The 288,358-nt window shown below is 48.1% G+C and overlaps 3 protein-coding genes across 4 annotated transcripts in view; all 3 read right to left on the bottom strand.

Moving 5' to 3' along the window:
- Window positions 1-23,854: 23,854 nt before the first annotated feature.
- Window positions 23,855-197,158, bottom strand: ZBTB16 (zinc finger and BTB domain containing 16). Of its 2 annotated transcripts, XM_049778676.1 has the most exons (6): window positions 195,753-197,158; window positions 105,221-105,318; window positions 79,270-79,356; window positions 31,862-32,032; window positions 27,164-27,331; window positions 23,855-24,834 (listed from the first exon to the last, which is right to left on the bottom strand). In XM_049778676.1, exons 1-6 carry the CDS (start codon window positions 197,015-197,017, stop codon window positions 24,605-24,607), a joined length of 2,019 nt encoding a protein of 672 aa, XP_049634633.1. In that variant the 5' UTR covers window positions 197,018-197,158; the 3' UTR covers window positions 23,855-24,604. The 2 variants fall into 2 exon arrangements, with proteins under 2 accessions (XP_049634633.1, XP_049634634.1); XM_049778677.1 differs by lacking the exon at window positions 79,270-79,356.
- A 54,549-nt stretch (window positions 197,159-251,707) lies between these two features.
- HTR3A (5-hydroxytryptamine receptor 3A) lies at window positions 251,708-263,765 on the bottom strand. The gene is made up of 9 exons (XM_049778409.1): window positions 263,708-263,765; window positions 261,116-261,282; window positions 259,709-259,753; window positions 257,533-257,642; window positions 254,954-255,123; window positions 254,037-254,197; window positions 253,396-253,606; window positions 253,094-253,297; window positions 251,708-252,003 (listed from the first exon to the last, which is right to left on the bottom strand). The coding sequence occupies exons 1-9, from the start codon at window positions 263,763-263,765 to the stop codon at window positions 251,708-251,710; spliced, it is 1,422 nt and encodes a 473-aa protein (XP_049634366.1).
- Window positions 263,766-282,427: 18,662 nt separating this feature from the next.
- HTR3B (5-hydroxytryptamine receptor 3B) overlaps window positions 282,428-288,358 on the bottom strand; it is a 73,269-nt gene continuing 67,338 nt past the window's right edge. Inside the window, exons 8-10 of the mRNA XM_049778411.1 lie at window positions 284,280-284,490; window positions 283,973-284,155; window positions 282,428-282,981 (exon numbers count right to left, since the gene is read on the bottom strand). Of these exons, the coding sequence (XP_049634368.1) occupies window positions 282,752-282,981; window positions 283,973-284,155; window positions 284,280-284,490 (624 nt within the window). The 3' untranslated portion in view covers window positions 282,428-282,751. The remainder of the gene's footprint in view (window positions 282,982-283,972; window positions 284,156-284,279; window positions 284,491-288,358) is intronic.

A 288,358-nucleotide genomic window follows, 5' to 3' on the forward strand; every position in this document is an offset into this window, starting at 1 on the left:
ACCAAAAAGCTTCTAGAAACAATAGACTCATATAGCAAGGTGGCAGGCTACAAAATTAACACACAAAGCTCAATGGCCTTTCTATACACCAATAGTAATAAGGAAGAAATGGACATTAAGAAAACAACCCCATTCACAATAGTGCCACACAAATATCACACTCAAATATCTTGGAATCAACTTGACTAAAAATGTGAAGGACCTATACAAAGAAAACTATAAAACTCTGCTCCAAGAAATAAGAGAAAGCACGTGGAAATGGAAGCACATACCCTGCTCATGGATTGGCAGGATTAACATCATTAAAATGGCAATACTCCCCCAAAGCATTGTACAGATTTAAGGTGATCCCTCTAAAGACACCCATTACATTCTTCAAAGAAGTGGATCAGGCACTTTTGAAATTCATTTGGAACAATAAACACCCTAGAATAGCTAAAGCAATCATTGAGAAAAAAAAAATATGGGAGGAATTACTTTCCCCAACTTTAAACTTTACTACAAAGCAATAATTATCAAAACAGTATGGTATTGGAATAAAGACAGATCCTCAGATCAGTGGAATAGGCCTGAATACTCAGAGAATGTTCCCCAGACATACAATCACCTAATTTTTGATAAAGGAGCAAGAAATTCTAAATGGAGCAAAGAAAGCCTCTTCAACAAGTGGTGTTGGCAGAACTGGCTAGCCACTTGCAAAAAAATGTACGAAGGTAAAATCCAAATGGATTAAAGACCTCGATATCAGACCCGAAACCATAATATATAAAACAACACATAGGCAAAACACTCCAGGACATTGAGACTACAGGCTTCTTCAAGGAGGAAACTGCACTCTCCAAGCAAGTGAAAGCAGAGATTAACAGATGGGAATATATAAAGCTGAGAAACTTCTGCACCTCAAAGGAAATAGCGCCCATGATACAAGAGCCACCCACTGAGTGGGAGAAACTATTCACTGAATACTCATCAGATAAGGGGCTAATCTCCAAAATATACAAGGCACTGACAGAACTTTACAAGAAAAAAACATCTAATCCCATCAAAAAATGGGGAGAAGAAATGGACAGACACTTTGACAAAGAAGAAATACAAATGGCCAAAAGACACATGAAAAAGTGCTCCACATCATTAATCATCAGGGAGATGCAAATCAAAACAACTATGAAGTACCACCTCACACCACAGAGATTGGCACACATCACAAAGAATGAGAACAAGCAGTGTTGGTGGGTATGTGGAGAGAAAGGAACTCTTATCTACTGCTGGTGGGAATGCCATCTAGTTCAACCTTTATGGAAAGTGATATGGAGATTCCTCCAAAAACTGGAAATCGAGTTCCCTTACGATCCAGCTAAACCACTCCTAGGAATATACCCGAGGAACACAAAAATACAAAACAAAAATCCCTTCCTAACACCTATATTCATTGCAGCACTATTTACCATAGCAAGACTCTGGAAACAACCAAGATACCCTTCAACAGATGAATGGCTAAAGAAACTGTGGTACATATACACAATGGAATATTATGCAGCTGTCAGGAGAGATGAAGTCATAAAATTTACCTACACATGGATGTACATGGAATCTATTATGCTGAGTTAAATAAGTCAGAGAGAGAGAAAGACGCAGAATGGTCTCACTCATCTATGGGTTTTAAAAAAATGAAAGACATTCTTGCAATAATAATTTTCAGACACAAAAGAGAGAAGTGCTGGAAGTTACAGCTCACCTCATGAAGCTCACCACAAAGAGCGATGAGTTTAGTTAGAGAAATAACTACATTTTGAACTATCCTAATAATGAGAAAATATGAGGGAAATAGAAAGCCTGTCTAGAGTACAGGTGGGTGTTGGATGGGGAGGAGGGAGATTTGGGACATTGGTGATGGGAATGTTGCACTGGTGATGGTGGTGTTCTTTACACGACTGAAACCCAAACACAATATGTATGTAATCAAGGTTTTTAAATAAAATATATAAAAAATCATGGATTAATTGCCTATATAAGGCAATCATTCAACTCAACTTAGAAAAAAAGTTGTCTTATACGCTGGAAAATACGGTAATAAATATTAATATTTATTATTATTATCCACTCTTCCCCTATACCTGACACCCTCATGTTTTTTGTTTGTTTGTTTGTTTGTTTGACTGGTTGGTTTTTGGGTCACACCTAGCAGCGCTCAGGGGTTACTCCTGACTCTATGCTCAGAAATCGCTCCTGGCATGCTCAGGGGACCATATGGGATGCCAGGATTCGAACCACCATCCTTTTGCATGCAAGCCAAATGCTTTACCTCCATGCCAGCTCTCCAGTCCCCACACCCTCATGTTTTACATTGACTAGTTGTCATCAGGAAAAGGTGGTATCACTGACCTTTCTCTGACCACAACAGTTCATACTAGTCACAAGTCTGCTCAACAAGTGGAACTTACTACTTTAAATTACTTATTATCACATGTTTCAGAGCCATGAAATGTAGTAAATGATTCAGCTTACATAGTAAGATTTTCCCCAGCCATCATAAGTGTCTCTTTAAATGCTCATAACCAGGTTGTTCAAGATTTGCTGCAGTAGGTACAAAACGTGCTTAGCCAATATTTATCACTCACTTAAGAGCCCACTCTGACTTCCCAGAGTCAATGGATCTAGGGAATAGAACTGATAATTGTCTGGTCATGCTAATATTTAAGCATCTGCAGAACAGCATGTAATGCTACATACAAATGCCTGTCATTTACATGTCAAATATCATATTTCATGGAGGCAAGCCAAACAAATAATCAATTAATGTGCCATTTGTCTACCCTTGAATAAAAGAACACATGTATCTGAGGCCAACCCCTGAGTGTTACAGATTAATGAATTGTACCAAATAGATATTACACATGTTGACTTTTCCAAAAATAAAAACCTCTACCTTCATGTGGTGGTGGATACATATTCTCATTTTATAGGGGGGTTTCCAATGACTTCTGAATGAGCTAAAGCAGTTTGCACCGTCATGTACAGTGTTTTTCTGTTATGGACATCCCTAATCCATAAAAACAGACAATGGTTTGGCCTACATCAGTAAAACTTTTCAATCATTTTGTAAGTAATCAAACATTTCACCGGCATCCCCTATGATCTGCAGGGACAAGCTATAGTTGAAAGAACACATAGGACTCTCAAAACTCAACTATTAAAATATAGAAAAAGAGGCATGCCACCCACGGACATTTTATCCTTAACATTATTTTTTACTAAACTTCTTAAATTTACCCCAAGTAGAGCCCTATACTGCTGCAGAAAAACATTTTTACGAAGATGTTCAGGTACAAAAAGCAATTAATTCACCTATATGGATAAAAATGGATAAGGAATGGATTGTTGGTAATTTCCTTATTCAAGGAAAAGGGTATGTATCATGCCCTGCTTGGTCAGAAATCTAAGAAAAGTGGGTGCACAGATTCAGTAAAGAGATAAGAGACTCAGAAGTTGGGCTCAAGTTCTGTTCCATTTATTGAATGCTACAGTTGGAAAACATATACTCAAGGTCTTGGCAAGGTATAATTGCAGACATAACTATTAGTTCCCAAGTTAAAAGCACAGAGCAAATTGTTCAAGGCAAAATGTATGTTTATATTTTCAAACTCATGGCAGTTTCAAGCTTTCTGTGCTGCTATTGCTATCTGAAGTTTCTGTTAGCAAGGTAAGTTTTTCAAAGACTGATATTTTTCATTGTTTTGGCCTTCTTCTAGTTCATGCATTCTGAGTTGGTGCCTGAAATGTCAGCCCTTAATATGACTGCTCTTAGGCTAATAGCAAAGTTAGTTTTTAAAAATAGTTAATACTTTTGTAATACTAATAAGGAAATACTTGAGCATACACAACTGCTTATGACAGGGTGGGTTTACAGAAAGCTGAGTGGTCTTTAAGAGAGGCTCAAAGAAGGTCCTTAGGATATTAGTAAATTTATTTCTCAAATAATATTTATGCCATGTACCCTTTTCCCTGAGTGCCTTATGGATAGGTGACCAAAATCTCTTGTGCATTAAAGCCCTCATTTTATGGGTACAAGTAGCTTCTCCAGCCCAATGCCCTCTCTTGCAGGTACATGCAGCTAAGTACTTTCAATCTGATGCCCTCCCTTAGGGGAACAGGCAGTTAAGGCCTCTTGTACTTGGAGCCCACCTTTGGTATCAGAGTCAGAGTCCTTATACAGGGTGGATGTGGCAGATATGCTTATGTTTCTACAAAAGGCAACTATGCCAAGAAACTTTAGGTCCCACTATGTCTTGTCAGAAGCAGGATTATCACAAATGAAGAAACTCAGACACAGATGTGTGATAAGACTGCAAACCCCCCCTCAGAACCATCACAGATTACTCAAAAGGATGAGAACAGGAAACAAACTGTGACCTCAACAGGTAACTGAGACAATATCCTGACACCACACAATGATGTAGAGACTAAGAGAAGTGGAAATGACCAGTTCCGGAATCTCAATTCTGTAAATGAAGGAATTGGTCCTGTTCTCACCAATTTCATAATTTAGGGAACATTTGTTACAGGAACTCAGTGCTATAATGCCTGTATAATATTCTCAGTTTGAATGATTACTTTTACGACAGCCATTATAAGGAGGACATTAACAAGTCAAATCCATTAGGACATAAATGCAATGTGGTGGAACAGCTTAGTAAGATTATAAAAGCCTTTGGGGCAGGATGGCACAGTTATATCAACCCAAAAGACCTTAAGATGACTATTGGAAAAATAATCAGTTTACAGGGGCCTACATAATCCACATGAACCACTTCTATTCTTGATAGAAGGTCTTCACCAGGATTTGAACAAAGTTTATATGCAGAATAGACATAGAGAGGAAAATATTGATCATCTTGTTGACTCAAAAGCCATAAAACAAGCTTGCAGGGACACAAGCAGTTTAATGAATCTAGTAGTGCTATATTTTTCCAAGACCAGCTAAAATCCACAACTTAATGCCTCATCTGCCACCAAGAATCTCACACATCTGTGATCTTTACTTATTTATCCTTGCCTTTGACATTTATAGATAAATGTATGTTGTAAGGTTGCCTTAAAGTGTTTTTTCAAAGAACTAAAAGAAAATAAAAGGGGCCCGGAGAGATAGCGTTTGCCTTGCAAGCAGCCGATCCAGGACCAAAAGTGGTTGGTTCGAATCCCGGTGTCCCATATGGTCCCCCGTGCCTGCCAGGAGCTATTTCTGAGCAGACAGCCAGGAGTAACCCTTAAGCATCGCCGGATGTGGCCCAAAAACCAAAAAAAAAAAAAAAAAAAGAGAGAGAGAAAAGAAAAGAAAAGGGTTCATGCAGCCACTGTGACACACAGCAGAATTCCTTTAAAAGGAAAGAAATTTGGAAACTGCTACCTATGCTCATAATACATTTGAAACACTTCTCCTACAATGGCAAGAAGATGAAAAAACTACAGACCTATGTGGACTTTCCTTTAGAAAACCTTGACTTATCACAGTGCATTGTGGACTTTAAGAACAACCATGAAAAATACAATTTATTCTGTTTTGAACCATTATGGTGAACTATAAAAGGAACATTGCACAGCCTATTGTATAAATACAGCAAGAAGGGCCCGGAGAGATAGCACAGCGGCGTTTGCCTTGCAAGCAGCCGATCCAGGACGAAAGGTGGTTGGTTCGAATCCTGGTGTCCCATATGGTCCCCCGTGCCTGCCAGGAGCTATTTCTGAGCAGACAGCCAGGAGTAACCCCTGAGCAACGCCGGGTGTGGCCCAAAAACCAAAATAATAATAATAATAATAAATACAGCAAGAAAAAGTTGGTTTAAATTTGGTAATCAAGAATTTTCAGAAACAGCTAACTCATCTGTAAAATCTTCAGCAGCTTATATTCTTTTCTATACTTCAAAGAGACCGGCAGCAACAAATACAGCTCTTTAAATTAGCTATGTCACACAGTATAACCTTTGAACCTTTGCTTGTTGTAATTGGCTCACTGTGGAAGATACAGTTGCAGCACAGGAACATTCTGTCTTATACAGCAAATATAGGCCTAAACCTATGTTTTAACTGTAAAATTAGGGGGTCGTCTTATACGCCCGGTCATCTTATACGCCGAAAAATATGGTACCCTAGGAACACAAGAATACAATACAAAAACCCCTTCCTCACACCTATATTTACTGCAGCACTATTCCCAATAGCCAGGCTCTGGAAACAACCAAGATGCCCTTCAACAGACAAATGGCTAAAGAAACTGTGGTACATATACACAATGGAATATTATGCAGCTGTCAGGAGAGATAAAGTCATAAAATTTTCCTATACATGGATGTACATGGAATCTATTATGCTGAGTGAAATAAGTCAAAGGGAGAGAGAGATATGCAGAATAGGCTTACTCATCTATGGGTTTTAAGAAAAATAAAAGTCATTTTTGCAGCAATCCTCAGTTATAGAAATAACTACACTGAGAACTACCACAATCATGTGAATGAATGAGGGAACTGGAAAGCCTGTTTAGAGTACAGGTGGAGGTGGGGTGGGATGGAGGTAGATTTGGGATATTGGTGGTGGGAATGTTGCACTGGTGAAGGGGGGTGTCCTTTACATGACTGAAACCTAATCACTGCCATATTTGTAATCAAGATGTTTAAATAAAGAAAAAAAGAAAAAGGAAAAAGAAAAAAAAAAGAAAAGTTCTAGAGATCAGAGTCTCTTTCAATCCTGAAGATGGATGGGACAGACCCCCTCCTACAGGCCACTCCTACAGAGGATGAGAGGTCCAAGGCCACCTTCCAGCTCAACATGTTGATTTGACCTTCACATCTTTACAATGGCCAATATCTCCCTGATATGACAGGGAGATCAGAAAGGCAAATTGGCCTAGGAAAATTGGAGATTGGAGGAATGAATGGAATTGCCTTGGTACATGCTTGCTCTAGGGTAGGATAACATGCTAGCCTGACTGTGGCTTGGAAATCATCAATGACTTACTTTGAAGAGAGATTTGCCTGCCTTGCCACATAATAGTGAGATGAAACCAGGAGGTGCATCAGGACATCCTTTCTTTGACATATGATATGAGCTAACACCAATATCTCCAATTATTGAAACCTGACAGTGAAAACAGTGATTGAGGAGAACCTTCTTGGGACCTTGAAGCAAGGCATTGGGGGTTAGACAAATTAGAGAGCCGGGAGCCTGCAGTTGGTCTTAGGGTAAGTTGCTTCAGGGATACCCTGTTTTTAAGCCAAACATTTTTTTCTTTCTATTTTCCCAAGTTTTGCTGCACCTATGCAAAATATCGTAACCTTTATCTTTATATTTTAGTTAGAGATACCCACTCTTTTCTTTGAATATGAATTTACATCTTAGGATGTAAATTACATTGTTTTTCTATAAAGTCAATTAGAGAATTGGGGCCGGAGAGATAGCATGGAGGTAAAGGCGTTTGCCTTGCATGCAGAAGGAAGGCGGTTCGAATCCTGGCATCCCATATGGTCCCGAGTCTGCCAGGATTGATTTCTGAGCATAGAGCCAGGAGTAGCCCCTGAGCTGCTGGGTATGACCCAAAAACCAAAAAAAAAAAAAAATTAGGGGAGATATGGGTCCTACCCTATTCAGTATTCATTTTCCACCCTAGGGTGTGATCTAGCGATTGGATTACTAAATACTTCCCTACTTAGTATTCCCTCTCCATCCTAGGGTGTGGTCTGGTTTGGGGCCAGAGCGCTAGTACACAAGTAGAGCGCTTGCCTTGCACCTGACCCAGGACAGACCTGGGTTCAATCCCCAGTGTCCCTTATGGTCCCCCAAGCCAAGAGGGATTTCTGAACGCATAGCCAGGAGTGACCCCTGAGCATCACCTGGTGTGGCCCTAAAACCAAAAAAAAAAAAAAAAAGCCTGGGTTTCAGAAAGGCAGGTCTCTCATTCTTTGGTCTTCCTCCACTAAGCTGCTTTCCTTCATTGGAGTGGTAGGCTTTTGTGGTGGGATTCCTAGCTTGAGTGTTGGAATTCCTGAATTTGCTCTTACTCCTTTTCACTATGTGGATTTCCTGCATCAATGTTTGCTTCCAAACCCATTTCTCTCCAGGTCCTAGTTTTGGAGCCTGAGGCTTCCTTCACACCTGAGCCCAGCTGAGTGTGGCCCCAAATGATACCCAAACAAAACTAAAGCAAAAAATTAAATGCAGGATCAAGAGAGATAGTGCAGGGGTAAGATTCTGGCCTTGTGTGTGGTTGTTCAATCCCTACGCTGCCTTGGTCCCTGCATGGACGGATCCAGAGCAAAAGTCAAGAATAGCTTCCTCCTACTTTCTATACCCTGCTCCAAACAGCAAATGCAGGTTAACCAGGGGATGAAGAGGAACCATATGGGGACTGGCATAGACTGGGACAGATCTACGTGGGCCTACCAGCAGCACTTCTCAGGCTGGGCCATAGAGGCAGGAGTTCACAGTGGAGGCAGCTTTGAGCAAGAAATGCTCAATATTTTGACAGCACAGGAAACAGCAAGCTGGATGCCAATCTGAGGCAGACGTGCAAGAAGAAGCTGGAATCAGAGTTAACAGCTGGAAACTATTTCTCCTGAGAAATAAAGCAGACACACCAGAGACACAGGTCTGCAGAGCTGAACCTGGCAGAAAACAGGGAAAGCTGGACTCAATGGGAGGCAGGCAGAGTCCCCTACCCCCATCTACCCAGCACACTCTGTGCTTCAAGAATTGGAAGGAGTGATGTTAAAAATTTCCTGAGCTGGTGGAAAATTTTATTCTGAAAGCATCTGCTGAGCAGCGATTATGTCAGTTAACAGGTTGATATTTAGGAGCCTACAGCTTAAACATACAGTTAAAACACAGTTTAACCAATTCTATGATGTTGGTCAAGTTCTTTAATGGCTTTTGCTTTGTCGTATTGGTTTTATTGGGGGGGGGGTGGACACATCAAGCTGTGCTTGGGGCTATTCCTGCTACAGTGCTCGTAGGTTACTCTTGGCAGTGCTCATGGGATCATGGGGTGCTGGGGAATCAAACTTGGGTCTGCAGTGAGCAAAGCTTGTGCTTCTACACACCAACCCATCTCCCAGGTTTGGCTTCAATTTTTCCTACCCAGGTCTCGCAAAGATGACTTACCTCACAGATGGAAGGACAGAGAGCCCTGAGGGAAATCGGTGCATTAGAACCCAGAGCATGAACAGACCCGTCACAACCAAATTGCAGCTCTGAGTCAGGAAGGTAAACAGAACACTTGGGGCTTGAAGTTGGGAGTCCCACCGAGGGGCCCCAAAGTCAATGAAGGGTTCAGATGCCAAGAATGTCCTGACAAAGAATGCAGTAGGGTGACTTAAGGGCAAAAGAGAGCACAGTGTGTAGGAGTGCTTGCCTTGCACACCTGGGGCCTCATGCTCCCAGCAACAGAGGTCATGCCTCTTTGTCCAATGCTTTCATCCAAAAAGCTGCAGAGCTTTGGGGGAGGGGGACAATCACACCGGAAATCACAGACTATGTAGCCATGCTTGGGATCCCAGGTCTGTCCCAGATACACTCAGTGTACATGGGTGTCTCAGGGAGCAAATTTATGGCCTAAGGCTTCTGGCCAGTCATTCTCACTATTCCCCAAGTAGGAGGCCTATAGCTATGCTGTTAGTGGCAGCAAGGGCCACATCCAGTCATGTTGGGTGCCCTGAAAGAGTGGGGGCACACAATGCTGGGGCTGGGGCTGAACCCAGAATCTCACATCATCTCACATTCCTGGCCCAGACCTTTATTTTTTTCTTTCCTTCTTTTTTCCTTCCTGTGGAGCTGGGGATAAAGTCAAGATATATGTCCTACCAGAAAGCAACCTTCCCAGACCCCCACATCTCTTCTCTTTGTTTCCATAGAAGAGCTTTAAAGAAAATTCCGAGAGGTGTCATCTTCCCTACCACATGCTACAGTGTATGCATTTTAATCATTGTTTCACCCTCATATATCTTCAATGCCGTTAAGATGCCTTCAAGAAATTGAAAATTATTCCTTGATTTTTATTTTTTTCTTTTGGGGGCCACTCAGCAGTGCACAGGGGTGACTCCTGACTCTGTGCTCAGGAATTACTTCTGGCAATGCATAGGGAACATAAGGTATGCTGGGGATCAAATGCGGAGCAACCATGTGCAAACATCCTACCTGCTGTACTATCCTGTAGCTCCATGACTCCTTATTTTCTGTCAGTTCATTCCAGTGTTCCAGATTGCATCATATTTGACTCATTTTTGTGGTGCCTACGAATTAAACCTAGGTCTCAGAGGTGTAAAACATACCTTACCTCTGGGCCATCATAAGCCCAGCTCAAAATGTACTTTAGAGAAGGCCCCAGGGAAGGTACAAAGTGGTGGGGCACATGATTTGCACATGCCATGCCCCACCCCCATTCAATGGCCAGCATTTCAGGATCACTGAGTATTGCCATGAAGGCCCTGGCAGTCCCAAGCACTGCTAGGGCCCTGCACCTGGCAGGCCCAGCATCATCACACCAGGTATTTCTGGGAATGGTGACTGAGCTCCCAAGCATAGCCAGGGCCACCTTCATTCTCCTCGGACAGACTGAACCAGCTCTAATTGAGGTTTATGTACTGCATCTCTTTGCTACTTCTCTTGAGAGTCCATCCCCTGCCCTCTCCTCCAGCTGCTGACTTGTTGAAGAAAGGGTAGATCATCAGCTACAAGTTGACAGGGAGTTGTGAAGGGCCTGAAACAGGGCTGAGTGGCCAGTCAGAGAAGGCAAAATGGTCTGGAGCGACCAGCAAAGTCACCTAGTCAATCCAGTTTTAAGGCTGTGCAGTGGAGGCCTTGCTCCCTCTCATAAAGTTCAGGGTGAGACACAAAGAACCCTAGACGAGTTCAGTGCACATCTTATGTCAGTCCTCCACCAGCCTCTCTCAGAGGTGCAGAACAACCCTGTCGTTTCACAGACCCCCTTGATGCTGACATCCACTCAAGCCTAGGTACAGGGAGTTGATTCCTAGCACTACACCTGGGTCTGGGACCAGTGTGCCCATATGCAAGCTCCCACTTCTTTGAAAATACACCCCAACGTCTGGGTCTTGAGCCTTGAACTGAGTTGGAACTTGGGAGCAAGTATTCTAATAGAGAGGGGGAGGCCCCCAACATGAAGTTGAGGAGACAATGCAACAGGGAGGGCACTTGCCTTGCATATGGTCCAGCTTTGGTTCTATTCCCAGCACCACAGAGTTTGCCAAGCCCTGCCAGGAGTGATCCCTGAGTGCAGAGTTAGGAGTAACCTCTGAGTATCAATGTATGTGGCACCAACTAAATATTATATGCATGAGGCTCTGGTCTGACTGTTTCTCCCCAGCGCGCGCACACGCGCGCACACACATACACACACACACACTCCCATTGTTGTTGGAAGCAGGAGCTGCATGTGACAGCATTCTCGTGGCTGAAAAGTTTCTACTGGAAAAGGGGGGCTGGTGGATTGAATGGCACCCCTCCCCATTTGTGTGCAATCTGAGCTCCTTTAGAAAAAGGACATTGGTAAATCTAGTTTAGATTAGGATGGAGATGAGAACAGAGTGGACTGGGGTGACACCTAAGCACAGCTGGATGGGCAGATCACACTCAGACATCCCAGGAACACTTGAGGGACAGAGGCAGATCTCGATGAGGCTGTTAGAAACCAGGGGTCACTCACCTCCAGAAACTCAAGGAAAAGTGCTTACCAAGTTGGGGACCTGGGGAAAGGAGGCAGGTACACTGGTGATGTGGTATCAGGGTTATGGATATAGAAGGTTCTGATACTGTAAATCACAGAACCCCATTTTTTGGGGGGAACTAACCAGCAATGCTTAGGAGTTACTCCTTGCTCTGTAGTCAGAAATCACTCCCGGCAGGCTCGAGGGATATGGGATGCTGGGGATCGAATCCAGTTTGACTGCATGCAAGGCAAAAAATGCCCTCCCCGCTGTGCTATAGCTTCAGCCCGCTCAATCAATTGTTCAAAAGTTTGTAAAGAGAATAGTCCCCTAGAAACTTTGGGGGAGGTTTCACATGGCCCCCCAACAGCTGCGTTTCAGGTTTTTCATTCAGATGATGGAAGTGTGGGGCCTCACTCAGGAACCCCACTCACAAGCACCTGGTGGGGCTCTGGAACTATATTTGGTGCTGGGAGTCATAGCAGAGTCAGCAGCATGCACAGAAAGCACCTTATCCCTTGTCCTAATTCGAACCAATTCTTTCTGTCCCTTTTTCTGGAGCATTCTCAGGGGCTACTCCCAGCCCTATGCTCTTGGATTACTCAGGCCACCAGGAAGTGCTGGAGACCAAAACCTGGGTCTCCTGCTGTCAAAGCATGTGTTCGGACTCTCAAACACTCCCTACCCTCAACTTCTGATTTCTGGGCTCCTCAAGCATGAGAAAGGCTCAACTGCTTTTAGAGCACTTGGGTGATGTGGTTGTGTATCATATCATGGTCGTGTGTCATGTGGTCGTGTGCTAGGTGTCATAGAAAGCCACAGGAAGCAAAGGCCGGGGTTTCCTGGCCTCTGGCAAGCCTCTACCTAGCAGTGAATCACTCGCATTTACAGCCCAAGACTTAGATCAGAGCCAGGCATAGCCCATGGCAAATAAAATGGGCTCATAGGGAATAGATGAACGAGTCTCTGCAGAAGGCAGTTCTGCTTGGTTTGCTTTGCAGAACAGGAACTGTCACCGTCTCTTAGTCCAATGCCCAAGGCAGGCATAACTTCTCTGGCCCTTCCAGGTGGATGTCATTTGTTTCACAAATACCCAGAGCTGGTGTTGCGGCAGGCCAAAGGCTGTGCGCTCAGACCTCTTGAGGAAAGCAAAAACTGGGCAGAGTTCAGATTTACTCATCCCTGGGGTGAATATGCAGGAAGAAAGGGGAGCAGGTGGGTAGAAACCTCCGGTATCAACCGCTCCTCTCAGGGAAAGTAGCAGAACTTTGTATGTTTCGGATAGCTGGAAGGAGAGAAGGAATCTGCATTATCCGGTGGTGGTTTTACCTGTCCACCTTCTGCTCTTTCTTCTGACATGATGGTGTCAAACAAGGCCACCAGAGATGGCAGGATATCAGACGCTGAGAAAGTCTGAGGCACCTGTGCATCATGAAAGAGGAAGGAAGGAACGAACGAAGGAAGGAAGGAAGGAAGGAAGGAAGGAAGGAAGGAAGGAAGGAAGGAAGGTAGTTTACAGCAGAATGACATACACCAAAAATATTGTAAATGATCTGTGTTGGCAGTGTTGTAGTGTAAAAAGAAGTAACATCCACTTCTGGTGGAAATATTGCTTGGTTCATTCCTGTGGAAAAGAATATGGAGAGTTCTTAATTAAGTTTAGAATTTAGTAAGTTTAGAATTTAGAAGAAAGGAAGGGAGGAGGGAGGGAGAGAGAGAAGAGGGAGGGAGGGAGAGGAGGGAGGGAGGGAGAGAGGTGAAGGGAAGGAAAAACAAAAAAGAGAGGGCAGAAGGAAAGTATATATGGAGGAGGAAAAGAAGGAAGGGAAGGGGAAAAGAAGGGAGAGTGGGAAGGGAAGGACAGAAGGGAAGGGAGGGAGAAAAGAAGGAAAAGGGGGAAAGAAGAGATGAAAGTGAAGGAGGAAGAAAGGAAAGACAGGAGGAAGGAAAGGGGGAAGGAAAGAAAATAGGGAGGGAGGCGGGAGGGAGGGAAGTAGTAAAGTTTAAAAGGAAAGAAGGAAGTAAAGGAGGAAGGGAGGGAGGTGAAGGTAAAGGCTGAAATGGAGGAAAGGAGGGGAATATGGAGGAGAAAGGAAGAAGGGATGGAGGGAGGGAGAGGGAGGGAAGGATCAAAGAGAAGGAATAAGGGAGGGAGGAGAAAGGAATGAAGGAAGTGAGGGAGGGAGAAAGGAACTGAGGAAAAAAAGAGGGGAAGCAAAAAAGGAGGAAAGGAAGCAAGGAAAAGGGAGAGAAGAAAGGAAGAAAAGAAGGGAGGGAGGGAGGTGAAGGGAAGGAAAAGCTGGATAGGAGAGAGCAAAGATTATGGAGGAAAAAGGAAGAAGGGAGGAAAGACAAAGGAAGGGAGGGAGGAAAGGGAGAAAGGATGGAAGGGGACAGAAGGAAGGAGTAAGAAACGAAGAAATGAAGAAAGTGAGGAAGGTGGAAAGGAAGGACAGAATGAAGGAAATAAGCAGGAAGGAAGGAAGGAAGGAAGGAAGGAAGGAAGGAAGGAAGGAAGGAAGGAAGGAAGGAAGGAAGGAAGGAAGGAAGGAGGGAAGGAGGGAAGGAAGGAAAGGTCTATCCAGCCAGGCTTCATGTGCACCCCACAAATTAGGGAAAGGCCCAGTGCCATCCTTGGGCTTCGCCAGTCACACTAATGGGGAAGAAGCTAGGGGCTGAGAGCTTTGCCCAACTGCGAGGCCAATTCCCCCAGCAGAGCCAGGCTTCCAATCCCTCACTCGCACCCACACGCCTTTGACCTATCTTTCCTCTGGGTGGCAGCAGAGGCTCACACTAAGCAGAGCCAGCCAGGGAGGAGGGCATCGGACTGAGCAGAGCCAACAGGTGCCTAGCCAAGTCAGAGGCTCCCCCTAGCTCCTGGGTCTTCACAGTGGCAAGAATTACGGAAGCCTAGAAGTTCAACCTTGGGAGGGCTCCCCCAGACCATCCCACTGCTTGCCAGGGTGACTGGGGGAAGCTTTTGAAGAGTGGAGACTGCTGCTTCCAAGCCAGCCAGCCTCTGGTGTGCTTTGATGTTGGGGACCAAGCCCAGAACATCAACCAGGCATCACCCCAACCCTTCCCCACTGCACCCACCAACACACTCCAATCCAGACTTTACAGGGTGGGCGGAATTGGATTTGATACAGCCAGTGGGTGGAGACTGGGATGGAGGGAATAAAAAAGGTCATGATATCGGGGGAGGGACTTCTGGAAACTCCAGCTGAATGTTCTCCCAAGAGACCCTTACCAGGTGCTTCCTGGGCCCCTTCTCCCAAAAGATGACTTGCCAGATGCTTCCTGGCAAGCACCTCTCCCCAGAAGGTGGCGACAGAGTCCCAGCATTCAAGCCCCTGAGCAGCCCTGATGAATCCTGTTCCTAAATCCTGCTTAGAGGCTCCTGCCCTGGAAATGGATGTGTAGACGCCCCCAGCTCCCCGGTTCCCCATGTAGAGTTTGCATCTTTAGAAAGCCAACTCATGGGTCTGGCTGTCCTGAAGATACAAGGGACAGACAATGTACACACACACACACACACACACACACACACACACGTGCGCACAAGAAACTGGTCTTTGGAGAGACTTTGTGCAGCAAAGAGGTGTCAAAAGCATGCAGTGATGTTCATAGCAGTCCTCAAGTCCAGGGATCTAACTCTGAAATTGGGTTTTCCTGCCAGACGCCAGCTGCTCCATTTCCTAGAGGAGGCAGCCGCCAAGCTACTTTGAATCTACGTCGAGCTTGGTGCTCCATGCCAGGGGTCCATTCGCTGCACCATGATGGTGTGCCATCTGGCCTGAAGACCACTGCCATACTCCAGGCAGCTGCTCCAGCCACACGTATGGGCATGTGCCCACTGCTACACCCTCACACCGGGATCTCCAACCTGCAAGAGTGCCACTGAACAGCGTCACCAGGTGTGAGCAGCGTCTGGAGTGCGTTGGGCATGTGACTAAGGCTTGTGCTCGTTTCCTCTGGCTGGGAAAGGCTGACAACGAAGGTGTGGCTCCAGCCAGTTTCTGGCGACACAGAGAATGTGGCAGGAGCAATCTGGATAGGGAAGCCCTAAGCACTGTTCATGGAGCAGCAGGGGATGGAAAGAGAACTGAGTGTCAGGAAGGAAGCACTTAGGGCTCAGTCACTCACCTGTGAAATAGCTGAGCCAGGCACCTCACAGAAGGGTGGATGGCTCTGTGGAAACTCATAGATGTCTTTGAATTGAATGGCGTTAAGTGAGGCGCCATCATTACACCCCAGGATCAGAACCAAGAAAGCCCGCCTTGCGTTGCAAGAGTGTGCTGAAGATGAAATGGTTTCCCGAGGTTGTGTTAAGGTGGTGGTTTTGGGGACTCTGTCAGGCAACGTGTCTGTGGCCCTTCGGGGAGAGGCCGGGCAGGGATGGAAGGAACTATCCAGCCGCTGTACAGTAGGAGCAGCGGTGAGCCGCATGGCTTCGCCATTAATGTAGTCAGTAAATAAATAAAGGAGAGCTTAAGCTTAGCGTACAGCAATCAGTTTAGAACTCCGGGGTAATTAGCTCCACGGGGGGCTGCGGGCCTGGAGTCAGGTTTAAATGAGAGTTCACTTTCACTCCAGCCCCCCTGGAGAGCGGAAAGCACAGCCCTGGGCAGAGGCTATCCATTGTGGGGCTGTGCCCAGAGAGAGCTGGGGACTTGGGGACTTGCTCCCATCCCTGCTGAGGGACAGGTACCTGCCTACAGGCAGCGGTGCCTACGCTTAATCATGCAGACACATTGCATACACAAGACCCTCCCCAGCCCGCCCGCTGTGCCTCTGAAACGTCCTTGGCACTGAGCACAGGCATCCCCAGGAAGAGTCTAGTGTGTGACTCCCACATGTGAGCAGTGGCCGGAACATCCTGTTGTAGCATCTCTACAGCTGGGGACATCCTAGGCCTCACCTCTAACCCCCAGCATTTGCTGGGGTGGCCAATACATGGAGAAGTGGATGGCTTCATAGGGAGCAGGGGTTTGCTTCATTCACCATGGGGCAAAGAATGTGCCTTACAGGCATGAGACCTGAATTAGATTCTGAGGACTACCCCCCCACCAAAATCATTTAAAGTCCAGAAAGCAAGGGTTACAGTGCCAGCTCAGGACAACCATGGCCGTGTCAGTAGCCACTAGAAGAATTAGGCAGGTGGGTGTGATGGAGCCCAGAGGATTACGCAAGTGTGGAATCAGCAGCTGTGGTCCAGGTATGTGCGGTAGAGATGGGGCCCTGAGCGTGACCCCCACAAGGCTGAGGGGTGAATAGGGCAGGCACTGAGGGTTCCATCAGCCTTGTTGAGAAGTTTGCGTTCTACTGCGGAGCAAGTGCAGAGGTTTGATAGCGACTGGTATGTTTGGAGAATCCTCAGGGCCCCCAATCTGGACACAATCTGGACTCTGAGCTCCCAGCACCCCCGAAGGCTGGTGACCAGTGAAGGGCTGGTTCGAGCAGCTGGGCTGAGGCAGGCGATACTGAGCAGGACCCAACAGGGCAGTCCCAGGCTCAGCCCCACACCTCTCTACTGGGTTCTTATTGCAAGATTTATTCCCAGCTGTGTTGCCACCTTTGGGCATGCTGAGGGTGGCGGGGGTGGGTAGGGGTGGAAGCGGCCCAGAAGCTGCAGTGATGAGCTCGCTGGATCTAAGCAGCTTTGTGGGAATGGACCTGTGAGCAAATGTCTGTGTGCAAGTCTGCACAGGTGACATACATTTGTCTGTGCATGCAAGACACAATCCACATGTGTGCTGGTTTGTGCATGTATACACACATCACACGCATATACACACCACCCGGATGGACTCTGAGCCCCACCAGGAGGAACGTTCCGGAACCTCTTTGAGCTGCCATCCTGCTTCCGCTCCGGGGGTCCCTGTGGCAGGAGCAGGCCTGGCAGAGGCAGCTCGGGTCAGCAGGCAGGGGCAGGGGGCAGCTGGGCCGGCTGGCAGGGGCTGCTGGGTGGAGCTGCGGATCCTGCCCCAGGAGGGCTGGGACAGGCCGCCCCTCATTCTCAGGCCACCGGGCCAGGGCCCCTTTCTCTCCATGAGATCATATCTGGGTCAAAGAGCATGGAAAGCCCGGCCACACAAAGCCCATTCAGCCCGGCCCCTATTCACTCACCTCCTTTCCAGGCCCCAAGCAGCCGCGACCCCAGCACCGCGCCTAAGCCCAGCTTTGATGTTGGAGAACAGAGAACAGCGATTAAATGTTGTTTTAAAGAGGGAGCTTGCACGGCCCTCCCATCTGTCAGAGAAAGCTGAGGCGAGGGGGGAGGGGCTGGAGGCCTGGAAATGGGGGGCCAGGGGGAGGGGCTGGAGGGATTGTGGGCAGCTCCAAGTCCAACCACACAGATTGCTGGTGCAAAACTGTTCCAGGATGAGAAAATTGGATTGGGACAGAGACTGGGGCAAAAGGAGGGGGGACAAGAGAGAAGGGGAAGGGAAGGAAAAGAGGGGGAGGAAGGAGAGGGGAAGAGGAGAGGGAGAGTAAGAGGTGAGGAGGAAGGGGGGAAGGAAAGTAAAGGAGAGGAGATGGGGAGAAGAGGGGAGGGGAGGGGAAAATAAAGAGGGGAAGGTGAGGGAGAGGACAGGGAGAAAAGTGAGGGGAGGAAGGAGAGGATGTTGGAGGGGAGAGGTGAGGGAGGAGAGGGCAGGAAAGGAGGCTGCCCAGTGGAAGGTGCTTCCAGGAGAGAAAGAGAAAGCAAGTAGATGTGGTCTCTACAGCTTAGGGCCCTCAGGCTCACACAGAACCCAGGAGCAGGGGACTAAGACCCTCTTCCCAGTATCCCCAAAACTGCTGTCCTGGAACCCTGGATCCTCCCTCCACAGCTCCCCACCCCCAAAACAATCACTTCGGTGAGGGCTGGTTTTAAGGTGCAGTGGAAGCAGAGGGCTTGGTCTAGAGCAGGGTCTTCAAACTTTTTAAAGTGGGGGCCAGATTACGGTCCCTTAGAGAGCTGGAAGGCCGGACTATATGAGCTACTAATTCCTACTCACACTGCATATCTTATATAAATAAAATGAAAACCATTTATAAATAAACAGATCACGCACCAGTATTTCAATGGGAACTGTGGGCCTGCTTTTGGCTAAAGACATGGTCAATGTCCGGTTCCATATTTGTCACTGCCAGCCATAACAAGTGATGCAAGTGGGCATTAGTTAATCTTGATCTGGTTGGAGATTTCAGATGTTTCATTCTTGAAAAAGTCTGTTCACAGGCATAAGTGCTACCAAAGATGGTGACCATTTTGAGTGCCTGGTTCCTGATATTTGGATATACACTGAGTGTATATGCTGGCAGGTATCTTGGCAACCAAACAGTGCTCACTGCTGGCGGGCCAGATCAGACTCCTCTGCGGGCCGCATGTGGCCCTCAGGCCGTAGTTTGAAGACCCCTGGTCTAGAGCTTGGAAGAGGCGGTGGGAAGGGGAGCCAGAGGAGCCCCCCTCCCACCATCCTGCAGGCTGGTGGTAACAGTTCTAAGTGGGTCTGCAGTAGCCAGACACCCCCAGTTTCCTCTCCATTCCCCTGGGGCAAGGCTGCTACAAACAGAGGAACCCTGAAGCTAGGTAGCAGCTTCTTGTTGAGCTACAGGAAGACACTGGAAGTGGGAAATTTCAAAGGAGAGCAGTCCAGTCCAGTCAAGTTTGAGGAAGGACTCTGAGGAGGCACAAGAGTTGAAGCCAGTTCTCCAATCAGTGCCTGCCTGGCAAATGCCAACAGAAGCAAAGGGATTCCACCTGTGGGCTGGCTGGAAGGGCAGAAGCTTAGGGCTGCCCACCCTCCTCCCAGCACCCCACTGTACCGTCCCACCTGCTCAACACACTCAAGGTCTGGACTTGCACCTCAGGATCCACTGAAGGAACAGGCAGATAGATGGCTGCCAACTTCTTCAACTGCTCCAAGGACCCAGGGACAGAGGCCGAATGGTGATCTTTGTTGTCTCTGGGGGTGGGAGTCAGGTCAGACCTGCTATACTTAGGGATCACTCCTGGCTGGGTTCAGGGGAGCATATAGGATGCAGAGAACTGAAATCGTTCCAGCTGTGTGCAAGGCAAGTGCCTTCTTACCCACTGTTCTCTCTGGCCCCAGAATTTTAATCTTTTAACCAAAATGTATCTAAACAATGTTTCCAGAGAGCTTTGCAAAGAGCCATCTAGACTATTGCGGAGATGTGTGTTCAAGACCTTTCTTGGCCCTCATCCCCAATAGACACTACCCAACCTAAATCACTTTTTTCTTTATTTTAAGAAATAAAGGTGAAGAAATACATCAATCCAGAGACAACTGAATTAACTTTATTCTCTTCTAACTGCAGATTCAAGGTATACAACTGAACATTGCTATTTTTCTTATGAGACTTATAAATAAAAATACAAAAAATGTTCACTACAAAAAAATCTACTGTTAGTAGGATGTAAAAAATATTCTCTTTGCTATAGAAGGCACAAACTTCACTTAGTGACACATGGAGAGAGAAAAAAACCTGCAGCAGTAAATTCTTTTTTTTTCTTTTTTTTTCTTTTTTCAATCTTGTCAGAAACACTGAAATTACAAAGAAACGCATCAATCTACACGAAACGAAGGCAGATGCGGGGAGCTGCAACCAGGGCCTGACAGACAAGCTCAGGGGAACCAATTCCAGAGAGAACAGGGCTGGCAAGAAGAATCGAGGGAGGTACTGGGCTGGGTCAGCTGGACTAAGAGAGAGAAGAGATCCACAGGAGAGGAGAGAAAGGGGGAAAAGAGAGAGACAGACAGAGAGACAACAGGAAGAGAGACAGGGGAGATGGAATAGAGTCACAAGGAGAGTCAGGGAGAGAAAGATGAGGAAGAGAGATTGGTACAAAAAAAAAAAAGTAGCCGTTAAATTGAAGAAACAAAAATTGGGCAGCCTCCTAAAGTTAGGCTAAGAGGAGGTGCTGAGGTAGACATCAACTAGAACATCAATTAATTCAAAACACTATTCTGTGATACAGAGCAATCCAACTGGCACTTGCCGCTGTCACGACAAAAGACAAGCCACAGAAACAAACATACAACAAAACAAAACGTTAATACCTAAACCAAAAAAGGCTTAGTTTTGCTTGGTCCAGCAGGGCCACAAGGGCCCTCAGTGCTATAATTTACATACATATATATAATTTTATCTTTATATAGGAGTCGTTGTCATGGTGTACCACCACGGCTTCTTAACCTTACGAAGATCATGCATAACATTATGGGAACGGTTTCTAGGACACACGGGCAGGCCAGGACCCTGTCTGCAGGGGGTGGGGGGTACCCAGGGGACTCAGACTGGCCAGGGGTGTGACTTGTACTGACCCTGCCCTTCCCACTGGCCCCACCCACACAGGCCACGCCCCCTCACCCACCCACCCACCTGGTCAGTTTGACGGGCCCAGGAGCAGGGAACAAGGTGGCCCTCTGCCTGATGGACAGAGCCCCCCAAGCCTTGTCCACTGCTGCCCCCTCGCTTGGTGGAAGATGGGCCATTCAGCCGGTTCCCGCTGTCCCCACAGCCCACCGGACACGCAGCCTCCGCAAGGGGACCGCACATATGTGAAACATTGCAATTTTGTGGCTTGCTTTTTTTTTTTTTTTTTTTACTTCTTTTTTTTTTTTGAAACATGGAAAAAACTGTTCAGGCACAAAGATTCAACAAGCCCACATTGCATCCCTGGATTGTATTGAATTACTGGGTCCCCCAGCCTCCCTCCCCACCACCCACCCCTGCACCTGCACCCCAAATCTACCTTCCCCATCTTTGCAGCCTCCTCCTCGAAGCAGCCCACAGCAGCAATGATATTTACTATTTTATATCTCTCTTGCTATGTATAATCTCTCTATATATTTGTCTATCCTATATACACATAGGATTTGAACACTTGGAAGGAGTGCGGGGTAGGTCCAGGGAGGGGGGGCATGGAAGGGGACACATGGCCGCAAGCATGGAGGGACAGACACTACAGCAGGAGCAGAGCACAGGAAAGGGACTGTCCCCCACTTGGACCTAGCGGGCTGGGTTGCTGCACTAATTCGGATAAGAAAGGAAGGAGCAAGGGAAGCCAGCAGCAGCTCTGCACTAAGGCAGGGGGGCAAGTAAGTGCAAAGACTCAGCGTTCATTTGGGGACAGGGCCCCCTCTACCCTCCTGGTCCCGCAGCCCTATCCCTATCAGACACCCAGGAAGTGCCCAGGTCACTTGAACTCCTCACCTGGGCCCGAAGGTGGGCCAACCATGACCACAGCTGAGTTCTTTTGTCTTGGTGAGAAGGAAGCCAGGGAAGAGGGCTAGGATCTGCCCTGGGGTTTTCCGGAAGGAGGGCCACGTCTCCCCCTTCCATAGAGCCCCCAGCTTCCCTACAGGACCCTTCCGAGACCTGGTAGCCTCCAATGCTGCCACACCTCTGATGTCCACACTGCGTGATTGAACACAGGACCACACATGGACAGCACACGCACAGCACACGCATGAATGGAGTCTACTTAGCAGTGGTAATGCGGGTCTCTTTTTTTTTTTTTTTTTTGACTTTTTTTTTCTCCTATTCACATCATAGAAGGAAAGACCACAATCCTGTAGAACTGATAAAGGGACCAACATGTTATTACAATTTGTCCATCTTAACCCTCTCAACTTCTGTGAACAGGGAGCAGCAGGTGGCGTGTCTACTCGGATCTATGGAATAGTGGAATTGGTGTTTTCATCTCCACCAAAGTCAAACGGCAGCTAACTCTGCAGATTGTGGCTTCTGAGGTTAAGAGATTTCCCCAAAGGCTAGATAAGAGCTCCCCCTTCTTCCAGGATTAGGGAGGAAGCAATAGTGCATAATGATCTCCTATGGGTGTGTTCCCCAATTTCACTTCACATTATCAACCCAATAACTGCTCTAGCCACACAGTTCAAGTTTAACTGGTTTCTCTTTTCTGAAGTACTAAGTCATTACTACAACTGCAAAAACAGTGTCCTCCCAACTCCCCCCAATTGTCTAACCAACTCAAGTCTCCCCATCACATAATTTTTAAGGCCTTCAGATGTGGGTGTAGATAGGCTGGGAGAGGGAAGGCTGGGACGGGGATGTTTAAGCAGCACCCAATCCTCCAATACTTTTCATTCCTGCACCCCCTTCTCCCCACAACTGCTTCCCTACACCGCATTTTGACACACACACAGTCTGATTTAGACGCTGTCCCAAACACACACACACACACACACACACACACACACACAGTCTGATGAAGACGCTGTCCCAAAGCCAACAAACACTGCAGCCAGGCTTTCTGAACTTGGGGGGCGCTGGGGACAGGGGAGAGGGGCACAGAGCATGGGACATGAGGCCAGAGGGAACCAAAGAACAAGCGGACAAACATAAGAGGTAGCTTTTAGAAAAACAATGCCCACCCCCCCAAACATAACATAACCCAACCCAGACTGGTTCACCCACACACCAGCCAGGAAGAGAGACCCATTTGGCAACATTAATACACGCAGAGGAGGGGTGACATGTTGCAAGGATCTGAGGCCTCCAGGCCTCAGTGACCCCCACCCCAAATTGTGGGTGAGTGCACTGGGCACAGACAGCAGGCTGTGGCAGAACCAATGGGGCCCGGATCAGCTATTGCCCCCAACTCTCCCCTTGTGCCCACCAGCCCTCACCCCCACATCCTGAGTTCTTCACTTCGCACATCTCCTTCCAGGGGGAGGGAGGCCGGCCGCCAGGGCATGGACACTGCGCACCAGCTGAAGTGGGCTCAACCAATTCTTCACTTACACCCCAAAACAGAAAAACACCACACCCCGCCCCGCATCCCTCCAACCCCAACCAAAAAAAGGAGATACAGGGATTAAGAAAGCTCATGAGGTCACAAAAAACTGAGGTAATTCAAGTACAATGTGCTAACAGGGGGACGGGACACAGAAAAAGAAGAAAACATAATACAAGGCCAAAACGCTTCCTCCTCCTCCTGGGCTGATGGGGCCTGCAGCCAGCAGGGCCACACTCACTCCTGCTCCTGGAACTCCTCTGTACAGAACCACTACAACACCCCAACTCAGGGGTCCACTCCTCAGGCCACATCTGGAGGAGGCTGGGCTCCCTTTCCCTAGTCCCTTGTTCCCCCCCTCCCATGACTGCAGGGACCCAGCTGGCCGTGGGGGACAGTCACTACCCCTTCTCCTGCCTCTCCTTTTCAGAAGCCAAAGCAGCTCAGTAGCAATGCGCTTGTGAAGGGCGATGGGGCTCAGCCAGGAAGGGAGGGAAACCCCCCAATCTGAGGTGTGTTCTCAGAAAGGGGGGCTGGAGGACCCCAGCAAGCAGCTGAAGGAGAGGGCAGGAGGCCCAGAGATGCACCAGCGGGCAGGAAGCAGCGGGCGGACTAAGACAGAAAGGAGAAGCTCCTCTCGCTCCGACCTGCACCCAGAAATCCATAGCCACATTCTGAGTGAGTCCATGTCTCCCAGACCAGCCTGGCCCTCCCGCTGCCTGTCAGCCCCGTCTCTAGGGTGGGGAAGGTCGGTGAGCAGGGGGACAGCAGATTGTCTGGGTCTAAACAGGACACCTCTTCTTCCTGGCATGTTTCTGGACACCTCAGGATGGGGAGGTAAGAAGATTCCCCTCAGAACTAAACCCTCATCCTCAGCCCCAGGAAAGTTGGGCCAGCCTCCTGCCAGGAAAGCGGGGTGCAGGGGATGAAGGTACCCCAGGGAGGGGAGCAATGGCATCGGGGTCACCTGGAGCCCCGGAGAGAAGTTGAGGCCCAACAGCTCTCTGGATGCTTTTCTTTTTCCTTTTTTTTTTTCCTTCTCTTTCTATATATTTTTTTTCTTTTTCCTTTGTTTTGCACAGTCAACCTTTGATGACGTCTCCTACTCAACTCCCAGCCGACCTCACACGTAGCACAGGTAGAGGTACGTCTTCTCGATCCTCCAGTCGGGCGGGATCTCCTCGGGTTTGTGCGCCTTCATGTGCTTCTGCATGGAGGACAGGCTGGGGCAGTACTCAGTGCAGATGGTGCACTGGTATGGCGATGCGCCGTTGTGTGTGCGAAGGTGCTTGATCATGGCCGAGTAGTCCCGGGATCGCTGGTGACAGAGCTTACACTCGAAGGGCTTCTCTCCTGCGGAGGCAAATGGGGACAGTCCCTGAAGCTAAAAATTTGCCAACAGAGCCTTCCACAATGACTGCCGGGGGCCCCCTTCCCAAGAGACCATGTGCAAAAGCATAACCTGGGTTCAATCCCATGTGCTACAAAGGAACCCCCAGCCCTTGCCAAGATCCTCCAAGCTCTGTGATCCCTGATCACAGATCAGGAGTCAGCCCTGAGCACTGATGGGTACAGCCTCCCCTCCAAAAAAAAATAAATAAATAAAAAACCAAACCAAGACCAATCTGATAACTGGTATTTGATTTGTTTATTTTTATTTATTTATATTTTTGGTTTTGGGGTCATACCCAGCAGCGCTCAGGGGTTACTCCTGGCTCTATGCTCAGAAATCACTCCTGGCAAGGTCGGGGAACCATATAGGATGCTGGGATTTGAATCACCATCCTTCTGCATGCAAGGCAAATGCTCTACCTCCCTGCTATCTCTCTGGCTGCATGGTATTTGATTTCTAAGTACCTGGGTGGAAGCTGTACTGTGCCGTGACTACTTAAAATCACCCCCACATGGCTGGTAAACATAGCTATTCCTGGCTGGACCCCAGACACCTCCAGAGGCACATACCCTTCCCTCCCTGGGGAGGGAACCAAGATGTAAAAGAAGCACAGGGGTTACCCCAAATCAAGAAACTGGGGCTCCTCAGGACAACAACTGGTGGGGTGTGGGTAAAAGTAAAGGGATATCATCCTTCAAATGCACTGCACTGGGACTGTCTAGTCCCCTAGACTCCGAGTGCCTTCTTTGTGGGAAGGACAGAGAAGGACCATGTACAGGCAGCCCCACTGCCCCCTCTCCTGTCAGTCCACCACGTCCCTTGGAGCTGAGCAGGGGGTGTGAGCAAACCTTGTTTCAATACAGTAATTAACTGGCCACCATCTCACTATCGATACTTCCCCGTGCAGAGGCCCCAGCAAATAATGAAGTAATGAACAGCCAAAGTGATCTACCCATCGACCGGCTATTTACAATCGTCACTGCCAATGCATTTAATGATCCGCCAGCCAGGTCACAGCCCTGACAAGGGGCTGAGGAAGCCCCAGGGCTCCAGGATATCCTCCAGGTCACTTGCACTGTCAGCCAGGAGCACCCCAGTCTCTTCCCAGGTGCACAAGATGGAGGCAAAAAGAGCTATTGGTCCCCTGGGTGCCCTTCCCCCAATTCCATGAAAACACCCATCTCCCCTTTCCTCCAGTCATCTGTGTTCCCTCTCAGAAGAAAGTCTCAAAATGGCCCCTTGTTCCCACAGGAAGCATGAGTATCTCTCCCCATGCTCTCCTCCTACCCAGTGCATGTGGGTCCTTCTACAGTTTCTGAATCCACTGACTTTCCAGAACCTACTCTGTGGCACCTGCCTATGGCTACTCATGTCCACACCAATCTTAGCTGCTTTTAAGCATCTGAAACAACCCTGGGGCCTTTGGTGTTGCAGAGAGGCCATGCAAAGCTGTTTCACAAATTGGAAACCACAAGTTGTGGTTGTCCACAGCCCCCCAACCCTTAGAACTGGTCTAAGTTCGGGATTTGGACCATGTCTGCCTGTCCTGTCCTTGGACCCCAGGGCAAACAGTGGCTCACATTTCCTTTATGTTTATAAGCTTGTGGAGCCTCTAAGAAATAAGAAGATACTCTACCTAGGGGGGTCACTGTCGTGGCACCTATGCTTTTGGTTTCAAGGCCAAAGTCCATCTAACTTGACATTTCTCCAACACTCATCACAACCTAACAAACCCAACGTTCCTTCCCTCCTTTTTACTCCTTCCCTCCAAGTAATAGGAAATCATTCTCATCTTTACTTCCAGTAGAACAGGGATAATGAATTTAACCCTATTTCATGATTCTCAATGCACCATGGTGCACCCCATCTGGAAGGGATTAGGATGGTCTGGACTCAGAGCAAGGAAGCCATGAGTGATTAGCAATGTCTGCCTTGGCCTTGCAAGAAGGAAGTGATTCTTGGGGCTCTGGTATTTAATCCCTTTATAGTTTTACTGGTGGGGTAGAGGGAGGTTCAACCACACTCAACATATTACTGGCTTTATGTTCAGGACCACTCCCAATAGTGCTTGAGGAACCCAATGAGGTGGCAGGGATCCAACTGGGTTGGTTTGATCATTGCTACATGCAAGGCAAGCACGGAAGCCCTGTACTCTCTCTCCAACCTCAATCCTTAGCAGAAATCTGTTCTACTCTAGGACACTCGCCCTTGAGCTCCTCTGAGGAACTACTGGCCCCTCATTGCACCCCTCGCCTAGGTTCTAACTTGCTGCCCTCATGCCCGCAGTACCTGTATGCACCCGATAGTGTGTCTCCAGCTGGTGCTTGAGGCTGAACTTCTTGCCACAGCCATTGCACTCGTAGGGCTTCTCCCCTGTGTGAATGCGCTTGTGACTCTTGAGCGTGCTCTCATCCCGGAAACAACTGCCACAAAACTCACACTCGTATGGATGGTCGCCTGTGGGCACAGGAGCAGGGTCAGGGGCATTCAGGACAGAAGGGCTTGGAATATGACCACATTTACCTCCCCCAAATTACAGAGATGGAAACCACACAAGTATATATCTGTGTCAGCCTGCTTTATGAGCTGGGGGTCACCACTATCCAAGAGACAGTCTCAAGCAGAGAAGCTCATCTGGTACATAAATACCCAACAGCACCCCCCCAACATAAATAAGACCCCACAAAGGGAGAACATAGCATGAAGGGGTCACTGAGACCTTTACCCTCACTCAAGTTGTCAAGTGACCTTCTTTTCTAGTACAAAAAACCCTTCAGATAGATTTCCTGCCCTCAAATGATTATTCCAATTTGGGTGACAATAAGAACAATTTGTGGACAATGAGAAGAGTTTGGGGTCGGTAACCCCCCCCCAGGCCCCCTAGAATCCCTTATGCTCCTTCTCCCCTACCACAAATTCTTCATGGTTACTCTCTCTGCCCTGTTTCCTCTTCGCTCCCTGACGCACTCCAAGTTGTCAGTTGAGACACGGTCCATAGGCCACCCTCCAGTGGGATGCTTCTCTCCAGTCCCCCAGAAAAAAATGAGTGACATGCTTCTTTGTCCCCCCAAAATGTGCACACCAAACATTTACTGCTATGGTAGAGGCAGCAGTAGTTCATTTGTCGGTGCACCCTTGAATGGAATTGGACTCTGTGGAGGAGGCCAACAAGACACTGTTGCACTATCCTCCAGAAAAAAATGATGGCGCTCAATTTATAGACAACGAAAGGGGCTGGAGAGGCTTAAAACACAGCTTCCACCAAGAGAGGAAGCAGCTGGGCTTTTGACTTTAGTTTCAGAGTCTGGACACTCAGCAGTTTGCTAAGCGACAAGCTGTGCAGTCCATGCTGTGGTGCCCACTGGGGTCACTCGAGTGGAAGCTTGTTCTAGGGGAAGAAACTTTCCACGGGGGTCAGCGACAGATGTGCTGAGCTTTGGAAGTGCTTGGAGCAGGTGAAAACGTGAAGATGAAGGCCTGGCCCAGAGCTTGCAGCCCGCCTTTTCTGTACATAACGCTAAGACCCCTAAAAAAGGAGTGTCAGAGGATGGGTGCGTATGTCTCACCTTCCATGACGTACCCAAGGTGGACATTTGGGGAATGTAAGGTGAGGCCTTCAGCTCCTTATTTATTATGGGAGTGAAGGCACAGACAATAAAGATAGATTGATCACCCCAGACTTTGTTCATGAATATTTAAATATCACTGATTCGTCTTGTCACTGTAATTACAATTTCTCTGGGCTGCGTCTCCAACAGCCACAGTTTATGGTAAAGAATGGCCCACTGTATTTCACCCGTCCCTCTGCAGATGTGCGAGGCTGCCAACCGTGTAATGTCCCCTGCATTTCATACATTTTCTTCAGCTGCTGAAGGTTTAAGTCATCCACAATGACCTACGTTTTTTCATTATCCCCATGTCAAACCGCACTCGTGCCTGGGCATAAATTGTCCCTCTCGTTATAGACTCGCATGCCTGTGCCTTCACTTCCTCTTTAAAATGATATTTTACTCTCTCTCCCCCCTCTCTCTCTATCTCTTTCCTCTTTGGGCTGCCAAAGCTTCCCCCAATTCTGGAAAAGCAAAGCCAGCCCCTGGGCCCACATAAATTTCTCAGAGTCTCTGAGGCCTCTGAGAGTTATTTTTAAGGCTCTGCGGGAGTCGATGGTGGGGTCTGCTCTCTGGCTGGCTTTCTCTGAGGTGGATATTTGTGCAAGGAGCCCTGTGGGCACTGAGGGCTGGGCACGTGAGTAGGTGAGAAGTCGCCAAAGGGGAGGAGAGTGGATAAGAGAAGGTTCAAAGCCAAGTCCTCCATCTCATCTGACGGATGGATGGATGGATCTATCAGGTGACTCAGTCCAACAAGTGCAAATCTGGGGGTGAGGAGAGTGATGGGGCTCCCACCATAGCTGGCTCTATGTAAGCTGACTGGCTGCCAGACCCCTGGCACCTAGTAGGTGGCATACTTAAGAGTCTGGTTCCAAGTTAGTGAGCAGCTAACGGGTGCCTGGGCTTGCCTCTCTCTGCACACGGTGTCTGCTTTGCATAGCCCCAGCTGACACCCACCCCCGCCCACCCAAATCAGCAACGATTACGACTTTAATCAAGGACTCCGTATCCTCATTAAGATATAAATAAATAAATAAATAAGCAAGAGCCACGTGAGACTTCAGCCAGAGCCGGTAATTAAAACGTACATCGGCAGCCACAGGCCGGGGGGCAGGGGGGCCACCGTCTGCACCTTCCCTCTCCCAATGGGGCCTGGAGAGCTTTTTTTTTTTAAAGGAGGGTTCAGGCTGAGAGGTTTTTTTTGATCCAATTTTTATGAATTTAATTATGAAGTGGATCTCATGTTAAATGGGGGATCCTCTAGAGTCAGCCCTGGGAAAGGAATTAAAAAGGGGGGGGCAAAAAATCAACTGCAGGCCCAGTCAAGAAAGGAAAGGCATTAACATGCATGTATGTAGGTATATACAAGTGTGATATGCATGTATTTGCGCACGCATCTCCCACGCACAGCTTTGAGGGCCTGGAGAGCACCTGGCCCCCTTGTCTGTACCCCGAAAGTTAATTGTGTCCGTGTGGCCATGAGGTACACAAAACTGGCTGCAGAATGCAAAATCCAATTTGTGGTATGTTGATTAACTCCGAAGCCTCTTTAATGAGCCTGACATTAAGCGCAGGACAAATGAGACTAATTAGAGCCCCCTCCGGCCTGCCCAGTGCACCTGTGACCCCCTGGACTGTCCTTACCTGGGGGGGGGGGCAGCTCTGGCACAGGCAGAGCTCAGCCTGGTCCTCCTTATCCCAGCCCTATTGTATGGGGGTTGTGCAGACCCCTCCTTCTTGCACAGCTGAGAGTTTATTCTATGAGGAACCACGTGAATCGGGAATCCGTCAATGCCAAGAGCACGGCTGGACTAACCTACCAAACACAGCTGCTGACACTAAACTTCCAGGCGCGGCAGCAAATGGGCCAAGAACAACGGCATATTCATGAGGCATTGTACAGGGTGGGCCCGCATGTATATGGCTTGTGTGCACGAGGCCACATGGGGGGGAGCAGGGATCGATGGACGTCTGCAAGTGTGTACAAAGGGGGCGCCACACTGCGCTTCCAAGAGAGATGAAGTAGGAGCATGTCTCCTCAATGAGGTCTGTCCCTCCTACAGATCCCACTCATGACAGACATGGGGATTCTGGGGGTCTGATCTTCTAGAAGGGGGGCAGAGCTGTATGGAGCGGGAGAACTTGGTGCTATTGTGGTCATACTAATTACAGGGGAGTCTAGTGGCTGGGCCCAGTTCCTAAAAAGTGGTAAGACCTGGTGGGATAGGGAGGGATCTGAGATAAGCCAGTCAGTCAGGGAGACCCCTAAGAACCGCCCCAGCAGCCTTCATTCCTTAGCCCTTCTGCAGGCGCAGTCAACCCATGTAAGTAGCCCAATGGGTAGTGAGTGCCCTGAAGAGGGGCATTCCATGGTGGAGGTTTGCTTGAGCTGAGACACTTCATGTCCCTCCTACTCCAAGGCCTGCCACTCAGTAGGTCTGTGCGCTATTCCAAAGTGGAGACTGTAGGGCACTGGCCAGGTCATTCATCCCAGGGGCTCACACTTTTTTGGGAGGGACTCTCCACTGAGACATGAGCAGATAACCTACTGTATACATAGAGAGGCTATGTCCTGACTTCCCCAAAATCCTAACACACAGAGAGATAAACTGTCTCAGAGCAGGGACCCCCTCTATTACAAACAGTCCATGACCAGGTGGGGCCAAGAACAACACCTGGTCTCAGATGCAAGAAAAAATGCAAACCATCTGTCCCCTTCTAGGAATTCTCCAAGGTCCTGTTCTTCCTTCCCAACACCCAGAGGACTGGGCAGGAACTGGTCAGTATCTGGGGACCTGGCTCAGTCCTTTTGGTTCACCTGGAACTACATAGGGCCTTTGTGCCCCACTGGTTCCCTTATTTAAAGGCCCTTGCTAGCTTCCCTCCATCAATGCCAAGGAGAGGAATTTGCTTCCATTACTGGGTAACAAACGGTCATTTCTTCCACGTTCCCTGAAGTGCTTGGGGCTGAGTTCAGGATGAATGGACAGTGGATACCTGTCCTGAGAAGAGCAGTGGGTATGGCACTGTGATGTACCAAGTAGCTGAGTCCCCAAAGGCTTTTGAATCCAACTGCTACGGAAGCCCATGGGAGAAGTTAGTGTTGTTATCTAGGACCTTGATCCAGATCCACGAGTCTATGGCTCTAGCAGAGCCATATGTATTTCTCATGTGCACACTCCTGCTCCAAGGGGTTCAGAGATGCTGTGAACCCAGGGTCCAGGATCCAGAGATCCCACAACAATTAACCTAAACATGCTCAGTTCTCTGGCGATGAAAGGTGGAGGGCAGACCCAGGTGGGAACCACTGTCATTCTCCTAAGATCAGACCCAGATTCTAAAAGACGCTGACAGTGCTGCATCTCCCAGGTCTTCCTACCTGTGTGTGAACGCAGGTGGCGTTTGAGGGCCGTGTGGCTGGGGAACGTCCGGTTGCACTCGCTGCAGATGTAGCTGCGCACGCCCGCATGGACCTCCATGTGTTGCTGGAGCGCACTCTGGGCCTGGAAGCGCTTCCCACACAGCAGGCAGAAGACGGCCATGTCAGTGCCTGTGGGCGACAGAGGGTGAAGAGTTTCAGGAACGGCCCAGGTCCAGCTCAAGACCAAGTCCAGAGGCAGCTCCAAGGGCTGGCCCAGTGGAGCAGAGACCACCTGGCCTCCTGTCCATCATCCCTCAGAACTTGAAGCAGGGAGAGATTTGGGGTACCACGTTGCTGCAGTGCACACAGGCCTGTAGTAATAGGTAGTGTCCCAGAGAGAAGGCAGGGCATGGTCTGGAATTTTTCAGGCTTGTGTGATGGGCAGGAGGTGAAAAATCAGGGTGGTCCCTGAGAGAAGCCCCAGTGTCGGGGCTCAAATGTGCTTTTGGGGGGGGTCACACCCAGCAGCACTTAGAGATTACTCCTGGCTCTACACTCAGAAATCGCTCCTGGCAGGCTCGGGGACCAGATGGGATGCCAGGATTCAACCGCCGTCCTTCTGCATGAAAGGCAAAAGCCTTACCTTCACGCTATCTCTCCAGCCCCTCAAATGTACTTTTGACTCAACTCCCAAAGGCAGCAGGGCTTCTTGCCTCTGCCTCACTATGGGAAACATGACAGAGAGGCAGAAACTCAACCCTTAGAACAGCCTCACTATGGGAAACATGACAGAGAGGCAGAAACTTAACCCTTAGAACAGTGAGTGGTTTTCAATCTTTTTTATGCATCTGGAAACTAATAGAGAAGCTTTGAAGAAACTTTCATGAATGCAAAGTGTTTATATACCAAACCAGAGAGAGAAAGAAAGTGCAGGGTAGTTCCGGCAATCCAGGTTAAGACCCTGACACTATTTGGTTCCATAAGTATTTCCAGGTGCATCCCCTGAGACTCAATTCCACATCCTTGATCCAACTCCAGCCTTCAGGAAGACGCCCTCTGACCTTCTGATCACTGACTGGAAGGACCCCAGTGAAGAATATTTACTAATCCATGTAAAATGACCACAAGAAGCCCAGCAGTAGAAAACTCACTCTGGGGTGAGGTCTCAACTCAAACCCAGACAGTCTCAATGAGAAGTCCTTTCTGATGACATTCTATCCAGACACTCTTGTTTTATTTTTGTAGATTTTGATTTCCAAAGTTATTAATAGTTGGGTTTTAGGTATAGACTTAAACAATCCCACCATTAGGGTCAACTTCCCTCCTCCAGTGCTCCCAGACTCCATCCCCACACCTACTTTACCCTATCCCAATCCCACCTTGAGAGGCACATTTCAAAATTTGGTGGTTGCAGTTTAGAGTTCATGTTCTCTGTGCTTTGGATGTATCACTATACCACTCTCCCATGTCACTATAAGGCTTACTGGGGAAAATCAGGCAGTCCCATGCCCTTTGGGAGTAGGGCCAGTTAGACCTGAAGACATCTGATGTTGGCTCATACCGTAAATCACAAGGACTGACTGCAGGGGAATAACAGGAAGTCGGACCTTATCATGGGTGATAAGGACCATCGTGAAAACCCATCCAATTTGTTTGGAGGAAAGATGGGAACTTTAAAGCTCACTAAGAACGCATTAGCATATACCTCTTCTCATGTCTTTTCCTGCCAGATATAGAATCCTACTGTAGGGTGCAGGCAGGTGTGACTCTGGCAGTCTTTATGGAGACTTACATGGCCTGGAAATGCACCCTACCACCAATAAAGATCCCAATTGGTCAAATCTATCTCTGTTTCTGCCTTTTCTCTTCTGTCACCTCTCAGCTACCATTCAATCAGCAGTATAACTAAAGCTCCATCCTGTTTGCCCATTCCTTCCCTTTCTCATCTTTCTTCCTGCCTTGATTTCTTTCCTTCTGTCTTTCTCCTTTTTAAACCCTGGGGTGGAGGATAATCCAGGTATCTCCTCTCCTCTTTGCTACATTATGTTTCTTCATCCAGTTGTCCTATATACTTCAAATAAGTGAAATAATGCTGTTTGTCTTTCTTCTACTGATTTACTTCACTCAACACATCTTCCAGCTCCAATCAGGCGGCAGCAAATTGCATGATTTCATCACTCCTTGCAGTTGCATAGTATTACATTGTACATATGCACCATATCTTCATGTCTACTCATCTGTATCTTTCGACATTTTTGACTGACTCCGTATCTTAGGTATTTAAATGCAGCAATGAATATGGTGCATATGTCCTTTTGAATGAGTATGTCCTGGGGTTAGATGCCCAGAAGTGAAATTGCTGGTCCAGACTCTCTTCTTTTAACTATTTCTCTACTCACTAAAACACACTAACAAAGAAGCTTTAAAGGGGCCAAAGAGAAGATAGTACAGTGAGGGGAAATGTTGGTTGCCTTGCATGTGGCTGATCCTGGTTCAGTCTCTGGCACTTGATAGGGTCCCCTGAGCCCTACAGGAATGACAACCTTGAGCACAGAGTAAGAAGTTATCCATGAGCACTGCTGGATTTGGTCTATAAACAACATATAAGAAAACACATTTGGAGTGATAGTATAGGGGTTAAGGCAATTGCCTTGCATGTGGATGACCTCAGTTCAATCCTTGGCACCACATATAGTCCCTTGAGCCCAAAGCCAGACCTTGGGTGGTGTCCCCTCCCCAAAAAATCCCATTAATTATAATGGGCTCTGAAGATAGTGGTCAGGTCACATATTTTGCACACACTTGATCTGGGTTCTAGCTCACACCCAGGCATCACCAGAGTGATGCCTTTACTGGGTTCTCACAGGCCTTTATGCTGTCCTGTGAGCAAGACTAGTTGAGACTCACAGGTGAGTGCTCTAGAGGCCCCAAACTAACCAAACAGAACCCCATATAACACTTGCCAGATGCAAATTTCACCCTTCTAAGGGGCTGTTTTAAACAGTGGGCTCACTAGAGCCTAGTGTGGCTTCATTTCCTCTGACATGATGTCTAGGCATGGGGAAGCTGCTACAGACTAAATATCAGGGGACTGGCCTATAGTACCAGGGGTGTTGAAGCCCAATGTGAGAAGCCGGGCCCCACTCAAGACAGGGGACACACATGTCAATGACTAGTCAGAAACTAAGATGTGACATTTGGTGGTGGGAATGTTGCACTGGTAAAGGGGGTGCTCTTTACATGACTGAAATCATACAACTACAATCATATTTGTAATCACAGTGTTTAAATAAAGATAATTTAAAAATGTAAAAAAGTAAAATAAAATAAAATCATGGAAAAATAAAGAAACTAAGATGGGCAAGATGGCTCCAGGATGTGTTAGAGTCTGGAGTTTCTGTCTGGGGACAATGCCCCCAAAGCATGGGGCTTCCAGGCCATCCCAGCAATATAGACCCAATTTTTCATTGCTTGGGCCCAGCCTACAGGACTCAGTAGGACTATAGGATCACCAGGGCCATCCCAGAGGTTGGGGGTGCTGGGGTTCAACTCATGATCTCACACAAGCAGAGTAGGCCAAGAGCAGAATAGGAATAAGCATCTGAATAGAGAAGGCCAGCATAGAAGACCCACAGATGGGAGAAACAGGAAGCAGTTCCAGGTCAGAGGTCATTCCCTCAGCAACAGGCTGCCATGAAAAGATGGGGTCCAGTAGGATCCACTTATGGGAGTCCAAGGAACCAAAAGCAGAGCTGCCACTGTTGTGGGGCTGTCACTGTTGGAGGCTGAGAGCTAGGTAGTAAGGACAGAAGGCAGACAAAAAAAAGTAGTTGGAAGGGTCAGGGCTGGGGATGAAAATCAGGGTACGTGAGGTCCTGGTGCCACCCCTGAACTTCAGTGATGCGTTCACAGTTCAGACTGTTGCCACCTGGAAAAGCATCAACATCCCTTTAGTGGTCCTTCCTCAAAGGCAGCACTGACAGAAAGCTCAGAGAAGGGGCTCAGATTTGACTCCTCCACCTCCCACCCAATCATTTTGTCTAGAGATTATAGCAGAGGATGGAAAATATTTTTTTTTTAAAGGGAAGGATGGGGTGGGAGAAGTGGGGAGACCCGAGAGAAGCTACTGGCGCATGCATGTGAGAAACCCAGAGAGGAGATGTGAGTTATTAAATAATTTGCTGTCGTTTCTGCCTAGCTGATCGTCCGCATGTATGATGAGTCAGGGCAGATTCTATTACACTGGGAGATTAAGCAAATAAACGCTAGCTTTTGGAAACACATTAAGATGTGGGACTATGGAAATAAAATTATCTAGAAAATTGTATTAGCAATTCATTAGCTGCAGCTCAATGTGGAGTGCGCCCCCCCACCCGCCTCGTTAAAATATGCTGCCTTCAGTAGAAGCCCCCAGAGAAACCCTCATGGCTCCTTCCACTGCTGCAGGGAAACTCACGGGGATGTCAGTGAGAAGGGAACAAATCCACTAGTGGTTGCCTCAGACCTACCCAAAATCATAAGGACACCCTGGCATCAAAGCAGACAATAAGGGTCCAGCACAGTCACTTGCCTTGTGACTTGGAGTACAAAAAGTGACCTGGAGCACATGTCTTGGCACCCGTCTGGACCAGGATGCTCCTCCCCAATCTTCTGCTAATGATGCTGAAAGCATCTGGATAGACTCATCCCAAGGCCCAGATGCAGCTTTTGTCTGAGTGATGTTCTTGCCTCTTCCTCTGGGCACACATGTGTCCTCTCCAAGTGTCCAGTTCTGGGAGCCAGAAGCTCTGCCACCACCTCCCTCCAGTGCCAGGCACCCTTCTGCAGTGACATCCTGAGTGTTGATCAGGGCAGACAGAAGTGGAGACTGTTTCATCAACTCCAATTGCTACTTTTTAGGCAGCGTCTTGAAGGCTTTCTACTACCAGGACTCAATGTCAAGAACACCTCTGCCTCTCACAGCCTGGAAAACCTTTACCACCACCAGTCTGGATCATTAGCACTGAATTCTTGAAGCCAATGTCCTCAGAAGTGGGCTTTTTTTTCTCATCATCCTTGCAATCCCAAATACAGAAAGCACAAAGGCCCACATGGAGTAGAGTCAAAATACTACAGGGTGCAAAAATAATAACACACCGAGCTGAGTCCCAGACACGGTAATGTGGAACACTGAGAAACTTAGAAAAGGCTCAGACCAACAAAGCCATCACTGCCAGTTCCTAGCAAGACTACCCTTGGAGTTGAGGAACATCAAGAAAGTCCCTTCCTGTCTATGCAATGAACCAGATGGAGCCCAGAAGTTAATGGTTCCCTATGTGACATTCTTCTCTCAGAAGCAAAACTCCCAAGTGGACTTGTTTGGCCACATGGGGCTGTGAAACAGCTGGAAGACCCTCATTTTTGGCCCAGTGATAGACTCCTCCCCAACTTGGTGACCCCAGGCCAAATGACTGTCACACTAGATCTCACTTTCACATCCCACAAAGAACATTCACAGCTCATATCCCTCCCAACACAACCTCACAGTGCTGTTCAAAGCAGCTGACATCAGCTTCGGAGCCCACCCATTCTACAACTATATTGCTCTCTATCAATATGTACTTCTCAATATGCACATCTCAAATCAGATCCAAGGAATAAATGTTCAGGCCCAAAAACAGTATGTTAGGGCTGAGGAGATAGATCAAAGGGCTAGAACACATGTCTCTCCAAAATGGCTTATCCTCTGTTTTTCAGAAGACTCAATGAGAACCAGGGAGGGTCCTTGACGGAAAAGAAACTTGAACTAAAAGAGGAATGTGTGGACAAAGTTGGGCTGATGAATTGGCTTTAACACAGTGCTGGCAGGGGTGTGGGGAAAAAGGAACCCTCATCCGTGCTTGGGAATGTCTTTCGGTTCAGCCTCTATGGAACATAGTAAGCAGAGTTCTCAAAAAGTGATGAATGGTGACTCCATAGAACTTGTAAGTTCTACTTGGCATCTACTCAAGAGCCCCTGAGTGGTATTTTCAAAGATATTTTCACCCCTATGTTCATTCAGTGGTGCCAAGACCTGGAAACAATCCATGTCCAAGAACAGATCAAGGGGTCATAGTAATAGTACAGCAGAAAAACATTTACCTTGCATACAGCAAACCAGTTTAGATCCCTGGTATCCCATATTGTCTCCCAAGAACCATCAGGAGTAATTTGAGCACAGAGCCAGGAGTAGCCAGGAGTAGCCCCTGAACACCTCTCCAGGTGTGGCTCAAAAACAAACAAAACAACAAACAAAAGAACCTGTGTTCTGTAAATTCAATACTCAGCTGTAGGAAAAAAGCCAGCAATTTGGCACTACATGGATGGAATTGGAGAGAAGTTCTGAGTGAAGTCTAAGGGAGAACAAAAATCAGAATGCTCTCTCCTCTATATGGAATGTTAAGGAAGCCATACAGGAATCAACACGCCAATGGTAAGAGCTTCTGAGACTTGGTCTATAGAACTAAGTGTCCAAGGCAATGGGAGGTAACCCTGGGACACTGGTGGAGGGAATTAAACAGCCTGGGGGGTAGGTGAGGTGTTAGAACATTATATGCCTGAAGCTCTTATTACTAACAGTGTTATAAATCATAGTGCTCAAATAAACATTCAAAGAAAAGCATAAAAAGTTGGCCATTGGCAATGTAGGCAGGGTTCACACACAGATTTGGGGTCCCATTTGCATCAGCTCTATTTCTAGAGAAGGTGACCCCCACCTTTTTCCAAGATACACCCCCTCCTCCAAGGTCGACACAGCCAGTGCTGGCTGCAGGGCGGGTACCATTTAGATTCCCAATGGAAAACAAGTTTAATTTTAGCCCCGCAAACAGGAGTGAGCTCAGGCCAGGCTGGCACAGGAGACAGGTGGGGGGTGACAGAGGTCCAGGGTATTCATTTCACCCAGGTGATGACTGGGCCGGAAATTATGAGATACAAACCCCCCTGTTTACACCTGTGTCATTTCCATACCAATTAGCTCTTTAATAGAAAGGCAAGGACAGGGCCGGAGGGGTAAGGCAGCTGGAGAAGATGCTCAGGTGTGACACTTCTCGGAGCAAGGCTCTCATTATCTCCAGCTATAAGCAGTCTCTTAATCAAAAGAGCAGAGGGAGCTAAATATAATCTAGCTCTTTGGGGGGGGGGCCTAAACTGGTGGTGACGGCTACATGTGTTTGTGTGTGCATGCCTGCCTATGTGTACACAGCTATAGATCACAGCTCCTCCCAACCTCATTCAACCTTATCTAGAGAGGGAGATCTTTCTCCAGCAGATCTAGCTTTCTCAGAAGCTCCTTCTCCTAGCTGGAAGAAATGACCCAATTTTAAGAGGGATATGACAAAATCTCACTGGACACTAGAAGTGCTCCCAAATCCTTTAGATGGTTTTCTACTATAGCTAAGCCCCAGATTTACTCAATGCTTACCCCTCAGGACTACCTACACTGAGGAATAATTCCTACTTTTGCTCAGGAGACCACATGGGACCATATGGGACGCCTGATATTGATCCTGGGTTGGCCATGTGCAAGGCAAGCATCTTTACCCATTGTACTATCGCTCCAGACCCCCTCTTCTTTCCTAATTCACCTTCTCTCACCATGGCTTGATGCCATCTCTAAGGCAGGACTTTCTGACCACACACCAAGAGCTTTGTTGAGATGCCACAGGCAGCTTCCTTGCCCCCTCATTGTTCCAGGGCTAGAGGGGCTGTGTCGGTCGCTGAGCAAGAGAAACAGGCAAAAAATCTCAGCAGAGAGGTTCAACTCTTCCGTACTAAAGCTGGAGTTATGTCTGCACAAACAGAGGCTGAAGAAGCTTCTAGAGGTGTTGGGGTTGGGTGCAGGGACAGGAGCAGATGCCCAAGAAAGAAATGGCCAGTTTGTGCCACAGGGCCCCTCCCTTTGGGCCTCACCTAGGCTATTGTTTAGGGGTCTGGCTCCTTTTCAAGGTCTATTCCTTGAACTGGGTCTGCAGTTCTCTTGGCCCTAAGCCACAAGATCACTTGGAAACTCCTCAGACTGCTCATTCTAGGGGGATGTACCCCACTGACTATAAGTGGGAAGTCCCCTGTCCCTTTACTATCCATGACTCCTGTGCTGCAAGCCTGTACATGGGATGCTTGCCTGCTGCATCCAGTACAACCTACTGTGGGGTCCTCTTTAGTCAATAGCTCAGTTTCATCTTCCAAGAGCCTCAAACCACAGAGCCTTGTCAGTTCCGGTCTAATCAGGTTCACATCCCTTGCACTTCCTTCCCCATTTTCTTGGACCTTCAAGGTGGCACCAACACATCTAGGGAGACTTTCTTTTCCATAAAGGAAGATAGTGTCATTCATTAATGATCACAAATGATCTGGTGCCATTCGTCCAGGGAGCAGAGATTTCTCAATAAACAACCAAAACGGAAAGGAGCCAGAACAGCTGACTCAAATTTGTTGTAAAAATTCGTAACTGATGACCCGGCTCAAAGCACAGACAGGTGTGAGTGTGATTACCTACCTCAAAGCAGAGGCAGGTGCGAGTGCATTACACCCCCCCCCACACACACACCCTCAGTATCTGGGAGTGAGGCGACATGGCTCATGGTACCCTCAGGTGGCAGCAGCCCAGTGCCCAGCAAATGGTGTATTTGTTTAGCAGTGAGCTGCAGACACAAGGGCATTTCATTTCGAGGCACCTCCAGCTACAGTAAACAAATTTGTCAGCTCACTAGCTCATTAAGGTGCACCCTGGACAAGGGGGGATTTATTGAGACCTGCACAATAAAAGTAACATGAATGGATTTACTAATTTTGTCAATCACGCCAGCCAATGAGCCAAAGAGAAGAAAGGAGGACGGGGAGGGAGACAGGAATGGAGTTGGCAAAACAAGAAAGGAGGCGCCCACAAGGGTGGGGGAGAGTGGAGGATGGTTTGAGGAGAGTCAATGAGGACTCTAGGACATAGGCCCCAGAGATAGGGCCTGGTGGATTGACACACAGCAACCAGCAGCCCTGTGTTCTGTGTTCCTTATATACCACTGGGACTTTGGAGCACTGGCCCAGGTGCACACCCCCCTCCTGGCTGTGTCTCTAAACCACCTTTCCCAGATTCTCACCTGCACTCTGGGCCACATTACTTAGGGCACAGGGCTCCCTGGTACTGCCCACTCACAGGAATGTGCCCCCATCACTGCCTGCACTGATCTCCAAAGTCCCCCCAGGAGAGAGACTCACCAGAGAAGAAGCCACTGTGTTAGGGGCCTATGATGTCACTGGCACCTTGACTCAGCTGCCTCCTGCCCGTAAGCCCAGAGACTGGGCCCCAGCATCAGTCAGTTGGGACCCAAACTACTGTCACAATGGGGAGAAGGGAACATACATGTGTGTGTGTGTGTGTGTGCGTGTGTGTGTGTGTGTGTGTGTGTGTGTGTTGTTGGGTTTGGGGGATAGAAAGTAAATCCGGAGTGGTATGCAGCCCTCTGCTCTGTGACTTTCAAAATGACAGCAGGACTGGGGCAAAGGTCACAGGGTCCAAGGCCTTAAGCACCCCGGCCAGCTGTGGTGGTGCAGCCCCAAGTCTGCGGGATGCCTGCCCTGTAAATCATCGGTAAGCGGCCCCCGCTGGGGGCGAGGACAATGGGGCCGCACGGGGGTGGGAGGCAGGACAAAGGGGCCCGGCCAGTGCGCAGGCCCGGAACAAATGTGCCCTGGCACCGCGGGGCCCCCATTTGTGAAACTAATTGGCCCACGATTGAAAAATTGGACCAACTTCAACAGCCTTGCACGGAGTGGGCGGCCCACTGCAGCCTGACCACATGAAGTCTGGCCAGAGGGCCAGTGCCCAGTCAGGATGGGGCATGGAAGCTGCCACAGCAGGGAGTGACTAAGGAGAAAAGGGGAGAGCGATCAGGAAGAGGAGGGACCCTGTTCCTCTATTGCCACTCCAAGGAGCTCTGCCTTGCCAGTTTCTCTCCATGACTCAAGGTATCAAGTTCAGAGGTGAACGCCACACACACGCATGTCCTCAAGGGCCAGCTTTCTCCCATACACACTGTAGGTCATCCTTGCTGCTCAAAAATCTGCACCCAGCTGGTGGTTCCTGTGGTGTGGGATGTGACAAGGTCCCCCCAAGTCTAACTGACCTGTCCTGGGGCTTCTGAAACAACCCCCTTAAATATGTGGTGCAGCGCCAAAGGCACACCACCCAACCATCGATCCCCAGTCCCACCCTCTCCTGGGCGTCCCCCTCCTATTTGATCAGAGACTGGCAGAGTGGAAAGGGCGTTCCTGGTATCTTTGAGCACCAGGCCCGGCCATAAGTCCTGGCTCAGTGACTAACTGTACTTGTGGGTCATTAGTTTTCCTGAAAACTCAAGAAGTCAGGGCTGGAGCAATAGTGCAGCAGGCAGAGCACTGAAAGTCACTTGCCAAGTTCTGCTTCTGTCCTTAACACCCCTAAGCCCCATCGGGAGCAAGGTCTGAGCACTGTTAGGTGTGGGCCCCAAACCCAAAAGAAATAAAGCAAAAGTACTTGACCCTGAAACCATCCTACCAGCACACGATGACTGCCTGCTGAGGGGTGCAGAAGTCTTTTATCATAGGCTCTTACCTTCTCATTCACTGAAACACATCTTAGTTTCTTGGTTGGGGGGCTCGGGTGAGGGGGCAGAGTTCTGTCCCACCAGGGCACCATCATAACAAGTCTGAGGCTAGGCTGAATGGTGGCTAAACATCTGCTAGGAAAAAGCCTGGTTCCACTGCTCTGTGTCCTTTCATGAGACCAGGAGAGAAACTACTGGATTAGTATCTTGGGGACCACCCAGATGACTGTAAGCATCCATGGGCTACTGTGCTGGAGGCTTGCATGACAGTGGAGCTTAGGCTTCAGGGAGAAAGGGAAAAGACAAGTGTGTATGCCCACAAAGAGGGAGTGGCTGAGGGGCTTTCAGGAACATAGGGTCCCATGTGAAGAAGTTTGAAGCAGACTCCCTGGAGGCTCAGGAAGGGCATGAAGTTTCACCCAAAAGAGACTCAATTTCCTTCTTTGTGTGCTTATTTTTCTCAACAACTCTGTCAAGTGGACAAGATATTACTACTGAGTCCATCCAGGCTTTCCCCAAATCAGGCAAGGTCCCCAATGAGAGTGAGAGACTCAGCACTGGGGTCTTTTAGAGAGAAAAAATAGCCCATCACTTGGGGCCAGAGATAGTACAAGGAAGTGCAGGTGCTTTCCTTGTATGTAGTCAATTCCAGTTCAACCTCCATAACCCTATATTGTCTTCCTGAGCCCAGAACACTGGCAGGTATGGCATCACCCCCAAAAACTAAAACACCCACCCTCCAATCTGAGCCTGTATCTCTGGCACAAAGGGGCAGACAGGATGAGGTGACTTAGAGGATGAAGCCGAGAGAAAACAAAACCTGGAGAGAGAACAGGTTGAGAGGAGAGCAGAATTGAAGCAGGGGCAGAAATTCAAAATAAAACTCAAAGCTGATTGTTACCCGCTGGGCAGTGAAAAGAAAATCCACCCCATATAAATCAACAAAACCAAACTCCGAAAGCGAGGACTGGCTCCTTTTACTGACACTTTAATGGATCCTCTTAAACTCCACCCCCCAGATGATTACAAATTAAGCAGCATTTAAATGCTTTTTACTGTCAACAATTAGAAGGGGGTCAGGCGCCCCGAGTGTGGGGGCCATTCATTCCCACGGTAACGGACTATCGGGAGGCACGTCTGGACCTTCCATACTGTACGCACACAATGGGCAGCCAGGGAAAAGTGTGGATGTGGTGACTTTGTGGGACCATTCAGAAGCAAATGAGGCACAGAGACAGTGATCTAGAGTGAGGGTAGGAAGGCAGGTGGCTTGAGTGCAGATCTTGGGGGCCAGCTAATACAAGCATAGCCTGGCTGCACCTCATTCTGGGCTGCCCTGCATTCATTCATTTTATAAGAGAGAGACATACTAACACAGTCTAACGACACCTCATTCTGGCTGCCTTGTATTCAATTCAGTATGTGTTTATATACAGTCTGATTATACCTCACATCTGTATACCTTACATTCTGTGTGAGTATGGAGCAGGAAAGACAAAGGACAGAGTGCTTTTGTTTGGTTTTGTTTTGGGGCCACACCTGGCAGCACTCAGTAGTTACTCCTGGTTCTGCACTCAGAAATTACTCCTGGCAGGCTTGGGGGACCTTACAGATTGGCGGGGATCGAACCTGGGTTGGCGACATGCAAAGCCAATGCTCTACCCATTGTGCTACTGTTATGGCGTCTTTTTTATTAGGACAGAGGAATAAATGATTCAGGTAATTCCAGGATTCCAAGAGCTCCAGGCCAGATCTCTCCCAATCTTGCCTCACAATTTTGTGGGGAATAGACCCTCCTCCCTCCCACCACCACTCATCCAAGCAAGGATTTCATTCCAGGCAGAAGGAACACAGTTCATGTTTCAGAAACAAACTCTCTTCCTTTTCTTCTTTTCTGTGAAACATATTGTCCATACCATCCGTCAAATTCACACGCCAGCCCCACCTGCCTGACAGTCTGACAGGGCAAGACCCTGGCTTTCTGGAAGACTAAAATCCAGCCCAAGTGGAGTCCCAGTTAGTGGGAGAGCTAAAGTCACCCTCACCCAATTCAATATGGAGCCTAAGATGCCAGATCATCCCAAGGATCTTTTGAATTGAGGGATCCTGAAAATCTACCACACACCCTCCCCCCAGGGACAGTATGAAAGGACAAAAAGGGACTTGGTGGGTCTATGGAAGGGCAATCCATTTCCTTCCCAGTTGAGTACAGAGGAACATGGAAAAGAGAGTGGAGGGCCAGGGCCTGGACTTGGAAGCAGCCAGTCCATTCTGGTACCGTCAAGTTTAATATGCAGGAGAGGAAACAGAGAAATAAAAGAGACACGTCCCCTTTAAAAGGAAATATAATTTACAGTGTGCAGCCAGGCGGCCCATAGTTTCAATCTCGTTTACTATAGAGAAAACTCTGCTAGCTGTTCTCTATCCCACAAATCCGATTTAATCAGACAAGCCAGCCAGCGTGGCTTGGAGTAAAAACGGATAATTAGTAAACAGAGAGCTACTCCAGTGCTTCATTGGCATTCGAGTTGGGCTACTGTGTCGCATTTAAAATGCAGTCTGATGAAGTTTACAAAATCAAACCATTTGTTACTCCTATTGAAGAGGCTTCAGGCCACTTGCAATTAAATTGGAATTAGTGCTCAGAATGAGACACAGCAAATTCATACTAAAAAGGGATCTGACTTTGAGACATTTGACTTCACTTCACCAGTTTTCTGTGTGAGAGTGTGTGTGGGTGTTGTTGAAAGACTTATCAATCCCCCGGACTCTGCATGGCTTCCCCCCAATACCACGAGCTTGACCCCCCATAACCTGCCACTCTTGGGGGGCTGGCTGGCTGCAGGGCATGGCGCAGCTGGGGAGGGGAGGGACAGCTGACATGGGTTGGGGGAAGCTGGGCCCTGTATTCACACCGGGAAGATACTGTACTAGAGAAATGTGTCCACAAAGGACCATATGGCTCCCTTCTGCATGGAGCCTCTGGACAAGGAGGTGGCTGGGGGGGCGTGGGGAGGTTGCCAGGGGCACACTTCCAGGGGGCACCGGCCCCGCCCACCTCAGACAGCAGGCTGGCAGCTGTGGTAGAAAGGGTGCTGCCTCCCCTGTTGGCTAGGCTCCTGGGATGCCCCCCACCTTACAGGGCCCTGCATAGGGAGAGCTCTGATGCCAATTCAATGCCTTAGTATGATCCTGGTTGTAGTGCCACACTGCCAGGGAGAAGGGTGGGTGCAACCTATTCAAGCAGAGTTCTTTTACCCTAGACTTTAAGCATCCCCACACTTCACTCGCTCACTCGCTTGCACGCAGGCACCCACCCACCCACTCACTCACTCTCTCACTCCAGGACTTAAATTCAGGAGAATTCGGAGGGGAAGGGGAAATTTCAAACCCTTTGATTTTCATCAATCTTGACCTGAAATGCAGTAATTCCTTCAGAGAAGGAATGAAAACAGCCTTGTCGCTGCCTGTGACTTGGCTAACTATTTCCATGCCACTTCAAAAGCACAGCATTGATTTGGAAGCATCATTCGTACAAACCACTCCTGCAAATGCTTTGCTGGCTCTCTTTTCCACTGTGCCCGAGCTTGCTAATAGGATAACAAGGTATCACCTGTGGATAAGAAGATACTTTATTTTTTAATTAAAATTTTCTAATTTTCCTAAAGTTTGCATTTTTAAGTCATGCCCATTTGTTTCTATACTGAGGGGAAAAGGATTAGTAGGGTCTACCAGATTTCCCAACAGGACAAAATGCTTGGAATTCTGGACCTAGGGGGCTGGACTGGGGAAATGGTGGTGAGGGAGTCATTGTTTAGTGGAAATGAGACTGGGAAGATGACAAGTTAGTGGAGTGCATGCTTTGCATGTAGGAGGCCTGCATTTGATCCTCAACACCGTATGATCCCTGGTGCACAGCCAGGAGTGTTCCCCATCCCTGTACCCAGCCAGGAGCATCCGTTTGAATACTACCAGCTGTGACCCCCAAATCAAACCCTAAAAATAAGTCATGTGGATGGATAATGATGGCTGGTCAACGATGGAATTGTACTTGGTATTATTGACTCACACTCTTAAAATGGTTGAAAAGATATATTTTTATATTACGTAGTTTTACCAAAACATAGAAAATGTTTAAGTTTGGTCTGGCAAAAAGACACTTGTCCTACTTATGTCCATGAAAAACTGCTGACTCAGGGATAGCGGGAGTTTTAGAATGTTCTTGGACATTTTGGACACAGTAATAGTACTTAGATAGATGATGAGGAGCCACATCATGCACCAGGTCAGAGCCTTTGATCTCCTGAGCTGCATATGGCCCCATGGTCCACACCTTCTCCAGCCAACCATGCTAGAGACCAACTTCCAGCTTCCTCCTTCAAAGGTCTGTCCCTGCAGTGGAATGCACAGAAGATAGCAAGCAGAAAGACCAGGCACCAGTTCTGGAAGGGGCAGATCCCTCAGGGGTCTTTGAGGTCAAGAAATTTTTGTTTGTTTTTGTTTTACTTTTTAGTGAAGCAAGGTAGTTTTTGTTGAACAAAACTTGCTTTGAAAGATGTGAGAGGTGAGTAAGAGGAAAACTTTGTTCCAGAGAAAACACAGGCTTTTCCAGAGTGGTAATAAGCAAAGAAATAGGCAAGCAAGAAGTACATGTTCAAGAGAGAACATGGGCTTGACGAGCAAGCTTTCTTTTTCTTTTTTTTTTGGGGGGGGCTGGGGGCACACCCAGTAGTGCTTATGGGTTACTCCTGGCTCTACACTCAGAAATTATTCCTGGAAGTGCTCAGGGACGATAAGGGATGCTGGAAATAGAACTTAGGTCCATCATATGCAGACAAATGATATGCTCCTGCCTCCTTGAGTGAAAGGGGTACCCTCTTCCTTTTCTCTCAGGATTAAAGAACCCTGCTGGAAGAGATACCTCCCCTTTTTTTCTTTCACTCAGCTGTGGAAATGTGAAAGGATTCAGCATTCAGGGGATGGAGGGAAGGAAGGAAGGAGAGGTAGGCATATGAAGGATTCAACAGACCATCTCATTCATCTGGGAAGCTAAGCAGACAGGCTGGGAACCCTTTAAAGCATCTTTTGCCCACCCTCTCCCTCCTACCACCACACCTTCTTCCCAGATAGAGGTTCAGAAAGTCACAAAGGTGAGTACAGCTGAGACAAGAGGGGTCTGATACAGAACACAGGGGTGGGGTGCTTCCTATGGGGTCTCAGGAGGTCCTTCTAGGCCTCATGTCCAGAAGGTCTAATGCTGGGCAGTGAGGGACAGACAATGCACGGAAATGCTGAGCAAGCAGATGACAAAATAGGCCCTGCAACGGGGACCGAGGTCTCAATACAGAGTTAGGTATGTGACTTTATTTATTTTGGGTTTTGAGCCACACCCAGCAGTGCTCAGGGGTTACTCCTGACAGGCTTGGGGCCATAAGAGATACCAGGGATGAAACCTGGGTTGGCCCTGTGCAAGGCAAATGCTCTTCCTGCAATGCTATTGCTCCAGCTCTAAATTTTGTAACGGTGAGTCCTTTTCACTCTTCAGGGACCCACGTGGAGTAATGGGATCAAGATCAAGAATATTGCCATTGCCCCTGGCCTTTCCCACCTCCCCAAACCTGGAACCATCCATCTCCCAAGCAAGCCATGGGCCAATTCGTGAGAAGTATCCCTGGGGGAGCAAGCAGCAGACAGGGGGGCTCAGATGGCTTCTATGGGCAGCCTGGGTACTATCCCTCCTGTCTGAGTGAGGTCTGAACAGAGACCCCAGCCTGCCATACTGAATGTATTTGCACTGCTTCTTCCATGCCCAGTAGATTTTGTTCCCTCACTGCCACCTCCCTACTGCTTCCCTGTGGAGTTGGGGCCACTTCCTGAGGAGGCTGAGGCTGTCAGAGCACTGGTAACCAGCTCCTCTTCCTCCTCCACTCACACATCCACCTACCTGAGGTACAGGCCAGGGGTGGGTCTTAGGTTTCTGAACAATGCACGTATATCCCCACACTCAGTTTCCCATCCCACCTGGGAAAAAGTCACTCACCTGGCAAGAACCAAGTGGATCTCTTCTTGGTGATGAGACTTGTACATCCATGCCAGAAGCAGGTGCCTGAGAGGTTGGGCTGCAGAACCACATGACAAAAGCCACCGTTGTGCTGCCCACAGCACCCACCACTGCCTATTGGCAGAACTAATCAGGCTTCTGGCATGTCCCTCCTATCTCTCCTGGTTGAAGACCTGAGTTCTCCCTGAGGTTGATTTCAGGCTGGCTAGTTTGGTATCCACCTGGGGATAGGGGTTCCACCAAATCACATACTGGGGGATTCTCTTTTTGGGGGGGGGGGTTGGGCCACACCTGGTGACACTCAGGGGTTACTCCTGGCTATGAGCTCAGAAATTGCGCCTGGCTTGGGGGACCATATGGGATGCCAGGAGAATGAACCTAGGTCCATCCTAGGCTAGCGCAGGCAAGGCATGCACCTTACCTCTAGCGCCACCATGCTGGCCCCGGGATTCTCTTTTTTATTCAGATAATAATGGTGTCTAATATACTATTCTGACCTTTGATTTGCAGCCCCCTGAAGGCCTTCTAAGATGCATCACTGGCACAGCCATACACACTGAGCTCTGACACTACACTACTGGGGGAAGGCTCTGGAAGAATTCAGGACCAGCACTGTTCTTGGTCCTCGCCAAACACACCAGTTTCAGTAACTCCAGAGATTGCTCATGTGAGGGCAGCCCCAAGTGTTCTTGTAAGCAAATTAAACAGGCCCCTAGATTTATCAGCTTTGGGGCAAAGGTGTCTCAACCCTATACAGGCAATTAGGTTTCAGGTCCCTTCCTTCATTAACTTTTCAGCCCCGACCCCAGCATTGCCAGTTAAAGAGGAAAAACTACATTCCCTTCACACAGTCCTCCACTGGCTTCTTGTCTAGCTTTGGGAATTATATTTTTTTTTTTGCTTCTTTTTTGCTTCTCTACCCCATGATGCTTGTACAATGGTGCTGTGGACCACAGGTGCATTACTGAGAAATAAATCCCCATCCTCATGCAGTCTATAACTGCTAGAGGATTTGAACATTAGATGGTTCTTTCTGCTCATTCAGGCCAGGGCAAAAGTAGAATTGGGATTTGGAGGATTTGGTAATAATGATCACAGAAAGGAGCGAGAAATCTTGGTGCTGCTAGTAGAGCCTGGATGGAAGCACCATGATGTGTTTAAAGTTCCTAGATTCAACTGCAAAGACTAGAAAGGTCACATCCAACTAACAAGGCCCACCAGGAAGGGTGCCATGTGGCCCGGAACCATATTGTTTCACTCTAATCCTTTGGCTTCTTGTCTAATTCCAGGAGTGAGGTGAAGCTGGGTTTTCTAGATGATTCTGTACTGTGTGCCACACACATTTCAGCCAACAGTAGGCTGCTTGTCATAGTGGCTCTGAATAAGATGATGGCTAGAGTGTCATTTTATTGTAACTCTATTTCTTGTTTGTGGAGGGACACCTTTCTATGAGGATGATGACATGACCCCCAAGTCTCCTTTCCCATTTCCTAACCACTTAATCCCTTGTGGTACCTCCATTTTTCAAGCTCCCTTTCACTTGCCCTCCTTCTCTTTCCTTTCCCTTCCCACCTCCTGTTTCTCAGAAGCAATACGAGTCTCTAAAACATACCTGCTTAGTAAGAAAATGCTACAGAGACTCCTGCATGCAAGGGCCCTGGAGAGAAGCAGGAAGTGCTTCCAGAGCCCCCACATGCCTCAAAGTTGAATTCAAGGGAAACTAACCCCACATCTTCCAACTAGGATACCTTGGCAGTTTGGGAGATGGAGCCTCCAAGAAACAAGTCTCGTGAGCATTAGGGCACCTGTAAGGAGGGTAGTATGGCTCTTACCTCCTCATTCCTGTGTCTAGATTGCAGATAGAGCTTCGACTTTTGCTCCACTCACTTGTCAAACATTTGCTTTCTTGCTAACAAAGTGACTTATTGTTCTGTTGTTCCCCCAAAAAGCGCCTTCTCCACAGGATGAAGGCACCCGCTATGTTGTTTCTGTGGGGCTACTGCACAGCACGGGGAACACGTGCTTGAATGTGAAGACAATCTGTTTCTATTTATGAACATTTTCATAGAGAAGAAGATCTCTCTAGGGAGAATCTGTCCAACTGTTATTTACTCAGTGGTTTACTGTGTGGCTCTCCCCTGCTCTCATGGGTCCATGAGGGACTGGAAGTGACGCCATGTTAGCCAGGGATTTAGCTCCTCTGTGATTGCCTATGCGCCTCTGCTAGGCAAGAGCCATGGTGCTATGCCACACATATCTATTTGGTGTCCTATGTGGGCCTGCCCAGCTCCAACCCAGAACTTGACCCGGAGTCTCCAAGTGATGAGATGGGGTGACTCATCCAGCTCTACCCATCTCCCAGCTGCCCCTCCACAGAGCCGAGTGACGGAGAACTGTAGTATTGATGGATTGATCATACACTGGCAATACATTAGTGAATAGGCTATAGCCACCAGCCATTGGAGAAAAACTAAGAATGCTTCTAGATCTTTTGTATTTATTAGCTCCCTGAGATGAGCCAGTTCTCTCTGGTGCAGACTTTAATCACCCCCCACACACACACACATACACAATTTCCAAAGAAAAGAGACAAACCCAAAAGGTAAAATAATCTAAAACTCTCCAGGCTAAAAGATAAAGTAAAAAAGGATTCACTATCTAAGTGGAAAGTGCCAAACTCAATATTCACAATATAGACACTTTTAACAATTTTCTTTCTCTCTATCTCTCTCTCTCTCTCTCTCTCTCACACACTCACACTCTCACACACACACACACACACACACACACACACACACACACACACACACACACACACACACAGCTTGGGCCATGGTTATATCCTAAAATAGCAAGCAAGCGGTTGTTCCAGCTTCCTCGTCCTAGGAGCCTGCTTCTGCCTGAGCTGATTTATTCCAAGGGCCATCTGGGCACAGGGAACAATGTCCTCTCCCAACTGAATGAGTGGCCCTATTAGTCATACCCTCTTAGCGCGACCCCGTGTCCCCTAATCTTCACACTTCCCTTCATGCTCTTTGACGCAGGCCGAGGACGCGCTGTCTTTTCTCACCTCTCCTCAGACTCCAGGAGTTCCTCAGAACAAAGAGCTCTGTCCACAAGCCTGTGGGTCCAGCCCTCAAGTTCGGACAAGCTGTGTGAAAGGGGCACTGAGGACCCACCTCCTAGCTCCACAGGAGTCATATCCCCGCTGATGCTTCCCAAGATGTGCCAGAACAAGTGAAATCTCACCTAGATCTACCATCACCTACCAGTAATCCCGGCACTTGAGGCACTGGAGTTGCCATGAGGATGGATGACCCCATCAGAAAAATACTGAATTATCATGTCCTACCAGAAGTCTACATAGTTTTCCTCCCCAGCTCCCCAACACTGGACCCAACAGCCAACCTGACTTTCCTGCCGGTGAGAAGGACCAGCTTTCCTCATACTTCCCACTTCCTTCATCGGATATCCACTCTGGAAATTCCTTACTAAAAATAATTTTGGAAAGTAGAGAGATAGTATAGCAGGGAGGGTGGTGCTTTGCATACGGCTGACCCAGGTTGGATCTTCAGCATCCCATGAGTTCACCAAGAGAGATCCCGAAGTGTAGAACCAAGAGTAATTCCTTCCTTAGGACAGCTGGATCTGGCCCCAAACAATAACCAAAACCACTCCCCCAGTTTCATTCATTGATTGCAAGATGCTATGTATATTTGTAGTCGACTTTTGGGGCTGTATTCTACTGGGTGGAGTTTTAGTTATTTAGCTATTCATATATTTATGGAGGGTATATTTGTGGGCTGGACTTTAACAAGAAAAGGCACAGAGAAAGGAACTGTGGAATATTCACCGTTTCCTTCCTTACTCTGTCTCCCAACCAGTGTTCCCCTTCCGGTTCCCTCCATTCTAAGGAAGCAGGTCTCCAGCATATGCCTCCCCCCAACCAATATGTAGCACTCCAGTTTTATGTCTCACTTTGTGGCAACACAGGATTGATGAGGATGAGTGAAGGAGACAGGGAGAAAGGAAAAAAATAAACACTCCGACGGACGATTAGCTGGGCTTGGTTTATGACAACAGGCAGCAAACTCGTTCATTTCATGTTTTGCGGAATATAAAAGCGCTGCACCATTTTAATTTTAAATTCTTATCATTGAATTTACTGCTTTTCTCTCGCAATGATTTGTGTTGCTTTTTAATTTTTACAGTCTCTACAGAAGCCAGATGCTACTGCCTAAGGACAAAATAATAAAACCCTACTGCAGTCATGAGTTACAGAACAAAAAAGAAACTAGCGCTTGACAGAAGTTAATATCTCAATTTAACAGTGCTGCTTTGCTAATGATCCTTTGATATGTGTTTATTTAGAAAGGTCTGATCTTGACCTTGAAGGCAAACTCAACCACAAAGTCTTTATGAGAAAAGAAAAAGACTTTATTTATAGATTGGCTTTATGTCAATCACTCCAGCAGCTTGTCCCAGGATACCCAACCACGAAGGAGGGTGGCGAGGACAGGACTCAGTCCCACCTGACTGTGCACTGACAGATGGAGAAGGAAAGAGGCAGGAAAGGGGGTGAGTGTGGGCAAGGATAAAGAGACCTGAAAGCCTGTTGTGTGCTTCTCTGGGACAGAATATAATCATTCTAATCCCTTAGGACAAATGAGAAAGAATCAACAGAAAAGAACCCCAGAAAGGGGAGAGCCCATGGATTCCCTGGGCTAGACTTCTAGATACTTCTCTGGAAATATTCCAGAAATAGTCATGGCTATCCTATATACAGGCCAGAAGTGGGAGGGATCTATCTGGGACATCCCACAGAGCCCCAATTCTGAGGGGACATCTCTGGTCACTCTTTTCTCTCAGCTGTGCTAGGACTCAGTCAGCATCCACACCAGGGGGTCTTGTCCTCTGCCAGCACATACATGTCAGAGCTGCAGCCTTCAGAGAGGCATGCAGGGTTCTGGGGTGAGGAATCACTGAAGAGACAGGGTCCCTAATTCTGCTCCTCACAGCAGTGTAGGCCCAGGATAATTCTTCCATTGAATTACCCAGGTCCCACTATCCCATTCTATTCTAGGGTTACTTCTGTTAAAGTCCTTCCTGGGGGACTCTGGCCATGACATCCATGTGGGATCAGGAAGCCAATCTATCTCCAATGTGGAGGCCACATACAGAGAGTGATGTCTGCAGTGTTATGGCTAACATCTACTATTACTTTAGCATCAACTGTCAAAACATAATTTGACTTACAAAACAACAGAAACAAGACTGAGTTCCATCATGGTGGCAGTTCAGTGTTTGTGGTAGCACCTGAATGGGTTGTTTCCACTCAGGAAGTGTTCATGAGTGTTGGCCTAATTGTTTCTTCAATTTGAAACTTGTTGAAAGTTCACTGGCTCTTGCTGGAAGAGTAGGCAAAGAAATTTTGCCCACAGACCTAACCTAGCTTTCCTGAAACTTCCAGTTTCTTCCTGAGCACCATCAACAACCTCATGAGAGAGTGATCATAACCAGGCTTGATTCTTCTTCCATCCTTTCTGGAAGAGACCCCATCCTATGAGCCCTGGCTGGAGACCTTTCACCACTGATCCCTGGCCCCAGGAATCTGAGCCTTGCCTGAAGTCAAAAAGGTACAGCCAAGAAGGAAATAGTAAGTGGTGCCATTTAGGAGAAGTAAGGGCTAGTGATGTTCAAACAAGTTATTTTAACACAGGCTATTGGCTCTGGCCAAGACTGAGTGATGAGTCCTTTGTGGTGAATAAGGACTGGGTATCAGGTAAGTCATAAAGGATCATTTGTAAAATCAGGTCCACCACTTGCTTTTACAGCACTCATTAAGGGACATAAAAGGGCATTCTTTTCAGCATTTTGGGACTGAATTATCAATTCAATTAGCTGGAAAGTCAACTTTATAGATCCGAAATCTTTCTATCAAAGAGCTAGCAACACATAGAACAAAATAGTAAGTACAGTGGTAGGGTCTTTGCCTTGCAGGTGGCCAGACTGAGTTTACTCCTTGGTACCTGTACAGTACCCAGAGCCTAGCCTGGAGTGATCTCTTAGCAAAGAACCAGGAGTAAGTCCTGAGTATATCTAGGTGTGGCCCCCAATTAAAATAAATAAATAAATGCAACCTTCAAGCATAAGAGGGTAAGCGTAAGAGGGTCCTTATCCCACTTTTCCTCTGGTGAAATATTTTGGAAGCTTTGTGGCAATCCCTCTGTGTTTTTCATATTCCCCATTTATTTGTTTTGTTTTGTTGTAAGAGTCCACTCCCAAAACAGAGCTTGAGATGACTCCTATATTTGATCAGGGGTCACTCTTGAGAAGGCCTGGGGGGATCATATGTGGTGCCAGTGATGAAACTGAGGTAGGCTATAAGCAAAGTACATGCTTTACCCAACCATCCACTCTCTCCAGCCCTCTCCCTGCCTCACTTGTGTAAAGACAAGTGAGTTGTACTCTGGGACAGGCACCGGATGTTGAAGTCAGTGATTAAAAAAAAAAAAAAAGGCAAGACAGGGGCCGGAGAGAGAGCATGAAGGTAGGGTGTTTGCCTTGAATGCAGAAGGATGGTGGTTCAAATCCCAGCATCCCATATGGTCCCCCCCCCCTTCAGCCTGCCAGGAGCAATTTCTGAGTGTAGAGAGCCAGGAAGAAACCCTGAGTGCTGCTGGGTGTGACCCAAAAACCAAATAAATAAATAAATAAATACATTTAAAAAAAAAAAGGCAAGACAGACACAGGCTGTCTCCCTGTACTCCAGGCAGAAGAAGAGCCAGCAGACTGAAGGATGGGTTAAATCTCATCACTACAGAATAAAAATGTACCCCACATGTGCCTGGAACCCAGCAAGCACACAACAAAGAGAAAATATAGTGACATCACTGTCTTAGAACTCAGAACAGGCACATCTCAGTGTATCGTGCCCTGGTCTGAGTCCTGGGGATAAAGAGATAGAAAAGATTTGAGCATCTGAATCTGAGTTCAGGGCTGAGGATCTGAGTCTGGGCTCAATGCTGAGAGAGTGATTCTGGGGGTTCAGGGCTGAGGGTCTGAGTTTGGGCTCAGGGCTGGGTTGGCTGTCTTCTCGAGCTCATTCCTCCTCTACATTCCTCTCCATGCACCATCCCAGCTGGCATCTGATTACACGCTGACCTTTCGCTAGTCTCAGGTTGATTTATATATGTCTATAGATAGTGTCTCTCAGCGAATTTATGTTAGAACAATGGAAAGAGATGGCAGCATGCATTAGAAAGTTCTGGGTTCTGGCACAGCCCTGAAATCTAAAGAGGTGGCGGCCATAAAGGGGTTGACATGAGAAATGAACCAAGTTCCAGGAGGCTCGGATCTGGCGTGGTCACTATTGCGATGTGACTACAGGCAAGTAACTGAACTCCTCCATCAGTTACCGTCACTGCAAAACTGAAAACGTAATGACACAGACCTCACAGGGATTTTGTGGGTTCAAGATTCTGTATTAAACACTTTTTTTTTTGGTTTTTGGGCCACACCTGGTGCTGCTCAGGGGTTACTCCTGGCTGTCTGCTCAGAAATAGCTCCTGGCAGGCACGGGGGACCATATGGGATTCGAACCAACCAACTTAGGTCCTGGATCGGCTGTTTGCAACCTAACTGGGCAGAAGCAAGTGTCGGCTGGAATGGTTATGAACGAGAGACCCCTATGATGTCTATGCATGCTTTTCTTCTCTGCTCCTAAGAACATGCCCCTTAGATATGAGTTGACCTGGGGCTCAACATGATGGAACCAGATAGCATGAGCACAGAACCTGGAAGGTAGAATTCAGCCCACACTGGCCGGCTTCTCCTCTGGTGCCATGACCTGGATCTCACACTATTCCAGCATCTTCCTCACGGGCCCATCAGTCTGCATTAGAATTCACTAATTTAACTAAAATGGGAATGGAGGCAATAGAAAGGAAGAAGAATTTCTAAAGCCATTCTTTAGAAGACGACTGATTCTTGGTATTGCTTTTAAAAGGAAGGGGTTAGAGCAGACAAAGCTAGGGAGATGAACACAGTGCATTTCCTGTGACCCCCCCCCACCCCGATCTAACTGGAAAAAATATTTCTTTGCCTGGGTACCCGCCCTTGTGGGCTGAGCTGAGAATTGTGGGCAGAGATGCCCTCCATCTTCATTCTCCTGGGTTACAGTCCAGCCAGGCTTTCTAGCAGCTGGATTCAGAGAAGCTGCGACACTGAGGTGTGTATAGGGAGGGTGGTTTCCCAGACAGATCTGCTAGCCAGTCCCCAAGTCGGGGCGGGGGACAGAGATAGTGTCCATCTGGACCTGAGTGTCATCCAGAGACAGGAAACTGACCATCCAGGCCACCAGAGTGGAGGAGAGGACTGAGTCCAAGGCCTCAGTTGTCTACCTGGGCAGAACCCAGAGTTCTCTGTAGATGTGACCAAATAAGTACAGAGCAAGGCCAAGGAATAGTAGACAAAATTTAAGAAGCAACCAGTTCAGCACACAATTCTGTCTAAGGGTCCCGAAAACAAAGTATCTGCCTATGGCAACGATGGTGAACCTATGGCACGCGTGCCAGCGGTGGCACACGAAGGCCTTGCAGCCGGTATGTGGGAAGGTCCGCAATTAATATATTTATAAAATTTATAAAGAGTTTTTAGATACTAAAATCTTGTTATTAAGGTTTAATTGATGTGCTGGCACTTTGAGGTATTTCTTTTGATTTTGTGTGGCAGTTTGGGCACTTAGGCTCAAAAAGGTTAGCCATCACTGGCCTCTGGCTTCAGGGGCTGTCTCACATGGGTAGAAGAGCACCCCAGGATCTGTGTCCCCACAGCCGAGACACGCACACACGAGGCAATCACGCATCCCCTTCCTGTCTGCAAAGTTAGGAATCCCAGATCCTTAGGACACAAAAGTATCTGTTAAGGTAAGTTAAACCTCCTCCAGATGAAATTTTTTTCTTCCTGCAACTTTTAATTAAAAGTTCTCAAGAATTAAAAGGACACTATTCAGCCAAGGTTGAAAAAAAATTTTTTTTCATTGACACTCATCCCCCCACTCCTTATCCCACCCCCTTCCCCCTTTTCCCAAGGCAAAGAAAAAGCTGTTTTGTGCACGGCTCACCCGGGCTGCACTGTACAAAAGGAGGTGAATTGGCAGCAAGACACATGAGATGACCCTCTGACCCCGTACCGCTGACAAGTCTTCAATGGCATAAATACCAGATAATCAATCACATGCCAGGAGGGCGAGTCCCCCTGCCCTCAGCCCGGCGCTGGGGTTTATGAGAGATACACTGTAAATAGACACTGCCTTCTTGAAAGAGGCCCCTCGGCATTCCAGGGGCCGCCATAATCCCGCACCAGCCGATCCTTGACCAGTTCGCTTTACAGCTTTCATCACCAGCTTATAAAAGCCTCGCCCTGGCCAGTCCCCCACCGCTCCAGGGACTTCTGGTATGAAACCAAGTCAAACCCTCCTCCTCCTCCTCCTCACTCCCCCATCCAAGAGGGGACCCTGGAAAATGTCCAAAAGGGATGCTGGGAACGAGAAAGAACAGGACATGGGGTCACCCATGAAAATGCCCCCCAGATAGGGACGCACAGGGATGAGCTTCCATAGCAGAAACCTGCCAGAATGTGGATGAGGAGGAAGCAGCAGTAGCATCGTTAATGGACAGAAGGATCATGGCGGCCACACCTGCAGAAATACTTGATCGGCACCTTACAACCTTACACTGCTCTAAGTACTATCCATCACTCTAACCTCACTCTCAAGGCATGCACTGAGCTGGAGGGCCATTTCCCTGCTAAGTGCAGGCTGCGTCTCGAAATACCTGGGGTACCTGGCAGGCAGAATGAGCCCTGTTCTCCTAGGTGCCACCCCCACAGCTCTGGGTTCCTGCCTGGAAGGGAAGATGTTGGAAATCAATCCCTCAGCTTAACTAGCACTTTTAAACCTGGTGGAAGAAGGCTTTAAAGGAAATTCTAACGAACAAAGGCATAAATATCAATATTTCATCTGAATAAAGTCAAATTTCCCTGACAGCTAAGAGGCGGGCTGGCAGCAGAGGAGGGAGGGTTTTAATCCCATTCACAAAGGCTGACCCCCACCCCTCCAGCCACCCCTTGCAGGGCAATCTTCGATTCTCCTTTCTGCCCTTCCTACTCTGGCCCCAAGAGCTTAGCAACAGGCTCCCACCCAGAAGTCTTCTCTCGGCCAGTTTCTTCTGAACCTTTGCTCCTGGCGCCCAACAAGTTTACCAAGATCTTAAACCCGTCCTGGCCATGAAGGGTGCAGGGGGAGGGGAGATGAAGTGGAGTCTCTAGGTAACTCATTTCGATAATGCCTTTGTGCGAGGGGTCAAAGGTTAAATATGGCCACACTAATCCGCTGCTTCCAGAATTACAACATCGGGGAAGATTTTTCTGTCGCTTAGCATGAGAGCTTTTTCTCTTCTCTGGAGAAATGGTACTGAACAAGTCTCCCCTCCCCGAATGGGGATGTCTGGCTGTTGGGGACACAGTCCGACGTTCATTTGGCCAGAATGTCCCCTTCCTGGCTGTGTGCTTGAAGTTATTTATTATTAAGCCCAAGGTGAAAGGAATGCAAAGTGGCACTTGAAAACTAAGGGTTCCCTCTGCCTCACCCCCAATCCCTTCTAAAGAATGCTTCCTGAAATGCCAGAGAGAGAAGATGAAGGAGGAGGAAGAGTTGAAAGTGCTTAGGAATCCTTCTTCACTCTCCCAGGCTCACATCAATGCACGCACACGCACACACACGCACACACACACATGCATGCACGCACAAAAGTGCAAGACTGCTCTTGCAGAAACGAAATTATGCTCTCGCTTTAGTGCCAAGGTTCAGAGCCTCACAACAGGCTTCTGGGATGAGATCTTAAAGCCTGGAGGAAATGAACTTTTTCTCTTTTGGTCTTAGAGCCATATTCAGCAGTGTTCAGGGTTTAACTCCTGGCTCTGCACTCACGAGATCATTCCTAGTGTGCTTGGCAGACCATATGGGATGCTGGGGATCGAACCTGGGTCTGCCTTGTACAAAGTGTATGTCCTACCCACTGTACTACTGCTCTGGCCCTGGAAATAAGACATCAAAAGGATCAAGGGACTGCTCCAGTCTTGGGGTAAATAACTAACAGTACTGGGATTTGAATTTTCTTTATATCGTGACTGTAATAAATACGCTTTTCCTAAGGACATGCGGCCCCTGACTGTGGAGAACTCACACAGGATACCCGGGGGACTTTTAGGACAGAATCAGGGCTTCCCAAAGCCTAATCCCCATGGGGTGGGGGTGCTTCTTCTATAGGTGCAGGTGAGGGAAAAGAGTCATGGAGACAGCTGAAGCTTGCAGGGCAGAGGCAAGCTGACATGGAGACTTCCCGCTTGAACCTCCCCTTCCTCCGGCACCACCCCCTTCCTGCTTGGGGGCAGAGTCACCACCCCAAAGCAGAGAAGGGTGCTCCTGAGGGAGGCAGTGGCCTTGCAAGAAATGATTGTTCCAGTGTCAACAACCTGCTGCTTCCCAGAGCCTGGGGGTCAGAGGCCAGGACACAGCACAAAGGCCTTCCGAGGCGAATGGTCCGGATCGGGCCTCCAGTGGGGTGGGGTGGGAGTGTCTGGATCCAGCACTGGGGTCTTCTCTCCTTCCGCCTTCCACAAAACCCTGACACCACCTGCCTACCAAGCAGGAGCCCCAGAAAGACAGGGGATTAGGGAGAGGCCCCACGCAGGGCACAGTGGGAGAGGTCACTCTGCCAGGTTGGATAACCCAGTCCCCAGGGCCACCCCCTCCCAAATGAAGGGACCAGGATGGGAAGTAAATGCAGTCTGTGCCTTCCTCTCAGCCTTCCTGGTCATGGGCCCCAGCAGGGTGGTACCTTAGATTCTGTTCCTTAGTGGGCTGTCAGTCTAAGGCAATACCAATTTCATAACCTGAGCTGTCAATGGATCTTGAAACCCCCCAGGCTGGGGTTAATGCTCCAATCACATTTGAGAAATGAGGAAAAGAATGGCAGACTGGAACTATCTCTCCTGTCTTAATTTTTCTCCATGCCAGAGGTGAGGGCACCAGGATGGTCCTGCCTATCTACCACTTCTTCCCAGTCAAATCCTACTCACTACTGCAAGATCAGTTTCAGGATCTCCAATCTCTGCCCACCATGTGCCAACCTCTCTGTCAGTACCAAATAGAAAGGACCAGCCTCACTTCTCATTGCTTCCCTACCAACCAATAGACGACTGGTTCATGGATCATTGTGGCTGGATGGGCAAGAGGAATGTTCTCCAGGGTGTCTAACAGTGGAAATTAGGTTAGGACTGGGTGGGAGGCAGTGCTGAGGGCATGGTCTGAGGTGCCTTGGAATCAAGGGTGCCCTGTAATCAAACCTCAGGTCTCAAGGTCACCATGACAGGCTCCAACTCCGAGCTTTCCATCTAATAAAGATGTTCCTTTTTCCCTCCTAGATCATTCTGGTCCCATCTCCCCCATCGGAATAAACTGAAACAGTCCAGCAGTCTGAGAATCCCAGGATAGAGTGCCTTATCCAAGATTCACAGCCTTCAGGCAAAGAGCCAAAAATATAAATTCAAGGACCTGAGCAATAGTACAATAGGCAGGGTGCTTACCTTGCACACAGTTAAGGTGCTTGCCTTGCTACCGTACCCCTACCCTCAGTATCTCATCTGTTCCCGTGGCCATCAGGATTGATCCTTAAATACATAGCCAGGAGTTAGCCCTGACCCCCACCTGGGTTTGGCCCAAAACAAAACAAAATATTAATTTCTCCAAGAATTTTATTTTCATTTGAGGGGTTAGGAGGAAGGGTTGGGCCACACCTGGTAGTGCTTTGGGACTTGGGGCTCCTCCTGGTTTTATGCTCAGCAGTTGTTCCTAGAAGTGCTTGAGGGAACCTGTGGTGCCAGGATCAAACCAGAGTTGGCTTCTTCAAGGGCATAAATTCCACTTTCAACCAAGAAGCTCCCTTTACTGTGGTAAAATACACAGGAAGTATTTATGGAGTGACTATAAATTCTAACATAGGACAAGGGTCCAGAGACCCAACATCTACTTACTTCAAATATCTAACTCATTATCTCAAATGGTAATTAAAATACCAAACTCCATTTCTAACTCACTTAACTCTATTATCTAACTCAGTACTTTACTTCCAGAGTAGCAAGATGGCCAACCACTTTGGGCAGGAGATATCCATGAAGAAAAAGCCCTTCCCACTGGTCATGTGGGGAGGAAACGAGAGGACAGACTAGAGCTGCTTGAGCTGCTACATTAAGACAAGCAGCTTAAACCACTTCTACTCTGCAGACCAGAGTCATCGAGAAGAGTGGCCAGAGAGCTGAGCTGGGCAAGGGTTCGCCTCTTGGTCTGCAGAAGGGCCCATTCCTACCTTCATGTCCTTACCTGGAACAATCCCACTGTGGAGCTCCACCCTTAGGACCTCACAACACCTGCCCCCCCCCATTCCCTACCACACCTGTAAGACAGTCAAGCCTAAACAAACAACACAGCTTGTGGTGAGTGGGACATGAGGAGGCAGAAAGGGGGGAGAAAGAGAAAGAGAGAGAGCACTTTAGGCAGTGGCCAGGGCGCGGGTCTGGCCTTGCATGCATGAGGCTCAGGGTTTAATCCTCAGGGCTGCATAACTAGGCCTAAGCTGCAAACAACCCACCAGACCCACTAACCTTCCCGAAGAGTGTTCTTTAGGTCCAAGGAGCACTCTTGTTCCTCACCCAAGACACACTGGAATATAGGAGCTGGAGGAGAGTTTAGAAGAAAGCCACAGGGATGCACAGGAAGTCAGAAGCTTGGCAGACACCCACTGGAAGAGTTAGCAAGAGGAAAGGCTGAGACTGGCTGTAAAGCACTTTCTGGGCCATGTTGTAAGTCTGTTCTCCTTTATCCTACCTAGAATTTCTCTCAGTCCTGGTGATTTGTGCATATTTCCTGGGTAACTTTAAAAAAGTATTGATATGAGTCCCCCCACTGAAGAGTCTAAATCAACTGACTGTTGGTGTAGGAGCCCATATGTGTGTGTGTGTGTGTGTGTGTGTGTGTGTGTCTGTGTGTAAATGCTCCCCCAAATGGTTTTAATGTGTAGCTGGGGTAAGACAATGAGATTTCTGGAAAGATACATGTGGGAGCAGCAACATCTGGTGCATGTTTTCAATGCCAGAGCCGTACTTATGTAGGACACAGTGCAGGAGGCCAAGTACCAAAACCCAAAACCTGGGCTGGATTCTCCCGCCTGGCAGTCGCCCCTCTTGGCACCTCTGTTGGAAAGGAGGGAGGGATATCCAGGTATAGGGCCCTGCATGGCGACCTCCTCAAGTTAAAATGGTAACCTGCCACACAGAGCTGGACCCTGAAAAGGGAATTCCATGGGCAGGATGCATGGGGTTCCGGCCACCAAGGAAAGGACTTCCCGCAGATGAACTGGAGACAGCATGGAGACCACCCTGCACGTGTATTTCTTGACATAGCATCATTCTTTCTTTCAGAAATGTATGCACTCTCCTCCCACACAATGGTTAGCTTTCTGAAGGCAAGATGGCATCCAATATGTCCATTCTATAACATTGTACAAAGATGGGTGGGCAAAGCACAGAGGGTTGTTCAGGGTAGTCTGAGGCAGACAGGCATCTGCCCTGACCTTGCTCAGCACCCCCTTGTGCAGCTCGTGTTTGGATCCCATGGACAGAATGCCAAGGAGGCAGCATGCATCAGAAGGTTGCCAAGCCAGGAAACAGTTACTTTCCGAGGATGGCAGAACACTGGGGGTTCTAGGGAATGGGAAAAATGATAGCACTTCCCTGGTCCTCACCCACGTGTGTCCTGAATCTGCTAAGTGACCTAGCATCTTTGGAACTATAGACCCTCTCCAAAGCTTAGGGTCACTCACTAACAGAGCCCGGTGCAATTTCTAGTTGCTTTGTTCTAGTGTTTACATATGTCCAAATCGGAAATCTGAGTCAGTCTCTCCATATGGACCACAATACAATCAAAGGTGGGGGTACGTCCCCATGAGACAGACCCTCACCTGACCTATAGGAGCACAGATGGGATGCGGAAATCAGGAAGCATTCCAGAACAGATTCAAGCCTGACAGGTCAATCAATGATCATGATAGCGCCCTCTAACCAGCTCCCTGCAGACGGGGGGTGTGGGGGTGTGGCTCTCCCAACCTTTGGTAACTAGAAAAACACTGATGCACCTTCATTTGTCAAAGTCCTCAACTTGTATTTCCCAGAGGAGTGAAGTCAGAGAGACTCCTGGGGCCCAAGGGGCAGCTTTCGGATGCAGTGTCTCCCCTTTCCAATTCCTGTAACTAAAATGAATATGGAAAAGATAATTACCTCTAAAACATACTTAATACTTGAACACATTATCTCTACCTGCAGAAAAAGAATGTTATCTGATGGGATCTTCCCCATAAGCTTAATCAAATTGCTATCTTAAAACTCTCTGGAGTCCTGTGAAACAGTAATAGAAAATCCGAGGCAGAGGCTGGAAGCATTTTATATTTGTTTGGTGCAGGGGAATGTGTAGCCCATCTGACAATGGGCACTTAGCGGCTAAGTCATTTCCAATCTGAAATGGATCTTCTCCGAATAGGGGCTGCAAACATTTCCTCGGACCCGAACCTATAATCCCTCCCTTTTGGGAACTTCTAATCTAATACCCAGAGAGGAAAATTCTACCAAGAAAAGCCTTTTTCCTCCAGTTCCTCCCATCTCTACCCCAAACACCTGTTTGGGGCCTAGTTCCTGTAGAAAAATCTCCCCTCCTTATGCCTGGAATTCTTAACATATGGACATGATTAACTTACTACTTAGCTCTGGGTTTTAACTTGGCAAATAAATCGATGCCTGTATTTCCCTTGGTCAGTCCAATACTCCTCCCCCCCGGGTACTTTGTTAAGTTGGATGCGAAGGTATATCACCTGCTGAAATCCTGCCTAGGGCCAGCGGGTGTTTGTACAGTCAGTCTCCACTAAAGAAAAGAGCCTTTGAGGAAGATCAAATGGGGGACTGAAAATTCCCTCAGCATCTCAAGCTTCTTGCCTGAGATGGCCAAAAACAGAAATACTGCTCAGTAGCCTCCCAGACAAGTGGATCCTTGTGGCAAAATTGGGCAGGTACAAGGGGATATTATGCAGATATAATGTGGTATTATGCAGCCTATCTATTAGCCATCTGGGCTGCAATCTACCAAAGATTCTTGGGGCTTGGTATGTCAAGATACACCCACCTGGACACAAGGGGCAAAGAGGGTGCTCCAATGCACCAGTCCCACAGGAATAGATGAATACAGTTGGGAAGACTCCTTGGAAACAGCTATATGCGTCACCAAGATGCACTTGATTTGAGGATGAGTTCTGGGATTTTTATTAAGTCCCCCTATGCAGGACATGTGCCCTGTGTGAGCCTTCTTGTTAAAAAGCACCTGTTTATGTCCCCATCCCTCCATGTGGCATGAGGGACACCTCCCAGGCAAGGCCAGGGCAGGCCTCTTTCCTGTAGACCCACACAGAAGGCCACTCCCCAACATCTCCCAACTTGGCTGATGTCAGAATCACTCCTTATGCTGAGGGACCAGATCTCATTCCTTCCTCCAGGCTACCCATTCGGAAATGAAAGAAGTGGAAAGGAAAGGAGATATCTCTGAGTATTCCTATTCCTTGCTGCCTTCAATAGCTGCAACGATTCAGAAGGGACCACTGGCCTGCATCACTCATTAGAATACAAACTGAACATCTCAATCACTCCATAATGCAGTCAAGGGAGCAGGGGAGGCTGGGTGGAGTCTAACAGAAGTATGGATATACCTAGAAGTTGTTTACTGAGTGATAAAAATTCACAAACCATAAAATAAAGCCACTGGAAATACACAGCTCCGAGTTTTTTAATGTGCTCGCAAAGCTGTACTCCCCTTGACCACCATGATCTAATCCAGAACATTTTCACTGCCTCTAAAAGCATCTTCATTCCCATTAGAAATCACTCCCCTCAGCCTCCTGCAACCCCACTTGCCTGCTGTTTCTGTGGTTTGCAGCTCTTGAGCATCTTGCAGAGGGAACAGTACAGACAACAACAATCTCTGACTGGCCTCTTTCACCCTGGTTTGGCTTCAACACACTGCAGCCTTTTGACAGCTGAATCATATTCCATTGTTTCCCCCACATCAGCTTTTACGTTTACTAACCCATCAGCTGGTGGGCATTTGGGAGTTCCTAATTTTTTTTTACTAAGTGGATAATGCTGCAATAAACATTCCCATACATGTTTCCACATGGATGTACATATGTTTTTTCGTTCTCTTGGGTTGGAGATTGGCTTTTAAAAATCAATCTTTCTTAGAAGTCATCACTCTCCCTCAAAACAAAAGAATACAAGGTTTTAAAAGAAGGGCTAGAAGAGCTGAGGCTATTGAATACTTAGGTTCGAGATAACTGACAGTTGTCTGTCCCGATAGATTTGTAATAGCTGAAAATTCACCTCACTCCTCTACTTTATTTATCTTAGAGCCACACCCAGCACTGCTCAGAGGCCATGTGGAGCTGAGGATCAAACTCAGGGTCTCACACACAGTAGGCAAAAACTCTACCACTTGAACTCTATCCCTGGCCCATGAACATGTATTCTTTTTCAGTAGGTCCTTCCTTGGCTTCTCTACTCTGAGGTTCCACAGCGCCCCATTATTACCTGTCCCCAAATCTCACCAGCCCCATTTCCTCTCAAAGCAGAAATCTATGCTGCAGAATCTAAAATATTTACGTTGCCTTTCTAAATATTTGCATTATTTAGCCTCCAGTCCATGAAATATTTACCTGGTTTCTCTCACTCATGCAACCCCCCCCATATCTGCATTATTTACAATACAGAGTTTCACGTCGATGTGCTTATTATTTCCCCAATTCCCCTATGTTGTCAGGTATAAGCAGAGGTGAGAGTCGTCTTATCCTTATCCAGGCTCTGGGATATAGCAGAACAGGCTACAAGTGAAGTCTCCGGGGGTCCAAGGGAGAATTTTAAGGGGGATCAGTTTTCATGCCAAACTCAGAGCCCAGTTACTGTTGACCCAAGTTTTTTCATGAAAAGCAGCTTCCTCTTTATCTTGGGCCTTCCACCTTGGCTGTGATGTCAGCCATCACTCCTGCTCCCCACATCCTATGTCCTTGGTGTCCAGGGGTGAGCAAATGAAGACTGAGCCATCACGGGCCCAGTACCAGATGCTGGTCATGGAAACTGGTGTTCTGCCAGTGTCACTGGGAAATAGTCTTTGGCTCTCACTGGACTCACAAAGTCACACCTGTCCCCTTGGCTTTTTCTTTCTTTCTCCAGGGGAAGTCTGAGGCACAGAAAGAATTTTCTATTACATATGAGGCCACCCTCATTCTAAAACATATAAGAGCAACTACCACAACTGGGGAGATGGGGAAAAAGAGCTGCAGTGAATCCTGTGCAGGCAGAGGAAACCCCCAAGTTTGCACCCCAGCTCTGCCTCACCAGGCCTGGGGACCAAATCTTCAGCTCTGCGCTGCAGGTACAGCATTGCCAGAAATTCTCTCTTGGGAGCCCCCAAAAACAAAGAATACATGTCCATCAGTAGCAATTGTTGTTATTGTTTTTTTGGGTCACATCTGGTGATGCTCAGGAAATACTCCTGACTCTATACTCAGGAATCATTCCTGATAATGTTCAGGGACCCTATGGGCTGATGGGGCTCAAACCAAAATCAGCAGTGTGCAAGGGAGTGCTCCACCTGCTGTATTCGTGCTCTGGTCCTCAGTAGCAATTACTACATAACAAAAATTTGAAGCCATCTTCCTCATTATTATTCAGAGAGAGCAGGAAGTCAATGCGTCTTTGCCCTGTAGTCTCATTTCCTAATAACAATCCCTATTTAGAGCTGAGGCCTAGTAGGGTCTAGGGGGACCTGGCTTCTGTGTCTTATAGTAAAAGGTCTCTGCACTTGGGCCTGCTTTCTCTAGCCAGCTTCAAGTACTGAGTACAAAGACATTAGGGCCTGCTCCCTGTCAGCTCTGTAATTAACAGATTCCTTACCTTTGGGCATTGAGCTTGTTCTCAATGTGCGGTAATTACATATAAGGTTGCCATTAGCATCCCTGGGAGAAGTGAAAAGATTGATCTTAGAGACTCAAGGGTTTCAGGGTGTCTTTGTTGTCCCAGGAAGGCCAGCCCTGACAGACACACTCTGACAGGGCAGACAGCCCCATTCAAGACTTTTCTACAGTTAACTCAGTTGGCTCACAGCAAATGCCAACAGTAGGAACTCTGCTTTCTCACTTCCTGTGGTCTGAGTCAGTCACGGTTTTCTTGTCCTCTTCCTCCTCCTCCTTCACCTCTTCCTCCCTCCACCCCCCTCTGGTACCTCTACTTACCCTGCTTCTGTTTTGAATCTCTAAAATGATGTGACAAGTTAATGATGGTACAATTATCTAAATGTTTAACAGACATGTTATCTAAGTGAGTCGGATTGAGATTCTATCCCGCTGACAATAAACATCAATGGTGGAGCAGAAAGCGATAGGCAAATTATAGCAAACCCTGCAATTTCAATGCTATTAAATTTGGAGGAATAACAGCCTTGAGGCCTGTAAACTCTGAATAAAATGGGCCCTTGTGTTTGTCCAACTATTAAATCAAAATGCTACCAACATCCTAGAAAAAAAAGAGCGATTTATGACTTTTTAAGTTTCAGTTACACATGGGCTTTTATTAAGTCCTTTCCTCTATGGGCAGTCGTAGTGCTACCCGGGCAAAGGGAGAGCAGTGGGAGCTGGAAAGTGGAGCTGGAAGGAGAAGAGCAGAAGACGAAAGCCACAGATAGGGGCCCCACACTGAGAAGAAGTGTTCAAAGAAGTACAGAAAGGACCAAGGTTACCTTTAAAACATCATCATTCACCCAAGTACTAAATAAATCCCCAATCATTCCAATTGAATGTCTCTGAGAAGCAAGTGCTAAGGTTCCACCTGGAAGACGAACTTATCCTCCATGAGAAATGGTACCTAGGCCTCTCCCAACACTGGGAAAGCAGCTCTCCATGACGGTATATGATAAGAGAGTATATGACTCCATCTGCTGGTTTCATCCAGTGTCCAATCACCACAGATGATGGTGAGAGAGATACTTGAGAGAGGTAGAGAAGCAAAGCCAATTGGTCTGTATCATAGAATAAACCCATGACAGAGTTGGTCCCTCTTACTTCCACCCCCTACCACTGTAACACTATCTCTTAGTGGGGAGCATAGGTCACTATTACTGTCAGGAGGATCTATAGGTTGGATCAGGTCCTAATGTGCAGACCTAAGTCCATCACCTATGTTTAGCACCAAGTGGTTGACCAGATGTCTCCTGAATGAATAAGCTTCAGCCTCTTATGTGAACCTTCTGCTGGTCTCATTTCCTTCCCTACACTCTCCCCCAGCCAGCCAAATACTACAATACCTTTAAAGAGATATCCCAAGCAGCCATGTATCCAAAGATGGAGGTGGTTAGACTACGTGTAACTCCACAATGAGGATTTGTCCTAGTCCCACATCTAGAACTCTGGACTTTGTGGATTGATGATAACATGTATATTGGTTCCTGCACAGCCATGGCTGCTGCTGGAGGAAGAGGCAGTAAATGGAAGGTACAAGGTATAAGGAGAAACCCTTCAACTTTCAAGTTTTTCTGCAGGTCAGAAACTGCTTTGGGACTGAAGAAACAGGACATGATTGAAGAAGGCACTCGCCTTGCAGCCAACCAGGTTTAATCTCTAGCACCAATGATGCTAAACCAATGATCAAAATGATCCCATGATCCAAGCATGGTCAGCTACAGTCCTGGAGGCCCCCAGCACTGCCAGGGTGGCCCAACACCAGCCAAGAACCACAAGGAGGGGTGTCCTGGGTCTTCTAAACAACAGTTGGGAGTTTCCCCCAATAAAATCCATTGCTATTAAAAGGCCAGAGATATAGTGCATTGGCTAGGGCTTCTTGCTTTATACATAACCAACCTAAATTTGGTCCCCAGCATAGCATAAGCCAGCCCAGCCTCAACACCAGCAGCAAAACAATCCATGAGCAGAGTCAGAACTAAGTCCTGGGCACTGCTGAGTGTAGTCCTCAAACCAAAATGTGGTATGGGGAACACCTTTAAAAAGTTTATTTTTGTCTATTCCTGTTTTTGTTTCATTTTTGAAAAACAACAGGTAGCCTCAAGAAGGTGGCAAAGGAGCCTTAGTAATGGCTAGAGAAGGTTGGCTTATCTGGGCCAGCAGTGCCAAGCAGCATGAGCTTGGAAAATAACACTGTATTAGACATCAAACATGCCTGTATAGCAGCAGCATAAAACAAGGCTGAGTGAATTTGTGCTGGATCTGACTGTACAAACAGCAGCTGACTGGCCCCCGCCAGGACCCCATAATGCTCTACGGCCACTCCTGACTCGAGTGTTCTCAGGTTCAATTCCTTGGCACATCACATGAAACGCTATACAGGTCACCCCTGATATTTATAAAAGTCAAAGGCTGTTCTGTTTTCCACAGCCAGGCGGGGGTTCACATCAGCCTGCAAGGAATCCACGTGTAGACCCACTGGCTCCTGCCTAGGTCCCCTTGGATCCTCTACCCAAGCCTAATCTGTTCTTTTGCTCCCCGTGTCTGATTTAGGTCAGTGAAGTTGTTTCAGTCAGTACCTTCTCTGCAGGCACGAAGCTATCCAGGGGAGGAAGGACCCAGCGCCATCACTGGTTGGCAGGAGAGTGGCTGGAGGCTCATGCCCAGAATTTCCCTGAAGCCTGCCAGAGGCAGAATAGGGTGCAGAGAGGCAGTGATCCCAAAGAAATTCAGGTTCCTCTTACCACCATCTCCCTCTGCCCAGTCTGAGCCATTCACTTCAGCAGGTTCCCCCAAAGAACTGGCTAACTCCCTGAGACACAATGACCATCCCTTTTCTGAAATCTTGTTAAGGGCTCGAGCATGAGAAAAGGTCCCGTGTAGGCAGAGTCCTCACTATGCTCAGTGTGTCTGTCTGATTCCTAAGAATGAGTTGAGGGATACACACTCAACCTATGTATGCATGCATTTTTGAGTTTGCAGTCATGGGCGTGCATGTATGTATGTATGTATATAAGGAGCATATGTGTGTACAAGCTTGTGTCTGTAGACACATGAGTGTGAGCACATGCGTGTCTATGTTTCCATGTGCTTGAGAATGTGCATCTATGGACAAGTATATGAGCATGCATTGAGTGCATGTTTAGTATACTTGTATGAGTACTTGTATGTGTATCTGAATTTGTGTATGAACACATGTGTTTTGAGTTTTGCTTATGTTTATGAGCACATGTCTGCGTGTATGTCTGCATGTCTCCTTATGTGTCCTCTTACCGTTCCAACAGGGTAAACCCCAGCACACTCATACTGCAAATCAGAGCACCTCAAAGCTAAGCTCGCTCCCAGAAGAACCTATTACAACCCTGCCCTTAACCACTCCCTCTGGAATGTGGGACCCCCTGGCCCTCTCAGGCCCCTGACTTGAGAACCAGCATCACAACACCTGCCTTGGTTGAGTCACTTCCTCTGTGATGCAGAAACGTGGAAACGAATGTAGCAGTCTGTATCCAGGCCAGAAAAAGCAAGTCCTTATTTTGTCAGCAGACAGCACTGGGTTGAAAGTAAGAACTCGTGGGTTCTAATTTTTGTCTGGCTTGTTTGTTCCTAACTGAACTGACCCCTTTTCGCTCATACAGGCTTCAAATTCTGCTTCCCCTGGGGCTCTCTAGGCAGGGTCACCCCCTGGTTCTGGGTCTACACAGGCATTTCCATGCCCAGAAACCCTTCTCAGGGGGGAGTAGAGACCATACTTAAATCTAGCACTGTGTTGTTACCTTTTGAATCCTGCTGGATCTCAGTTTTCTGAGCAAAGATAGGAAGCGAAATTTCCTTCCCTCAGCAAGGCAGGGACCCAGCATTATGTATGAGGGTCACAACACATCCCACATACAGTGGGCACTGAGAAGCTTGAAGAGCATGGGAAGGACAAATGAAGCCAAATACTAAAGAAGAAGAAAAAAAAGATAATTTACCTGGTAGAGTTGGGAGGCTCTTAGGCGCCAGAGGAGAACACATGATGGCTCAGTGGCACGTCTATTCATCCAGGTCCACCTTGGGGGACAGGAGACTGGGATATCCAGTCCCTGAGAAGAGCATACACAGCCTCCCATAGTGCTCCACGCTTCCAGAGCCTTCCACTGAAAAAGCCCTAAGGCCTTTTCAAAGAGGCATCTTAGTACAATCTCAGCACTGTGGCTAGTCCAGCCCAGGCTGATGGGGTACCTGCTTTCTTACTAGGGGACACTGGTCACTCAGTCTACTCTGTGAGCAGAGAATTATAGAGAAGCCAAGAAAGAGAACATCCCTCCGAGTTCTCTGACAACACTCAGTGGGCCCAGTGACACTGCACTTCCACTTAAGCCAGGAAGCTGTCACTGGTCTAGCATCACTTCTCCCCTGAAATATGAGGGAGGCAAGGCCAGTGCCCTGATCCTCCCCATAGGCCCATGCAGTCAGCTGTGTGGGGGACCACAGATAAAGGCCCCTGGGAGAACCGTCTCCACTGACCTTCTTACTTCCAAAGACAGAGACCAAGATGTGACGATGGTAAGCACCAGCCTGAGATATAAAGGGACTGGCATCTGGATTCTGATGCCAGACCCCAAGGTCTGGGTCCTGTATGTACCAACACCTTGAATTTGATGCTTGACATCAAGATCCTGGAGGCAGTAAAAAGGATGTGAGGCCCAGATGAGGACCCAACATCCTAGTGAGTTAAGTCCTCAGATATCATCCTCTTCCCTCTCAGCACTGCCTTCCGCCAGGTTCACCACTCTCCTCCATATTTCTCCAGTAGTTCCTAGTAGACCTAGTAGTTCCAGTAGACTTGCGCCATTCCCAGTTGCCCTGGACCCCCCCCCTCAAGTGGGTGCATGACCCTGTACTGAATAAATTACTAGAGTAGATACATGAATTAGAAGACTCGATGGTTCCTACAGGCGATCTCTAGGCCACCTCTAGGATGAGATCCCTTCTTCTCTCCAGGGCACTCTAAAGATGTTCCGAACCCCCTCAGCCTCAGTCTGCTGCCTAGGTAGCCCTCTTGCCCTCTAATTAACACCACCCAACTCCCATCTGTTGCCCTAGGCCGGTTCAAATCCCAAATGGGACCATACAGTGGCCTGAACAACATTATGATTTGTAAAACCCACTCCTAATTAGTTTGACTTTGAATAAAGAGGGTAATTATTTTTAAATTTATTAACTGCTGCCTGGCCGGAGAAGTTTCCAGATCAAATGACATGGAGAAGCTATTTCTGTGCAGTGATGCAGCAATTTATATTACTGATCGGTCATTAAAACCTCTGGCACAAAACCACTTGTGTTTCCTGAGCCAAGATAGTGTCCGTGTGTCAAATTTCAAACCCAGAGTATAAATTAAGCTATTAATGGTATTTATCAGTTTATCTGGACTCAAAGAATGACTTCCTATTCTAAGACATTCCCAATATAGAACCCAAGCAGTATGCTGGGCATACATGTGAGTGTATCCGTGCGTATGTGTGTACTTGTGCTTTCTCACTTTTTATTTCACTCCAGAGGGGGGAAGTGGTAATGTGTAAATGAAGTACAAGCAACTCAGGGAGATGTATAGCTGTTAATTTCGCTGCCTGCAACCCAAACATTTGGAAGCAGCCGTGTTTTGCAATATGTATTTGTCATAATATAAAAGGTGTAAAGTGATCTCTGTTTATCTCCTCAAAGTCTTCGCTGTACCCAAACAGAAAATTTAAGTGTGACAACAGCGTGGAGATGAGCCCAGCCCAGTCACCACAGCCTAGTGACAGAATGACAGCCTGGACCCATCTACTTCTGAGTGTGTGAACACGGACAAGAGAAGGAGATGTCACATGGGCCAGGACAGATGTTGAAAGGGGGAGGCATGAAGACACCATTTATCTGAGCTGAAATGAAACAGGAATTACTTTATACAAAATTCCCTCTTTAAGGGGCTGGAGCAACAGCACAGCTTTAAGGTGTTTGCCTTGTAGCTGGCGGATCTAGGAACGATCTTGGTTCAATCCCCCGGCGTCCCATATAGTCCTCTGAGCCAGAAGCGATTTCTGAGTGCATAGGCAGGAGTAATCCCTGAGCATCACAGGGTATGGACCAAAAAAAAAAATCTCTCTTTAAAATGGCACACCTCTACTGCTATGCTCACGTGGGCTCTGTTAATGCCCAAAAGGCAACCTTGAGCATGGACTTCCCAGCTTCATCAGTTTCTTTCTGGCAGTGTATCCTAGCCCAGGAAGAAGTGAGTGTTTGGTTGAGGATAATTCCTAATTATCATAATTCCTAGGGTCACAGGGATCCTCAAAAGCTTTTGCCAAAACCAAGGCCAGGAGCTAAAGTATTCCTGAACAAGTTCTCCCTAAAACCATCCATCCATATGCCCACAGATAACCAAGCTAGCAGGTAGGTATCTGGTAAGAAGCAGAGTAAATAAACACCAAAGGTGGAGTTGGTCAATTCCAGCAGAAGGATTCTGTTCCTCTATTATACTATCTATTAAATGGATATAATAGACAAACGCATTTTCCAACTGAAGTTTGGGAAATACAAGTAGCATTTACATCACTGCAACTATGCCCAAAAATCTCTAGATCTTTCTACTAGGGCTTCCTTTCTGGCCTTCAAGGTCCCTGTCTCCAGCCTCAGCATGGCTTCTCCTGTTCAAAGAGTTAAGCATAACTTTCAGGAATCCTTCTGCTAAAACACAACAGCATCCTTCTCTCCATTTAAGGCTAGAGGTTCTGGAGGGGCTATCAGAGTCCCAGGTGCGAAGCAACCCAGCAGACTCTGTCATGTGTGATGAGAGTGAGCTCAATGCCAGCCCCCTACTCCATCCCCTGGGAAAAGAATTCTGTGGCATCTTCCCTTGCCTGAGCCGAGGCTTTGGGGGCAGCACATGATAGTAGCATATGGTTATGAGGCATGGAGGATGGTGCAAAGCACTGACCAGATGGAGAGTGGGTCTTGCCAGAGCATCTAATACTGTCATTCCTAATCTATATTCATTTCCTTCCTTTCACTCCCCTTCTCAAGCTTTCAATATTCAATCCAGAGATGAAGGGGTCAGGAGGCAAGCTCAATGGGCTGGGCCACCAGCTCTAAGAAGTATCTGCTCTGGAACCTTTCAAGGGGGAAAGACAACCAATAAGCCAAGATTAGTGGCTTACGAGATAGTCAGGTCAGAACCTCATTCTAGATGGTGAATTCAGACCCAGGACTTTCCAATTATGGATGCAATAACGTTCCCTCTTCTGTGTTTTTTATAATATTTGATTTGTTGGGGGACACACATCTGGCAGTGCTTAGGAACTACTCCTACCTTAGTGGCTCAGAGTCGCTCACAGTGGTGCTGAAGATTGAACCTGCATAGTAAAGCCCCATAGTAAAGCACTATGTCCCTGGTCCTGAAGTTCCCTTTTCTGAACAGTTGTCAATGACTCAAACTCTATGATACTTGTTCTAAAATATCTGTCTCTTGACTTTAAGACCCTAGAGTCTGGGGCTAGCGTGACAGCACAGCAGGAAGGATGTTTATATGCATTGCAAGCAGCAAACCCAGTTTCAATCCCGGGCATTTCATATGGTCGTCTGTGCCTGCCAAAAGCAATTTCTGAGCACAAAGCCAGGAGTTAATCCCTAAACCAAATGTGTCCGAAAACAAAAAATAAACAACAACTAAAGACCCAGAGTCTGATTGAAATGCAATTAAGGCCTCTGACTTGAACTTATGAAAATGGCTAAAATGGCAACTTTGACGGTACATATATTTCACCACAATTTAAAAAAATGTGATACATCCAAAGCCAGCAAACTGTACCAGGGGAGTTGGATGGCATCCCTGAATGGAGATGGCTGAAGAAAGAGATGGTATCTGTGGAGCAATGTCCCATCCCACAGGCTCAAGCACACAGAACATGCTGGATTTCCTGGTGAACAGCCCCTGCTCTGCTCTCCCTGTAGCACTCCTCACTTCGCCAGGCCTGGCTGAGAAAGGCTCTTGGTCTGTGCTGTGCCCACTGATGTAGATGGAGCCTTAGCTGCTCTGCAGGTTGGCTCACCACTGACTCCTCAGCCCACCCTTAGCCCTCCCTTTTCAAGGTAACCACTCTGGCATCCTATGCAAGTTCCCGACCCAAACACTTCTCTATAGCCAGAGGAAGCCAATTGGAATAAGATCTCATCTAGAAAGTTCTTTCCACTGTCACAGGCCAATGCATCAATGAAGCAAAGACTATGATAGCAGCACTGGGAGGTATGTTTTCCATGCGGAAGAGGCAGATTACGTTAACGGAAAGAAAGAACAGTGATAAAAAAAAAAAAAACACTGAGAGAGCAAAAGTAACTGAGCTCTCTTAAGGCTTCAGCACTGTGTGTGAAGCCCTGCTGGCTTGTCCACAAAGACGCTGCCATCAAGTCCTCCTTCCTTACCTATATTTGTCAAGCCTGCTTGAGAAGGGGAAGCCCAGGAACCTGGGACAGCTCCAACCAACCATATACAGCAGATGTGACCCCCGTCTCTTTCCAGCCTTTTCTTCTAAGAGGGGTAGCTATTCTAGATGTACTCCACTGTCAGGTAAGGGGGCCAAGGCCACAGTGGTGGAGACTCACAGAGTCACAGAGGAGCCAAGTCAACCAGTAGAACCAGCTGAGATAACGTGACTTTGTTCTCACCTCTTGCCACAGTGGTTCATTATACAATGACTACTAGCTGCAACACTCCCACATCCAATGACAACACAGCAGTGATCTTTTATACACATGAATCAAACTACACCATTCTCCTATTCAAAACCCCTAATTAATGGTTTTACCCCTAGCATACAAATGTGTGTGTACTCAGATTTTGTCTTTTCTGTTTTGGGGGTGAGTGGGTACACCTGGAGATACTCAGGGCCTACTCCTGGTTCTGTACTTGGGGACCACTCCCGGTGGGGCTCAAGGAGCCCTATGTGGTGTCATGAATATAAAGCCTTACCTGCAGTTATCTCTCCAGCCTGGGAGACTGGGTTTTCTGAGGCATAAGCCACATACCATAGAGAACACAACCTGTGATTTTTTTTTTAATAATTTTTAGGAGCTGGAGAGAAAGCAGAGTGGTGGGAAGTTAGCCTTGCATGAGGTTGAACCGGAAGGGACCTGGTTCAATTCCTGGCTTCCCATATAATCCCCCAGCCTGTCAGGGGTGATTTCTGAGTGCAGAGCCAGGAGTGACTCCTGAGTGCCACTGGGTATGGCCCAAGAACCAATCAATCAATAAAATAAAATAAAAGTTAAAAAATAATTTTTAGGGGCCAGAGAGATAGCATGAAGGTAGGGCATATGCCTTGCATGTGGAAGAATGGTGGTTCAAATCCCGGCATCCCATATGGTCCCCCGAGCCTGCCAGGAGCGATTTCTGAGCATAGAGCCAGAAGTAACCCCTGAGTGCTGCCAGGTGTGACCCTCCAAAAACCAATTTTTATAGTTAGAGTGGTGAAAATGTCCCAATTTTAGCACCTTTGAGCACTGACTCCATCCAACTCTCCCAGCCACTAGCACCTAGTAATTTGCCTTCTGTAGGCTGTTCCCTACAGGTGCCACGTACATATGAAAACATGTGGAAGATGCCACCTGGGTTTTATCACTGAAAATTTTTAAAGATTCATCTGTGTTGGGACTTCTGAACATCATTCCTTTTTATAGCTGAAATAGTCCATTGGAATAGAGGAAACTAAGTTATGTTTCTCCACTCATCAAAGGTGAATACTGAGTTAACCCTAACCATTGGGCACATCAGCTACCGCTATGAACACTCATGCCTGTGTTCTGTGGAGATGTTTTCTTTTCTCCTGATATGTAAATATGTGTCATCTGGTAACTCCATGCTTAACCTATTGAAGTTCTTCCACATTGTTTCCAAAGTGGCTGTACCATTTTACATTCTGTAAGGCATGTAGGAGAGTTCCACATCCTCAAAAACACATCTTATGCCCACTTTTATTTTAACTTTTATTTTGATCATATTGGCTTACATACCTTTCACAGAATTTTTTGGTCCAGCTTGAATTTGAGCTACTGGTGTTTTATGTAATTGAAAGTCTTTTGAAAATATGATATAGCTACATGCCTCAGATGTACGATTTGCAGATATTGTGCACTTGCCCCTGCCCCCTTCAATGGTCTATTAGAACCTGATGAATAAAAAGCAAAGATCCTCTGGGGCTGGAGTTGTAGTACAGTGAATACATCTGCCTTGCACATGGCTGATCGCTATGAGTGATCCCTAAGTGCAGAGTGAGAAGTAGGCCCAGGGCACCACCAGCTATAATCCCCACTTCTTCCCCCCCATAAAAAGCAAATCTCCTCCTTGCTAGGGTTTGAAAAACATACCTGACTTCTCTCCCTTTTCTAGAAGCATGCTGACTTGCAGAAATCTAGGACCACAACTCCACTGCTGCTTCTCAACCTATCCAATTCAACCCAATCTGGATATACTTCTAAGTGCTCTGAGCCTCTCAGCCAGAATGTCCTCCCCCAAAACCTACTCCCCTCATGTCAGGGCTCTTCTCAGACATCCCATTTCTAAGAAAGTCACCCCTGACTGCTCTATCTAAAAATACCACCTTTGACTCTCCTTGTATTGCACCACTCCAGCACTAAAGTGTTTCACACTTGTTTGCCTGTATGTCTACCTTTCATGGGGTAGGGACACCATCTATTTCACATGTCACTGCTTCTTGAGTGCCTGATGTTGAACACCTCGTAAGAATTCCAAATATATGTTTTAAGTATAATCTCCTCCTAAGGAAGAAGGGCCATGAGAGCCAAAATGTGCCCTCAGGTACTTGACACCAAGTATCTTCTTCAATCCCCACAATCCCATGTTGAGGTAGTGCTACCACCCCAAGCCCTTTCTCACAGGCAGAAGCCTTGATGGAGAATTTACCATGTCTGTGGCTTCACCAACAGAAGAGGCAAATCAAAAAGACACCCAGGTAGAGAAGGCAAGAGACCTTCATTCTTACTTCCCCTTCAGAATTCCTGTCCTTCCCCTTCTCTGGGCCTCATTATCTTTCATCTGTGACACTGAGTAGTTTCTTCCTCCCAAAGCAGCAGGACTCAGGAGCTTGGGATGCTGCTGAGAGTGTCCAAGCCACAGGAGGCACTGTCATGAGGATGAAGATGAGGATGACCTTGCCTCCAAAGAGAGGGAACACTGATGCTTTGAAATTGAAAAAGGACATGGGTGTAGGCTACACCATTTGAGTCTTTTAAGACACAGGCTCAGCTAGCCCTGAAGCAGGCCTGGCCACTGAGGTCACAGAGTTAGCCAGATGTGTGCTGGAATTCCCGACCTTCTGTCCTGACATCTGGGACTCTCTAAAGCCCCCAAAGAAGAGTGTTCCAGAGTTTCTGGGAACTCAGAGGCCTCATGGCCTATTACAGTCCTGTTCTTGGCCCCGTTCTTAGGGGCAAAGTCACCCATAAACTCTTACCCGCTCATGGGAGTGGGGTACCTGTGTTCCCACCAGAGTATCTACCGATCCATGCAGCTGAAATCAGGGAGCAACCACCCATAAGCCATCACAGTGACTATATCACCTGCCAACTCACCTGTGTGGGCGTGTCTGTGTGTCTCCAGCGCATCCTCCTTGGAAAACTGGGCACCACACTGATCGCAGACAAAGGCTTTGGCCCCCGCTGAAAGAAAGGGGTGCAGTTACCACCACAGTTATGGTCCCAGTCAGTGGGGGGTGGGGTCTCTGAGCTAAATTTAAGCAGGTGGACACTGGGGCAGGGTTACACACTCGACGATCAGGGTCCTGCACTAAGCCCACTCTCTCTCTTTCTCTCACTCTCTCACTTTCTCTCTCTCTCTTGTTTGGTTTTTGGGCCACACTCAGTGACACTCACTTGGGGGACCATATTGGATGCCGGGAATCAAACCCAGGTCTGTCCTGGGTCAGCTGTGTGCAAGGCAATCACCTACCACTGAGCAATTGCTCTAGCTCCATAGGCCCAACTTCTCTACAGTGGCCTCAGATCTGCTCCACAGGTCCACCCAAGTCTGTCCAAGGGAGAAGAGGAAGCCAGGTCAAATGTAGATGGGGTTAGAGGAAACACCCCCAAGAATAGGGGTCCTGAGGGCCAGGAAGAGCAATGGGAAGGACAAAATATGACTCAGAGGGGACTGAGCCCTGTGTCAGACAGAACTTAAAACAGCAAGACTAAGCTGACAGCACTGAAGAGACAGGAGAACTCAATGGTGTTCTCCTCAAGTGTCCATGGCCATTGTGTGTTCAACACCAACCCTCTGTTCCCCAGTCCAACCTCCTTCTCACTCAACCCATGACAATCTCCAGTGATTCCTGCACTTTCAGGACAGAGTCCTAGTCCTCACAATGACTCAGGAAGAATTTCTGGGGTCTTATCACCCCCCTGTAATATAATCCTCCCCCATACCACGGAATCTTGGTCCATTTGGAGGAGCCATGTCCTTCCTCACTGCCATGCTTGGGGAATCCTGTGCTCTCCTGTCTGGGATGATCACATTCTCTGCAAGAGAAACCCTCCTGGTGCACCTCCTCTCTACATGTCCCTCCTCTCTTGACGGGGTCTGGGGCTCCCTCCCACCACACAGAATTTCCTCAAGGACAAACTGCCTGCATAAGTAGCAACCACCCCTATTCTTCCTGCATAGCTGACTCAGTCCAAGAGAGACCCATGATTCTTTCCTGCAGAGATTGTGTAGCACCCAAAATCCACTCTGAGCTAATCAGACCAACTTCTGCAGAGGTCTCAACTGCTTTAAAGAGGGCTTTTTCCTCCTGTCCAGAGGGCTAAAGTTTCTCTTTATGCAGGGAGACAGCAGGGGACACTGAGGTGCATCCTTGTGTGTGCTTGACCCTGGCTCCATCCCTGGAACCCTAAGGAAAGCTGACACCCTCTGCTCAACAGCATCAAGTGTAGGCCGAGGCTCCAAGCACCACCAACTAAAAAAGCTTCTTCCATCAGTCACAGGATGCGTGAGTTTTCCTCCCAAAGATCTTTCAGATGTTTCTCTTCATCATTACTCCCACCTCACCCAAGCCTTTGTGGGGTATGTCCAGAACACTGGGAGAATTATGATGGTGCTGTCACAGCTACAGCCTAACCCTGACCCACCCAAGAGGCAGGAGCCTCAAAGCTTCTCACACCTTCTTGCTTAAGCAGCTACCATAATTTGCTATGCATAGACTCAGAAATTCTTCCACTCAGCTCCAAGCACATCTTCTCATCCCAGTCCTGAGCCAGGTGGCCATCCTCGCCAAGAACTGTGGGCTCCACTAGGCCCCCTGAGGCTCTATGACTGAGATATGCAGGCACTCTTCCTGTCAAATTCCAGGCCCTCTTGTTGTCATGGTTTGAGTATGGCTGCCCCCATCTGCCTCTACACTTCTGGTGTGTCAGTGCTACAGCTTAACACTTCTGTGTTTTCATTTGGTCTCAAAGTCTTACAACATTGGGAAGAACTGCTTCTTTCACTTACTTATAGCCCTTGCTGCTGTTTCCAAACTGAGATCTCCGCTGCCAGGACTATACCATATTCAGGTATGAGGCTATGAGGCTAAGTTTCTCAAGAGAGAACTACATGGGCCAGAGTTCTGGTGGGTTTCATGTGAGAACAGAGACCTGTTCATAGTCTCTCTGCCTGCAGCCTCCTGAGGGCTCCATATTCAAAGATGCCTCATAGACATGAAGATTAGTGTCTGGATTTCCTTCCCCAACTCAAAAAAATAAAAGGAGACAGAAACTTCTGATTTTCTAGTTTCATACATAATATATTTTGGGGGGATACATCTGGTGGTATGAAGGGGTGTATTTTCAGCAATGCTGAGTTATCAAGTGGTCTTGGGGATCAAATAGTACTCCTGCATGTCAAGCAAAACCTCATCCCCTTGAGCTATCCCCAATCCCACAATATTTATTTTGTGTAAAATTTATTTAGAAAAATGCTCCACTGCTCTTTTACCATATATATAGCATTAGGGATCGAAGAATCACACATAAAAGGCAAGTGTCTACCAATGAGCTACATTCCACTCCCTGGTTCCACTATTTATTTTTTTGGTAAAGATTTAAGATGCTGAGCCTTAGAATGTTAACATAAAGCTCAGGAGCAAAATTTAGAGAACAAGGTGTACCAGGTATGACTTAAAAAAACACCAAAGAACAGTCCTGTCTAGGGAAGAGCTGAAAGCTCAAGAACATTAGTCTTCTAAAAAAAAAAAGTAATTTGACTGAAGTTACCAGGTCAAGCAGGGTCTACCATCTAGTAGATATTAATCAAATAATTAACCCAAAAAGGTCCTCAATTACTTTACTGAAGATTTTAAAGTTAAACACTGATATGGGGCTAGAGAGTTAGTACAGTGGGTAGGCGCTTGCCTCTCATGTGGCCAATCCAGGTTCAATCCCCGACACCATATATGGTTCCACCAAGCTCACCAGGAGTGATCCTTGAGCATAGAGTCTAGAGAAGTCTGGAACCAGCCAATGTGGTCCCAAACTCCCCAAAAGTACACACACACACACACATACACACACACACACACACACACACAGTCAGTCAGTCAGTCAGTCAGTCAGTCAGTCAGTCAGTCAGTCAGTCGGAAGTGAATCCTGGCTGGAGGCATGGAGAAAGCTGTTATGTCCCTTTAGGCACAAGTGGCAAGGGTGAAGTTTCCTCAAGGCGACTCTGCATTGGTTTCTTTCTAAAGCTTTGAAGAAAGAGCAGAGAAACTTGGTCACAGTGTGGTGACAAAGTGTGCTCCAACTTGAGGCCACATTCCCTCCACTTGAAAATGCAGCACAGACTTCACAAAGAGCAGAGCAGGCAGGAGGAAAAAGATGGGGGTGGATGAAGCGGGATTCCCACACTGCCTGCTGCTCCCCCCAGTTCCCTAATCATTAGCCAGCAATGATCTGCTGCAGATCTGTAAGGGATCTGATTGTAATTGTATTTCTTTCTGCTTTCAGAGCTCCTGAGCAGAAAGAAGAAGGGGGGTCCTAGGGAGGGAGCAGGGAAGGCCTGCACGGAGGGAAAGCCTCCCCCCTTCAGTTGAAACTCAGCAGCAGCTTCAAAAGGATATAGCAGAAACATTCTGGGCCATCAATGCAGTGGAGGGTCCTGGAATCTTCATGACTGAGAAGCCCAGTGAGAGAGAAAAGAGACAGGTGGAAAGAAAGAATTCTGCTGTTGGGCAAGTACAGAGGAAGACAAACAGATGAACACACATGAACTCCGCAAAGCATCCTGGTTCCCCAAAACCCACCTGTCTGAAGTTCCCAAACTGAGCTGAATACATAAACCATAAACTGTTATCATTCCTACACAAGCACAAGATACCACGAATGGGGCTTACCTCTCCATCCCTCCCTCTCTAGTTCCCCTTTGCTCCCCAGACTCACCCCAATACCCAACAGAGATGGGGGAGCCTGACAGCAGAACCAGAGAGCTGCAGGGCAAAGGAACAGGAATAGAGGCAAGATATCCCACACATACCTCCCCCTGCCCCACGGAGCCAAGTGCCTTTAAATTGTCTCTGTAATGGCTGGCTCAGAGGCAGAAATATTTGGCAGGCCCGAAATTAAAAGTGATAAATTTCCTCTCCAAGCTCTGATCGATAATAGAGGCCTCATCTGTTAATCAATAAGACAGTCTCTGCCTGTTTACTGTGCATATGCTGTCCGCTGCTGCCTTCGCTATGATGTCAGGCTTGCATTCAAAGTAACTCAAGTGTGCAAGAACCACATGGCCGCTCCCAGAATGCTCTGTGATGACATCATGTGGGCCCAAATCTATTTCTAAAGCATCGAGTGAGGGGGTCAGTGGGTGGGTGGGAGGGAGGGAGGCTATTGCAGGGCACAGCTCAGGGATGCTCCTGCCTAGCTACGGCCTTCTTGCCCATAGGGCATGTTTTTCTAGATGTCCCTTAAGTACATGCCAAGAGGTAGATTATAGCAAATAAAGCAAAAGAGACAAATCCCTGCCCTCAGGGAACTTAACACTGTCCAGTTGATGACCCAGGATCTATCACAGACATGAGGTGAACAATAAAGACAATGTAAGCAGCAATGGACCATGCGGCAGGTGCTGCTCTTCTATGCAGTACAGCTGGGAAAGCCTCCCCGATGTTAACACCCTGTGAATGGGCCATGGAGACCAGGAAGATGGCCAAAGGGTAGAGCCAATGCCGGCATGTGTGAGGCCAAGCATGATCCTTAGCACCACACAGCCCCCTGAATACCACTAGGTGTGGCCCCTATTAAAAATAAAAATAAAGGGGGCCGGGCGGTGGCACTAGAGGTAAGGTGCCAGCCTTGCCTGCACTAGCTTTGGACGGACTGTAGTTCAATCCCCCGGTGTCCCATATGGTCCCCCAAGCCAGGAGCAACTTCTGAGCGCATAGCCAGGAGTAACCCCTGAGCGTTACCGGGTGTGGCCCAAAAACCTAAATAAATAAATAAATAAATAAATAAATAAATAAATAAATAAATAAATAAATAAATAAATAAAAATAAAGAATGTAAAAAAGAGGACTGTTGAGGGCTGGAGCACCTACTTGGCATACAAAAGACCCAGGTCGGATCCCCAATACCACATGGGTCTCTATGCATCACCTGGGGGGACCCCCCCAAGCAGGAAGTAATTCTGAGCACCATCCAGGTATGACCCCAAAACGTAGAAAAAGACATAGGAAAGCCCATTGCAAGTGAAGGAGGCAGGTTGGATGAGTCAAGAAAGGAGCAACGGGGAATTTCAGAAGAATGATGGCAGAGAAAAGCAGATTAATGGGGCTCTGCCCTGGCTCTTTTCCCTGCCTTATGGATGCCTGGGGACCACAAGATGCAAATGGGGGGGGTGCAGAGAATGGGAAAGTCCCAGGCTGCGTTCAGCCATGCACACCTAAATGAGCCTGCACCCCACTGAAGAAGGAAACTCTTATCTGCATGCTCACCTCAACCATGAGGAGGGCGTTTGGTGCTGATGAGAAGCTAATAGCAGAGGATTCAGAGTAGGAAGAGTCAGTCAGAGCTGCAACCCTAACTGGGGCTAGGGAGAGGATCGGAGAATGAAGCCTGATTCTTTTTATGCTGGAGCCCCAAATTCCCCATGCATCACAGGAATGACTCCTGAACACCAAACAGAGAGCAGCAGCCTACAGGCACGACGGCCCCGACCCATACATAAATGCAGATAGGCAGTCACTGGAGATGATTCTCAGAAGCCTTCGCTTCTCTGCACACTGGGATGGAGAGGCAAGTGCTCCAGAAGGGGCCAGGAAACAGTCATGTCAGCCCCTGCACCTGAGCTCCTGTAGAAATCTACTGAAATGACACAGAGCACACAGTGGGTGACATGGTGGAAAGCATTTGTTGTGTACACACACACTGTTCATGCTAAAAGGTGTATGTATGTAGGGGTGGAGGGACACTTGTAGAAAGGCTACAGGTCAGGACTGGTGGATCTTCAAATCTGCAGTCATCCATTTCACCTGCCTAACTCTCCCCATCCCTAACACATACCCCCCACTCTCTCTGTCCATGTTACCTGCCCAACTCATTCCATCCCTGTCACCTGCCCAACTCACTTTTTCCCTGTCACCTACCAAAATCTCTCCATCCCTGTCACCTACCCAACTTCTCTATGCATGTCACCTGGCCAAGTCTCTCCATCCCTATCACCTGCCCTGTTTTCCCCTGACAGCCCCATCTGGGAGTTGATCCCGTGATATCAGGCATCTGGTTTGTTCTCAGTCCTCTGCTCCTTGTGTAGCTCTGGCCTGGGAAGGGTTAGCAACCAGCCTGGGCAGTGCCAGGCTGACCCCTAGGGGGTGGCAGAGTCCTGAGCATCCACACTCAGACTCTTACAGCCCCTTCTTCCAAATTCTAAGCCCTGCTTCCTTCCTGGAGCTTGGGCATGTGCCAGGAGGACAGGAAGGACACTCACCCGTGGCCACTTTCTATGCCATCCCCACCATTTACCTCTCCATGCCCCCTCCCCAGTATACAAGTACTCCACCCAGTAGCCTGGCTGAGAAACCAATCATTCTGGGAAACCAGAATGATTAGACTGGGGGGTGGGAGGTGGGGGTGGCAGAAGTCAGACAGTCCTGAGGTCAGCTGCAATTTAGCAATTTTCCTGCAGGGGATGCTCCCAGATGCCTGATGTACTGCATGGGAGGGACCCCAGCAAGGGGCTTCTAGCTATTTTGAACTTTCAGACCCCCAACATCTATCTCCCCTTTCCCCCTGTGGAGCTGTTGGGTGAAAGAACTAGCCAGAGGCTCCAACTGAGGGAAATGAAGCTGGGCTGAGCTCCCTGCCCCCAAGTACGCAGTAGCAGGAAGGATCACCCCAGCTTGCAAGAATCAGACCAAAAAGAAAGTACCAATTTTAAAGCACCGGCGCTTTCTTTACACACACAACATCCACCATGGAGCTCAAATCAAGGGGGTGTGGGGGCTCTCTCCCCCAGGGGCAAAGAACCTTCCCCTCTGCCTGCTTCTTGCTCAGAATCCCAGATCGAGGTGCCAAGCCTCCCGGAAAGGGGAAAGAGATGCTGGCTGTAATCATGAGTGGGCTGGTATCTCTCTGAAACAAATAAGGCAGTCAGCACTGAGAGAGGAAGACAGGGTCAAAATCCCCACCCCAGTTCACCCTCAAGTCCCCCCCAGCCCAGAGACAGTAAAAAACAGAAGGGAGGGGATCCACTGGGAAAAATCCCTAAGACTTGGCAGCTTCCACTGTTGAGTGGTGTGTCCTTTTTCTTTTAATTCCTTGAGATTTTAAAATAAACATCTTGAATGTTCTGATGAGATACGCATGCCTGCTTACATAAGGAAGTACAGTCTGTACCAAAACAGCAGACCCAAAAAAAGCCAAGCTGTCAGAACAATGAGTACAGACGCGCGGCATTTACCATGGGCCGCGGTGTACAGTTTTATTTACAGTACCTCTTATCAGACAGAACAGGACGCCGCGGCCAATTCCAAAGGCCAGCACTGCCTGTTCTTTCACCAGGGAGATGTGTGCCTGGGGAGGAGCCTGCACGGCTCCCTCCTACCCACTCCATGCTCCCACTCGAGCTTTCTCCACCCCCTTACCTCCTGCCCAGAGCCCAGACTTGAGTGAAGCCAGACTTAGTAAAGCACCCAGGACAGAGAGGGGCAGGGAGATAGGGCACAGGTGGGCAGAGCAGGTCAAGTTGAAAACATTTTCCCCCACTGCCTCAATGGATTGATTTGCTCAAGTTATGTTTCAAGGGGAGCCCTTGAACAACTAGGCAGGAAAAAGACTGAAGGGCTCAGAGGACTGATCCCTGCAGGATGGGATGGGATTTAAATCCATGATACAGGAACTGTCAAAAGTAGCCATGAGAAAGACACCAGGAGTGGTGGTACTTGGTACACCATAGTACACAGCGATTTGCCACATGCAACCTGCCAGTGGATGGGCAACCTTCCAGAAGGTTCCATGTCTCCTCTGAGTAGGATGAGGCCCTACTCCAACCTGAAGGAACATTCTTTCCCTGCCTGAAACACGTCAGATGCTAGGAGACTCCAGCGCATCCCAGTGTCCTTGGCTTTTCAGTGGGAGGTAGCTAGCAGCCCTGGTCACAGCTCATCAATAAAGCAGAGGTTCACCTCAGTCCTCATCCCTATGACTCAGTGCTCAGCCTGGGAGCTGAGGAAGCTTCTCTATTGTTATCACTGCAGGCTTAGCAACAGTCCAAGGCCAGGACAGAATCATGCTCAAGACAGCTATGCTACAGGAGGGCAGCCCAACCCTGAACTGGTTCGGTTCTACCGCTATCCTTTCCAGCTGCTGCCCAGATGCACTCGATCTCTATTTGGGCCTGTTACTTCATCTGCCCCTGGAGGGCCCAGAATACCTATTTCCCGAGGCTGGGGTGGGGGGATGCATTTAAATAGGATCTCCAACCCCTATTTAAATAGGCTTGCATTCTGTTCAGCCAAGCTGCCATGATCAACCTTACTATTGCCGTAATTCACTTCCCAGGTGAATGTCTGAGCCCACACAGAAATAGAATGCATGCAATAAACAGAACCACCAAGCCACGACCGCCAAACACCCAATGCTGGAAAGAAAGGACAAGGTCATCTGTGACCCCACAAATCTTCAGTGGACTTTCACTGGGGAGTGGGACATTTAAAAACCACAGAACTTGATTCTATGAGTGACCATGTCTCTCCAAGAAAACCCCAACCAACCAAGCAACCACATAGCAGTAAAGACAGGGCCCACCCCCTTCCCAGGAAGCCAGATCAATCACGTTTTTCTAACCCAGTCCCACTTCTGTGGCCAAGGTATAGCTGCACGAAGAGCATAACTGGCACTCCTAGGGTCTCAGGGTGTCAACCCAGGCCTCCAAGCATTGCCAGGCCTGTTCTCCTGTCTACTGGACAGATCCTGAACACTGAGCCAGGCTTTGCTCAAATATCTCTAGATATGGCCAACCCACCCACCCCCCATTGATTACAAGTGCTAAAGAAAGAAACAGACTGGTGGGAGTATCTCCCCCTTGGAATCTCACACACACAGTGGTAGGGCCTAGGCTAGCATGAGACCTCTCGTTCAAGAGCAAGAAGATGGGACTGTGGTGGGGAGGATAAGGCCATGTCCAGAGTTCTCTGTGGTTCACCCTGGGAGTTAGGGCATGTTCCCTATTCTCTGTGTACCCCCCCTACTCAAGCAGACTCAAGCTCCTGGTCCAGGAATATCAGACTACCATGCTTGGAGCTGGGCCCTTGACACAGACCTCTTTCTGCCACCCACACAGCTCTAGCCTCCACTCCTGCCCAGCTGTCTTCTCCTTCACCATCTTTACAATGGACATCACATTTCCAACCTATTCATCCCCAGAAGCTGTGACAGAAGGGAAGAGCTCAATAACAGGAACACGTGTGGGGTTTTCCAGAAGAAAATATCCTATCCATCTTCCAGACTGCTGGACAATAAAGTCCCAATTAGGAATGATGCTCAGTAATGACTCCCTCCCTGGGCATTCTGCTTTGAGCTTCTAAGCTAGTGAGATATACTACCATTAACCCAAAAAGCCATTGTATTCGCAGAAAGAAAAATGGGCTCTGGCATGGCTGAGTGACAACGAATGGCAGAGGTGGACCAAAACAGACAAGCTTTCCCAGATGGGCCTTCAACTAACCAAAACTTCCCTTTACCAAACCACCATTTATCTCCCAAGCTTTTGGTTAACTGGAGCTTGATCAAGTATACTCAGGAAGGGGGTTCCCCCGCTTCCAATTTTCATTGTACATACCCCTCAGAATCTATTCCATACTCACTGCCTCCTGACTTACAGAACAGAGGTAGACTCAATTAGTTTGGATTTGAATATGGGATATAGGACGGGGGGAACCCAATGTTGCTTAGGGGTTACTCTAGGCTCATCACTCCTGGCAGGTTCAATGTGGTGATGGGGAGGGGCCCAATGGGATGCCAGGATCGAGTTTGGATCAGCAGGAGCAAGCGTATGCCCTATCTGCTGGGCTATCTCTCTGGCCCCTAAATAGATATATTTGAAGTTATAATGCCCATTCTATATAATTCTATAATGCCCATAGTTCTTGGTAACTTTAAATGAATAAATACATACACAGACAGAGATATAAGACACAGAGAAACATAGAGACACAGACAGAAAAATACACACATAAGTCATAAGACACATAAAATACATGGAAAAATAGAAAAACACATATAGACACAGATATTCACAGATATACAAACATCCCTAAAAGACATACAAATAAAAAACCACAGGGACACATAGATGCAGAAAAATACACATATAGATAGATAGATACAAATACAACACACACACACACACACACACACACACACACTCACACACACTCACACACGGGTAAAAATGATCCAGCACTACCTGCACTGGTGACTCTCTTCTTGCTGACACTGAAAAAGTGCCCCCCTCACCTGCCTCCCCAATAACCACCCCCATCTCAGACAGGCCCAGGAGGGCTGCCACCCCCCTTTCTGTGAAGGCCCTCGGTGCCACCTCCAGGCTACCAGTCTCCCCAGCCTGCTGTGGCTTTCAGAAAACAGCGCATTTCTATTTTTAGCCCTTCTCAGCCTAATAATACTCGCCAACACCCATTCAGCTTAATCACTTTATTGAGGCCAAGAAGCAGGCGCTCCTGCCCGGGTGCTTCTGATGTGAGGAAGTAGTAAAATGTTCAAACTGGTTAAAAATGACACTCATTGGCTTTGCCTTTGGTGTTTCTGAAACCTTAATTGTGGCTCAGGCTGTGGATCTAAAGAAACCGTGCAGGTTTCTGGGTCTTTCCTCGGTGCCCCCTGCACCATAATTGAGGTGTTACATTACAAACACGGTGCTGACATTTTTCAGGCTCGAAATTTCAGAAGCCCCGAAGGCTCCGCATTTCTCCAAACAGAAATATTGCCTATCACATTCAGTGCCCTGCGCAGGACGGACCACCTCAGTCCACCCTCAAGAAAAAAACATCTTGGGCCCTCTAGCCAACTGCACATGCAATTCCAGGAGCCCGTCGCATGAATTAAATGCATCTGACAACTAAAATGACATCGGATTGCTGCTCCCAAACAGGAAGGTTTGTTTAGTGTAATTAGAGGACCTGAGAATTTGGTGTGTGCACAAAATAAGACTGCTGGCAACTCTTGCGCACACGCCTTGGAGACCGTGACTTCCAGAGCCTGGGGGGTGAACATTTGCAAGCCTGACATCTGCGCCCGAAAGCTGGGCCCCAGTGGGCAGTCTGGACAAGGAACTGGAATCACAGTGCCCAGTGCTAGAGATGGTGCGAGAGTGCTCCAAAGTGGGGCAGAGCTGGGCTCTACCTCTTATCACAGGTCCATCTTGGGTCAAGTGGCCAGAGTTTCCTTATCGGGGAAATGGCCACAGTAGCTAGCCAGACACCAGATAGTCTATGAAGGGATCCAGTAAGACAATGGCAGGAAATGTGCTCCCCTCACCACCAGCGAACAACCATGGAAGCTGCCATGACACTCAATGTCAGCTCCTCTGATCCAACTTTATGTCTTAAGCCCCGTGTAAGATGGAAAAACGAAGCTAGGATGGCCAATACCAGCCAGCCATGGCCAGTCCTGGTACTTCTCAGATAAGAAACAGGGGTTCCTGTGGACTCTAAATGGCAAATGGTGCCTGTTGCATGGATGCAACTGAACAGAGATGACCTCCCAGATTGTTCTATCACAGGCAGTGACTTCTTCAGCCCCTGCTAGTGTGCTTCCCTCTCTTCTTTTCCTTTCCTTGCTTGCTGGGCAAAGGGCCATCCTAAGCTTCCCTGCTCAGTGGAAGGCCAGGCCTCCTCAGTCCCTTTCTTCACTCATCTCACGGTGGAACTAGATGATAGATCCTACCTAGCTCTGCCATGACAGACTCTTCTCTGATGAAGAGAGAGCATCGGGTCTTGAGAAGGCTGAGTACCAGAACCAAAGCAGGAACTCGAGAGCTCATGGGAAGAAAAGGTCTCCCACTTCTCCCTGCTCCTGAGCCTGTTTCTCTGTCAGGAGAGGGTGCTCCCTCACAAGGTGCCTTTGAGGGCCTCCTCTCAGGGGCCAGCGGCTATATCTGAAAGCTCAATCACATGCTGATGGGTGGTAGGTCAGATGGGTGGTAGGTGGTAGGCAGAGCCACAAAGAGAACACAGTGGCTTGGCAAGGCCAAGGGCCTTGACATCTGAAGGTCCTGTACAGACCTGCTGTTGCCTCATCCTAGCCCTACCCTCCTCACTACTGCCCTGGTTGGGAGTGGGGGTGTGGATCCATGGGGCAGCCAAAAAAATTCCCCAGGTTATCTCAGTGCTCCTGCCAATGCCAGTGCCCACCTTGTCCACCCAAGAAAGACTTCAGCAGATACAAGTTAGGCTTCAGTCCTGGTCCTTGTGTTCAGGCCCTGTTCTTGGCATACCTGTGAGGATGGGACTAGAGGCCCTGTCCCCTGTTCTACCATTCCTGGGATTCTAATGCCCGTATATGTCCCTTTTCCTCCTCCCCCAGAAGACCCAATAGTGAGCCCCAAAGCACCATCACTGAGAAATGGTCCCTACAGGGTTCTCCCAAAGGTGCTGGGTGATCCAGTTAGGTACCACCCATAGGGCCAGGAGGCCCCACTGGGGTAGAAAGCAGATAGGAAGCAGAATTCCAAAAGTGGGGACTCTGGGCCTTGCCTGTCCTGGCTCCCCATAATGAGGAAGACTTCAGCAATCTGCTTTCTCCACGGCACACCTTACCTGGAGTTACCTTGTTACTGAAAATGACTATGGTCTTGCATAATTACTCCAACAAAATGCTCATTGCTGCCGCCAAAGAGCTCCCGACGCTCAATTAGCTTGTAATAGCCGGGGAGAGACTGTGGAGGTTTAATCCAACTACCCCAGAAGACTTCTTATCCCAACAACCTAATGAAAAGTTTAGAGCGGATTCTTTTTTTTTTCCTTCTTTTCCTGGCAAGTGAAAGAATTCCAATCAAAACAGGATGGCTAGGGAGGGCGGAGGGGGCATGGGAACTAATGAGGAAGAAGCTAGAAGTCTTTGTCAAGCTAAAGCCTGTCTAGGGTTCAATTTCCAGAGGCTCTCAGTAGCGAGGTCCCCCACACCGACAGTAGCCTCACCTGCTCCAAAGCTCACCTTCTTAGTGGGGTGGAGAAGGGGGGAGCATTCTGCAGTCCAGTGTCACCCAGCCCACCCCCCAATCCAAGGATTCATCTTGGCACTGCAGACATATACACTATGCTCAGGCTCATGCTCGCTATCATTTGTGTCATGGATGCACGACAAGGAGAAAGGGAAGACCCCTAGGACCCCCCCTCCAAATGCCTCCACAGTGGCTTAAGAGGACTCACAGGGAGGTCTTGAGGAGTCTTGCGAGGGGAGACTGGGTGGATAGAAAGGAGAAAGAAGAGGAGGAAGAGGGAGATGGGGAAGTAAGAAAGGGAGAAGACAAGGAGGAAGAAAAAAGAAAAGAGGAGGAGGTAAGAACGGGAGGAAGAAAACAGGAGAGGGAGGAAGGAAAGAGGGGAGAAGGAGGAAGGAGATGGGGAGAGGGAGGAGGAGAAGAAGAGAAGAGGAGAGGGACAAAAGAGAAGGAGAAAGGGAGGGAAAGGGGATGAGGAACACAAGACGAACAGTAGAGGGTGAAGGAAAAGAGGAGAGGGAGGGGGAAAGAAGGGGTAGAGAAGGAGGAGGGAGAGAGGGTGAGAAAAAGGAAGAGAGAAAAGAAGGAAAGGGAGCAGGGGAGAGGGAGAAGGGCAGAGAGAGGGAGCAGGAGGAGGAAGGGGCAGCTGTTGCTTCTTGCACAGCAGAGCCCACTGCCCAATGGACAGCCAGGCATGCGGGACCCTATACTTGAGTCTCCACAGAGCCTCAGCCCAATCCCACACAAGGTCAGATGTGCAGCGGCAGGAGCCACTAGACAGTTTGACACATACCAAGTCCTAGGAGCCCAGTGGCCATGCCCCAGCCACACCCAGAGGTCCCGGGGAAGGGTCAGACTTTCCCCTCTGTCTCTGCTGGCCAGTCTCCAGACTTTCTTGCTCCCAGCAGAGCTGTCAGCACAGGTGGGCTAAAGTCCGAGATGCTAGATGGTTGAACCCGTTGAATCCAGGTGAACTCTGGTGCTCTGGCCTTGAGCATGCAACTAAACTGTTAGCCCTACGATGGAAAAAGTCCAGCTCCCAGCCAAGGTCAAGGCAAGATCAGGCAACTTCAGACATTAGGGGCTCACTATGCAGCAAGCATCCTGGCCATGGGCCCACCATGCTTTACTCCTTCCCTTTCCAAGCAGACTAACAGCCTGCCATGTGGGAGACCAGCGGCCACCCCTCTAGCCCCTACTGGCCCTCCCTTCTATCCTGGCGGCTTCGGCCTGGCTGGAAGCAGGGATGGCTGCGTCCGAGTCCCACCAGGGATTCACTCACGAATCTGCTAGTGTTTTAAGGCAATGACCGAGTCATTGCCACGGGGAACAGCGAAGTCAGTCAAGTGTTGTAGCTTCCAGTCTAGTACTCAGCAAAATGACAAGTTAAAAAAATGCAATGGATGGGGGAAAGAGAGAGCGAGAGAGAGAGCGAGAGAGAGCGAGAGAGAGCTAGAGAGAGAGAGAGGGAGAGAGAGAGAGAGAGGGAGAGAGAAGGAGAGGGGGAGAGAGAGGAGAGAGAGCTGGAGAGAGAGTGCTAGAGAGAGAGAGAGAGAAGTCATATTCCGGTCTGGCATGGTTCCTGGCTTGGGGAAACAGACAGGAGCTATTTAAAACGCCAGACACAGGTTAGGTTCAAGCCTTTCAAGGCAATAATTCCCAAAACTCTCACTTCCTGCAGCTGACAGTCAAAAGGGACCAAACCAGTCCTGTCAAAAATCCCACTGACATTTCAAAGGGCCACTGTGATGTGGCCCCAATGATGAGATTTTTGACACTGGTCATTCAAAGGGAAGGTCCTTGTGGGAAGGCGGGGCAGCTCTGGGAAAGGAGGGTGGACCAAAGGAGCACCCCCAAATAGGAATCAGGGGCAATCAGCAAAGAAAATGTCTGCATTATAGTTGCTTTACTACCTAATTAATTCAGTCGTTTCAAAAACAATTTTATTTATGTTCCATTTACCACATCAAAAGTTAAAAAAAAATCTACTGATGCTAAAATAATACCTCAAGGCGGCTATTTTTAATCAGTGGGAATAAAAAGTAGGGGGTGAAAAATAAAGCAGGCAAGCGGCCCTGATTTCTATACAATCTCTCCTGGGCAGACCACCAACCACCAACCCTGAGATGGGGAGGAGGGTATGGGGAGGGGAGGGGGGGAGAGAGAGGGTGGGGGGAGAGTGAGTGCAAGGAGAGGGAGAGAGGAGAGCACAGCCCGAGAGCCTTCCTGGCTGCTGAAAACTGAGCTTGTCAAAAAAAAAAAAAAAAAAAAAAAAAAAAAACCCAAATCCATAATGGCCCGAGGCTCCTCTCCAATCTATTTTCTGCTCAGCTGGTTTTAAATGAAGTTATTATGAGTCATTAAAACACCCGCAAGCCAGTGGAAGTCAGCCAATTACAATTTTAAATTTAGCCTGTTCTCTGCCCCATTCTCTTGTTTTCTTCCTTTGCCCACAGAATGCTGCTGCTGTTATTTCTTCCCTCCCTTCCTTTTGCCCAAAGTGGAAGAGACAGTTATGAAAATGTAGAGTATTTCATGAAACGCAGAATCATTCATAGGAAACTCAAATTAGGATTTTTTTTTTCTTTCCCTCATGCCCAATTTCAGCCCCTTCGGTGTCCCTCCAGCCATCACAACCCACTGGGTGTTTTTGCACACACATCGGCCCCACCCACCCTGGAGGTCACGTCATGTTTCTCATACGAAGTAAGGGACTTTTGATGGGTCCTGTCAAGAGTTACCAAACTGACTCGTTCATGGTGGAATCCATGGAATGGCCGTGAGGACAGCTCGATACACAGCACCAAGACTCAAGAATTCACCACAAAGAAGCGTAAAGGAGGCTCAGGGCTTGCAACGGAGCATGAATGTCAGGGGAAGTCACCAGGTATGATGGCTTCATTTCATTTTTAAATCTGTGAGGTAATGGTGTGTGGGGGCCATTATAGCGAAGGTACAGTCCTGAGAGCTTCGCAGAAGCAACTGCTCTCTGTTGCCCAGTATATCCGCAGAAACACTAACACACACACCCACACATGAACATTCATACCTGTCCAAACACACTAACACACCCACATACCCACATCCACATACTAAAACACACCCATAAAAAACACAGTAACACATACCAGCACAAACACACTAACACACACCCACACAAGCACTCGCACACGCTAAACTACAGCTACATAAGCACTCACACTAGAACCAATATGAGCACACGCCCGTAACTGCACAAACACATTAATGCATGCACACGCCTGCATGAACACACTAGCCATACCCACACAAGCACATGGTAACGCAAATATGTGCCACTAACACATGGCCAAACAGAAGTACACACAAACACATTGGACAAACACACACAAACATGCCCAAATGCACACTAGCATGCATACATTAACAGGCACCTGCACAAACACAGAAACTAGCATGCCCACAAACATATGCCCAAATGCAAGCACACAAAAATACACACATATACTACACGTCCACATAAGCATATGCCACACTAGATGCACACACACAGAGCTGCCATTTCTCTTTCCCTCCCTCCCTCTCCCTCCCTCCCACTCTCCCACCCTCCTTCCTTCTCTCCCTCCCTCCCTCCCTTTCTTTCTTCCTTCCTTCCTTCCTTCCTCCCTCCCTCCCTCCCTCCCTCCCTCCCTCCCTTTCTTTTTTTTTTCCTTTCTTTTGTGGATACTTAAGTATCCTCAGTGCATTCTGAGTTGTGAGCAGAGGCTTCCCAAAGATTTATCCAGCTCTATTTCCCTCCCTGCTCTAACAGATGAGTCTGGAAGCTTCCAGAGCAGACCTGAGGTCCAAACAGACACTTCTTATCATATGCTTTCTCTGGAAGCCCTCACTCTCATGCACCAGTACATGGTTTATGCATGCATACTCACATGTGTACACAAACATGCCCACACAGCCCTGGCTGTGCTGTCCCCTGCAGAGGAAGCTTCTAGAAGAACAGATATTATGCCCATATTGTAGGCCTGTGTGGTGGCCAGGAAGGTACCAAGTCCCTTTCCCTGGTGCCTCCTGAGAGAGGGCCATATGTTGACCCATCCCAGCACCAATGCAAAGATGCTATGGGACACAAAGTAACCCCAGGTCCCAGTGGACTCCCCAGAGGCAATGGATTTTCCCTGACTCTTGGAGAAGGGACCCTGAGGTCTGCAGACTGGACCATCCCTATACACCAGGGTCCCTACCTAACCTGAGGAAATGTACCATTCGAGCCATAGCCTCCTCTCTTCCTGGTCAGTGGGCCCCTCTGTGAGGCTCTCAGCCCCTGGAGAAGCACTATGATCTCTTGAGAAAAGGGCACCCCAAGTTGTGCCATGCCTCAGGTCCCACCAAACCCAGAACCACCCTAGTGGCACCAACTTCAACAACAGGATGGTTCCTGCACACCTGCCCGGTCATCCAAGGACCTGGGAGGGCAGAGGTAACAAGGTGGGGAGGGCAATGAACAGAGCAGTCTCTCACTGGTAAGGGGCACTTTTGAGTGGCCATGTCCCTGAGACCAGGGACAAACTGCCAGACTCAGCTCAGAAGAGGTAACCAGTCCAGAGCATTTCCACACTGATCCCAGAGGGAAACCCCGAGTTCCAGGTGTGGGGAGCATTTTCTGGTCACCCACTTGAGTGCCCTCCCAATTCCTTCTGGCCTGAGAGACACTTTGTTCACCAAGCAAACACTCCCCAACTTCTGAACTAAGAATTCTGGACTGGGGGTGTGGGTGAAGAGAAGAGTGAGAGAGAAGGAGCCAGTACGGTGGCACTAGAGGTAAGGCTTCTGTCTGCCGTGTCCACGCTAGCGTAGGACGAATTGTCGTTCAATCCCTCAGAGTCCCCTATGGTCCCCCAAGCCAGGAGTGATTTCTGAGCACATAGCCAGGAGTAACCCCTGAGTGTTACCGGGTGTGGCCCAAAAACAAAAAACAAACAAACAAAAAAAACAGTGAAAGAGGAGAGAGGGAAGAGAGAGCAAGAGTGAGATGAGAGAAACTCACCTGAGATGGACAAAAACCCAAGTAGGCAAAAACAGAAAAGGCCAAGGGTGAAAGGACACAGGACAGGGACAAACAGAGTAAGAGTAGAAAGAGGGTTGGGAATGTAGTGGTCAAGATGAGAGGACAGAGGAGAGAAGAGGGAATAGAGACCCACCTCAAATCCTGGCAGATAGGAGGTTTGGGGAAGCCCAGGGAAGAGGCAAAGACTCTGGCTCCCTGGCACCACTAGGGCAGGCCCCCCAAAGCTAGCAATGACCAGGGTGTGGCTCTAAGATGGCTTCTGGATGTCCCTTCCCTAAACTTCCTACCCTACACCCCATATTGCATCACCCATGGGCAAGGTCTAGCAAAGCAATCCTGGACTCAGGATAGACAACTGGACAGACAGACAGGATGGAAGCGAAAGAACCACTGGAACTCAGAACATGACAGCCCATCTCCCTAGAGCCTTTAAATCCTCACTTGGACGGTCAGTTTTAGAGTCAAACCAGGTGGAGTGAGGCGGGGTGAGGGTTGGGGGACAGTGGTCTTGGAGGGGAGTGCTCCGGCCCTCGTTTTAGCAAAGACAAATCCGGGCCTGGCTAGAGAAACAGAGAGACAAAGAGACAGGCGCAGAGACAGTGAGAGACAATGATTACATAATCCCCACTCTCGTTTCTCCACCCTTCCAGTAATGTTCTATCTGACAGGCTCCTCTCCGAGGGGGGAAAATGACAAATCCCATCCAAAATTCAACAGCCTGTGTTCTGTTCGGAGAGCACACAGTGTACTGTACAGCCCATAAAACTCCAAACAGCCTCCAGACACTGCCGCAACCGGCCTCCATCAAAACACTTTGTCTTGCATACAAAAATAAGCTCGGGCGCTGAACGGAATACCAAATCAGCCCATTACAGTACAGGGAGACTGCTACTTAGCAACCGGGGGCCTCTAAAGCCTCCGTGCTCGACAGGAAGCAAAATCTGTCGAGCCTGTTGGGCAAATGATAAACATTAGCAGTATTAAAAAACACAAAAGCCATGTAAATGGATCGACATAATGTGGAAAACGAATTTATTGAATAAATTGGGATGGGGGGCTGGAGTGGCAGGGGAGGGCCCGGGGAATCCAGAGGGTTAGATGCCACCAGCTTCCCAACCCCTGCGAAGGCAGCAGATGGAGACAGAGACATGTGGATTTGGAGGGGGAGAGGAGGGATATGTGAACCCTCTCTTCACACAGGGGCTGGAGGTGGAGGGGTGCGAGAGAAGTGGTGAAAACACTGTTTAATACAATGACCTGCCATGAACTTGTTCAACTTTTTCCTCTTCTAGCTTGATGTGGGAGTGGGAGGGGAGAAGGGGACCCTGGGCAGATATATCAGTCATACAGAAGGGGACAGACATGGGCAACTTATGTGCCCTGGGATAGCATCCTTGTACCCTGAAAACCATCCCAGAACTACCACTCGCTGTAAACAAAGTCCTGAGCCAAAGAAGAAAGTTGGTTGTTTTTTGTTTTTTTTTTTTTTAAGCCCAGATAACAAAACCCTAAACACTCCATCTGGGCTGAAAAAAATATCAGTATATTTCATCAGGTAAAGGGGAAAAACACTCTGGCTGTGAATCAGAGCAGGGTTCGGATCGCAGCCAGAACAGGAGCTAAAAAGCAAAACCATATTCTTCTGCTCTGGGTCTCAGCTTTGGAGGCAGAACAGGGAGCAGGGCGGGGAGGGGGTTGGTGGGGGTGGGCAAGCGAGGCAGCGGGGAGAGGTGGGGGGGGGCCAGAAATGTATTTTTCATCAGCCAGTGTATAATTTATAAACAGCATTAAACAGTTTTTGTTTTCCTTTTCCTCTCTCCTGTGTCTGGGTTTGGCCGGCAGTCAAGCCTGCATTAATTTCTGCTCTGGGTACAGTGTGTTCTTGGAGGCACATCTGCAAGCGATCATAAACTCTCTGGAATGCTGGCAGAACATTCAGACCTGCCGGCAGGCCAGTGACGACATCACTCTGGGAAAAAGTTCGGGAAGCCGGCCAAATTCAGAGCGAGGAGGGCGGGGGAGAGAGAGAAGGGGTGTCCACAAGAGCTAGCTGCTTTCAGCTAGGCTTGTTCCTCCTCCTGAGGGTCTCTTGGGCACCCCATCACAGCAGAAGACAAGGGCACCCGTCTCCCATCCCCACCCCTAGGGAGGAGGGAGGGAAAGGAAAGGGAGCAGGGCTGGCTTCTGCCTGGTTATATCTCCTGGCTGCAGGGTGAAGAGGGCCAGTGTGAAGCAAAAGCAGTGCTGTCCTCACCCCCACCCTCCCCAGTGCAGCTGCCTGGCTCACCCCCAGCCCCTCGCTGGGCAGACACCTGATCTGGAGAGCGAGTGGACAAGGAGAGAAGCCTGCAAGGTCAAGGAAGCTGCATTGCCAAGAAACCAGCTCTGAACCCCAAACCCTTCTTTTTCCTTAGGGGGTGTGGAGCCTCTAAGAGCCGTGCACCCACAAGGAATTTCCCAGCCACTGTACCTCCCCAAACTCTTCTGAATCTGGAGGAAAAGGACCTTCAAACCTAGTGTTCAAAGAAGTAAAAAAATAAAAAATAAAAAAGTGGGGGGATTTCCCACTCCACAGGTCTCTGACATCTTAGAAAGTTTGCACTTCTGTCCCATCTCGACAAGGGTAAGCAGGACAGAGCAGATATGGTTTCTGGTCCCAACATGCTCTGACCTATTTTTCTCCCTGAATGCATGGCCCAGGCCTCAAATGACCCCTCACTGCTGCTGGCATGAGCAAAGCTCTGAGCCTGAGAGCCTGTGTGAACTAAGGGGCCCTCACTGGGGGGTTAACGTGGTAGGTGATGGGGGGGTTCTCTGGGAGCAAAGCCAAGCCCGAAGAGAAAGTAAGGCAACCCCTGAGCAGAGCTCACCACATGCCAGTCATCATCCAAAACTGACAAAGCAGTTGGACCATTGTCCCCAGGGGTCCTGTCAACCCCAATGCTCCAACCAAGTAAGTGTCTGAGGTAGAGCATAGTCTCTGTGTGTTGTCCAGAGCAAAGGGCCAGGCCCTCAGCTCAACTTTAGGCTCTGCCTTCAGCAGATCCAATATCAATCATTCACCTTTTTCCTTAAGCTCCTCTGTAACCTTCTAAACCCCATCTGCTCCCACAGCCACACCCCAGCTGCAATGCCCAGCCACATTAGCGGTGGGGAGTCCTGCACTCGGTTATTTGGAGAATTCCATCCCCACCATCCATTTAAGTTCCATCAGTCTCTAAGAAGGGGCTCCTCCTTTTCCTTGAATTCCCCTCCACCCAGAACTCTGCCCATTGCTTCTTCTTTCATCACTGTCAGAAACTCTCTCCCAGGCACTCAAACTGGAGGAGAGGGCACTGTGACATTCAACAGTATTGAGGGTTCAGAGCCCCATAGACATCAAGAGCCTCTGAGCAACACTCACCAGCTCCAGGAGAGGAGCAGAGCCCAGAAAAATGCTGCCCCACCAAGGGGCGGCCAACAGCCAAGATTGTGTGGGAGTGAACGGTGCAGGGTATGGCCTTTCACCCCACCAGAATCTACCCGGGGAGCATCTCCCAGCAGCAGCTGTCTGAACCACTGGAGTCTATAGGCTCTGCAGGGGTGCCTAAGATCTATGTCACCTCATGTCACCTCAAGTGACATACAAAATGGCAGGTCCCAACACACTGCAGGGATGGGGCATGGAGAGTGATGGAGTCTGATCCAGTGATCCTGGAGCTCTTGAGCTCTCTGCCCCAATCTTTTACCCTCAAAGGTCTAACTCCAGACGAACGGCTGAGCAAAACACCCAAAGGGGTCCTTCTCTTCCCACTATTCACACCCTCCTGATCTCCAAATCATCTCAACGAACAACACCTGGCCTGACCAGAGCTAGCTCATTAGGAAGAGAGCTGGATTATTGTCTGTTAATTTAAACTTACTGTCATCAGATGTATTTCATAAACACTTGATTAGTTATAACACATTCAAGTTGAAATAAAAAACTTCCATTAAATGGGACATTCACTACTACCACTTAGGGTCTTAAAAGTGAAGGAGAGAGGGAGAAAGACAAGGACAGAGAAGAGAGGGAGAGAGAGAAGAGAGAAAGGAAGAGAGAGAGGAAGGAAGAGAGATAATGGTCTCTGCAAGGGCTCCTACAGGGCAAACTTCTAATTAAACAAACTGTCAATTGCAACACAATGAAAACTGATTTAGGAGCCTAAGTGTTGTGTCCCCATCACTAGAAATCAGAGCTCGCACTGCGTTCCTGTCTCATGCAGACTGCAGGGATGGAGACAGCCGAGGAGGGAACAGAGAGAATAAAAAACAAGGGCGGGCGTGTGCTTGGTCCGAATCACAAATAACATCGCTGCCCAATTCCGTGGGGCCTTGTTCTCCAGCCTCCTCCGAGGAGCTCGGGTCTTGCCTCCTCCCTCACCCCACCCCTAGCAGATTAGAAAAAAAAATTAATGGTGTATGATGACAAACTTGGCTCAGCACTCACTGTACACACTGTACCCGCAAGGCTGGCGCCCAGCCAGGCCTGGCCACGCGCCAGAGTTACAATAACAAACACGCGTCGGGCTCGCCAAGAGGGGTGGGGGCAGCACGCACGCTCCAGAGCCTAGAGAAAGCGAGAGCCCGGCCTGCTGCTCCCACAGAGCAGGAGAAAACAGCAGCCACAGGGCCAGGGGCCACAGCACGAAGGGTGGGGAGCAGCATGTGGCCCAACCCTACTCCCACACTCACTTCTCCATGGCTACTCCTTGCAAAAAGTCCATGTCCCCTCTCCACACGTTTTCCAATGCTCTGCCTCTGAGTATCCCTGTAAAGGGGCTTCAATTCCCCAGTCAGCTTTGGGACCACTCACTCCCCCCATGAAAGCTTCAAACCACGCAATGAGTCCCTCCTGGGCCTCTTTTCTCCAAACTTCTGGCCCAGGGCGGAAGTGTCAGCAGGGTATGACCAACTTCTGCCCCCCAAATCCAGCCCATCCAGAGATTTCCAAATGATCTAGTCTCCCTCCCCTCCTTTTCAGGATTAAGACAAATCACTGAGCATTTCATTGCCCCAGAATTCCTTCTTCCTTTAAGCCAACACACAGAAAGCACCACTCCAGTTGCATCTAAGGTTTTCACATACCCCTATCACAGCAGTGGAATCCAGGAGATAGCACCACTTTGGGGGACACTAAGCCTAGCCCCTCAACCTCAGCTCCCTGCCCAGACTTCTCCAGAGGCATTTCCATTGCTGGTGGGAAACAAGGGGGCAAGGCAGGGGAGCCCATTAATTCTGGAAGCCTCTGACTAAGCCACTGTTGCTCTTTTATTTTGAAGGTGTCTCAAGTCTCAGGGGAGGAGTGAGAGGGAATTGGGAACAGGTTCTGGGCTGCTAGTGAAAGGGAACTAAGGTGGGATCACCCCACCCCACTCCACCCTCCTCCATTAGGGACTTCCTCCACAAGGGCTCCTGCAAGAACTTTCCAGGCACCAAGCCTGTGACACAGGCCAAAGGAAAGCAGGGCCCATTGCCGTAAGTGCTGCGGCGCAGGGGACCCTGGAGAAGTATGCACACAGGTAGACTCCTATCTACAGCACTTATCTTGTCTGAGCTGAGGATCCTGACCGTGTAACCTGACCGTAAAACACTTCCTTCCTCCACACTCAGCCATGTGCTTTGTGGGGACAAACTCACACTTAGCCAAAATGGGGCAGGGGCACCTGGCTGCCTCCCAAGGAAGCCCCAACACAGTCTGAGCCCCACCTGCAGCAGAAGGCCGGAGTGGGGGAGAGGTGTGTGTTTAGGTATCCCCAAAACTAGGTAAAGGTCTACAGCACGTTGAAGGGGTGATGGGCACCTCTCTCATGGTCTTTGTAGGGAAGAGCCAGGGAATTTCCTTTTATGGGGACTCCAATCACATTCTCTCAGGGAATGAGGCAGGTGGCCAATGACCAAACCTAGAGCCCAGAGCCAGGGAACTAAGTCATGTGTTGTCAGAACCCTAAATCAGAGGAAGGCAGCACCCCACCCAAGCCCAAAGTTTCTGACACACAAGAGGAGGCCTGAAGAGCTGTGGCTAAGAGGTGGCTGACTCTGCAGCAGAGCCCTGGAGCATCTCAGAAGATGGTTAGTTCAACCAACTCCATCCACGTGCATAACCATGGACTCAGGATGCCAGTAAGCAAGGCTGGCCTGCAAGCAAAGCAGGTGATAAGCAAGACTGGCCAGAGTATCAGGATTGAGAAAGAATGGGATAAGAGGAAACGGGGAGACACAGGCCCAAGGAAGTATAAGTAGACCCACTTGGAAGGGCCCAACCCCTTTCAGAGACCACGCAGGGCCATGAAGCAGGCCGGGAGCAAGACCCCTCTTCTGTGTAGGCGCAAAGCTCATGCAACCCACACTCTGGCTTGAACAGACAAAGCTATAGGGAAGCCAGACTTAAGGGTCAAGTTCAAGACTCAGAACCAGAAGAGCACAAGGCAGGGGTACCTGGACTTTGGGCCAAGGGAGAACAGGTGGGCAGGTAAAGAGGGTTCAGGGGGGTTGGGGGATAAGAATGCACGAAGACATATGGAAGCAGGGGGCCTCCTGAGAGAGATCAACCCCTGCCATGGCCCAATCCCTAGATCTATGGGAGAGAAAATGAAAGCAGAAGCGGGCAGGGCCTGTGAGGCAGAGAGGGTAGCATCTGGTATACCCCTGAGCCACTTTGATGCCAAGGTCCCAAAGGGCATTCATACCCCACACCCCTCAGGGAGAGACCCATGATGGGCTGCAAACAGCCAGCCAGGCTGGAAGATTCTAGAAAAAAGTGAAGGGCATGCAACCCAGGATGTGCACCCCAGAAGGAGAATGGAAGATGGGGAAGTGGCAGCAGAAGCACCATTTTTGTGGAGAGGCTGGTGGTAGCGAACCTTTCCCGTCACTTGCCACTTAATATGAGAAACACAGTGAGTGGGCCACTCTCAGAATCACCCTAGCAGAGATGCGGGAGCCGAAGACCAGACTGCCGAAGGCCACACACAGCACAGCAAGCACTGAAGTCCCACTGCTTCATTCACAAACACCCCCACGGCCAGGAGGCCAGAGAACAGGCAATGCGTGTGTCTGCTGGAGTGAGGCCAAAAGCAGAGAGAAAGGCCAGAGAGAGAAAGCCCGTCCTCCCTTCTCCCCCCAGACATGCCTCTGAGAGGGCACAGCAAGGGAAGCCAGGCAGGGAGGGGCATTTGCAGGGTAAGGGGGACTGAGGCCTCCACTGCTGGGCATGGGAGCTCCCTCCCATCTCCATGAACTGGGCCCGCTGGGTTTCAAGCGCTTCTCCCCTTTCCATGCCTCATGGGGCAGAGTCACTTTGCCCAACGCGAGCAAAAAAATACCAGCCGCTACACGGCCGACCCCACTAGAATTGGATAAAATTAACTTGCAAAAGACAGCACGCGGTAACTAGCTTTGTGTTCCAACCTTTCTATATCTATTTAATTAAAGGCTCCTGTATAATGTGAACCCAATAGTCAGATTCATTAGACAGCCAGAACCTAATTCCACAACTGTTTTGCTAATGAAACTGCAGTCTACTCCGGAAGGTGGATCAGTCGGGGCATCAGGGGCCAGAGACGCCCTGGACAGCCCATCCTGGGGGAGCAGGAGGGCGGCTTCATGCCAATGGTTATGCCAGGAAGACAAGTCAGTGTCACTGAGTCTAGGAGGAAGGGCTCCATGGGATAAGGGGAACCTAGGCCCTAGGGGGAGTGCCAATGACTGGCAAGGGGGGTGTCTGTGCTCTGAAAATCAAGCAGGGCATCCTCGCCTACCTGAATGAGCCAGTAAGTGCATCCTCAGCCGCAAACTGTCCAGGAACCGTTTTCCGCAGAGCTCACAGCCGTAGGTCTTCATCCCACTGTGCAGCTTCCTGGAGGGAGAGGAAAAGACAGGTTGCTGGGTGCTGGGTCCCCAAAAGGCTGGTCCACCCTTACCTGCCAGCTCAGCAGGCCCCTATGGCGGCAGTAGGGGGAAGATCTCCCTTCCCCCCTGATGGACACACTCGCTGCCTCCTCAGACAGCTGCAATTGCCCCCTTTATCCATGGACTGCTGCCAAGGAAGCATCTATTCCTAGTCCTGTCCAAAGGCTGGAAATACAGGGCCCTTCCCACTGTGAGCCCCATCAGCACTCAGATCTAAGCAAAGACAGCAGACAAGCATCCAGAGAGGAAGTCAGAGGCGTCAGAGATGGTAGAAAGTTCCCAGACAACAAAGCTGATCTCAGGGGTGCCAGGCCTCTGTCCTCTGTCCCTACATTGCCCTCACAGCACCATGATGCCCACATGCTCAATCCTCTTGACAAGTCATATGGGGCTGAGGTGCAGCATCCCCTTGGCTCACCAGTCCCCAGTTCCCCCCGCTTCTGCACAGGAGGCTCTGAAGAAGCCGAGGGGTGGAGTATGGTCTTTAAGGGGATGCTTCTCTAGGGGGCTCAAGCTGTTTTCAGAGCTACAATAACTCCCCACATTTTCCCCCATACCCAAGTCCAGCTCCCTGAGCAATCTTCCCTTTATTTGGGACCAGAGGTTGAGCCCTGATAGACTTAAAGAAACCAAGGAACATCTGCAAACACAAAGGAGGATCTTTAGCTTCCCTGAAGCACTTTCAGAACCACTGTCTGGTATGGTCACAGGTTTTCCCAGGTGGGCATGGCCCCCAAATCCAGAATGCAAGACTTTGCACACCGACTTCCAGTCCGGGGCCTTTCCCAGTGGAATCACACAGGCCAGCAGGGGAGCTGATCAAGAGCTGAGTCCTAGAAGGCTCATTATTCACCATTCATGCAGTGCCCAGGCATGGAGATACCAACTGCATGGGGGTGAGAAGGAGAGGGCTATCTGGCCCAGACACCAACTCTCCTGCCACCCACACTCCGATTCTCATGCCACGCCAATGAAGAACTGCCACCTCTCCAGGGCCTGGGCACTAAAAGACGAGGAGGGGTTGGCAATGGCAAACATCAGGGAGATGGGGCTGGAAAATGGCTGGGGAGCGCATAGGTGCCCATGGAACCAAGCGCCTATGACCACCACCAGGACAGTCAAAGGCTCTAGAGCTACTGGAACCAACACTGATGAAGTTTCAATGGAAAAAAGATTATGAGACACTCAAGCTGGCAGCGTCAGTACCCCAAGCACAAATCCAGCCACCCCCTTGCAAATCCCACAACGGGAATCCAGCAGTGCCAAAGCCGCATGAACCCTGGCAATACCACAGGCCACTGTGATCTGAGGATGGCTCGTGGGGGTCTGGGTGTCATCACAAGAGTCAATTCTGTCTAGTCCCCCTTGCCCAATCACATTTGCTTTCACTGTCCCCATGCCAATGGCAATTAACGATTTCTCAATCACTCTCTCACATACACACACACACACACACCCTCATTCACCACAATGTCATGGGCCCCACCCCAGAGTTATCTTCTGCCTGGCCACCACCTGCCCATCCCAAATGAGCAAGTCACAGGACAGAACATTGTATTGAAAGTTCTTAACCCAACACTAATACTGCTACGTGTACGAACAGCACTTGGGCGTGTGTGCTGGGGACCTGGGCACAGGCATGATAGCTGAGGCCAGGGAAGAGGTTTGCTCTCCTATGAACTGGGGGTGGGGGGATGAGCAGGCAAAGGACCAGGTACAGAGCTGGGGATCCTGATCACTCAAAATAAGAGTCCAGAGGGCAAATCCCCAAACAGGGTCTTCCTGAAGGACCTCAAAACACAGACTCTGGGCTCAAGAGCCAGTTTGGGATCTATCCTTCAGTTCTTCTCCATGTGCATGACAAGGCCTCACCATATGAGATCACCTTTCTGGTCATCTCATGGTCATTTGCTTTTTGTTCCGCATGGGGTAAAAGCCCAAACACTGTAGGGTCAGGCTGGGGTGGGGGACGACACAGGCAAACCACCAGGACTCCTAAAGCCTCAGCCTGACACAACTGTAAAACTTATGGGGCCCTGAACATCACATTCTCACAATTTCTGTGGTATCCAGAGATGCAGGCCATGATAGAAAGGTCCTCTCTCTGTGATGCCAATGTCTGACCATTGAAAACTGTTATCCAGATCTCCCAGGCTTTTCTCCAAGGGGACACATTCCACTGGTGTGTCATCCTCAGCAGTCATCAGCAAAAACTGACACTAACCCCAGAACTCTATCCTCAATATAAAACCTTCTGCCACAGACACACCCGAGTTTCCTCCTTGACTCACTTGCTGCCTTCCTTTCAGAAGCCCTCACCCGGTTCTTCCCCCATCAACATCTCCCTCTACCATTCTGGTGTGCCCCCCCCCCTTTTCCTGACCTTCAGAGACCCAGGAACCCTGTGCTGGCTAGTCTCAGAGGTGATGGCCCTGTTCTGCTTCTAACCACGGACTCGGACCCGACAGGTTCCCAGAGGTGAGAACAGCACGTGTCTCCAAGTGTAGAACAAAGGTCCTGCTCACTGGCCAAGCACATCAAGTTCAGAGTCGAATAATGGAGCACTTCAGAGGCCTGGGAGCTCAACCAAGCCCGGCACTGGCTTGCTGGTCCCTTTAATTATTGTTCAAACACCAAAGAGGAAAAAAATGTGAAAAGGTGGAGACTTTGCATTCAAAGGGAAAGGAAATGGCAGAGAAGAATATATGAGTGCATTCAAGGGACTTGGCTCCTGCAGACTCTCCATGGCGCAAGCTGCCAGTCCAGGTGGAAACAGAACTCCAACTCATTTTTGGAGCAAAAGTGCAAGTTTGTATAAAGTCATGGTCTTTCACTCTTCAGGCCACAACCTCTTCCCCCATGATATTGTGCAACCGGGAAGCACTTTGATCAAAATGGAACTTCAGTCTGCTCCTGCCTTACCACAAACACGCCTATGTTCCCAGTTGGATCCAGTTTTTTTTTTTTCACCAAGTGCCGTCTGAGGCCATCTGAGGTCACCAGCTCTCTCTCAGGGAAGGACAGAGGATGACTTTCATGTCCCTTCTGCAGAACCATCTTGCTTCTTGCCCCCTTCTCCATGAAGTATGATGGCAGAAAACAACCCAGTTGTGGTCTAGTGGTTTAGATAGCCCATTCTCTACTCTTCTCTGCAACCCCCAGGCTTCTCTGTCCCCTACCACCTACCCACTCTGGGAATAAAGGCTCAAGTTCTCTTCCCACCCCCGTGCTGCTCTAACACAGGTAAAGCTATTGAGTCATCCCAGCCTGAATGCAACTGATTTCCACATTTGGCCAGAAAGCACAGAAAAAATGGGGCAATGGGGTTTAAGCTAGTGTGTCCACTAAAAACTGCATTTTGATGAGAAATTAGGGCAAAACAAAGATGAACTTCTTAACAAGTAATCACAAAGAAAGAATCATTTTTTTCTCACTGCTTCCCAACCACCATCTCTTAACAAGGAAAACCATGCCAGGAAGATTCACATGAATCCAAACTTCTTCAGGCCTAAGAACTCAAACATCCCATCTGCTTCAGACTATTCAGGATATAGAGGAAGTCATCCTGTCACTTTTCCTTTCCTTCCTAGAGCCAAATTTAAGGGACTGCTCAATACTGCCAAGAAATTCCTCTTATCTAAGGTAAGATCCAGGCATCTCACCTTTCATCTTAAAAATATCCCAAGTACATGGGATTGGAGAGACGGTATAGCAGGTAAGGTGTCTGCCTTGCATGACCGTGATTCAAGTTTAATTCTAGGTATCCCATATGGTCCTCTGAGCTCCACACTGAGTGATCCTTTGAGTACAAAGTTAAAATCAGGACCTGAGCACTGCTGGGTTTGGACCCAAAAACAAAATTATTACTAGTAGTTTTATTAGCAGTCTGTATCCCTTCCCACAAGGGTAAACCCTGTCCAGTAGGTCTCTAAAGTCCACCTAAGGAAGGCCACTGGGTCAGAGTTCTGGCTGCCCTTCACACTTATCTTTCATCCACAGGACAAGTCTTCACCATCCCAGCCTGCCTAGAGTGAGTGGCAGAAAGGAGAAACCAACACCAAGCTCCTTCCTCCCTACCCAATTGTCAGCTGTCACTGCCACTCCAATGAGCAACTGCTTTGCCAACATTCAGCTCAACACTCTTCTCTCAACTCAAATAGCACATGAATCAGAGAAAAGAATCCCCTCCCCCGAAAAAACATAGCCTGCCCACCTCTCCCATGAAGGAAAACTGAGTGAGGGGCAAGCTTAATACATCAGCCAGGGGCTTCCAGAAGCCTCATTCTTTTCATTTAACCAACCAGAGAAAAGATAAGTTGTCTTGGCTTACATTTGAAAGGAAGCACATGGACATCCCACAGCTGCCACCATGTCAGCCAGTGTCACAGACTTAATAGTCTTATAAAGGATGCAAGCCAAGCTGCAAAAAAAAAATCACAGAAGCACTGGTCTTCTGGCTGATAACTCTGGGTTTAATTTTGGGAGGGAGTGGGCTTTTAAAACCTCTGCCCCACCAAAGCCTCAGCAGCTGTACCCATACCCCATAATGGCCGTCATGTCAGAGGTCAATTTCATCACTTCATGGCCAATATCTATAATGATGCCTAACAGACAAAATCTCCAGACACACCAGTTGGGGGGCTTTTCTGAGAACTCTGGGATCTTCTCAGAGTGGGGAGGCAGCCTCCTTTCCCCACCCTTTATTTCCAGAAGCCTCAGAATACACACCCACATCCCTCCGCAGCTGTTGTGTAAGCCCATTGGCCCATTTCAATAGACCAGGAGATTTCTAGCGTGTTGCCACAAATGCGCCTGCAAGACACCTCCAAACTCCTCGACTCTGATGACTGTCTGACTGTTCAGTGGGAACTCACCCAAGTAGATGGGCATGTCGCATCCAAGATAATTAACCTCAATAAATAAACACAACAGGCTCAATAAGCAACAAATACCCTACTAAATCTTCAATGACTTAATGACCACATTATGTAAGAATTTTTCACAAATTTTCTTTTCCTGAAATACTTTTCTATTTCATTTAGTTTCTATCGCTTGTTACAACTAAATGGCTAACAGAAATAATTGTAACAAGCAATATAAACTAAATTATTTTGTGCCTGCCAACGAGGCAGGCTTGGAGTAGAGAGAGGGAAACTGGGGACATTGGTGGAAGGAATGTTACACTGGTGGTAGGACTGGCACTGAACACTGAACAACTGTTTACGAACAACTCTGTAAATCAAGTGTTTACATTAAGTAATAAAATAAAGTCACTTAAAACTGAAAAGGGGGGGAGAGAAAAGTTATTCAAGTATCAGGATTTACTTGTAAAACAACTTTGAAGGAGAATGCAAACTCTTCCATCTTTGTTCCAATTTTCTTTTGCTTTTCTTTTTTTTTTTTTTTTTTTTTTTCTTTCTGGTTTTTGGGTCATACTTGGCTGTGCTCAGGGGTTACTCCTAATTTTGAACTCAGGAATCACTCCTGGTGAGCTCTAGGAACCAAATGGGATGCTGTGGACTAAAATCTGGGTAGCAAGACGAATGCCCTACCCACTATACTATCGCCCTGACCCATCTCCTGTCCTTTTGGGGGAAATTAAGAATGAGCTTCTGGGCCCGGAGAGATAGCACAGTGGTGTTTGCCTTGCAAGCAGCCGATCCAGGACCTAAGGTGGTTGGTTCGAATCCCAGTATCCCATATAGTTCCCCGTGCCTGCCAGGAGCTATTTCTGAGTAGACAGCCAGGAGTAACCCCTGAGCAACGCCAGTTGTGCCCCCCCCCCAAAAAAAAACAAACAAACAAACAAAAAGAATGAGCTTCCAAAGCAATGCTCCTGGTGTTTCTTGGCTAACATTAGACTCTGTTCAATGTGAGTGGCCAATGATTGCTATACTGTTAGATCCTTAAGGTCTTAGGAATTATCTGGGCCTCCCCAACAGTGCTCAGGTGGCAATGAGCAAAGCTCAGGGAGCCATGGGATGCCAGGGATCAAACTGAGGTTGGTGACATGTAAAACAAGCACTGTTACCCTAGAATTTCTCTCTAGCCCCCTTTGGGATATTCTGCACATGTCCTTCAAAAGGGTAGGAAAACTCTCCTCAAAAACCTAGTAAAGGCTTCTATGCTAAGCCCAAACATTGGCCATCTGGAGACTCATGGCCTATCCTCTGACTTCTCTGAATGACAGTCTATTACTGCCTATGGAGGCATCTGAATTCTACCATCAGTGACATATTCTGTCTGCCTGATTCATTAGTCATCTCTGTTGTTCTGATGAATTATGTGGGAACATCAAGTCCACAATTCAGGACTAGGCTGTTTATAAAAGCTCATTCTCAAGATGTTTCTTGAGAATAGGAACCAGAATCTGACAGACACCCCCAATTTGCTGGACACAGGTGTAGGAATCTCAAGCAGACACTGGAGAGAGGCTGTTGCCAATTACCTGAGACAAAGAGACACTAACCACTGAACTCCATGTGGGACTGCCAGGAATCAAGATGGAGGACAGGCACCCGGAGAAGAAAAAGCAGAAACAATACAAATCTTGCCTAGGAAATGGGTCACTTCATTTTCTCAAGGCATAAAGGAAATCATCCTTTTACTCACTTTTTTTTCCTTCTTTTTTAATGTTGAGATTAGACAGTCATTTGACAAGCTGCAAATACTTAGCTTGGTATTACCACAAATTATCCTGCGAGCAATAGAGTTCGTGGCTCCCTGACTAGTCAATATTAATAAACATTACCGAATGCTTTTACAACACAATTTATTTTTTAATACAGCTCTTTATGTATGCCATAAAGTAAATATACCAGTAAAAGGCAAGGATTTCACACAAGAGATTAGGAAAAGCGAGCAAGGACTAAGCGAGTACCAGTTAACACCTCCTGTGCCGACACAGGATGGGATAGACACGTTAGAGAGAGACGCAGAAGACGGGGCCATGTAGTCACTGCAGTCCCTTTTCAAGATAGAGGTGTGGGTACTGTGAAAACACCAAAGAAGGTATATGTAGTGTTTTGACAGTGTGACATGTGACTGGAATACTGGGCTTGAGGCAGGAGAGCTGTTTTTCACTCCAGCTCCAAGACCACAGCTCCATCAATGACTTTGGCTGGACCACTCACCCCTGTGGGTTTTGGATTTCACCTCACACCTTATGGAATAAGTATCAGTAGCTTCAGATGATCTCTCTCACATCCTTTCCATCAGGGTTAGGACTCTAGAGGGCAGTGGGCCTTGACTAGCTGGGCTCTTATCTCCTTCTCAAAGGCTACAGAGGCTTGACTCATCCCTCATTCTCTGCCACAGAGCCCGGAGCACAGGAGGGAATCTGCCTTTTTGGTGAATAAATGAAGCCACAAACACAGAAGGAATTTCAGTGAGAAAAATGTACAAGTTTTCAAAACCCCTCCTCGCAACCACTAGAACTAGGATAGTTGGAAACAATACCTCTGCACAAAAACTGGGTACTGAAAGGAAATAAAGCGATATGCATGATACCTCTTCAGTAACAAAATTGCAAACCATAGTGCCTAAAAGGAAAAAAAAAAATAGAAAAATATCTGCCATAGAGGTAGGCTAGGGCAAAGGTGGGGGGGGGGGGAACCAGGAGAATTGGTGGCAGAAAATGAACACTGGTGAAGGGACAGGTATTGGAACATCGTATTCTATATCTCATAGTGACTTAAAAAATATTTAAGAAATCCCTTAGGTCCCTGGAGAGAATTCAGAGATTAAGCCACTTGTCTTGCATATAACTGACCCTAGTTCCATCCCTGGCACCACACAGGGTCCCCTGAGAACTGCCAGGAGTAAATGAACCCTCAGCACCACTACCTCAGCATCACAGGGTATGGCCTGAAAACAAAAAATTACTTATTTTTTGCTTTTGGGTCACACCCGGTAGCACTCAAGGGTTACTCCTGGCTCTACAATCAGAAATCGGTCCTGGTAGGCTCAAGGGACCATATGGAATGCCAGGATTTGAACCACCATCCTTCTGCATGCAAGACAAATGCCCTGCGCCTCCATGCTATCTCTCCAGCCCCAACCAAAAAAAAAAAGTTAAGTAAATAAATAAACCTACACACATACACATGAGATGAATTGTACAAGAATTATCCAAAAGAGGCTTCCATGGTGCTTTTAGAAAACCATGTGTTTGTCCATGATCTGGGGTCAAGGCCAGCCTGGACCCATGCAAAGGGTGGCAAGACACGTCTTAGAAATAGGAGAACAGAAAACAGCCTTCCCCAGGGCCACAAGTACCGCCTGTACAGTGCTTTCAGATAAGGCTTGTGGTGTGGAAATACGATGTCACAATGGACAAAGCCACCCCCTAATCTTCCTGCAGCAACCGCTCCAAAAAGGATCTTCACGGCTGTTGAGCACCAGGAGGCCTGGGCTCTGGCTGTTCTGTAACTCGGCCTTTGTTTTAAAATACCGAGTTCTCCCAAGTCATTTATTTGAAATATCTCTATCAACAAATTTCACCAAGAACAAAAGTTTTTCATTTGTGCGCTGGGTTATAGGGTGATCTTATCGCACACAATCTCATACAGTCTCTTTCAACAAGGTCTTAACGTGCTTATCAGTGGACTTCCTGGTAGCCAAATATGATTGAAATGTTCTATTTATGCTCACTGGATTAAGGACATGTTGCAAAACTGGACAAAAACCTGGCAGATGTAAGCAAGGTATTACAGCCCTGGCAGTTAAGATCTGAGAGGAAAGGATCAATACACACTTTTGTAGTTTTCTATTTCTTTCTTTCTTTTTTAAAATAAAGCATGCTTTTTAGGGGAAAAAAAAGCAAGAGGGAAAAATAGTAAAATGCCTGAAGATTTACCGCGTCTCAGAGCTTTTCTTCCAAACCCCAAACGGGGCACCGTGATACATGTTTCATGATGTCAGTCCAAGGGAAACAAAAATAAATCCCAAATATTCCCTCCAGATGCTAAGCGGCCCTATAAGAGAACTGAGCTATGGTTATGGATTAACAGGGTTTTGTTTTTGTTTTTCTCGCTCCCTTGTGAGATTTTTCCAAACAAGTTCAAATATGCGATTTCTGAGAAAACTGTGCTAAAAAAAAAAAAATCTCTGGATTTATCCGCCTTTATCTTGCTGTCCTGGCCAGAGAGTGGAGCGGAAATGCGTCTCTCCTGACTTTCTGGCCTCAGTTTCGCATCTTCTCACTTCAGCCAGGAAGCCAACATGCTGCCTTCCAATTTCACAGACCAGCCCGGCTCCTCCGAGATTTGAAAATAACGAAGGTTTACTAAAGGGCCTAAGAAGAAAGTTCCTGTGGAATTAAAATGCTCCTAGAAAATCTTCTTAATGTATATTGCCTCATTCTTTCTGCTTTAGTACACTGAAAATTAAATTACTTTTCTATGAGGATTCGGAGCGTCAGAGTCATCATTCCAAGCATCATTTATGAACAGAGATGAGAGCCGGGGACAGGGGAATGTGCAGGGAAACCCCACCCCAATGTGTGAAGGTTATTATCATGCGAATAAAGGGGAAGATGCAAAAATCAAAACAGTCTCTTCCTTGCTGCTTGCCTTTTGCTTTCCTTTTAGAAAAAACAGAAAAATTCATCTCATCTCCTGAAGTTTCCTACTCACATCGCCAATGCATGCCTGTATCCCAGCTGCCTTGCAAGGGCTTTCGGGGTCTCACCTGGAAGGAATGGGAGGTTTGTAGGGAATCTTTAAAATCTAATTAAGGGCTGGAGAGATGGTACAGGAGCTACTGCCTCACACAGAGCCAACCAAGATTCAACTCCAGTCACTGCATATAGCCCCTTGAGCAAACCCCCCCCCCCCAAGTTTCATTCCTTGAATATCTGGGTGTGGCCCTCAAATTTGTTTTAGGGCTGGCAAGATTGAACAGGGGTCAAAGTGCTTGCCTTGTATGCAGTTGCCTAGGTTTAATTCCTGGCATTCTATCATCCACAGAGCACAGAGCTGGAATTATCCCCTTAATAGTGCTGGGTCATGGAGACACGCACACAGACCCATAAAATTTCTGTCAAAATGCACTTCCTTATGACGTATTCCCAGCAGACGTTTGATTCGTTGCCTAGGTGACACACTGCTCTACCTGAGGCTGTGTCCAATTTTCTCTTAGTCAAGAGTGAAGGAAACCTGAACATGTCGGATGTGGGAGAAAGCCTGGAGGAGGGAAGCACAGAAGCTGATGGAGCCACATTCCTATTACCTGCCCAAACGAAGAAAGACTGTCCACAAGCCTGATACCTGCCCTATGAAGGCTCAGGAAAGTCACTAGTGAGAGAAAAGATAAAGATAGTTCAACACCCAGAGTCCCCTGATTCTAGCTGCAGACAAACCGAAACAAGAGCCAAAGGCAGGCACCCAATTTCAGGATTCACTGATACTTTCCTACAGGAACCATGCATGTTCTAACTCCTGAGCCCTCCTATGTTCCAGACTTGGGGAAATGAAGATGGGACTGAACCTATGTGGACCCCAGTCAGACCCACCACCATGCAACTGCTTTTCTATGTCCGAGCACAATACAATTCACACGGGACTTTTCACCAGTATTATCCCCTCTCCTAGACTAGAAGCAATCAAAAGGGAGAACCCTGCCAGTGCCACAGAATCCAGTCCCATGCCTGACACACGGGACACTTCGAAACAGCAGCTTTACAAGGATATTAATCACACGACCTAAAAGTCACTGTTTGGCAATGAGAATATATGAAGGAAATAGAAAGCTTGTCTAGAATACAGGTGGGGGCGGGGTGGGGAGGAGGAATATTTGGAACATTGGTGGTGGGAATGTTGCACTGGTGATGACTGAAACTCAACCACAATCATGTTTGTAACCAAAGTATTTAAATAAAAAATATTTTTAAAAAAACACCTAACTGTTTGGAAGTACACCATGGGTGGTGCTGAGTGAATTCACAGAGCCCTGCCATCACTACGACCAAAGTCAGAACATTTTTATCACCCCCCAAAAGATACAGGGTATGCCTAAGTAGTCACTCTACCATCTTCCCATGGGTTTTTGCGTCTGCTGGCAAAGAAATTGCCCAATCACACACTCTGTAGCCTTTTGTGCCTGGCTTCCTTCCCTGGACCACCTGTTTTCCAGGCTCCCAGGAGCCTGTATTTCTCCTTCAGTCCAAATGAATATTGTGCATAATATTCCACGGAATAGATAGACCACATTTCATTTAAGCTTTCATCAATCAATGGACATTTCTTTGTGTTTTTTTTTACCTTGGGCAAGTCTGCATCCATAATGAGGAACCTATACAGGGTTTTTTCTCTGTGAATGGGCTGTCATTTCTCCTGCCTTTCCACCAGGAGTGGAACTGCTGTCAGGTGATCTGACACCTCTTTGCTTATAACATTTTGCGGGAATCGTAGGGGCTTTCCTGCTGTAGTTTCCCACTCTTATCCATTCCCATCAGCAACCTATGAGGTCTCCAAATTTCTCAATACATTTTCCAACTAAATGGATAAATGAGTAGAGATACCTTGTGCTGTGAAAGCCTGCAGAGAAGGGGATAAATATTCCAGGCTCCTCAGGCAAACTGGCATCTTAATTCTGTAGACATGACGTGCCAGAGTCCTGTTTAATAGAAATCCCAAAGAAGGCTGTGTGTGTGTGTGTGTGTGTGTGTATACACAGCCATGTACATATACAGCCTTCTTATATGCATGTATATATACATATGTACACACAGAGAGAGACTATGGAATGACAAATAATGGCTCAGAAAAGGCAAACACAGTTCAAAGTGTGTCCTCTGCATTCAGCTTCTATTTCAACCCTAACAACCAGGCTCAATCACTGAATCACTGGACAAACACACACACACACGCTTCACGCTTATGGAATCCAAAAGATAAGAGCCCTGTCCCAGTGTCTCAACAGAGGGGACTCTGGTTTGGTCCGTAACTAGAAGCTTCATTGGATAGTCCTGTTGACTAGGACAAAAAGTTTGAAAATAGACTTAGGTCATAAATACAGATGCAGAAATAATGCCTAGGGAACCGTGAGATAGATCATAGGCAACCCCAGAACAAGGACTGGCCTGAGTTTGTGAGGTGCCCAGGAGGAGGCTTCCAGGAGCAGTTCTCCTCAGGGCTCCCCTAAATTTCTTTTCTTTGCCCCCCCCCCTTTTCTGTCTTTGTCAAAGGCAGCAGCCACACTGCTTTCTGCACAGGCTCCTTGCAAAGAACAAACAAACAAAGACTGGGACAGAGCAAGGCCCCTTGCAAGCTGCAGGTAATTAAAATGGCCTGTAAAAGCCCCAGCAGAAAGTACTTCAAAGAGACAGTAATTCCTGCAATGGCCAGTCAAGACTGTGTGGTGTAAAAATTATGAGTTTTCCCAATGGGGAGCTCTGTGTGAAAAGGACAGGAGTTGGTGGCCAAGGGAGGGTGACCCACACGGAGGCCGCTCACAGTCAGCGGCAGGATTTTGTGTGTGTGTGTGTGTGTGTGTGTGTGTGTGTGTGTGTGTGTGCGTGCATGCATGTGTGTGGCATGCACGCACAGGGGGCCCGGCGTTGCGCACGTGTGTGCGAAAGAACATTTATCAACAGGGAGATACTCCAACCGTGCAGGCATAGGGATAAAAGGAAAAATAAAATGAAAGCCACAAATACGCATCCTCTTCCTCCCCCCGCTGGGCCTCATTTTCACAGGCAGAAGCAGCAGGCAGCTAGCTCCTGCCTTACAAGGCTACCTCTCTGGGCCCCGTGTGCTGCAAAATACATAATCCCACCGGCTCTGGGCCCAGGGGCAGCCCAGCTCCACAGCTCCATGACTGTGTGCCTCATCTCTATAAACAGGCAGCATGCTGCGAGTCACAGCATCCCCAACAGAGGACGGAGACTGACTCAGAGCCTTCACTGAGACCTTCACATTACCTGTTCGGCATCCCTGAAAAGTACCAGCCTGCCCACCATGTGGGGCTGAGGTCCAAGAAAGTAAGTGGCTTCTCTGAGACTCACAATAGTTTTAAATTCCCAACAGAGGCCTGAGCTCAGTGGGCTATGCTCATGCTTTGCACTGAAGTTCAGTCCCTCCCAAACACCCCTGAAACACAGCACCAAGAGTAACCACTGGGTACCACATGGTTTGGTCCCCTATCCCCCTCGCCAAATGCCCCAACACAAAAAATCCAAATTCATACATGCCACAACACACCTGACAGAAGCCCGTTTTTCCCTCTATTTCCCCTCTATTTCTCTGCAGGTACCCTATGCTAATATCTACCACAGAGCAATGTGCCAGGCAGGAAAGCCTGCCCAGGCAGCTCCTGGGGGGAGAGGGTCTCCCGGGAACCCCCCTTCCACCCACACACACATTCTGCCCAGTCTCTTGCATGTGTATCTCTTGTGCTCAGCTAAATGATGCGCCACTGAGCAGAGGCCAGAGCTCCGCTTGTACTTCTGTATCCTCCCACCCAAGGAAGGGTCAGGCCTGAGAGGTGGGAAATGGGGACCGCATGTTGGCCAAAATGGGGGTTACCCAAAGGCCCGGTACACACTGGTAAACTGGGGCTAGGGGTCTCACTGGCTGTCTGGGGCTACAGGGGAAGCAAGGCAGGTTAGCAGGCTGGGCCTTTTTTTCCCATCCACAAAATCCCTCACAAATTCTACTCACCAACTCCTCCTTGACACTACTATGTATGAGTTTAAAGCACACACGTAAAAACGTCCTTTTCTATTTTTTATTTAATGAGCTTTTCATGTTCATCCCCCCTCCTCAGTAAATGAGAAAGAAAACCCAGAGCCTAGTGGAGCCTGGAAAGCCAAATAGAATCCTTTTCAATTGGCCATAACTTCCCCAAAGCGGTCTTGCTGACAACATCCCCCACCCCGCCCCACCTCACCCCTCCATGCTTCCTTCTGCCGCCCCTTCGTTCTCTCTGCTCACCACTCCAAACAAGATGCATGGATTTGGGACATTTGATTACTTTGAAGTATATATTTTTCCCTCAAATAGACTGAATACAATGGTTAGGAAATGTGACAGAAAACTATTCGGAGCCATTTATTGCCTTAATACCCACCTTTGTCCAACAGGCAGTTTTGACAACAGCGATAAATTCCAAATTTATGTCAACAGAGCATATGTTGAACACCTCATTTCTGAGCTAAAGCGGCATGCTGCCCGATAAATCACCGTTCTGTTTGAAATGAAAGTAGATTACAGGCCTGTGTTATTGAGCAGTTAGAGCTATAGTCATATAAATCAGAACTTTTAACTCTAGGCAATCCGTTGTGCAATTAACTAAAGAGCGCTTTGTCATCTCGAAGCTGGTGCGCACGCACTTGGCAGGGCTCAGAGCCACTGGGGGTGCAGAGGGGGGGGGGGGAGTTGTTCAGCCACGGGATGGCTCTCAAAGGCCACAGCCCAAACACTACAACGCTTTACCTTCAAAGACCTGGAAAGTCTGGCCCACAAACACCCCCGTAACCTTCCATGGCCTCCCGCCCACCCACCCACTGCCATTACTATTGGCCACAAAGACATCACACTGAGCATCTGTCATGAAGTCATCATTGCAAGTCCAAAGGCCTTTAAGAGCAAAAGCAAACCACTATGGAAGCTATGAAGGATTATACAAGACTCAGAGCAGCGCCTCCTACATGGGATCTCCCCTCCTCCCCATGAAGCAAATGTTATTTTTATTTCTGTTGCGTCGCCCAGGAAAGCAAGGCACAAGGACGCAATTCGCTTCCCGGGGTGCTACTGTGGGGATGGCTCGGTCTGATACCCTACCGGTTAGCAGAGCCAAAATGTTTCTGAACTGAAGTCCTACCACCTATCCAGTTCTCTTCCTGAGGCTGAGAGCCGGGGGCTGGCTAAGCCTAGGTACTGTCACCTTCCAGAAAAAGGGAATCATAGTTGCGACGTCAGAGGGTAGAGGAAGGAGCTGGTGTGTGAGAAGGGCTTGGCAGGAGGACGAGAACATGATGTGTTAAGGCTCTATTTGCTGGTGTGAACCCAATTTGAAAGAGCCCGTGTGTGTGTTGAGTTTGAAAGATGCATGCCTGGGACTTATAGGCAGGCAATCATATAATGCACCTTCAATTCAAAGAGTTGATCCTACAACAAAAATCGACCCTCGTCTCATTAATGAGAGAGAAAGGGACAGAGAAAGAATGCTAAGAGATGAGAATTTGCAGTGTGGGAAATAATCAGCAATCCCCCGTTCAGGAGTGGAAAAAGAGACAGGGCTGGTGGGCAGTGGAGGCCTCAGGGACAGGGTGAAGTGTTGATGTTCCTCTCAGGGACTCCGAAGCTATTTCTGTGCATGTAACTAATACAAAGCAGGAAGAGGTCTGAGATGAGGGAAAGAAGGGTACCACTGAGCATCATAGAGGCCAAAATTCTCCATGAAGCACAAACACACTGTACCCCCTAAACTTGGGGGTGATAGGCCCTGGGAGAGGTGGGTGGGGATGAGCTGGAAGAGCAGCTACAGATAACCTGGATACTGCTCCAGCCCTCCTGGAACCAAGGAGCTGAATGGGATCAGTAGGCCAGGTTGCTGGGGTCTGGGGAAAAGAAGAGGGCCATTGAGTAGGCTCATTTTGCACTGAGAATGAGGATGCTTCAGCAATGAGGGCTGCCTTCCAGAACAAAGCGACCAGCTGCCGTCCCTGCCAAGTATGTGTAGGAGGCTTCTGTTGCCCCAGGAGCTTCCAAGAAGGGACAGGTTGGAACCACATGCTCATCTCTATCCATGGAGCACAGGTGTTTGGCCTGGTGGGGACAAGTTTCCAGAGCCGCTGCCTCCACCTGCTTCCTCACAGATAATGTCAAGACGGCCATGAGGGCCAGCGCTCTGGTCCTGTCCTTTTAATTTTTGGCTTTTCTGGAGCCTCACCTGGCTGTGCTCAGTGGCTACTTTTGACCATATTCCAGGAACTCTGAAATGTCAGGAATAAAACTGGTGTCAGTCCCATGCACAACAAGCTCTCCACCCTCTGTACTATCTCTCCTGTTCTTGGGCTCCCCACCTTTCTCTGACACCCTGAGCTGATGACCAACTCAACAGCCTTGGCAACAGGGACAAGAATGCCCCAGTCTCAGGAGGACCAGTCACAAAGAAGCTTGTCACAAGAGCAGGGGAGTACAGTTAGGGCAGAGCAGAGACCACTAAGATTAGGAGAGGTACGAATGGTCACTCTGGACAAGAACTGGGTACTGAAAGGAGGGGATCATGGTATGTATGATACCCTTTCATAACAGTATTTCAAACCAGTTTTTAAAAAGGAAAAAAAGGAAAGAAAGAAGAAAACATTTGCCAGAGAAGCAGGGAGGGAGGGCATGAAGCAAACTGGGAATATTGGTGAGGAGAAATAATGCACTGGTGAAAGAATGGACACTGGACATAATGTAACTAAAACTCAATCATGAACAAATTTTTAATGTATCTACAGTGATTCAAAATGATTTTTAAAAAGTAATCCCCCCCCCCCCCGAAAAAGTCCCAATCTCCATAGGCCAAGGAAGAATGAGGATGACACAGAGAGAGAGAATAAAAGAAACAGGCTACAGCCCCAAAGCTTCTAACTAGTTAGAGAGAAGAGGAGACTCGCCAGTTTAGGGCAACAATTCCAGGTCTGGAGGTGAGGCCTGGGATGGCCATAGCTAGGGTAAGAAGGCTCGAAAAACCCCTCATCTCTCAAAGAGGGTGAAAGGACTCAGAAGATACCCAGGAGGCAGAAGAGGAGGAGAAGGGAGAGACATTTCCAAGAGACCTGGAACCTAAGAGACAGAGGGCAGCTGGGTAGACTGGAACAGAGAGAAGAGTCATCAGAACAGCTAAGGGGGCTGGCAAGGTGGGGTACAGAACAACAGGTGGGAGAACCTCACTGGTCCCAACAGGAAGGAGTGGGGTGAGAGGGAGAACTGTGGAGGTGAACCTAGGTCACCTTTCCTACTTTGACAGATGATGTCAAGGACTCCTAGCCACAAGATCGCCAGAGTCTTGCCACCAACAAGCAGATTCTTCACACAGCCACTCTGCACCCATCACTTGTGTCTTTATCCACAGTAGAAAACCAGCAAAGCCAGGAAATGCTGGACAGAGAAATGCTGGACAGACAGGCCACTCATACCTGCCTTGACCATCCAACAGAGGCCATGACTTATGTCAGAGAACAGAAGGAAGTGGGGGGGGGGTAGTGCAAGGAAACCTTGTGAAGATATTTAATATCTGAAAAGTGGGGGAGCAGATGAAGTGAGTGAGTTTCATTAGAAGATCATTAAGGAACTATTATAGTAAAATGAGCTCCAGGTTTCCAAATAAAGTGGGAACAATCACACTGAAGAAAGCAGCAGTACCAGCGAAGGATGCTGGAGAGGACCAGGAAGAGAAAGTAGAATAAAATAACAGATGGCAGACACGGGCAGCTCCATCCCCGTCCTTCCAGGCTGAGGGACCAGTCAGACCCAACCTTCAGGTCAAGTACAGGTAGAAGAAGCATCTCTCTGGTTTGCAGGCGTCTAAGCACACACCCCTGTCCCCATGTGTCCCTCTGAACCCCATGATTTTCCCATGAAGCCATGGTTCACTTGCCTGTGCAGTAGAGTAGGCTGGAACCAGGTTGCTATGGGAGGGGAGAGTGAGGAGGGCCCAGAGAGGCAAGAGGGAATTCTGAGCAAGTGACTCCCCTAAGAAGAAGGGGGACCCCAACTAAACATAGCTCCAGCTCCTCCACACTGCCAGTTCTCTGCAAAACTCAATGCAAGGTGAAAGCCCAGCAATGTAGGTCGGACAGTATCCTGGCTGGACAGTGGGGACCCCAGGCAAGGCAAATAGGGAATAGAGTCAAGAGTTAGAAAGATGTGGGATGGGTAGTTCAGTTCTGAAGGTGGCCCAGTCATAGCAAGGGAGAAGAGCCCCTGTTCTGAGGACCCTACAACCCAACCCAAACCCTCTGCAAGCTCCCCTGAACCCTCAGGCTCAGCAGGTCTAGAGCCACAGTCTGTCTCCTCAGACAGATCTCCCCGGGGTGAAAGCACCATAACCTCTGAGTTGTCTCAGCCACCTCAATCCCCTCCTTCTCTTCCTTGGGTCTCTCCAAGAAACCCCAGGTTATCTCTCACTTGCTTCCTCCTTAAGGAGCAGTGCAGGTAAATAGGGCTCACTCGAGAGATCCCCTCACCAGGGCAGAGATTGGGGCACCCACACTCATTCCTAGGTTGAGGTTCTCTGAGTGGCCAGTAGGCCCCAGAAGTTCTCAGAGGCCAACACGCCCCAGCTCTGCCCCTCTTCACTGGGATGAAGACCTCAGCGGTCACTGAGATCATAAGGATCTCCCAAAAGACCCCAAATTTAGTCATTCACTGCTGCCACAGAACCCTGGTTCCTCTGCAGCACACATCCTTGTTCTCTGCACGCAAAGAGAAGGGCAAGGCAAGGGTGAGCTTGAATGAAATCCACTGTTGAGAGGGCGGGGAACTCCTCCCTTCCAGGAGACACAGTCTAATTCCTGCACTAATTGTCTTGCTGGAAGCTTCTCTCCACATCCAGGCTGGAAGTATTTGAAAGTGTCATGACCTGGAAAGCTCAGATTGAATCACAGAAATATTTCATTGCCATCTGATCATATGCACATATTGTGTCATTAAGTAACCCAACAAGTGTGTGGCAAAGATTCTCATCCAGTTGCCACCACAGTGTCCCCACCTCTCCCAATGGTTCTCTGGCTCCCTTTCCCCAAGATGGTCACAATTTGGGGTGGGCAGGAAATAGGGGGACAGCTCAGAGAGAAAGGAAGGTTCCAAGCTCTAACCTTAATCAGGACAACGAAAAGCTCTTTCTGGGTGGAGATGAGGGATGGCCAGTCTTCTGAACAATTTGCCCCAAAGGTCACCCCTGTGTACATGGGAATAAGAAGACAACAGATGAAATGTTTCCATACACTTTAACTTCTGAGAAGTAAGGATTTCGGTAAGCCTGGGGAGGGGGAATCCTTAGGTCCTTCACTCATCCTAGAACAAACATGCTCAAGCTTCAGACAGATCACCTAAAGATTTCTAGAAAAGAAATGCAACAGAGAAAATGAGGCATCTGTGAAAGGGCGGGGCAGACAGAGAGTGGAGGACCATGTAATTCAGAGTACAGAGCAAAGTCGTAAATCCCAATGATAGCCTGCTAGAATTTTCATGGGGGCTCATGTCCTAAAGCTAAATCTACAAAGTTAAGAACTGGAATTTAGACCAGAGCACTTGTCTTGCACGGGATTGACCTAAGTCTGATCCCTACCACCACATATGGGCCCCCTCTAAGCACCACCAGGAATGAACCTTGAGCTGAGCACAGCCAAGTGAGGCCCCAAAAACAAACAAGCCAAAAAAAGTAAGCTAAAAAACTTGAAATGCCCAAAGACACAACCATCCCAGAAGATGGTTTCTTTCCTGACTGAGGGGTATGACATCTCTGAAGTGGGATGGCTTGTTCCTGCCTGTTAAGCTTTACTCATCTCTGGTAGGAATTTTTGGAAAGTTACTACAATTCCCTGTGTATATATTTATATATACATACATGTACACACACACACATATGCACACCACACACACAGCCAACTTGACAAGGTGAGAAGCTTAGAGTATTCCAGAATCAGGAGGAGAAAAATCTGAGAACCTTAGGACATTCCAGAATCAGGAGGAGAAAAACCTGAGGGTCACAAACTCATCACAAGTTCTTTCACAGGCCACAGGAGTGCTCTTGGCCTCATTTACCCAGCTTCAAATTGAGGGCTTTCTTGGAGATTCTAACAGCCTATGAGATCTGTGAGGGAGAAGTACATGAGTATCTCTTTCACATGGGCCCAACTCCTACAAAGGAACCAGGCAGACCCCTTCTTCACAGCCACCCTCCGCAGAGCCCCAGACCCTTCCACCCTCTGGTAAAGAATCTTCAAGAAATTCCCAGACTAACTCCGAAGGTAAGCACTATTTTTAGTACTTCTTTAGAGAAGCCACTTTATTTCCATATGGTTCACACTGAGAAATAAGTTAGAGGAAGTAGCTGAGCATGGGAAGGGATAGAGTATAGTCAGAACCTGGCCTGTATTCTCCCCAGGGTTCAAGCCGATGGCTGCACCCCTAAGAACGCCCCTAAGAACGCAAGATCTCAGCTGAACTCCACACAACCAGTTAGAACCCCACCAGGAGATGCTGTGCCATAGGGAATGCTTGTGCTGTGGAGACAAGGAGGAGAAGGAGATATGATGCAGGGCAGAGCCTGCTCACTGCTTTCCTTCAAGGTGCTATGCACAGGCCCAGACCAGCCTTGGTCTGCCAGGAAGGGGTCAAAGTGACTTCCTATCACAGGAGCATCTGAAAACAGTCTGGAGAAGCTGGGAGGAGGGGCCTCATGCTGCCTCCCTGACAGTCCAGCTTCAGGCTCTGAATTTCTATAGCAATGGAATGGGTCGGTCAAACCAGAACAACCCATGAGGTACAGCTACATCTGCTCATGAATGCACGAGCACCTGGCATGGTTTCGGTCTGAGAAAATGTTCCAGGGCCATTGTTCATCCATCTTCCAAGACACAGCTCCAGACACTAGTGCAAATACTTCTCTGACCCCACTAATTTCTTCTCTGGGTTATCCAGCTCCCAGAATCAAGGAACTGTAGAATCTACAGAGTCTCTGGAACTTCTGCCAAAGTATTTTCTTTAGAATGCCCCTAACAATTGCACATAGGAGAGGTTCCTTAATAAAAATTCACCCTCCCACCCTGACTTTGGCTCAGCTAAAGCAGACACAGGTTTACAATTTACTCATCCCTGAACAGATCAGGGCATCCCGACCAAAGCCAGGTGTCCAACATAAAAAACACTGCTCTTCTCATATACCCCCCCACACACAATGGACAGTGGGTCCTAAGTTCAGGTGACCTTGAGCTTTTCATGGGCAGCTGCCCTAAGCCACTGTGTAGGCCCTACTTTCCCAGTCTTCTCTGGGCACTCTGAGTTCCAAGTAGGAGGCACACGTCCCGAGTCACATCCACCAGAGGACACTAAAGATTTTTCCTGGTATGAGGATGTCTGAGAAGTGCCACATGGGCTTGTTCCCGAAGATAAGAAATTCTGTACAGTGTCAGGACCATCTCCCTCGAGTGGGTAGCTGTGTCGTCCTAACAAGTTCCTGAGTCTCAAAGACTAGCACAGCAGAGTCTTTTACCACCACCCCACCACTGCCAAGCCCTGGTAATGAGCCATTTAGCTGTCCTGGCAGCCAACCCACTTCCTCTAAACTAAAAGCCCGATGGTGCAGGATTAAGGGGCTTACCTTGCATGTGGCTGATCCTGGTTAGACCTCCTGCATTACATATGGTTCCCACACCACCACCACATGAGATCACTCCTGAGCAGAGCCAGGTATGACACCCTTCTTTTCTCTTCCCCCCCCCCCTACCTGCTACAAAATATCCTAGCACCAAAAAATACTCCATCACTAAGACCAGTAAAGTCTCATCTTTATCCCTGCCAAATGGGGTCACTGAAGGTGCCACTGGGGAAAAAACCCAAGAAGGAGGCTCATATACTCTATGGGCTACTTGGGTTCAGCTTGAAAGGTAAAAAGTTCCTTCAGTCTCTGCATCTCCAACTCACCTGTTGCTTTGTGGGAGGTCAGAGGAGATGGAGGGGCCACAAGCAAGTCACATGGTGCAGGTTTTGAACCCATCTCAAATCTATGCATGCCAATCCCATGCCCATTCCTGAACTTTATCCCTGGTGACACCTCATGCTCTGAACTTCATCATCAGGACGACTTAGGTGCAGCAGGCTGACCAACACCCTAAGTGGCCTGAAGGGTGAGCAGCCAACTTTTCTGGTTTGGGGACTAGAAACTGTCCCCAGGCCCATTCATGAGAACGGACACTTCGGCAAGGCTTGGCATCGTTTATTCCATGAAAAAGGGACGGGAGAGATGGATGAGCAATGATTGTGATGCTGGAGAAATCTGGAAGGTTACCAGTCCTGTGAGTAGCTGCACTATAAAAAGAGTCAGACACTAAGTATTTCCTTTCCCATAAAATATTCATTGTCGCACAGAGGAGCCAAGAAGCCGAAACCTCAAGCCTTTCTAACTTGGAGCTGCAGTAATAACGGAGTTTTATAGAAGCCTTTTGATTGTATTTATACCAGGCTATAAATATGCTCCTTTCTAGCAAGCAAAAAGGAGGGCAGCCACACCCAGTCTCCACCAGAGTCCATCCTGTAAGGGGAAAGATCCCAGAATCACCCATTCCTCTGCTTAACTTTCCAACCAGAAAGGGGCAGGTGGCGTGTGACCAGCTCTCAAAGCAGAGAATGGCTTAAAGGGCTGGAGTCTAGAGCACTATCAGTAGTGACCCCAGCCACCAAGTAGGTAGAAATGGCAAAATAAAATAAAATAGTGGTACATGAGAAAATCTGTTCATCTCACAATGCCTGCCCAGCCCTCATTATCTGATTCACACGTGGTCCTTGCCCAACAATGGACCCATGTCCAGAGTGCCTTTGTGGAATCAGCTCTTGCAATATTGATCCCTTCCCATCTCGGGATCTTCAAAGTAATCTGGCAAAGAGTGAGTGCCCTTGTTCCTCTAAGAGTTGGAGAAGTGAAGCCACTTGCCTAAGTGAGGCGAACCATTCCTCTTTCCCTGCAGCTTCCCCTGTTGCTCACCAGTGTATAGTCACAACCTAATGACCCAACTGGGCAACCGCTGCGAGACTCTTCCTTTTGGATGACTGGCAAAGTCAGCTTTGCAGAGGCAAGATTTTTTAGTATATACAAAATCATCAAGCACACATATGCATACACGCGCACGCACACGCGCGCACACACACACACACACACACACACACACACACATTTTGCCTCCACCAACAGAACTTACCTCAGATTGGTAACAAGCATTCAACAGCATCCAACCATGTGTGATTGCCACACATATACACAGAAACTTTCTGGACCAAGACTCTTGTCATCTTTGGGACCCAAAGAGTTTAAGCATAATTGTTCCAGAATATTTGACACTGAAGTTCCATTTGAACCTGAGTGCACAATAAAAGCTTTACCTTTCATAAAATAATAAAGGCCTTTAGTCTTCCTGACTTCTCCAATGCTGATTAACTTCCTTTTTCAAAGTCTTTTCAAGTATGGGAATTTGCACATTCTCAATGAAGTCTTTAAAGAAAGAAGCCAAGATGCAAATTCTCCCTATTTGCTTTGGCTGTAACTATCACACCCAAACCAGATGGACCAGGCTAAAGGCTCACTGAATTCTAAACGTGCTTGTGAGGGCCAACATGATAGTACAGTGGGGAGGGCGCTTTGCCTTGCCCGTGGCTGACCCAAGTTGAATCCCCAGCATCCCATATTATTCCCCAAGCCTTCCAGGGGTAATTCTGAGAACAAAACCAGAAGTGAGCCCTGAGCACCACTGGATGTGGCTCAAAAACAAACAAAAAAAATGCAGCTATGGAGTTAAGAGAATACAGGGGTTAAGGTGCTTGCCTTGAATGTGGCTGACCCTGTTCTAATCCATGCACAAGGTCCACTAGGGGTCACTCCTGAGCAAAGAACCAAGAATATCATCTGAGAGCCATTGGATATTGCCCAAATACCCCTCTCCTACCTACCTCCCTCCATCCCACACCCCAAAAAGAACATCAATAGTGGAACACCACAGGAATAGGCCTATATATTTTGCAAGCACTTTGAAAGTCATCTATGCCAGTGTGGCATTGGCCAAAATGATAGCACTGCAGATAAGGTATTTTGCCTTGCATGCCTCCAACCCAGGTTCAATACCTATAGCCACAGGAGTAATTCTGAGACTTGCCAGGACTAATCCCTGAGCACATAGCCAAAAATAAGCCCTGGGCACTGCTGGGTATGGTTCCAAAACATAAGAAACCAACGAGACATTGTCACTGATGGATAGTAATAAACCTGTTACTCCAAAAAGTTGTGCTCAGATGTCTTATGAGAATTCAGTTCTGATTACAAAGAAAAACTGGTGGAAGGGGGTCGATTCCATCCTCTCTAGAATGCATTTATTCGGCCGGCCTGGTCTGTCTCAAGGCAATGTGGCCCTCGTGGTTTCTCACAGGGCCTGTGTGAGCTATCCAGCTGAATACTCACTCTTGGGCAGTCCCCTGAGGCCCGGACTGCCTCTCTGCAAACTGGTCGGAGCCCTGATTTGTTCTGCAGAACAATAAATGTCAATGAATTCGAGGCTTCGATCGTTCAGATGTTTCCAGCACCTGACTGTTTGGATAAACAAGACCAGTGAAGACAAAATATTCTGTGTGAGAGAGAACTGGATAAAAATCGTTTTTCATGGCAACCTTTAAAACTATGATGCCCTAGTTCAGGAAGTCTCAACCTCGGCATTGCCGAACTTATTGATCAATAATGATGCACAGAGCAGAAGGGATTAAGAAGGGGATTCTTTGCACTCCACATGGGTACAATTCCCTCATTCAAGACCTGATGATAAAGCCAAACAGGTCTCAGACAAGGCCAAGTGTTGCCCAGGATACAAAATTATGCTCAGCTTAGAACCACCTTCTTAGAGGAGAGTCACAAATTCAAGTCAGCTGGACTATTTCCACATGCCATGGACACTCTGAAATTATAAGCCCAAAGACATGGTGCTCTTGTGCACTGCAAGATCATGAAAAACAAAGGCCTTTATTTCTCTAGTTGGCATGAGAAAGGCAAGAAAATCTACCGTTCTGTTTTTGCAAATCATTCCAACTTCTAAGCAAAAGGAGTTCCATTTAAGCCTCGACTAGCAGGAAAACAGAATGAGTAAAACCACCTCCATTCCCAAAGCTTCCAGCTAACCATGTAGTATTACATGAGCACATGCATACATACATACATACGCACACATGTATACAAACATACAAACAGCATTTTGCCTCAGAAGAAGAGTCCACTGTGCCACTTCTTGAATCGAATGAAGGTTGAAAGCATCTATTTTATTGAGGAGCTGCTGGTAAAAGAAACTAACCGGGAAGCAAATACAAAGAAGAAAAAATGAAGTTTTGCCCGTTTCCCTGGACACTTCCTTGTGGGGTGGTTCAGAACCTGTATAATAAGTTTGAGACAGAGACCTACTTGCATTCACCCCAACAATGCACCAATCCAGCCCCGAGATCTGAAGAGGGTCTATAAACCCATCCTGTACAGCAGCCACATACCCACAGACATGTAGCTTCTGGGGCCACCAACTCCATTCATCCCAGAGCTCCAGTGGCAGAGCTCACTTAACCTGACCCACAAGCATAAAAGCAGCCTGGGGATAAGAGGAGTAGTAATAGAAATTGGTGCCAACTCAGATCGACCCATCAATGGCCATTTTCACCCTCTAACGACCTTCCCCTTTCTCCAAGGGCAAAAGAGATAACTGAGGGCATGCTCCTCCTCCAAAGGCCCTGGCGACATGGAGAGATGCCAGTCCAGTGACTCTTACTGTGTCCCACCCAGAGTGGGCACCAAGGTCTCTCTCCCCAGCCAACAAGCAGAAACTTTGCCTTGGGTCCAAAAATAAACGTTGTCAGCTCCTCCCCAGCCTCCTGCCTCTACATGAGTCTCACAAAGAGATGCTAGATTTCTCCACACACCTTGCTCGTCCGAGGAAATCAATATGAAAATCAATTCATCCACTGGTATATTTTATCACGAGCCATGTGGCAATGCCACATTTCATTTACAGTGCGGCGCTCAGGGAAGCAAGGTCAGTGGGTAGAAAGCAGGCTTGCAGGGGCGAGGAGGGAAGGGGGGAGCGTCCCTGGGTCTGCGCCGGCTGCAAATAGAAAAGTGAATGAAATAGGAACAGAGATAGAAAAGGGAGCCTGGGGAGGAACAATTACTGGATGGAGAGGGCACCGCGCTGTGCTGGTCTGGCCTGCCAGCTGGTTTAAATGCAAAATCGTTGGTAGATTTAGAATTCTAAGTAGGCGTCTTCGGACCATGGCAAATGAAAAATGGTTGCGCTGGCATGCAGATCTGTAGAATAGAATACACACACACACACACACACACACACACATATATATATATACTTTTTCTTTTGAGCAGGAAATGAGGCAGGAGGAAGAAAAGGGCGGTGAGGGAAGAGAACAAGACCAGATAGAATCTGGCCAGGAAAGACAAAGGCGTAGAGGGAGCAAGGCAGCGGGGTTAAGGCCTGGCACCGCGCATTGGCTTGAGGCTGGAAGCAAATGGGAATTTCAATGCACTTCGGGGAGGAAAATTATGATATCTGCATGGCTGCAAAGGAGCATATTTTTAGTAAATTCGAAAGTGATTTGCCACATGCCGCACCAGCCCACTCAGAGGCCTCGCGCCGGCTCGGGTAGCTGCGCCATGGATCAAATGTACTCAGTAATTGCAGAGTCATTGCTACCCTCTTACCTCTAAACAGAGCAGATTAAAATAGCATGAACAGCTATAATAACAGGTTTGGGATTCAGCTTTTTACAGCCAGAAAAATGCTTATGGAAATAAGGATTTTGCTGACTCTTTTCAAAGTGGAGCAAAGGAGAGAAAAGTGGGCCCTGGAGCTGCCGAGGGAATTGTCTATACCTAGACAGCCGTGTGCCAAGTATCCCAATCCAGACCCAAGGCATGAGCACCCCCTATGCACTCCAGGACCTTTCCTTGCCCACATATACCAATATGGAAACTATGTTGGGCCCTGTTCCTCCTGGGACTTTCATTCCCCATTTACCTTTGTAACCCAAACCAGTTCCCTTAGCTGCTTCCTGCACCCCAATGAAACTCACTGAGGATATGTGGCTTGGTGGGGGACAGGTGCTGAGCACATATCCACTTCTGGGCAAGGCAAGATCCAATCAAATCAGCTGCCATGAGAGCCTCACATGACACAGTTTGGGGGTCTGCTAGTGGACACCTGAGTCACAGGTATCACTGATGCTCACTGAAGGCTAGCACTGGGCCCCACAGGCTCTGCCTCACAGCAGCCCAAGGAGCAGGTCTGGTCAGCTGCTCCCATCATCACATTGCAGGAAAGAAAACTGGGGATCCCATGTCTCAGTGATGTCTTCAGGACTCGACAACTAGAAAGAAACCCAACTCCTGAGAGCGGCCAACTACCTCCCTGATTTCATTCCAGAAGCCCTTGCCTTGTGAATGATACCTCTATTCCCCCAGAACCCCAACATAGGAGAGACTATGAGCCCCCTGTACCATGAATATTGGATCCCCCAGAATACCCAGTCTCAAAGGGGCTCAGGGATATTTGCCCTCAATTCAGTAGTACCTTAGGTTCCTCCAGCCCTCCCAAGGAAGGCAGTGGCTCTGGAAGCTTCACTAGGAGTCACAGGCACTACCCTAAAGCCAGGCTTTGCCCCAAAGGAGTGTTTTCAGGCACATCATCACTAAGCAGGGAGGCCTGTATCAGCCTGTATCAGCCCAACCTGACCAACCCCAGTGCCTCTCCCACAGCCCCACAAAGACTGTGCTCATGGCCCTTGGGCATGCTCAGCAGTGGCCTAGATGACTCTCTCGAGTCACTGGAGGCTCGGCAGAGCCACGGAGGTATCACTCCAGTTTCCAAGGCCCTCAAGGGAGCACTGTGACATGTGAGAGGAAGAGACCTGAGCTATGGAGCAGACCCCAAATAACATCATTTCAAGCTCTGCCAGCCACTGAGCAGGCCCTACTGGCCCTTCTGCCTCCCAGCAGACTCAAGCTGGGATTGCCCCATCTGACCCCATTCCTCCAACTGGACACTGGCGTTCACAAGGGGTGCGCTGTCAGACCCCACTAGAGGCACCAGAAAGTCTTCCTCAGACACAGGGCAGTCGCCTAATAGGTATATGTGTGTGTCAGCAGGAGCAATGTACTTGTGTGTGTGCGCAAGTGTGTGTGTTGGTGTTGTAAGAGTGCATGCATGTGCGAGAATATGTTGCATAAATGTGTGAATGTGTAATTGTTATGTGATTGTGCTTGTGTATGTAGATGCATAAGCTTCTGTATGAATTATGCGCATTTGCATTGAGGGTATATAAGTAAATATGGATATGTGGGTGATTCATCATGTGTGATATGCATAGGTAAATGTGTGAGAATGTATGCATAAGTGTGTGGATGTGTGTGTATGACTGTGTGTGAATGTGAGCACATTGGAAGTGTGAGTATGCGACCATATGTGAGTATGTGTGTGTGTGACCATATGCATGTGGACTGGGCACTGTGGGTAGTTACTCCTGGGTAGTTTATTCTACTTACTCAGATTTCTGCCCCACTTCACAGTCTGTTTCCAGCCCATCCCTGTGAGCTGGGAGACACAAACACACACCCCAGAGTGTGGCAGAAAATGGAGGAGATCCAGAAAATGGAAGGAGCCCATGCAGTAGCCTGGCATCAAGTCACCCATGATGGGCTTCCAGTACTCACTCTCCTTCAGCCTCCACCGAGGGCCTGGGCAGTGCAGCACAGTAAAGCGATTGGGCATGGAGTGAACTGTGCAAAGCTAAAGACAGTTCAGCAGGGCCCAGTACCAAGAGGTCTACTGAGTATGATGGGTAGAGCAGAGCTCACTGGGTCATTGAGTCAGGAGTGGCCCCTGACCAGCTCCAACCAATACCCCAGTCGGGCTCCTGTGTGTGCACATTTGCAGAAGCTACTTCAGCAGCTCCCAGTGGACAAAATCCATCTCTCACCACCCCAGCCTGCCTCAGGACGAAAGCCACATCAGGCCATGTCAAGCCTCCCTCAACACTGTCTTGGCTTCCATCACTTAGCCCCATCACACAATCCCAAATACTTCATCCCCAGGATCTCTGCATTCCACTATCCTAATGGGGCTCCACAGAGAGAAAAGGAGGTAAGGAGATAGCAGAGATCCAAGGAGGGCTAAGGGGGTCACCTCACAGAGACTATCTTCCTGGTCCCTAGGGCAGCACTCGCATGAGTGAACAACATTGTCCATACCCACGCCAACTCAAGGTTCTATCAGATACAGAGAGGCTCAAAATTAGAGGGAACCCAAAAACAGAGGCTGTGGAAAACTGAGGTACTCAGGCTCCAAAGGGAACATGGCAGAACCAGAGTGTGTGCTGATGGCAGCGTCACACAGTCATCCAGGGAAGTCCTGCTTGATGTTTTCCCCTGCACCTCCTGGGACAGATTCTCCTCTTGAGGTGGCCCTTGGACACTGCTATGCCCAGAAACCTAGGCCAAAGGCTCTAAGGCGAAGTGGCACACCCCAATCAAGCAGCCTGCTGGACCATCCTGCCTTTCCCACTGCCCTCCCAAAAACCAAAATGCAGAGGAACAAGCACTAGGTGAGGACTGAATGGGGACATGTGGGCATTGATTGGGGGCAAGATGAGCACCAATGGAGGGAAAAGGCCACAGGATGGGGTGGGCACTGCATGAGGGAATAAAGAAGCCCCCTCAGGCTGTCCCCAAAAGAAACCATGGGGCAGTAAGAAGCCTTCCCTCAAGCAACAGCAGTCAGGTTATCAGAACAGTACATAGAATTTCCCTGCCCCTCTGCAATGAGTGTTCTGAGAGCAGGATCCAGACATGAGCAGTTCTTTGGGGGGGGGGGGTCCTTTAAAAGGCTGTTTCTCAAACCAAATGCTTTATTTCCTGAGCTCTCTTTTCTCCAACTCCAACCACAGTGGACAGAAAGCAGGTGACAGGGGCGGTGGGGGTCTGATTGACTGAGACCCTGAAGAACAAATGCCCTCCGCCCCAACACACACATGGCAGGTGAAGATAGTGTGGAGCATGTGGAGAGCACATGGAAGAAGATGTGAAGCACATGAATGGGGCCAGGGGGGCATGAAGCCCATACAGGAGGCCATGGAGGACCACATGAAACATTCAAAGTGCACAGTAAAGGAGTATGTGCAGCATTGACAAAGTGAATGGAGCACATGGAGAAATCAGTGTTTTGAGCATAGGAGAAGTCTGTGGAGTACAGGACGGGTGCACAAAGCATTAGGGGAGTGTGTGGAGCACTGGAGGAGTGCATCGAGCAGGGCAAGAATGCCTAAAAACAGGAGCTAAGTGAAAGAGTGTGCCCCTCTTCTAACACCAAAACCCTGAAGACAGGAGGCCCCTCGTGCTCACCGTCCCCTGAAATCAGGCTCTGCATTCAGAGTCCTTCAAGACCTCTGCCCTCCCCCTCCCACAAGCGCCAGTGAGGGGCTGAAACAGGTGTGCCCGCTGATCTTAAGGACAGGGAGACTGTCATCAGCCTGGCTGGCTTAACTGTCTCCTGCTGCTTCTCAGAGATCAGGTTTCAGGGACTTGGCCAAGAGATGCTGGTGCAGGAGACAAGAAGAGCAAATAGGCCCGCACTGGGACTCCAAGGGTTAATGTTTGTTTTGATTTTTCTACCACCCCCTTTCCAAATGACCAGCCCTAATCCCTGAGCTTAGCAGGGCTGGAATTCCAGAACACCTCAGTTCCGGACTGTGCTGGGAAGGAGACTGAGGGGTGGTGTGGGGGGGTTGATGAAGGAGAGAGATGCTGAGAGACAGGCAAGGGCAGGAGGAGCAAGTAAGGAAAACTCAAGAGCATTGTCCCAGACCACTGCCTTTTCCATCATTATAGCCCCACCAAGGGTCCATCATCCAGAAGGTTTTGCTGGAAAGTGCAGGTGACACTGATGTTTTCCAAAACAAAGACCATTTGCTTCTGTGAGGTTCCCCGGACCCTGCGGCATGGCCCCCATAGAGGGAACCAAGATGATGGGCAAACTGAGCCGATGTCCCAAGAGTCAACCAAGAGAAGTGAACTGGGCTTGACTCCCCATCACCCTGACCCTCTCCCCCAAAGCAAAGTGACCTTAAAAGCAGAATACATCTGCTAAAACCCTGTTGAGATTATTCATATATTTTGAATCCTAATTCAGAAATAATGAGTGGTTCACGGGTTCCAAGTTTAAAAATATAATCATCATCTGGTCTCTGGAGCACACGCAGTTACAGGCTCTGTGAACTGGCAAGGAGCCCATATGTGCTTCAGCCACAAGTGACCAGAGAGAGAGCACCTCACTTTCCCTATCATTGAAAACTTGTTTTAAATTTCTGGTCATTGCCTCTGAGACATAAGACTCGCAACCTGTGAATACTGCTTTTTCTTGAGTTTAGCCTTAATTTTCAACTGTACCACAAGGAAAATGGACACTAGCTCCTTCCAGAGGGCTGGCAAGACCCCAAGACCACTCTCAGCCTCTCACACCCGGATGTCCTATCTAGTCTGTTCTGTGATGAGTGGAAGAGGACACACCCAAGAGTGCTCCAGGTGGTGCTCAGAAGATATACAGTACCAGAAGACAGAATCCAGGGGGTTCCACATTCAATGTCCTCCAACCCTTTGGTCTACCTCCCTGGCCCAAGACCTTTCTAGTGTGATATTATCTACATATACATTTATATATGTCTGTATACATTAGTACACGTGTATGTATATTATGTATATGTGAAAGCACATATGCAACAACATATACATTTCCAGCAGCCAAATAGCCATGCACCCAAAATGCACTGTGCCCTAATCTGCCCACTGCATTTCAATGTCTGGGCACTATGTTCACCCTTCCCATCTAAACTGGCCTCTGCCTAAAGGTCCTAATAATACTCTTTCTAGTCTATAAGGCCATACTCTTAATACATAAGCTCTATGAACTATACTGTGCTCCCCTGAGAGTCATGTGTCAACGCTAACATCAGAGAGGTAAGACATACAAGGTGCTGATCAAGATTACATAAGGTTAAAGAGTTGGGGGTCCTTGTCCTTCTAGGAAGACACCAGGCCTCAGTCATTTTCCATCTTCCTCTGATGTGTTGAGGACACAACAAGAAGGCAGCCAGCCATGTATAAGCCAGGAAGAGAGAGTTTATTCCGGCTTCCAGAAGCATGAATAAAGGAGTTAGTACAGTCAACAGGCCTGGGATATTTTGTGACGGCTATCACAAGACCAAGGTGGTAACCAACTCCACAGCCTGCTGTAATGGGACACACATTGCCTCTGGTGGAATCCCTCTCACAGAAAAGGGGAAAGCTGAATTGAGTTTTGTCACATGTAAACCTGGGCACCCTGGGGATGATCACTTTTATATTCACCCTGTGCTCTGCAGAGAATTGGGAACAAAAAAAAAATCTATGCTGAGACTCCAGCGAGGATGAGAAAAAAGAAACAGCATGCATTTCAGCAGCCTGCCTCATTCTCATGTGCCTTTCACAGGTGGGGCTCTGACCCCACACCTGACTCCATGAAGCACTCCATATTATCACAAGGCCACATGATCAGTTGAAACTGTAAAAATTGTGTTGTTGTTCTTTGCTGGTTCATTTGTTTTTAACTACAACCCACAGAACCCTCACTAACATATAGGGTCACAGACTTTGTGATCAGTAAGAGCCAAGCCAGCAGCTTCTCCATGTTTATTTATTAACCACCTCCCCCCACAAGTGTCCACATTCTACAGAAACCAAAGTGACAAACCTCCATTGAATTAAAAACAACAGGTACATCTGCCAAGAAATAAAATAGACTCTTGAAAGAACCAGAAACCAAATGAAGCTCAATTCACCCTCCCAACAGCCCCCCCCCCCAACAGCCCCCCTTTGCTGAGCCTCGGGCTCACTTGGATTCTAAGGATGCCATGTTTTCCCCTCTTGTGTGCATTCAGCAACTGAAGAATAAAAGGCCATTTCCATTTCTGATCCCACCCTCTGCCAACCATACCAAGCACACATCTGCTAGAATAAATGGTTGCTATAGAAATCACCATTTTTGGAACAGGCAAACCAGTGTCGATGAAGAACGCAGCCATCTCAGTCCTCCGTGAAATCTGTGAGCTCAAGCTCCGAGAACTATTCAAGGATCTCCAATTTGAAACCCAATTGTCTGAAGATGGGATCAGGACACGTCTTCTTCATCTCAAAGAATCTAGCCTGACTGTTCAAAATGAAGAGTTGCTAACAGAAGCTAAGGTCATGCTAGAGGAAATGGCCTTGGGAAAAGAGTCAAAATCTGGAGACATCTATGCCATGTGATAAAACTGGCAGTTATTATACAGTGGGTGAAGGTTTGCACAATCTGGAGTCATACAGACCAACTCAAATGTGGGCTCTCTACTGAGGCTCTGTTCCCTTGTTATATAATCTACCCAATTCTAAATCTGTTTCCTCAACAGAAAAACAAAGAGAACGATCCCTATTTCATGGGATGAATCTAAGGATACAATGAAATCATGTGCCTTCAATTAATTGCATCAGTATGTATATTTATTTTTACCAAATACTCATGGTGCTGTCAAGGTTCACACCTGGGAAGAAAAGAGACAGAAAACAGAACCATGAATTTTGTGTTTGGTGATGGAGAGGAGATAATCTTCTCATTCTTCCGGCACCCCAACCAAGAATAAGACCTCCAGTCTGGAGCCTACCTGGGATTATAAACTTCGCTGATACTCAGAAAGAAGCAGACATACAACTTTTCCCATCTATGCCATAAGTGCTTTTACCTGGGCTGCTAAAAATCAGCCGTGACAAGAATATTTGCCCGTTGGAAATCAGCAAATCCTGCAAATCAGGCTTTCTTCATGCCCGAGAATTTGCTGTTAAACATTTCCTAGCACATCAATGGAAGCGCTTCCTCACCAGGAATGTGGGATCTGAGAAACATTCGCTACCTAAGATTCCGGATAATCCTATGGTATCTCAGCAGGATTTCACAGGACACAGGAACTGTAACTAGGTGTCTGCTATTTTCTTTCAATCATTAAGCTACAAAGCCTAGCTCCCTAACAAAACCTCATTCAAAAGAGGCACCATCTTGGAGAAGGCTAAAGCCAAGGCCTGGGCTATCAGGAGAGGGAGATGAGTCTAGAAGAACTGGCAGATATAGAGAGGAAGGCTAGTATGGAAAGGGAACCATGAAATCCATGTTGGCCCTTCTCTTTCTCATCTTTTTTGCTCAAATGCCAGTACTGCAGACCCAACATCCATCACAGACACTATTCCTGTATGTACAGACTCTGACACTGGCACTCAGGTCTCGGGGAAGACCCCAGTGTGGTTTCCAACATGGCACTCCTTCCTTTTATGGCTAATGGTCTGTTTAACAAAGCATCCAAAGAGATAGAGATACCAAAAGCCAAGAACTCTGACTCAGTGGCTTCCAGGGTGAACACCAGCATGGAATAAAGAGAAACAGATGGAAGGGACCTGAAGGGAGACGTAATCAAGTAATCAAGTATCTAGGAAGGATGTTCAGAATGGATGAGGCTTGGTGCAAGGGGAGCCCCCTCACAACCTCTCCAGCTACTGACTGCACCTCATCCCTAGACCTGGGGAGCACTGCCTCTGCAGTCTTGGCAGAATCTAAGAACCCCCATACTTTGAAGATGACTACAATGACCTAATATCTAGGGAGGGTCAAAGACACTGGTTGCTTGCAGGGATTCATCTAGGATAGGACAGAATAAGATGGGATGGTTTAATGGACAAATAGATAAATGGGTGGATAAGTGGGTGAGATGGGTATATGAATGGAATGGAATTAAGAATTGGTTGGGAAAGATAGACAGATAGGTGGGAGGGAGGGTTGGGCGGGTGGATGGATGGATGGATGGATGGATGGATGGATGGATGGATGGATGGATGGATGGATGGATGGATGGATGGATGGGTGGGTGGATGAATGGGTGGGTGGATGGGTGGGTGAGTGGATGGATGGGTGGGTGGATGGGTGGATGGGTGGATGGGTGGATGGGTGGGTGGGTGGGTGGGTGGGTTGGTGGAAGGAAGGAATGGGACTGTGATGGATGGACAGGCAGATGGAATGCCTATCTCTCACTTCCCACCTAGAAAGACTCAGGAGGCTGATGGCTCCTCCTATCGTTCCCACAGGACTCTGGCCTTCATGCAATCCTGGAAGAAGACTTTGAAATCCTCTTACTTAAAAGCAGAAATTCTCATCTAGAATATATCACCCAAAAATAAGCATTTTGGGAGCCCTAGGTAGCACTGGGGCTTCCTAGTTATGTGGCACTGCATAGGGTGCTTAACTTCTGATACTCAGTGCAAACCTGTTATAAGAATCAAATCAGGGGCCGGAGAGATAGCATGAAGGTATTCTTGCATGCAAAAGCACAGTGGTTCGAATCCCAGCATACCATATGGTCCCCCGAGCCTGCCAGAAGCAATTTCTGAGCATAGAGCCAGGAGTAACCCCTGAGTGCTGCTGGATGTGATCCCCCCCCCCCAAAAAAAAGAAGTAAATCAAATCTGACTTGAAAAGCAGTGAGCACATGGCTGGCAAAAGGGAGGTGCACCCAAGGACTTGCTGTTCCCATACTTCCTATGGCAACAGATCTGGGGAGATGCTTCCCATCAATCCACAGGACTGTGCTCCATGTGGCTTCTCAACCATCTCTGTGGACCCACACCACCCAAATACAGTTCCTGATCAGTACAGGTTTTCATAGTTGCACTGGAGGCTGGTGAGAACATCGGCAGTCACTGCATCAGTGGGTCCTTCCTAGGAAATCCTGTAGCCATGTCAGTTTCCACAGGTGAACATGTACGGGCCACATATAAACACGCACCACAGCCTTCTCAGTAAAACACAAAGCACATACTACATACATGCATCACAGATTACAAACACATGTTTACGTATCACAAACACCAAACACACAATGCCCTGTACACAACACCCATACATGCAGCACAGAGAGCATACACATAAACACAGCACAAACCCCACACAAATACACATAACAACAATCCCACACTAATGCACACAACAGTATCAGTATCACTTAGTAACCAAATCCTACTAAGTTCACCTATAGAAACTGACAGATTTGAGGTTTTCTGCTCAAACACCATGCATGCTGCTTCTCCATGCAGCAGGCACCAAGCCCTCATTTGCCCATTAACTGTCCTGTCATTCCACAAAACCTGGCTTAGATACCACCTTCTCTGCTGGGTGCTCACTGTAGTCCCTCCCTAACAGTCCATCAATGGCCTCCTCCCCTGCTCTCTAGCTTCTTCTTCTTCTGTGATTAAATTTAGAACAGATTTAAATATTACAGTATATTATACAATGTATATGTATGTATAATAATACATGTATAGGTAATATGTATTATATAATATTTAATAAGATATCTTATTGAAGTGTATGATATGTAATCTTAGAACTTGGAATATCCACACCTGTCTTACTGAGGAACCCTGGACTCAGGGCGCACCTTTTCTTTCTTCCGTCCCTAAAATTACATTTAGAACAGATCCAGAATTTTCATATTTGGATATATGACCCTCCCCCACAATTATATCTAACATTCCAGACAGAACACGTCTGTGAAATTTGGTTTCCCCATTATCTGCTATCTAACAGGAAAGTTTCAATGACAAATACACCAAAAAGCGATCCTTCCCCTGGCGGGCCCAATGCATTTTCTTTTTTTAAATCACCATGAACTACAAAGGACACAATTGTTAAGTATAAGTTTCAAGCACACTTTCCAACACCACTTGCTTCCCTAGTGTCCGTTTCCCCTACCCAAATAGCCCCTCTTCTTTCCCAACCCCCTAGCCTGCCTCTATAGCAGGCACTTTTTTTCTTTTCCTGTTTTCCTGTTAGGCACTGGGGTTGCAACTGAAACTGAAGGGGCATCTTGCATAGCTCTTTACCTCCTTCTAAGTACCAGGTTCTGGTCCAGTGACTACTTCCCTCGATCACTGTTCACGGTGGTCCCTTCCATGAACTACCCACCACAGGCAACAGAAACGAAAGCAGAGGAGCTGGGCTTTGGGCGGAAGCCAGACACTGCACTTCCTGACCATCTGCAGGACACCTTATCACCTTCTCTGATAGCCACCTGTGCGTTAAGAGTGAGGGAAAGGACTGTCTCCTCAGTCACCAAAGCCAAACACATCTAGTAGGTATTCTGCAAATATTTGATGCATTGTATCAAGTGAGTTCAAAGTTGCTCTTCCCCCATGGAGATCTACCTTTAAACACACACAGGATTCCACGTGCCCAGGCACACACACGAACACATGCAAATATTGCACATACAACTCAACCATCAACTTAAGTCCCTGAGAGGTCTCCAAATATCCATCTTCGGAGCAGAGGGTTATGGAAGGTAAGGTATCAAAGCAAAAACCCAGAGAAGTTCAGCAACACTGAGCAGCCGACTATGCCGTTTCCAGTCAGAGACACCTCAGACCCACTTTCCCCCATCACCCCTCACTGCCCCAAGAACATCCAGGAAATGCAGATCCTCATCCACAGTCCTAGACACACTTCTTTTTTCCAGCACAGTTTGAGCCCAATTTCGGCAAATCCTTGGGTTGGGAACTAGAAGTGAAGATTTTCTAAGAGGTTTGGAGTTCATGTCCAGGACTGAGATCTGTCACTGCGAAGTTCTGCTGAGTAGGCAGAGGGACAGGAGACCCACAGAACTGCTGGGGGGTCAGGGAGAAGTCAGGAACTTGAGGCTGGATCCCCTCACCTACCTCAGGGGCCCTCTCCCCTCCCCTTCTCTGGGAGATAAATTACCAGTCCGTCAGGCTAGGCCAGCCAAGGCAGTTGAGTTTCTGTAAAGGGGCAGTAGAAGTGTCTTTGATTAATGAAGCCTGAATACACGGCCAGAAGACAAGCTCTCTCCAGTCCTTCTGAAAGAAGACAGACCCCCCTTCGCCTGGGCTTTTCAGAGAAGGCAAGAGAAAGTTCTTGTGTGCACTGGGAAACACCGGTCCTGCCTGGGAAGAGGCTGGCTGCCCTGGAGAATCCAGCTTCCAGCAAAAAACGAAGGTGTACAGCCTGGCCTGGCCCCCAGGAGAGACAGGGGGATTGACAAGACAGAGCCATGGCTCTGCCTGAAGAATGTAGGACTCTTGCCTGCCCACTAAAACCAACACCTGCCAATGTGCTAAGAGTCCTCTTGAAGTCCCAACAATAGACATCAAAGCTGGGTTTGGGAGCTGAGATAACAGGGAAAGGGTGTTTTAAAGTGGGGGGGGGGGGAGGAAAACAGCCCCAACACAAAGTCTTTGTCACCTCTGACCTCAGGCCAGTGACAGACAACCCCTCCTCTCTGTCTCTCTCATATCTCTCTCTCATACACACACACACACGCACACACACACACATGCACACGCACGCACTCTTGCACACATAGAGAGTAAACCACACTGGAGCATGCACACTGTGTGGCCTGCTTATGGTCCCTCAGAAAATAGCAGCTCTTCCCAGAAGGGGTTTTCCAGACATAGTAATAACAAGACTTTAGGGGAAGGCAGAGAAATCATTGAGCCACTATTTACAGCCATCATTCATCCACCCATAAAGCATCCCCATGTGCTTCCTAACCAAAGAAGAAATAGAGGAAAGGGGGGCAAAGAGAAGAGCAGAAAGGCTCAGGAGGCAGCCAGCTGATGAGGTCTCTATTCCTGTGTCCTGCATCTCAAGTGGGAACATTCCAGAGGCACTAGCTTGCACCCTGACATCTGTCCCATGCTTTGACAAGAAACATGTGCTCCGGTCTTCAAAAGAACTCTGATGAGACCTGAAGCAAACTGATCTTTGGTTTAGTTTTGCTTTTACAAATATCATAGCTTATAGTATCTGCTCCCCTTGGAACACTATGGCTAGAACTCAGCAGCAAAGACAGATCATGGGGCTGGAGAGCTAGCATGGAGGTAGGGCATTTGCCTTGCATGCACAAGGGCAGTGGTTCGAATCCTAGCATCCCATATGGTCCCCCAAGCCTGCCAGGAGTGATTTCTGAGCATAGAGCCAGGAGTAACCCCTGAGCGCTGCCAGGTGTGACCCAAAAACCAAAAAAAAAAAAAAATCAATGTGATGATGGGAGAACAAAAGATTATTTTTAGGATTTTTGACATTCAGCAGGTCAAAGGAGTAAAATCACTGAAAACTCCTGACATCTCTTCCCCTATTCCCAATCAGCTCTCCCTCCTGACTGTCCTTCTCACCTCCAAAGTCACTTCTGCATTTGCCCCTTCCAATCTTCGCCTTTCAACAAACACTTACTGGTCTCCTATTCTGTGGCAGACACGTAGCAATAATCAGGGGCACAGGCTGCAGGACTACCTCCAGTGAGAATAGCAGGTAATTCTAAACCCTTAAGAGAAGAACTATCGTCTTTCTCTGGGTTTCCTGGGGAGATGTCATGAAGATAGAAATAGTGTATTTCAACCGAATCACCGGAGGTTAGAAGCCAGCCTGTGAGATGAGTGCTTCAATAACAAACCCATCCCCACTGTCATGACTCCCACTAATAAATCAGCTTTCGAACCCACAAGAGTGTGGGGGAGCTTTGTTACCTCATATACTGAGAATGTGCCTTCTCTGGCCAACACCGATTTGATAAAACACATTTTTGTCAAATGGCTGCAGGCATAAATACATGTGCAAACCAAAGGAAGAACGCCAGGTCCCAAGGACCAGGACCAGCTGGACAGCTGCTGCAGTAGCCCTGATATCCTCAAGGAGTGGTTTTGGAAATGACAGTCATCAAATTCATTAAGGACGAGCTAAGAGGCAGGGGACCCCCTATAGACTGAAAAGTCACATGGAAGGGCCATTTACAGTATTTCTCTTATTTGTGGGGTCACATCTGGCGCTGCCTGAAGCTATTCCCAGCTGGGTGCTTGGGGCCACTCCCACCTGTGCTGGTTGGCACAAACAGTGCCAGAGTGGGATCCAGGGCTGCTGAATGACCTTCTTACTAGTCCATCACACCTCTATTAAAAAAAAAAACTCTTTCCTAAACAATTTTTTCTAATCAGCATCCTACACTTTGAGGGGCCACAACCAGAGGCGCTCACTGCTGGAGGTCTCAGGGGACCATATGGGATACCAGGATCAAATCTAGGTTGGCTATGTGCAAGGCAAACTCCCTCCCTACTGTGCTAGGGCTCCAGCCCCCCTTCTTAAACTTTTTATCCCTGAAACCCAGAACCAAGAACCTTAACAAGAATCCCAACTGGCTACATTTGCGGGTCATTACTGATCTATCAACTAGTAGGTGAAGACTGTTAATAAATGCATGATGGTCCTGCATCCACTTCTGGGTAAGTAAAAGGGATTCGACTGAGAATTGTTATGAGATGACAGTAGCAGTTCTGGGATGCCCTTCTCTCCCGATTCTCCCCACCCCAACTTCGTCCCCAATTCCAGTTTCCAAATCAGTGGTGCATGTAAACGTAAGCCATGTTGGAATTGACAGCCCCAAATACCTCTTCTTCTGAAGGATGAAATGATCCCTGAAGAGTGTATCCGAAAAAGGAAAGTTTAAGGTCACAGACTTCTGACTTACATATGATTACAGTACAGTGACGCTAAAGATCAGGCAGATTCAGGTAAGACCACAAGATTGGTGTCTGCTCTCAAGTGGAACTCTGAGGAGGAAGGTCAGACTTGCAAAAGTAGTTCTACCACAAACAGAACACACAGGAACTGGGAGAGAACTGGGAGAGGTAAAGGTTCTCTGTGGGGGTTCATTGCAACTGGGGTCTCAAAAATGAAGGAGTTTAGGAGGTGCCTGTGTGGTCACATCACGGGAAGAGGTTCTTCAAAACAGTGTGAATGGAAAATGTTGCTAGCAGAGGGCAATAACATTGGAACAATCTTCCACTTAGGGTTCAAGATATCCCAAGACAGTGGGCTTCTTTTTTGGGGGGGAGGCACAGCCAGCAGAGTTTAGGGTTTACTTCTGGTGGGCTCAGAGATCATATGGGATGCCAGCGATCAAACCCAGGTCCACAGCATGCAAGGCAAAAGCCCTACCTGCTATGCTATCGCTCTAGCCCTGATAGTGAGCTTTTTTTACAGAAAAAATAAATGAATGAATGAATAAATAAATGAATAAATAAATAAATAAATAAATAACCAACCTTTTGGGGTGGGGTTTTGTTTTGTTTTTGTTTTTTGGCCACACCCTTTTGATGCTCAGAGGTTACTCCTGGCTACGGGCTCAGAAATTGCCCCTGGCTTGGGGGCACTATATGGGACACCGGGGGAATCGAACTGTGGTCCTTCCTTGGCTAGCACTTGCAAGGCAAACACCTTACCTCTAGTGCCACCTCGCCAGCCCCAATAACCAACCTTTTAACATTCATTTTTTTCTGTCTTTTTTCTTCCTCTCTCTACACTATTTTCTTTTCTCCTCTCTTCCTTCTCCATATTCTCTTTTCTCTCATCTCCTCTTTTCTCTTTTCTCCTCAATATCTTCGTAATCATCCCAAATTCAAATTCCAAACAGAATCACTCTTGTCTTTTTACATTTTCCATTCTAGAAACATGAGCTGCTTTAAAGTTAATTTAAATGTTGAATGATAAAAAAGAACCACAGGAGTGAATAGGAAAAAATACCTGCTAATTCATTCAACAGATAAATGGCTGGCATTTCTGATTTATATAGAAAGAGGATAAATACTTGTGTAGGGTAAAGACAAAAATGTAATCGAGTGGCTGGGGAGATGTTTCAGAGGGTTAGGGCACATGCTTTGTATGTGGGAGCCCAGGATTTGATTTCTTTTTGTTTGTTTTTGTTTTGGGACCACATCCAGTGATGCTCAGGAGTTACTCCTGGCTATGTACTCAGAAATCTCCCCTGGCTCTTCGGCCCATATGGGACACGGGGGATTGAATCAGGTTTGTCCTGGATCTGCTACGTGCGAGGCAAATACCCTACCACTGTGTTATTGCACTGTTCCCAGGATTGAATTTCTGGCATCTCGTGGTTCCCTTTATCACATTGAGAGTAGTCCCTAGGGAACCACTGGTAAACACCAAATAAATAAATAAATAAATAAATAAATAAATAAATAAATAAATAAATAAATAATAAATGAATAGAATATTTATTTGGTGAACAATCTTGGGTACTTTGATGCTGATAGTGGTGTGAACTAACTACACACCAAAACATGTAAAAATGTTGATATAGTCAAATGTATCCATCTTTTCCTCTCTATACAGTATGTTTTGAAAATAACCTTTTAACTACATGTTATTTAAATACATATTTCACTCACAAACTCCCAAGAAAACCATCTGACAAGTGCTTACAAGAAAGAAGTCCTTTCTGCAATGAACTGTTTCTAGAAGTCTCAAAAAAGAACAGAAAAAGAAAACAGTTTAAGAAAAAAAAAAAGAGGGGAGGAAAATGTGTCTCAACAGTAGCCAACAAAAACAGTGAAGATAAATAAATTCAGCATTCTGGATTCCGTGGGTTCAGAAAAACTAGACAACAGATTAAATTAATTAGGAAAACCACCCACATCAAACCAATAGCACCGGGAGAGCAAGAGACAGAAGGAGGAGAGAGAAAGGCTGATGGATTGTCAAAACAGAGGTGTGGGAACAGGCGGTGTGAACTCATTCTCCAAGGGAAACCCAGCCCTTCCTTCTGAGGACAATGTTTTCACGTCCTGCAGAAAGTCTGTCTGGCTGTGTGACGGAGCCACAGGCATCTGCACAGACACTGCAGCTGACTTTAGTGAAACCCCACTGGAGACTTTTTGCCTATTTAGAGGGACTCCATGACAAAAAGTACCATGCCGTTCAGTGTCCATGCAAAGAACCCCTGTATAGTGTGTACCACTTGACCCTCTATCTACTTGATGTGCAAGGAAATGAGAGAGGAAAAAGGGGAGAGAGAAGAGAGACATGAGAGGAGAGAAGAGAGAAAAGAAGGAAAAGGGGAGAAAAGAGAGGGGAAAGAGGAAAAAAGACAGAAAATACAGAGGAGAGAGGAAAGAAAAAAACTGGGAGAACTAAAACTAAAAAAACTAGGAGAAAATTGGGGTTCCAAGTTGGAGAGGGAACGTGATAAACAATTTAAGAGCATAGCCAATTATATAGGTTGGTTTTAATTTTGAAACTGATGCTTAGATACCAATGGTATTGCCTTTCGCTCTCTGAAAACTACAGTATAATTAGGTGCACTGAACTTAACTTAAAACATGTCCAGTCATTAAAATTTTTCCATAATCCAGCCAAGTTATCTCTCTCTCACACACACACACATACACAGAGCTCTAAGCCAAAAGCACATCAAGGCCCCAAGAAACAGTAGAAACGTGCCATTGACTCTCAGAAGCCAAGCTTGTGTTCATGACCTTCCTTAAAGATAATGTTCTCACGATTAATTAATTTATGAATAGTTTTCCCCCCAACATGCACAACAGGTTCCATGCAAATTCTTGAGCTTTTAAATTATACTGTTAATGAAAGCAAATAAAGGCAGTTAAAAGGCAATTTGCTCAATTGGTGTTAATATTTAAGCACAGCATGTGTAAAAACAAGATCACAGAATTCAGTTTTTACCAAGAAAACTTGAGCCCAACTTCATTTCCAAAAGATCAGACGCATTCCCGACACTCTTTTGTTCCCTCTCTACCCTTCAGCATCAGGTAATGAGGCTTTTTATTAAGTAAATATTTCACATTAACCCTCATCCGTTTGTATCAGTGAGAAATTCCAATCTATAAAATCAAATCAGCTTCATCATGTTTAGATTAGATTTTACATCCCGAAGGCAAAGTAAATCATCTACATCTTTCCCTCGCATTGGCACACATGGGCACCAAGATTCCAAGATGTCACCATGGAAGGTCTGGATTCCAAGGTTCTCTGTTCTCCCCTGCTATTTGACCTTCCTCCTGGACTCCGCAACCGCATCAGCTCTCCTAGTCTGGCATCTCAACCAACCTCTCACAAAGAGAGGTTGTCCAAAAAGTTTCCTAGCTGAAGGTAGACCCTGTTGAGCTCAGGCTAGAAGGCAATGACTCTCCTCCAGAAAGATCCATCAGATCCACTCATGCCCCCTCCCTCTGGTGAACTCCAATGAACTCCAATGACTGATTTGGAAGCATCTGTGCATAGGCACAGAATAGCACATTCTACCCATACTCTTAAGGTCTAGGTTCAGAACCTGGTCAATGTGTAAGAAAGCCTGAGTCTCTCCTTCAAGGGAGGAACAAATGGAAGGAAGAGAGCAAAATAAAGTGAGTCGTCCTTTCCAGGACACCAAGAGGAGGAAGGCCACCTCACATATGCCCACACACAGTTCCTCCGTGCTCTCCATAGCTCTGGCTGAGGGCACATGGGGCCCGAAAAATCAAGCATTTCACATGGCTGGAAATAGAGCTGGGAGAGTTCATGCCCAGGTGAGGTCTTGGGCTCCAAGCCTGGCACTACTAGTGAACAAATTTAAAAAAAAAAAAAAAAAAAAAAAAGAGCTCATTTAATGAAACACAGAGTTTTTCAAAGCAGAGTGTGCTTTGGAGAGAGATGAGTAAGATGAGCTTTGAAAGGCTCAAGACTTCCTGGTCACAGCTGCCCTGTGACCTCTTCCCACTCCATCCCTTACTCCTGCTTTTTGGAACACACATTGCTGGGCTCTGCTCACTATTTACCCCAACCCTTGCTTCCAGATTCCCCCAAGTTTGCCTCCTAAGATAAGTACATCCCCTCAGAGATGCAGCCAGATTCCACTGGCTCCTAGAAACCCCTGATGCAGGGCACCTGCTAGAAGCCTGGCAGGCACATGCCCCTCAGCCTTGTTTCTGAAATCCATGGCTCAGACCCTACCACCACTCCACCTCCCTTTCCTGAGCGCCCCCCCCTCCCAGCCTGCACATCCCAAAGCCATTCCTGTTCGATTAAGGGCCCAGGCTGCAGCAAGCGTGTTTACATTAGGCTCACTTCCAGGCCATAACCCGTCCTGAGGGAACACATTCCTGATGGGGGCAATGGGAAAAACTATGCAAAACATCTGGGCCTCACTGGGCCCCCAGTGTCAGCTTTCTCGGGTAGCACTAACCACCTTCAGGTCTCTCCAAGGGTTGAACGGCCCCAAGGCATGGGGGTTAGAGGGCTTTGGGGTGCCACAGGAAATCACAAGCATTTTTAGCCTAACCAAGGATCTGGAGAGACCAAGGATGGCACTGTTCAACGTACAAAGAACTCATTTCCCTCACCTCAGCCTGGCTTTTATTCCCCAGGAAGCAGAACTTTCCAGAAGGCCCATTCAATCATGCAATAGACTGCGTTCCTTAGGACAGATGTCATGTTGTAAAGAGCAGCACGTGGACACTGCAGAGGATAACAGGGAACACTGCAGAGAACACACCCAAGTGCTCTAAGTTGTCCCTAACTCTGCTTCCTTCAGCTGACCCTCAGCTACCCCTTCTTGCCCAGTTTCATGGCTCCCATCATACATTAGAATGACACTATGGAATGGACCCACAGCAGAAACCCATGAGGCAGAGAGCCAGGATAACAGCTTGAGAAGGATCAAGCTAATTGCCATGTCTTCTCACTCATACTAGAACCAGGCTAGCCATATATCTAAGGAGAAAACCCAAGAACACAGGGACGGAGAGATAGTCCAGTGGGGAGTGCACTGTCTTTGCATATGGCTGACCCAAGTTTGAATGCCAGGATCCCATATGGTCCCCTGAGCACCATCAGGAGTAACTGCTGAGCACAGCGCCAGGATTATTCCCTGAGTATTACCAGGTGTAGAATAAAAAGAAAAAACCCCAGATTATGAACTAAGTATCCAAACTATACAGTCAAGCAGACTTTGTGTTTCTTTGCCAGTGGCCCAACTTAGAACTCTGAGCTAAATGCCTGACCTCATTGAACATCTCATCTGAACCAAGAAAAAAAGTAACTTTCTCAACTATCAGTGATCATATCTGAGACAGCCATCTGCCTTCCTCAACCCTGACTGACAAACTCCTAATTGTGTGGTGACTTCTGAAGAGTTTCATGGGAAAAGAGACAGAGCTCAGAGCAGAGAGAAAGCTCAAGAGATAACACTCAGGTCTAGTAAGGACAAGGTTCTGGGTTCAATCTCGGGAATGTGTGGTCCCCCAAACACAAGTCGGATGTAGCTCTGTGACTCCCAAGCACCACCTAGTCTGGTCTGAGCAGCGCTGAATGGCAGGACTCAGGCATCTCAGGGGGTGCCTTTTTATAAAAAAATGTTTTTAATTTTACTTTGATGTTAGTAAGCTGGAAGGCAGAGTGAGGGGTGAGGAGGATCAACACACCGATCCCACTTCCACACACCTGTAGCCGTGTCCACACTTGTCTCACACACGCACATACGTTGGAAAGGAGAGCAAACATCTGCAAGAGGCAGGAGAGTTGATGGGTATTCCAGTTCTTAAGTTGCCAGATTCAGAAGCTGCCTCCTATCTAAGGCTGCAAATGATTCTGTACGCTCAGCTGCCCCCTTTTGTCAGGCCCTGGGGTCTCTGAGCTAAAGCTGGCACCAAAAGACCATCTGGGGCTGCCGCCTTCCACACAGAAGTTTCAACCACCCGATGAATGAAGCTGGAATTAAGGAACGATAAAGCCGTATGGTTCCCGTCAGCCGCCCAGCTCGAGAGCAGCAGGCAGAAGCTGGAGGCACAGTGGACAATGGCTGCTTACCCGAGCTCCAGCCAGCCCCGGGGACAGTCAAGGTGGGAGGTGGGAAAGGGAGCCCTTCACACAGTCGGGCTTATATGCATACAGTCTGCCCGTTGCAGGGTGATTTGAAAATTTCTCCCCGATTTGGGACACTGGTGATGGGAATGTTGCACTGGTGAAGAGGGGTGTTCTTTATATGACTGAAACCCAACCACAATCATGTTTATAATCAAGGTGTTTAAATAAAGATATTAATCTTAAAAAAATAAAATAAAATTAGTTCACACCATTAAAAAAAAAAAAAAGAAAATCTCTCCCCATGCCCTAAAGTTCTGCTGTACACTGCCTCCAAGTTCCAGCCAACCCCAGTCAAGTCCACTTTTGCTTCTCTTTGATAAATATTTCACTCAAGGTCATTTTTACCATTGATTATGCAATCAAGAGTACAGGGAATTCTCACTACCTTAAAGTAAGAGATTTCTAAGGATCCTTCCTGAAGACTAAATGTTTGTGTCAAGCCAAGAAGCAATTCTTATACATTCCTATGGGGGAAAGAAAACCTGATTGTTACCAACAACCCCCTTCAAACCCCCCCCCAAATACCAAGTCATATCATAATGCTTAAAACCTAAAATCATAACAAAAGCAAGAACTATGAAACAGGTGCTCAGGGTGTCTACAGGGATTCTCAGGCAAGAAGCTTAGGAGAGGCACTTCTGAAAATCGACACAAAAATCTCTTCCTCACTTTGGCGCTTTGGATTTCTTTTGGTTAGTAAGAACAGGTTGTTTTTTGTTTTTTGTTGTCTTTTTTTTTCCATAAAAGTAAAGTACCTAATTCAAATTTTAAAGAAACCTAGCTAAACTGTCCAGATGTGTTGAATGGGTACATGCCCCCAGATTCCCAGAGTTACACAATCCCTCTGGGGGAAAGAAAGTCTTTGACTCACTTGTAATCACAATATAATTCTCCCATGATGGGAAACTTAGCACTACAATCTCTTTAATAGGCTCAAAAACCGTAATCTTTAGGGCCAGAGCAATCGCACAGAGGGGAGGGCATTTCCCTTGCATGCAGCCAGCTCAAGTTTCATCCCAGCATCCTATAGGGTCTCCTGAGCAACACCAGGAGTAATTTCTGAGTGCAGAGCCAGGAGTAACCCCATAGCACAGCCAGGTGTAACCCCTGCTACTACAAAAAGAAAACATATATTGAAAAGTGATCCACACAGCGACCCAGAGAAGCCCTTGGCAGAGTGACGAATTTAATCCCTTGAATTGACCACATTGAATCACCAAGAGCCCCATCAACAAGAAATTCATTGCAAAGGAAGCTAAAGCAGCTCTAAAAGTCGAATGATATGCTCTTTCTGAGGTCTCTAGAGCACTTTCTTCCCTGGACAGCATCAGAACTGAAAAATGAGGGGCCCACTTGCAGGCTTCAAGACATGAGAGCCTCTTGATTCAGAGGTCAAAGGCTAGAGTTTGCTAGGATGAGGGAACATGAGTCAGAGAGTCTCTAACTTCCCTGAGAGAGACATCTCAGGCAGTCACTGATGCCCATCGGCATGCCAGTCCATTATCTCATTTACAAAATGAAAAGGGACAGCCAGGATGCCAAGCCAGTAAGATGGCTGAGTCCAGAGACACTTAACTCTGTGCACTCCTGTCTCTCCCCAACTCCCACCTCTGAGAACCCAACCTGTGCATTCAAAACACCTGCTGAATGGCACCAGTGAGCTGTGTGGGCTGATGCAGGAATGAGGAGCCTGAAGTATGAGGGCCCACTTTTGGCAACAAGAAACACGGAAAATTCCCTATATATTGTTGGCAATGGACAGAAGGAAGGAGACATGAGAAAGAGCAAGACTTCTTTCAAGTCACAGAAGAAATGATGGACAATGAAATCCTCAAGCCTGAGGACAATTGATAAAGGTGGATCCTGATGAAATAGAGAACACAGAGCTCAGAGTCCAGTTCTGCTTCCTGATCCATTTCTTCAAGTAGACCATCATTAAACTGAGTTTTTCATCTTTCACTATTGTTCTTGGGGGGGGCCATACAAGCTCAGGGCTTACTCCTAGACTCTGCTCGGGGATCACTCCCAGAATGTGTTGGCAAGAGCTAGCTAAAAGCAGGACAAATTTTTCAAGCCTATACTTTCACTGGCCCATTATCTGGCCTGATATTTTTCAAGGAAGTGATAACAGCAGAAACCCTGGGACCCAAAAGTGGTCTTTATAAGACTAAAGCAGGCCAAGTGGAAGAAATGAGCCCCCCTCTAATCACAAAAACCATAGAACTTTCCAGAAGGGGATCATCGCCAGAGCACAAGCCCTCAACAAGAAGAGGAGGAAGACTCCACACACAGTCCAGCATCTTCCTTCTAATGCCCCATCACTGGAGGCAGTTAATACAGGCTGGGGTGGGGAGTGTACGGAAGTGGGGGTGAGAAGAGATAGGAAAACATTATGCAATATTAGAACGCTACTTTTATTTTAAAAGCCATCATGTGTAAAGCATTAGTGTTTTTGAAATTGCATTCTTGAGTTAATTAAATGGACAATCTTTTATACATAAAAGTGAAAGAAAGCAATTAAAAGCTAAATGAAGAAAAACTGCCTTTCCCCTGGTGATCGGGGCTACCCCAATCCGTTTGCATTAACATGGAACAAAGACAAGGATCTCCCCAGCACCACTGTCCAAATGTCTCTTTTATGGTACCCTGGGTGACAGTTTGAGACGTATCTGTCTTCCCTCTAAGTTTACCTAGGAGACTGCTAGGATGGAGGGGAAGCGCAGAATGCAGAGGAGGGGGGCAGCCTCATGGAACACTGTTTATAAACAAGCAGGGGCATCCAGAGTGTGGCCAAATCTCATCCTCTTTTTTATCACTGCCACCAAAATCCAGCTATACCCAGGCATTTATTTGCCCAAGATAATTAACTCAACATTCCAGGCTCACAGGCCTCTTACAAGACTCAGAGACATGAATTCAGTGACGAGAGGAAACTACGATTAGTTATTGCGAGGAATTTCCGCAGTTTATGTCCATCTAGCAGGGACCCAAATGCCAGCTGCTCTGAGTTTGGACAAATGTCTTTTCTCCCTGTGGGTAGGTGGCTCCGGGGACTTTAAGTATGTTTGCCATGTGCTGGCCTAACCTGATCTCAGGGAAATGGCACATCGCCTTGGGATGCCATAGTTGACCCCAGGAAACCGAAAGCAGAGGTGATGACTCTGGTGTCCCCACAAGAAGGACCCAATCAGGAGAGGGTCTAGCTTTCCTTCTGGGGTCAGCAAAATAAGTGATGAGTTGGTCAATGTCTTCTCCACAGACCGGTTCCTGGCAGAGAAGCAGGCAAGGCAGAAACTGGAAGGATATGCTTTGCTTTGGAGGCTGGAGGGGCTGAACTCCACCATTCCCTATTATAGGTTCTCCAACCTCTCAATTCCCAAGCCTTCTGTCCTTTCTCTGACTCTGACGGTCATGCAGAGATTTGGGGGGTAAGGCCTGACCGACCACACAGCAACAATCCACTCTCCTGTCCCGACTTTGGCTGTAGCCGCTGACAGAGCCAGGCTCCTGCTACCGTTCCCAGGACTTCCTGCCATGGGAAAGGGGGCAGGTGGGCAGGGTAAGCAGAGTGGGGATGGATGGAAATGCTCCAGCTGAGGATGGCTTTCCCGGAGCCGCTCCTTCCCCCAGAGAGTCGAGAGCATCTGTTGGCAAGCCCAGGCCTAGAGCGCACACCCCACGCTCTGGGAACCCCTCCCTACTCTGTTTCCAGCCGTTCCTTCTCCTAAGAGTGAGCAACTGTGGGACAGAAAGAGCCCTGGTGAGGCCTGCTTTAGGGCGACAGTCATCCTGGACTGAAACAGAGAACCTGAATTTCCTTTATTCCAGGGGGTATTCTTCAGGTCCTGGACTGGGATCTGGTTCCTGCCTTTATTCCCATGGACTCTTGGTGAGTGAGACCAGAGCAACCTCCTACCAAAGCTGACACAAGAGGAAAAAGGATGATGCTGAGGGAAAAAAAAGAAGAACATGGGGGTGATGGGGAATCCACCAAGCCACCTCATGGGCTCCCACACAAGAAAGAAGAGTGTGATCAGCGTTTCTTTGATTCCCTACACTCTAAACCCACACGTGGTACCCGGGGTGAGTGGGGGGCCCTGTTCAAGAAACCACTGAGCTGCAACTCCTTTGTGTGGCCCCACCACAGACGCCCCCATCTCCCTTTGAGAACCAAAACTCAGGGAGATCACTGAGGCCAGGCCGGCCCTGCACCATCACCGCCCCCCCCCCCCCAGCTCTGCGGTCGAGCTCCTCGGCCCTACTCATGAAAGGAATTCAGGATGGGTTAAACGTTAGCTCTATCTCCGCCCGCATCTCCAACCCATCCGATAAGCTCTAGAGAAAACATCCTGTGTACAGAGGTGGAGATGCTGACACAGGTGGGGGGAGCAACGACGACTCAGAGGGCTGGGGAGGGGGTGTGAGGACTTCATCCCCCAACTACCCGAGATAGGGGCCCACTATCTGGAAAGTTCAGAGAAGGCCAAGAGAAGAAAGATTCCACTGGCTATTAGATGTGGTAACCAGAATGCAAGCAGAGACTTCAATGTCGCCACGTTACAAAAAAAAAAAAAAACAAACAAACAAAAAAAAAACACCCCAATCTTTTCAGTCCTGGCAGGCTGTAGGTACACCCTAAAAAAAAATAAATGCAACCAGAAAAGCGTGTTGGAACAGAAGGTTCAGGGAGCCCATGCGTGGTACTACTCACACTATCCCCTGCCTCTCGGTGTCTGACTGGGGATGAAGAGACCAAGCATGTTTCTTGTAGAATCCACAACTTCCATCTCTCCTCCCTCCTACAAAATATGGCTTGTTCCCTCCTTTCTATGGCACAAGGAAGGAAGGTTCTGGAAACAACTTCCAGGCTCAAAAAAGATCCATGGGCATTTCCAGCAGCTAGGAGAAGGGGATGGCATGGCTGGCTCAGTTAATGGGGGAAGCACACACCCAAAGATCCAGAGTCTTTCTTTAACTTCCACCTGCTACTCAGGTGTCATCAGGGAGGGAAGGGAAATGAGGATGAATGTCCTTCAGGGCAGCAGCATCAAAGGTTTATCAACTGTGGGAAGGAAGTCACATGAAAGGCTCCAACATCAGCCGTTGTTCTAGAATAGTCCTTGGCTCTCTCCTGCCTATAAAAATCTTCAGGCACCTGGTAAGTAATTCAATGACTATTTCCTCTTCCTCTGGGATACAGAACTATGCCAGGGCCTTCGGCTTCCCTCTCTCTACATATGCCAAGATCATCCTTACAAGAAGAGCCCAAGCATTTCCCAAGCAGTTCCCAAAGAGAACCAGAGAGGTGAGGTTTGGGGAGTGGGGTAGACTTATCTGGAAGAAAAGAAAATCTCAACAACTGATGGTCCTTTTCCCTCTCAGCACTGTTACTGCTGTGATGGATGAGGGGCGTGATGACAGATGACAGACCTTTCTCCTGAAAGCCCCGGAGTGAGAAATTCACCGAGAGCAGGACAGACCATGCATTAAAAAAGGCAGGAGTGTGTTAGGGAACACCGTGCACCACTTCCAGCCCCCCAAGACACAAACCCAGACTTAGTAGTGACCAGGGACACGCCAGAGACACAGAGTCACAGGGAAGATAGTTTCAGCAGGGCAGTTTGTTCTTAAGAGCTTTACACCCCCCACTGAAAAGGAAAATTGCAGGCAAGAATGAGCTGTGGGGCAAAGCCGTTGAAGCCTGTTGTTGTATGAATGAGGCCTTCAACCGGGTACTCTTGGTGCCAGATTGAATATGCTCAGACAAGACCCCCCAACAGCCCAAGGAAAGAGGCCCCTGCAGTGGGACAGCCCCCAAGTTTCTTTTCCCCAGTGTTGTTTCCAAAGTAATGAGAGAAATGAAGAGTCAGTGCTAAAATATCCTCTCAGGGGCCAGAGCTATTGGACAGCGGGCAAGGCATTTACCCTGCATATGGCTCACTTGAGTTCAATCTCTGGCATCCCACTTGATCCTGAGTATAGAACCATACTGAGTACCACCAGTTGTGATCCAAAAACCAAAATAAATACATTTAAAATAAATAAAATGTCCTCCTAATTCAGTGTATCATCCATCATTTACCACCAGCACAACATACACAAAAATAAGTCATGACTGTGTGTGTTTATCCCCATGGTGTGCCATGATTTCCCAACTGCAGAGGAAGCAGAGTAGGTTCTAGGTGGTGAAGAAACATGGCTGACCATATGGGTCAAAGCAACAGTTCATGGTCTCTTAAGTTCCCAGCAAGAAAATCTACACAGATACAGCCAGGAAGTATACAGGATTTTCACATGTGCTTAGCTACACACAATAATTAGTCATACAAGTTCAGCGAGACCCTGTGTCAGAGAAGCTGCCATCTTTAAGCAGGAAGTTCACCACACCCATGGTGGTCCTCCAAATGTAGGTTCTTCCTTGATGCCACATTGTTGTTGTTCTCTTCACCACTCAAGTTAGGATGGATGTTTACCAATGGATTTGGAAACAAATGAATTATTAACCTCTCTCAGCACTGGGAGAGGGACTAAACCATAACTGAGCAAATATTCCAAAACCCCTTATTGGAGGAAAATGTCAAAAAAAAAAAAAAAAAGAAATCATAAACTTGCTTGGCCTTAAGGGATCTCTCTGACTTTCCTTCCCCAGAAGTGAACCTCTCTGTAGGAACCTTCACCAACCTAAGGGGCTTTCTGGACTCAGTGGGGGGGGGGGGGGGCATTAAGTTTGAGAAACCAGTGAAAATATCCATTGTGTTGAAATGAGAAGGCTCTGCCAGCTGATGCCTGGCCTCACTCTAGGCTTTATCATTCTCCCCATCTTACTAAAAAGTCTCTAATTTCATAAAGCAGGCTGTACTCTATGATTTGCCAGAAGGTCTATCATAGAAAGGTCAGTATTACTCCAATTCTGCACCATCTGGTAATTAAAGATCTCATGAAAAACTGAAATCACCATTAACTTCCATCTTTTACCATCCATGGCTTTGTAAATCCAGTAGGAAAGAGACCAGTTGGCCAACACCCTTAAATCCCCGCTGTGTACTCCCCTGAGAAACAGGAAGAACAACTGCTTAAATTGGTCTTGATTTACTCACTTTGGTCATCCTGCTAGGTCAGGGTTATGAAACTCAGAATTATCAAACATCTACTAGCCTCTTCAAGTAAGTCAGCTAGCGTCGAGGGTAGGAGAGTAGAGAAAAACAAGAAAGTCTGACTTGACTCCCTGGAATAATGCTGCTATCAAACAGCTGCCATTCCAGTCTCAGTTTCCCTGTGTCTGGACTGGTCTAATAACAAGTCCTCATGCCCAAGCCACCTTCACATCATTTTACCGTAGTTCAGTGCATAATTGTCACCATGCTTTAAAGATATATTCACAAGTATTCTATGCATTCCAATAGTGCAAAGACAGTTTAGTAACAAGTTATTTTTAAGTAATACCGGCACAGTTTTTTAAAGCTTCCTATAATGGTCACACCCCACTTTTTTTTTTTTTGCAAAAAAAATTTAAAAAGTCTACAATCTATGCCAATTGTGTGGTGAAATATGGGGTGTCACCTAGGGTTTAATGTGACCAGAGAGATGACTCCATAACCTGCTTATCATCACGTGAAGAACAGAAAGGCGAGTGACATTTTGCCACTATTGATTACAGAGAAACTGAAAGTCTAAAAACCACACAAACAAAACCAAGCCTCCGTGAATAAAGCCATGTCACGAAGAAGCCATGTCCCCATGGTAAAGAATTTCCAGGCCACAGCACAACTACACATGACCCTAGGGTACTCGGGGAAGAAACTGAGGTGTCTTTAGAAAGCATAAAAATCCCTTCATGGCAAAACGATGAAACAGAACCATCTGTGTGCTCATCCATCCAAAGTCACAGAACACAAGACTGGGGTGGGGATGGCTGAACACTTCGTAGAAAGACCAGAACACTTGGAGAGATGCCACAGGACCAATATGGCATAGGTGTCCAATATCCTGTCACCCTACAGCATCAGCATGACACAAATGGTTTTAATATCATAAGTCCTGGATCAGGGGAAAAGGTATTATTGCTGCTTTTTTCCAAAATGAAGGGTCAATGCTGGTATCTCCAGGCTGCTCCCCAACTGCTTCCAAACACTCGAGACCTCCTATAACCACCTTGGCTTAAAAAAAAAATCACCCACGTGATAAAATACGTGCTGCCTTGCATGTAGGAAGCATGAGTTAGATTCCAGAGAAAACAAACATACACACACAAGCGCTCACGCACACACCTTGGGCTACAATGCTTAATTACTGGCAGCTGTGAGCTACTTTCCTTCATTCTTTGTCTTCTTATGAATTTAGGGGACGAGCATAGATTCATGAAGATCGGGAGTGTGGTCAGAACTGGTCTAAATCAAATGCCGGAGAAGAGATAAATCTCCCCTACACCTCCACATCTTTATTACCTAGTGCTGCGTCTCCTTTTCAAGGACCACATCATAAACATTAAGAAATAAATTTATGAGGTGTCTGGTGGAGCAGAGGGGGCTCCGCCTTTCCCCCTCCTCGAGAGAAGGGGAAATAGCCCTGGCCATGAGCCCCATTTCAAAGACAATTCCATACTTAGAAAAACTCCAATCAATACCTGCTGCGGTACCTCTCTCTCCCAGCAAGCCTGTGGCTGTTTCAGGAGGATACGTGTTTCTGAAATGCAGCCTTAACAAACAAAACATTGCTCAACTGTTCTGGAGGCAGGTGTCATAAACAAGCAGCCACATGGCCAACATATTGATTCCTTCGCCCTTATCTCACGGCAACCAGTGCTCAGTTACCAGGCTACTTTAATATGTAATTTACTGCAGACAGAGGAAAGCAGGGCCGAGGGTGTCTGAAATATTTACTGTAGAGTTCTGCAATGGCCTGAGGCTCCCTACAAGGAGTGGCACTGGGCAAAGAGCAAGGATTCTGGGCTGGAAATGACAGGTGATCTTTAGCATTTCCTCCATGAAATTGTTCAGGAGGGAGGTCCCAATGTCTTTCCCCTATCCAAGAACCTGTGACTTGATGAATGAGCCCAGTCGAAAGCCCAAGAGATCTTCTTCAACCCGGAGGATGTTCGGAGAATCAGGCCCACCACCTCACTTAAATATGGAGGCTTCATTTCTACCCAAAATACAGGATGAGGAAATTACTTCCATCCGTTTTTTGAGTTCCACTAGACTCTTCAATGGCCTCTTATCCCACCTGGCTCAAGACACAAGTCAAATGTGGGAGTGGAGGAGCTGGCATGATAGTATAGCACACTTTCAACCTGAGTTTGATCCTTTGCATTACAAAGGGTCCTCTGAGCACTGCCAGGAGTAATTCTTAAATGCTGAGCATTGCTGGTAATAGCAAAAAAAAAAAAAAGGGGGGGGGGGGGGGGAAAGCCCGGGAGAGAGGTGGAACAGGCAGGGGTGAGGGCTGATGAAAATGCTCCTGTGCGAAATTCCACAGGACACAGGAGCATGCAAGAGCTTTGCCTTTTTTTTTTTTTTTGCAAGGGGGGGTGGGACCACACCAGGTGGCACTCAGGGGTTACTAATGCCTCACTCAGAAATTGTTCATGGCAGGCCCAGGGGACCCTATGGGGTGTTGGGGATCAAACCCAGGCCCATCCCAAGTTGGCCGTATGCAAGGCAAGCGCCCTACTGCTGTGCTATCGCTCCAGCCCCAAGCTTCGCATTTTTTTCTTTGCTTTAATTTAAGACAGACTTTTTATATATCCCAAGCTGTAAAACACCAAAAAAGATCCAACACTAATTAGAAGCAATCGATGTAGAGTTACATTAAGTGGGAACGCAGCTCTGTGTCTGGCGTTAAAGGTTGTAGGTTTAAAATAAACCTAGAAATGCCAAAGTTAAGCTTGTCATATGAGCACCCACATGCCCAGGACTATATATACATAATATATATAGCGTCAAGAGCCAGGCTTCAACCACTGGCCAGGCAGAGAAATCCTTCAAAGCCCAGGGCAAGGCTGAGGTCACGAATGCCCCATGTCAGGAAGGAGATTCTACTTCCAGAATGTCCATCTTCATCTTGAATGGTTTCCCCTTCAAAGTCTTTAGGTGGGACCAGAGAGAGAGCATGGAGGTAAGGCATTTGCCTTGCATGCAGAAGGACAGTGGTTCAAATCCCGGCATCCCGTATGGACCCCTGAGCCTGCCAGGAGCGATTTCTGAGCATAGGGTCAGGAATAATCCCTGAGCACTGCCGGGTGTGACCCATAAACAAAACAAAACAAAGAAAAAAACATATATATTATATATATATATATATATATATAAAGAAAGTCCTTAGGAGCTACCTTGCACGTGGCCATACCTGGTTCGATCCCAGCACGGCCCTTTGGCCCTTTAATTCCTGAGTTCTGTCAAATTTACCCTTCTTCCCTCCCCACCAAACAATAATCCTTAGGAGTCTTTTTTTTTTTAGTTATTGGGTCACACCCAGCGGTGCTCAGGGGTTACTCCTGGCTCTGTGCTCAGAAATCACTACTGGCAGGCTCGGACCATATGGGATGTTGGGATTCAAACTGGGGTTCGTCCTATGTTGGCCGCGTGCAAGGTAAATGCCTGCTTTATCGCTGTGTTATTGCTCTGGCCCCAGTCCTAAGGAGTCTTAACAGTTTCATCTCTTTAGAAGACACAAAAATTAGGAACAGGAAGGAAAAGTGGCTGCTCAAGAGCTCTGTCCCCCATTGCAGGTAGAGTACAAACGGCAATCAGGCAAATGATTCAAGTCAGTCAAAAAATCTGACTCCCCACTACAGGGGTCAGAGTGATAGCACAGCAGGTAGGAAGTTTGCCTTGCACATAGATGACCCGGTTTCAACCCCCAGTATTCTATATAAACCCCAAGTCCACCAAAAGTAATTCCTGAGCACCATTGGGTGTGACCCCCCTCCCGAAAAAATAAATAAACCTACCCCGTAGTTGTAAAGTCTGCAAACTACAATGCAGCTTCCTAAGTTTTCAGAAACTCAGGTTTTCTTTTTTAGTTTGCAATCTTCAGAAAATCTGCACAATGAGAATGAATTTTCTTCTTCAGTGAAAAAAAAAAAAAACAAAACTGTGCTGAGCAGTCACAGATCCTTTTAAAATTTTTATTTGATAGGGTTGCCAAGCAGAGCCCAGAGCTCATTCCAGTGACAGAGTCTAGTGCTATGGGCCTGATAGTGCAGTGCTCAGGCTGGGCACAGCTTAAGGGCTATAAGGAGGGACACTACAGCGAGCACATGCAGTGCCAGTGGACGACTCAGGGAACTCAACCTCCAAGGTAAGCTTCAGATAGCTCTGTAAGCTAATGCACCAGACCCAAGACAAAGATATCTTAAAATTATTTAAGTGGGAAAAATCAAACCAGAATGGAAGATTTCCCTAGAGGTCAACTAGACCAAGTCTTCTACGCAAAAAAGAGGCAAGAGAAAAAGACATTAAGTAGTAAAAACATAAGCTCTCAATACATAATACCTAAGAGGAAGTGTCTAATAAATATCTAATAAAGATAACTGGTTTTTAAGGGCCTGAGCGGTGGTGCAAGTGGTAGGGCATTTGCCTTGCAAATGCTAACCTAGGATGGACCACGGTCAAATCCCCCAGCATCCATATGGTCCCCTAAGCCAGGAGCGATTTCTGAACACAAAGCCAGGAGTAACCCGAGTGTCACCGGGTGTAGCCCAAAAACCAAAAACAAACAAACAAAAATAACTGATTTTTAATAAAGATAACTGGTACTGGATAGTACCGTGGACAGAGCACTTGCCTGCAAGCACTGACCCAGGTTCTATCCACAGCAACCTTAGAATCCCATCAGAAGTAATTCCTGAGAGGACACCTAGGAGTAAATCTCAAGCCAGGTGTGCCCCCCCCCCAAAAAAAGTAACTTTACATTGCTAATTATATAGTGAGGGTTAAAGGGCAACATTAGATCCTTATCAATGCTCAAAACTATATATAGTCTATATAATGTATATATATATACATATATATAGGCTAGCGTGTTTATTTTTTAATTTAGCAAAATTTAAGAGTAGGGTGTACTACATATTTTCCAGGAAATTTGGTCTCAAATATCAGATCTCATAAATAACGACCATGACTTTTTTTCTACTGCATAAATACAAAACAAATGCATATCAGGGCATGTAAAATGGGCGGCTGTTAACCTTCCTGAGGTGTGCAGCTGAGGGCGTCATATTATTGTGTAACTAGCAACCCTACCCATACCAGAATTTGTGCATCAACCCATACTGAAGTGCTGTACCCACTAAGTACTAACACACACAACACACAACACACAACACACACACACACACACACACACACACACACACGAGTCTCTCTGCCTAAGCCCCTGGAAACCTCCTTCTTTCTCTACGTCTTTGCCTCAGATGGGTCTAGGGCACCTTCTAGAAAGGGAACCATACAATCGCCTCTTTTTGGCTCTTTCCACTCTGTCGAGAGTCTCACTGTCAAAACACATGTTTGTGAGGGAATGTCACCCATCTGGAAGGCTGAATAATACTCCTTTTGTATCCAGACCTGGTTTTTAGTCATCCGCTCATCTGTAGACATTTGGGTCGTTTATCACCACATGCTGCTCTGACTGTGGGCTTTACCTGTTTACATCTCTACTTGCATTTCTTTGGAGGTACCTGTCCAGAAATGATAGTGCTCACAAGACACATTTTTGTTCCTTTGAAAAGAATCCATGTTTGGCTCTTCTGATACCTCAACCTTCCAGAGAATCAAAAAAGAATTAGGTTGGAAAACTAGAGCATGCATGTGTGCATGTGTGTGTTGTGTGAGCGACCCAAACACCGGAGCAGTTGGTGCTTCCAAGTGGGGAGTAGTGGGATGTGGGAGGTTGCCCCCAAACTCCCTGTTTCCATGATGGATAAGCATGAGAGATGGAAGTCCAACTTCAGAAGTGATCCTGATGAAGGATGAGCAAACAGAGGGAAGGAGAACAGCTGAATGGCCCATCTCTGCATAGACCATGTTAAAACAGTGATATCATTCAGGACATGAGTTTGTTTAAACCTGCTTGGGACAAAGCCATGTGCACTGAAATTTGAGGACACACGAACTTAAAGGTGGACTCAGAAGAGCTCTCCTGGGTCCCCACCGCTGAGCAGTGTGAAAGCTTGCCTGAAATAAAAACAAAAAACAAATAAACCTGTTTTTCTTTTAAGATCAGTATGTGTAAGTGAAAATCTTACCACAAATCTGAAAGAAGAGATAATCAGAAACCTCTAAATTTTAATGAAAACCAAGCCCCTATCATCTCTCCACCATCCAACCTGGCCACACTTTCCAGAGGCTCAACTGGAGATAAAAAGGGACACCAGAGAAAAGGCAATTTTAGGTTCCTCAAGGGCTCTAGCCTGCAGCTTCCATATTCAAATACCCCAGGGCTGCTTTGTCCACTGGGATTTACTTTTTTATAGAATAAACTTTTCTTTGAAACTCTTTTTTTTTTTTATACAGTGTCTTAAGTAGATCTTTTGGAATTTACAAGATAAATACTGGTAATTTGATTCTTATCTTCTCTAAATCCAATTCTAAGCCAATTTTGTGTAAAGGACACTAATTATAGCCTAGAGGGAAAGAAAAGGTAACCTATCAGAGAGAATACACTTGGAGCATTTAAAAGGCTAGGGGACCCTGAAAAGTTAAATAGATTTCAAATCTATTGGAGTAAGAATAATAATTAGTTAAATGGAAATTATTCTCTGGCTCTGGTCTTCTGGTCTACTCACCTTGGGCCCAGAGTTCTTGTCTACATAGTGTCCGTGTGTATGCCGTATACAGTGCTCCCTGCTCTAGGCCCAGCCAAGGGTCAGCAAGGGAGCTACCACAGGGCTCAAAGGCATGCGCTTTGCATGTGCAGGCCTGTAAGGGTTCTCCAAGCTACACTAGGTATGGCCCCCAACATAGCAAGGCCCAAGCAACATGACATCATGGGTCCTAGCACTGAACCACCCAGTTCCCAGAATATTGTCAGAAGTGACCCCTGGGCCACTCTGAGCACTACTTTTGAGAAGGACAAAAAATGCTTAAAATTATTCATATAAAATGGGCCCGGAGAGATAGCACAGCGGCGTTTGCCTTGCAAGCAGCCGATCCAGGACCTAAGGTGGTTGGTTCGAATCCCGGTGTCCCATATGGTCCCCCGCGCCTACCAGGAGCTATTTCTGAACAGACAGCCAGGGGTAACCCCTGAGCACCGCCGGGTGTGGCCCAAAAACCAAAAAAAAAATTTATTCATATAAAATATTAAAATAAAATTGCAGCCATGAAGAGCAAACCAGAAGGAAAAGAGCAAGAGGACCCAAGAGTACTGGGCTAAGCTCCTCCTCCCCTTCTTCAGCCCCGGAGGAAAAGCTGGTTGCATAAGAAGTTTTGCTTTCCCAGATCAGCCTGAAGAAGACTGAGAAAAGTGAGGAGCCTACCTGTGTGTCATTCTGTGCCACTCCCACCCCTTCATGTTGTTTTTCTTGGCCTTGGTCACTAGAGACAAGTCATACTGAAAGGATGCTACAAACCCCATCTAACATTTCTGGCCATGTGGGGGCTGCCAAAGTATGCAGGGATCCCCCATTTCTGTGATGCTGAGGTCCAGAGGGCCCCAGACTGCTGTGGAAAGTCAGGGGCCCTGGTGGACTCCGTGGTTCAAAGGATCCATGGAGACTTGCTCCCATGCACAGACACTCGAAGAGCAGGCATACTTCACCCGCCAAGGAGCATTTCACTGACAGTCTGCCTAAATGGGGGATCTCCTATTCCTGACTGAATTCTGGCCTCTTACACATGCATCAGTCTGGCCCCTTCCCATGGCCCAACTCTGAAAATGCCAACTCAAATATGTCATTAAAAGCAAAACCTCTGAAGCTGAAGAGCCTATTTGTCAGAACCAGCTAAATGGGCCAGGGAGCTGGCTCATGGGCCAGTAAACATCTTACAGGTAGGCACCTCAGAAAAGATCCCTGGCATTACATGTTCCCCACTTAGCACCCCAGAATGGCCTGCAATCACCTCAAGGGGTAGCCAACAGAGAACCAGCACTGGATGGATTTGTCTCTTTTCAGAAGGCAATTTGGTGATGACATGTGCTATAGGCTATTTCTGTGTTTTTTTTATAATCTCAAACCTTCACCTCTTTGTGTTTTTCTGAAAAATGTCTTTTTATTATATAATGCTGACCAGAGGGTGGTGGTTAGGAAGAACCCAAAGGGAGGGCTGGGCCCCAAAAGATGATCCAATGGACTAAAGCACACAACTGTACGCAGGAGACCCAAGTTGGATGCCTGACAACACATGGTCCCCTGAGCATCACTGGAGCGACCTTCAAGCGCCAAACTGGGAGTCTCCCTCCACAACACGGTCTGTGCCACCATCCATAAGAAGAAAGGTAGGTTCAAAAAAGGACTGTGTGCTGTCCAACCCTCAGTGCCCCAATCCTGACAACAGCCCTTATAGAGCAGATAGATGCTATCACACACATCCATCCTAGAAATGGGCAAACTGTGGCTCTAGAACAGATGAGCAAGAACATAGGCTGGGGACAACTCTAGAATCGGAAGCTAAGGAAGCGAAGGAGTCACCTTCCTTTGTGAAACTCTGCTACAAAGAGTGGGCAGGGGAAGAAGTCAGCCATTTCCTCTCAGCCCCCCCACCCCCAACCAACTCAGGGGCATGAGTTTCACCTAGTGGGTGAAACTTGGAAGAGAAAGGGAAATGGAGAAAAGAGAGAAAGGAGAGAGGGGTGAGAGGAAGAGAGGAAGGAGAGAGAAAAGAGAGAAAGGAACAAGAAAGAACCTGCCCTTCCCTCAGAGCACACACTAAGTTAAAGGAGCCACTTGGGACTGTCTGGACATGCACACCATCAGTCCTAGCTATGGTCCATGCCACAGCCCTCACCTCCACTCCAGCCCAGTAGCCAATGACAAAATGGGCCCCATTGCTTTGGGAGCCCCCCGTTTGCAGGCAGCCCTGAAGGCCTGGATGCACAAACACAGTGCCCTTTCAGGCAGCCTTCGGGCTCCTGTTTCACAGAGCTGTGAAAGAGGGACTGTAAATAAAGGCCTCTCTGACCTGCACCTCTGGCCCAGACCTCCTTGGGGTCCCCTCTGGGTCAGCACCCCATGCACAGGGGCTCCCAGTGCAGCCAGGACAAGGAGAATAGTTTGGAGGGGCATCAACTAGTTTGGGGGTTCCTGAAGAAGGTCTGGTCAGTCTGTGTCAGTGGTAGCAGGTGAGAAGATCAGTGACCTGGGAGACTTTTTTTTTTGGTCACACCAAGTAGCATTCAGGGGTTACTCCTGGCTCTGCACTCAGAAATCACCCCTGGCAGGCACTGGGGACCATATGGAATGCCGGAATTTGAATCACCATCCTTCTGCATGCAAAGCAAATGCTATATCTCTGACCCCAACCTGGGAGACTTTTGGGGCTTTTTCTCAGCAGGACAAGGTCACAGACCAGTTTTACCCAATGAAACGGGTACCAGGTGATTAAAAGCTTCCCAGAACCCCACTGGTGGCCTGATTCCAGGGAGGGGGAAGGGAAGCCATTTGGTTTTGTTCCCTTTGTCCTGCCAACTGTACAAAATCCTGAGAATCGAACTGGAAGGGCTGGGTGCCTGCACCCCCTTCCCAGTAGGGCTCTGGAACTGAGCCCAATCCTGAGAGAAGGGGATAGGGGAGCAGGAGAGGATATGGCCACACTTCCCGTAGGCTGAGGGATCAGCAAGGAGATCTGGGCCAGACTGAACATAGTGGTCTTGGTTGTGGTGGACTCAAGGTGGGATCTAGCACCTTGAAGGTGGAGATGCCTCTTCTCTGCTGACGCCGCCAGTGCAGGGCCCTGGAAACTGCACTAGCACCATGTCCACACTGAGACCCATTCAGGCCAGGGCCAGCGGCCACCAACGGAGCCCAAAGTTGCTCCCTCTGAGGGGCTCAGTTAGGGTCCCTAACCAGGAGGAGGGACACCAGCACACGGTTTCTTAAAGGAACCACAGCAGAAGAAAGGCAGTCACAAGTATGTCTCCCACAACTATCTGTAAAAGGAGACTTGACTAATCTCTTGAGGGTCTGGACTCATTCTTCTCTCAGGTTCCTCCTGGGTGGAGACCTGAACAAAAGCATCTCTCTGGACCCCGAGGAGCCCCAGACACCTGTAAGAATTCCTCTCACCCCATCTTAGAATGGAAGAACGAGACACAAACTTAAGTTAAAAGAGCAAACCTGGCTGGAACAGACAAGGCCATTTATGTATGTCCCTTCAATTTCCCATGGAGATCAATGCTGCAGGGGATAAAAGGGCCAAAATAAGCAAAGAGAGTTGAGTTAGGTCCCTGGGGTTGTCTCAGGAAGAGGTAGAAGTGCACCCACTCCCCAATCTGCCCCTAGAAAGCTGTTGTGGGCACGCCAAAATGAAGTCCATTTATAAAGACTGAGGATTGAGGAACCAAAAAAAAAGGCTGGACCTTCCAAGTAAAAAAAAAGCAAATTCACAGTCTGCTAAGTTCCTACCACCAAGACTTCAGCTGCAGTATCAGTCAACTGGGTTCTTTGGTACGAGGCTGGCAGCAAGGAGCAAGGACAGATGAGGTCTCCACATCAAGAACCCATAAGGTCAGAGGCCACAGGGGCTGCTTTTGGCCCTTCAGAGTAAAAAGGGGGCTGATCCTTCCAGATCCTTCAAACACCTGCATGTCAAGGATGGTTCAGTCCACAGGAAACACTTCTTCCTCAAGGTGAGACCTTGTCCAAGCATTCACAGAACACCCAGGAACAGGAAGCCCCCCAGAATCATTGGGAAGAATCGGTGGTCACTCAGGGCCTTGCAGACTGTCCAGGAAATAAACAATGAGCAGGAGATGCTCCCATTCCTGCCTGGACCTGGGAGCTAGACTTCATGACCACCTCTAACTTGTGTCCCTCCCAAATATGTGAACATTTTGATCATAGTGACAACCTTAGAGCAAACAAGAGCAGCCAAGTGACCCAGATACAGCCACTTCCTGCTTATGGGAGGCCCCAGGTGAAGTTGCAATCCCCCACATCCTAGGTGGGTGCTAAAAGACTCAAGAGTACTTCCCATAGCCACAGCATGAGGACTGACCTGCAAAGTGTTAAGACAGAGAGACATGACATGTCTCCACACACATGCCCACACATGTGTACAGATACATGAAGGTAAGCTTCATCCAAGTTATCTCCAGACACATGCATACACACGCGTACACACACAAACACATTCCATCCAAGTTTTATCTCCAGACACTTGTCTCTGTCCTCCCCTTCTCTCTCCCTCTCCATCTAATCCAATGCTTCTCTATTATTTTCTGTCATGCCCCATAGAAGAAAACATTTTTCTTACCCCCCTACGACTGTAAATAGTATCTTTATTTTAAAAAAAAAAACTTTAACCTGCAAAACAAAAATATATAAAATAATTTGAGCTGATGTTTTTAATCAGAGATGATGTCTGGATGGATGGCTACAATGAGCACATTTTGCAATGCATAGCTTTCCTCAGCGGGGTTTGAAGCAGGACACAGCAACTCTCGGCTCCAGAGATATACAGAGACATCAACACGGGGCTTAGGTTGTTATGACAGTGTTTGCCGAGGTCAAACGTGCCCCCCTTTACAGAGCCTCGAGCCCCACCAGGAAGGGGGTGTCCCACTATTTGAGAAGCACTGATCTAATCTCTGAAATTCTAAGGATGCACACTCCTCCCAGGCCTTGAGGCTCAGACCACCACTAAAACTCTGCTGCTGAGGCATATCAAAGCCTGTACCCCCCCTGCTAAGATGAGCAGTGGGCTAAGGAAAAGGGAAAGTTCAGGTCTCTGCCTCAGCTGGTATCAGGAGGAGCAGGTCAGAGTGTTGAACTTCCCCCTACTCTGCAGGGCAACCAAGTGCAAAACTCATCCTGTTCCCCCCATGCCCTGACTCACCCCACCCCAAGCCTCCTGCCAACACATTCACTCCAGGACTTATTCCCACCAGCTTATGAGCCAATAAAGTGGGTTCCAGGCAAGGGACTAATGACCAAAACAGGGTAGGAGACACATAGGTGGAGTGAGGAGGTCCTAAGACCCCCGGCAGCCTGGTGACTATCACGGTCCAGCCATATACTCCTTCTTGACCTATCCCTGCCACTGTAAGGCTGACAATTAAAACCAACTTCCTAAGGAGTGAAAGATAGAAGGAAATAACCTTAAGCAAAGACAGTGCTATCTGGGTCACACCCAAGCATGGGCCTTCTTTTTGAACACCCTTTTTCCCTGCTGAGAGCTTCTCGCCATGCCCCCCAAGTGAGAAGTAGCGGACAGTAGGAAAAAGGGGATCACTTCAAGGTGATCTACTTTGCTATAATGGGCAGCAAAGAGGCAGCCAGAAGCTGGGGTCACCAACAGTAGCCGTGACTGCCAAGCCAACACCCAGGCTTGTTTAGTTATAACTCTAGAAGCACAGACAGAACCACTACAAGACTTAGAGCAGTTGACAATATAATGGGTGCCAAGACTTCAGGAAGTGGTGACAGAAAACAGGGAGCGCTGCAAGGAAGGCTGTTTAGCAGACCCACTGTGGTCAGCAGTACAATGAAGAAGAGTGAGGACAGGGGGGCTGGAAGTCTGGAAGACCCACCAACAGGATATGAAGACCTGGAGGAATGTTCAAGAGGGTGTGTACTTAACTCCACCCAGCACACTAGCACATTCCAAGGCAGGTAAACTGAGGAGGTAGCCAGAGAGAAGGTATACCAGCCAAGGAAAATAATGTAGAAAATGAAAGAGTATAGAAGAGTACATGCCAGTTAAGTCCCCTGACAAATACAGCTCCAAAGGCCTCTGAGAATGGAGTTGGGCCTAGTGATCATCAGCACCACAGGGCCAAAGAACACCATGTTCTCAGGCCCTGGCAAGCTGGCCAAGAAATCACCAGAGCTCCAGACTTCCTAAGCCACTTGAAAGTCCCACCCCCCGAGACATACATAGGTTAAATAGAAAATAAAATATGAAATAGAACTAAAATCAGAGAAAGAAATTTGGAAATTACCCACAGAAAACTGAGCATGGAAACCACATGACCATGAGAGGGAGAGGAGACAGGGACAGGGCTGGTGAAAAGGCAGGGGGTGAAGGCTCCTTCTTTGTTAGCTACTGTCCCTGGTTCAATCCCTGCCCTATAGCCCCACCTGGAATGATTCCTGAGTGCAGAATCACACATAAGCCCTAATCACCTAGCAAATGTGGCCCAAACACACTCACCACCACCATCCAAAAAAGATAAGGCAGTAAATCCCTATATCAGAGGAAGAAGCTTTGCAGATGAGGATGCAAGTGACATTCCAACACAGATCCCAAAGCAAGGTGCTGCATTCAATCCCACTGCTTCTGCAGAAGGAACTGCAAGTGGAATATGGGGGTGGGGGGAATGCCCGAGTCCAGAAAATCTCAGTACTGTCAAGAACCCAGAGGCCACACAAAAACCACGGAAGGATGATGATGTCCTGATGAAAACCAGGCTGCAGACAGAACAAAATCCAGAGTTGGAAGCGTCTCCCTTTCACTGGTTTTCACTTCTCAAGACACAGGTGAGGAGTTGAGCAGATAGTACACAAGAAACTGCAGCTAACTCTCAGCTGCATTAGACACAGCGCAGGAGGCTTAACAAGGACCTCTAGCCTCTCAGAACCCTGTCATATACTTGGGATGCATCAAACATGAGCCCCAACAGTTATCTTAAAAACAAAGCAAGTGACCAGTGAGGAGCAGACAGGGTGCTGAGGCAAAGATCGATTCCCAAGATGTCAGACAGTCCTGGGCACTGGAAGGACTAATGGACAAAGAGCAAGGGAAGGGTAAGTCCACAGGGGAGAGGAAGAAAGGGGACCCCAACAAAAGCACTTTCTTTCCAAATCCTGCTCGCCAGGAAGTAACCAACTTCTCTAAAGCCCTGCATTGCCCTGCAATGTTTGCAAAAGATAGAGGGTGACCGTGAAAATGGACAGGAGTGTGCTAAGGCCAAACCAAAGGGAGACAGGACACTGTCCCTTCAGGGCTTCTGCCCACAGGGTGCAGCACAGCACTCTCTCTCTCTTTCTCTCTCTCTCAGGGTGCAGCACAGTTCTCTCTCTCTTTCTCTCTCTCTCAGGGTGCAGCACAGTTCTCTCTCTCCCTCTCTCTCTCTCTCTCCCTCTCTCCCCCCCCCCTCTCTCTCTGCCTCCCTCCTTCCCTCCCCACCCCAATTCTATTTCAAACCTAGATGTCTGCAGAATGCAAGGAAAAATTAGTTCTCGAGGCCAGAGAGATAGCATGGGGGTAAGGCTTTGCCTTGCATACAGAAGGTCAGTGGTTCGAATCCCAGCATCCCAAATGGTCCTCTGAGCCTGCTAGGAGCAATTTCTGAGCCTAGAGCCAGGAGTAACCCCTGAGCGCTGCCGGGTGTGACCCAAAACCAAAAAAAAAGGAAAGGAAAGGAAAGAAAAGAAAATTAGTTCTCTCTCTTTCTCTTGCCCTTCTCTCTTTCCTCTCCACTGCACCCCCCAATTCTATTTCAAACCCAGTTGTCCAGGGCAATGAAGCCTGCTGCAAGGATTGCTAACATTTGGGATCTTGGACACGGCCATGTGCTGGCCACCTAGTGTTGAATGGGCTCTAGGGTGATGGGACGGCCCTGGCATTCACCTTCCCAATTCTTACGGATCTTCAGCCAACCCCCACCTTGGGCTACCTTCAGCATCTCTAAACCAGCTCCAAAGCTCCCTCTCTTTTGGAGTCTTTACCCTTCTAAATAATGAATTCCCCAGCCCTAATTAATGCAAAGAAAGGGATGATATACATTTCTCTGTTGCTTTAAGTTACAGCTAGTTAGACACTTTGAGGAAAGAGCAGCCTCTAGCTAAAGGGTAAGATAAGCTAAAATCAATATAAGCCACCGCCTCCGAATCTCTTAAATCACCTGCTTTCCTGCTCCGGAGCATCCCTGAATCCAGACCCCTGCAGTGAGCAAGGAGCAGGAGCCCAGGCTTGAAGGACCATCCATTCAAGCAATTCCCTGGAGAGGTCACCTCTCCCAGCCACTACTAACCCGTTATCCCCCAGCTCTCTCTGCTCCTCCCAAAACCAACCCATCCTCCAACGCCAAGCAAGGGGAAAGAGTATGCAAATAGAGGACATAAGGTATTCCATGATGGAGGCAGGCGTCTGGTGTCCACATTGTCTGAATTGAGACCACTCGGTTACGTGGTTGTATCACCCTAGTCACCCCACAGAACCACCATGAAGGGGATCGGCTCCAATAGAGATGGGAATAGGTCAATCTGGTGGTCTGCTACAGGGCTCTGAGGTGAGTGAGAAGATGAGTCCCAGCACTAGGGCATCCACTATAGAGATAAGGGATTCTCTGCATGTGACTCCTGGAATGGAACACAGGCTTTGCCTATAGAAGCCCTGATTTGAGCTCCAGTACTACATAGTCCCTAGAGCCCCACCAAAAATGGCCTTCAAGTACCATGCTGGGTGCAGCCACTGAGCACTGATGGAAATAAACCCTCAAAAAAAAATAATCATAGAAGACACATTACCTTAGAAATATCTACAACAGGGGCCAGAGCGATAGCACACGGTAGGGTGTTTGCCTTGCATGCAGCTGACCCAGGAAGGACCAGGGTTCAATCCCCGGTGTCCCATATGGTCCCCCAAGCCAGGAGCGATTTCTGAGCTCATAATCAGGACTAAGCATCACCAGGTATGGCCCCAAAACCAAAAACTGTATATATACACATATATATGGCATTGTGGCCCAGAGTCTCTCGGATATTACAGAGCAGAACTTTCTGGAAAAGATCCCCACCTGCCAGAGGACTGACTTCTGGACACTCACCCCACCCAGAGGTTAAGAACCTCAGAATGAGAACTCAGAAACCCCTTCCTGTCAATACTCCTCCTACTGAGTGAGTCCAAGGGATACTGATTTCTGGAACTCTATAAGCACTTTGCCTCACCTGCCTAAAAGGGTGGTGATTATTGGGCCAGAGAGATAGTACAACATAAGTTGCTTGCCTTGCAAGTAACCAATGTCTGTGCGATCTCCGGGTCCCCCCATATGGTCCCTCGAGCACCTCCAAGACTGATTATTGAGTACAAAACCAGGAAGAAGCCCTGAACACCATTGGTTTAACCCAGAAACAAACAAGTAAACAAACACAAACCACCACCACCAAAAGGTGATGAGGGGCTAAAGAGGCTGGAAGGGAGGCCAGCAAAATCAGATGTATTTTCCACCATGGTTCCTTAAATCCAAAAGCTAGCCTAGTATAGGGTGCTCCTGTCCAGACCCAGAATTCCCCCAAATTCACTTAAGAGTATGCTGGCCTCCGGAGCAGAGCAGTGAAGGGGGTTCTTGGCCTTGTACCAGTGTCTATAACTGGCCTGTTTTGTACTTTTCAGGGTTATGGGCTTTAGGTGCCCTATAAGAATGCCCCCAACTCCCTTCCTACCACCACCCTGGCTCAGCTTCTCATTTTCAAGAAAGACAAAGACCAAAAAAAAAAAAAAAAACCAAGCAGGCAGTGCCTGGAGCTCTGGCACAGGTCTCCACCAGCTTCCTTTATCCAACCACAAAAAGACATCAGTAGAAGCAGCGAGGGGCCCTTTCCAAGCTCGGCCCACTCCCTGCAGTTGAGGTTAGCAGTTAACCGGGGGCTGGGAGCCACGGGGGCATACAGCTCATGCACCTCTTACACAACGGCCTTATCTTACTGGACCACAGTTGGTTTGTAGAATTGCATAGTGTCACCACCACAGTGTGGCTGGCACGAGATTGACAGCCCTGCTCGGCTGGCGATCAGAGAGAAGACCGAGGGGACTGAGGGGCCCGGGACGGTTAGCAGCGCCCAGACACCGAGGCTGCTGGTGAGAGAGCCACAGAGATGGGGACCAGGCCAGCTGCACTATCAGTCCCTTTGATCCCCGGATGAATGAAGCCTGCCACCTTCACCTCCAGTTCTCAGCCCTGTACCTCGGCTAAGAGTTGGCCATGGCCCATGACAGGGCAGAACACAAGGCACCCTGATTCAAAGACATAAGAGGGACAGGTATATTAAGATTGGGGTTTAGGGGACAAAACATCAAAGAAGGGGTCATTCTACTTGCCTGACACTTTCCCAAGACCCTCCAAACTGCCACAGCATGAAAACATTAGAAAACTGGAGCAGATGGGGCCAAAGAGATAGCAGACCAATAGGGCGTTTGCCTTGCACGCAGCCAACCCAAGATGAACGGTGGTTCAAATTTCAGCATCCTATACGGTCCCCGAGCCTGCCAGGAGCAACTTTTGAGCACAAAGCCAGGAATAACCCCTGAACACGGCCATGTGTGACCCAAAAACCAAAGAAAAAAGTACTGGGGCATAAACACCAGAGCAATAGTTAGGGCTTGAACTCAGTATGTGTCCCACACCACCTGGTCCCCACAAGCATCACCACAGGTACAATCCAGAAGTTAGCCAAGGTGGCAACACAGCCTCTAGCCCAGCATTGAACCACTAGCCAAGATCACCGGTGGGGCCCCTACTCCCCCAGAAAATGTTACACTTATTGAGCAATTACCTGGTTCCAGGCGAAGCTGTCTAAGGATTTCAGATAGTACCTTCAGATAATGCATTATCTGAAATCTCAAACACCGGAGTCCTACTTTAGAGGTGAGGAAACAGCAGGACTCAGCATTTCAGGCAAGAGGCCAAGATCGTACTGTTGGCACTTAGGGTATGAAAACCTGTGTTCCACTCTTCCCATCTCCCCCATCCCCATTCTCTCCAACCCCCCACATGCTACCCTGTCCCTTCCCCAGGCTTCTCTGGCTATAATATCTACAGCTGACTCCCACTTCTCCTTCTAGTACTAACCACCCTCATGGGGGCCAAAGGAAGTGACCTGATCTTGAAGCCTAGTGCTTGGCATGGCGTTATCTCAGGGTACTGTGGGGATTACCAAACAGCATTAAATAGCATTCCTTTCCCCATGGAGTTTATGTTTGTCTCACCCATTCCTGAACTTCCAGGGCCCAGCCAGGTACCCCACACACAGTTACACATTCAATTATTTTGTTATTAAAAATGAATCTCAGGGCCAGAGTGGTGGCAACAGCGGTAAGGCATTTGCCTTGCATGCCGCTGATCTTGGACAGACTGCAGTTTGATCCCCTGGCGTCCCATATGTTCCCCCTAAGCCAGGAGCAATTTCTGAGCACAGAGCCAGGAGTAACCCCCTAAGCATCGGGTGTGGCCCAAAAACAAAACCAAAAAAAAAAAAAAAAAAGAATCTTTCCTAGTGGGTGGCAGTGTATTTCCAAATTACCTTGTGCTTTTTCTACATAACTGTCACCATGACTTTTTTTCTCTGTTCCATCTATTTCCTACAGGCATGAACACATTATAAACATGCTAACTTTCAGCTCCAATGACCAGTGCTGAGAGTGTGTCTGTGTTCCACGGGCACTGAACTAAGCCCTAACGAGGCTTACTTGCCATGCTCAAGGAATCTGCACACATCTACACAGACCGAGCCACAGAAAGGGCCCTGTGCACATACCCAAGAGGCGGATCAACATACTAAAATCCACGCTACACCCCCGACCCCAATCCAAAAATCTAAAACTGCTTTCAAGTCAAATTCTATCTCTTTCCTCCATAGTAGAAGTGGGGTGAGGGGTTGGGCAGGTCTGACAGTCACAATGATGCTTGGTCAAGAGAACTGCACAGGAAGTCTGAGGGTCACCAACTTTGGTGGCTTTGTCACCAATTTATTTGACCTTGGGCAACTCAGTTCATCTTGGACACCTAACTACTTCCTCTACCCTATATGACCATGTTGAAATGAAGGCTTACATGGTCCCTTCCCTGGGGTCCTTCCATGCTATTTAATGCTATAACTTTCCATTGCCTGGAGAATCCACAGCTGCAGCGCAGGTGGGAGGTTGAGTATCTTTCTCAACAGGTGGCTGTTAGAGCAAGAAGAGGGCACACAGACCCTCCCGTGTGCCAGCCTTCAACCATCCAGATATAAATAAGCAAACCACCCTCTAAGAAGCTGGTCCTCTCACTAGGAGGGATGACAACCCTGATTTGAATATGGATCTGAAGTAAATAAAAGGAGAAGGCAGATACCGAAATAGATTTCCAATAAATAGCTTCTCTTCAGTGAAACCTGATTCTTGGGCCCCCCCCCCCCATATGTAATCTTTCACAGATCCCGTTTTCGGGTGTTCAAATTAACACAACCTGGCCTTAAATACCACACAAAACACATAGTAAGCATTTTGCTTTTATTTATGTCATCAATGGTTTCAATGGGGATGAGTCATCCTTCCTCTCTAACACTCTGTTCTAATATGGTTTACTATAAATAATAGGGAAGGGAGGGTGAGAAGAGAGAGGAGAGAAAGAAGGCAAGGCTACAGAAGAGCCAGGTCCAGCCAAGAATACACAAGGGACTGGGAACAGCACTAGAACACACTGTGGTGTGTTTCCCAAAACAACCAAGAGGAGCTAGAACTTTTCATGCTCAAGGTATTCCGAACCCGGGACAAAATGACTAAGGTTTTAACACAAGTGTTTCATGAGCCTGTCAGGGCCTTCGCACCATCAGGGTTCCTCTGGGCCAGGATCCACAAGTGAAAAAAATCCACCCACTATGACCGCAGCTGTCTGTGGGGGTGACTGGGTCTTCAGCAACAACAAGAACCTCTCGGGAGGTCAAACCACAAACTCACAACAACAAAGCAGAAAATACGGCCAGAGGCCTGGCCATCATCAGGACACCACAGCTTCTGCTTTGCACTGGACCCACAAAGGAAAGAAGTCGCCACCCCTGGGCGTGAGTGGACAAACCCAGATGACAGTCCCCAACCCACCCTCAGAGGCACAAATGGTCCCAGCAAGCACTCACTCCCCACCCCCAAATGACTAGGACTCTTTGCTGAAGCCAAATCTACCATCCCAAAGGACTAGACAAAAATGTCGGGGGACAGCCAGCCCCAGGGTAGCTGGAAGAACACAGAGATAGATACACACACACACACACACACTTCTCGGGGGTCTCACAAACACACACACACCCTTCCATGCCACAGCCTCCTCTACCTCACTTGGGGATCAGCCAGCCCCAGGTTAGGATGAGAAGCAACAAGACTCCCCAGACTTTCTCTCGCCTCTCCCCAAACCCACATAGCAGACTTCCAAGGCAGAGCCTTGAGCCTGGGTGCCAAGTCCCCCATGAAGTCGCAGGCACCTTCATCAGATTTCACCTGCATCCCCGCAGCTTATTTTAAGGGACAAGGAAATGAGGTCTCAGAAAGACTTCTAGGCACATACGGGAATTTGGGTTTCTTCCAGGAAGCCCCACTCTACAGTGTCTTTGTGCACCCCCTAGACTAAGCTAACTCCATAGCCTCCTAGACGGGGACCCCTCACTCCAACCCTCAATTCCTGGGCTGAATTTCACGAACCACAGCATCTCCTGGACTTGGTGTCATTGTTTCAACTGCCCGCGAGTTGCCCCACTAGGCAACCCGTGCTCTCTCCACAGCACCCCATCTGCAAATACCACAAGGACATCAAAACAAAGCTATCAGTGTGGATGCCGGTTTTCCCCCAGTCAGTCCAAACCCTTTTGTTTGATTCTCAGATGGTTTATTGACAAGGGCTGGGGTCAGAAGTTGCCTTTTCACCTGCCTCTCCCCGAACATGGCCCTGGAGCTCCAGGGGAGCTTAAGTAGGGCAGTTGGAGCCACTTAAAATGTCAGATTTCCCAATTTAAAAATTAATAATAATAAGCACCAATTCCTGAGCAGCCAGCAACTGTGGGAGAGCAAAAAGCACCCAGAGCCTGGTGCCCACCCCCCCCCCCCCCCGCACCAGCCCACTCATTACAAAGTTCTCAGCCATTCTGCATGTCCAAATAAAGGGGGAAAGTTGGTGAGGGCAGGAAGCTGATGAGGTGGGTGATAAACGCCACGGCCCTCCTTCACTCACTACCTGTTTTCTTCCATCAGGTGCTTACACACACACACACACACACACACACACACACACACACACACAATCTGAGAGGGGTCCTTGCCTTCCACCTGGTCCTGCAGTCCCATACCCTCCTCCCTCCACACATAAACACCCCTCACCCTGACCCCAACCGTTTATCTTTGCATATTGGAAAAAAAGGCATTTATCAAGTCATCTGCTCCTCATAGATTGTTCAACAGACCACAGGGGTTATCAGTGGAGTTGATATGGGGAAGATAAACAGCAACCTCTTATGCAAATAGCACTAAGAATGTGGGGGCCCCAGCCAGGCCCAGGAGAAAAATCAGAATTGAGGAGCGTTTGATTCCACTGGGGAAGGTGCCCTAGCTGGGCTTTGGGCTTCTCTTCTGGCAGGAAGGGACAGGGAATATGAAGAACTAGATCTGACCATGCAAACTCCTCGCTGGATCCTACAAATCATCCCCTGCACCCCAGCATTACTCGTATCATTCTCCCAGGATGCCCAGTCCACGGGGACATGCTGTGTCCAGACCAAGAAGGTGGATAAATCTAAGGCAAAGAAAAGAGCCTTGTCCAAGCACCAATGGCCAGACACTAGGAGCTTAGGGCTCTAGATTCGATCTATGTGGCCTCTCTGGACTCCCAGCTCCACAGACCTGCTCTTTGGCCCCAAAGGAAGATCAGGTGGCATTGCAGCAAAACCCTTCTCCTTATTGTCAAGACAAACTCACATGAAGAACCAGGAGGCAAGTGACTCCAAGTGACAAAAGAAAGGCCAGAAAAAGAGAGAGAGAGAGCACGCGCTCAGGAGAAAGCAAGCGGCTTCTCACACCAGGCTGCAGGCTGGGGAGGGGGTAAAGAGAATGACAGAGTCCAGGGCAGGCTAGAATGAAAGACTGAATGGAACAAGCTAATTTACACAGGAAGTAAGCACTTAACCAGACCCTTCATCTCCACACACAAAACCCTCGGCCATATCTGGAAGCAATTACATCCAGTTACCATGATCTGCTTGCCACTAAAATTAACTGCAAACAGAAATATTTTTCACTTTTGCAAACCAGGATGCCAAGATTTGGTCTATCTCCCCTCCGAATCCCAGGTCCCCCAGGCCCCTGCCCACGATTAAATCTGGCTGCTGGAGAATATTTAGCAGCTACTGGGCTCGGGGGGGAAAAAAAGGAAGAAAAAAAAAAAAAACCCTTGTAGCTGTCAGGACATAAAAAGTAAAACAGTAGATCATAGTTGAAGGTTGGGGAGAGGTGGGAGGGGGCAATGAAAACCACAGATTGTTCTAGAAACGAAGGAACACACATGGTACATGGGCCTTACTGGTAAGTCCAGCCCTGGTTTTTCTCCATGCTCAACTTCAAGGAAGAAGAGTTTTTAGAGCCACTCGATTTAGCAATCACTTAGCATGGTGTTTGGGTACCGTCTTCATCCCTTCTGCCAAAGTGGGGAGGTAGTCTCTCAAATGGTAGCAGAGCCTTATTTTAGCCAAGCATTTAGGGGACAACTGAACTGTCACGATTTCTGCATAGAATGTTTCCAATTCCTACTGGGTCAGCACCTGACCCTGGCTAGAGCAGTAGGTGTTTTTTTTTTTTATCTGAGACACACAAAGATGAGAACTAACTGGGTGTCCCCAGATCCCCTCCCATATCCAAACCGCCAGGTCTGACAGTCAGGACTCACCGGCCACTCCACTCCTACTCTCTCTAGCACCCCACAGTTAAAGCTTTTCTATTTCCCTGAATTACTGATAACAGTGCCATAAATACCAGAGGCACAAGGGTAGATTGGTTTGAAAGTGCCTCACCTTACACACACACACACACACACACACACACACACACACACACACACACACACACACACACACAGCAAAGCAACAAAAAAAAATCTGCTTTCTGGGTTAGATTCATGAGTTCCCCCTGCAAAGAAAAACTATGCCATTCGCTCACATCTCTGCACAGAATTAGGCTGGCTACCCTGCAGAAGGAGGTCAAATACTGTGATTCACTGCAAAAGTCACATTTAGAAACATCACTGGCTGGACAAGGAGCAGTGCTACAACTTTCTGTAGAGAGTTTGGGTTATGGGGGGGGGACCCACTGTGCTGGGCAAGGAAGAGGCCTCTGCCATGTTTTCCAAGGGCTTGAAATGTTCCCTGGAGGTGAAGGAGGAAGACAAGCATGGGAGTTCAGACATCCTAATTGGATGTTTGCATGGCTAACAGCAAAACTGGTGCCATCCACTTCTTCTGTGGGATTTGGGAGGGTGTGGAGTGAGTGTCTCAGTCTGGCCCTAAAGTTTTTGAAGACGAGAGATTCCAAACAAGCTCACTTGCTTCCCCATGTCTCACTGCCTCGCAGCCAACAACGCTATATACTCCAGACCCCAAAAGAAGCTAGGAAAGCAAATGTTCAAACTCCACCCCAAATCTCTGATCCGAGAGACAGATAGCCTTATCAAATGGGGAGGTCCCCTTCTCCTCACCCCCAGATTCCAGGCACCTCTAGGTGCCCACATACTCAAGCCCAGTCCCCACACCACCATCCAGGCATGGAAACAGTTAAGCCACTGTCACTGAATAAATCAAAAGTTCATGGCTGCAACATACCACAGAGCTTCCCTCTTTCCATGTGACAAGAACCAGAGAGGGGCTGAAATCTCAAGCATCCTGAGCTGGGTCTCCCTGGCCCGCACAGGTTAGGCCGCCAGGGTCAGGGCCATGGACCTTTAGCGGCAACATTCATTTCCTGAACAGGACAAGTCCTCCTGGCCATAAAGCTAATAGGAACTTCCTCGCACGGCGAGCTCTGGCTGACAGGGCTACTTGTCACTGGCCACGCAGGAGGAGAGCGCTGGTTCCCATTAGTGGCTTATGATGCCAGGTGCTACTAATAAGGTACATCGGCCAGAAACAAGAGCCTGCTAAGTTGTCTCTGACTCTGGAAGTAATCAGGCCGACGCTTTAGGGCCAGAGAGGGGCCTTCATGGGTGAAAAAAAATCAAAACACAAAAAATGAGGGGGGCTGTCACCTTCACTCGTGCAGCATCCAACTTCTGGATGTCTTCAATAAATACATTTCAAACGATCCCTCCCCATTTCCCCAAGCTCCCATGAAAGACTCCCCCAAATTAACACTAATCTCGTTTCCCCAGCACTGCAGGCCTGATGGATCACCCAAGGCCATTATGGTCGGCCACATCTGCTTCTCGCTATGGCAAGGAAAGTTGTGCCAACAGACCTAATGGCATTAAGATCACAATACTCAACTAATCCACTTAGAAGCCAAGACCGGGTGGCCAGGCGAGTATGGCAGGGGGCCCAGCTGAGAGAATTCACAAGAGATGTGGGCCACAGAGATGTGGTCTCACCCTGGGGTCTTTCGTAGTGAACGTGCTGAATGAGCACAAAACCTGCCAAGAACTATGTCTTCAAAATGATGCTTGATGAGGCTGGAGAGATAGCACAGTGGGTAAAGGGCATCTGTCTTGCATGTGGCCACCTCAGTTTTGATCTCCGGCATCCCATATGTTTTCCCGAACACCACCAGGAATGACCCTGAGTGCGACTCAAGAGTAACCCGAGCCAGATGTGGCCTAAGCTGCTCCTCTCCCCCAATGTTGCCGGATTAATTCATCTTTGGAAGCCCTGTGGCCTGGAGGGTGGGACATGGGCAAGGGCAGGCATTCTGGACACCCAGCACTTACCACCTCCTCTCCTTAAAGGGCTACCTGAGCTTAGCTCAGTTTCCACCACAGGAACCGGCTCAGGATGCACCTGGGCAAGCCACCCTCAGCATTTAGACGAAGGGCTGATAGAATACTGTTCAGCTAAGTTTATATAAGAACTGCATTGATTTCAGTACCCTGGGCTCTGTGGAGCAAGAGACCAGCTCCTAGGCAGGGCAGTGCAAGGACTCACAGAAAATAGTCCTAGCCCAGAGGGCATCCCTGGAAACAGTTTGTACAAGGCAGTAGGAACCATCAGCCAGGGTTGCTGGGGGACAGAGGAAAGAGGCAGGGACTGGACCAACACAAACACTCTGTGCACTCCACATTGCCAACATGTTCCCATTTCACAACAGCCATGAAAGCCTGATGGGAAACACACAGGCACTCTCGTGAGTGCCTCCATTTACTGACCTGCCTAGAGGCCACCTCATTGGCCTCTATATTAGTATTCCCACTCCACAAGTGAGCAAGCAGGTATGAGAGGATAAGGAACATAAGCAGTCACACAAAACCCGGTCAGTGAAGACATCAGATTTAACTCCAGTGTAACTGGCTTGAACTACATTCACTCTGTGTAAAGCTTGAGGTCAGCAGTGGAGGGGGCTGCATTCCAGGCAACAAGTTTTTGTTTTTTTTTTACTACCAGGACCATGACCATAGACTAGAGAATTTCAAATGACAGAACCAGACTTTCACCTGCCTAGAACAGAACTGCCAGTCTCAGAGAAAGCTCAATGGGGTGGACCACCTAGGAGCCAAACGGGCAACCCTAGCACTGCATAGTCAGTCCCTTGAGCACCCCCTGGCATGTCCCAAAACAGGAATATAAAAAAATAAAATAAAAATAGAACTGAACTGTTGCAGAAACAAGTCTTAGCTTCTCAGGGAAATTCTAGATCTATCCAAAGGGCACATAGATGGGGCCAGAGAGTAAAGAAGGTGCTTTGGCACACAGCAAACCTGAGTTCTATCCCCAGCACCACATATGGTCCCTCCAGGTGTGATCCCTGAGCACAGAGCCAGGATTAAGCCCTGAGCATCTCTAAATACAGCCATAAAAAAACAATCCAAACAAAGGGCAAATGAAGGCACAGCAGCATACATCTAACTAAACAAGTAAGGAAAGTATTTTCTCCCAAGGGCCACTCACTTCATCTGCAAGCAGAGCAGTTTCACATGCTCTTGTAGGCAGCTGCAAAAAACATATGTGTTAGCAGTCAGGTACCAGGGCCAGAACACATGATTCCACAGTTTTTATATAATCACAGGCCAGGAGTTCCCCACTAGTTCCAGGAAGACTGGTCTCTCAACAATACTTCTTTTAAAGTCATTAATTCAGGGCCAGAGCTATGATACAGCGGTAGGGCGTTTGCCTTGCACGCTGACTCAGGATGGATCGTGGCTCGATCCTCTGGCATTCTATATGGTCCCCTAAGCCAGGAGTAATTTCTGAGCATATAGCCAGGAGTAACCCCTAAGCATAACCGGGTGTGGCCCAAAAAAATCAATCAATAAAGTCATTAATTTAAAAAACTGAGGTGATTAGAAATGCTTTTCTCCTAAATTAGCAAAAAAAAAAATCAAAGAGCACAAACGGAGTTTAATTCTTAACGGTTGAGCATAATCACTATTTTAAAGATTCATAAATAGTGATCCTTGAACAAACCGGAGGAAAACATGCAGCTGAGCTACAGTTCTCTTCATCCCCTCCATTCCTCCAGCAGCACCATCCAAAAGTGACAGCTAATTAAAATGTGACTTCTCGCCAAGAGCAGGTAACAAAATCAAAGAAATCATCTTTGAAATTTCCCAGTTTGGTCAAGTTACCAAATGAGCGATCACATTCCAGAGAAGAAATGATAAATATTAGAACTCCAAAAAGGTGAAGGAGAGGTGCTTGCCTTTGGCCCCCAGTGAAGCCTCATCCCCAACACACATCTGTCCCAGCCCCATCGAGTGATCCCTGAGCAGAGAACCAAGAATAGTCCTCAAAAATTCTAGGTGTGGGGGCTGGAGAGATAGCATGGAGGTAAGGCGTTTGCCTTTCATGCAAGAGGTCATCGGTTCGAATCCCAGCGTCCCATATGGTCCCCCGTGCCTGCCAGGAGCAATTTCTGAGCATGGAGCCAGGAGTAACCCCTGAGCACTGCCGGGTGTGACCCAAAAACCACAAAAAAAAAAAAAAAAAAAAAAAATTCTAGGTGTGGCCCCCAAACAAACAAAAAATAATAAAAAAATAAAAACCGACAAAATAAAAAATAATTTAAAAGCTGACAAAAGCTAACTGGCCCCAATTTAGCAGGCTCATTTTCACTGCCAATCCTGATTTAAAGACAATGAAATTCAACTATTCAAAAAAAAAATCTATAAAGATGGTGTTGGGGGGCGGAATAAAAGGGTAAAAAAAAAAACAAAAAAGGCAAGTTTTTCTAAGTGTTAACAAATCCACAAACAGCTCCTCCAAGTGTTCGATTTTTACCACTGGAGAAGCCTCAAGCCTGTATCACACCAGGAGCATGCTACCAGCTATGCCTTCCACCAAACTTCACATCCAATTCCCTTGCCAAAAGATGAGAGATTTCCAGGAGCCCAAAAAGTTAACAACTAAGGCCATTCATCACCCCCAAAATGACACTTCCTGGAAATAGAAAAGAATTCAGAAAGGATTTGGGGAATCTGTAAATGACAGAACAGCCATAAATAGAGACAAGATGCTGGGCACACCTGACCTTTACGATTGACGTCAAGGAAGATAGCTCCAGTCTCTGAGCGTGGTGTCTTAGGGACGGTGTTGGCAGGCAAGACTAGGTCAGAGGGCTCTGGCCCAGAATGGCGATGCCCATGTTCTTATATGGCCTGGTGTGGTGCACCCTAGGCTTTGAGTTAGAAGGTTAGCCAGACTCCTGGCATGATCCATTTATAGCCATGTGATTGGGCCAGTTGCTGGCCGAGTCCTTCTCTCCAGCTGAAAATGGGAACTGGCAATGGTCAATGATGCCTTATCTCCAGCCCTTAGCAGTTTCAATGATGCCTTATCTCCAGCCCTTAGCAGTTTCTGCCATCTGAATTGTACAGACAAGAAAGAAAAGAAGGGTGGGCCGCAAGTGTTGACCCGTGTCTGGGAAGCCTCAGGAAGCATTCTGTAATCAAACACATTAATATCTGTGCAGCAAAACATATGAATATTCAAAATAGGCAGGATAAATATAGCTCCCCATCAGTTCAGATCAGGTTTTGCCACTAAATGAATTTGCTGCAAACTTCCACAAAACCATTTAAGCTTTTCAGAGCTCTTCAGACTCGATCATCACAGATCAGGGAGGTGGGGTGCCAGACCTGTTCCCCCCCCCCCACAAGGAAGACTGTGAGGTTAACAGAGGTAAAAGCATTAAAGTTTACTTGGCAAAGGAGAATGTGTTAGCAACTGATCCAAAGCATTACCAATATTTCTGATTATTCTACAGCACACGCCTTTCCAAACAGGACCTAGTGTGACCTCAGAGATGCCTAAAGCTTGTCACAATAATGAAAAAGAACTCAGAGTTCAGAGAAACTTCAAACTTCCCCCAAAGTGGCCTAAGCTGAGGTCAGTATTTATTGGCGTTCGATGTGGCCCAGCACTGAAAGCCAGCTGACAGAGCAAAGGCCAGCCCTCAACCTGCCATTTCTACTCTGTGGTCCCCAATACCCAACAGCTAATTCCAAAAAGGCCCCTGCCCTGCGAGGTGCTGAGCATAAAGGTGCAGGGAGGCATCTGAGACCATTCTTGCGGTCCCTGAGTGTCTCCTCCAGAACCAAGTAAGATTTCCTGGGGGGGGGGGGGGGTACACAGATGCTGGTCTGAGGCAGACTCACTGCCTCTGGGACTCTCACCAGGGCCCTGATTATATAGCATTTGGCTCTGATTCAGGGAAGACTGAGAGCTCTGAATAATGTTTAAGGTCACCCTCCTGTGCTGTGCAAATCTCATTGCTTGTGCTGTAACACTGAGAAAGAGAGGGTGCAGCTAAGCCAGTTGGGCTGATCCCTAGATCAGATCCAGACAGGCAGAACCAACAGGCAGGCATCCAGCAAGAAAAGTGACTGCAATAGAGTTCTGGAGCCTGAGACAGAGGCCTTCGCCTTTCACATTAGCTTCTGGGCAGAGGACCCCTAGGGAAGGTTTGAGGGTCCACAGTTTGTTCCTGTCTTTGCCTGGAGAGTTCCAGAATCTGTGTCTTCGTAATTGCTTTGGCTTCCTTTGAATCGCCAAGTCAGAGTCTATGGTCTCACCTTCAACCCTTGACCACCTTTGCTCTGGTTTTTACCTTGCCCCCACTTTCCCACACCCCAAAGGGAACACAAATCCCCTAAGTTTTTCATTGTTTCTGGCCTGACTCGCCACTCTCTCCCCAGCATGGGAAATTTTCTGGTGGGCTTCCAGAACAAAACCTCCTTTCTATTTCTCTTACTGGCTCTCACCTCACTTTCTCCCAAAGCCTTTCAGGTCCTCAAGTAAAAAAGCAACAATTATTGCAAGACCAACTTTTACCCATCTTTTATCTCACTGGCTTAAGAATGAAAACATTGCTACAGGTCATTCCTGGTACATGCAAGACTTGGGGCTCAAACCCCAGTGCTACATGGCCCTCCTGGTTTCCAAGCATCACCTGACCAAACACCAAACCCATCAGACAGAGCAGCAACAGGAGTGGTCCATGGCTTCCTGAATACTGCTGATGTGGCCCCATAAGGATACTAATTTAAAAAGGAGTTAAACTTTAACTGTTAAAGCAGGGGTCTTCAAACTGCGGCCCACCAGCAGTGAACGCTGTTTGGTTGCCAAGATACCTACCTGCATATACACTCAGTATCACGGTTTCTCAGGGATGACGTCAACTGCCTCTGCCCACGGCATGTTGTGTGCTGGGAGGGTGGGTATGAGGGCAGTGTTGAGAGGGACACTGATGTGCCCTTGTGCCTGGCGCTTGGCATGCGCGTTGCTGATGACGTCACTGGAGGGCGCCGGACGTGGCGAGGAGTACCACATGTGGGTGACTATATGATGTAAAAAGGTGCCTGCTCCACCCCCAGGCAACTGGTGGTGTCTGTGTGCTGTGCCTGCCTGTCAGTGAGGTTTTCCTCCACTCCCTCCACTGCCAAAGGTCAGTCAAAAGTGCCATAAAAATAAATTTTTGCCAGATGGGGGGTTCTGCCCGATTGGGCCATGGGTGACTCATATGAAAATTCCCCTTTGGGGGTGGTGAGGCCTTCAGTGTTGAAATCAAAGTTAGGGGGTGGGAGGTGGTTGGGAGGTTAGGAGTTCGGTGCTGAATTGCCCATGTGGAAAATTAGGGGTTCGATGCTGAAGCATTTTAAAGGGGTTACATTGCAAATTTTATATGCATTTTGCGATTCCTTTTCAGCGTTCACATGCTGATTCCAAACATATCAATTTGGGCATTATATAGGGAGATATAACTGAACTATCAGGGACTGAGCTGGTCTTTTTAGAAAAGCCTGCAAGGGGTAAGTGTTCACATCAGGGACTAATGGGGGTTCATACACTGTGTATATATACACACATATTGGTATTTCACTAATATCAGTTTGGAATCCCTAGGAAACAATGATGTCAAGAAAAAGAAAAATTGACGGCGAGTGTAGAATATTCAAAGAACAGTGGACTTACGATTACTTTTTTATGCGGTACAAAGAAAAAGCTGTGTGTCTGATATGCCAGAATATAGTTGCTGTGTTCAAAGAATACAATTTGCCACTATCAAACTCAACATAAAGATAAATATGATTGTTTGGTTGGAGAAGTGAGAAAAGATAAAATATTACAACTGAAACATACACTGACGACTCAGCAAAATACTTTTGTGAAGCAGAAGCAGTTAAATACTTCCTCACTGTGGGCAAGTTTTCAAGTTGCCAAGCTAATAGCGTGCAATGGCAAACCGTTTGTGGATGGAGAATTTGTTAAAGAATGCCTTATTTCTGTTGCCAAAGAGATGTGTCCAGAGAAGGCCGATTTATTTAGTACAGTGAGCCTTTCAGGAGTTACAATGACACGAAGGATTGAAGAAATGGGAGAAAATTTGCTGCACCATTTGCAAAACTCTGCAAAGAAACTTTGCTATTTTTCCTTGGCACTCGATGAAAGCAATGATGTTCGTGATTCTGCCCAACTTCTCATTTATATGCGTGGGACAAATGAGTATTTTGAAGTCACTGAAGAGCTTGCTGCACTGCAAAGTATCAAAGGTACAACCACAGCAGTGGATATATTTGAAAAGGTTTGCCAAACTGTGAATGGTTTGGAGCTGGACTGGGTTAAACTAGTCAGTGTAACAAATGATGGTGCTCCTAGCATGGTGGGGTCTAAGAGAGGAGTAATTGTTCACATTACACAAGAGATGGACAAACATAACCATCCTCATCCAATTGCCATACACTGCCTCATCCACCAACAAGCGCCGTGTTGTAAATCACTGAAGTGGGACTCTGTTATGAAAATTGTGGTATCTTGTGTTAATAACATTAGAACTCATGCACTAAGCCAAAGACAATTTCAGGAATTTCTATCTGAGGTTAATGTTGCCCATGAAGATGTTCTGTACCACACAGAAGTCTGTTGGTTGAGTAGAGGGAGAATTTTGAAACGTTTCTATGACTTACTTCCACAGATTACAGCTTTTCTACTTTCAAAAAACCAAAAAGTACCAGAGCTCAATGATGCAGAATGGAAATGGCACCTTGCCTTTCTGACAGATATAACAGAGCTATTCAACAGTTTCAATCTGCAACTTCAAGGCAAGGGGAAGCTCATCTGTGATATGGCATCGCATGTGAAAGCACTGAAGTAAAATTAGGCCTTCTCATCAAACAAGTACAGGAGGAAAACTTCAGTCATCTCCCAACAACTCAAAACCTGTCAGCGGACAAATCATTGGTTGCATTCCCAAAGGAAACATGTCTGGCTTCACTAGAATTGTTGCAAAAGGAGTTTCAATTTAGATTCAAAGAGCTTCATCTCCATGAACAGGATATACAGCTTTTTCGTAACCCATTTTCTGTTGAGATTGAAAATGTCCTTACAATTTATCAAATGGAACCGGCTACTGCAGAATTGTGACTCTCTGAAAGACGCATTTAAGTCAAGTAACCTTTTGAATTTCTATGCATCTCTCCCCTCTGAGACATATCCAATATCAGGAACCATGCACTCAAAATGGTAACCATCTTTGGTAGCACTTAGGCCTGTGAACAGACTTTTTCAAGAATGAAACATCTGAAATCTCCAACCAGATCAAGATTAACTGATGCCCACTTGCATCACTTGTTATGGCTGGCAGTGACAAATATGGAACCGGACATTGACCATCTCATTAGCCAAAAGCAGGCCCACAGTTCCCATTGAAATACTGGTGCGTGATCTGTTTATTTATAAATGGTTTTCATTTTATTTATATAAGATATGTGCAGTGTGAGTAGGAATTAGTAGCTCATATAGTCCGGCCCTCCAGCTCTCTAAGGGACTGTAATCTGGCCCCCACTTTAAAAAGTTTGAAGACCCCTGTGTTAAAGCAAAGTCTATCACCTGCTTTTTTTTTCTTTTGGTTTTTGAGTCACACCCGGTGCGCTCAGGGGTTACTCCTGGCTCTGTGCTTAGAAATAGCTCCTGGCAGGCAGGATTGGGGGACCACATGGGATGCCGGGATTCGAACCACTGTCAGTCCTGGGTTGACCTCATGCAAAGCAAATGCTATCACTCAGGCCCTATTACCTGCTATTTTGCCATGCTCATTGCTATTCCACAGCTTTCTAACATCAAAATATCCCATTGCTACAGTACAGGTTTTGCATCAAAAAACTCCAGGTTCCAGAATGATAAATAATACAGCAGGTCAGGCTCTTGCCTTGTACTTGTACTCAGCCAACCTGAATCGATCCTTGGCACCTCTTATGGTCCCTGAGCACTGCCAGAATTCCTGAGTACACCAAGTTTGAGCACCACCCTGAGTCTCACCACCCCCAAGTAATAAAAGGTGGTACCAGGCTACAGGCTGAAAACTCTTGAGGTATTTACAGAGGTCAGGCCAAGATGCCATCCACCCCACCACATCCACCATCTTCCCAAGCACAAAAACAGCCCGGCTCTTCTAACAAGATTCAAAAGACTCTGCTGACTCTTTCCAGGTAGTCTGGTTGGGACTAAAACTCTAGGGTCTTTCTTAGAATGGGTGGAGACAGAATCTCTTTTCTGCCTGAAGCCACAGCACCCCACAGCCACACCCATGGCTTTCCATCAGGCTCTACAACTCAAGCTTCTCAAACTGCCAACCCACTAATTTGTTCCAGATCTATAGATCAAGTGGCCGTGTGACAATTCAAAATTTCATAGTGGTGTTAGCCTAGTAGGATCATAGCAAACATGATGGGAAAGTTACAGAGAAGCCCCACAAGCTCAGTGAGTTAATAACCAGTAATGCAGAAGACTCAACTAGCATCAACCATAGTCCCATAAATTCTCAGACAATGATTTTAGTAACAACATTGAAAGATATAACAATTATTTCAAATTGGCCCTTGTTGATCTAAGTTTTGATAATTCCATTTGCCTTTGAGTCATAACAAAATGAAGTAAATTTGTTTGTGCCTACAAGGGGGCAGGCTAAGGTGGTGGGTGGGAAACTGGGGATACTGGTAAAGGGAAGGTCACAATGGTGGTGGGATTGGTGTTGGGACAATTAATGCCTGAAATTACTGCATTATGAATAACTTGGTAAATCATGGTGTTATAATAAAAAATGTTTAATAAATCAGGGCCGGAGCGATAGCACAGCAGTAGGGCGTTTGCCTTTCACTCTGCTGATCCAGGACAGACCTCGTTTTGATCCTTGGCAACCCATATAGTCCCTCAAGCCAGGAGCGATTTCTGAGCACATATCCAGAAGTAACCCCTGAGCGTCACTGGGTGTGGCCCCAAAACAAAACAAAACGAAAACCTTTATAAAAGTAGTAGGACCTCCAAGGTCCCATCCCAAACACCAAAGTTCCTCTAAAAACTGAGCTATAAGGGGGCCAAAGAGATAGCATGGAGGTAGGGCGTTTGCCTTTCATGCAGAAGGTCAGTGGTTCGAATCCGGCATCCCATATGGTCCCCCCCAAGCCTGCCAGGAGCAAGTTCTGAGCATGGAGCCAGGAGTAATCCCTGAGTGCTGCTAGGTATGACCCAAAAACAAAAAAAAAAAAAACCTGAGCTATAAGAAGTTCCCCCAGCCACACAGCACCACCATATATGGCCCATACACAAAAATAAAAATCCAAGAAACAACCTGTGCTTCTCTGCACTGTCTGGCCTTTCCTCTGTCCTACTAACAGTGATATTGGGAAGAGGAAGAGAAGATGGTCCAAAATTAGAGAAGCTGCCTCATTCTGGAGCACTAAGGGCAAGAGAGCAAGCAACGGGCCCCATGAAGCAGATTCAACAGAATCCAGGAGCTTCTGGGGGATGAGGCAGAGCCAGTCCCAGATTCTTTGGACTGTGTCTCCATGCAAAGCTGTGCTCAGCTCCAGTTTCTTAGGGTTGCAGCAGCTTACTTTCCATCTTCCATCAAAAGCACATTCTCCGTGTCAGCAGCCCACAGCATGACCCCGAGGATTCCAGGACCCGTGCCTGGCCATCCGATGGTTCCAAGGACAGGGACACTGTCAGCACAGCCAGCAACAGACTGGAGGCAGATAGTGCTATGGATACGGCCTGCAATACCTCAGAGCCATAGGAGCCAGGGGCCTCATTCATTCCTCACCTTTATGGCCAAGAAGTACCAGCCACAACTTTTCAGGGAGTTGAACCTCATTTTATGGGTTCAGCACCAGATCCACTGGAGCATGGAGGGTGCCCTCTGCAGTGCTCAGGGATTTAACCAGGGTCAACCATCTGCCAAGGCAAAGCACCTTAGCTCCTTTACTCTTCTCTCTCCAGCCCTCCATCATCTCTATTTCTAAAAGAACCAGGTAAGATTCAGAATGGTCATATCACCAGCCCAAGCTCTCAGCACCAGATACAGGCTATTTTCCCTCCTACTTTCTAGAAAGTACCATCCAGAGCCCCATGAAGACCAGGGCCACCCAGAAAGGGAAGGCAGAGCTCTCAGGCTCTTTCAGAGAAAAGAACATACAGAGAAATCCTTCCCTTCACCCACATCCCCCACCCTCACCCCACACCTATTGACCCCATTTCTCAGAGCAAAGAACTGAAATAATTCACATCCAGAGAAGAGATTCATCTCTCTGGTCAAGATTGGGGAGGGGGGTTTCCTCTTTAGGAAAGTTTCGGCACAAAACACACATGACCTCGAACTATTTCTCAGCGGTTAGAGCAATAAGAAGACACACCTTAGCAGTAGTTATTTTTCACACCCGCAGGAAAAAAAGTTTGAAAAAAAATGTGTATATACATAAAGCCACTTTAAGCTCAGCAGCAACTTTCCACAATGTAGTTCTGGGTAACCAGATTGACCTTCCTGTGCCTCTACCCACTCCTGTCCCCAAATGGGTGGGGGGGGGGGGGTAGGGAGAGGGATGGTGGCCAAGATGTACAGAAGAATTCACCACAGATCATCAGAACAAGCTATGGTACAAGGACAAATGTTCCAATGTCAACCATAGATGTGGGATATGCTGCCATCACACACCTGTTCCAGGAGCAGGCAGGTGAAATGACAAGGCCCAGGCCCTACAATTCACTCCCAGGGAGGCGAATCACAAAACCTCTGCTCTACACGCAAAGTGGCCTCCTCAGGAATGAATGGCTCCCCAGAGGCAGCAGAAGGCCCCAGGGGGTTGAGACCTAAATTCAAGGGTCTCATGGTAGGATACTTGCCTTACTTAGGCACGGCCTTAAGGTGCATCTCGGCACCAGAAGAAAAAAACATGAGACCTAAACGTGAAAGCACTTCTGGGCCCTGCCTCATAATGCCTCCAGAAAAGGTCCTCCTAGGAAAGAGATATGGAACAAATTCCATAGCTTGGGCCCTACTACAAACCAGCCCCATCTCTGAGCACGTGCAATAGGCTCCATCACCCAGAAGGAAGCGAAGCTGGGAGAGCCATGACTTCCCCAAGTGGTATTTCATTCAACTGAAAAGTGGGGTCATGAAAATGGGATTCAACAGGTGGTAAATCCCAGCCTTGTGCCCCTCCTTCCCTCTGGACTTTAAATCAATTCCAAAGAGTGTTCAGGAGAAGAGGAGAGATGGAAGCAGAAGCCACGTTTAGATGATAAATGACCACCAGGAACCCGGAGGAAGTGGTGGCAATTCTGGAGCCTGAAGCAGCAACCAGTCCCTCCCGGTAGGCCACAAGGGGTAGAGAGAGGCCCTGTCTTTACAAACAGTGCCACAGAGGAGCCCAGATTCCAAATCTGATAGCAGAGTCCAAGTCCGCCCTGGGAGCTCCAGCTTCCAACCTCCATCAATCCTTTCCTCCTTCCCCCTTCCTTCCACCTCCTCTATTTTTAGGGGTAGAAGAAGCAGCACATGGGTGCCCCAGAGGAAAGATGAGACAGTACCTGTAAAAAAAAAAAAAAAAGCAAACAGGCCCTTGGGGGTCTGAGCAATAGCACAGTGGGTAGGGCGTTTGCTTTGCATGCAGCCAACCTGGGTTCAAGACCTAGTATCCCATATGATCTCCTGAGCCTGCCTGTCGTGATTTTTGAGCGAAGAGCCAGGAAGTAACTTCTGAGTGCCACTGGGTGTGGCCCCCAAAAACAAACAAACAAAAAAAAACAGGTCCCCTATACCTCCCATGGTGTGCCAAGATCTAGAAAAGCACACCGCAGTCCCTGGACTCGGGAAGAAGTTCCTGTGAACACTGAGCCTGGAAGGCAGGGAGACCCATCCTCTGACATGACAATGGCAGGGCATGAAGGTTGGAGAGTGCCTAGGTGCGGGTGCTGAGTGCCAGACAAACCAAGGGGTGCAGATCCCTACCTGTGTTGCTCCACGGCCTCATTGTCAGGGAGTTCCACCCCACAGACGCTGCACTGCTCCCCGATGCTCCGGCTCTCTGGCTTCATGCCCACAGCCAGCTCACCCAGCTTGTTGAACAGCTCCCTCTGGATGAAGCCCTGGGGCAGCAGCCCCCCGTAAGTGCTGAAGTCCATGGAGACGGCGAGGGCGGGTTGCACGTGGAGGCCAGACGTGGAGGACGGCATGCTCAGCACGGCGTCGGCCTTGTGGTTGGGCAGCACAGAGTAGAGGCCCAGGGCCTTCTCAGTTGGTGGCCCTGGATGTTCTGGGCGACCCGGGGGTCCTTGGCTGGCCTCAGAGGGGGTCTGCAGCTGTTCCGCACTCTCCTCTCGCCCATAGTGCAGCTCCCTGGCGCTGGTAATGACACTGCTCCTAGTGGGGGTGCCCGGCCCCTCCTTGCCCCTCTCTTCCACCTTGTCCCCCAAGCCACCAGAGAGGCTGGAGTCGACGGTGCCAGGGCTCTCCTGGCTGGGCACTTCATCCACCTGCATCATCTCCGTCTTCACCTCTGCAACCCCTAGGTGCCGCCCACCCCCTGCTAGAGAAGTCTCCTCAGGGCCTGCGGGAGGCTGCAGGGTCCCCTGCAAGAGAGACTGTCCAATGGTCATCAAGCTGTCCACGGCCGCCTTGGTGGGACTCATGGCCGAGAGGCCGAAGGAGGTGGATACAGAAGGGCTCTGGTCCACCATTGGCCCTGCCAGGCTGGGCGCAGCCACACTGGCATAGCCGCTCTCCTCGCTGGAATGCTTCGAGATGAAGATATTCTTCAGGTACCGGGTCTTGCGGTCCTCTTCCTCCTCGGCCCCACCTTCTACCATGGTGGCCTCCGTGTCATTGTCATCGGAGGCCTGGATGGTCTCCAGGATCTTCAGGCATTGCTCCTCCAGGTACTCGATCTCCAAGATCTCAGCAGCGTACAGCAGGTCATCCAGATCCTCAGCCTTGGCCTGCAGCGTGGCCGTGTAGGCATACTCTAGAATCTGCTGGAAGGTCTTTGGCGACAGGAAGTCCAGTGTATAGTGCTGGCTATTGCGGTGGAAGAGGATCTCAAACATCTTGCTGGTGCATGCCAGTACTGTGCGGTGGGCGTGGAACTCCTGGCTGTCCACCATGATGACCACGTCGCATAGCGTCCCCGCTAGCCGCATCTGGTTGGCCTTGCACAGGAGCCCCGTGGGGTGGCTGGGGTTCTGCAGCTGGATCATGCCCATCTTTGTCAGATCCATGGTGCACCCCGCAGCTTAGGCATGAGGCTTCCTGTCGTCCTGGGTTCTGCGTAGCGGGGCAGGGTGCGTTTCCTGGGCCAACAGAAAGAGAGAGAGAGAGAGAGAGAGAGAGAGAGAGAGAGAGAGAGAGAGAGAGAGAGAGAGAGCAGAGCGCTAATGGGGAGAAGAGAAGAGGCACAAGAGAGAACAAAAGGTAGATTAGTTATCGTCATTAAAAGGAAGCATTCCAACCCAGTGAGGCGAGGCCCCCTGGCCAGAGCATCTCAGGAGATTTTTTAAGGGAGGGGAAGAAAAGGGCATTTAAGACAAGCCGGAGTCTGGCTTTAAAAGGAGTTCAAGAATGAGAGGAGCACAGAGAAGTTTCTGCCAAATAGAAGCCTAACTTGCTTCAGATGCAATGAAATAAAAATGGCAGTGCTGTTGGGCGAGTCTGGGGCTTTCTCTACTTCTGAGTTGGGGGTGTTGGTTCTTGAACAAGACCAACATCCATTATAAGAGGGCCTATCTGCACTGGATGAATCTCTCCACTTCATGTCATCAACGGACCTCTCCAACCCACTCGCAGCCTCCTCTCCCAATGCCAGCAAGCCTCACCTCCAGGACATTTTTCCTAAGCTCAGCCTCAGTGTGGCAATGCCAGGAATCAGGTGCGCAGCCCATTGCCAGGCCCACAGAACTCAATGGGAGCAGAGCCCTCCCACTCCCAGAACCCATTGCTGGGCAACAGCCAGCACCTTTCCAGGCCTCTGTCCTTCAGCTCTTGCTCAAAGTTGCAAAGGTGGATAGACCAGGAATTCTATGCTTCTCCATCTGCTCTAACAGAAACACACGCACTGACCCAGATGTGCCTCCAAGTTTGGGTACATCACCCCATATCTGTACTGTCTGCATGGGGGGGGGGTACATATGCAAGTGAATGGGCCTATATGGAGTGCTCCCAAGTATATGTATACTGACAATGCCGCAGCCCTTTGCCCACAAGTGTCCGGCAGACAGGAGAGTGGGTAAGATGCCAGAGGTGGTGATGAGAATTTGTGGACAAGAGAGCCCAGGAAATGCAGGGTCCATGAACTCCCCCCCCCCTCTGTCCCACCTACTCTGAGCCCAGTCTGGTCAAGTGTGAGCTGAAGCCACAAATCTGCTGGACTTCGATCTGGGGCTCTCCAAGTGTCAAGGCACCAGATCTTCGGTGTAAGCTGCCACAGGGAAGGAAAGAGAGGACCAAGACAAAGACCTGGACCAGAGCCCAGGGACCCACCATTTACAGGGTTCTGGTCTCTTTTGGAAAATACTGGAAAGGCCTCACACCAGATAAAAGCCGCAGCCTCTCTCTGACCTGTGGCCAGGCTTGATGGGATGGGAACTGGGAGGAATGTTGAGGGAGCTCTCCTCCCTCTTCTAACAGTGCTTGCATCTTCCCGGCCCCCAAAGGAGCCTATTGGTTGGAGAACCACAAATGTTATTTAACAAGTCAGCTAAAGGAGACACTTTTTGCTGCCATCCTGGAGTGGTAGCTGAGGCCAGCAAGGGTGGGACAACCTTTGATCATCCAAGTCTTCCCCAAAGGGATCCAGAGAGAGGGCAGAAGGACGCAACCCAAGAACAGAAGCTAGGCAACCTGAAATCCTTCCCAAACGTAATAACCTCTTCTGGCCGCGAGGGAACCTGGGGTTTGCGCGGTCAGCGATGTCCATCCACCACCCTCCCTCCACTGGCCGCTCGCGAAGGCACTGGCGACAGCGCGCACCCCGGTGGCGCTGGGGTAAAGCGGCTAGCTAGTCTAACCCGCCTGGGTTCCTCCAGGGATCGATCATGCGCTCCTAGTCCCAGACACCCCCACGGAGCCTCGCGGGCGGACTTCGGCAAACTTGGGGAAGCAACTTTTCCCCGGCGAGCCCGGCAGAGAAAGGCAGGGAGCAGGCTGGGGACGAGGAAAGGGAGAGAGAGAGAGAGACGGGGCAGCCAGGAGAGAGGCCGGACAGAGCTGCGCTCGGGCCAGGGCTACAAGGAAAGCACAAAAGCCTAAGAGAGCAGAGCGGTGGAAGGAAAGGCAAAAGGGGCTCTCTGCCCGGCCTCCCTCTCCGATCCCGGGCCGTGACCCCCGGAGCTACCGCCAGGGTCCAGGGCCTTCGGCGTACCCGACTCGGCCAGCCGCTGCAAGGCGCCTTGAGGCCGGCAAGTGGCTTGGTGCGCTCGGAGCGCGTTTGTGCGTTTGGTGCTTCTCCTGCAACCCCGCAAAGCTCCTGCGCCTTCGGAGCGTGTGCCGGGAGTGTTCGGGAGTGCTGCGCGCCTGCAAATTGGAAAAAAGGCACCCCGAATGCATCAGGTGCAAGAGAGACCCGGGGCACCCTCCGAGTGGGGCCGCGAGCGCGCACGGCGAGCCCCGGCACCACCAAGAGCCGGGTCCCGCCAAGAGCCGAAGCTAAGCTGCCCAAAAGCTTGCTAGCGCTATACGAGCAACCTCCAAGGCTCGGGTCACAGCACCCCCAGGCACCCCAAAATAATAAAAGCAAGGAGAGAGAAAAAAAATAAGAAAAGAAGAGCCCACCACGCTTTTCCAAAGAGAAACAAAACCCGAGCGGGTCACAGTCCTGCTCTCTTTCTCTCTTGTCTCTTTTTCGCCCCCGGATCCACTCCTTCGGAACCTTCTCGCTTCCCAATCGGGCCAAATAAATAAACAAAACACAAAACAAGCCACAACCCGATCCATCGGCTTGGCGCCCCGCGCACCGGTTCGCATACATATGAGCGCCCGAGCGCCCGGCCCGGCGTACAAAAGCTCCTCCGGGCTATCCATCCATCTATCCATCCATCCATGGCCCACCGACCCTCCACCGGTGCCCCCTACTCCGGAGACCGCTCTGTAAACCCCTCAACACCACCTATCACGCCCAAACCCTGCCCCGGAGCAGATGCAACGGGAAGCAGCTGCGCCCCAAGCTTGACAGCCGGGGCTCCCTTCCCCACCACCGCTCCGAGCCTTACCACGCAAGCCGGCGGCGGTGGCCACAGCTCGGATCCAACCAGCGGGCCAGTGGCCCAGCCGAGCCGAGCCGAGCCCAGCCAACCCTAGGACCGCTCCGGGGTCCCCGGGCTCCCCGGGGCGCGGCTCTCCACGGCTCCCCAACTCACCGCCTCTGAGCTGAGCCCGGCGTCGGCTTCCAGGGGGGTGTGTGCGTGTGTGCGCTTCCAGGGGGTGTGCGCCCGCGCCCTGGAGGGTGTGCAAGGGGGGAACTGTTGCTCCGCTGGCGGATCACGGCGGCGGCAGCGCCCGGCAGTTCGCAGAACCCGCTCTCATCGCCCTCCACTCCTCTGTGTGGCGAAGGGTTTTAGCAAATCACCACCGGCTGCGGCGCCTCCGCCGCGTCCCACGTCAACGCCGAGCCCCCTCCCCTGCCAGGCCCCGGCGCCTCTCCATCTTTAGTGCTGGCGGCCCAGCCCCCGGCTCGCTGCCCACAGCCGCCCCCGAGCCCCGCTCCGCCCGCCCACGGCTCCCCCTGGCACCCGCCGAGCCCGCGCGCCCCGCCCCGCAATGCAATGCCCCGGCCCGGCCTGCGCCCCGCCCCGCCCCGCAACGCAAAGCTCCGGCTGCGCCACGCGCCCTGAACCCCACGAGCACCGCGTCTCACCGTGGCCCGGTGTTGGGGAGACCGGGGAAAGGCGGAACAGGGGCGCGCGACCTTCGCCTCCCACGGCCGCTCGTGTCCTTCCTTTCCACCTCGCACTGGGCTAGCTCGCCCGCTGGCTGCTTCCAGGCTCAGAGTTGAAACCCCAGTTTTGCCAGGCTTTTTTTTTTTTCTTTTTTTTTTTTTTTTTTTTTTTTTGTAAGCCCCTATGCGATTATGCGTGTCGCACTTTTGCTCCGGACCCCGGTTCCCTCGACACTGGCTGGCCCAGCCCGGCTGCAAAGCATCGCATCTCTTGGGCACCCAGCATCCGGATTTGGAGACGTCTCCAAGCGCGCGCACTTTGGCTAGCCCTGGCGAACGCGGTGCCAAGAGGGTCCCGCGGGGACATGGCGTCGAGCGGAGGCGCCCCGCTCTCTGCCAGGTTCTAGTGGTCCCTGGAGGCCGAGATGGCAGTCCAAGAGAAACTTTTCTCCCACCCCTCTTCTGGTCTTGAGCATCCCCCACTAGCTTGGCCGCTCCAGGGAGCCTGGTTGGAAACATTGCGGGGGGCTCTCCGAGCGCTCGCCCCCAGCAGCTTAGCGCCGTCTTCAGGGGCGGGCGAAAAGTTAAAGAAGCTCCAAGGCCCTTTCCCTTCTCCCCCAAAGTGCCTCTTCGTGAGGTCACTGTTCCGGGCTAGGGCCGCTAGAGGGACTCAGCGCCTATCTCATGCAGAACCCCCTTTCCCCTGGACTTTTCGCCTAGGTCCGTGGGTGTGGGAGATCAGGACTCCCTTGCCGTTTGGTTGTGGCTAACGGCGAGATTATAGGAGCCGAGAGGGTAAAGACCTGGGGCCCGGAGCCTTGCAGACTTTGTAGGATAAGGCCTGAGGCTCCCTATGGGTCCAAGGGGATCGTGGGACACAGAGGGACATAATCACAACCAGGTTGGCCTTTGGCGCCAGATCCAAAAATTGTAGAATCATGGAAGGTGGCAAAAACTATACTCTTTAAAAAATCTTTTTTTATTATTATTATTTCAAAATAGTTAATGAGAAGTCGGGGCCAGAGCGGTGGTGTTAGAAGTAAGGCGTCTCGGGCCCGGAGAGATAGCACAGCGGCGTTTGCCTTGCAAGCAGCTGATCCAGGACCAAAGGTGGTTGGTTCGAATCCCTAGGATGGACTGCATCCCTCGGATGGACTGCGGTTCGATCCCCCGCGTCCCATATGGTCCCCCCAAGTCAGGGGCAGTTTCTGAGCACACAGCCAGGAGTAACTGAGCGTCACCAGGTGTGGTCAAACAACAAAAAAAGTTAATGAGAAGCTAAAGTTTATTTCTGATACACTCCAACCTCCCGAAATTGGACCCCTGACCCCCGTTAGTTGAGGACAACTAAGGGGAGGTGCTTTCCAGCAAGCTCAGCGCTGAGGGCCATGAACCTGACCCTGGGGGAAAGTGCTTAGGCCTACAGCAGAGGGAACCAACTGGCAGTGAAGAGTACTTGGATGTGAGGGGCCTAAAAAGAGGCCAGTTTTCCTCCAGCTCCAGCGCCCTCTAACCATGCTGTAGAGGTCTGGATCTTGGTGCTCATTTATGTCACAAGAAATAGCAATTCCTAGGTCTGAGAATAGGCATAAAGGCCAAACACATGCTTTGGATGCTCTGACTCCATCCCCAGCTCTAGCCCCAACAAGAAAGGAAAACCCCACTGGGACTGGGAGTAGCCCCTGAGCACCACTGGGTGTGACCTAAATAAAACTGACCAACAAGCACAATCCTTCTTTAGAGACTTGCTCACTAAATTCTCTCTTGTTTGTAAGAAAGAAGTTAAGGGCCAAGACAGAGGAAAGGGATGTAAGAACAGGGGAAGGCCCCAATGTCTCATCAGGGAGATGGAAAAAAGTTACTTGTTGAGCCTAAGGGTTCCTACTGAAGGTTACTCCACATTTGTAGTACAGGAGCAGAAACAAACATTTAACCCTTAACTCTAATCTATTAGGCCTCAAACTAGGGATAAATAGAGCCTCCCAGAGAGAAAAATGAATTCCCTCCCTCCTTGGCCTGCCTGCACTCCCCAGCTCTGCACCATCGTCACTGGATGTGAAAATCTCCTTTGCTTCATAAACTCTGCCCATTAAAAAGCCCAACCCTTGTTAGTTAAGTGTTAAAGGGAGATTAATGCCTGGATTTAAGAGGTGGAGAAGGTAACAAAAAGGGGGAAGGCAGAGGAGGCTGTGGGCTGCGTGCCAGCGTTGGGCTCCAAGCATTTCCACTTAGCACTGAAGGCTGACTACACAGCTGTTTGATAAGGTTTATTGGGTCCAGATAAAGAGATAGCAGCTCCACCACCAAAACCTGGTCCCAATATGGTTGGAGCGCTGTCCATAGGTTCCTAGATGGTTGATGAGAATCATATGGCAGCACTTCAAAACAAGCAGGATGGATAATTATGAGAAAAATAACTCATGTTTGTGATGATCACATCATTAGAGTTTTGCAGTTGTTTTTTTCTTGAAGAGTATGGAAAGGTAGAGCCTTGCACATGGACGACCTGGGATGGACCCCAGTTCGATTCCTGAAATCCATATGGTCCCCCGAGCCAACCAGGAGTGATTTCTGAGTGCAGAGCCAGGAGTAACCCCCAAGTGCCACTGGGAGTGACCCCCCCCCCAAAAAAAGAAGAATATGGAAAGAGAAACTGCTGAACCATTAGTGTAGGCAAAGCCTGAAAATAGGTTTCAGTTGTACTGGAAGTTCTCACTTCCATGAATGGATCTTTGGAGAGAATACTCCAAAGTATTGGAATGAATATATGAATGGACATTTGGAGAGAATCCCATTGCCAAAGCCTCCCATTTCTTCACTTCTTCCTTTGCTCAGATACCTCCTGCTGATAGAGACCTGTTTGTGGAAGAGGAAGGAAAATCAGGTCTGCAGGAAGCTCACAGGAAGCAGCCGGAAGATGAGGATTTTTCTGAGCACTGATGATGAATCTTAACCTGCCATCTCTATTATTATTTAATTTGCCTAATGACCCCATTGAGGAAGGTGCCACTATTTTCTCCTTGGTGTCTCTAGAGAAACAGGTTCAGAATTAGAGAACTAGTCACTACCTGAGGTGAGACTTTAGAAGCTTTTGAGAGATGGAAAGACTTTGGGGGGTCACACTCATCTGTGTTCAGGGGCCACTTTAGGCTCTGTGCTTGGGGTCACCCATCGATATGGTTTAGGGGACCATGTGGTGCTGGGGATTGAACTAAGACCACCTCCATAAAAAGCATATTTAGTCTATTGAATGATCTCTTTAGCCCACCAAACAAAGCCTTTATTTTCTATGAGTGGAACACCCAGAGATGCTTAAGAGTACTCAAGGGAGCATTAATGGTACCAGAAGTCAAATAAGGGTAGGTTACACACAAGGCAAGTACCTGAACCCTGTACTAGCTCTCCAGATCTTAGCTGAGATTTTATATTAAATTATTTCAACTACTAAACTCATGATCTGATTTAATCAGGCTCCACAGAGATGGAAAAGAACAAACAAACTCTACCCTTTCCTTCTCCTTACTCCACAGAAGCAAGAACATGCAGCAGACATGAGGAGACCATAATTCTTCATCATATCTAGCTGCAAGCTTAATAAATAGACAAACTGTCCAGGATCTTTCCTTCAAAATTTCAGGTCAGCTGGAGGAGGGAGTTCTGCATTACACCCAAATTTCCAGTGAACAGAGTCCAGAAAGGAGGTGAGGAACTGTTTGGGGGTATTCTGATTACTAATTTTGTTCTACATAATTTGGGGTTTTGTTTTCCCGCTGTCTAACTTTCCTCCGGTGTTGTTCTGTTAAATCAGGCCTCGAGCTCCAAAGCCAGGATACTGGAGAGACGCGGATCTGGAAGCAAACTCAATGCAGGGAATAATGCACACACTAAAGAGGGTAAAAAGGGCTCAGGAGTTCCAACACTTAAGCCTTCCACTCCTAAGAAGCAGGCAGTTCCTTGGGGAAGTCTGGAAACATAAGAGAGAGTGTTTTCCTGAGACCTGGGATTTTTATTTGGAAGAATCCAGACCAGTCTCTGAGGTGGATAATATGGAGGGACCTGGAATAGACAATAGGGAGGGACCTGGATAATCCAATATCTCTCCCTAATTAGTTTTATAGAAAAATGCAGAAATATGAGGCAAAACAAAGTAATTGGCAACCGAAGGCTCAAAGGAAAGGGAGGGTGTCTACAGAAAATAATTTTGCATTGGAGTAGCATAAGTTGGAAAATATAAATAAAAAGCTTCTGGCCTGAAAAACAGGGTATTCCTACCCACAAAACTCCTGCCATAAGATCAACTATAGGCTCCAGGCACACTAATTTATCTAAGTCCAAAGTCTTTCTTCAAGGCCCCAGGAAAGGTTCTCCTCAATCACTGTTTTCACTGACAGCTTTCAGTGATTGAAAATACTGGTATTAACACATATCCTGTGTTGAAGTCAGGATTTCCTGAGGCATCTCCTAGTTTCATCTCACCATTATGTGGCAAGGCAGGGAAATCTGCTTTCAAAGCAAGTCCTTGCTCTTTTCCAAGCCATAGTCAAGTTAGCATTAGAGCCCACCCTGAGGCAATTATGTGCCAAGGCAGTTCCAGGGTTCATCCTGGAGCAATAGTGCTGTTGGTGGCAACTCAAGCAACCACATCATTCTGGAAAGCTCTGGGAGGCCATTCCTGCTGAATCTGGGTACCCACCTTTCATCCTCCCCTGCCTGGTCAATTGTGTTCTGGGCAGATCTAAGCAGTCACATTCACTGGGTAATCCTGATATAAGGTCGATTGCTGGTGTAGGTGCAGAAAACCTTGCCAAATCTAAAAATAAGACCCAAGTTTCAGGGGTGATAGGCTGATGTCCAAACAACTAAAGCCCAAGTCAGATCACTATGGCAAATGTTCAGAATGGATAGCCCCCTGTAACAAGAAGTTTCTGAGTTCTCATTCCTAATGGATAATAACTCCACTTAATACCTACTATTTTTCTTTTTTTAAACTTCATTTATTGACTGATTGATTGATTGGTTTTGGGGCCACACCCAGCAGTGCTCAGGGGTTAATCTTGGCTCTATGCTCAGAAATTGCTCCTGGCAGGCTTGGGGAACATATGGGTTGCCAGGAATTGAACCAGGGTCCATCCAGGGTCGGCCACATGCAAGGCAAATGCCTTACCACTGTGCTATCTCTGTGGCCCGTATCTATTTTCTAATTTTAATGTGCCATGCAAAAAGAATGGTTATTATTGATGCCCAAGAGGAAAATAATAATAAACCAAACAATCCCTATAACCTAGTTCTATCAAAATATTAGTTATACTATCTTCAAAGAATTACTATTAACAAATCTAAAGAAAAGGGGGGAAGTTATAACTATATAAATAATATGCATATTGAAGGAAAACACTTCAGGAATATACAGAGGAGGTATACATATCCCCTATAAATAATTTGAAACTGTTTGAAGGGAGGATAAATTCCAGATCACAACTTCAGTTGGCAATGTAGTCTTGTGGAGTCTGAAAAAATGGCTGCAGCCGTCACAGATCAGGAAATGTGCTAGAGCCGAGGATCTCTCAAAAGCCTAAACCAGTTATGAGCAACAGTCTATGTTGAAGGGTAGTGGTAAAAAGGTGACCGTGCCGAGAACACCTCAGCAATAGTGGTGGCAGCATCTTCTTCCTGGGGCCGAGACAAGAGCTGGGCTTGGTGGGGCTTCCACCAGCAACAGATGGAAAGGGGATTCATGAGGAGTTAAGAACTGAGGGTACAAAGAGTTAACTATGAAGACTTATTAAATCAGAGGTAATAGAATGAAAGAGAAAATAGAAAATAGAAGGCTAAATAGAACTGAAAGAAGGGCTAAGATACCACATAAACAGACATTACATAAAGTACGGATGGATATTATACAGACCTAGAGGTGACCATGACACTCACATTCATGCACACACATAAATGGGCAAAAGGATGGATCCAAAGATTACATTTGGAAAATTGTAGCAGAGGCTTTAGTGGCATCCATGCAACTTGAATCATTCTGGATAGTTCTGTAAGTCATTCCTACTGAGGCTGGATGAAAAGGGTCAAAGTGCTTCTAAATATAAAGCCGGCATGTCAGGTGTAAAAATATTTTTGTTCCTTGAAGTAAACGATGTTGACGGAGGAGAACATTGCTGAAAAAAGGCTTTATGGTCTAGGATGAGCACAGAACATTCCCAATACAATCATAATTTTCAAGTCTAGAATACCAAGTAACATGATAATGAGTACTATAAAAGGAGTCTACACCTCATAGTATTACATGTTTCAAACATCCAGGTTCCTTTCCTGAAAAATCATTGGGTAAGACAACAAGAGGCTCTTCTGGCCTAGCGCCAGGAGAGGGTGGTGGAACACCATCTTCAGGGCCTTTGACTTGATCACGTGTAATCAAGTGGACTGGATTCTGAGCACAGAGCCAGGATTAACCTCTGAGCACTGCTGGGTGTGGCCCCCAAACCAATCAATCAATAAATAGTTAATAAAAAAGGAAAATAGTAGATACTAAGAAGACTGGAAAATTTTGTATACTTTTTATTTTTTACCCCTTTTAGAAACAGTTGGAAGCACTTCAGAAATGTTTAGTGCTAGGTCAGAGTATTCAGCCCGCATTTTCTGCATCTCATGATTCTTCTGAACTAACAGAACAAATAAAACTACTATCAAAGCCCCCATTGCATAAACTATCGCATCAGTATGTTCTATCTTGACTGTTGAAAGCAAGAAAGAAGGTAGAAATATGCATAAGGAAAATCCAGGGTCCTTCAATCAAAACCAATCCCTTGTTATAACATTATTTTTTAAATAATATCTTTATTTAAGCACCATGATTACAAGCATGATTGTAGCTGAGTTATAACTTTAAACTAAATAGACACAAGGTTAAAAACCCAGGCCAGTGAAATCCACTTAAGAAACCACCAGATTAACATCTTACCAGTCAGCCACTGAATCACTCCTTCCAGTGCCATCTTTAAATTAGGCCTCAAGTTCCAAAGCCAGGACATTGGAGAGACGTGGGTATGGAATCAAAGGTCGATGCAGTGAATAATCCACACACATTAAAGAGGGTGAAATGGGGGCCCGGAGAGATAGCACAGCGGCATTTGCCTTGCAAGCAGCCGATCCAGGACCAAAGGAGGTTGGTTGGAATCCCGGTGTCCCATATGGTCCCCTGTGCCTGCCAGGAGCTATTTCTGAGCAGACAGCCAGGAGTAACCCCTGAGCACTGCTGAGTGTGGCCCAAAAACCAAAAAAAAAAAAAAAAAAAGAGGGTGAAATGGGATCTGGAGTTCCAACATGTAAGCCTTCCACTTCTAAGAAGCAGGTGGAAAAACAAGAAAGACTGTTTTTCTGAGATCCAGAATTTTTATTAGAAAGAATCCAGACACACCCTAGGGACATCTAATAGTGGGGGACCTGGGGTGGAGAATAGTGAGAAAACTGGTTAATCCAATACAATATTGTCCCAACTCCTTAGTTGGAAAGTTTTAAAATGACTTAAATTAGCTGTTCAATGAACCATGTCCTGGGGCAGAAACTACTTTTCATTGCCCTCAAACCTTGTGAAAAGAAAGGAACTAGTCATTGGATAGAAATGCAGGCATTGGAGCCTGAGCAATAGCACAGTGGTAGGGCATTTTCCTTGCATGCAGCCGACTTGGAATAGACCCAGGTTCGATTCCCAGCATTTCATCTGGTCCGCGAGGAGCGGTTTTTGAATGCAGAGCCAGCAGTAATCCCTGAGCGCTGCCAGGTGTGCCCCCTCAGAAAAAAAAAACTAAAAAGAGAAATACAGGCATTGAGGCCTGAGGAAAAAAAATAATGATACACACACACACACACACACACACACACACACACACACACACACACACACACACACACACACACACCATAGAGAATTTCAGGTTGTCCCAAAAGAGAACTGCCACTGCCACTCTGCCACTGTGCTACCAAGTGTGGAAACATGTAGGAGAAACAGTAGACATGCCATATCCTTTGCTAGAGGTAGAAGCTCCTTATGGTGCATCTTCATTGCTGACACTACTAAGCTACCTCTAATGATTGCAAAAACTAAGCAGAGTTAAATTGGCCTCAATGAAATAGTCGGTTATTTTCTTGGGTTGGTCCTTTTTTACTAGTTCTTTTTTTAAAAAAATTTATTTATAAAACCATACTCCACAAAATGATTGATCATTGAATTTTAGAAATATAACATTCCAGCACCAGTTCTATCACCAGTGTCAATTTCCTTCATCAGGGTTCCCAGCTTCCCTAGAGACTAGGAAATATAATGCAATAAAGGGGAGAATGCCTAGATCAGCCTTGACCCCAGAGTATAGGGAGGAGGTGGAGGAGAATAGAGGAGGAAAGAACTTGATGAGTGAAGAAAGAAGATGAAAAAGATAAGTAATGAGTGGGGGGAAATGGGGAGCCAGGAGTCTCAGGTAAACTGAAAATGAAGAGCAATGATATAGCTATATATCAAAAAACACAGACTCAACAGCACTGAAAAACATGAAATCTAGTCACCAAACTATTATGCCACTTCCTCTGCTATCCCCTCTCCAAAATAGAGGTGGGGGGTGATGGGAATGTTGCACTGGTGATGGGTGGTGTTCCTTTTATGACTGAAACCCAAGCACAATCATGTATGTAATCAAGGTGTTTAAATAAAAAAAAAAAATAGAGGTGGGGAGAATAAGCAGATAACATAAGAGTTGTAGTTAGCTGAAGAACAAAATAAAGAAAGAAAAGGGGACTGGAGAGATAGCATGGCGGTAGGGCGTTTGCCTTGCATGAAGAAAGACAGTGGTTCAAATCTCGGCATCCCATATGGTCCCCCAGCCTGCCAGGAGCAATTTCTGAGCATAGAGCCAGGAGGAACCCCTGAGCACTGCCAGGTGTGACCCAAAAACCAAAACAAACAAGCAACAAAGAAAACAAGACAAAGAGAGTCATACCCACTAGTGTTGTTCATTGGCTATTCCTGGTTCTTCAGTTCTGAGTTACTTCTGGCAGCTTCAGGGACCATATGAGATGCCAGGGATTGAACCCATGTGCAAGGCAAACACCCTCCCTGCTATATACAATTGCTGTGACCCAGAAGAGTTTCTTTGACATAGAATTGTCATGTCTTTCCCTGTGGCAATGTGGAATAGAGGATTTTTTTCAGACAAAAGGTTCTCTCCAAAACAAGAAGAGGTGTTCTTTCTTTCTGCTCCTGAAGTGTTGGTCACTGTGACCCTGAGCTGTTTCTGCTGAAGAACTGGCTTTTTCTTCACTTTCTTCCCCCAGCATATTGCAAATGGTGCTGGGACCTAATGTTGTCAACTCCAATAGCAAATCTGAGTTGTTATTAGTGCAAAGATGCCCTGAGGGGGTAAGCCGTGTGGATAAAATCAGCAACGGATGTTATGGGAAAGTGTGTTTATAATTATAATGGGATTTAATGTACACTGGGACCAGATGATGGCAGTCATTTAAAAAAGATGCTTAATAAGAGAGGTCCCTTAATGATAGGCAGCAAGACTCCAGTTATTATGGAAGCAGCCCGGGTTTCACTGGGGGTCTCAAACATGTGTCGGGTTTTATTGGGCTCCTAACAAAGCTTGGGGGTGAGTGAGACCTCACAATGTCAGTTAGGCATTGTGTTTAAATGCTGTTTTTGAAAGAGGCCTCTGCCCCGACAAGAAATATAGTTTCCTCCCTTTTGGAAGCACAAAATCACAAAGCACGCAGGCCTAGGGCCAACCTGGAGTTGTTTGGGGGTGTTCCAGGGAATCGGCTTTGTTCTAAGAAAGACAGCCTCCTTTGCGAAACCAAAGTTTTGTAGCCGTCAAGGGATGCACTTCCATGGAGGGGGTGCGAAATAAAGCTGCGGGGCTCCTATTACCAGGAATGGGAGTTACACAGCAGAGTTGGCAGCCGTCCTGCTGGAAACTAACCCGCAGGTCCTTATCAGAAACGGGTCTGGGCCAGAGAGATAGGACAAGATCTAGATACTTGCTATACTTGCTTCTCACACAACTGAATTCAATTCAAGTCCAGGCACTACCAGGAGTGATCCCTGAGTACAGGAAGGGAAGGAGAGGAAGGAAAGGAAGGAAGGAAGGAAGGAAGGAAGGAAGGAAGGAAGGAAGGAAGGAAGGAAGGAAGGAAGGAAGGAAGGAAGGAAGGAAGGGAGGGAGGGAGGGAGGGAGGGAGGGAGGGAGGGAGGGAGGGAGGGAGGGAGGGAGGAAGGAAGGGTTTTCTAGGGTTTGTTGTTGTTGTTGTTGTTGTTGTTGGTTGGTTGGTTGGTTTTGGTTTTGGTTCTCAGGCAGTTTGTCCTAGGCTAATGTGGGCAAGGCAGACGCCTTACCGCTTGTACTGCCTTGATCCCTTGGAGAATTTTTTATCCGACATGTTATTTCACTTGGGAAAGCCAGGAAAAGTGTGTGTAATGTTTTCTTATGCTGTTTGAACAGCCACCACTTAACTGAAGCCTATAGTCCAATATTCAGGTATTTTAAAAGGGGTACTATGGGTCCATACAAGTTCTGGGAGGACTGCGTGGGAAAGGCTCCATGAAGCATCAGGCTCAGAAATACAATTCTTATCAAAGTTGAATTTTTCTATTTCTTTTTCTCCAGCTATTGGAGAAGTGAGTCAAAGTAACTGGGTTCATTCATCAAGCCTATTGTGTGTCTGTGTCAAGCATCTGTATGACTGGTGTCAGAATCCTTCAGGCAGAATATTTTATGTAGCCTGAAAAGAAATGAGATGAGTGAAGTTTACCCTTCCAGTCCTTAGCTCTCAGAAGCTGGATGTTTGGAGAAACTCCTCAGGAGTTTAGTTGGGTGCACTACCGAGACACCATGATTTTACTCTGCCGAGACACCATGATTTTACTCTGTAACTAGTCCTAAATTATTTAGTCTGTAACTAAGTCAAGGAGGGGAAATGATGGCAGAACTGAGATTGGTTTCCTGGGGAAAAGTTATGAAGTATATAAATTTTCAAGTCAAAAAAAGAGGAAAAGACGTCTCTAAAATTTTCCCCTTGAGAATAGCTTCCTGCTTTTCCTCCATTAGGATTGAGTGGGTGAGAGATTGAGGCAGGCGGAAGACAAAGTTGTGGTAGATACTAAGCCAGGCACTTGGACGAAGCCTCCCTTGCCAGGGCAGGATCATTTGTCTTCTGAGGAAGCTATTGTTGGAGCTTTGGGGCTTCACCCCAGTTTCATGTCAGCATGAATTCCTCCTTCTTTCTCCATAAGTCCCTTAGCACTGTTGGGACATTTGTTATCATCTTTACCACCACCTGCTTTGTACTCACTGAGTTATATGTTTTCTGACCACTACTTTCATTGTGAGCTTCTAGAAGACAAGGCAGCAGTCTTGTTCAACTTCCTGTTAAAGCTCAGCATATTGTCAAAAAGAATTGCTCTCAATAAATGGGTGAATGGAATGAATTCATGGATGAATCAATGATGAAAGCGACAAAAATACAAAGTATTTTAGGAGTATAGGAGAAGAGCTACCATTATCTACCGGCCTTTCAGGACAGAATTTTGGTAGAAATGAGCTTCTTTTTTAACCAATGTTTGAAAAGCCGATGGGATAGAGATAAGGACCAAAGATAGATCTGGAATGTAATTTCATGGTGTTCTTGAGGATGTAATTGGGTTGTATTCGACTTACATCTCCTTAAGGGACCTAAACCCCAGCTTTCCTCAATATCCTAGGGCCATTAATATTTATTCAGTTGCACTGGACTGAAAGGAAGTGATTGAACTTGCTGCCACATTCCTCTGAGAGCCTCAGGCTCCCCAATAGCTGTTAGTTTACTGGTTCAGGGCTGAGAGGTGCAGCTGGTCCACTAGGGGCACCTGTGGGGAAGGACAGAAGGTTGGGAGAGTAGGCTGAGTTCAGGTCCAGCCAGCATCTAAGACAGCAAAAGGCACAGATGATGCTAATGGACGATTTGTCCGGGCACAGCACACACCAACTAGGTGTTCTTCAAATATCTCCAACCACCAGCATTGACATTTGGCACCTCATCTGGTCTAATTCATATGATTAATTCTAGACAATCAGCAGAGTTCATGCATGCTCCTCCTAGGCATGACCCATACAAACTCCCAGCTAGACTCTGCCATGCCTGTGTCCCTTCTGGAACCTGAGCCTGGAAATGCCTGACAAAAAAAAACAGAACCACGATGGAAGGAACCTGGATCCTGGAGTCACAACTTTGTGGGGGAATTGCCTGGTTGACTGAGAACATCCACAGTGGACTTGAATTAGGTGACACAAAAACATCTAGTGCAGTGTCTCTATCAGCTAAGATAGAGATACACAATTCCATCTGAATTTCAGAGAAATGAAGTGCTTAGTCTAATAAGATCCCAGTAAAAATAGTTAACTATTTAAGAAAAGATTGTGGCTTATCGGAAATTCCAAATTGTGTTACTTTTTTCATTTACTTAGCGCTGGTAACACTGTTCACTAACTGGTCTAGATTTTGGTATAGGTTTAGCACAACAACATGACAGTACATGAAAGTAATCTATGTGGTTTTTTGTCAGGAGCTACAGGGCCATGAACTGGGCCAAGGGACTACCCAGTTCCTCCACACAACTAGGTCACACAGGGGCAAGACTGTCTTGGCTCCAGGCACACCTTATATTTTCTCTTTTCCTCTAAAGATCACCAGAAAGGTCTTTGCAAGGCCTTTGAGATCCCAATGTCAGTTTTTTAAAAGCCTGATATGTGTGTGTGTGTGTGTGTGTGTGTGTGTGTGAGAGAGAGAGAGAGAGAGAGAGAGAGAGAGAGAGAGAGAGAGAACAGGAGTTAAAGCACTTAACTTGTATGCTTGGTCTCTAGCACCACATATAGTCCCTCTAGCATAGGGGTCTCAAACTCGCGGCCCGCGGGCCATTTGTGGCCCTCCGTACAACATTTTGTGGTCCACAGCTGGCCTTCAAATATCGCAGTATTCACGATTGTTCGCTTACAGAATAATCGCAATAAAAATCGCGTTAGTAAGAAAAAAATCGCTTTAAACATTCGCATACCCCGAGCAGTTCCGTTCGGGGTATGCAAATGTTTAATGTGATTTTTTGCGATTTTTTATTGCGAATATTCGGTAAGCGAAATCCCTTATGCGGCCCTGCCTCACCCCAACTTTGCCTCCTGCGGCCCCTGGGTAAATTGAGTTTGAGACCCCTCTCTAGCACCACCAGGAATGTCCCCAGAGCCCAAACCTGGAGTAAGTCTTGAACACCACTGAGTGTGAACTCCACAATATGCTTTTTTAAATATATTATAATGAAGGGAATGGTGAATAGTCGACACATAAAGAGGTAGAGATTCCATGAAGTGATCAACTAATGAGAAATCAATAGAAATAAAGCAAAGGGGACCCGGAGAGATAGCACAGCGGCGTTTGCCTTGCAAGCAGCCAATCCAGGACCAAAGGTGGTTGGTTCGAATCCCGGTGTCCCATATGGTCCCCTGTGCCTGCCAGGAGCTATTTCTGAGCAGACAGCCAGGAGTAACCCCTGAGCACCGCCGGGTGTGGCCCAAAAACCAAACCAAACCAAAACAAAACAAAACAAAACAAAAAGAAATAAAGCAAAGGATTGGGGAGCTACCTCAAAGGGTTTGATCCTGGCACCACTTGGTCCCTGATCACTCCTGAGTGTGGCCCTGCTGGCACCAGCGCCGCTATGCAGATACTTCCAGCACTGCTCAAGAAAATAAGTAAGAAAAGTATGTGCCTATTTTCGGGTTAAAAAAAAATAAAAGAATGAAGATCAACCTGTGATTATTGACATGATTGGGTTGCACATCTGCCCGTTGCCCTGTTCACGCAGCCTCGTCGTCTTGTTCATTTCCTAGGGAGGAGGCAGGCAAGCTAATGGGGAGAGGGGTGGGGATACAGAGGTGGTGTTAATTTCCACCTCAAAGCATGACGTGTTTATTAGCATGTGTGTGTGCTAAGCATTCAGTGCAGCCGGCTTTCCTTGAGTTAAATAGCAGTCATGCCCAACTGGCTCTCCATGTACCATTACTCCAAGTGATTGAGCCAATTTCTCCCTCTGCCATGAGTTTCAGTTGTAAACCTCTCAGCCAGTCAGGGAGGCAATGATGGGCTGCCTGTTGTGATTATTACTAGCCTTAAGGATGACGCTCCCTGGACAAGGGGTTCTGCAGGGAAGCCCAAGACAAGGCAGGCCAGCTCTTTGGGGCACACACAGCCACTGCCTCTGTGTGAGTTTGTCTATCCACTTGAGCCTTGCCAAAGGCTCTGTCCAGCAGACGTGTGGCTGGAAGACCCTGTCCCGGGGTGTAGTGCAACATTGATGTCTGTTATCCCATGTCTGATATCCCAAAAGGAAAGAGCCATTGTATGGGGCCTCTAGACTCAGAAGTCATTTGCTAGCTCTTTGTCTTGTAAGTACTTGCTGGGTGCAAAATTATCCAGCTAACACTTGCAGGAATGGGGACAAGCATGATAACTTGGCTGGCAGGACTTTTGTCTTGCATGAGGACAATCCAGATTCAATCTCTGGCATCCCATATGGTCTCCCCAGCCTGCCTGCCATCAGGTATGATCCAAAAAAAAATAGCAGGGACAGTGTGTGTGTGTGTGTGTGTGTGTGTGTGTGTGTGTGTGTTCATATCAAGGATGCATACAGAGCGAACATGATTATGTTGGGGAGCAAGAGTCTCAGTCGCCCACATTAAGAAGACTTTGTCCTAGCCCCACTACTCTCCTGTTCAACTCTTCCAGTCCACATTTTTCTTTCATTTCCTTATAGGGACCTTCATGACTGTTGATTCATCCTGCATTGATAGAGATGGCAGTTCCCTATGTGTGGGCGGCTTGTTTTCCTTTTCTGAACACTTTGGTCTCTGCAAAATCTGTACAAAGAAAGGAACCAATCCCCACCCCCAACCCCACCCCTGGGATGTTTGTGTTGTTTCTGTGCTGAAAATTCTCCAGTCTGGGTGGAGACTCAGTGAGAAAAGTTAATGCCGCCCTCTCTGGTCACTGTCTCAGAAGCAGGATGGGATTGGGGCAGGACAGATGACAGCAACGGTTTAGCTATTGCTTTTGTATTTTCCAAACTTGGATGGAAGGGCCAGAGTATAACCCCGGTTTGATTCCATGAACCCCATTGGTCTTCTGAGAACCCCAGGAGTGATTCCTGAGTACTGCCAGGTGTGGCCCCAAAACAAACAAAAACCAAACAAACTTGGAATGAAAGAGTTGGGGAGAGAGTTGGGTGGAGAAGCAGACGGAGAAGGTGCTTAGATGGGAGGTAATAAAATTTCTGAAGGAATCCAATGTGACCTCTCTTTTTTCTCCTGTGAAACTCCTTCCCACACACTGTCAACAGGATGATAAACGGTGGTTTATGTAGAATGAATATTGATTTGATAGGCCCGGAGAAATTTAAGTCATGCCTTCAAACTGGTTTTTGCAGCATGACATACATCAGAGCCTGCCCAGGAGGTAATCTTGCCTGAATGGTCAGGAAAATGCACCCTGAGCACTGATTCGGGGTGTGACCTCGATTCCTCCCTTCTCTCCAGGAGGCGAGTGCTATTGTTCCTCCCATTTTGCAATGGAAGAAACTGAGGCAGATAGATGAAGCATCCATCCTTCCTGAGGCCCCATAGCTAATGAGTGGCAGCCTGCTCCCATAGCTGCGACTGCTCTTGGAACCGCTGTGAAATGAGTTGTTCCCAAGGGCTCATTCGTTTGTTTCTTTCCAACAGAAGGGAAGGATGTGTATGGAAACTTCCTTGCAAACCACTGTGCTTTTCTTAATCCTCAAGCATTCGATGGAGGTAATTCTGTTGAGAAGGTGTGGAGGACTTCGGGAAATTTTTCTCACCCTTTAAACCCAGGGAACCCCCCCCCCAAACCTACCAGGGAGTAAGAATACTTCACATTGACATTCTTTTCCTCTGTGGCCTGACATTCTTATCAATTACTTGCAAACCATAAGAGAAAAATTATCTTCCAGAGAGTCCCATTGGGGGAAAGTTGAGGAAAATTTGGGGAAGAATTTTGCCCAGGTCATACCTAAAGAGAAAAATGAGGAGGTATTCAGAGTGTGAGTGTACATGACAGGATCCCAGGGAAGAGATCCCAGACCTCAGAAGAAGTAACATGGGCCTGCCTAATCAATGATCAGATAATAATTGAAGGGAGGGAATAAAACATAGGCTAATATGAAAAATAGGAATTGTTATTAATTTGGGGGGGGTCTCCCAGCAATGTTTAAAGTGCCCTGCTGTGCCAGGGGCTATGTACATGTACCCAAGGCTATGTACATGTCAAGTATGTGCTTCAGCACTTTGAGTTCTCCTTACCCCCCAAATTGGGGATTCATCAAAGAACCTCCAACTAGGCACTTTTGCCATTCCCCCATATATTACACATGACTCAAATGTCAGGAATGACTTTGATCAAACATACTAAGGTTAGATGACCTGATCATAGTAGCCCTCTTCAAAATACCTAAGAAGAGTTTTCTAATCAAAGGGAACTTAAAGCAGTGGCTAGTCCCATCTCAGTATTTCACTGGAGAGGAAGCAGAACGGGTAGATGGTAACACCATGCTCCCAAATGTACCATGATGCATTCTTTAGAATGGTCAGAGTTGGGGTATAGGGCCAGCGCCTGGGCTGGAAGGGCATGAGAATGGCATTGAAGTCTTGGAATAGGTGAATACAAGGGAATGCCATTGAGGTTGTTGCAGTTTGTCAAAGTCCTGGGATTTACCTTTCAAGCAGAGAATATTTGTCTTTTGATCATCTTCAGTCCTGAGCTATCTTACCTCAAGGGTGGAGCTTTGAGTTTCAAAACAAACTCAAGAGGGCAATGACTCTGGCTAAGAAAATTTAGATCACAAATCCATAGAATGTAAGGCAATGAGGTAGGGATGGCCCTGTGGCTCTAATCGGCCTGAAGAATGAATCATAGTAAGATTTGGAGCTACTTTTTAATGGGAACCATGAAAGAGACAATTGGAGATCTGTTTCTCCCCAGAGAAGCATGTGTCTGCTTTTTGCTTTTATTTATAGACCTGTTATGACATCTAAGTTGGATATTGATACTGATTTACATGGGCATGGTTGGTTACTGTGCTTCTCAGAGCAGGGAGGAATGGGACAGCCCCATGAGGAAGTTGCAAGCCATGGTTTCTGGCTTTGAAATCAATTAACACAAGTCTCAGATGCAGAGCTGTGTAACCTTTAGCGGAGTTCCTTACTCAAACCTCAGTTTCCTCACCTGTCTAATGAGGACAACTAAGGTAGCTGTCACCTTCAGGAAGTGGTACAGACCTAAGATGATGAATCAGTGACATGCCTTGTATGTGTGAAGCCGTGGGTTCAATCCCATGCACCACATAAAATTAAATAGAGGAACTAGATGATAGTACAACAGGTAGGACTGGCCAGGTTTATACATGGTTGGCCAGACTTGATACCTAGCACTGTACCCCCATGAGGTTTCCTAAACCCACTAGGTATGATCCCTGAATACAGAGCCAGGAGTAAGGCCTGTATACAACTAGGTGTACTCTATCATTAAAAAAAAAAAAAAAAGAAAGAAAATTCAAGAGAAAGTAAAGTTATTTGACCATGACTCACAATCAATTATGATTGTGTAAGAGACAGACCTGGATGAGGCCAGGTCTTTCAGATGGATTCTCAGACTCTGCCTGTGCTCCATGCTTCTTAAAAGAAAAGACAGTTTTCTGGGAAGGAAGGTTACCCTGAGATTAGAGACAAGGCTCATCCTCTTCTAGGTATTTCTCTTCAGAGACATTCCTTGCTCCATGTGTACCAGAAACTCATAGACTCACAGAAGGGAGACTGGCACAGTGAGTCAAAAGAAACTAAATCAACCAGTTGTTGGGGATGTTGGGAAGGTGGAAGTAATCCTCAGTCAGTGCTAGTGGGAGTGTCAACTGGTCCAGCCATTTTAGACAACTACATGAACACTTTTCACAAACCTAGAAATTGTGCTTTCCTATAAATTCAGCAATTCTACTTCTTGCCATCTACCCCAAGGGTCCAAGAATTCTATTCAGAAAAGACATCTGCATGCCTAGGTTTATTGAGTCCTACTTGTAACTCCACCCCGGTTTACAGGTAACTACCTACAAGTCCCTCCCATTTATGGGAGGAGTCTTTGGCGAATATGACCTGTAACTTTACCTGCAAGACCCCGCCCATTTCCTGGGAGGGGTCTTGGGGAGGTTAGATAATGGCTTTGACCCAGGTCTTTTTTGGGGGCCTTTGCCAGCATGGAGATCAGAGGGAAGATGGCTGAAAGGAGTTAAGACGCAGGGCAAGCTAAGAATGGCGCGTAAATGGTTAGCAGCCACATCTGTTGACTAGGGCTGAATAAAGATGTTATCTCTCTGGAAGCCTGCCTGTGAGTAAGTTCAATACCCGCCAAGACCACCTGAAGATGATGACCTGCCGGTTAATGGGAAATGGAGCCACATGGCCGGGGCCTAAGGACAAAGGCCTATATCTCCACCATCCAAGCCCATCCTAAGGGCTGAATGCAACACCACTCACAATAGCCAAAATCTGGAAACAAGCCAAATGAATGCCCAAGAACAGATGAGTGGATAAAGAAACTGTGGTACATGTACACAGTGGAATATGACTTGGCAATAAGATGAAGTCATGTAATTTGCTGCCAGGTGGATGGATTTGAACAGTATCGTACTGGGTGCAATTAGAAGGAGAGGGACAGATACAAAATAATCTCTCCATATGTGAGTTATAAAGAAACATAAGAAAGACATACTCAATGACCAAAGGCAACAGAAACTGAGAACTAATTTTCGGTAGGAAACTTTATCACCACAGGGGTTGTGGGGTGGGGAGACCTGGACAGTTGTGGAGGGAAGCAGACATTTATAGAGGATGCAGTGCTGGAATATTCAATTGTGAAACCCTGCCAGTATCAAGATTATAAATCAGTGCCTAAAATAAATTACTTTAAAAAAGAAAATAGGGGGCCAGAGTGATGGCACAAGTGGTAAGGTGTTTGCCTTGCCTGTGCTAGCCTAGGACAGACTGTGGTTTGATCCCTCGGCATCCCATGGTTCCCCAAGCCAGGAGTGATTTCTAAGCAAATAGCCAGGAGTAACCCCTGAGCGTCGCTGGGTGTGACCCAAAAACCAAAAAAAAAGAAAAGAAAAATGGGCTAGATATACCTAAGATTATTCATGATGCTGTGAGACACATGTCAAACTTTATCATTTAATAATGCCCTTATAGATGGAACTCTGGTGGGTTTTATGTGTATGTGGGTTTTTGTCCATATGCAGTGGTACTCGGGGGGACCATATGTTGTCTGGATGAAAGACAGGGATTCTGCAGGCTAAGCCTATGCTCAGCTCTGTAAGTTCCCAGGCCCTTAGGACTCCTCTTTTTCATTAAAGATAGAGGAGTCCTTTCCTACTTCTTCCTGCTGTTTCTAAAATTAAAATGCCAAAAATATTACCAGGAAGAGCCATTTGGGAGAAACTTAGGGAAGACCATATATCTGCTGACTGTTTCCCACAAGACACAGATTTCTCAGTTTAAAAAAACCCCTGTACGGGCGGTAGAAATACTCAAAGGGCTGGAGCACAAGCTTTGCCTTCAGACCTTCGGGCTCTACATGATCCCCCAGCACCACTGGGTGTGAATAAATACAAACAAAGAGTGGAAAGCCCAGCTCTCCATCATAAGAAGGACTCTTCATCCAGAAAAATCATCCAGGGGCTGGAGTGATAGCACAGTGGTAAGGCGTTTGCCTTGCACGTGGCTGACCCAGGACGGACCTCGGTTCAATTTCCAGCATTCCATATGGTTCCCCAAACCAGGAGTGATTTCTGAGTGCAGAGCCAGGAGTAACTCCTGAGCATCACCAGATGTGCCCCCCCCCTCAAAAAAAATCATCCAATTCATTTTCCCGGGACCAGGATGTAGCTCATTGATGTCTTGCATGGCAGAAGCCCTGAGTCTGATACCCTGACATAAACCTTGCCAACTGAGGTCATTCAAAGAAAGGCTAATCGCTTGTGTTCTCAGGGAAAGAGTTTTCGCTTTCTTGAGAACACTCCCTCGTGAGCACATTTAGAAGCAAGGTACTCATGGAGGATGTCCAATTTTTTTTCTCCTCTGACCTTTCTGAGAATGTTCTGGAACTTGTACTTATTGTACTTATTGACCTTTCAGACAGATTAGAAAGGCCCTGAAGGAAAAAAAAATAAGAACCAAAAGAAATGAATGATCCCAGAATAATCCAGTCAGAAGACCACAGGGCCACATGGGTCACCCTGGGCAGGCTGTCTGAGGGCTCCGCATCACCTGTCAAAGTGGAGGCAGTGCATGGGAGGACTTTGGTGATTCTAAAGTGCTGGCCCAGATTTCTGAGATGGACCTTCAGACCTATTCCTTATTTACTGTGTGATCTAGAGTAAGTTACTTGCTCCCCTGAGGCTTTCTGGTTCCGTGTGACTAGCGTGAAAATACTGGGCTGGTTTGATCATCAAGCTTAGCAGTAGCAATGCAATGCTAAGATGCCCTGAACTTCCTCGCATAGGCTGAAACTAGGTGCCAGCACTTCTTAGAGAGACCTGCAAGGGGGCCATCAGAGGCAGAGGGAACTCCCACATTTTGACACTCCCCCCTTCTCCCTCCATCCGGGAACAGGCAAAAGGGAAGAGAGCCTGGCTTCAGCTTGGGCCGAAATGGAAAAGTATTGCTCTGACAGCGAAGGTTCTCCGTGGTTCTAGAAAGGAAAAGAAGTAGCAGAGGTGGTTGAAGCCCTGACCGGGTCTTAGAGGAAGTAATGGGCGGGGGTGTTTGTGGAGATTTGGCATCTGAATTTAGAGGAGACCTTAGCTGTGACCCAAATAAGGTCCCCTAGGCACAAAGATAGAGATGGAGAATGAGCTAGAAATGCTACTTTCAAGCAAGCCTTGAAAGAGTGGGAGATAGTAGAGTGGAGGATGTTTGTCTTGCATATTGCCGACCTCAGTTATATCCCCAGCATCCCCTATAATCCCCCAAGCACTACCAGGAGTAACCCCATCAGGTGTGGCCCAAAAACTAAAGCAAAAAACAGCTGTTTATCTCTTCAAAAAAATCATAGTCTGACACTGTATACTTGACCTCAGGGCCTTTGCATTCCTCACCCCACCCCACAACTCAAATCTCATCCGGCTCTACTCACTAACTTCCTGAGACTCTCATTGGCCCAAAAACTCCACCACCCCAATCTGATCTCCCACTGTGTGAGCCCCCTAAGGCTGATGGCCTGCTGTATTGTTTTCATAGCACTTGTTACACCAGAAATCGTTTCCTTTGTTTATAGAACTGGTGTTTATTTCCTGGCTTCCCTCCCCAGAGCCTCCTTCCTTAATGCAAGATCCCTGAGGGCAGAGAGCAGGCTCCTGATAAATATTTGTCCCAGGAATGGAGGACCAAAACTGGAAATGTGCAATTAATTTTTCTTTTCCTAAGATTTCTTTTGGGGTGGGAGAGCACACCTGGAGTGCTCATGGAGCTGGCAGTGCTGGGGTTGGAACCTCAGGTTTCCTATTGTAAAGGTCTTGCTCCAGCTCTCAGCACCAGATCCCTTGCCCAGGAAATTTTAAACAAATAGGCAGCAGGGGTGAGGAATTCTGGCCCCAATAACTAACTGCCCCTAGTGAGAGGAACTTTCCTCAGGCTTCCAGCCCGGCTGCCGGAACTGCAGTGATTTAATCTTCCTGATGGTTAACACAGTGTTCAAGGACTCATCCTCATGTAGTACAGTGCTGGGTGTTCACAAGGTTAGTGCCTACCAAGTATTTGTGCAATTCTGAATAAAGGACTTTAGTCAGACCATCTTTCTCTCCCTCCTTCCCTCCCTCTCCCCCTTCTTTCTTTCCTTCCCTCCCTCCATCCTTCCTCTGTCCTTCCTTTTCTCCTTTCTTCCATCCTTCTTTTCTCCCTCCTTTCCTTCCTTTATTCCTCCTTCCATCCCCCTTCCCTCTTTTCCTCCCTCCCTCCCTCCTTCCCTTCCCTTCCTTCCTTCCTTCCTTCCTTCCTTCCTTCCTTCCTTCCTTCCTTCCTTCCTTCCTTCCTTCCTTCCTTCTTCCCTCCCTCCCTCCCTCCCTCCCTTCCTTCCTTCCTTCCTTCCTTCCTTCCTTCCTTCCTTCCTTCCTTCCTTCCTTCCTTCCTTCCTTCCTTCCTTCCTTCCTCTCTGTTGGTTTTGAGGCCACACCAGGCAGTACTCAGGGCTTATTCCTGCCCTGCACTCAGGGATCATTTCTGGCAAGAATATATAAGGTGGGGGCCGCAGAGATAGCACAGCGGTAAGGCGTTTGCCTTGCAAGTGGCCGATCCAGGATGGACAGTGGTTCAAATCTCAGCATCCCATATGGTCCTCCATGCCTGCCAGGAGCGATTTGTGAGCATAGATAGAGCCAGGAGTAACCCCTGAGCGCTGACAGGTGTGACCCAAAAACAAAACAACAACAAAAAAAGAATATATAAGGTGCCAGGGCTCAATCCCAGATCAGCTAAGTGGAAGGCTGGTGCTGAGTGCCTTCCCTGCTGTGCTGTACTGTTGCTCCAGCTCTGGACCTTCTAAACCAGGAAAGGTGACTCAGCTCTTGAAGTGGGGAGGGTGAGGACTAGGATCCAGGCTTGTACACGGCGGCTGTTATTGCTTTGCCTTTAAATAGTCTGCAAAGAGACCTGGGTCTGTGGTCTGGGTCCCCCCGCCTAGTCCCACAGAGCCCTGGCAAAACAGGGCACTTAGGGACAGAGCCACAGTGACGGGGTCACTTAAGGATGGGGCCACAGCTGCAGATTGGGCTTCAGTGCATCAGTAAAGAACCAAAGGCTTGATGGCATCCCACCGGGTACCTGTGCAGTTCCTAGGCACTGAAAAGTTTTGTCGTGCCCACCACTGCCCACACTTCCCACAACTAGCTCTGCCGAGTCCTTTCCGTTTCCTGAACATTTTCTGTCCTTTCCTTTTGGGTCCTGTGTTAGTGCTTTGCCTAGAAATACCATCAAAATCAACAGAGGGAGGCGGATGGCAGGAGGCTTGGTGCACATGCCTGCTTGCTTCGGGCCAGTCTCCCTTGGGGACACCAATGTGTTTTCTCAAGGACACTCTCTTCCATCCCTACTAAAAACCTGCAGTGCCTTTCTTTTTTATGGTACTAAAGATGTGGTTTTATTCCCTTGTTTTGGTTTGGTTTGGGGGGGCCATAGGGGCCCATAAATGCTCAGGGGCTGCACCCGAGTTGGTGCTAGGCATTGCTGGAGATTAAGGGCCAAATGCTTACTCCCCCTTTGCACCAACTCCTGGCTTCTTTCTACCTCATTTGCTTGGGGTTTTAGGGGCCACACCCAGTTGTGCTCAGGGCCTATTCCAGACACTGTGTTCAGGGCTCATTCCTGGCAGTGCTCTGGGGATCATATGCCATGGTGCCAAATTGAGGTTGGCAGCCCACAAGGCAAGCGCCTCACCCCCTGGACTATTTCTCCAGCCATTGATGTGGTTTCATGTTTTGGTTTGGTTTTTGGGACACACCCGGCAGCCCTCAGGGATCACTACTGTTTCTGCACTCAGAAATTACTCCTGGTTGGCTCAGGGAACCATATGGGATGCCAGGGATAGAACCCCGTTTGGCCACATGCAAGATAAATGCCCTACCTGCTGTGCTATGGCTTCAGGGCCCCCCCCTCCCCGTGAGGTTGTTGTTGCCTTTCATGTGTTGGCAGGATTCTGCCTCCTTCATGTTGTCTTGTTTCCACAACTTGGGACCAATTCTGCCCCCTGCCCACTGCATCATCCTTTTCCTGTTTCTCAGGGTGCAAGACCCTCTCCCCCAAATGGCGAAGAATCGATGCAGCCAACTCACCACAGGAATGATCCCTAAGCACAGAGCCAGGAGTAAGTGCTGAGCAGAACCAAGTATAGCCCTCAGGAAAAAAGTGTGTGTGTGTGTGTGTGTGTGTGTGTGTGTGTGTGTGTGTGTGTGTGTGAGTTTTTTCTTCCTCCTCCTCCTCCTCGTCTTTCTCCTCTCCCCCATTTTATCTCAGTCTCTCAGTCTGGTAGTAGCTTTCCTTCCTCCTCTGTATCTAACTTTTCTGCCTATATGATCTTGAGAAAGAAGCCAAAGACAGGTTGACATTTTGGCCAGCTTCCCTAAGGAACTCAGATCTGAGATCTTAATTCCTGGAAGCAAAATGATGTATGTCTCTGTTTGCTTGAGAAGGGCTTTGGGAAAGCGAGATTATGCGTGTTATTAATGACTAATAATAATAAATCACTAATAACTTGAATAACAACTAATACTGATGACTACGTCTGCAAGTACTAAGTCCTCACTACATCACTACAGAGTTGTGCTGAGTGCTTTTTCACATTTTTCTCATTTAAACTCACAACCATCTTACAGAAAAAAGGCCTAAGCCCCCCCTCCTTTTTTTTTCTGTTGGGTCATCCCCAGCAGTGAGTGCTTGGTATTACTCCTGGCATAATTCTGGGGGGGGGGTATTCAGTCTTCCTATATGCAATGCATGTACCTATCTATTGAGAAATGGCTTTTAATTTTGGACAGATGGTCAAAAGTTCAGACCTAGATTTACACTATTAGGCTAAAGACAGAAAGAATCCTGGTGTGCAGGGAGGTTTGAAGGAGTTTCATTTCACCTTATGACTAATTACTACTCAGAGGTACTATAGTCTACAGAAAGCAAACAGGGTCACAGAGAGGGAGCCTCAAGGATTTTTGGATCCCAGTGCACAGAAAAGTTGCATGTCCAGTGGAGAAGTCCCTAGATACAGTCAGTAGAAATGTAATCTCTGAGGGAGATAGCTAATAGTGGAGGGCTCTGGTACTCTGATGGTGGGTATGATATTACAGCACTAAACTGGAAAAAAATGTTTGTTCTACTGTAATAAATAACAAAAAGTAATCCCAAAGTCTATCACCTTAAAGAAAACAAACTTTTCTTTCTCACTAAAAACTAACAACTCAGTTTTGGGGCTAGAATGATAGACAGGGGTAAGGCACTTACCTTGCATGCTGCTGGCCTGGATTTGGTTCCTGGCACCCCTTATAGTCCACTGAACCCACCAGGACTAATCTTGGAGAATGAAGTGAGGCATAAACCCTGAGCACAGCTGGGTATGACCTAAAAACTAAAAACAAAAAAATTATGTTTCCTCTAGATTGGCATCTAGGAAGTATGAAACAGCAGCCTGAGGGCTAAAGGAGGAAAAAGTACAAACCTAATGAAATAAAAACACAGAGATGCAGTGAGCAGCTGCTGCTGGCAACCAACAAGGTCACAAGACATGGGATGGCCACAGAGCGTTTTTGGGGACAAAGACTTGACCTCAGGGGACAGTGTAGTGGTGCATTACTTCACCACTTGGGGTGTATACTTCACACACAATGGGGGAAGGGTGAGCCTGAAGTGGGGAGTTGTGGAACAAACATGGCCTTCCACTGTGTTCAGAATCATCCCAGGTCTAACCTTGTCCTCACTTAAGTCTCTCTCTGCTCTAGGAACTTAGTCAGGTCGTGAGGCTGTGAGTGGATCAGCTCTAGCAGGGGTGATGGGGAGGAGGAAGGACTGGGCTGAGGGGTCTCCTCTTGTCTACCCTCCCCTTGATGATCCCCATTTATCAGATACTCTCACTGACCCTCATTTATATCAGACACTCCTAAGTAAACTTGGCTAATAAAATAAAATAAAATTAATTTAGGGCATTTGGAAAAAATTTAAAACATGTCGATTTATCCTTCCTCTCAATGTATGTTTTCAGATGCCCAGCGGTTTCTCAGACCTTTTTCCATCCACCTGGACAATTCATGTGGATTAGTCTTGTACAGAATGAGAAGAGATTATTTTATTCTTTTAAGTTTTGAAATCAAACTTGGGTGATTTGGTCAGACAGAACTGAGTTCAGATTTTCTCTCTGCCACTTACTGTGTGTCCAGGGCAAATTAGTAAAGTTCTCTTATCACACTTCTGACAAGGAGAGGGGACTCCGTCTGTGACCAGATGTATGCACTAAGGTGACTAGCTTCAGAAGTACTATTTAATAAAAGAAGATACTGGACCACTCAGTCCAGTAAAGCGGGAGCCCTGTAGAGCAGCTAGTTTGATGGAATCTCCATTGCTCCATTAAGTGACAAGCTGAGACTTTGGGTATATCCACATGGAATTGAAGTCTAGCCATGTGCCAACTGTAAGGACCCTCCATAACTGGTCCTACATTGCGATGGGCATCCACCATTTTTTTCTGCCATATCTGTCTGCAGCTGGGATTGTTAAGGAAACCAATAACAGAGGGGAACATCGGTAGGAGGGAAGAAAGAGACTGCCCTGTTAGGGCCTGCCAAAGGGCCTGTGAGGAAGAGCCTGAGAGGAGTGGCCTTGAGTTCGTCCCGACGGAAGTCAGGGCAGCAGTAAGCAGCAGGCCTGCCAGGCAGAAGAAAGCTCCACCACCCTGGACCATCGGACTGGGTAAGGAGCCCTGCTGCAGACTGAGGAGTGGGACAGCTGGGACTTCAGTAGCACCAGTGGCACAAGTCCAACATACATTTTCCTCAACACTAACCTAAACACTTAACACCCCACTGTCTCTGATGTCAAGAAGTTCAGGAACCTGTAGTGTTCTTGGGGGACACCAGTCAGTGCTTATGGGTCACTCCTGGGCAGATGCAGTGATGACCCCAGTCTCCTGCATATACTCCAGCCTGTGAACCTATTGTTCTGGCACAGGAACTTGCATTTTAACCATTTCCCCTTAGCATTTAAAATTTTTGTGTTTTATTTGGGCACCAAACCATGCAATGTTCAGGACTTACTCCTGGCAGGAAATGATTCAGGGAACCATATAGGATGGCAGAGATCGAACTCAGGTTGGCCATATGAAAGGCAGGTGCCCTATCCATAGTACGATCACTCTAGTTTCATCAATGTCTGGAGGTTAAGAGTGCAGGGGATAGAGAAAATCTCTGGCAAAAAGGGTAGATTAGAAAATGTCACTAAAGGTGGAGTCCAGAAACAAACATTTTGTTTTGACAGATGTTCCTGGTACATATCTTACATGCCAGGAATGAATTTGGCTTCAGCTCAGAAGACACCAGCCCTCTTTGATGGGTTGTTGGGCATGGGGAAAGGCCAGTGGAACACGCAGGTGCACATGAGCATATGCCAAATTGGGGGCCCCTGGGGGTGTGGCTGGAACCAGAATCCCAGAGGGGTGGACCAGGGAGGCAGTGCATCAGCAAGACAAGGTAGATCTGCTTTACTCGTTGGGTATCTACTCATTCTAGGAGATGATAAAAGAGACCTGGGCCACTTTGCTCCTCTGAAATTCAGTCTCTCTGTGGACAGGCATGCCACCTCTCAGCCAAAATAAAGGAACTTTCTGCTTTACTCTTCTCCAGCAAAAACAGCTGCGAGTCCAAATAAACAACCCTTGGAATTCAAACCCTGGCCTCACCCTCAGGAAAGGCTAAATAGTTTTCTTTTCAGCCCATGGAGACCAAGGGCTCCTTGTGAAACTCCGCCTCCCCCTGAGGGGGGGGGTGTTTAATTGGCAATGATACTTCTTAAAATCTGGGGAGTGAAGTTTATTTCTATGGCCTTGATCCAGCCACAGGCCACCTCTGCCCCCTCGCGGTGTCCAGTCTCCTCCTGAGTCTGGCCAGGTCAGCCATTGACTTCCTTCCCCTCCAGGCCATAGCTGTAGGGAACTGGCCAGTCCAGGCCTCGCTGGCCTCCCGCTGCAGGTCCTCCAGGCCTTGCTGACCTCTAGTGGTCATCGGGTGGAACTGTTCGGGACTCTGGACTTGTCTCAGAACCTCAGCTGTTTGTTGGGTACAGTTCGAATTCCAGGTAAGTCAGAATTGCCAGTGGGGGAAACCGCTAAATTTTAAGTTTTCCAGGTGGTTCTCAGGTGCAACCAGGATTCAAAGCTCTTGACCAAAAGGGGGCATTGGGAGGGAGAGAATTCTAAGGGCTGGCAGGCATGCTTTGGGTTAGATGTCCAAATGTGTGTGCTTCCCTGAGTTTCGATAGAACGAAGCCAGGGATAGTGCCTGAGCACTTCTGGGTATGATGGCTCAACACAAAGAACAAGCCACAAAAGTCTAGGGACTGGAGAGTTGGTACAGAAGCTAAGGATTGTTTTGCTTGCATGTGGCTGACCCCAACAGGACCTGGGACACTAGATCTGGTCCCCTGAGCTTGTCCAAGCAGGGCTCACTATGAGTACAGGAATGTTCCCTGTGCATTGTAGGAATGGCCCAGAAACCCAAACAAAATAATAACAATAAAAGTAGTGAGCTCCTGGGCTGCCATGCTAACATCTAAATAGGACTTCAACCCCTGACAGTAAAAGCCTCATGCCAGTATCCAAACCTGGGGTGGTGGTTTCTACACCTTGGTGGATGACTACCTGTGATGATTCAGAAACTACCTTGGAAAGAGAATCAAGAAGCAAAGGGTGCATCAGAGTGATAGTACAGCTTGCCTTGCACAGGCTGATCTGGGTTCGATCCCTAGTATCCCATAATGTCCCCCGAACACCATTAGGAGTAATTCCTAAGTTCAGAGCCAGGTGTAACCCCTGAGCTTCACCCGTTGTGCCCCCAAGCAAACAAGCAGTGCAAAAGAAGGGAGTTTGCATCCTCTTTCCTTCATGCCTTTGCAACTGGGATAAAATCCATTTTTTCTAACACCACCTTCTCTCAGAAAGAGCAAAGCCTAGCTTGAAAGCTTGCCAGCCTCCCCTCAGCTCCAGGAGTGAGAGATGCCTTTAGTCTGGCCAGCACTGCTATCCCCCAGGCTCCTGGCAGGACTGGCCATGTCCTTCGGGCTCAGCACTCCACCAGGCCCACGCTGAAGTGCATTGGAAGGGAGAAGAGCCAGCACAAGCACAATTAAATTAATTTCCAGCAGCTGCATGGGATTAAAATTATCCACTTCTCGCTGGTCTCTCTGTCTAATGTTCCTGAAAATGATATCCTGATTCTCTCCTTCTCTTTGTGGTCACAGCTCTCTGCAAATTCACACCCCATTGCTCTATCCTCTGCTTTCCACAGGCCAGTTCTGGGAGGGACAAATTGTCCAGTTTCTCTGAGAACATAGAGCCTTGCGTTTCCTGCTAGCTAGCCTTTTGGGGAGAAGATGTGAGGCAACAGTGTAGGTGAGAGTACAAAGAGAGCGAGAGTTAGGGTCAGGGGAGAGGATAGTCTGAATAAGAAGTCTTTTCTCTGAGCCTCAGTCTTACTTTCTTTAAAATAGGGTTGAAAATACTACAGAATGGGTTAAAGAACAAGTGAGAAAATAACAGACAAAAAGAATCTATATGTAACAGGCAGTAACAGGAAAACCCGAGCCTTGGCTTATAAGTATCATGCATAACCTCCATGCTCCCATTCGTGGGATTATATATATTTTATTTAATCAGGGTTATTCCTGGCTCTATGCTCAGAAATCGCTCCTGGCAGATTCGGGGACCATATGGGATGCCGAGATTCGAACCACTGTTCTTCTGCATGCAAGACAAATGTCTTACCTTCATGCTATCTCTCCAGCCCCATTAATCAGCCATTTTTTTTTTTTTTTGGTTTTTGGGCCACACCCTGTGACGCTCAGGGGTTACTCCTGGCTATGCGCTCAGAAGTTGCTCCTGGCTTCTTGGGGGACCATATGGGATGCCGGGGGATCGAACCGCGGTCCGTCCTAGGCTAGCGCAGGCAAGGCAGGAACCTTACCTCCAGCGCCACCGCCCGGCCCAATCAGCCATTTTTAAAGTTTGTATGTGTACCACACTAACAGGGCTCAGGGTTTATGCCAGGCTCTGTGCTCGGGAGTGACCATTGGCAGTACTTGGAAGGATCATATGAGGTTACAGATGTCCATCTGGAGTAAACCAGACCAGACAAGCATCCTATCCACTATACTATCACTCCAGCACTCACAGCAACATTTGGAGGTAAGTTCTTTTTACTCTCATTTATGGCAAACATGAAGTCAAGAGACATGGGAAAGCTGCCCAGAGACCTCCAGTTCTTAAGTTGGGAGAGATGGAAAGTTCTGTAGATCTGACAGCATGGCGCTCAAGTGTCTATATGCCCTGCAGTGTTTGCATGTACCTGCTTGTGCAACACATGTACTCACACCCATATCTGCATGGTGTCACTGTGACTTCAGGCCACCTTCTTTCCTGGACTGCTTCCCCCAGATGAGCTGCCTCTTGGAAAATCAACTCATGGCTGCAACTAGAAGGAGGAGGAGGAGAAGCAGCCACCGCATAAGTGTCTTTGGATGGGAAAAGACACCTAAGGAACCAGTGGCATGGCAGAACAGACTGTCTTGGTGCCTCCAACCAAGACGCAGCATGCACGAGCAGGACAGGCAACCCGGGTCTCTCCTGAAGTGGCTCAGCTCTCTAGGGACTCTGAGTCCACAGATTGCACATGATGGGGCCACTGTCCTGGAGCTGCCTAGCCACCACAGCTCCTCCTGGACACTCCCTCCTCTTCTTCCTAGCCTGTCCCCTCTGCGCCTCCTTCCCTTCTTCCCAGCCTGGTCCCTCTGCGCCTTCTTCCTTTTATCCTAGCTGTCCCCTCTGTGCTTTGCATTTAATTGACACTTAATGGCAGTTAATTTCCAGTTCTCTGTTGCTTGCTGCTTCCTTCCTTCCTCACTGATCTGCTGAGTGGATCAGGGTAAGAAGGCCAGGCAAAATTTCTTTTCTCCTTTTTTTTTTTTTTTGTTCATTTGTTTTATTTGGAGGTCATACCTGGAGATAACTCAGGGGTTGCTCTTGGCTATTCACCCAGAAATCACTCCTGGCAGTGATCAAGGGACATCTGAGATGCTGAGGATCAAACTCAATTCTGCTGCACGCAAAGCAAGCAGCCTACCACTGTGCTATCACCCCAGTCATCCCCTCTTCTCCTTTATTCCTGGACCATACATAAGAGCTTGGCCCCACTCTGGTCAGCCCCAAGAGTTTTATGCTGTCTATTATCAGTCTAGTATTTCAATTGGATCTCATTAGTTATGGCTACTATGGGGCAAGGTACGAAAAGAAGGGTACTTGCACCGGGGTATCTGATGGCACAGGGAAAAATGTGAGTGGAGGCAGACAGCGATTACCTTGGTGCTACTGGTGTGCCCAGGGTTCATCTCAGGGTCAGAATTAGGATTGGGGGAAGGGAGTGTTGCTAGAGGCTCCCCTTCTCAAATTGCTGAGGAGAATAGAAGGATATTTCAGAGCAGAGAAGACCTCATCTTTCAGAGTCTTCCTGGGCACCACTATTCCTGCATGCTGCCTGCCCTAGGTTCCATATTAGTGCTTGGAATAGCCCTACCAGGATGGGGACTCATGCATCCATTTGCAAGATGAGACCAAGGTCATAAAGCTAATACGGAGCAAGGTAAGGGGTGAGCCAGGAAGTCCACTATGTAGTCACCACCTAAGCTGTATGTTGCTTCCAAAGGAGGGGATCTGCCCAGTCAGGTTTAGAAAGTGGGTATCCCCTCAGTCAGTGTTTTCTGGCATAGGACCACTTTGGGAGTGGGTAGAGCCTAGCCCTGTAGTCCCCCCTTTGGAGGAAGCCCTAGCACAGCCACAGGGCATCGCTCCCTCACAGCTGAGCCACTGTCTACTGAAGAACTAGCAGTTCCCTGTCTGTGCAGTGTTGAACTGTGGCCCCATAAGACATGTGCCTGGCATGTCGATGGACAATGAACAGGGACAGACTTTGTCCTCTGCAAGTTGCTTTCTTGGATTGGCCCTTGAGGGCCACAGTTCCTTCCTCCCAGGTCTTTCTATCTGCATTGTCAGGCATGTTCTCTGCAGTGGGAGGACTGGCCCTCCAAGGCTGCAGGATGCCAACTCATCCCAGAAACCTGGCATAAATGTCACCCCAGGACTTGGCAGGAAACATTACGGAAGAGAGCAAGGAAGACACAGCCCAGAGGCAGGATCTGAGGATCCTCCCTCATCCCCCAACCCAACGGAGCACAGCCAGGCTCTGGAAGTCAGAAGAGGCAGGAGAGATGAATAGAGCGAGTGGAGAGGAAGAAGAGCAAAAGTCCTGGTAGAGCAAATATTGACATAACCATTAGGAGCGTCACAAGAAGGCCCATTTATGTTTTGCAAGTAGCTTCTTCTGTCTTGCGGAATTTTTTATTTCGCCATCGAAGAAAAATGTTTTCATATTCTCTCCTGCCGCTCAGGCCCAGAACCCAGCGAGGCCCCATGCCCCCGAGAGCCATAATATTATTTGTTAACATTTTTATGATGCCAAATGGTCTGGAGGAGAACGGGCGCCACTCTTTAGCTGGGAAACCATATGGTATGGAGAGTAATAAATAAGGTATTGTGATAGTTAATGAACCTGATTGCCAGCAAAGGCTTTAATACAGAGACTGCGCTGCTGAGAATTTAGCACCGCATTAGGGATGCCGCGGCGCGCCTCTGACTTCTGAGGCTTAATTTAAGTTCTATATTGCAAACTCCAGAAAATAATTCCGAACCCTCCTGCTGGAAAAGCAACCTGCTGGTAGACTGTGATTATACCGAATTACTAAAAATCGCAATCAATTTTATACACACAGTTAACCCTTGCCAGGAAGCACTCCCCAAGATCCCAGGGCTCGGAAGTGGAGCCTGTACCTGTGAATCGGGGTGGAGGGGAGAGAGAGAGAGAGAGAGAGAGAGAGAGAGAGAGATGGACAGACAGATGGATGGACAGATAGACAGACAGACAGACAGACAGAGTAGCCACAACCAAAGCAGGGAGGTAGGGAGGCAGGCCAAGCTCCTGCTTTGCAGAGAGCAACAGCAGGAGTGGTTGAGCAGAGGCCTGAGTTGAGTCGTGGCCTGGTAGATTTTTCAGGTCAGTGGGGTCTCTCTCTCTCTCAGTGGGGCACAGGAAGACAGGGGAGCTTGGAGAGGGAGACCATGCTCATCCGCTAACCCCCTCCTGCAGCGGGAATCCCCAGCAGGAAAAGGAGCAGAGCCCGGCTGCTATTATTCCATAAGTCAAGGTTATTAACTAGAGAAGATCAAATCGTGGCAGTCAAATAACCTTGCACTGTGTAAAATGCAAATGCCGAACAGCTGCCGTGGAACTTGCAGTGGTGTCTGGAAGGTTCCCTGGGTGAGAGGAGCACGTGGCACCAAGCTGGGGGGGAAGGCATTTCTTCCCACTTGGGGGAGTTGAGGTCACCCAGGGACAATGCTCAGGAGACCATGTGGTGCTGGGGATCAAACTCCTGTCTGCAAAGTATGTGCTCCAGCCCTCTGAACTCCAGCTATCCTCTCACTTTTGGGGAGACTGAAACTGGCCTCACTCATCCTCCTCTTGAGAGATGGAGCCAAGTGAGCCACCACAGAATGTCTTTGGGAGCAGCTCAAGGTGGGCTGGGAGGGAATAATACTTCTGAGGAACTGGAGAGATAATACAGTAGGTAAGGAGCCTTCCTGAGTTTGATCCCTGGTACCACTATGGTCTCCCTAGTCCTACCAGAAGTGATCTCTGAGCTAAGACCCAGGAATAAGTTCTGAGCACTCCCAGGCATTGCCTAAAAGTCAAAAACAAAACAAAAGAAATGTAAAATGGAAAGCACAGTATTTGGGTTGGAGAGATAATACAGCAAGCAGGGCACTTGCCTTGTACAAGGCAGATCTGGGTTCCATTCCTGACACCATACATACATGCACCAACAGGACTGATCCTTGAGTATGATGCCAGGAGTAAGTCTTGAGCACAGCTGGGTATGACTCCCAAGCCAGAACTAAAACAGAAAATGCTTCTGGGTCCCTGGGTCCCTCTCAGCCACCAACCTACAGCCCACAGCGAGATCCAGACTGAGGTAAACAAGAAAAATATACACCTGGAAGGTTCTAGAGTCACTGGTGGGCACTGATAGAGCCAACTGGAACCTAAGTCATCACTCTAAAGGGTGTTGTTTTTAGAACATTTTTGTTGGTTTTTCAAATATGTGCAATTTCACCCCGGGGAAGGTGGGGAAAAGGGCAAGACAAAAGTCAGGGCACACGGAGATGGTACAGTGGCAAAAACACTCATCTCAAGGACCAGAATGATATTATAGTGGGTTGGGCACTTGCCTTGCATGCAGCATACCCGAGTTCAAACCCTTGCACCCATATAGTCCCTGAGTGTAGAGCTAGGAGTAAGCCCTGAGTAGCTAATAGTGTGACCCCAGAACAAACTCCCCCCCAAAAAAAATGGTAAAAAAGGCACCCTACTCTTAATGGTGAGGATGAGAGTTCGATCTCTGTTGCTACCCATATGCTCAGAATCAATTCTGCCAGCTTTGCTGTCTGAATCACCTGGCACTACAGCGGGCACAGCCAGGTGTGTGTGAGCAGCTTAACCACATGTGCACCCTTGGTTCCCCCAAGGACAGCAACCAAGAGAAAGGGGAATCCAGGTGGTGCTCCGACCAGAGATACACAGGGAAGGATCTAAGGGGGTTCTGATTCTGAGAAAGACGATGCCCCCTGGCGCTGCCCAGCCATATACATGGCTGCAAAGTATTAGATAGCAAGCTGGCATGGGTTGGCTACAGAAAAGATAGACATAGAGCCTGAGCGTCTGGCTCGCTGATAGTGGACACAAAAGCACTCTCCAGCTCCATGCGTGAGGTGCCTGCCCAGGGGAAGGGTTGTAAAGGGGTCTGGTCTCTTAAAGAAGCCACATCTTTGTGGGGTTGTGGGGAACCCAGACATACAGGTGCAAGTTCTGCCAGTGAAATGTGCTTTCTCAGTGAGGTCCTAAAAGAAGGAAAGAGTTGGGCCATGTTGGATCAGGAACCCCCCAAATCAAAGAGGGCTTTTTGAGGCTCCCTGAATGATGCTCCAGGAAACAAACTACTTTCTTTTGCAGAGGGGGAGTTCTCTCATACAGCACCAGGAGAGTCCAGAGATCATTTCCAGAGATACTTAGTGAACTGAAACAGCCAGAAACTTGGATGCTCAGTCCATGGATTCAGCACTGCTCAGATGAGGTGCTTTAACAGGAACTTTGGGGCCACATAAAAGTCTCCAGGGCTGCACCTGGCAAGGCTTGGGCATCCCTAACCAGGGTCCTGCCCACAAGGTCTGGATCCTCCATCTTTGTCTACATCCCCACAAAGCTGCTTTCTCAAGATCAGAAGAGATTAAAGACCCTAAGCTGATCCTAGGGTTCTGAGAGGGCATCTCCATGCCATAGGAGGCCTCCATAATCCCAGCTCTTCGTATCCCATAAAAGATAGGGTCCCTCTGCAGTCTCTGAGCCTAGTCTAGTTTGGTCTAAGTAGGAGCTGGAGTGTGGCTGAATGCGAATTTAATACTGAGCATAAATATGCTTTACAGTCACGGGGAAGGCTTTCCACGCTGACGAGACCATCAGATGGTTTATGGTGATGCAGATCAAGTGAAAAGAAGGAGAATAAATAAAAGAGAAGATAATTATTTGATGGCGTTCTCTTAGGATACGCCACAGTGGGGAGGACTTACAAAGAATACATATGGCTGGAGGGACACAGCTACTCGGGCATCAAACGAACTTATAAATGGTCAGAAGTGGGAGTGGCAGGCAGGGCCGGGAGAGACGCAGGAGCCAGTGGCACCATGGACCCACAGCTCTGTGCTCAACCTTGCCTTGCCAGGCACTGACCATGCACAGCTCCGGCAACTCCCGCGCAGGAAGGCACTGCCTCATAAATGTCTCCGGGAAATTATGACTGTTCTGCGACAGCGCGAAGATGCTGCCGTTCATCTCTGCACCATCTGCACAGGCTCATTTGTTGCTCCCGTGGCAGTCCACATGCACGTGGCAAGTGTGTGAGTCGCCACCACCCGGGTTTGCTCTGCACAAGAATACTGCAGAGCTGGATGCTGGGTGGGTCCATTTTGGGCAGGGACACGCAGCCTGCTGCCCTTCCAGTGCAGATGTGAAGGGAACAAACAGCAGGGACTGGAGAGAACAGAGGGGGCAGGTACTTGCCTTGCATGCAACCGAGGTCAGTTCAATCCCTGCCACCTCAGGCTTCTCTGAGCATGGCCTGGGGCAGTCCCCAGCACAAACCACTGACAGTGCTTGAACCCTAGCAGAAAATGAGTACAGAGACACCACCTGTGCTCATGGACTTAATGCCCCTGTGAGCAGCACGAATGGTTGTGCCTGAAGCAGGGGAGGGGATTGGGCCTGAGGGAGGCCTTTGTGTTTGCTGCCCCTCCTGACAGCTTACTTTAACATGGCATCTTCTTATTTTATGGTTTCTTTTGTTTTATTTTTTTTATGAAGTTTATTGTTTAATTGGTTGGTTTTTAGGACTTACCCGGCATTGCTCAGGGGTTACTCCTGGTTCTGTGCTCAGAAATAGCTCCTGGCAAGTTCAGGGGACCATATGGGATGCCAGGAATCAAACTGGGTCCATCCTAGGTAGGCTGCATGCAAGGCTAATGCCCTACTGCTGTGCTATCTCTCCAGCCCCTTTTATAGTTTATTTGTATGACACCCAATGACGATTGCAACCACTTCTTTTTCTTTTGTGTGTGTGTGTGTGTGTTTATTTTTGTTTTGTTTTAGTGGAATGGGCACCTGCAGCAGTGGTCAGAGGTTACACCTGGCTCTGAACTCAGGAATCACTCCTGGCGGGACTCAGGTGACCATACCGTTGCCAGGGATTGAATCTGGGTTAGCTGCATGCAAGGCAAATGCCCTCCCTGCTGTCCCTTGATCTGGCTCCAATAACCACCCCCTTTTTCACAGTAGCTGTTCTGACTGGCCAATCACCACTCTGATCCCTTTCGTTTTCATAGCTCCTGTGTACTGGGTCCCATCTGTCAGCAGGCTCTGCTCCTATAAGGGTGTATCTTCCCCATGACAGATGTGGACCAAGCCCTTGAACTCCAGCTCCTGTGCTCACAAGGGCTACAACATGAGGATGCATCATGGACATGTAAACTATTGAGGGGATAGGTAGCCATGAAACTAGGGAGGATCTGCGGCTGCATTGCCAAGTTTATGGCCTTTTAAAGGGCTGTTTGGTGGAACAGGAGACTTTGGTGAAAGCTGATGTCAGAAAGGCACAAGGAGGGTGTACCACGATGAGTGACGGCCTCTTTTTTTTTTTAAAAACCATCTCCTTTCTCCTTCAGCCTTCCCCGTCTTTCTCTCTCTCCTCCCTAGATCTCAACATGTCATATAAAAACCACCTTTGCTGCCTTCCTCAGAAAGAAGCCCTGTTCTTTCTGCAAGGTGCTGAAGATGCACCAGAACTTGAGAAGGAGAGACAGAAAGGTGGGGAGGGGGGAAGAGGAGAGACTGTGGCTTAGGATGAAACCAACTGATGATGGCGGAACCTTTTGGCCAGGGGGAGAAAGCTGGCTAGAGCCCTGGGAGGGAAGTGACCGGAAGTGGTGGTCATGTTATAAGGAGCCAATTGTGGTATGGACCACTTGGAAGCAGCCCTGGAGAGTAGGGAGAGAGAGGTTTTCAGGAAGCTGAATTCACAAAATTTGGTGGCTTCTATGTGGGGAGCAAAGCAGATTTTTATGGGAAAGGAACTAACTAGAGACATTGGGGGTAAAAGAGAGAGTTTATGAAAGTCAGGCAGAGGGAGGGAAGCAGAGGTGGGAAAGCAAAGGAAACTCCCACTGAGAATCCTTTCTTTTTTTCTTTTTCTTCCCAACTTCTGATGTTGAACTAATTTTAGACTTAGGGAAAAGGTGGACAAACGGCCCAGAGTTCCACATGTTGCTGCCCTGATCTCTTCAAGTGAACACTTGGTAGAAGAACCACAACAGAGTGGCCAAGCCAGGATGCTGGCAAGACTGAACCACCTTGGTGCTTCCACTGAGGACTTGTGAGATGGGGCAAGAATGTGCAAAAATGTGGAGGGTGGGTGCTGCGAGAAAGGCACCCAGTCCCCCTCTGCAGAAAGTCCCAACAGGCATGGGCTGTCTTTCTAGCAAGTAGTATGCAATAGAAGTCACATACATGGTTGTGGTTATATTTGGGAGGTTGTGGATCACACCTAGCCGTACTCAGATCACTTATGGCAATACTCAGCGCTAGTGCCAGGGATCAAACCAGGGTGCCCACATGCAAGAGCACTTTACCCCATGTACTCTCTCCCCAGACCACAAGTGACTCTATAGTAAATGGACCGCAAGACTCTAGACAAAGAACCAGGCCCAGCAAATAAGCATCCTGGTACAACAAGCCTTGGTCTTTGGTCTTCTAGAAGCTTTGGCCATGTGCGGGATCTGGGCATTTTCAGAGGTCCTGGTGTCAAGGCCTTTGACTTCTAGAGAGAGGATGCACTACTGGTGCCCTTTCCCGAATCCCCTCCTTTAATGTCCTGGCAACTGCCTCTCATATGGGCCCCTTTGAGTTTCGGGGATACTTATCATTGTCTACAAGAAGGAACAAAGGCTTTACTCTTTCCTGGGTCCCACGTGACCTCTCCTTAGTTTGGGCACCAGGCAGCCTAGATGGATTGATTGACAGTTCACCAAACTGTCCATTACCTTCTTCCCTCCTGAGTTTACCAGAGGTGGAAGGAAGACAATGCCCAAAAGAGGAGGGCTGTGAAGTAACCACCAATCCCCAAACCCATTGGACCTTTCTCCGGCCAGTTGCAGAAGCTTCAGGCCCAAGTGTGGCCAAGCCAGCCTGCCACAGTACCATGGCCCACTTGGTTCTCTTTGCCAAGGTCTATCTCTAAAGTTCTTTGTTTCCTACAGGGAGATAAACCTAACACTTTGTTTCTCTGACTTCTTTACTTTCAGCCCCTAGTAACTTGGAAGGCTTTAACTCCAGGGGTGGTGCCAGAAAAAGGGAATGTGAATTTAGATCTAGAGTTAGCATGTAGTCACATGGTCCCCACATGCAAGACTCAGCAATCCTTGTTTTTTTTTTGGGGGGGGGTATAGCCTAGGAAACTAGGATTATTTAGAAGACTAGAATTAAAATATTTAGAGATTAAATTTTGATAAAATTATATCTCATCTCCATACACGGTGATGAGCCTTCTTTGATTCCTTTCCTTCCAGCTCCTGAAAGATCTTTATAAGGAATTTTTATGGGGAACTGGTCTCTCCTCCAACCTGGTGATGGATGCAAAGGAGTAACAAAAAGGAAGAATTTGGTGCTGAAAATAACTTTTCTAAGTTTTTTTCATCCTTCCATATTTGTCTGCAACGACCTCAAATAATCACACATTATTCAAATTGCATCTTTTCTCCCTAACAAAAGGGTAGGAGAGAGCTTGAACAATCGTATTGGGATTAAGGCTCTTGCCTTACATGCAGCCAACCTCAATTCAATCCCTAGTATCCCCTGATTCCCTGAGCTCTACCAGGAGTGATCCCTGAGCACAGAAACAGAAGTAAGCCCTGAGCACAACCCAGTTTGGCCCAAAAACATAAAAAGAAAAAAAAAAGAGGGGGCCGAAGATATAGCATGAAGGTAGGGTTTTTGCCTTGCATGCAGAAAGATGGTGGTTCGAATCCCAGCATCCCATATGGTCCCCCGAGCCTGCCAGGAGTGATTTCTGGGTGTAGAGCCATGAGTGGCCCTTGGGAGCTGGTGGGTGTGACCCAAATCCCCCAAAAAAGAAAAAAAAAAAAAGAATGGGAATAAGAGAGAATGAATTGCCAGCAATTCAAGGAATTTATTTAGCCATAGTACCCAGGAAAGGCAGAGACAAAAAATTAAGCTGTCAGAATGAAAGGAGTGACAGGACTGGAAGTCAGAAGCCTTGGGAATAACAAGAGCTGGATTTAAACTTGAACCTAGCCCAGATGTCCCCAGGCAAAGTTTGAGGATGTCTCTCCACCAAGGGGCATGGCTCTCCTCACTAGTGCTTTGTGAAAATAATGTGTGCTCTTTCCCCACCACCACCACGCATGTGCCAGGTGAGGGATCCACTGCCTGGGCCATGCAAGGGCAGTTATGAGGAGCCGTGCCCTTTCGCATCATATTTGGGAGTTAGAATCATACAAACTTGGAGGGTAAAGGAGGATACTAGTCCATCCAGCAGATGGACAAGTGACTTTTAGGATGACTTTAGGACAGCCTGTGCAGAGGCACAAGGATAAACAGGAGGAAACTTCGGGGCTACATTAGCCATGGGATTCTGGGATTCTAAGTGCCCAGGCCTGTGGGGGGGGTGGCGTGGATGTGGTTGGCTGAGACCTGGGAGAGCCACTGATGTGAACACTGAGTTTATCAGCATATCACATGGAGCCCCAGGATTTGGGAGTCCTCAGCTCACACACAGATGCACCTACTTTTCCCGCTTTCTCGCAAACATCAGAAATAGGCCCACACTCATCACCTATTCAGTAACTTTGGGGCAGGAATTGAGAAGATCTTAGGAGCCAGACATACTTTTATTCCTTCACAAATTAACTTCAAGGACACAGAATGTCCTTCCTCCCTTTGAAAATGAAAATCACTAGGACTGGAGCAATAGCACAGCAGGTAGGCACTTGTCTTGCATAAGGCTGACCCAGGTTTGATGGTTTGATCCCTGGTTTCCTGAGCACAGGAAGGAAGGAAGGAAGGAAGGAAGGAAGGAAGGAAGGAAGGAAGGAAGGAAGGAAGGAAGGAAGGAAGGAAGGAAGGAAGGAAGGAAGGAAGGAAGGAAGGAAGGAAGGAAGGAAGGAAAGGAGGGAGGAAGAAAGGAAGCAAGAAAGGAAGGAAAAAAGAAAGGGAGGGAGGGAGGGAAGGGGAGGGAAGGAGGGAAGAAGGGAGGTAAGGAAGGAGGGAGAGAGGGAGGAAGGAAGGAAGCAAGGAAGGAAGAAAGGAAGGGGAGGAAGAGTGGGGGAGGGAGGGAGGGAGGAAGCAAGGAAGGAAGGAAGCAAGGAAGGAAGGAAGGAAGGAAGGACGGCACCAGGAGTCACCATCGCTCTGAGCCTGCAATGGCCCCACAGAATTTCCTATCAGTGCTGTAACCAACCTTGCCTGAGTTCTTACCCATTCCTCTCATTTGATGCTACCTTACTTGGGCTTTGTTTGATTGGTGCCACATCAGGACACAGTGGGAGGAGTAGCATTGAGCTATACCTAGCAGCATGCAAAAAGCCCTGCATGTCAAGGAGGGGGTTGCCTGGGGCATCTGCCACCTGCACCATCATCTCCCTGGCCATCTCCGATCTCCTCTGGGCCTCCAGTTCCCCTTTGTTCTCCTTCTCTACTTCTTTTTTTCCTCCTGCCAGGAGCTGTCCTAGACCAAGCAACTTTCAGCATGTGCATACCTGAAGACAAAACCTGGTCCATGGTTCAGCAGATTGAAAGAGCACTGTGACTCTTTCTAGCATTCTAGGTACTGTGCCAGCCTCTCTGGGTAGCAGGAGAGGTGGGCTCTGACCTTAGCATCCCTCCACATTAGGATTTCATAAAGGAGATAGCTCCTGTGACAGACTGTCAGTGGGACCCCTCTCCCCAGTATACAATGATATTTGTGGGTATCTCTGTGACAAGGTATAGGCATTGGAATATACCAGATTCTATCAAGGTTTGATGGGCAGTTGTTAGGCTAGGTTTGAGGTGCTGAATTGGAAGGAGGCAGGCAGGTAGGGGCTGGTATCAGGCTGCCCAGACTGAACCCATGTCCTGGCAGGTCAGGGATGGGACCGTAGATCTCAAGTTCTTCTGTGCTCCAAGACCCAGCTTGCTTCCTTCTATGTGGTATTTAGGCAAAACTGAAATATCCACCCAAAATCTCTCCACCTGCACTCAGCTAGGGTGACCTGGGAATCTACCAGACCCTGGGAAGTCCATGCATGGGAGCCGCAGTCACAAACCTGGATCACAGGCCCCAGAGCTTTTTTTACAGGGTGTTTTATGGGAAGTTTTCAGTGCCAGCCTCAGGGCTGGGAGGCACTCAGCCTGCCAGAGTAAACAGCAGAGCCTGTAGGGAGGGGACACGGGCACTTGGAAAGGACAGTTTGTGTTTAATTGTGAGTCAAGCTACTTCAGTGACAGAGAGGCTGGGAGAAAGGCGGAAGGGTGGGCAGAACCCCTAGTTATATTTCTCTCTGGTTTAAGAGCTCCGGGGAGTCAGAGCAGAGCAAACAGGCCCTTGGGGCTCTGCCACTGACTGATGTCAGTTTTCAGCCTGCTGCTCACAGGTTTGTGCTTGGGGTTAGTGGGACCCAGGAGGGTCCAGAACCCAGCTGCTGTGATGCGTGTCTAGCCTTTCTGCAAATGGGACTGACTTTGACCTTTGTGAATCCTGAAATAGAAGCCCGAGCTAGCAGGAAGCACTCTGAAGTTCCTAGCACCAGGCTCCCCAGGATAGAAGGACAGCCTGGAGAGAGAGATACTGCTGAGAGTTTGAATCCCAGCCTCTCCAAAACGAACCAGAGCCAAACCCAAAGTAAAATTCAAGCCCAGACTGAACCTAAACACAACAATATACCTCAACCCGGGTGTCACTGATGATAAAGATGACGATAAAGAGGCTGCAGTGCATAATGGGAAATCTCTGTGGCTTCCACTTAGTTTTGCTGTGAATCTCTAATACTTTTTGTAATATTACTTTTTTTTTGCTCTATAATCATGTTTTTTTAAGGGTGCCTGGGTGGGGAAGGGGGATAGAGCACACCTGGCAAAGCTCAGTAGCTTCCCTTGGTTCTTTGCTCTGGAGTTGCTCCAGAGGTGTTCAGAGAATGCTGTAGGTTGTGTTGGGGATCCAAACTGGGCCAGCAGCATGCAGACAAGTGCCTTAACCTCTAGACTGTACCAGAATAAAAACACCTATTCTTAGGTGAGTGATTAAGGAGTGCTACTCTAGGTTCAGTGTCAGGATAGGCCCACTGTGAGAATTTGTGAGACATGTCTTTAACGGGGAATGGGAACAGGGAGGATTGAGACAAGTCTGATATGGGTACGGGAGAGAGTAAGGGCAGGGCAGATGGGATCTTTCTAGAAACCCTATAGTGGATTTTAAAAACAAAGCCTTAGCAAGTGGCCAGGGAGTCCTTGCGCTAGCAAGCCACTAGGACCCTGGCTCCATCATGGGCCACTCTGCATCCCTTCTGTCCTGCCATTGGTCAGGAGTGGCCTGTGGACATGTGGGTTCAGAAAGGCAGATAGAGTCCAGGCCAGTGCCCTCCCTATGATCTGGCCCAAGGTGGGGTGTTCCCATGGCCACCAAAAGTGTCCCTGTTTATGCATCTGACACTCATTCCATGCACTGGATTTTAGAAAAGGATCTTTCCCCGCTTAGAGAAATCCAGGCTAGACCCATGACCCCAGGAGCTCCTGACCACAAAAGCTGTCCCTGCTCGGGGCTCGTGTCCACACAGAGCTCAGTATCAGGAGGAACAGGCCAGGGGCTTGTGGACTGCACCATGGGCACAGGGAGTGAGGTATAGACATACCTGGGGGTACAGACATAACTGGGTGGCATACAAGTACAACTAGGGTATAGGTATATCTGGAGAGATACAGGCACCCTGAGGGATACAAGCAGATATGGGGATACAGGTACACTGGGAGATAGAGGTACACCTATGAAGGTACAAGCATCCTGTGGAAGTACAAGCACATCTGAGGGAGCTCCAAGCATTTTTAGGGACAACCAAAGAGGCTCTAGGTACAGATTGGGGTGCGTTTGGTGCTCTCCTCTCCAGGGAGCTCCAGCTGAACTCCTTCTGTGACCCTTAGGGACAGCACTGTGCCCAGGCCTCGCATCTCTCTCCTTAGCCCATGACCTCCCCTGGTTAGCTCTCACCCTAAGCTGTCTGCATCTCACCTAGCAGCAAGACAGGTGCTGTTGCCTAAAGAGGATGTGGTATGGCCAACGTCCGGCCCTGGATGAACAAAGCCGTGTTATGTGAGAGATTCATCTGCAGGGAGTGATGAACTGTATGGCAGAGTATGAAGGTTGGTAGCAGCGCTGTAAAGTTTTATATGACTGAAAACTAGGGATGAAAGATAGAACCATTTTAAAACCAAGTGGCTAAAAGGGGCTTCCACGGGACTGTTAAACAGCCTGATGATCACTAATTGCTCATTTCTTTCTTCAAGTAAAGAGAGGTTCTGCTTGGCCTCTGAAGGGCTGGGTTGATAGGGAGAGGGGCTGGGCCCATGCCCGGTGGATACAGAGGAGGGAGCATTTTTGCATTTGGGGGGGGGGCGTTGGGTCATACCCAGCAGTGCTCAGGGGTTACTCCTAGCTCTATTCTAAGAAATCTTTCTGGCAGGCTCGGGGGACCATATGGGATGCTGGGATTCGAACCACCATCCTTGTGCATGCAAGGCAAATGCCTTACCTCCATGCTATCTCTCCGGCCCCCATTTTTGCATTTTCTATTCATTGCCAAAAACTCTTGTGACCTTGGACAGGTCATTTTAGTGCCTGGACCATGAAAGACTTTTCTAGATCTAGCCACACTTTTCCATATCTTTGGCAGTGTTTTTGGAAAGTGGTAGAGGGAAGATGAAGATTGAGATTAGGAGAGGAGACATTGCTAAACAAATGATGGCAGGTGAGAGGGTTGGGTGGTGTGATGTCCCAAAAAGGGGTGCTGAGGGCTCTCTCTGAGCTGGGAGATCTAGGGAAGTACCTACCTGTGTATCCAGGCTCTTGGCAGCTTCTTGAGTGACATAACTCCAGAGGTTTCATTCTCATGGGAGTTCAAGTAACTGACAGAAGAAGAAAACAGGAATACAAAGAAATACAACCACTTGCCAAAGATCTCAGAATGGCAGCAAAGCAATGTCCAACCTCCAGATCCCAGGACCTGTGGCTCTGCTGTGCCACAAATCAAAGAGTTTTTACCAATAGGATTAAGGATCTTGAGTAGGAGTAGCACTTGTTCTGGACTATCTGAGTGAATCATTGTAATCACAAAGAAAAGAGGAAGGTGGAAAGGCAGAGAAATCAGAAGCTCCTGCGTACACACAAACAGCTTGCATGAGGCAGCTAAACAGACCTTCCGGAGGCAGAGATTAAAAGCTGTGGGGCCAGAGAGATAGTACAACAAGAGAAGGATCTTGCTTTGCACACACTCTGCCCAGGTTAGATATGGTCCCCCGAGCCCTGCCAAGAGTGACTTCTGAGCACAGAGCCAGGAATAAACCCTGAGCACTGCTGGGCGTACCCCAAAACAAAACAACAAAGTCAAATCACTAGCACATTTGAGACCTACATCCATCCTCAGGCCTGGCCTGGGAGCTGCTAGGTTAGCATCTCTGGCCTACCTTCCTGCTTTAGGTTTGCCACTTCATACACAGGCTCTGCTTGGTCCAGTACCTGCCTTTCCTTGGATCCTTAAGGAGCATCTTGGAGCCAGTGTGAGATGCATTGGAGTCAGATCCTCTAGGCATAGGCAGGCCAAGGTCAGGACTCATTCACGGGGCTTATAAATGCAATTTAGGCCAAACTCCTTTTTCAGCATCAGGCATCAGTATCTTCATTACATGAACAGAAAGGAGCAAAGCAGCAAGGCATGTGTCTATGCAGATGGTCCAGACCCTAGCAAGTTGGCAGTTTGAGGAGCTGGGAACCAGGGTGGACAGGTAGGCAGTGGGCAACCTGTTAGCCCAGAGCATGCAACAGAGAACCAAGCATTCTGAAACATGATCCTTAGTGATGGTCACACTGGAAATAGGGATTCTTCAGAGGATGAGGAGTTTGCAGTGAAAGGGTATAAGGGGGCAAGAGTTCCATTAAGGAACCTCCAAAGGATGCCTGGACATTGCTGCCACCTTGTGGACTAAATCAAGAAAAAGGTTATGGCTGCCCTTTGCCTATGATGGGCTGTAGCGTGGATCTGGTTTCAGAGTTTAGAGTGGAGGTAAGGGGCTGCTGTCTGAAACCTCCGAGGTGGGTGGCAGCTTTTATACTTAGGGGCGATGCCTCTGTCAGGAGTTTGGCAAGAAAGGAGGGAAGGACATCCCAGTTGTCCACTGTCCATACAGGGCCGCAGCCTGGAATGGAAAGACCACAAAGGAGCTGTCTGAGCTCGACAAGAGACATACATGAAGGACCACGAAAGCTTGGATGTGGGGGATGAATTAATTCCCCTAAAAGTGTAAGAACATGAACTCCTGTGAGGAATCTGGTGGAAACAGCTGTGTCAGGGGATGGCCTTGTCGCTTCTGTCTCATGGCAGAAAACCCAGGACTGTGATTGTGTGGCTTCATCTGGGCACTGCCCTGTGTTGGGGACTCAACACCTCCCCCCAACAATCGCACACACAGATACATCAGGAACGAAGCCTATCCCCTTTTCTCAGATGTACAGACTAAAATTCAGAGGCGTTTAGTTCCCAGGTCACCGCTGTGAACAGTGTCACCACCAGCGAGTAATGGGGCTGCAGTGTGGCTTTCACATAGGACTCCCCTGAAAGAAAGGGGCAGGGCAGCCCTGGGCTCCTCCAGAGGCTGAGAAGTTGGAGCTATTCTGGCCAGGACGAATCCCCTGCAGCTGTCAGGGGCTGAACTCTGGTATTCTCTTCTCTGGCTTCCATGGGGCTGGCGATGCTAAATTCAGGGCTCACCTGCACATTGTGGGAACTAGTAGCAGTGAGGCCCAAGGAAAGAAAGGGGTTGAGGGGGGTCTCTGGCTGAGAGGGCCCTGAAAGCCTGACTCTGCCTCCCAGGACAGGATTGGCAGCCCCAGTCTTCAAGAGATCATTTAAAGAAATTAGGGCCAAGTTTGAGAAACCAGAAGTAGGCCCAGCTTCGCTCCATGAGGCTGCAGGGACTGAGACAAGCAAGGGTCCCTCTGCCAGGACAGGGTGGTCAAGGTGGGGCGCAGAAGCAGAATCCAAGAATGGGGTCCAGACCGTGCTTTGGCTCCTCGACTACCCGCGGGCGCCCCCCAGTCAGGGGAGGGGCCGCCCCCTCCTGCCCTGCACCCGCTAAGGCTGGGAGAGGGAGTGATTAGCGAGGTGCATTGTCCCCGGTAATGGGCCCCAGCTGCTGCTTGAAAGGCTCCACAAAGCGCCTGGCCGCTCCACTCGCATTATCCCCTCGTTAAATCTCTGTTATTACATTAGATTCTAAATGTATTGATTGGGGCTGGGGGAGGGCCCCGGGAGAAGCTGCCTGCTGCCCGGTACCTTCCCCCACCCCATCGCAGCTTTCCTTGAATTTCCCCCTCCAACACACCGGAAGTTCTTGTCCAAATCTGGGGTGTCCACGTTTTGCTTCTACTCTCCCTGGATGCTCCTGAAAGTCACCAGAGGGCTTCTTCCAAGTTTAGGGCATCATCTCTGGAGAAGAAAGGTAGACCCCCCCCCATGGAATTAGTGCAGGGTCCCCACCTCTAAGAGATACTGTGGAGGAAGAGGTTCCATGGAGCCATTTACAAATTCTACAGTGAGTTTGGGAGGAGGTGAGAAGAGGGGGGGCGGGGGAGGTATCAGGGATTGGTCCAGGAACCCCACAGCACAGGCCTGCCCAGATGAGGGGCAGGGATTGAGCTGTGGGTACAGAATTAAAAAAGCAGGTTGAGGGGCTGGAGAGATAGCATGGAGGTAAGGCGTTTGCCTTTCGTGCAGGAGGTCATCAGTTCAAATCCCAGCGTCCCATATGGTCCTCCGTGCCTGCCAGGAGCAATTTCTGAGCCTGGAGCCAGGAATAACCCCTGAGCACTGCCGGGTGTGACCCAAAAACCAAAAAAAAAAAACAAAAAACAAAAAAAAAAGCAGGTTGAAGGAGATAAAACAGGCCCAGATGGTAGAGCAACCCGAATCTGGATTCGATCCCCAGCATTTTATATGGTCTCCCCTGAACACTATAGAGTATGGTCCAACAACAAAAGAATAAGTTTATATTCAAAATATACTGTATAGAGAGAAAATATAATGAATGTAATTATACCAGTGTTGCATTAAATAATTAATGATGGTGCTGGATGGAGAATTATGGAGGCCTTTATTCTTAGGCCATGGCCACGTGGCTTCATCCCCCATCAACCGGTGGTCTGGGATCCAGGAAAGTGACGGGTATTGAACTCACTTACAGGCAGGCTTCAGGAAGCATCAACTTTATTCATGCCCTATCCACCACATGTGTGGCCTATATCATAACCTTTTAAGTATTCAGCCATTCTTAGCTAGCCCTGCATCTTAACTCCTGTCAGCCATCTTCCCTTTGCCCTCCATGCTGGCAAAAGACCAAAAAGGAGCCCAAAAGGGCCTAATCCCCTCTGGTCAAAGCCTTATCTACCTTTTCCAAGACTCCTCCCAGGAAATGGGCGGGGTCTTGCAGGTAAAGTCAAGTTACCTAGGAAGAATGGAGGGATGAGGCTTCACACCAACATTTTTACATCAACATTAGCATCAAAGTACCCAAGACCTCTACCAAATAAATATCTCATTTATTTTTTTGGTGTGTACCAAAAATATAAAACTAAAACAAAAGGTGAGGGGGAAATTCTGGATGTTATCCTGCCCCAGGTGGCAAGAGGTGTGAGCAGATTAAGATTAAGGTTGATGGATGAATGTGGTACACTGAATGGGGAGATCTCTGGCACCAGGCCTCAGTTTCCCATAATGGGCAGTAGAGCCTGGTTGCTGGATCGATGTGCTGATTGGATGTGTCTCACAGAGCGGAAGGTGTTACAAGGTGTTACAAGGGGCAGCTCATGCTCAGTGGTTAATTGGCTGCCTGGATGCGGGGTGTTGTTGCCCCATTGATTGTGGATGGAAGTGGGTGGGGTGGGGGATCGATAGGTTGATCAGTGTCTTACTAGCAGCTCTCTGACTGGACACTTTGTCAATGCCACCTACTTACTGACCAGTAGCACATTGACAGCCAGACTGTCCAACTGGCTCTCTAACTGCTGTTGCCCGAGAATGGCCCAGCAGCATGACAGGCCTACGCAGATCCCAACAGAGGGAGCAGTTTCAGGCCCGGTCTCAGTTCAGCAGAAGGCTAGGACCTCCAACCCCACAATCATCTATCTTCTGCTGGGGGACCCCAGACCTCCTCTTCAACCAAAAATAACTGATGTTTAAGTAGTAAAAGGTCTGGGGTGAATACAGCAGATGACCCAGATGCTCAGGTACTCTTAGGAACCAGCAACCAGTGACTGTCTTTAACTGGTTTCTGCTCCTTGCACCAAACAGAGCTTCCAGACCCTTTCATACATGGATTCTCACAGGGCCCCACTTGCTGGTCCCTTTTCACTCAGTGGTGATCATAGTTCTCTGTACAATAATGGCAGAGCTTGGGCTCAAGGGAAGGAGTAGCTTTGGGGTCCCATACTGCAGCCCTACTGATTGTGTCACCCTGGAATGCCTCATCCCCAATACCTCTCCTGGTGCTCCCCCTGACACTGGCAGTGTGCTATCCCAGGCCACGAGGTCTTCTTCTAATGACAGAGAGCAAATGACCAGAGGAGATAAGAGACTGGAATGAGGAGACAAAAGCCAGGGAAAGTCACACAATACAGAGGTCTTTCCCTGAAGATTCTGGAGTTCTTTCCATCATAAATCCTGTTGGGTGCAGTGAGATTTGGGGAATCGTCTTCCCTTCATATGAGCAGAAAAATGAGTCCAGACTCCTTATTCTGTCTCTTCCCTGGGGTATGTGTTCAGCATTCTCTGCTCTCTGTTGAGAGCCCAGAGAAAACTCAGGATCTCTCGGCTTTGCCTTTGCAAACCCCAGATCCGTGGGTGCTGGCCAAGGTGCTGACGTGCTTGCCTTTTCTCCAGTTCCCCTTATTGTCCAGAGCCTGAAGGCCACCCTTCTTGCATTTCTCTGGAGGGGAGAGGAGCCACATAACCAAGGAGTCAATCCTCATTTATTAAGTGGTCACGGTCCTGACCTGCACTGCTTAAATCTCACCTCCAAGGACTGGAAAATTGAGGTTTTGTTTTTGTTTTTTTTGGGGGGGAGTCACACCTAAAAGTGCCCGGGCCTTACTTTTTCCTGGTTTTGCACTCAGGGATTACTCATGATGGGGCTCAGGGGACCATATTAGATGCTGAAGTTCTGAACCTAGATTGGCTGCGTGCAAGGCAAATCATGCCCAATCCACTATACTATCTATGTAGGCCTTGGAAGATAAAATTTAAATCCCATTGCCATGGATGTAGCTCAATTTGTCTTACATGTGTGAGACCCTGAGTTTTATCCCTGGTACTACCTAAAAAAAGTGAACCCTGGTTTCACCTGTAAGTACTGAGGTGACATGACAGCTCCAGAGAGGAAGGACCCCCAAAGATAGCTCACTGGTTAAGGAAACACTCGGGGCAAGAGTGAGGGAGGGGTTATGTCTCGATGTTATGACCAGGCACTAAGGTACTCATGATGGACTGGCAAAGGAGAAACACCCACCCCTGATGTTGCTTCTTCCTAATGCCACCACCACTAGCAACCCCCTCTCACCCCACCCCTCCACAGAATTCTCTGGGACAGAAAGCACCAAACAGCAGAATTCAGGAGCTATTCCCAAACCTTATCACTACCAGTAATTGTCCATACTCAACCACTGACAATGGACAAAGGTGGGTTGAAAGGCCATTGAATTTATTTCTCCCACCCTCCCAACCAACTTGAACAAGAGCAATGCCTTGGGGAAGTGCTATGAGCAGGAGACTAAGCACTTGTAGGGTTAGAGGAAGAGCAGAGGGAGATACTAGCTACACTTGGAGAAAAATTGTCTGGAGAGGAACAGAATTCCAAAATGCTGCATCCAGGACCCAGGCCTATGGAGAGACCCAAGCTAGTTGCCCAGGAAGAGGGAAGTGAAGGCTTCTGTAGGTCTCAATGAAAAGCCTGTTTGAAAGCAGCAATGGGCAGGCAGGGAAGAAAGGAAGCAGAGGTTTGACACATCCAGGTGAGGGGCAGGGGTCTTAGTTGGGGCTGATGAAGGTACTGGTGGGAACTGCTGGACCTTAGTGGGATTAGAAACGAGACTGAGACAATAGATGTGTCTCCATGCCTGGCATTACCGTCTCAGCAGTACTGCCAGATGGACCAGAGCGAGACAAGTGTGACACTGTAGGCCAGCACTGCCAGCAGGTAGGCACGGAAGAGCAGGCTATCCAGCACCGAGCCAACACGCAGCCAGTCCCGAGCCACCTCTCGGCTTTCGTCCCGCTTCTCCAGGAAGTGGCGAATGGTGGCCAGCTCCTGCAGCAACCCGCGTACAGCCAAGGAGGCATCCCGGGGTGGTGGGGATGGGCTGCCAGGAGTCCTGGGCGTCTTCTCCAGCTCCTGAGGTCCTTCCGAGTGGCTGCAGTGGCTCCCATCTAGAAGCAGGGAGCATGGACAGGGAGGGAGATCCCCCAGGGTGGAACATAAACCCGTTATGAAGGGGGTCCTAGATCAATCTTCACACATCTGGGCCTCCTGAGCCACACTGGATGTAGTCCTGAGGGACCCTAGTATCCTCTGAAAGGTCCAAATAACCAAAGCAAAGATGGCTGAACCCTCAGGCTGATGCTTCTGTGGCCTGCAGAAATTTTTATTAAGAATCAACCATCTAGAGGGTCAGAGAGACAGTTTAGAGGGTTACAACCTGGGTTTGCATGGGGGAGACCGAGCTTGGCTCCTACACTCCACAAAGCCCCAAGCACCATTGGGAGCAGCCCCCATAAACAGAAATGAGAAGACTTTGAGCACTAAGTTGGCCCAGAAACCAAGCAAGAAGAGAATGAGTGGGGTCCAGAACAAAAGCACAATCCTCTAACACAGAGGACATTAGCCTTGCACAAGACCAAGCTGGAGTCAATCCCTAGCATCCCATATGGTTCCTGAAGCCTGCCAGGAGTGATTTCTGAGCACAGAGCCAGGAGTAATACCTGAATGCCACTGATTATGGCCCCAAAACCAAAAAGTGAGAGAGTGAGAGTTCATCAGGGCCACCATGAAGATGCTTGTGGGAGGGCCTGACACAGGGCATCTGCCCACCCCCCTACACTCCCAGTACATGCCTAACCATGTGTGACAATGCCCAGGAGTCAGGGCCCACCTGGGTGCTGCCTGTCCTGTCTGCCTCAGTGGGTAATTTCTAAAGGACCAGCCTCTGCACAAAAGAGGGAGCAGAAATCCTGGCTGTGCTTTTTCAATATTTTAAATTCAGGAAGAATAGGGGATGGACCACATCTAGCTCATAAGGTGCTCATAAGGTGCTTCCATCTCTGTGCTCAGGAGGGACCCCTGGTGGTGCTCTGGGGGGCCTACGCAGTGCTAGGGAGGGAACCAGGGCTGGTAGTTCCAGGAGGTAGTGACTTAACCACCCCTCTGCCCTCTCCCTTCAGCCCCTAAACAATGTGGGGCACAGAGCTTAGTACTTGATCCCAGGTTTGAGTCCCTCTGTCTCCCCCGACATGTTCTTACCTGTGCACACCTGGGGGGAGGTGGTGGGGTGAGTGGGGGTTTGCTCCCCGAGACACAGCAGTTGGGCCACCCTGCCAAGGACGAGGTGACGTAGCCAGGCAGGCACGGGTCGCTGCAGGTCCTGCTTGTGCACCAGCCGCACAATAAAGATGGTCTCGGCTAGACTGATCACCAGCAGAGCCATGCACACCACAAAGTAGACACCTGTGCATCCCATGGGGCAGGAGGGAACACATAGGAGGTGGGCAGGGAGCATGGAGGAACTCCCCCACCCAAGGACTGGACCCAAGGGCAGGACTCACCGATGAGAGGGGTACCAATGGCTGTGGCGGGTAATGTGTCAGACACAATGATGAGGAAGACAGAGTAGCCCAAAAGAAGAGTGATCTTGAAAGACACCCTTTCGCCGCTGTCTGGGGGCAGGTAGAAGCCCACAATATCCATGATCATGAGGAACATGCTGGGCAGCAGCAGGCTGACAGCGTAGAAAAGGGGGCGCCGGCGGATGACCACCTAGGGCCAGAAGAAGAACTATGAAGAAACTGGGGCTTTGGCTGTGAACGTAACCCAAAAGAGAGGGACAGACCCAGCCTGTCCCTACGGAACCACTCAGCTCTGTGTCTCCAGCTATTTCTCTAGGGCTCCAGGGATTGGAGTCATTGCAGAAATGGGAAAGGGCCTGGCATCCTCTTCATAAGACACCTCTTTCTTTGCTCTTTGTTCTGTTCTGCTTTTAGGGGTCCCCACTAGTTATTCAGAGATCGCTAATGGGTCAGCCTGAGGATGTGCAGTAATGGGGACGACTCAGGGGATCGTATGGTGCCAAGGATCAACCAGGAGTTGGTTACAGGCAGCCCCTCTGTATTGTCTTTCCAGCACTCGCGAGATCTACAGGACAACCTCACTTGTCGCTGTCTCCAGAGCTGCTTCTGGTCCCACTTACATAGAACTTCATTTCCGCATAACTGTCGCTGCTCTCTATGCTGAACTCCCGAAACTGGGTGAGCACTCCGAGAAGTTCCCACTCGCCCTGGTTCATGAAGACGCTCTTATCCGACTTCACCTTTTCTGGAGGGCGCCACAGGGAGATGTTGATGTCCTGAACTGAGGAGGAAGCAATTGAGCGAGCAAAGAACTCAGATATGAGAATGTACCAAAGGACTGGAATATCCAAGGCAGGAAAACATCAGTTGGAAAAATGCTTGTTGTTTTTCTTTGTTTTTTCTATATTGTTTCTATGTTGCTCCCAAATCCCGAGCTATTTCACAGCAGAGAAAATTTATGAGCAAGAGCTAAATAGGCACAAACCTGGAAAAATGTCCAAGATCTCTTATTGAAAAAAGAGTCAACTGACAGCCTATATAACACTTGTATTTAAAATCAAAACTGAATATGGAATTTTTATGTGCTTTCTTTTTTTTTTTCTTTTTCTGTATCCAGTACTCAGAAATCATTCCTGGTGGTACTCTGGGGACCACCTGAGATGCAAGAGATCAACCCTAGGTTGTCTATGTGAGCAAGGTTGGAATGGGGGTGTGTGTTCAGGGGCGTCAGTAATGGGATGGGGTAATGACTGGAGAGATAGTGGGTGCCAGATCCTGCTGTGATGCCAGGAATAGGCCTTGGCCTGGAGAGTCACCACAGTTTCTATTGTCTTATATGACAGTATCGAGGGCAGAGAGGCACAGTGTCCGCTCCTTGGGATGAAGATGAGGAAACAGAACTTGTTGGTGCAGAGGAAGGGAGAGGAAAGTAAGTTGGATAGAGACTTGGTGTTAGTAAGATGGAAAGTAAAATGGTGTCCTGGGGTGTGTTTCTCAGGCATGGTCCCCTTTTACTTCCCAGAAACCGCTCACTTACTGGTGTGTAGCCAGCTGGTGAAGGTGAAGGAGCAGTTCTGCACATCAAAGGGAAAGTTGTAGATGTCCAGGCTGCAGGCGGTCACCACCTGGAGAGGCTTGTAGTTCTGCACCTTGCCCTGATGCTGAACGTATACATAGGGGATCTCTGGAGACTTGCCCACATCCACGCTGGCCGGGAAAGAGGGGGCTCAGAAAGCAAATCTGGCACTCCCTGAGCCCCCTAGGAGAGAAACTGGGAGGTTCTAGACAGCAGAAGTTCCTCAGCTTTTTCTGACTGAGGCTGCTAGACCCACCAGGTAAGGGTGTTTCTTCTTTATTCAGCAAGACAGGCAAAAAAAAAAAAAAAAAAAAAAAAGACCCATGAGGGCTCTTTAGCCTGTCCAGAGGGAATATAGCCAGCTGCCCCTCTGTACTGGGCCCAGTAGTGCTAAGTTGCCAGGGCCACCAGTCATGGGGCCATAGACAGCCTGGGTAGGGCCTTTTGTCTCTCATTCCTAGAGGTTCTGAGAAGCGGGATGCCCACCACTCCTACTGTCTGGACTTCCTCCCACTGAGCCATGCAGGTCAGGCCTCTAGGTGAAAAGCTCTCTAAACCACTGTGCGATTAGTAGCCCCAGAATCAGGGAGAGTAACTTTGTCCCGGCCCTTGGATTTGGAAGCTCAGGGAGTGAAGCCTGAGGAGGGCCAGGATGGGGATAAATATGATGGGATCTGGTGTAGGGAGTACAGGGCAGAAGAGGCATTTCCTGTGGAGGGCCATTTCTAATAGGGAGTCATTCCTATAGCAAGTCACTTCCTGTCAGGACCACTTCTTATATGGCATCATTTCCTGTCTGAGCCATTTTCTATCTGGTGCAGGTTGTCAGGATTAGAGGTGACTTGGGCAGCTTGAAGATGTCCAACTTAGGAGTCTCCTCTAGAGAGCCTGCTTGGTGGTCAGGGACAGTTTCAGAGTTTTATTCCTTTCAACAAGAACATCATCCTCCATGAATACAAAAGTGCTAGGCCTGAATGCAGGGCCTTAATATTGGTCTCCAGCACTATGAACATTCCCAAATCCTCCTGTGGGTGGCCCTGATGGCCCCCCACACCACTGGGCCCCTGAGCCCTGTTCCACCTATACCCTCATGCTTGCAAAGCTGGGACTGCCTCCTTACAACTGAGCCCCCAATTCAGCCTCCAAGTGAAGTAAATGAATGGGGAGCCTGATCTGGTCCCTCACTGGGCTACTCTAACTCCACATAGTGCCATCCATTGATTGTGTTGCCCCAGATGGGTCCCTGGGTGGGTGGAGAAGTGTAGCTTCAGCATTGATCCCTGAGAAAAGGTTGTTTAAAGGAAGAAACGGGGGGGGGGGGGGATGGAGCAGTGGCACAAGCACAAGCGACATCTTCCTTGCCCACGCTAGCCTAGGACAAACCACAGTTCTGTCCCCTGGCGTCCCATGTGGTCCCCCAAGCCAGGACCAATTTCTGAGTGCATAGCCAGGAATAACCCCTGAGTGTCATCAGGTGTGGCCAAAAACAAAAACAAAAACAAAATCTTAAAAATTTAAAAAGATCCTCCAAAAACTGGAAATCGAGCTCCCATACGATCCAGCTATACCACTCCTAGGAATATACCCTAGGAACACAAAAATACAATACAAAAACCCCTTCCTTACACCTATATTCATTGCAGCTCTATTTACCATAGCAAGACTCTGGAAACAACCAAGATGCCCTTCAACAGACGAATGGCTAAAGAAACTGTGGTACATATACACAATGGAATATTATGCAGCTGTCAGGAGAGATGAAGTCATGAAATTTTCCTATACATGGATGTACATGGAATCTATTATGCTGAGTGAAATAAGTCAGAGAGAGAGAGAAAAACGCAGAATGGTCTCACTCATCTATGGGTTTTAAGAAAAATGAAAGACACCCTTGTAATAATAATTTTCAGACACAAAAGAGAAAAGAGCTGGAAGTTCCAGCTCACCTCAGGAAGCTCACCACAAAGAGTGATGAGTTTAGTTAGAGAAATAACTACATTTTGAACTGTCCTAATATTGAGAATGTATGAGGGAAATGTTGAGCCTGTTTAGGGTACAGGCGGGGGTTGGGTGGGGAGGAGGGAGATTTGGGACTTGGGTGATGGGAATGTTGCACTGGTGATGGGTGGTGTTCCTTTTATGACTGAAACCCAAACACAATCATGTATGTAATCAAGGTGTTTAAATAAAAAAAATTAAAAAAAAAATTTAAAAAGAAACAAAGAAGAAACAAGAGGGCTGGAGTGATAGTACAACAGTAAGGTTTTGCCTTGCACATGGCCAACACAGGACAGATCCCAGTTCAAATCCTGGCATCCCATATGATCTCCCAACCCTGCCAGGAGGGACTTCTAAGTGCAGAGCCAGGAGTAACTCCTGAGTGTGACTCAAAAACCAAAAAAAAGGAAAACAGAGGCAGTGGGAAAGTGAGCTCCAGGCCAACCTTCTCGTCTGCAAGTCTAGGGTGGATACCTCAATGCAAGTGCCCTGAAGCCACCGTCATACCCAGCCCCTCACCCCAGGCCTGACGCCCCACTCACAACTCATTGATGAGAATGTCTGGGACCCAAATGCTGTGCGTGGGGATGGATAACTTGGTGATGTTGTCGAAGTCCTCGGGGTTCCAACGGAGAAACTCATCTGTCCAGAACTGCAGGAGGGGGCGGGCACAAAAGGGGACACCCCTCCATGTCAGGTGAAGGTCAGCAACTCAGAATCGCTCACTGCAAGTGTTCAGGCAGGAGGTGGGCATGTTGCCAGGGGAATCTGGGTGTCTGTATCCCACCACACACACGCCCATACTCACACACCCTAAGGCAGGGGTCTCAAATATAATTTACCTGGGTGCCGCAGGAGGCAAAGTCGAGGTGAGGCAGGGCCACATAAGGGATTTCGCTTACCGAATATTCGCAATAAAAAATCGCAAAAAATCGCATTAAACATTTGCATACCCTGAATGGAACTGCTCGGGGTATGCGAATGTTTAATGCGATTTTTTTCTTACTAATGCGATTTTTATTGCGATTATTCGGTAAGCGAATAATTGCAAATACTGCGATATTTGAAGGCCAGCCAAGGACCACAAAATGTTGTACGGAGGGCTGCAAATGACCCGTGGGCCGCAAGTTTGAGACCCCTGCCCTAGGGTAAAGTGGGCTCCATAAATGCCTGAGTCACCATGAATTTTGGAGAGCCCGTCCTCTGTCTGCAGAGTCTGAAGAAGCACCTCTTGCATCTTGGCTCACACGTACCTACCTGGAGAATTCTCTGCATCCCAGTGAGAGGGGAACCTGTTGGCTCACTTCATCCCTGCCTCATTCCTGATGGAAAACTCTTAAGTGTCTCCCACTAGGATGAAGTTAAGCTCTTGCATTTAGGGGGAGATCCCACTTGGGGGTACTCAGGGTCCCTCCCAGCAGTAATCAGGGAGTGGGCCAAAGAATGCTGGGGATGGAATTGGCGACTCCGTTAGTCTCTGAACCTTCATCTCTACAAACCAAGCCTCTTGCCCTTGAAAACACTGAATTCTCCATGGGTTCTGCACTAAACCATGTACCGCAAAATATCTGGAACCACCTGCTTGACCTCCCTTCCACAATCTTCTCCAACCCTATGGGGGTGGAGGAAGGTTTAGCCACAGTGTCTGCCTGTCCTTTACCAAGAAGCACCCAGGACCTGAATCCTCATGCAGGACCTGTGGATCCTTCCTTCCCTGAGTTGGCTCTTGTCCTTGCTGCCTTGGAGTGAGTGGGTCTACCCAAGTGTGCAAACTCACAATGGCCAGGCTTGAGTCTAATGCAGTGGTTCTCAAATAGTGTGGCATGCCCCCCAAGGGAGGCACAAGGCTCCGTAAAGGGGGGTGCGTTTGACCTTGGCAAACACGGTCATAACAAGCTAAGCCCTGTGTTTATGTCTCTATATGTCTCTGGAGCTGAGAGTTGCTGTGTCCTGCTTCAAACCCCGCTTTGAAAAGCTATGCATTGTGAAACATGCTCATTGTAGCCATTAATCCAGACATCACCTCTGATTAAAAAAAATCAGCTCAAATTATTTTTATATATTTTTGTTTTGCAGGTTAAAGTTTTTTAATAGATACTATTTACAGTCATGGGGGGACAGCAAAAATGTTTTCTTCTTCCTGGGGGGCATAACAGAAAATAATTGAGAAACACTGGTCTAGTGCATGACTCAGTTTCCAGTCCCTGAGCACAGGAGACCCCCTACCCTCCCTGCTATAACAGCAGAGGTGGGACCCATCCAGGTGTCCCAGGAAAGAGTTTGGGGGATCGATCGGTATTGGGGGGATCCTTCCTTGAGTCAAGGTTTGGTTTGTTTGGAGGAGGCTCAGACAAAAACAGGCTGAAGCATCGGGGTATTGACTTTCTGGTTCTGCCTCTAAGGTCTGGCCTTATGAGCCTCAATTTGGCTCAAGAGAAGGAAGAATGTTCTAGCTATTAGGGCTGTTCAGAGAGCCAAGTGATTGCCGTGTGAATGGTCACTCAGTGGGAGTGAGGGAAACACTTGGAGAGATTGGGAGAAGCTCAGAGCATAGAAGAGGTTGGAGGACTCATCCACTGATTGTTGGGGTTCCCTTAGTCTGGAGATGTGTCTGGACTCTGCATCTTATGAACCTCTGAAGCTTCTCCCACACCAGGTACTGAAGCCTGATTCTCTCCAGGCTATAGGTTCCACAAAGGGACTGGAGGGTGCACTCACCTGCCGGTACCAGATATAGGTGGTCAGTACCTGGTTCTTCTCATCCTGTGAAAGAAAGGGGAGCTGGATATTGAGCCTGCACATGCCAGCCCCGAGAGGAGTTGCCTTCTGCATCCCTGTGCTGATGGGGAATGAGGGAGAAAAGAAGAGCAAGGAGTGGGCAAGTGGAGAACACCTACCCTTCTTCCTTCCTTTCTTCCTTCCTTCCTTCTTTTTTCTCCCTCCTTTCCTTTATTCCCTTATTTTCTTTCTTCTTTCCTTCATTCCATTCACTCTTCTTCCCTCTCTCTCCCTCCCTCCTTCCCTCTTTCCTTTTCTTTTTCCTTCCTACCTTCCTTCTTTCTCTCCTTTTATTCCTTCTTTCTTTCCCTTCTTCCTTCTTTCCTTACTTCCTACTTCCATATTCTTTCCTTTTTTCTTTTTTCTTCCTCCCTTTCTTCCTTCCTTCCTTCATTCCCTCCTTCTTCCTTCTTTTCTTCCTTCTCTCCTTTCTATTCCACCTTTCTTCTTTATTTCCTTCCTACCTACTTTCCTTCTTTCCCTTTTTTCTTTCTTCCTACCTTCCTAACTCCCTTCCATTCTCACTCTTTGGACCACACGCAGTGCTCAAGAGTTACTCTTCACAGTGCTCAGGGACCATGGGGTACCAGGGATCAAGCATGAGTTTCCTGCATGCAAAGCGTGATCACTGGTCTTTTGAGCTATCTACCTGGCTCCAGGATTTCTTTCGTAATACAAACACACACACACACACACACACACACACACACACACACACATAATGTATAATATAGCAAAAGTAACTACTAGTAACACCTGTATTAAATTTAATAATAAATATATAAGTAGATAATAAAATATTTTATAGCAATAAGTATATATGTGCCTTCTATTCTCCTCTACTATGCTATAAAATTACATATATGTTCATGATTTTTACACATTTTACATATACATATACACAGCAGAGTAGAAGGTAAATTTTTAGCGCTCATAATCCTGTCTATTTGCAGCCCCAAGATTCCACCTGCATCCAGTTGGACTCAGAAAGGGTGGGTAAGATTTCCATGCACCTGCTACCCCCCAAATACAACCCCTGCCATGCTATTTCAGGCATCCCCACCCTGACTCCAGCCTTTCTGCAGGGCTCCAGGAACTAAGGAAAGCTTCGCTGAATTGCTGATTCTGGGGTGAAGTCTGCACTAGCAGGGACTGTGTGAGACCCCCAAGGGTCTGAACACCTCCAAGGGCAATGTGACCCTCACAAAGCTTACAGACAGCTGGTCACAGTGTGTGGGAAGAGCTGCAGTTGGTAGGGGTGTGGGAGACTCGGGAACCCTATCTACCCCAATCTACAGCCTGGTCCTCATGGCCGTTGCTCCCCAGGCCCCCGCGGCCAGCTCTCACCACGCTGAGAATGGCATAGATGATGACGTCGATGGACACGGTGGTCGGTGTCCTCCAATCCCGTACGGGGCGCACGCCCTGCTGGTAGCTGGCCAGGAGGTGTCGGGACAGGCGCTGCAGAGCTGGCTCCGAGGTGTTGCGGGCCCCAAGTGCCCCCTTCCTCCTGGCTGGGAGGGCAGAGTCATGAGTCTTCCCTCACCTCAGGTATCCCTACAACTCCCTGCAGGCTGAGGTCCAGCCCTAAATCATTGTCAGCAAAGACTCCCCCAAATTCCAAGAGCTCCTAGAGAAACACTCAAGTGTGCTGGCGAGCCTGACTGGAAGAACAATGATGAGGGTGGGGTTGGAGGCCACTCCATAGCCCTGGGCAGGGCCATGTGTGTAAATATGTAAGTTTGCATGAGTGCATATGTGTGAATGCTTGTATGTGTATATGTGAATGAATGTGTGTGACTGTATGGGCATGCTTGAATGAGTCCATGTGCATATGCATGTTAGCGTATATGTTCATCTCAGTATATGAATGCGTTTTTGTGAGTGTCTGAGTATTTGTATGTCTATGTGAGTGCGAGACAAAGAGAATCTGTGACTATGGGTGATGCCAGGGGAAAGCACTCCTAAAGCATTATTCCTCTTGGGATTTTCCTTGTGGCTTTTTCACATAATTGGGTGCTGGGGATTGAATCAAGGCCCCACCCGTGAAGACATGTGCTTTCCACAGAGCAACATCCCTGAGCCCCGAACTACTTGCTTCACTAAGGCCCCCTCTAGCCCCACCTCCTGTGCCATTGTTATGTCAACACCTGCAGGACAATTTCTGGTTCTGCCCAGTCTCTCTGAGTCTCCTTGACCCAGGCCTGATAAAGAATGAAAAGGGTGGGCATCCCAGGAACCACAAAATCACCCAAGAAAAAAACATCCTTCACCATCACCTAAGCACACCAACCTCTCGGGAGCAGAGCATTAGGCCTTCATAAAAGAACTTGATGGGGTGAGAAGGATGGGAGGGGTGAGGAAGAGGAAAGGGGAAAGAGGTAGATGAAAGTTCAGGGGTGACAGTGATTCTTTGGGGGTTCTCCCCAGGCCTGGGCAGGAAGGCTGGTCTGTGCCCCCTCCCTCATATCTCAACTCCCCGAAGGAATCCCACAAACCTGACCCTGAGACCTTAGGATCAGACCCCCGAATGGAGAACAAGGGTCCAGAGCCCCTCTCTTCAGAACAAACAAGACATTTTGGGGGGCCATTGAGAGAGTCTGTTTCCAGTGAGGGCTCCCCAAGACTAAGGAAGAGAGTGCTGGGCCCCACAGGAGATGGCCAATTGCTCATTCTTCAACACCCCAGAAGCATCCCGAACCCGTGGCCCACACTCCAGAGCCCCCACAGGCATGGATCATTGCCAGGAGACACAAATCTTCTCCTGGACTAGAAAAGCCCAGACCAGCCCTACTCAGCCCATAACAGCTCAGGGACCTCTTGGGAGCCTCCGCACCCAGCTTCTCTCAGACCTGCCAAGCCCCTGGACAGCTTTGACATTGCCTCCCCAGGTGGATGAAACTGGATCCTTCTATGACACCCTGATAAAGAAGCAGGAAACAAGGGATCCAAAGAGAAGGTTGATGGTTTGGGAACTGAGACATAGAAGGGCACTTTTTTTGGTTTTGGGATCAACCCTGAGATGCAGAGGGCTTGCTACAGGCTCTATGCTTAGGGATCACTCTTAGTAGGCTCTGGGGACTGAAAGGGGTGCTGAAAATTGAACCCTGGTCTGGCACATATAAGGCAAGTGCCCTACCCACTATACTATTGCTCCAGGAAAGGAACTTTTGATAACAAGTGCCCAGAAGCCACTGACAGAAAAATGTTTTCATCAACTATATCTGGCTTGTATAACCATCAACGAATCACTCCCCCTTCCAGGGTGGTTTGTTCCAGCATAAAGTGGGCAACTAAGTGGGTCCACTACTCCACAACAGTGCCAACTGCCAACACATGCATTTAGGTGCCTGGCAGAGGAGAAGGGGTCCTCTGCCAGGCCTATCCCATGTTTCCCACAGTGGGATCCCTTCTCTAACAGCTTTGTGGTCGCCAATAACCCCCCTCACCTGCGCTCACTCTGCAATTTTTTTGTTTTGTTTGGGAGCCACAGCTGGCAGACTTATTCCTGGCTTTATGCTCAGGGATCACTCCGGAGGGCTTGATGATGGGATATGGGATATGGAGATCAAACCTAGGTTGGCTACGTACAAAGCAAATGCCCTCCCTAATCTAGCCCCATCTACCCAACTTTTGTTAAGGGGAACTGCACCCAACTGTGCTCAGGGGTGTGGCTCTGTGCCCACACCCCTGACTACACTGGCCTCAATCACCCCTGGCTCTGCTCACACTCTTGGTCCTGCTCTCAGGAATCACTTCTGGCACATCTGCCCAACTTTTAGGCCACATCTTGCTCTTAGCAGGGAAGACAGCTGACATGGTGGCAGCTGAACCCACCCCCAAATCCTCCTGCTATCCAGGACAGGGGCCATCCAGTAACACCCCTTCCAAATCCCGGACTAGGCAGCTAAGCCCAGCATGTTCACCAGGACCCCTTACCTTCTCCCTGCTCCAGGAGCATGGGCAGGAGCAAAGCGAGCAGTGCATGTGGCAGCATGGTGCCCTCCTGCTGCCAGTGTGGTCCTGCAGGTAAGCCTGCCCTAGGCCAGCCTGCCAGCCTGCTGCTGCTGCACTTTCTGAGGCTGCAAATCTCCCACTGCCCTGGCCAGCAGGATTGGGAAGCTGCCAAGTCCCAGAGCAATCAGTTCTCCTTGGGATCAGGTTTCCAAGCAGGAGGGGAGGAGTTAGCTAGCAGGAAGAAGTCTGTGAGAACCAGTGGCAGGGGTGGGAGTAGGGGCTAACCAGGCTGCTGTCAGGCAGCACTCAGTCCCAAGTTCCTCTAGAGCAGTGCTTCTCAATTATTTTCTGTCATGCCCCCCTAGGAAGAATAAACATTTTTCGCAACCCCACATGACTGTAAATAGTATTTTTTTTTTGATATTTGGGTTACACCCGGCAGTGCTCAGGGGACTCCTGGCTCTATGCTCAGAAATCACCCCTGGCAGGCACAGGGGACTATATGGGATGCCGGGATTCGAACCACCATCCTTCTGCATGAAAGGCAAACGTTTTACCTCCATGCTATCTCTCCGGCTCCATTGTAAATAGTATTTTTATTTAAAACAACAACAGCAACAACAACAACAAACTTTCGGGGCCCGGAGAGATAGCACAGCGGCGTTTGTCTTGCAAGCAGCCTATCCAGGACCAAAGGTGGTTGGTTCGAATCCCAGTGTCCCATATGGTCCCCCGTGCCTGCCAGGAGCTATTTCTGAGCAGACAGCCAGGAGTAATCCCTGAGCACTGCCGAGTGTGGCCCAAAAACCAAAACCAAAACCAAAACCAAAAACAAAAACAAACTTTAACCTGCAAAACAAAAATATATAAAATAATTTGAGCTGATTTTTTTAATCAGAGGTGATGTCTGGATTAATGGCTACAATGAGCACGTTTTGCAATGCATAGCTTTTCGAAGCAGGGTTTGAAGCAGGACACAGCAACTCTCAGCTCCAGAGACACACAGAGACATAAATATGGGGCTTAGCTTGTCATGACAATGTTTGCCGAGGTCAAATGCACCCCACTTTACTATTTGAGAACCACTGCTCTAGAGTAAGTCAGGAACAGAAATTGCTGGCTGAAGCAGTCTGAGGTAGCTAATGCAGCGCTGCCTTCCTTTTGGTCCCAATGTGTCGCTGTTCATATCTCTGCTGAGGAAGGGGGTTTCCTTTAATTCTCCTTTATATATTCCCAAGTAGGGCTGGGGAGAAAGCTTCTAGCTCTTGTGTTCTGAGAGACCAAGATCTAATCTTCTGCTCTATGTAGTTCCCTGAGTCCCACTGAATGACCAAGGGACATGGCCCCCAGAAGTAATAATACAGATGTGTACATATATCTCAGTTCATGTTACACTAGTGTCCTTATATGTTATTGTACATAGGAAATATGTGAGGCACATTCTCACCGACTTGTGCTCTCTCCCCGTTCTGAGGGGTTAACCAGACACCCTGCTCCTCCTGCTCTGACCCTACAAATACCATCCCCAAATGTTCCGTTTCACGCTCCTTGGTGCTCCAGTCTATCCATGAGGGACTCCCTTATCTCTTGCTGTCAGAGAGAGAAAGGGGGAGCCAAAAAAAACCTAAAGAAACTAGAATAAGAATGAGTGAAGAAGGGGAAGTGGAAGGAAAGGAAAGAGATGGAAGAGGGTTGATGGGAGTAAAAATAAGGAGATTAGATGTGGAGTGAGGGGTGAGGGCAGTGAGCAATGAGGGAGCAAGGTTGAGCCCGGAGAGATAGCACAGCGGCATTTGCCTTGCAAGCAGCCGATCCAGGACCAAAGGTGGTTGGTTCGAATCCCGGTGTCCCATATGGTCCCCCGTGCCTGCCAGGAACTATTTCTGAGCAGACAGCCAGGAGTAACCCCTGAGCAACACCGGGTGTGGCCCAAAAAAACAAAAACAAAAAACAAAACAAAAAAAATGAGGGAGCCCAGAGCCCCAGCCCAGTGGGGTAGCCCCGGCTTCCCAGGAGTTCCTGGAATCCTTCAGGAAGGCCCAATTGGGTTAGGGAAGGAGGAAGCCATTGCTGTGTGTACATTAGAGAATTAGGCTCTTAGGGAACAGGATTAGAGGCAGTCGGCCAGGCCACAGCCACGCATGGAAATGGATGGTCTGTTTGTCTCTCTGATGGAGCAGCAATCAAGTTTTCCCCCAAGAAATTTCCCATTAATACGTCTGATGGCACAACACAAGGAGAGAAGCTGGGTGGGGGCGGGTGTGAATTGCTCGAAACGAAACTACAAAGTCACTTTTGCTCCTTTTAAACAAGCAGAGAATTGGTCTGGGTCTTTGCTGAACTCTGCATGGCCATTGCAGTGGTGGCTGGTGGGGATGAGGAAGGATGAGAGGCTGGACTAATTGGATTCCTGAGCTCTGTCAGTTTTGTCGGCAGACAGCCAGGCTCCTCCCAGGGCGTGGAGGCAGACACACGGCTGGCAGCCAGCCCGTGTGGACAATGAAAAGACTTTGGGCCCATCAGCCTGGGTCTTCCTAGAGTGACCAGCTGCTCACAGCACCCAGCAGTGCTGGAGGTGGGGGAGAAGCCATTCACAAGCCCGAAGTTGCACACCCTGCCTAATTCTGTCTGCTAGTGTTATGCCCCATCACTCTCCTTGCTCCCATTTCCCAGGTCAAAACACAGATACCAGCACCCTGGAGAAAGCACAAGGCTTAAGGTGCTGATCTTGCGTGTGACTAAGTCCAGATTCATTCCAGATCCATCCCAGATTCATCCCTAGCACTATACATGGTCCCTCGAGAATGACTAAGAGTGATCCCTGGTGCACTAGCACCGCCGGGTGTGGCCCCAAAACACAACAATGCAAAACCCCAATGCAGAATCCTGTGCTGGCTACCTGAGTTCTGAAGAGAGTTGAGACAGATTCAGCCTGCAATTCCTGGCTCCAGCCTTCTCACACATCACTTTTTACGGGTCTGTAAAACTTTTACCACCAAAGAATATGCCCTTTTAAAACCTGTAAACTTAAGTAAAAACAGAAACAAAAAAAAAACCCGACGGCCCTTTGGGAAATCTGAACCTACGAGAGGTCACTTGCACTTGTGGGAAAGGGCTTGGGGAGGAGGACGAGGGGCAGTAGCTTCAATATTGTCATTCTGTGCTTAAGACAATTAGATCTTATGGAGTGTCCCCTGAAGTTCCCATGTGGGGACCCCTAGGCTTGGTACTTGCTCATAGAGATCCATGAAGGATCCAGAAGGATCTGAGAGAGGAGTGAAGAGGGCACAGACAGGAAGTGCTTTTTCTCTGCCTTTTCCAGGAATCTAACAGTCCTGGCATGGAAGAAGATAGACTTGGGAGTTCTCTGCCCAGGAAAAATAAAAAGCAAAAGGATGGGGCTGGCGCGATAGCACAGTGTTAGGGCGTTTGCCTTGCACACGACTAACCCAGGATGGACCTCAGTTAGATCCCCAGTGTCCCATATGGTCCCCCAAGCCAGAAGCCATTTCTAGGAGTAACCCCTGAGTGTCACCGGGTGTGGTCCAAAAACAAAAAAAGAAAAAGAAAAAAAAGAAGCAAAAGGAGTCCTGGAGACCCCCAACCCCTTGTGGGTAGAGGAGCTGAGTGGAGAGAATAAAGGGACGTGTCCCCACCCAGAACCTAGGCTCTGCTGAGTCCCGGAGCACTTGTACATCCCCAGGAGGGTGGACCTAACTCTGGCTCCTATCCCGCAAGTGAATTAGGAGGCTTGCTCCTGCCTGCATGGCTCTTGCAGAAAGGGCAGGCTCATTAGGCCCTCCACGAGCCTGCTAATTAAAGATATTTTTATTGAAGAGTGTCACAAGTAAAATTACAGGATGGCTTAATGGGCCATTATATTTGCAAGCTTCCCGGTACAAAGCACTTTCAGAAACACTGAGTCCTGCCATCTTGGGCCCTGCAAGGCCAGTTTGTGCAAATGTTGCAGAACCTGGTGTCCGGTGGGGAAGAAGGCTGGGGTGACTCACTGACCCACGTCCTTAGCAGCCTTTCTCCAGAGTGAAGTGCCAACTCTTTGGCTTAGCTCTGTGGAACCCTCGGCCTGTTCTTGTCTCCAGCCCCTGAGGAAGCTGCTTTTACTCACCTCAAGTAGTCCTTTTCACAGACTGGTGGCCTTGGGCCCAGATGGTAGGGTTTGCTTAGAGGAGGTGGGTCTTTCTAGGCTCCTTTCCCCATGGAATCCCATGAGGAACAGGTCAGGAGAAGCCTTTGGGAGGACTCTGTGATGCTCTTTGGGACACTTGGAAGGATGGGGTGGGTCCCCAAGAGCCGAGAGTTCTGGGCTATGGAGACAATTTGGTTCCTCCAATGGCCCTTTTCCTTCCTGGAAGTGGTGCCTATGTAGGAATCTACAACCTTTGTTCCCCCCCCCCTCACCCCAGGCAGAAGACAGAGAGGTTCCCTAAGCAGGGAGAAGCATCTAAGCAAAGTGAAAACCGAGAGCTAAGTTGAGCTGTGCGTGTAGATGTGGGTTCATTTTCCTAAGTGCCAGCGAGGGATGTGGCACCTTCTCCCAAGTCACCAAGGTCTCAGGGGTCTGAGGACAGGAGGGGACAGGGGCCACCCTGCAGGCCTTCTTCCCTGGACACAGCTTTCTCCAGGAATGTCCACCCCCACTATTTTGGTGGACTCCACTTCTGTAGTTCTGGAGAGGGGTGAGTAGGACATTTGGCTGACCATGAGTCTCTCTCCATTCTCCAGCCTGTTTCTGCCACTCCTCCAAACTCCATTCAATTTTCACCTTTTCCACCCCTTGAGAGGGAGACCAGTTCCAGGGCCCTAATAACACAGGCACCACCGGGCAAGTGACCATGGAAAATGCATCTGCAACAAAGACAACAGCAAAGTGGGCTGTGGCGGTGCTGGTGTGAGGGTATTAGGAACACCATCAGCCCAGAGCCCGCCCTGGGAACAGAGGGCTGTTTGGCTGAAATTTCCCTCTAATTCAAGGGAATTACTAAATTTCAGGGAGGAAGGGGCCAGACAGGCCTGTTTGTTCCTGGCCAGAGGCCATGAGCCCATCTGGCCACCCCAGAGCAGTACCCGCAGATAGAAGAGAATTTTGGCTGAAACCATCTTCTAACTCAAGCTCTAATTTTCAGAGAGGAAGAGACCAGAGAGGCCTTTTAAGCTCCCCCACCCTCCTTCCTCTTGCTTTTGGGATGTTTAGTGTCAATATATTATTATTTGTTTTTCTGAGAGATTTTCCAAGGAAGCAAGTGCACAGGTCCCTTTGGGAATCCAAACAAAGTTTCTTCTAACATCTAACTTGAATTGCATTTAGTGCCATCTGAATCATTTCCTTTTTATACTGCAGACATGAGCCCCAGCACCCAGATGGTTCTGAGAGGCTGCGAATATAGAGTGATCTTTTCTGGAATCTTCCAGAGAAGGGAATGGAGGTATTGGGTGGCAACACCTAGCCAGCCCTCTGGAGAGTTTCTGTGTTGGGCATATAGGGTCTCTCTCTCTCTCTCTCTCTCTCTCTCTCTCTCTCTCTCTCTCTCTCTCTCTCTCTCTCTCTCTCTCTCTCTCTCTCTAACTCTGGCACTGAGTGGTAGGAGACCATGGGGTTACCACTGAGGGTGAACAACAACCCACATTCAGAGACTTCAGGGCCCTCAGTTCAAAGCTTCCCAATGACGCTCCTCCAAGCCAAAGCTGAATGCATCTTCTGGCTCCTTCCCTGGTTCTAGAACTTGAGAGAAGGGCTAGAAAAATAGTACAATGGGGAAGGTGCTGGCTGCAGGGACCAACCCTGGTTCAGTCTCTGGCACTGCATATGGTCCCCTGAGAGATCCCTGAGCACAGTTAGAAGTAATCCCTGAGTATTGCTGAATGTGGCTTCCTAAAAAAAAAAAAAAAAAATATATATATATATATATATATATATAGAGAGAGAGAGAGAGAGAGAGAGAGAAATAGAGAGGAGCTGGGGAGCTAGCTCAGAAGTCAGGGACACATGTCTTGAATATATCCCTGGCACTGTGTACTCCCAAACACCTCTGGATATAGCCTAAAAAGTCTCAAGCACCAACAGGGCTGCCCTATTGGCCTCCAGTACCACAGGGCCCAAGTAACTGCTGGGGCCTGAGCACTGAAGCGAGGAGCTAGCTGGCTGCATCCCAGCTTTTGTCAAGGGCTAGTAGTGAATTTTCATGAAGAGACTCAGCTATGACAGCCCCCAGTGCCTAGGAGATCACATGGTACCCCTCCTCAGGGGGCTACTGTCTTGTTCACCCCATTTATGGGAGACTATTTTATCTTTCCATTGACACAAAGGTATATCCCAAAGGGTATTGATCTCACTTTGTTTCAAATCCTCCTAAGTCAGAAACCACAGAGAAAACTTTCTGGGCCCATTAGAACCTTCTGGCCCAGTGTCTGTCCAGCCCCTGAGTCAGTGCCAGTCTGAGCACTAGGTGGCTCATTTCTGGTTTGGAGAAATCTTGCTTACCTTGTTTCCCTGCTCTGTCCTCTCCAGCCAATACTCTTAGTTCTCTGCAGAAGTCCAGGTGGGGTGAGAACCCAGTTTTCCACCATCAGACATTTTCATCCAGAGCAATCAATACATCTATACCTCCAGCACATGCATCAGGGTAGGAACAACTGGCCAGGAAGGCCAGTGAGGTGTGATAGAGGACATGGGTGAGGCCTGATGGAGGGCGGGGTGTAATTGGTGGAGTACAGATGCTGTGGGCCAGTCCTTGGCCAGTCCACACACTGAATGCATGAGGGACCAGCAGGGCCAGCTTCTCCATTTACAATGAAGAAAAGTGAAATCTAGCAAGGCCACATTGCATCTGCAAAGCTCATGCAGCCCCGTCCGTGGGCAGAGGTGATACATGAAAAAGGGCAGGGATAAGGCACAATAGAGGGCAAGGGTGAGGTATCATAGTGGGCATAGGTTCTCCTGCCTCCATCCATAGCCTGTAGACCTGACTTGCCTTTTTCTCTTTCTGGGTTTGGCTGGCTGAGCCCTGCCAGAGGTCTTTACAGCCCTCCTGAGCCCGGCGCTGTCTCTATCCTGTCCTGTGCCCTCCATGAGGGCCACCCCTACTCTTCCTCAACACCAGCACAAGCCTTCAGTCTGTTGTGGCTCTTCAGATCTTGGGAGACCCAGTTTGGGGTAAGGAGGCAGCGGCATTGTCTTTGAGTTATTTCAGCCCTGATAGACCATGGTTTCCAGGAGTGCTGTTCTGAGTTTAGCCACCTTCCTCCTCCTCCTGTTTCTGTTCCTCCTCTTCCTTCTCTTCTTCCTCCTCCTCCTCCTCTTCCTCAGGAGCTCCCCAAGGCTGGAAGCAGCCCCTGAGTGACTTGCTGGACGATGGCTGCTTCCCCAAGAGGACCCGCTCCATCTTCCTGCTTCCAACTATTTAATTAGCCCTAAATGAAGAGCTCTGCACACTTGCTGACATAATCACATCTGAAGTCTCAGTTGCTGTTGAGTGGAGTCCTGGAAAGCTTCCTGCCCCTGGGCTTTCCTGGAGGTGATGTGTGGTCCTGAGTGACTTCACTCCTTGAGGTCTGTGCTCTGGTTCATGACCTTCCAAGGTCCATGGTTGAGCTGACCAGCTCAGGGGGCATGAGTGATGCTACTTTAGGGGTTGGAATGTAAAGAGACTCTGTCCCCACCAACTACTCCTGGAAGAATTCTTCCAAGCCTGCTTCCTCCTTTGCACCCCACATGGCCCTCAAGCATTGCCAGGAGTGACCCTTAAGAATAGAGTCAGAGGGGCCAGAGAGACAGCATGGAGGTAAGGCATTTGCCTTGCATGCAGAAGAACGGTGGTTCGAATCCCAGTATCCCATATGGTCCCCTGAGCCTGCCAGGAGTGATTTCTGAGCGTAGAGCCAGGAGGAACCTCTGAGCACTGCCAGGTGTGACCCAAAAACAAACAAATAAACAAAAAGAATAAAGTCAGAAGGAAGCCCTGAGTACTGCAGGTTTACCTAAAACCCAGAACAAAATACTAGGGCCAGGGTGTTGGTTCAGGACTCCAGGGTTGGCTCTTCAGCACCCTATGACCTCCTGAACTTATTGAATGTGTATGGCCCCAAAATGGTGGTCTGGTTTTTTGAGTATTTCAAAGAGTAGCCATGGGGTCCTTGAGCACCACTTTGGGGAGGGGGGGGCATCTAGACCACAGCAGCACCAACAACACCAAGCCTTCTCCAGGTTCCCCTCAGCCCTTTACCGGCCCTCTCCCCACCCCTCCTCTACTTCTCCCTATCATGGGGAGGCAGCAAGAGCAAAAAGCCATGGAAGTGCTCACTGCCCTAAAGAACAGCAGCACCTGGATGGGAAGTTGTTCAGCCATTCCCTGCGGGCTCCGGGCTGGAGAATAGTTGCCCCATCTGGGATAACTGCAGACCCCTCATCAAAAGGTAGATTCTAGGCATCTCAGGGGAACTGAGGCTTGTTTCTTCCCCCCAGAGTTGCTGGACACGGAAGAGGCCACCATGGGGCTGGGATCCGGCTCTTCTCTATGTCATGCTCCTGGGCAGTGTGGGACATCTCCAGAGCAACTGTCCCTGCACTGCACCGCACAGCTCTGCAGGCTGCAGGCTTGGGTAGCAAGAGGCTGGGTTGGTCCCCTGGGTTGGGAGGGAGCGCCTGGTCCCTGACGCCATCCGGATTGTCCAGGACACAACTCTTCTGATGCTGTCAGGGGAGGGAGGGCAGTGCCCGCGGCCTGCTCCCTTGGACGCACACACAGCCATCTCCGCCATCTGCCCGCAGCCTATAATTCCGCACCCAGCTGCACTGAGCGCTTCACTGCTCTGATTGCGGGGAGGGCAGATTACCCGGGGGGCTGCGGTGATTGGCAGGTGCCTGCGGGACCAGCTGCCCCGGGGAGGGGGGGATGCAGAGGCAGGCACCATGTGGCACCGTGATGCTTCTGAGCCCGCAGCCTCCCTTGCCCCAGAACACACAGTGTCTCCCTGTACTGTCCTTGCTCTTAATATCTGTGCTTTTAGATTGTCCAGCACTTGGCTAAAGTTTTTCCATATATATATTTTGTGGGGGTGGAGGGGTCAGTTGCTAGCAGTGCTCAGGGGGAAGCCATGCCAAGGATTGAATCTAGGGTTCCTTGTGCAAGGCATGAATGCCAGCCCTTTGAGACATCCGTCTCCTGAGGCCCTTGTTTGTCCTGGCTCTGTTGGTTCTGGAAGCCTCAGGATATGATTCTTTTTTATTATTATTACAGGGATCAAACCCAACGTCTTACAGATGAGAGGCCTGAGCTCTGCCACTCAGCCACATTCTCAACTTCAAGATTCTGCTTTTCTAACCAGTGTCTGCAGTTACTGAGGCTGCTAATTCAGGCACTATGCTTTGAGTAAGGGACTCTTTAGCGTTCATCACTCTGATCTCTCCTAAACGCCCCATGCAAAGTTGGTCATAATAATACCCATCGTTTTTGGTACATCTGGTGCCAGGCACTATGCTCAGCGTTTCATAAATCTTGCCTCAGGATACGTTGCAAAAGAGCTCTTTCTCAAAATTTATAGTGGAGGGGGAAAAGGAAGTTCTAAGATAATAGGTAAGTTGCCCAAGGTCACAACTTTTAGTGAATGGTTGAACCCACAGTCACTCATGGTTACTTACTCTTAGCTACTTCCTCTCTCCTCCTATAAACTTGATCTATGTGACTCTCTTTTTTTTTTTTTTTGTTTTTTGTTTTTTGTTTTTTGGGCCACACCCGTTTGATGCTCAGGGGTTTGATGCTCAGGAGTTACTCCTGGCTATGTGCTCAGAAATTGCCCCTGGCTTGGGGGAACCATATGGGACGGCGGGGGATCGAACCATGGTCGAGATCTTTCCTTGGCTAGCGCTTGCAAGGCAGACACCTTACCTCTAGTGCCACCTCGCTGGCCCCCTCTGACTCTCTTCAGAAGAACCAGGGGCTGTGGGAGGATCAAAAGGCTGGGCCATGTGCTTTGTATGTAGGAGACCCAGGTGGCCCGCTGAGCACTATCTTACCACAATCTGTGAGTTAGTCCCCAAGTACTGTCAGGTGTGACCCTAAAACAAGCACCTGTAACATCAAACCATTTATGTAATGTCCAGGGACAAATTTGGGTAGAAAATGCCTCAGAGCACAGTCTGGGCCAGACTGTCCACATGGAATTCAAGCTTTTTCATCGAAAGCTCAGGGTTCTATGGCAACTATTTCCCCTCTCTGTGCCTGTTTTTTTTCAATTTGCAATGGGAAGATTTTAAACTGTTATTAAGCGGAATTGTTAGATGATAAATTCTCCTTTTACATATTTATCTCCCATAATGCATATAATCCCCACAACCTTCCTCTTACCTGTATGAAGGATCTAGTGAGATTCTATCACTCGGAAGCACTTGGAAATATGTTTGCATGCAGAGAAGTGATATCCCTTGAGAAATGTGGCCATTGCTGGCCATGTTAAATGTTAAAAATTACCAGAGTCATCTGCTTACCATGTGCTTGAAAGCATATATTAAGCATTTTATTATTTATTTATTTATTTGTGGTTTTTGGATCACACCCGGCAGTGCTCAGGGGTTATTCCTGGCTCCAGGCTCAAAAATTGCTCCTGGCAGGCACGGGGGACCATATGGGATGCCGGGATTCGAACCGATGACCTCCTGCATGAAAGGCAAACGCCTTACCTCCATGCTATCTCTCCAGCCCCTATTTTATTTTATTTTTGGTGTTTTGGCCACATCCAGTAATGCTCAGGGGTTATTCCTGGCTATGTGCTCAGAAATCGCTCCTGGCTTTGGGGAACCATATGGGACACCAGGGATTGAACCCAGGTCCATCCTGGGTCAGCCTTGTGCAAGGCAAACACCTTACCACTGTATTATGGATCTGGCCCCTTACTAAGCATTTTAAATGTATAAACTCACTCAATTCTCACTAATACTCCATGAAAAAGGTTTACTATTAATGTTTTTTCAGATAGAAAGTACATGGAGTTTGAACCCAGTGTATTTTCCAGTACACTGGTCAATTACGTGTTTGCTACTGTGTGCATTGGATATTCAGCAGTAAGTACAATAGACTCTCTGCATTCCTAGGCAGGCATGCTAGGGGCTCCAGAATATTATGTTCTCAGCACTTAGCACAGCAATGCCTGTGGCAAAATCCTCCATTCAGGTTTTCTCCATTCTTGGCCTCACTTTCTCTAATCTGTGGCAGGCTTCACTCATCCATTAGAGCTTTATCTAAGCCCAGATCTGTTTCCACACAGCAGTACAGACAGCCTTTGCCAGCCCTCCTCAGTTTGGCACGAACACCAATCTCACCAGCACTGAAAAGCTAGACTGCAGAGGAACCAGTGAATGGTCCTCCCCCCCACCCACAAGCCTGTTCTATTCGGGGCACCACTTCCACTGGGACAAGAACATCTCTGGGCCAGATATGCTGAATATTTTCTTTAAGGGGGGATTCTGGCTCTTGGTGAGGCCCCTGCCCCAGGGTAGATTCTTAAGTGACAGCTGTTGGATAGTGAATAGTTGCAGGAATGAAGGTGAATTGCCAAACTATTGCCTACAATGATCTCCTGCAGGCTGGTTACCATAACCAACTTATATAACTCTAGGGTCAGTCCTTCAACATGTTTCCGCATTCATCCAAGTGCCCCGGAGACCGTGACTAGAGCCTGCTGCGACGCTCTGGATGGATTGGCTTTTATTTCCAAGATTCCGATGCTCTAATGGCTGGAGGAGCTGCCTCTTCCACATCCGGTTTCTAGAGATGATGAGTAACCTGGGGTGGCTCCACTTTCCAAATCAACCCTCCCTGCCCAGACCAGACCCTCCACCTGTACGTACCTGTCTCAGCACGCTGTGGGCCTTCTCTTTGCTCCAGCACTGGGTTCAGACACTGAGGGTCATACGTGTGTGTCACAGCCCGTGGGATGAAGTCAGAACAGCAATCTGACTCCTCACCTGTCTTGTGTTTCCTTCCCAAAGGGAGCGCAGTGAAAACTCCTAGTTGCAGTGTGTGTGGCTTTCCACCCTACCTGCTCCTTGCCTTGGGCTTGTGGGACCCAAATCTGTCCTGATGGGGGAGTTTCATAGACTTTCAGGTTTTTCCCATACCCTGTTTCAAAGCAGCCACAGAGCCAGAGACTATGCCCTACCTTTCCAAGAGGATTTTTACCTTTATTATAATATTTTTATTCACCAAAGTACGTCAATATGTTTTTTCTAGGAAATCAAATTATTTCCCCATCAACACATGAAGGAGTCAACCCAGGGTTTGAGAATATGTGCTGTGTTAACAGGGGGATTGAGCCTACCCTGTTCACTGTGGAGCCCCTCGAGGGATGCACAAAAGCCCTAAATGGAAAGTTGAGCCTCCTTTCCTTCCACCACTTTGCACCAGAGGAAGAGCTTAGACTCGGTGCCACTTTGTGAAAGGTTGTGGAGCTTAATGTTCCAGTGGGGGAAAGATCAGTTGTGAGGGTGTCTGTGCAGGGGCTGACATAGATACAGGTAGACGCGGGTGCAGCAGGAAGAAACCAGAAACATGTCAGTCATTGGGCAACCATGACCTGGCCCAAGGGAAGGCAGTGCAGGGGTGAGTTGGTGGCTAGTAGAGGCTGAAACCAGAGTGATGGACCAAGAAAACTGCCAGCAGCACCTGGATTCTCTGGCTTGGGGCTCGGAGCTCTCAGGAGGGGATGGACACCAACTAGGATGTGCCAGGGACAGGCCAAGTGAAGAGGGAGAAAAAGGGTTCCCTTTCCCCAGGCCTCCTCTCTGCAGAGAGCTTCCCTACAGCCCCTGCTTTATAGCCTCTGCCAAATGAAGCACAAACTTAACTACATCACCCCCCCCCACCCGGGCCAGAGATGGGGCAGGCCTGCACGCTGGGTGGCTCCGGCCCCCCCTCTCGGAATCACTGGCCTGGGTCATTTAATTACTCCAGAGTGGGGCTGGGGGTGTGTGGCCGCTCGTAAAATGGCCCACATGCAGGTCCTCCCTTAATTGTAAAGCTGAACCAGCTCAGCAGGTGAGTCAGTGCTGAGATAAAATAGCCGGTTCTGGGGTGGGGGTGGAGGGGAATCCCCCCACTCTGCACAGATAGGGCTGTGGAAGGTACCCCGGGGTGAGGGTCCACCATCCCATTGGAGTAACTATCCCAAGAAGATCAAATCCCCAAATGAAGACACAAATGTAGCCCAGCCCCCCCCCTTCTGCCAGCTTTGCCTTTAGAAGTAGGATTCAGGGGGCCCGGAGAGATAGCACAGTGGCGTTTGCCTTGCAAGCAGCCGATTCAGGACCAAAGGTGGTTGGTTCGAATCCCGGTGCCCCATATGGTCCCCCGTGCCTGCCAGGAGCTATTTCAGGGCAGACAGCCAGGAGTAACCCCTGAGCACCGCAGGGTGTGCCCCCCCCCAAAAAAAAAAGAAGTAGGATTCAGGCCTTGATACATGAGGGGGTCTGGGGGCCCCCGTGACTACATACAGATGAGGAGTAATTCCTAGAGGGACTATTTCATGTTGCTGCCATGCAACATGAAAGATTCATGTTTCAAGTTTCAAGCTTCAGTTTGCTTCCTAACCTGTCTTCAAGTCAGACCACAGAACTGGATGGTTCCAGTGACTCAGTTTCTGGGCCCATGTGGCTCAGACAGGCAGAGTCAGGGATAGGGGCTGGGTAGGATGTGTTGGAAGAGGAGGGAGGCCCCGGCCACCTCAGATGGACAGACAAGAAACTATGGAGGCTGATGGAGAGTGGTCTTGGTTTGCATGTGCTGCCAAGGGCAGTTTTACTTAGAGCTCACCTTCATTTCCAAACCCAAAGGCATCTCCAGGATGTACCGGGAATTCAACCTATGCCTTCTGCATGCAAAACTCACCCCACACTCTTCAGCACCTTGCACTTCACTTTTCCCTCTAGTCTCCAGCCCTCTGCCCAAAGCTGGAGCCATGGTTTCCTGGTAAGTGCCTGAAATCACCTTAGACTGAGAAACAGAGGTTGGCATGAGCATTTGCATCTGGGAAAATGCCACTTCTGCCCAGTTCCTTGGTGTCCCTGCTCCACAAACCAGGACTCATTAAGTTTGTGAAGTTTTGGAGGGGCAGAATGTAGGCTCTCCAGATGTGAGGGTGCTGCCCAGTCCCCCACCACAGAGGAAAAGGGTTCCAGGAATGAGACTCTAGAACACTCAGCAATGTTCCAAATGAGATGGACATTATGGAGCTTAGGACAAGCTCACAGCTGCGATGCTAAGATCAGAGTCGCTTAGTACTTGGGCAGATGAGGTTGACATGGGGCACAGTGAGCAGCCAGAAGTCACTGATAAAGTGCAGTATCTGAGAGGGGGACAGAGAACCTGTGAGCCATTCTGTAGGAAGAAAGAGAGGAAGGGGAGCTGCTTGGGAAGTGGAATGGCAAGTGCCCTGCAGTGCCATCCAAGTTTAAGACCCCAGCAGAGCCCCTAGAATGAAGTGAACTGGGGGACAGGCAGAACTGGATTCGAACATGTGGACCAGGAAGTGAAACCTCACATCAAAGACTCAGGCTTGGAATCCATCTGCTGAGAGGGGACAGGTCTGGGTTCTATTTTGGCTTTTCAAAGTGGTGTGAAGTACACTGCTTTATTCTGAGTCTCAAGACTTGGTATACGAGAAGGACAAACAGAAGGAAGTAACCCCAAGGTCAAATCGTGGGAAATGGAGGTTCTGAGAAACCAAGTCCAAAGCTCCCCACCTAGCTGGTCATAGAGATGGAACCCACTTTAAGGACAGAGACTGCACAGTAAAGCGTTCACTGTAGGCCTTTCCCAGCTGTCACTGAGGAAGCAGAGAGACTTGCTGAGCAGGTGGAGGCAGGGGAGAGGGAAACAGGAAGTTAGGAGTGTTCTGGGGGCAAGTTTCATGGGCACTTCCTGTTCAGAAACTTCTTATGCTCCTCATTTCATTAACAGCAGCAGTGGAATTTCATGGACAATTGGCGCTGAGCACTAACTGGGAGGTAATGAGAGAGGGAGGCTGCAGGTAAAGGCTGTTTGAATTCAATTCCTTTTCTTTAGGGGGGATGGGGGCAGATCTTTGAAAATGCCATTAGAGTGCAGGGAAAAGTTCTTGGTGAACAGCCTTGGACGTGTGCATCCTCTGCCTGCAGTGTCAGGCCTGATGGCATCACAGGGCCCACGTCCTTTGTCGAACTAGCCTGAGTAAGAATACAGAGTTGTGGGGCACTGGGGCTCAGAGCTGGGGCATATTTTGCAGCACAGACTTGGGGAAAGTATCCAGAAATATATATTCACTATCCACAGTGAGCAAGAATGAGTGTTCTGCAATGCAGTATTACCAGAAGAGGCCCAAGAAAGTACAGTGGATAGAGAGCTTGCCTTGCATGTGGCTAACCCAGGTTTGATCCCTTTACCTGAAAAGGGAAGTCATTACTCCGCCCCCACCAACCTTGGCGAATGTCCCACCCTTAAGGAAGTCATCACTACCACCCCCACCAATAACTCCCGCCCTTAAGGAAGTCGTCACTATCCCTTCCTTCCCCCTCCCCCTTCTTTTTTTTTTTTTTTTGGTTTTTGGGCCACACCCGGTGACACTCAGGGGTTACTCCTGGCTATGTGCTCAGAAGTTGCTCCTGGCTTGGGGGACCATATGGGACGCCGGGGGATCGAATCGCCGTCCGTCCTAGGCTAGCGCAGGCAAGGCAGGCACCTTACCTCCAGCGCCACTGCCAGGCCCCAGCCCCTCCCCCTTCTTATGCTATATAAGAAGGAACGTAGAATGCCACGAGGTCTTTTCCTCTGTCCTGTTATGGACATGTGGCATTAGACCCTGACCGGCCAGAAATAAAGACCCCACTTGAGCTTTTGCCTGAGTAATAGTCTCTTGTTTTCTCTGCATCGGAGTGTTATCTGGACTGCCGGACCTTTCATACCCATATTGTTCCCTGAATATCCCAGTAGTAGCCAGAGTACAGAGCTTGGAGCAAGTCCTGAGCATCACTGGATGTGACCCTCCCAAAAAATATACCCTCAGATATACTAGGAGCAAAATTGCATGCTGATGGGGCAAAAACAGGGGCTTATGGGAACAATAAAAAACAGGGTCTCTCACTGAGGAACAAGAAATCAGACACACACACACACACACACACACACACACACACACACACACACAGGCAGGGTTTGAGGACAGAATCCATACATAGTGGTGTTTGGTGAGACAAAAGATGAGCGTATGACTGAATGGAGGCTTAGGCAGAAATAAAGACCTTCCTGAGAAGGGCAGCAGGCTAGAGTGATCAGAGACTGGAAGCAGTCACAGGAAGCAAGGAGAAATAACTACATCGACAGGAAAGTTTGGAGGCAGGCTTAACCCCCATGAGGACTGTCCTAAGATTTGAGTCCTAAAAAGCATCAGAAGTTGATGAGACACCCAAGTGCTACTATGTGGCCAGGGCACTTAAGTGTGGCCATGTGGCCACAGGCATGGAAGCAAAGGGATCATGGGGGTGAAGGTGGATCATTTTATGTGTCAACTTGGCTAGATCACAAAATCATTTAGATGTCCTCATGAAAACATGCTTAAAAGAGATCAACATTAAAATTAATGGTCTTGTGGGGGGTAAGGGAGACAGTATCAAGATAAATGTCTTGCCTTACACATGACCAATAACCTAAGTTCAATACCTAATATCACAGGGCCCGAGTAGCACAGCAGTAGGGCATTTTTCTTGCATGCTGCCAACCTGGAACAGATCTGGATTTGATTCCTGGCATCTCATATGATCTCCCAAGGCTGCCAGAAGAAACCCTTGAGCGCTGCCAGGTGTGGCCCCAAAACAAACAAAAATAAAAAACACCACCTATGGGTGTCACTTCAAAAAAATAAATCTAGGGGCCCGGAGAGATAGCACAGCGGCGTTTGCCTTGCAAGCAGCCGATCCAGGACCAAAGGTGGTTGGTTCGAATCCTGTGGTCCCATATGGTCCCTCGTGCCTGCCAGGAGCTATTTCTGAGCAGACAGCCAGGAGTAACCCCTGAGCATCGCCGGGTGTGGCCCAAAAACCAAAAACCAAAAATAAATAAATAAATAAATAAATCTAATATAGCATATGGTCCTTTGATTCCTGCCAGGAAAGATCTTGAACAAAAATATAGGGAATAAACCCTGAGCACAGGAATGTGGCTCATCCCACCAAGACCCCTCAAAAAAATCAATGACTTTTTATTTTGTGGTCATACCTAGCAGTGCTTAGGACTTACTCTTGGCCAAGCTCAGGAGACTATCTGGGATGCCAGAGATTGAATTCAGATCAGCTGCATGCAAGGCAAGTGCCCTATTCTCTGTACTATCTCTGGCTCTCAATGGACTTATTTCCACATCCAGAATGCAGACAGATTTGATCCAATCTTGAAAAAATTAACAGTTTTCTTCTTAGTCACTCTTATTAATGGGACTTGTCAATAGACCTCATTTTTGGACTCTGCCACCTGCCAGTCTATCCCAAAGATGCTGGAGCTGCTAAGCCACATGTTTCTCCCTCTTCCAACTCCTACGCTGAAGTCTTAGTCTTCAGTACCTCAGAACGTAACTGCATGTGGAAAGAGGACCTTTACAGAAAAAAAAAAACTGAGCTGAAATAAATTCATTAGGTGGGCCCTAATCCAATACAGAAAGAGTCCCAGGAGAGGAAATATGGATGCAGCTATGTATACACCTAAGGACACTAATCTGAGGATATGGCAGAAAAGACATCATCATAGGCCAAGAGAGGCCTCAAAAGAAATTAACTGGATGTTGGGGTTTCTGGCTCCAGAACTGTGGAAAAGATTCATTTGTTTCTAGGCAGTACATACCTTTGTTTTTAGGTTTTTGTTGTTGTTTTTGTTTCTTTTAGTTTTTGGGTCACACCCAGCAGCACTCAGGAATTACTCCTGGCTCTATGCTCAGAAATTGCTCCTGACAGACTCGGGGGACCATATGGGATGCCAGGATTTGAATCACCGTCCTTCTACATGCAAGGCAAACAACCTACCTCCCTGCTATCTCTCCAGCCCTACTACATACCTTTGTTGAGGGTATTGGGCAGCCCCAATGAATAGTGTGAGGATAGTGGTTCAGAAGCTATATGACCCTAAGAAGTATGATGGAAGTCTCGTGTCCTGGTTGGTACAAAGTTGACCTTGGGAATGAGGCTTAGAGGAGTGAAAAATGGACTCTGAGAGGCCTTTGTGCCATGCCTGACCCCACACTGAGGACTTAGTCATTGTTCAGTACTTTCACTAAATCACTAAATGACTGACATTGGGAGAGGAAATGATCTTACATTTTAAAAAAAAAAAGTCTATGGCCAGAGAAAGAGTTCAAAGGTTCAAAACATTCAGAGTGTGAAAGTGGCTTGGCTTTTATTCTGTTTTATTTATTTATTTATTTATTTTTTGGCTTGTTTTGGGACCATACCTATCGGTGCTTGGAGATTGTGCTTAGAGGCATTGGGGAGAAGGGGAACCATGCAGTGCTGGAGATTGAACGGGGATCTGCAAAGCATGCGTTCAATGCCTCATTTTGCTTCCTAGCATCTCAAGGTCTCCTAAACACCAACAAGAGTAGCCCCAGAACACTGTCAGGAGCAGTACTTCAGCCCTGTTAGTGTGGGCCCCCCTCGAAAAAATATCAACAACAAAAATAAAAGTTAATATGCATCTATGCTTGTTAAGTGCTTAGACATTTCTAAGATTGCTAACAGATGGGGTCACTTTGGGGGAGTAGACAGGGACAGAAAGGTAGGCCCCCTTTTTTCAACTGACCATGTGTGGTTTGGACTCTGTGGTCATGTGGCTTATCTCCTGGTTATCTGGTTGCTCTCTAGGGGCACATGCCTGGACAGATGAAGGACACACTGGGGACATGTCTGGAGAACCACCAATGCTCTCTCTTCCAATTTCCCCACCACAATGCTTCTATCTTTCACGAGTGCTGTGGGAACCCATGCAGACAAGTCAAACCTGCTCTTCAGAAACCACTCCACAGTGCCCAGAGGGAGCCCAGGGTGACAGCATAGAGCCCCAGCACTGCCAGGTAGCTGTGAAGGAGAAGCCTGTCGAAGCGCTCTAGGAGGATCAGCCACCGGACCCTCTGCTGGTCTGCCTGCTCCCAGGCCCGGATGGAACTGCCCAGTGAGTGCAGCTGAGCCCAAATGTCCTTCAGGTTCCCTGCCTGGTGCTCCAGACAGATAGGGGAATCTGCAAGACACAAACACCAGGGTTGAGCCAGGGGCTGCTGAGAGCTTCCCTTGACTTCCCACCAATGCTCCTAGAGGGAGGAGTGAACCAGAATGGGGCTGGGGCCTCTCTTCTACATAGCCCTGCTGAAGAAAGCCCTGGACAAAGCTGGGGTGCTAAGGCTCAGGCTAGACCCAGAGATTTTCTGAGCCAGGGGCTAGCCCATATGGACTCAGCTGAAGCCTTAAGGACTGAGATGGTTCTTACAACCATCTGACACTCACATCTCAATACTCTGACACTCACATCTCAACACTCCACTGTAGTATTCTGCAGCCACAGTGCTGTCACTTTCAGTCACTGATTAAAACTACAAAATGAATGGGACTGGGGCCGGAGAGATAGCATGGAGGTGGGATGTTTGCCTTGCATGCAGAAGTATGGTTGTTCAAATCCTGGCATCCCATATGACCCCCCGAGCCTGCCAGGAGCAATTTCTTAGCATAGAGCCAAGAGTAACCCCTGAGAACTGTTGGGAGTGACCCAAAAAACAAAACAAAACAAAAAATAATAATGAATGGGACTATTTACATATAGACATATAGTATATACAGCATATTTAGTATAGCAGGTAGGGTGTTTGCCTTGCACACAGTTGACCCCTGTTCAATTCCAGCACCCTAAAAGGTTCCCTAAGCACCCCAGAAATAATTTCTAAATGCAGAACAAGGAGTGAGCCCTGAACATCTCCTGGTGTGGCTCAAAACAAAAAAACAAAAAACTGGAAAATGAGTGAGCCAGGAGAGAATGGGCCTGGCCTACATGCTCCATCAGGGCTGTGGGGCATTGGTAAAAGGTGCCTGCACCCCCAGAGAAGCCATACAAAGCCAGCCTAGAAGGAAGATGCTGGTGACAAAATTTTTACACAGCCTGACAAGTCCTGTGCCAATGGGAACCGATGCTAAGGGGGAGACAGCTGGGCATGATGGTGGCAGTAAGGAGGCTCACAAACCTATTTCTCCCGCAAGTCGATCCCTGGGGTCTGTCCGAGTTCTACCAGCTTCAGGGTTCCCTTGAAGGCACAGGAGGGGCTGTACCTGCCCGCTGCAACGCTCATCGTGAAGAAATCTGACCAACAGGATGGACTCGGATAAGCTGAAAACCAGTAAAGCCATGCAGACTGTGAAGAAGGACCCTGTGGGAAGGAACGAAGATGGGAAAGGGGTTAGTAGGGGTGTTCCAGGATCTGTCTCCCCCAGATCACTAAGGGGATAATGCAATGAAGACGCATGTAGCCAACAACCCCTGGGGCTGCTCACCAATCAGAGGGGTGCTGACTGCGGTCCTTGGCATTTCGTCAGCCATGTTAACCCGGAAGACAGTGTAGCCCACCAACACGCTTGTCTTGAACACGACCCTGGTACGGCAGGTGGGGGGCAGGTAGAAACTCCCCAGATCCACAAGCATGAGGAAGATGCTGGGAATCAGCAGGTTCACAATGTAGACCAGCGGACGCCTGCGAATCACCACCTGGGCAGGTCAGGAAATTGCTGAAGAAGGCAGGGTTGGGGGAGCCTAATCCAAAGGGCTGACATTTGGGCAAGCCTAGACAGGAAGCAATGAGGCCCCAAGATTTTTACATAAGGTGCAAAGTCTACAAAATTCACCTTAGCGATGGATTATTTCATGACATGGATGAAATATTTTATGACGGGGTGGCAACATCTTTTAAGCTTTCCCATAGAGCAAATATGAATGATGATATCCAGAAGCTCCCATTTACTTACTTACCACTTGCTATATACCAGACAATGAGCTCAGTGCTTTATATACTGTATCACATTCAATCCTCACAACTCTAAGAACTGGGTTTTGTGTGTGTGTGTGTGTGTGTGTGTGTGTGTGTGTGTGTGTGTGTGTGTGGTGGTAGTTATCCATTTTATGAATAACAAGGTAGATTCAAAGAGCTGAAATTGCTTGTCCAAATACACAGAGGCTGCTTCAGAGTCTATCTTTCATCAAAATCTCTCTTCTTACACTGTTGTCTTTGCAACAGAGATTTTGCTATTTGGAGCTTGGTACATCTCTCTAGAAATGTGAATGTCTCAGCCTGGTTGGAGCCAAGCACATCATTAAACTAGGAGATCTAAGGAGGCCTTGGTAAAGAGATTGTTGCAAGGTATGGGCAAGGCAGAGAAAAACTATGAGGAAGGCAGTAGTCCAATTATTTGCAGACACTGGAGCCTAAGGAAAGTGAGAGTTGTTGGCTCAGATGTAGGAAATGAGGCTCCATGATGGGGGTGCCTCCAGCCAACCACAGAGGACATTCAGGTCCCACTCCCTGTCCTCCAGTCTCCTGTCTCATTTGATTAGTCCCTGTACCTCATCAAGAGTGATTCCTGAGTGTGGCCAGAGTGGGTTAGGTGCTTGCTTTGCATGCCCACTCAGATTTGATACCCGGCACCACAAATAGTCACCTTGATCCTGCAAGGAGTGATGCCAAAACACAAAGTCAGGAGTGACCCCTGAACATCACCAAGTGTGACCCCCAAATAAACAAGACAAACAACAACAACAAAGTGTGATCCCTGAGTACAAAGCCAGGAGAAAGTATTGCATACTGATGAAATGACTCCCAAAACAAATAAAAATCACTCCATAGAAAGAATAAGCAGGCTCAGTAATTGAGTGCAAAGTACAGGGGTCCTTCATGGGGATAGGGACCCTGACACTCCCATCCTCAAGGCTATTTCTGCTCTGTCATTGACTTGGATGAGGTTTTTAATCTCTTCTTGCCTTTTTTCTTACAAAAAAAAAAAAAAGGTGGCTATAGCTCCATTTTAAAGCATTTCCTTAGCATGTGGAAAGCCATGGGTTCCCAATACCACGTAACCCTAAAAACAATCAAGACCTCTGAACACCACATCTAGAGAAGGCTGCACATGCCCTAGTATTGCAGGGTGAGGCTCCAACACCAAACAATAGTGTCAAGAAGACCAGAGTTGGGGCCAGTGAGGTGGCACTAGAGGTAAGGTGTCTGCCTTGCAAGCGCTAGCCAAGGAAGGACCTCTGTTTGATCCCCCGGCGTCCCATATGGTCCCCCCCAAGCCAAGGGCAATTTCTGAGCCCTTAGCCAGGAGTAACCCCTGAGCATCAAACGGGTGTGGCCTGAAAAAAAACAAAAAACAAAAAACAAAAAAGAAGAAGAAGAAGAAGAAGAAGAAGAAGAAGAAGAAGAAGAAGAAGAAGAAGAAGAAGAAGAAGAAGAAGAAGAAGAAGAAGAAGAAGATCAGAGTTGGGGCTGGAGAGATAGCATGGAGGTAAGGTGTTTGCCTTTGATGCAGAAGGTCTTTGCTTAAAATTCCAGCATCCCATATCGTCCCCCGTGCCTGCCAGGAGTGATTTCTGAGCATAGAGCCAGGAGTAACCCTTGAGCACTGCTGGGTGTGACCCCCCCCTCAAACACACACACACACACACACACACACACACACACACACACACACACACACACACACACACAAAAAGAAGACCAGAGTTGTGGCTTTAAACTGTGGGCCATAAGTCCACCTGGGGTTGGACAATTGAATACAGGAGTCATGAAAGCTCCATAAAAGTTCTTTAAAATTACATTTCTTTATGCCTATCCGTAGAATCGTATGCCTGGTCTATAGATCTATCTGCCGGGATTGCATGACAACTTCTCAGGTAGAAGGGGCCAAGAGTGGATAAAGTTGAAGAATCCCTGGTCTAGAATGTGTCCTGTAAGCAGACAGTCTCGAGTTCAAATCCCTAGGGGTCCCACATGTGCCTGGCTTGATCTTAGAAGTTATCTGAGCTCAGCTATCTGTAAAATCTGGTGCCATATAAAGGCCTGTAGCTAACCCAGCCCTCTGAGAGCACCACAACTCAAATACTGTACATGTGGAACAGCTCAGGTGTGCATGAGTAAGTACAAGTGTTGAGTGGGCCCCAGGCAAGGCCACAGTCAGCACATGTTGGGCGGAGACTCAGACCTGTGAGAACACTGTGTATACTGAGGGGCAGCATAATCTGAACTTGAACTCCTGGGAGCTCCACCACCAGGCCTGTGCCCAAGCCCCTGCCACTGCCACACTACCATCAATGCTGCCCAAACCCCTGCCACCACAGCACCACCACCAGAACAGGGATCTGGGGAGGAAATGAATCAGCTTCCTTTTGCTGTTTAGAGAATCCCGGGTGCAATTAAGATTACAGGAGTGCTCTTTAAATACAGTGCCTTTGTAAATGGCTGAAGCCAAGTGATGAAAAAAGCTGAGCCAGAAGTGAAGAGGGATGGAGGGGTAGAGCCCCCAATTTTTGCCATGATGACTAATGCCCAAGGTGCCAGATGTACCTAAAGCTGATCTGCTTGTTAGGAGGCAGGGTAGGGCCAGAAGCTGTGTAGTCACAACCTGGCACTCAGTTCTAAGCTCTGCTGTGCCCTTCTGGGACACTTTACTTTTTAAAACCTGCATTATTTGCACTTTGCACAAAGTCCTGTAACTTTTTCTGGACAGGGCCTGCTTCATGAGTGGGGAGAGGGGGCTGCGTTGACTGGAAAAAGAGGAGTACCAGGGAGATCAGAGTGCAGACAACTGACTTTTGTTGTCATACACAAGACATTTTCTTGTCAAAAAAAAAAAAAAAAAAAAAAAAAAAGAAAAAGAAAAAGGTGGCGCTGGAGGTAAGGTGCCTGCCTTGCCTGCGCTAGCCTAGGATGGACCGCGGTTCAATCCCCCGGCGTCCCATATGGTCCCCCAAGAAGCCAGGAGCAACTTCTGAGCACATAGCCAGGAGTAACCCCTGAGCGTCACAGGGTGTGGCCCAAAAACCAAAAAAAAAAAAAAAAAAAAGACATTCCCTTGTGTTTGGTGAATAAGACAGAAAAGCTAGAGATGCTCACCCTAACCTTTCTCCTGCCTTGAGCAAAGATGTTCCTGTTACTAACATAGATCCAATAATAACTACAGGTTCTGTTTTCTCTGAGAACAAAGAAACCACCTCTTTTATAGATTGATTTCAGGTCATGTTACTCATGAACTGGTAATGGTCTCCACAAGCAGCCTAGTTTTGATGAACTTATTTAAGCCTGTTTCCTTTATTCACTTGTCCAGGAAACAGTGAGCATGGACATTATTTGACACTTTCTAAATGCCAGAGTTAGAACTGTTCTTAGGACCAGTGAATCACACACACACACACACACACACACACACACACACACACACACACACATTCCCACTCCCACAACCTGTGTGATAGGAACCAGTGGTCGCAATGGGTTCTACCCAGTCTCAAGAATTCTCAAGGTGATGAGTCTGGGAGTTTTTGTATGCATATTCACTTTGAAATTTTGTTCTTAGAGTTGCTCCTG

Source organism: Suncus etruscus, chromosome 8 (assembly GCF_024139225.1).
Source record: "Suncus etruscus isolate mSunEtr1 chromosome 8, mSunEtr1.pri.cur, whole genome shotgun sequence".
Taxonomy (NCBI): Eukaryota; Metazoa; Chordata; class Mammalia; order Eulipotyphla; family Soricidae; genus Suncus; species Suncus etruscus.

Coding starts and splice junctions, on each gene's coding strand:
- ZBTB16 (XM_049778676.1), bottom strand. CDS start 197,017: ATGGATCTGACAAAGATGGGCATGATCCAGCTGCAGAACCCCAGCCAC. Junction 105,319..195,752: donor GAGGCCGTGGAGCAACACAG/GTAGGGATCTGC, acceptor CTCTCCCTCCAG/GAAGCTGCACAGTGGGATGA. Junction 27,332..31,861: donor CCACCTGCGTTCACACACAG/GTAGGAAGACCT, acceptor CTGTGCCCACAG/GCGACCATCCATACGAGTGT.
- HTR3A (XM_049778409.1), bottom strand. CDS start 263,765: ATGCTGCCACATGCACTGCTCGCTTTGCTCCTGCCCATGCTCCTGGAG. Junction 255,124..257,532: donor GACATTCTCATCAATGAGTT/GTGAGTGGGGCG, acceptor TTTCCCGGCCAG/CGTGGATGTGGGCAAGTCTC. Junction 253,607..254,036: donor ATGCGGAAATGAAGTTCTAT/GTAAGTGGGACC, acceptor TTCTGGCCCTAG/GTGGTCATCCGCCGGCGCCC.